A 288,358-nucleotide genomic window follows, 5' to 3' on the forward strand; every position below is an offset into this window, starting at 1 on the left:
AGTGAGAAAAATTTTTAAAGTAGTTCTGGTATCTACATGTGAAACTTGCGTGTTGGTGCTATAAATCATCCTTATAATGTGTTGCTAAGCACTGTTGACTGAAGATGACAAAAACACAGTATGGAATGCACCGGATAGTAACCAAGAATAATTAAATGATCAACAAAAAAGAAAATTATCAACCTCCGTTTGATAATAAAACACATATCAATAACGCACCGCCTTTATATAAAGCGTTTATTATACCTATTTAAGTTTTTCATCAGAGATGATATTACTATCTATAGCAACTAGCCTTTGACTATTTAGTTATATTCCGTTAGGTGGTCAAAACCAAAGAGAATGCAACACTAAACAAGGAAACTATTTGTTCTCATTAAGTGATATAAGTCTATAAGTTCTGTAAGTCCATTTTATTTACTCAAATAAAACTGGTTTTACAGTCATGATGTTGTTTAGTACAGTCAAGTATATTGATAACAATCCTAGAACCGCAAAAATATTTACACCATTACTAAAAATTCTTGCAGTTCCTAAATCCTATGAATTCTTAAGACTTACTTCGTGTTCTCTTACCTGTGAGATTTCTCTTCTTTCACGCTGGGCCAAAATTCATAATAGGTCAAAATCTCTTCTTATAATAAAAACAGCCTGTTCTTTTTATTTAAAGCCATTTTTCACTTGCTCTCGCTATTGCAAAAACTAAACAATATAAAGATAATGCTAAAGAAATTCCAGACCCGCAGACCTGGTTTTTAAAATTAACTTATTATTGTAAAGAAACACATTAATTACGTGCCAAAGAATATACTTGTTATATTATTGTCCTGCGTCAAGGGTAGTACTGTTATAAAAAGAGCGTGGCAAATATAGCTAGTAACCACAATTTACATGTTCACCATTTAAAAGAGTTGGTCAATTATCAATGAGTATCTGAAGCTTCCGATTAATTTGTTCGTTTTATATCTAGGTGCTCGTGGAGAGGTCATACCAGTTAATCAAGGTGAGTTACTTATTTTCTCTTTTTACTAAAACTTAGTGTCACCACTTAAACTTGTATCACTTGTACGACTATGTATTAGCGATCTTCAAACGCTATAGTAACTCATAAAAACGTTGAGCATTTCGGTGGAATTGTCTTTCTAGAGGAGTGTATTCGTGTAAACAACGTTCTCAGAAACCTACACAACGGCACCAAACCAGTAACATGGAGTAGCACATTGGCAACACACGCGCAAGAATGGGCTAACCACCTTGCGTTGGTCGGAAATTTGCAGCATGCTAAAAATATAAACGAAGGAGAAAATCTTTACTGGACTTCTGGGACGGGTACATGTGCTGATGCAACGTTGAGTTGGTACGTAGATAGGTTTTTGTGTGTATATTTCCCTGAGCAACTCAAGTAATTTTTAGTATCCGAGGTATTCTTTTTTGAACTTTTATTAATTAGATGCATGTGTTTACTTATTCGTAGAAAATAACATTTTACTTTTTGACGCCTCTAAATATCATTTTGTATGCTCTTTGCAAAAAGTTACCTTTTTTTCATTTTCATGAATATGCTGAAATTTATTTTGATTTCACGTTTTTCTTTTCCCTGGCTATCCATTGAGGGTAGGTATATCCTAAGTTTGTTTTATAGATATAAAATAAAAAAAAAATTTGGTGTTGACCTTACCTAATAGCAATTATTATCACGTTAGCAATATTTTGAACATCCAGACTAACCAGCCAATAATAATGTATTGTTAACTTGACTTTGATACAACTCCCCTGCAGCTTAGAAGTAGAAATGTTATAGGTATAACGAATTTATAGGTATGACGAATATAAGGACTACGACTATAGCACTACAAAATCCGCAGGTGGAGCAATTGGTCATTTCACACAAGTAGTGTGGAAACCTACAACCCATATTGGCGTTGGGATTGCTAAGAGTAGCAGTGGCACATATATAGTGGCGCGATATTCTCCTCAAGGAAATTTTGTTATGATAAATTATGGGGAAGACTATACTACTGCTAGACTACGTGTTTACACTAAAGAAGTTGCACAAAGAACAGAAGGAGGTACGTGATATATAAAAGACTTTGCAGAGATGGAAACTATTTAATCAAATGCGACATTTTAGTCTTATAAATGTACTTTCTTTATTTTAGCAAAAACTCCTTCAATCTACGAATTGATACCTTCACGATGTGTTGATGGTTTGGATGGACGTTGCGTTGACTACAAGAGCTATTTCAGTTGTGATCACAGCTACGTTAAGTTTCACTGTCCATTACTCTGCAAACAGTGCTCAGTAGCTTCTGGATAAAAAATTACCATTGCAATTCTGCAGAAATTCGCTGTTGTTTTTTGAGTTGTAATGATTTGGTTTGGAAATACGATATGCTTTTTTTTGGAAATATGATACATAATTACGTGCGATAATTTGATTTACTTTCAATTTCCTATCCATACAAAACAAGGAGACATACAAGGGTTTGAAATAAAATACAGATCAGATTTAAAGGTCATGACCATCCGCCGAAATGACGGCAATTTTGATCTCAGTGACGTCGTTATGTTGTTTTCTTTACCGGGGCCATTTTAAAATTTGTATTGTACAGATATAGAGATTGCTATTTCTGGAAAAACGAGTCTTGTTATCATTATCGTTAAAATAAGAAACTTATTTTGGCCGCAATGATGTTGTCAAATTACAGTAGAACTTCGGACGCAGATACATAGTCCCGATTGGATATTCCTAGCAAAAATTACCTCTCAGTAGCGGACAGGCTAGAAAAACAAAACGAAAACCACAAGTTTGAGATAAAATATTTAAATTTCTATTTTAAACATCTTCCAACTTTCTTTTTACATTTGAATCGATGTTATTTAAGTTTTTCTTTGCCTATTGAAGGGCTTTCTCGTTGTCTTTGGATACATATTCAACAGGGATTTCTAAGCTAATTCCTGCACCTTTGTTAATTCTCGTTTCCGTAGCCAACACCATTATTGTATGATTGGGTAAAGAAAGAAACCTTTTAAACGTTAAAAATACATAAATGGAACGTGCCAACTACATGAGGTTCAATATGATTAGCATGTATTACAACCACTGCATTTTTTTGTATATGTTATCGTCTTCTTGTTTACAACGAAGGCTGTCATCTCCTATTAGTAGCTTCGAAATGTCCATATATCCACAGTAACCCCGATCATACGAGTTGTGTTTCAGAACCGAGAAGCTGTTGTCAACATTGAAAGGGATCTTCATTTTGTCTTTTTGATCATTGATCATTACTGCACTTTGTTTACAATTTTGCTTTGCGGATCGATTCCTGAATCTAACCAAATAATTCGAATCGAAATATTCGATTTGTGATTCGAACGCCTTTATCAACACAAGTTGTAACAAATCACATCGTTTTTCTCCTTACTTAGATATTCTGACAACATTTGTGACAAGCCTGTTGTTCTCGAGACGTTGGGACGAAGTTGTTTTATTGTAAAGGAAACCAAATTTGTCATTAATAGCTGGGCCACAAGAAGAATATATAAAAATATTCTCAGTTTCCTAATAAGAATAATTCTGAATGGCCTGTCTGTAAAATGCACAATTTATTGTCTTTTAAAACAACGGCCACCGTTTTATGTTTAAGGCATTTTCACCTCAGGTTACCGAAGATTCGGAGTCGGTGAATAGTTAAGGCCATCTACATGGGTGAGGGGAGGGGGGAGGTTGAAAAGGGTAGGATTTTTTATTTTCTTGGTTTACTTTGCGTAGGAAACGGATTCTGCTATTTTGCTTCGTTTGCCAAGTTCATTTGCTGCATAATAAAGATAGCATTCATAAAATGCACTTATACCAAATCTTGGAGAAAAAAAACCTTAGCAAAATATCCATATTAATTTTGTGTATGTATGTATTTTGTGTATGTAAAATAAAACATTCGTGGAAAGAGACACAAGAATTTTGTAGTACAAACGAAATAACAAATGCGATATAATGCACTCTTTTTTATATAAAAATACAGTTACCTCCTAGCAACTAGATTAATTATCCTCGGTCCATTTGGGTTAATGGTTCATTTTTGCACCAGTGAGCATTCACAGATCTTTTAATCTTGACTGAACTGAGTATACTAAGAATATATCAGGATGAAAATAGGATGTGTTGTTTTTAAAAGAGACTATTAATTTATGAACTTTAGCGAAAACTTATATTGCGCAAAATAACATTGTTGGGTTGTTGGACAGAGTAGCGCCAGACTGCTTTTATGTAAACCGAAGTTGCCTGCAAGTTATTTGTCGATGAGAACATTACGCCTAAGACAGCGCACCGCCGCGGATTTGTAAAATAGTTTACCTGTAATAGTCGCTTAACCTTGTTTCATTTACGACTAACTTTTGAGCTATCAGGTAAACTTATTGTGGAAAAGAGAAAAAGTGACTGCTTTACTACAAGCAGATAACGAAAGCTCGTATTTTTATTTCAGCCAAGTTGCAAAAAAGTCATTTTTAAAAAAAGACTTTACATCGAAAATGCCTTAGCGTTGCACTCCACCTAAATGGATCAACTACACATCGTGCACCTGCATGTAAATGTGCAGCACGGTCTACTTGCACTTAAGTAATAAACCTGGGGTTCTACACCTGACCTTATAGCAAGTGACTAACAATCGCTAATGAGAGACTACAATCTACAGCTATAATAGGTAATAAAACATTTTGCAAAAATCATCAACTCGTCAATACTTTTTCATATGAGTAGCTTAGGTAAGTGGCTGATATTGCAGTTGGCGCAAACTTCTAAACGCGTATGCTTCGACGGCCCCGAAATGTAAATAAGGGACGGTAACATCAAACAACAAGCATCACATTTATTCCGAATATTTATACAGGATAAAACCACTTCATTGTTGGAAACACTTTTATCAATGTGGGTCCTGTTTTCGAAATGTATACATTAGGTATACACCGGTAATACCTACCCAATTTGCCTCACATGGCATGGGTTGATCCGTAGTTGTGGTAAAGGCACTGCTCAACATGCCCGCACTGTAGACCGAACCACGGACCTTGTGATTGCAAAGCGAACCCCGTAACCACAAGGCCGCGCGCCTAGTAGGTTAAGAGGCTAAGTCCTAAGTAACTTGGCTGTAAACATTGACAAGTTCAAATTGTGTACATATCTTTTTATGACATTTATAAGCATCTGTAGGCTTAAATTTGGTCATTTTTTAGGCATATGCTAAGTATTGTGTGAAGCATAAGGAAATATTGTGAAGTTTTTATGTTTTTTGTTTCGTGAGCAGTTTTTCTTTTTATTTTTTATGTCTGAATTAACCAGCATGTAGTGAGATTTAAGTTGTAATTTACTGATGTTCAAAATTCAAATGCAATTTTCTTTTTTAATTAAGCATATTTTGAACCTGATCATGTGTTTTTCATAAGCATTAAAAACAAATCTTTTTGACATTAAGCATCACCTAAGTATATCAAAAGCACATTTCATAACCACCCCTGAGCCTCATTTTGGAATTTCAAATACTTATAAAAAATACAAGTAAATGAAATACAGAAATAGCTTGAATCACTAGTTATGGGGATGGAGCCCGACATTTGCGGAAACCGTTAGTTACAAAAGTCGCTTGGTAGGTTCAAAATTACGCAAAACAATAATAATCCAAGGTCAGCCAGTAACTCTTATCCAAATCAGCCAAAAAAACTCGAAAGTACGTTTAAATACAGGCTTTCTTTGCTTATTTCGGCCCCCGTGCGTCATGGCATCATAAGATTTAGAAAAAAAGTCACAAAATAGTTCATTTTGTTTCTTCCTTAACAGAATGTAGTTTACTTAATGTGAGGCTGAAGTCAATTGCAACTGGAACAAAACCATTTTTTGCAATAAATCCTTTCAAAAACATAGTTTGATATGTCTTCCCATTTTCTGTGGAACCTTTCCAATTACTTGTTACATTCCACCATATCCTTGTTTTCATTTTTAATATATTCGCAGTATGGCATTCTACAGGAGCAAATTAATTCAACCGTTGTAGATTTTTTTCGGCAACGCAACGTTTTACTTTTAACGGTTGGAAAAGTTTCCATTTTTTCTTGCTCGAAGCATTTCACAAAATAGCTACGTAGCGATGCGTCTTTGTAATTCTGTTTCCTCGAATCTTTGCCGAAAGCAATACTTGTCGCAAATGTGAGGGCAAAAATTTCACAATCGACGTAATTGAGCTGCTGCTAAACCTGTTTGATCTCAACATTTAACCATGCTCTTTGCAGTTGCTCATGTCCACCATTTGGGATGCTACAAAAGGCATTAAATGTACCCAAATTTAAACTGTTTTAAACACACACCTGTTTGTTTTAGGAGGGTGTTTCACATTAGTTATATGCTTTGATTTTATTATTTAAGCAGTTATTTAAGCAGTAGATTTTGTGCCATGTGGATAGTTTATCGGTAAGCATTTCGTTTCCCGATATGACATCTTTCTCCTCTATGTTCTTTTCGGTCCTTTTGTGGGACTTTTTGGCTAATGATTCGTACTTCGTCATTTTCCAAACAGTCTACATGCGCATCACAATCTTTTGGTAATGAATCCCTCTCCCCCTCTACAACATTTGTGTTTTCATCGTCTTCAACATTCTCATTTTTAATCTCACTTAAAATTCCTTTGTTTCGACCCGTATTGACCTCTTGCCTCGTATTGACGAATTTTGGCCCCGACCCGTTTTGATGGGAGTTGACCCGTATTGACGGAGTTAGCAAAGTAATATTTTTCTGCAGACGCAGAAAAAGCACATTAAAAAGCCAACTTCAAAATGCAAATAAACTACATTCATCTGTATTTTTCAACTTGCAGATATAATAGAATAAAATTTCAGCATAAATAAAGACTCAAGTTGACCAAACACCCTCTAGTCACTATGGCGCAACATTTATTGCTGACCAAAGTTGACCAAACACCTTCTAGTCACTATGACACAGTATTTATTGTTGACCCAAGTAGACCAAACACTGTCCAGAAACTTTGGTCAACTTGGGTCAGTAATAAAGGTTGCCCTATAGAAAATAACAAGCAGAAACATGGTAAGACTTATACACTTAAAAACACGTATATATTGCCTAAATAAACACTGGTTTGATAAAAACTAAATAGAAGATCCAGACAGGATTTGCACCTGTATATTCGTGTCTTCAAATTGACAGAATACCAACTGAAAGCTGGATCGTAAACACTTTATAAAGTTCTGAGCTCTTCAAGAAAACAAAACAAAAACACTGAATAGTATTCCAGCCTTGTGCATTAAAACAGGCCTATCCATAAGATATCTTATCGGCACCCTCGTTGATATAATTACACAGGGCAGGATAAAAGTTTTTTGTTGCTGGTGACTTCTGAAAAAAAGGGACTCTAATGAAAGCACTATTTTGTGCAGTTCTAGCTTGATAGCTGTAGTACAAGTGAGAGTAGTTTTACGACTATTAACTTATAAAATGCAAGAATTTAAAAATAAGTATTTAGCTCCCTAGCTACATCAGTAAAGCTATTACGACAAGCCAGACCATCGGGAAGGGAAGACCAACAAAATGTAAGCAGTTTTAGTCATGGCCATACACGCAATGTTCTGTTCTTGTTTGACTTTAAATTGTGATGCATTTATAAATTGCGGCCTTTGGATCAACGCCATAAACCGTTCTGGGTTTAATTTCATATAAAATATAAGTAATCCTTCTACTTACTTGCTGTTAACAAGTTTGGCAACAACGTGGTCAAACAAAAACAAATCTTTTCTTGAAGATAAATTCACGTGGGCTGCAGCGACATTTAAACACATTAAACGAGACAATATTACAAAGCTTCAAATTAACATAACAAAAGAATCTCGATTAACATTCTTTATGGCAGTCAAATCTTCAGAGACAACAAGAAAACCGAGTCAAGATAACTTTTGCTCGATCAGTGTTTGTTTTGTCTTGATGGTACCAAACACACAGGTTGGGTTATATCAACAAAAGCTAAAATACAGAGTTTACAAACCGTTGTTACTCTGTTATAGCAACAACAATCCAGTAACATTATCTTATTTTTGTGGAAAAAGTTTCAGTAAATATTAGGAAATTAATTGTGACACTGGACTGGGCGCTGGACTGAATTCTTAGTACAGTTAAACGGTGTTGCACAGGCGTATAGGCATAATGCCATTTTAAAAAAAGTTTCTTGCAGACTGTGCTTAAATAAAAACACAAGAAGAAGTTCTTTACTAACACAGGGCTGAGCCGTTAGTCCAGGTAAACAGTGTTGCACATCCATACAGGCGTACTTCCCGAGAAAGTTAAAAAATTAATTGTCACAGTGGTCTGACCCCTTAGCACAGGTAAACCACGTCGCACATGCGCCTAGGCGTAACAGCCTTTGCCAAAAAAACAGTCCGTTTTCTACATGAGCTTAGGGCTTAGTACAGGTAAACTGTGTCGCACATCCCTGTAAACATAAACAGCTTAAATAAAAACACAGGAAACAGACCGTCGTTTAACAACAGGATAGGCACCTAGCACAGGTACTCCGTGTCTCATTAATAAACTTTTGACTTTTGCTAAAGTTTATATTACAGTAAAGCGGTAACTAACTACTTAATTGCATTTAGTATGAAAAGGTTTACTTAAAAATTCTGTTACAGCCAACTGTATTTGGTTACTTTTACATTTTACCTATAGGTAAACCCCAGTCACAACCAAGTAAAAATCAGATTGGCTAAAATAACACAAAAATCAGAAATGTTAGCTAACATCTACGTTGGTAGCCAGAATTCTAAAATTGTTTTTTTTTTAAGAATTATATATGGCTAGCGAACATGACAGTAAGGACAAATAAAAGTAACATGTACAAAGCTTCAGGTGGCTGAATAACTAGCTTAGCTAACTATAAAGCATAAGTGAATAAACATGTAAGCAAATAGAAAAAATTCCCTAAAAATAGTTTTAAAAGAAACTGCAATCCTGTTAGAACACAAATAGAAGTATCAGAAAGAAAAAAGAAAGCATACAGTTAGAAAATTTTCTTTCTCCAGCAATGACTTGGTCAGATCTGCTTGCCAAGTTTTGGATTGATATTAGAGGAAAGTAAAAATCGTTGTTAAGGAATATAAAAAAACCTTAGTTTCTGTTTGGCCTTTTTGTAAAACTCCGCTCCTGATTGGACCAGCGGGAACCCGTCCCCGTGCCAGAGCGGGTCCGACGGGTTTTCGTCTCGGCGCTAGCGGGCTAGTATTTCGTGCGCTGTTAACACAAGTCGCTTTTGACGCACAAACAGACAGACGGACGACGGCTATTATTATAAAGACTAGTCGTTAGTCCGTGGAAAAATATACGGGGTCGCCCGTCCTTTAAATTAATGCGTCGCAACAAAGTGGACAAAAATACATCGCATTTGGTATAGGTGCACATCACATTTTAAAAATTTCGTGTTTCCGTTACGGGACGCGGCTTTTGCGGACACACAGGCAAAATACGGGTATTATTAAAGAGATAAGATGAAAATAATAACCAAGAGAAACCAAGCCTTGGTTATTCTTACAAAAAAAATTCCTCAAACACTACGAGAGCAAAATATACACTACTCTTAATGTTATTTTTAAAATATTTTCAACACCTAAAAAATATTTTATGCTAAGATGAATTTTGAAGATGAATATCTATCGTTTCCATAAACGATGGAGAATATGCACTTTCCTCCCTTGTGGATCAGCATTTTGAAGATGAATTTCTAGAAAATAGAAACTACAATTCTTGCCAATCTTCCACTTCTTCTGCTGTACGGATGCAAAAGTAGAATTATTTATGGAAGCGAGTGAGGAGTTAGATGAAGGTGCAGTGGAAGCTTGTATAAATGTAATGGGTTTATGTCTGAAAGAATTTCTCGGAATAGTTAAAAGCGAGCATCTAAAAGATTTATCTATTGCGCTATATGGAAACACAGTAACGCCACAAATAGTCCCTTTTCTTATAAAGAGAATATGCTGGCATCGTGGGTCATGTTGCTGCGTTCTTGCTTTTAATTCACCAACTGATTTCGATAACCAGAGCTTAGAATCGATGTTGGCGAAGACAGCAATAAATGATAAGAAAAGCTTACGGACTGACTTGGTGTTTCTTGTGTTTCCATATGGTATTCTTTGATATCAACAAAGTCAAAATTTGCAACATTGGCAATAAAACGTTTTTGAATTCAAGCTAGCTTTATTGTTACTTCACTGCTATTTTGTAGTGTTTTTAAACTTTTTAAATGTAATGAAGTTATAAGGCTAAAAGTGTTCTTAAAGCGTTCTTTAAAGTTGTTTTAGGGACGTAATTTAAAGCAGTGTAGGAGATGTTTTTTGAAAAGCATAAATATAATTCCTTCCTTTTTTTAATTTCAGGTGTGACATTTGTAAAACTCATTCATTTTGCAAATGTTCTTTATTTACCAAGGAAAAGGATCTATCCAAAAGATACATTTTCTATTGTTAAATTGAAAAAACGGGAAATGAAACATCTCAATCTTATCAAACACACGCTATTCGATTCGATCATACTATTCGATCTTCTTAACAAGAGAAATCTCCTGACTTATCCGCACAAATTTCGGCATTTGCTTTTTGTAGCTCAATGTGTGATTGCAATCAAGTTAGAGAATACGGATGGTTGTTGACGAAAGATTAAGGTTTTTATAAAGTCCCGTTTCTCATATTGAAAGCTAATTAGGCTGGACAGCCATCCCAGCTCGCATTTTTGTGTCTTGCTGCATCAGACGAAACACTTTTTGTAAAGAAGATTGCAACAAACAAAGTAGTTAAAGACATGCAACGTTTTTTTAAAAATGATATTTCATATCAACTTTCTAAAAATATATGTAAGCATGTTTTGAAATTTATTTGTTCTCACTGTTGTGCAACAATCAATGATGAAACCTTCGATAAATACATAGCCACTATCATCAGAAGTCGACAATATCGAAGTAACATGCAGAGAATATCTTTAACAGCGTCAAGAAAGGAAGCCCTGGCCAAGTTCTTACCCAGTATTTTTTTAAATTATTTGGCAATTGGCCTAAGAGTCACAGTGAGTGACTATAAACAGAACTGGCCTGTATCTATCTTTCTTTTACAGTTGTTAGCGTTTCGATATATTGCATCAAGATCAGACAGATCTGTTACACATTTGGTCCTAGAAATGGAAACGGAAAGTTTAAACGGACCGTTTAAATGTAAGATAAAAAAACTTACCGTGTAAACAGCAAAGATGTACAACTTTTTTCGGTTTTATAAGTTTTTTTAAAAGTTGGAAATGTTCAACTTTTGCTAAGTTTTTTCTCTTGAAATTAACAGAATGATTAATGAGCTATTGTTTAAACTAAAGATTTGAGCATATTTTTTCAATTTCTATTCATAACCGCTTTTTTTCTTTAAACATTTATCCTGCTGCTGCTATAACAATACCCGCCACGGAATATTTACGTGTTTTCCTTTGGTATTTATTGTAAAAAGAGAAAAACTTATACAATTTATCTTAACGTGTAGACAGGTATATTACTGCAATGAAACTTTTAAGTTTTTTTCTTACAACTAAACGGTCCGTTTAAATTTACCGTGTATTTTAACCCTTAGAGAATGTAAGCAATCAATCTGACACTGATAGTGATATTTATTAAAATATAGTCATATATTATCCTGTTTGTATTTGTTAAAACATCTCGTTTCTTAGTTAATATTTTTTATATTTTCAGCTATACAATTTATTTTACTTTAAATAGATGTGCAGCCGTACTTTAATTAGGATCAATGCTGGCCATACCTAACTTAATTTCGTTTTTATTAAAAGTACTTTAGCATTTGAAGATGTTTCTTATATGATAGGACCCAGCCGTACCTTAATATTGTCCAGCCGTACCTTATTTTAGCTAGCCGTACCTGTATTGTTTTCTCTCAATAAGTTTATAACCTCAGTGACTATTGTTTGAAAAAATCAATGGGAAATGGCATTTGTAGAAAGTGTAGCTCAGTAGCATCTTTTTTTACATGCCAGGAACATGCTAGAAGAGCCCTTAGTTAAAATGTAAACAAAGAAATCTATCTGTAGCAAGCTTAAGTACTCTAGTAAAATAAGTCACTAGCTATCTAGCTACAGACAAAAATACAACGTTAGCCAATCAGGTAGGTGGAACAATCAATCGCTGCTGAAAAAACTGCCTTAAAAATACTGTACAAATAACAAGACAACACAAGATAACGGATACTACTTGCATCGTGGCGCCATAGCTAGCGGTAACTGCATTCGCAGAAAGCAGGACGAAAAGAAGTGCCTGATCCGACCCGCGGTGGTAGAAGCCGACCCGTTTTGACCATTCTCACCATGACCATTCAATTATTCAAAACCTCAGTCAATTTGGGGCAACAGATACGACGGGTCGGATCACCTTCATCATTTAGGAATATATGCATACCATGACAACAATCCATGTATTTTGCGTCCAAGATTAAAAACGGGATTCCGTTGAATGTCAGCTGTTTACCTTTTCCGTTTTCCATGTCTTCAAATTGGATCTTGTGAATTGTGATGTTTTTTTTTGTGAGATAAATATAAAACAATATACCTAATACCTATACCTAAAATATACCTAGTAAAGTAAAAAAAATTATTTTTATCAGGAATATACTTAAAGTATAAACGTTGTACTCACTCTATGTATAGAAATACTCGCGCTACGCGTTTAGCAGAAAGTAAATTACTTGCTTTTATCATGTTCCATTTTATTAATTAATTCATTTGCGATAGCTTTTTCAAATTCTTTATTCTTTAATCTAAAAAAAGAAGTTTTATAGGACCATTTTTTTATTGCCACATAAGAACAAGCAATTTCTTTACAGTTCTAAACTTACCTAACGAGATTGGATTATATTTAACCTCTGCCATCTGGTAATGAAAACATTTAGTTGGTAAAAAACATTCAATCAGTGAAAATGGAAACCAAAACAAGTAATAACAATAACAGATAATAACAAAAACTGTACTTTCATTAAGTTTTATTAATTAGCCATATATCTTCTTCTTGTCCTTTCCAATCTGTTTTGCTCCTACGCGAAAATGAAGGCGATTGCGAAACGTTTTTAAATGATCAATTTTATATAAAAAAAAATTTTACATAAATAGCAAATCTTACATTTTTCTACTATAGAAAAAGCACGTGCGCAAAATTTTATGTTGATGTTTTGCTTTGTTCGGTATTTTTCCAAGTTTTCTTTATGTTTGGCATTTCTCCAGTGCAAGTGCGACATGATAAAAAAAAACGAACTACCAATCGAATCTTGTAACTAATGTTTTCCGACATTTGCGGACATGTGCCAACGGTTTTTGTCGTCGATTGTATTTTCTCATCATGGTTACCTGCTGTATGTTAGGTAACATAAATGTTAAAAAATTTTATGGTTATAAAATGTGATGACATTTTAGCAGAAAAATAAACATTAGCACTGCAATTCTACAATGGCAGACTAGCCCTTTAGTTTTGATAAACCGCTTCCGAGATACGCAATTCTTGAATTACATCGCAGAAAATCAGAACCTTTTAGCCGAAAGTTTAAACTGTGTATTCCACACCTAATTCAATTTACAAACGATTTTAAAAAAATGGTCAGTTTAAAAAGTATATTTTTATTAAAAAGGACTTCTTTTTGAAAAAAAATAAGGGCAAAAATAATGCGCTCAAATTTAGACATGTGCGAATTATTAACCCAACGAGTTTCAGTATAAGCAGTATAAGCAAGATAGCTTATAAGTTAATGGCATGTTACAGCCCTTTCTCCAACAAATGCAATGTCACGTAGCATCGTGTAGTGTATCAACTAGTGATCACATACTGTATCGCCTTGTGTATCACCTGTCAGTGGTGACCTAGCGGTTATGAGGTACGCTTCGTAATCACATTTTAGTGGTTCGGTCCTCAGCGCTGGCAAGTTTAGCAAGTGCCTTTACCTCAGCTACGCCTTAAAACACTTGGCAAGGTTCGTCCGGTTTGATTTTAATTAACTGATAATTTGGTAATCTTTTCCTATATCATGACTCTGTGTTCTGATTAACCTTTATGTGACCTTTTTAACTAGGAAAGGAAAAAACAAGATAGCAGCGTAGTTTCTGCCGTATTTATGTATTGTTTTTTCCTTTGTAGCACATTTTTCACGTACGTATGCACGAAAGTATGACAAATTACTACTTTAAACTTAATGTTTTTTTGTTTTGTTAGATCACTTTAACAAGACATTGGAAGTTGTTGGATGGTTGAATACGAAATAAACTAAATCTCCCATTGCCACATTTATACAGTTTTAATTTACGCGAAGAAAATTAAAATGAAAATAGCAATACTTGCATTCGTGGCATGTACACTTCTTAGAAAAGCTATGGGAGGTAAGATAGCGAAATAACTGATTTTAGTGTATTTACTTAGTGTACTTTTAGCAACCTAACACAAAGATTTGGTTTACTGTACCTTTTTTTGCAGCTTCTGAAGGATTCTACATTATTGCTCACATGTGCAACAATGTGGAAGCTATCAATTGGGCAGTCAGAGAAGGCGCTAATGCGCTTGAGATGGATTTAAAATTTGACATGGATGGCAACCCAGTTAAATTTAGCCATGGCTTTCCCTGTGATTGTACCTGCAAATGCTCCTTGTAAGATTTTTTTTGTTACTTTTACTGAAATTTTTAAATTGTTTGCTCCCTTTCTTTAAAAGTTTTGCCACGTCACTTTATTTGTTGGTTTTCACCATTATTTTCTAATAATTAGATTAAGTTAACCTTAAGTATTCGTTTAAATGTTCATCCATTTAAAAGTTAAACCTGGCAATAACTTCTTTCGAAACTAATTAGAATTCGTATAAACATATTAAAAATTGTTGTTAGCCATTTACTTCCTTTCGCGTACTTGGAAACAACGGTCTTATTTTAGCATTATAAAAAGGTGAAACAAAATTGCACAGTGTCAACAGGAAAGGTCCAGGAATTGTCTTTATAAAAAAAAAACAGAATTTAGTTAAAAAAGATATAGTTAAAAATGTTTTGCATTTGACAGACTTCCTATGATTAGGCGAGAAGGTCAACTGTCAACAAACAGTTGAACTTTATCCATTGCTATGTGCTAATAACTGAACTTAGCCATAGCAAAGTAACAGTTTTACGCAACAAACTAAGGATACCCCTCGCATCTTTCCCTTAACAAACTTGTTAATGATCGATCATTTTATTTCTTCCAATAGTTGTGGCAACAATGTGTGTGCACAACTAAGAAAAACATCCTGGCTCGTACCATGCAACGCTGGAGGCTTGCCAAAGACATTATTGAATGTAGCAGGTCAGTTCTTATTTATTACATCCGCTCAATCTTTTTTTTTTCATTCATTGTTTTGTTTTGTTTATGTTTATGTTTTAAATATAGCAAAAAAATATGTAGCGATGGTAATGATAGACAGCAAACTTGGAAAACTCACAGAAAGTGCTCAGAACAATGCTGCAGAAAAGGTACCCTTTTATCTAGCTTAGATTTATCAATTCTTCCATCGCTTTGACGCTGGTAGGTTTACCAGTTCATGCTCTTTTTATCTAAATTTTGCTAAAATGAAATAAGGAGCGGTAATATTATTTTAGCTTCGCAGTCTTTAAAAATCGAAGACCAAGCCAGCTAAAAGGACTTTCCCATTTAATTTGATTTTACCTTTTCGTCTTTCTAAATTAAATAACCATTTTGGTAAAAATCTTACATTCGTGAAACTTAGAGAAACTAATTCGTTTGGTCCGCTAAAGTAAAAACCCGAAACATTGGATCTCTATAATAATAGCCCGCGTCTGTCTGTCTCTGCGCAGACCCCCCACTGAGTTAGAAAATGATGTTACGGAAACACGAATATCAAATGCGATATATCTTTATCCACTTTGTTGCGACGGTTAAATTTAAAGGACGGGCGACTCCGAGGATTTTTCCACTGGCTAACAGCTAGTAATATATATTGTCAGAACAAACCCAATCAAATATATTATGTTTCTTTAAGATGATACACTTATTAGAAAATGAATTGTTTGGGAAAGGTTACGTAGGCCAAGTTATCATTGGAGCTGGAAAATTTTCTTCGTTGCCTTACATCACGAAGATATCTGAAACAACATCAATTTACAGGGACAAAATCCACTTCACAATTGATGAAGAAGACATGGTATCCACAAAGAAAACTTTAGATAGATTATCAAATAAGAACGTCGTATACAATGTTGGTGTGACACATTGTTCACTGAAAAAAGCCGCAAGTACTAAGTTCTCCAAGTTAGCAGCAATAAACAAGGTTAAGGGTAAGTGTTTTGGGAAGATTATTTTGTTTAGTGGAGTCAGTGGTAAAAATTACATAAATTTTGTCTTTCGTATGCTCTTTCCGAACTTAAAGCCTAAAGCAATAAGTACAGGGATTTTACCTTAACTGTTACACAGTTCTGTTCTATTTATTTTACTTCGAAATTTTCCCGCAATAATATCTACAAAAATGCATGCAAGCTCTTATGATCACTACAAAATATTTTTCTCTGTAGGAGTTTGGGGAATGACCTACGTATGGACAATTGATTGGCCAAGCTCCTTAGCCAATTACATTAATTATTTCAACGGAATCATCACTAATCATCCAGGAAGACTGGCAAAGATTGTAAGAGAGAAAAACATCCGCCTAGCTACCCCCAATGACGTCATCCCACCAGCAACTTCGGAAAGTGTTGTAACGTCGACAGCAGGTTACGAGTCATGTGATTGCGACTACACTTCTGGTGGATGCAAGATTACCAAGCCAGCTCCTAAAGGCTTAGCATGTCAGTGTGCTAGACGTTTCTGGTGGTCTTGCAGGGGATATGTTGTCCTCTGTAGCGATAATAACAGCTATTACTGTTCAAAAAGTCAAACAAGAAAACATGCTTGCCAACTTGGACGAGGAAATTGTAATGGGTATTAAAGAAGGCGTGTGGGCGATAAACATTTTCGGCTTCTTATTCAGTACTTAAGGAACTTTTAGTGTGTTTTTGTAAGCTTGTTCTGTAATGAAATGATTTTTTTATCAACATCTCTTTATTTAATTTAAATGAAATCCAATAAGACTATTAGGGAAAAAAATGTTTCTGCACTCATTCGAAAGCTGCTGACGAAATGAAAATAATCTGAATTAACTTCTACAAGACCTTGCAAATTCCCTTTCCCTGCCTAGAAGTGTGTAAGAACATGGTGTACTAAATCTGCTTCTAACCCCAGAACCCCAGGTCAAGTCTATCTCAAACCTCGACCCCGGGGCCTGTTCTTTTCTTTTGCATATCGGACGGCGAGCAATGAGTGCAGCGCCAGTAAGAGATAAAGAGCCCTGGGTACGAGGTTTGTTTGATGAGGAAAAAAAGTTTTAAGTAGCTAAAGAAATGATTTTTAAACCTACTTGTCCAGTGGTTAGTTTTATCCTATTCCAATAAAAATTTCAATAAATGACAAAGTAATATAAAGCATTGGAAGAAAGGTTTTACCCAGATTAATAGGGTTAAAACGAATTTCTCATATAATGATATTTGCTGATAGTTGCTGGTATAATATTTCAATAATGGAAAACCATAGGTAGTAATGCTTGTCCTGTTTTTAGGAGCAGTATAACTATAACTCATATATAAAGCAATTAAATTTTACTTCAAAATTATTTTTTGCTAATTTCATCAAAGTGACAAAACTGTTTCTCAGTTTGTTGATGACATTTGATGCATATTAACTCCTTTCCAAGGACCTGCTGTGACAACTAGCACATACCAGCCGGTTTTTACTAGTAGAAAATTGTCCGAAAAGATCGTCTGGCATCTTAATCACGGCCAGTAGTGTTGGTTTTAAAGCTAGTTTCATTATCTGACAAGTATGGAACCATCACACAAAATATTTACCACTGTGGTGTCTCCCAATATAGTGAGAATTCACAGTTAACCATGACGTTCAATCTTGAATGTTAGTTAAATATTGTTGAAAGGGCATTGTTTCGACAATATAAGTGTTAATAAAGATCGCTACATAAACTAAAAAATTAAAGGTGTGGGAGGGTAAAATCTACATAAGATCTTCCAGGAAACTCGCAAATACACAGCAATTTTTAAGCTTATATATAAGTGTATATAAACAAGGCCGTAATTACTATCTTAAGTCTAACATCAACTTTAATCCCAGTACCAGTTGTCTGTTTTTGCATACCGGACGGTGAGCAATAAGCGCACCGTCAAAAGGGCCCTGGATACGAGGTTTGTTTAACCTGATTAATGTAAGTACAAGACGTTGCGATATATAGTGTCAGCTGCTTTGATCGTTGATTATTTTACCGTAGAACGAGTTTCTTTGAGCTTTGTTGCATCTCCAGTTGTCTCATAGTCAGTGTCTGTATCTATTAGTCTTTTTAGCAATCTCCTCAAAGCCCTGCAAACGGTTTACCACACTAGTACTTGAGGAACTGTTAAAAATCTGTCAGTTTCGCCCCTTACGTGTACTCCTTGCTGCTTTCAAGTACCCGTGCATGTGCTTAGGGATTTGACCGTTAGGTATGTTTGTTACCACAAATAGCGGTGCCATTTCGCTGAATTTCTCATAAAGATTTTTGGGTTTGCACAGGTCGATGTCGTGCTATCAGGAATATTTACTCGTTATCCTTCTTCGCCACTGTGATCTTCTTGTTGTCATCTTTCACAATACCGCTAAATTATGTTTAGGTCAATCACAGGTACATAATTTGTCCATTCTACCCACCTCTACTGGAAACAGGCAGAAGTCCAGAGGCCTAGGATACATTCTCTATGCGCCTTCCATGATGAAGGCCAATTTCTTTTCTAGTTTCTTAACCGTAAAGGCTGCCGTGGATGTTAACGCTTACTGGCAATTGATTTACTCGTGGGGGTTTCTCACATTACTAAGCCGTGCCCCTTAAAACTGTAATGTAGACTGTCTTGGTAGTAGGCACATACCTGTGTAATTTGAATTCCTTTCTTTTCTTTGGATATGATGCGTTTTTCTTAATGCCTGCACAGTGACTGGTGTGTTTGTCTCCCACTCTCCATAGTAAAGCACTCTATCGATTGAGATTCCGAATTGCTGAAGTTTTTACCCTTAAACACCTTCTCCAACTTGCTAGGCGTACGCTTTACTTTCTCTCCTTTGCAAATGATGGTCGTTTGGTGACCGTTGTATTTTTGTTGCTTCAAATGGCATGCTTGTATAAAGACTTGCTAGCAGTCAGCACATTCCCAGCACTTCGTCAAAACATCAATCTTCATGATTATTATATAACCATTCCTTGCGTTGGTTCTGTCCATAGACGAGTCTCCATGGTGTTTTTTTGTTGTTTGTCTTTGGTTCGTACACTTTGATGTTGAGGATGAAGTGCTTGAAGATGAATCCATAAGCTTTGTACAGCGTACATCTTTTTTATTTTGTATCCGATTACGCTGTTTTCGTCTTGTATGGTAGTAGTTCTCTTGTGCTTTTTGCTCTATCTACTCGTGCAGTGTTGTACCCGAGCGAATGTGCTCCTTTGCTCCGTTGTAATAAAGAGTAACAGTATCTTGCACACTCTTCAGTCGATTGGCAAGAGCGTCGCGCGCAGCTGCTACTGGTACAGATACTGCGTTGTATAGTTTGGTCATTGCATTCTTAAACCAAATTATTTTTCTTTATTGTATACAGAGTTCGCCTATAAAACAACGATCGTAATTTATTGTAATACTATTTGACTTTTTGCGTAATTTTACACATGCGTAAATTTTTGTGACATCTGCGATTTTATCTGATTTATCACTCATTTGCTGTATGATGAATGTATTCACAGGTTTTAAAGGGTTTAGCGGTATTGATTCTAAGGGGCATTCAATAATTACGTAACACCCAAATTTGCCATTTTTCAACATTTGCATTAGCGCATCACAACAAATCTAGTATCACCCATCCACCCACCTTGTTAGGTCCAATTTCGAATTCTAAGACCTCATCTGACATTTTACATTTTTGGTACTTTCGCGTAAATCCAGAGGCAAAAAACAAATTTAAGATGTAGATCATACACTAAAATAACCAAAAATATCCGTAATACATTATTCTTATTTCAAATTTTCTGTTACATAACAAAAGATCTCTGCCCCAGTATAACGTCTTTCCTCAAATCTAACAGCTTTAAGACTTTTACTGTGTCATTTGCGAGAGAGTATTTGCCCAGAATATGGCTTGTATTGGTGCATAGATGTGCATCCAACGTCACTGCTTGTTTAATTTAAAGTGAAAAGTCTCACCTTTGATTGGTCTGCTTTAGGACTTTTGATGTGTCATTTTCTTGGAGGATATTTGGCCCAAAAATCATTTTTATTGGTGCATAGATGTGTGTCCAACCTCAACTTTTGTTCAATTATAGTGTAAAGTCTTCATATTGGTTAGTCTACTTTAGAATTTTTGATGTGTTATATCGCGGGAGGGTATTTGTTCAAAATATAGTGTCGGTTTGTGTATTGACGTGTATCCAACATCAGTGTTTGTTTAGTTTATAGTGTAAGGTCTTCCCTTTGATTGGTCTGTTGCAGGACTTTTGATGTGTAATTTCGCAGGAAATTTTTTTGCAATAACATTTGCCATAATATTATTTATATTGGTAAATAGATGTGTACCCAACATCAAAGGTAGTTTTTTACTATGTAAAGTCTTGATTGGTCTACTTTAGGACTTTTGAAATGTCATATTTTCCGCAAGGATACTTGTTTCAACTGTTGTGTGGATAAGTGCAGAGCACTACGGCCTGTTAATTTTATAGTATAACGTCTTGTCTCAGATTGACATACTTTACGTGGTTTCGCGGGAATGTAATACTCCAAAATATCTATTCTATTAGCTATCGGTGAGCATAGAACACTACCGCCTGTTCAATATACAGTACAAAAGAGTCTCTTTGCTTAGCCTGCAATAGGGCTGGTCATATGTCCTTTTGCAAAAGGGTATTTGAACAAAATCTCGTTTCTGTATGTGTTTGGATATGTGTCCAGCCTCAAACCTTGTCTATTTTATAGAACAGCGCGATTCCTTAGATTAGCTGATATTAGGACTTGAATATGTCTTTTCGCGGAACGCCATTTATCCAAATTATCATTTTTATTTTTGTATGGATGTGTATCCTACCTCAATGTTTGTCTATTCTATAGTACAACGTGTTCCCTCAGGTTGGCTGATATTACGACTTTCCAAAGTCTCTTTGCGACAGTGTATTGTGCAAAATATCGTTTCTGCTTGTGTATGGATATGTATCCAACATTAAATCTTGTCTTCCTTATAAAACAACGTTTTTCTCAGATTGGCGAGCATTAGGACTTTCGCCTGTTTATATTTGGTTAAGGCGATGAAGAGTATTATTACAGTTATGCGAAATATTGTGGCATATTACGTTGGTTATGGCCTATCTTCAGGGAGAATGTGCATTTGTTATGTAGCGATAGAGAGTATTATGAACGTTTTATGCATTATTTTGCGATATTACGTTAGTTATGGCCATCGACAGAAAATATATGTATTTGTTATGTAGCGATAGAGAGAATGTCGGATAATGAGGGTTCATCTGTCGGGTCTATTTGGTTGGAGTATTGTCAATGAACGTCTCTCGGACTTTTTATGTCGATAAAGTGTGAAGGGGTGCTAATTATGTTGTACGTCGTGTGGCGGGACCACTTAGCCCGGTGCTAAATGAAGTCAAAGCCGTTCGTAGCTCCTTTAACGTTTTTGAACGGAAAAGATGTTGCATATGTGCAGTCCGAGCCAGATTGACAATAATAATAAGTCAGACGAAAATGGCGGAGTTCAAGAGGTGTATGATTCACTGTTTGTTATTATTGTATTTGACTTTTAAACAGTTCAAAACAGGTACTTATGCGTTTTAATTTAATCTGTTTTATATATTTAAGGGTGTTATAGACCTATTTTTACCTTATATATCAGTAATGAATGTTTTCAGATAGTATAACATGTTTGACTTCGCAAACCCTCTTTTTTTCCTCATTGAGTCGAATGAATGAATGAATGAATGAATAAAAATGAATGAATAGTGTTTGTAGCGAAATAAGTACGATTTTATGGTATAAATATAAATACATACTATGGTCTTAATGCAGTAGGATAGACATAGCTCAGGCTGAGGAAATAAAACCACAGTTTTAGGGTGCCAATAAGCCGCAAACGGTCTCATATATAAGGGCGAGTTTGGCCAACTTTCTAATTAAATTGGTGGTTGCACTCTGAAACTGCCCATACTCGACCGCAGCATCTCGAAATTTCTGGTAACATACTATGTGGAATACAGGAAAGAAGGTGCTTTTTAGGGCATGTTTGGGTATTTGCAGGCTTTTTTGGGAGAATACTTTTTTTTGTTAAAACGCTGAACTTGCCCTTGCGTTGGTAATTTTCATGATGGCGGCAGGAGCAGTTGCTGTTGCTTCTCAAAAATTTATTCTATTTTTTGTATTGATTTTTTGTATTCTCTCTTGTGGAAATGGCGAAGCTTGTTTTGTTGTGTCGAAATCACTTACTAAAGATGAATTTAAACAAACTCTCTCGCGTAGGGGTTTGAAAATAGCTCATCAAAACATTCGTGGGCTGGAAAACAACATTACTGAAGTTTAAGAATTTATATCTACACATAATGAGATGGATATATTTAGTCTTTCTGAGACACATTTACAAAATGATAGTTGTGTTGATGCAGTTTTTATTGATGGTTTGAGAAAATCTCGCTTGGAGGGATTAGACGGCGGAGTTGGATTATACATCAAAAACAACATTATGTACACACACACAGAAAAGGTCTTAAAAACGCTTCACTTGAAATAATTTGGAGAAAAAAGATTACAATCACGAAAGTTAACAAAGAACAAAAGGAGACTATTATAATGGGTGATTTCAACGTTGATTATAGTCACAGTAACGTCTCAAAGGATTTCAAAAGCCAAATGTCTTCCTATGGATTCAAACAGCTCGTCAAAACTGCTACAAGAATTACAAAAGACACGTCATCGTTAATTGACTTGATTTTTGTCAACAAACCAAACTCCTATCCAACAGTTAATGTCGTCAGCACAAGTCTCAGTGATCACAATTTGATTTGCCTTACACGTAAAATTAACACACAGAAATATCTAGCGCGTGTAATCAAATGCTAGGCTACTCTAATTATAATCCTGAGCTACTTGTAAATGACAATCGCCAAATTGACTGCTACAATTCCAATCAGGTAAACAAATCCGTTGAATACCTCTCTACCCAGCAGAAAAATGCGTTTCGCAAACATGCACCACTGATTGAGAAACGAGTCCGAGGAAAACCCTGTCCATGGATCGACGAGCCCCTTAAACGACAAATGAAAGCGAGGGACTGATTGCTACGTAGAGCAAGAGCAAGCAACGATGAAGCATGCTGGAATGAGTATAAAGTTCAGCGTAATCAGTGTACCAGTGCTGTGCGGAAAGCCAAAGCATCGTACAATCAAAGAATGCTCAATGATAACCGCCTGAACCCACGCAAGTTCTGGAATACTATCAAGTTAATCTTTCCAACCAAACCCAAAGTATCTTCTCCAAGAACTGATGATGCAAAGCACCACGTAAATTACTTTGATGAGTATTTTTCGACCCTTGTTTCTGTTTTGAAAAAACAGCTTATCCCTTGATCGACTTTTTATAAATTTTTATATTTATTTATACTATTTATAAATTTTTTATAAATTTTTTATAAATTTTCTTATATATCGTCCGTCTCCATTGAAAAAGAACTTCGAAATCTCAAAAGGAACAAGGCTGCTGGAGTTGATTGTCTTCCACAGAATCTCCTGCAGAACATGTTGAAAACTACCGACCGATCTCTGTACTCCCTGTTTTGTCGAAGCTTCTGGAGAAAGTTGTACACAAGCAAATGTATGAGTATCTTGAGACAAACAACCTTCTTAGTGACTGTCAATATGGATTCCCTAAAAAACGTTCCACTAAACTCGCCACCACCTTGTTTTGTGACACAATTTGCAAAAACGTTGATAATGGCTCCATGGTCGATAGTTTGTTTCTTGACCTATCTAAAGCCTTTGACACCATCGGTCACAGTATTCTACTCGAAAAGTTAATGTTGTATGGAATCAGTGGACCTGATCTGTCATAGTTTACTGACTACTTGTTCAACAGATCCCAACATGTTGAGCTAAATGGTTTACTTTCAAATAACTGTTTTGTTACTTTTGGTGTACCACAAGGATCAATCTTGGGTCCCCTCCTATTCATCACGATCTTCAATGATATAAAAGAAAGTATCAGCAAGTGTGATATCTTTCAGTACGCGGATGACACTGTTCTCTTGTTTGCTGGTAAAGACATTCAAACCATTGAAAACACCTTGAACGAGGATATGACAAGTGTGGGTAGATACTGTGAACAAAATGAACTGTTGCTGAACTTTAAAAAAGGGAAGACGGAAGTTATGCTGTTTGGAACTTCCCAACGTCTGAAAAGAAACAGAAGGGAGCTCAATATCGTTAACAACAACACCCGTATTAACTTCGTTACTGAGTATGTCTATCTTGGTAACCTGCTCGATAACCACCTGTCTTTAACAGCCAACTTTGATCGAGCCGTCAAGAAAGCATGTGGTTGATTGAGAATCCTGTCCAACGTACGAATGAGCCTGACCATCGAGGCTGCCACTCTCATCTACAAGATGATGATCTTGCCATCATAACCTACAGCTCAACTATCAAGACCTGCTTCACCGAAACCCAATGACGGAAGTTCTCTTCGATTAAACGCCGTGCTGAAAGGATAGTTGGAACACCAGTTCAGCCTATCGTATAGGTTATTGGACAACAAGTCCGTTCTCCGGTTATAAAATGTCTAAACAAAGAGTTATGTGACGAAACCTTTGCCAGCATTGAAGCTTGAATTCGCAAGATCTGGTTTTTTTATGGTGGTACTAAATTATTTAATAATTTATCTTTAACAGAACGAAAATCGCTTCTACAATAATTATTCTGGTCTTATTTTAACACTATTCTATTTCGATTTCTATGTATGCTGAACAGACTTTTATCTTTTATCTTATGTTTGTCATAATTTATTTTTATTGAGTTTATCTGGAGTTAATTTTCACAATTCACTGTCTTTTTCCAGATCTTATTCGTAATGTTTTTTCAGTATTCTTACCTATTTTACCCTTTAATTTTCTGCCTTTATGCTGTTTATGTTTTAAATGTAAGCTTATAACAGAACAAACACTGATAACAGTTTCTTTATATAAAATATTTTGAAAATATTGTATTTAGAAACTGAAGTTTTTTATCCTGTATAAATATTCGCGAATAAATAAATAAATAAAATGGACGCAATTTTTCAGGCGTATCCGGCTAATCGACACCCTTTCCCATGACAGTTTCTCGTCATAGACACATTTAAAGCATATGACAAGGGTGCTGACTCGCTGAAAACGCCTCAAACACCACAGGACTGCCGGATGATTTCCAGGATTTAAAAAAAAACTTTAAATTTTGCCCAGAGAAGTCCGAATCAGCCCGAAACAACATTTTTTTAAACATTTACTACCATGTTTACAGAAACGCCAACTTACTACTTCCTAATGCGTGACAAATTTTATTGTTACTATCTCCTGGAGGCGCTGTACGGAGAATTTTTAAAATTGGACGCTTTAGATCGTTGGAAAATGCACTTCCGCACACCTATACCGCCATTTAACTATTTGACAAATATATTGAATTGGTGTTACTTTTGGACGGTTATTTAACCCGCCATTTTTGAATGCCGCGGGACGAGAAAAACACGGGACGAATTTAGACTATGTTCACACATTGCGGATACATGTCGTTCCGAAATAATTTTTGTTGCAGGTAGGCCTCGCGTTCACACGGTTTCGAAGCTATCTGATATGCGAAACGGGATGATTCTGTTTTGCTATAAATAATGAAATGATTCCGCTCCTCTGTTTTTCGAAAATCATGTACCCACGTCATTCCGGAACAAAACAATTCCGAAATGAAACCTATCTGCAATGTGTGAACATACAGTACAGTCTGAATGTAATCTACCGCGGACGCAAAAATTGCATAAATAGTTACACAGAACAATAACATTGCGATAGCTATTGTTTTCTTAAGAAAAAAATTGCCTCGTTGATAAACAATGACCCCTCGCGATCGATTGTTTAATCACAATAGGTTGCAAGATCAATTTTAGCAATCTTTTTTGGGCGAACTCTTTTGAAATTTTTAATTGCGGTAATTAAGCGTTTAGATCGCATTTTAAAAATTTATAAACGTAAAGCGGCGATAGAAATGTTTTTTTAGATCACATTTTAAAAGTTTAAAATCGAAAAGCGGCGATAGAAATGTTTTTTAAATCGCATTTTAAAATTTTATAAACGAAAAGCGGCGATAGAAATGTTTTTTAAGATCTCATTTTAAAAGTTTATAAACGCAAAGCGGCAATAGAAATGTTTTTTAAGATCGCATTTTAAAAGTTTAAAATCGAAAAGCGGCGATGGAAATGTTTTTTAAGATCGCATTTTAAAAGTTTATAAACGAAAAGCGGCGATAGAAATGTTTTTTTAAATCGCATTTTAAAAGTTTTTTAGATCGCATTTTAAAAGTTTAAAAACGAATAGCAGCGATAGAAATATTTTTTTAGGTTCGCATTTTAAAAGTTCATAAACAAAAAGCGGCGATAGAAATGTTTTTTTTAGATCGCATTTTAAAAATATATAAACATAAAGCAACATTTAATAGTTGTGAACAATGCTTCTCGTATGTTTCTTAAATTAAATGCGCTGGAATCTTTTTAAGTAATTAAATCAACAATACATTCTCACGAAATGTATTATAAAACTCCGCCAAAGGATTTTTATTATTTAATTACTTCATGCTAATACTTAAGGGAATAGCTTATCAATACATTTACACAATGCATCTCGCTATTACAAGAAATATAATTGCTTCGATATATCTTCGCGAGCGCATTGTTTTTTAACACGCAAATATAAACTCGCAAAACCCTTAAGGGATTTAATTATAACAAAAGAGAAACGACTGTCATCCTCCACGCAAAGGTGTGATATTAGCATGTACGCGGTAGATTACATTCAGACTGTACTGTAGTCTTAGTATGCTTGTAACTGGTGTACATAGAAAAAAAGATCTGAGAAAAAGTGTGAAATCGATTTGATGAGTGGTACAAAGGGTAAATTGGAAGAGAAGAGACAAAATCGATTTTCTTTATCATATAAAGAGACTCGAGATGAAGAAATTTGCGAAAATAGAGGTTCTTGCTTTTTTAAAAGAAATTATGTGACTTTAACAATATTCTTTCAGTGTGTGAGGTAAAGAAAATGTGTGTGTTATACACGCTTAATGCTTGTGAGTTGACATGTCTGTGTCTAATTTATTCTTTTAATGTCGAGCAGTGGTAGTGGAAGAGTGCTGAAAAAAACTCTTTTTTATATCATTTTTTTGATAAATAGCTGTAATAAAATCCCACAAATAGTAAACTATGAGTACGACAACAAAATAGCACCTTCCTTCTTCTCCACAAAATTTAAATGACAACAATGATCTCGTGCAAGTTGCATTTCAGGCGGTTTGGACAGGTCCAGGCTTTCTGGGCGATTACAGACAAAAAGCTTGAAAAAACCCACAGCCGCCCTCACATATACGACGCTTTTGGCGAGTCGGCACCCTCTTAACACATGCTGTAAGAGTATATTATATTTCCCACCAAAATTTGTGCAATCAGGTAGCTAGGGGAATAGAACAAGTAATTACATATGCTTAAGGGACTAGAAGAAAAAGGGCTAAGGGTGAACACAGCAAAGTCTAAAGTCATGATTAGTAGCATTGAAGCCAAGTGTGACGTTGTAGTTGGAAAGTGGCCTTTTGGGTTTCACAGGAAAGGGGTTGGTAGTAACTCAATTTTTTGTCAGACTTGCAAGCATTGAGTACATAAAGTCAGTAGTATTGGTGGAAGGTTATAGAGAATGAAGTATTTCCAGCTTTAATGATGTACAACAGTGGCTCGTTAGAGATATTTGAGAACTTCTGTTACTTAGATGATATGTTGGGCAGTGAAGGGGGTGTTGGAAGAAGTGTTACTTGCAGGATAGGTTCTGCTTAGAAAAAGTTCAGAGAATTACTTCCTTTGTTGACTAGCAGAGTCTCGTCAATTGAGTGTAGGTTGTATGAGGCCTGTGCAAGAAGTGTTATGGTAGTGAGACATGGGCAGTGAAGCAGGAAGAAGTGGTGGTGGTGGTGGTGCTGATGATGATGATGATGATGGTGATGGTGATGGTGATGGTGATGGTGATGGTGATGGTGATGGTGATGGTGATGGTGATGATATGATGATTAAAGTTATAAAATAAATTTTTGTGAAAAAATTGTATCTCCAGCTATGTTTGATAAATAAGGTTAAATCATGGAAATTAGGCATTCAAAATTGTTGGAAAATGCATTTTCAGTATTCTTTCTATTTTTCTGCACTTTGTAGATTGTTCTGGAAATGTCTTCCTGAATTTTTAATCTGTTAGTTTGGTCGAAGAAACACTATTTTCATGCAAAAACCTACATAATAGCAGGTGCAATGTGATGTAGTTGTTTGAGTTCTTTAACTTGTCAAACATTTTTTATTTTTTTATCTGCAACAAGTTAAAGAATTGAAAAAATATAAAGTATAGTTGTTAGCCCATGAAAAACTCCACGGGTTCGTCCGTCCTTTTTATACTGCATTGCGTGTGTCTCGCTACCTGCGCAGCTAAGCTACCATTTCGCGTGACAGATGGACAGACAGACAGACGTATACGGGTATTATAATATAGATATTGCACAAACAGTTGCTTTCACTTTTTAGCCCAAGCAAATAGGCACTGATGTATACCTCGAACAAGACAAATTTTCATCGTAGTGTTTAGGTCACATAGAATTTCTGAATTCAAGTGTGTTTTTAGGCTAACTATAAATAGTCTTGCATATTAGGTTTCTAGATAAAAGAAAATCCAACTTCTTCCCCTTGTGCAAGTAAATTTTGAAAGTTGATAAGGAGCTATTAAAATCTACTTCACGAAATGTATAAAAGGGGAGAATGTAAAATCTATATGTCACATTTACAATTAACATTACAGCTTATTAAATGTTGAAACTTTAAAAATATGCCCTTTACTTTTACATATATTTTTGTAGTTTTTGGTAATGGAGGGGTTGGTAATGGACAATGTTATTGTAATAACGAAAATACAAAGTTGCGAGGGGTGGATGGTGGTACCTGTATAAACAATGTCTGTCCACGCAATCCCAAACTTCACGAATGTTATACAGTGTTGCACAAAAATGGTCATATGGAAAAAGGGTGCATTAGATTGACTCATTGTTTTGAGATCAAAAATGCACACAAACATGAAAGATTGATTAATTGCTGTAAAGGTGACATGTGTAACAAAAATGTAGGAAAAGATGATCTGGAATTTATCGAAGGTATGTCATGTACATTTGCATACGATATACATATGTTATATTTTTACTGAAACAGCCTTTTTCATTTCTCTCAGCTCTTAACTGCTGATATGTTAACAAAGATTGCAGCCAAATGCCATTATATGCTGCCCACAATTTCTTGTAGTGGTCAAAAAAAGGCAACCATGATTTGTGCTCTTCCTAATAGAAGTACAGAGTTACCCAGATTACTAAAATACTTCAGGCTGATAGCAATTGTTCAAAAAATGATGCAATTAGCTCATGCCTCTAATAATTAAAAAAAAAGTGACTGTTAAAATCTCTTTTTCAACATTTTTTATATTCAGCGTATTTATTTTTCATTAATAAATTTAGTAGATTTATGTTTCAAGGAAATCATTTTTTTCTTGATTTAGTGACAATATTTTGTAAAAAAAAACTTTTTGTCATTGCCACTACAAAACTTACCTGTCGACTTTTTGTTTGCATAATTGTTATAGGTGGCATACTACCATTCACAGGAAACCAAAAAAAAAAAAAATATGTTTGTACAAGGAAGGAGGTTTGCTCATAAATGATTCTCTTTCTTTTTTGAAACAAACAAATTATGCTAACCATATTTTCACAGTCTATTAATTGAAATGAAAGATTAATGAAAAGTGATAATCGGGGAGGGATTAAGATCTGATATAGAACCCATGGTAATTGCATTATTAAAAATATCATTAAAATCAAAATGATATTTTTTTAAAAATTTGCCCTTCTATTCTAGATCCATTTGTAATTGCCTTGTTTTGTTTCCATTAAACCTTGATTTTAAGTGACATCTATGTCTGTTTGTGTTTTAATAGATCATCATTTACTAGAAGGAACGTCATTGCCACCAACAAAGAGTAAAGAGATCATATCTATACCTACTGCAGCTGCGATTGCCGTTCCAGCTTCGCTCATATTTTTACTTGCAACTTTGTTCGTGTTGTACAAAGATAGAAGAAAGAAGAGATTAATGCGGAGGATAGCTGAAGAAAATCACTTGTTGACACAAAGACTTGACGAAATCAATGGTATTAACCTTGTTGATTGCACCACGTCAGGTAATGCTTTCTGCTTTTGCAAGATGGAAAAATCAGGAAGTTTGACAACAGTGGCAAGAAGTTTGGGAAAATCAGCAAAACTTGTTTTATGCGGCATGTTAAGAGTTTGTTAATTAAAACTGTTAGTCATTGGCGTCTTTAACAAACAGAATGGGGTTGTAAAAATCATGTGAACCAATGACGTTGCTATAAAGTTTATTGCAACTCAAAAAGCACCTGCGACTGGTCAAAAAATAATGCAGAATTCATGGACGAAAGCATCTGTTCGAATTGCATCAGTATTCAAATTGAAGGATGTTAGATCTTCTAACCTTATTCTTCATGAAAATGACACTCATAGTTGAGAATGACTTTGCGAAACTTTTTCTTGATTTTGCATTAAAAATTAAAACAATCTGTTAAGCGTTTCCTACTTAAAACTTATGTCCTAGATGAAGCAAGTCTCGTATTGTTCTTAATTTAAATCTTGTTTCTTTTTTCAATGAGTTTGATTTTGTACAGAAAAAACATGCTCTGTATTTCGCATTGCATGACTAAGGCTAGCTTATCAAGAGACAAAACAAACTTTCCATTTAAATAAGTTTTCGAATTATATGACACCGAATTATAGAAGTTTTTTTATATAATAATTTAAGTCCTGGCGAGACCAACGGAATTGTTTCATCTGAATGATTTTTTTTTTTGACTTACACAATCACACGAGTTTTGCTTTATCTTGCTCATCGTTCGACTTTTAACATTATAGGAAGCGGAGCCGGCTTGACTTTGCTGGTGCAACGCACTATCGCACGGCAAGTCCTCCTGCATGAGCGAATCGGCGCTGGTAGATTCGGTTCGGTCCATCGAGGAACTTGGCACGGTCAGGAAGTGGCTGTGAAAATATTTTCGTCCAATGAAGAAGCGTCGTGGTTTAGGGAAGCACAAATTTACCAAACAACAATGTTACGTCATGAAAATGTTTTAGGTAGGAATGTAATAATTCAATTGGTTGTTTGAATGTCAAAAACTGCATTGCAAAGGTGTTTATCCTGTTACATAAAAACAGCTAAATATTTTCTGTATCGCGGTTGACCACAAAAAATCTGGAGAAATACTTATTTTGCGTTCGAGTAAAAATGCTTTATTAGATTAAGATAAATATGAAAACAGATATCATTTTGAACATAAAAAATTGCAGAATAAGATATGGCATGCGAAACCTTGATTCAAATTTCGTGGTTTACAAAAAATACGACACTGCATTTATTATTTTTTTCCGAAAAATATCTGACAGTGTTGTTTTGGAGAATTTTATTCACCCGCACTTTCATAAAGTTAAAACATAACTTTGTGAATGATATCTATCCAAAAATTACTGCCTTAATTTAACTGAAGCCAGTCAAAATACAACAAGTAAAATTGTAGCAGCTATTTCTACGACGTCTTATTAAATGGAACAAAAAAAACCCAGCCCTTTTACCTGTTGCATTGTATTTGATTTGCTGTTTATAGGTTTCATTGCTGCAGATAATAAAGACACTGGTTCTTGTACGCAACTTTGGTTAGTCACTGAATATTATCCGTTCGGGTCATTGTATGACTTCCTCCAAGAACAGTATTTGACACCACGCGAAACATTAAAGATGGTGTACAGCATGATCAACGGGTTGTGCCATCTACACATGGAAGTGATCGGCACGGAGGGGAAACCTGCAATGGCTCATCGTGATATGAAAACCAAAAATATTTTAGTAAAAAATAATAGTAAGTGAACTAATCTAGTAAAGTTCTACTGTGAAAGCTATGATGATGTTAGGTGTTATTTTGTAGGCCACTTGTTAAGTCTACTACGCTACTACTGCGATAGTGTGCAAAATATTAATGGAAAATAGGTCAAATGAAAAAGATTGTCCCACTAGAAATCATTTACGCCCTTTTTGTATTAGATGTGCATTTTGAACTGGTCAAGCTTTACTTGTCAATATTTCACGCAGGTTGGCGTAGGTAATTTAAGTAGATGCAAAACTAAAATTTTGCGAAATGAAGATGACATAGCAGTTGTTCTAAAGCGTAGTGTCAATTAATGTTGCTTCGAGCGATTTCTAAAAAACTGTCACTTTTAAAAGTATCATGCACATATATTTTTTAGCATTCTTTCAGCAATGTATACAAAATTTCTAGTGTTTATGTTAAACTTCTTTTTATTGTATTTGTTTATGTAAATTTTGTATTTACTCTTTAGAAACCTGTGCTATTGCTGACTTAGGATTGACCGTGTTACATACTTCCATCAATGACAAAGTAGACATGCCTACCGGTACACGCACGGGAACAACTCGTTACCAGGCCCCAGAATTACTAAGTGAAATTGTGAACTTTTCGTATTTCGATTCCTATCGAAGAGCAGATGTTTATGCATTCGGGTTATGTGCGTGGGAGGTCTGTCGTCGAACTGAGATAGATGGTAGGAATAGAGTTCATATATGAGTTTGGGTTTTAGATCCATTTGCCTAGCGATCATTTATTAACCTGAATCTGAATTTCCCCTCTTCTTTTAGGAACATTAGGGAAATTTGTGCAGTATTTGGCCCTTTTTATACATATGTATCATTTTATTCTCGTTCTTAAATTCCATCAATATATATTGTTCTTCACTGTTAAGTAACGTGTGGAGTCTTTTAGGGAAGTCAATAGGTAATGTCTTTTCAACATAGTTCCATAGGATTATAGAGTAAACCAGGAAGATTGGAGCAGAATTTGTTGTCAAAAATTAGGAAAAATCAATGAAATTTGAGCAAAATTTGGTTTCAAAAATCAGGGAATTTATTTGACAAAAGATGTTCAAACCGCAACCTTTCTTTCAGGTCATGTCGATGAGTACCAGTTACCGTATTACGATTGCGTTCAACCGGATCCATCACACGAGGAGATGAAAAAAGTAGTGTGTGATGAGAACAGGAGACCTGCGTTTGCTGAACAGTGGCATACTGAAGAGGTAGGCGGAACAATAGAATAAACTCGCCTCTTAAGTTCTTCCATCAGAAAGACTAAAAATTTCTTGACTTTGATGTGTAAAGAATTACAAATATTTCTGCTTAAATAATCCATTAAAATTCTGCACGTTACGACCTAAGACAGCTTATGAGAAGATAGAAATATCAGTGACTTTATTTTTAGTAACTTCTTACTGACTAAATTTACCAACTTTTTAACAATTATTTTTCAGGAAAAAATAAAGGAAAACTATTTTTTCAAAGCAAGCGCTTACAGAAATAAAAAAAATTCTTATATGCATTCATACATGCAGACGAAATTTTGTTTTTTAATTTCAACTCAAAGAGCAAACTAAAAATTTGCAAACTTTGTATATCATAATTTTCAGACAAGTTTTAATTGCATTAAAAAAGAGAAAAAAGGGGTAAAAAATCTTACTTAGTAAAGAATGTTATTCAGGTAGCCATACACTTTTCAAGAAAAGTCCTCTAAAATGATGGCAATTTAAACCCTTTAATTATCCTTTAAAAGTTCTATAGCCACTCGGAAATTGAATGCTGCATAGTAGCCTCTGTTGTTGAAAGTCTCCCCAACAACTCTTCTCCTATTTCTTGCAGCAGAGAAAAGAAGTTTCACAATTTTCTCCATTAATGCTGAACATTCTCCCTTCCTTAATTTAGGTGCCCATTTAAAAAGGCAAATTAAATCTCCGCGTCATTTAGAAAGAACGTAAAATTATTACTATGAATAAAATATTAAGAGTCATTCAATTTTTTGAACTAAGGTAAAATTTATTGTACTGATGTACATCTGCGTAAAATGCAGAAAACCGCGTTCTTTTCACTTCTTTTATACCCCGCCCTTACCCTACACGCATCCTTCACAGAGACGAAACTAAACTCCATTTCTGATTATCTTGCGAACATGCCGCGTCCATCATTGGATTGTGGTTGAATTTTACGCATGATTTCATGTGTCTTTAGAGTTTTGGTTTTTGAATTATCTCTGTACATTATTTTTCAGCCCATGAAAATCTTAGTAAAGATCATGAAGGAATGTTGGTATCCAAAGGGCGCAGCCAGACTGACTTCACTGAGAATTAAAAAGAACATCGTAGCTATATGTCGTGAACTCGACATAAAAGTAACATATTGAGAGAAACAAATGAGAAGTGATAGTTAGCTTGTATCATGTAATGTCGTAGCGGTTGCCCTGTCCTGTAATTCAATGGTTGAAGAACCGGTGACAGAAATGGAAAAGCAAATCGGAAGAAAAATCCCCTCAAACATTTCCCTTTGTCATGTTGGACCTGAAATATATTACCTAACGGTAGTAAGGATATACTGATCTTTATTACTGAAAATTATTTATTACAGATAAAAAAATTTTTTTATACAGAATGTACTTAATTATGAAAACATTGTAACAAATTTAAATTAATAGCAGAATTCGACACGAATTGTCATCACTTCAGACGAACTGAAACTCACTTTGGGTTGCATTTCACGTTTGTCAGCGCACGTAGGTCGAATTGACTGATTCTGGAGTAATGATCAGTGAGCATGGTTGAAAGTCACGAACACAAAAGATTACCCGAAATTAAATTCAACAATAGTCGCACTTTTCACTGTCGTGTGAAATTTCACTTAAAACTCTTGGATTTTACTTCAGTCTTATAAATTGTAGCTAGTTTTTCAAACTTACCCATGTATCAAGCTTAGTGTATGATTACTTGAATAAACATATATACATACGTCTATTTTGTGGTGGTGGCAGGTTTTGCACGCAGTCACACATATCGCAATATAAAATTACAAGAAATGTATATACAGCGTTATTGAAAAAGAGCTATATTATGCCTTAAACACGTTTTGTTAATAAGTTTAGACATTTAATCGCTAAGAAAAATTCTCGTTCCCGGGTGTATCTGGAAGAGCTCAGGCTTCGGCCATGGTAATAATAGAAGACGTAAAATACCATGGAAATGACTACAATTGAATAGGGAGAGCCAGCCAGCCACTCCTTCGGATAGATCTTCACGGATATTTTTAAAAATGCTGCTACTTTTACGCAAGATTTTTGGATAAGGAAAAAAAGATTATATGATACCATAAAATAAGCTTAAATATAAAACAGGCGGATTATTTCGAAAACTCTTATTTATTACAGACCCGTCTCCAGAGACATTTTACATTACGAAGGTTCATACCGCGCAACTCTGGCTCCGAGCAAAGTGGCTTGTGGGAACAAAATTTTCAGAACTCCCGCAAAGTGTAAACATTTAGCTAGCGTTGGTACACGCAAGTTATTATCCCATAGTTATTCGCCGCCTAACACTCATACATATTGTTTTTGTAATAATGGAAAAGAAAAATTGTGCACAATAGCTTATGGAACGTGGCCTGTCTACAGGAGGTACAATACCAGAACGTAACATGCTTTAGTTTTGGTACAAGATTAGATTCCAGTCCTATCCCTCCCATTTCAGCTCCCTGGTGTCCTAAAGAGGAATTGTACCCTATAGTCACAGCATCCATATATAAAGATTACAGTTCTAAAAAAGAGTAGTTTAGATCAGCAATAGAAAGCTTATGTTATCTTGACCAGCAGAAAATAGCATACTTGCCAACCACGTTCCCAGGGTCTAATGGCCCCTGAGTCGTCATTACGGAGTGGCCAACAAACTTCATCAACAAGGCAAAATCCCCTGGGAACGAGGTTGCATAGTTGCATGTAATAATAATATATTTGTTAGAGCTCTTGGTAAAAAATTACATGGAGAATTAACAAGGTCAACAGTTCTTCTATTTAGTAATAACCGTCCAGCCAAAAACCTACTGTAAGTATCCTGTTGGTGTGAATGGCTTATTTTGTCAGACATTGGCCTTGCTTCTATATTCAAAAAACTTTTATGAAACAAAGGAAAACTTTTTGCAGAAAATGGCATCGCAAAAACAACAAAGAGCTCTACCTATGATGCCATTACGAAAAATATAGTTGACCCCATCCAAAGTTGAAACCTCAAAAACTGATGCTAAAATCACTTCAGCTGACCCAGAAAGCTCCAGGTTTAAAAAGATGTGTTATAAATGAAATCTGACATGCTTTTAGAATTAAAAAAGGTTAAAAAACCGTTGGAACAACATTGCCATGAATTGTCAAAAAAAATCTCTAAAAACATCTCCTGGAGAACATTTGTCATTTCGATTCACAACCAACGCAGCACTTTCGCTAGCAGATCATGATTACTGCAAACAAAGTTTAACTACAGATTAAAATAAAATATAACTTGAACCGTCAAAACTTAAAATATTACAAAAAATATCCCCAGAATAATTTTGATAAAACAAAAAAACAGCTTTAAAATAATGTAAACACTACTACTTGATGATTTCATGTGACAGTAATTTCAATTAAAAAATAATCAATTATTCGTCCAAATAATCCTAACCTTGAATAATCCATCTTGATTTTTTTCCAACCCCGGGACCGCGTTATCGCCGTCCCAGGGTCAGAAAAGATACAAACCTTAATTGCGCGGTATAAAATTCGGACGGAACCTGAATCTTATTCAAATCTTGTCGAAACATCAAAAACAAATCGTAGGGACTAAGTTTACTCATTTTTATTTCGCTTCTAAAAAGTACAAAACGTAATTTCTATAAAACGGAAATTTAAAGAAACAAACAATAACACCATGTACGAACTAATTTGCGGTAAAACTCTTGCAGGAAAAATCTTTTTTCATATGGTGACTGTGTAAACTGCACCATAAATAAGCGCACATGCGCAAAATCTTTGTACACATATCGGTAGGGCAAAAATGAATAAGCATGTTTTTAGATTGGGTGTCCCTTCTCTGTGGTGGAGGATTCAGAGTATTGTATACCCGAGCAGAAAAATGTATAAGAATCAAGCTCTGTGCATCTAATGAAGCCTTTGCTTCTTAGGTCATCTCTTTACCCATACAATACCTTCCCTATATACGATACTGTATTGTGTAACATAACTTTCAGAGATAAATTTTTTTTCAAATCAACACCTACAAACTTAATAGCTAGGTCCTTAGTCGCAGTATCACAAAGAAATGAAAGTAGAAATATTTGCACATACAAGAAATGGAAATGTTTGAAAATTATAGATCTAAAAGAAATGCAAATTAAATACAACAAGAAGCCCTGGGGGCTCTAAGAATTTCCGCGCGCTAACAAAATATTTGATGAAAACCGGCTAATTCGTTGTGTTATTGTGCCAAACATTCGAAGGGGTTAGGTGCATGAACCTCTGAAGATAAATCACACCAGTGACATTATATCTTACAACAAGCGCAAAAAAAACGAAACGTGTCATAATAAACTCACATTTTAAAAGAAATTGCTAACAAAAAATACAGCCTATCATTCATGGTTGAAAGTCTTGCGATTGAAACGTTTATGGTCTTAAACGGCATTAGTTGACAAAAAATCAAAATTTTGATGTCACCATTATGTTCAGCATACTTTTTTTGTTAACTGTGCCAAATTTTGTCGAAAACAAATACCAATTTTGGCCTGAAGCGTCAATACTAGCTTTCCCAGTAGTTAAGGAGCTTGGGTACGAAGTTTACATCTGTGACGGACCAACGTGAAATCCCAGGGTCGATTTTTTCTCAAAAAAATTCTCCGAAAGAAAAAAACGACGGTTTTAAAGAATTTCCTACGCCTTCGGGCGCGGAAATTCAAAGAGGGTTGAAATAACTCTGACCTAGCTTCGCGTCCTTTGCTACGGAAAAGTATATTCGTGTTGGTTCGCTTTTTATATGGTGAGTAGCTACGGAAAACGTGCAAGCAGAACACCCGCTTAACTAGACAACCACCTAAAGGGGGATTTTCACGAAGCGAATTGAACGGCGAATTCGCTTTTTAATTTTCACGACAAAATAAATTAGACGCCAAATTCATTGTTTACATTGGTTAACCGCGCTCTAATTGGTCTAAAACTAGCAAAGAAACATTTAGGCGCGAAAAAGTAGGAACTGTTTCTACTTTTCAGCAAAGCGAATATTTCGATGCAAAATCATAACAAACAAAACTGCGCATGCTCAGATACAATTCGCTGTCTAATTCGCCGTGAAATTCGATTGTTGAAAATCCCCATAAGATATCGATCCTATTCTCATGCTGAATGTTAGGCAGAAAGGATCAATTCACACTGCAGGGTGGCCACAAAATTTTTCGCAAGAAAAACAGGATCAACTTTTTTTTGTTTCTTACGTTTTCTTTAGTCTATTAATTTTAGGCGTCCAGAACAAATGTTTAAAAATGTATTACTTCCGTTCCAGCATAAATGGTTAAAAAATAATTGAAAACCTGTTAGAGGAGGAGTAGCCACCCTGCACTATTATAGTCTCTGGCATCACTCGGCCGGAGTTTAAACCCAAGGCCTTCCACACTGGAGGCGAACGCTCTACCAAAAGCCACTATACAAAACGAATGGATAAAACGCGATATACAAGTTGTAGACATACTTTATATAACCAGATCAATAAATTACAACTATTCACAATCAAGAAAAAGAAGTCTCTTCATTAAAGAGAAAATCATCAACATAATCATACGAATAAAAATATACTGCTGATATATCACAAGCCTGGGTTTGACAGAAATACTCCCTTTTCAATTTTCTTGATCAAAACATGTATGTAAAGTGCGTTTCTCCTAAAATTTCAGAATTGTGTTGGACCTTCGTCTGACTACAATACACTTTCTTATGTCATTAACAAATTGATCTGAGATTAACTTAATATATGATAATCATGACAGCTACAAAATTTACAGAGAATTTGCAAATTGTCGCCAATCTGGCATGCCAATGTCAACAACGTCAAAATTATATACATGAAGTTTTAAAAAACGTTTCCACCATAATTTTACAACACGTATCCACCTTAAACTATTCTCAAACTTAACACATTACAAAAAATACTGGAAGAAGCGCATTTTTGTAGACGAACAAGAAAAAACGAAACGACACATCATCATCAATTTAGCGCCCTTCCTATAAAAGCGAAAGTCGTGAAAAATATCGTAGCAACAAAACAGCAGGAACTGTTAACATTTGAAATAGTACCAGTTTCAAACTTTTTATGTCTGAAATTATCCTCCTGGAATGACGACCCACTTTAAAAATCAACACACAGGCGAATAACCAACCCATGCATTTTGATAATTTAATTTTTTTTTGAATTGTCACTCATTCGCATAGGATGGAAATAAAAATCAATGGTTTATAGATAAAAAAGCACACATCTCACGAGAAAGCCACTCCTGTCTGTTTGTGACAGGCGTTCTATGGATTTTGAAAATACACATAACGCTAAATACGAAAATAGTACTCTTATCAATCAAACTTCAAAAACACTTGCAAATAATCTGATAATCACTGCATAATGCTTCTCTAGTGCGCATGACGAGGTCAGCGATGTTACCAAGGTTACACGTAAAACAAGCGGACACGTGACGTGCTCACTAGAAGGTCTTCGTCGTAAAATTTCGTTTCGATAATCACATTCCCACTAAAGATATAAAAGAAAAAGACCATAACGAAGGATTTAAAAGTGTTCTTGCCAGCTAGTTACATCGACAACTAACATTTTATTGTTGCTTATCCTTTCGCATTTAAGATGTGTGATTTTATTATCCTTGAACGAGAAAGTATATAGATACTTGGAACTTCCCTATAGTTTTGTGTAGTCTAATACTTTACTTAATACTTTAACTTAATGTAAAGCTAGCAATATGGAAACGATCCAGCTTCTTGCTTAAAAAAAAATCAGACAATTGTTTTTTATGGAATTATGTTCATCCTGTGACAATGATTTATGATATGACTTAGAAGGTACAAAAATCTTATCAAGAGCCTGCTGACTATTCAAGAACTAAACGAGCTAAACGAGCACGATGACACACAATTAAGAAAAGGGTTGCAACCACACCAATAGTGGCAAAGAGTATACCTCAACACAGTAGCAGGCATCATTTGATCAGAGGGTGCGGCTTCTATTAGAGACTGCCATGTATTCGTTGAATCAGGAATTACAAAACCAAAGTCAAAAAACCACTCTAAAAGTTAACGATTACAATATATACAATATACATCGCTATGGGATATTACTTTGTCGATATTATTCTCAGGTAGTGTTCTTCCTTAATGCTGAACAAATACCATTAAAAAGTAAAAATTGCGTTGCTTGATTTAATTATTTACAATAAATTCTAACACGCACATTCATATATAGCTAATGTAAAAATAATTTCTTTGGTTCTTTATACAAAACAAATGTATATTTATATACCTTCCAAACATTTTCCCTTGAACATCACTCTTTGCTCTAATTTGAACTTTTGCATTTCTTCTTTGGAAGAAAAGTTGATTTCCCTGGACACTGATTTACACTTTAATATTCGCTTCGGGACTCGAGCTAAAAATAAATTATATATCATCATAAATTAGACTAGTCAGAAATGGGTGGATTTCCTTTTACTTCAGTTTTCCATGCAGACATTGAAAACTAGCACAAAAGTTGCTATGGGGAAGCGTTATTGGGAAAAATTTAAGATGCCTTGGACAAGTAAATGAGAGTCATTTTGGCAAAGATTTTTATGTTACCAATTTACCTGAGCTTTTTTAAAAATTATAAAAGACTTGTTAAACAACTGTTTAAGCTTTACAATATAAGTCTCGCATCATTTTATACCTCGGGTTCCCTTAAGTGTCAGTTAAGCATGGGCCATAAAGACCTCACTCTTGTTATCATGGCCTTGAAGCTTGGGAAACACACAATTCAGGGTGAACAAGTACAGTCACACCAATGTTAAATTCGCTTTTTAACAGAATTAAATCGTTACAAGATGGGAGTTTCACTCTACACGACACTTATGTAGGCGGTAATAGAAAACAAAAAATGGGCTATTCAAAACAATTTACCTTCATGCTCAAAGTCAGCGGCAGATCTAAACATTCAAAAATAAAACTTTCTATATACAGACCAAAATATTCCGCAGATTAACACTGCATTCTTTTAATAAAACCAATAAGTACGTTTTTTGATTTAAAAATTACTTACAAGTCTTCATTTCCTTGCCACATAATTTTTCCAGTATCACCATCACGTAAATTCATCCAATTTCTGTGCAACTTTAGTGAAGGAAATAATTATAACTTAGATTGATAGCCTTATTATATTTGATTTTTTTGAAAGCATCCTTACTTGCTATGGCATTTGTTTTTATTTAGGAATCCCAAGTAAAAAAATACCCCTCATATGAAAATTTTGTTAATATGTTAGAACAGTTGGCCTAATAACTCTGCAACTTTTAGTAGCTGATTTTTTTATATAATGGAATGATTGAAATTTTTTATGAAATCAGACAGGGATGAGATTCGTTGACCTTAAAAAAGCTTTTGACATTGTTGATCATAAAATTTTGTTAAAAAAACTATAGTGTATTGGCATCAGAGATGCTGCCTTTGACTGGTTCGAGTCCTACTTAACGGGCCGAATGCAGCTGACTCTTGTAAATAACACAGAATCAGATCTGCATCATGAAGACACTTTTGGGGTGCCGCAGGGATCTGTGTTGGACCCCTGCTCCTTCTTTTGTATATTGATGACTTAAAATCTGTCATCAATTCAAACTACCACCATCTACATGCAGATATAATAATTATTTCGTCCCATAAAAACTTGGATACCCTTGTCTCCAAGGTCGAGTTAGAACTTTCGCAAGTCGACCTCTGGCTGAATAATAACAAAATGACTATTAATACGGACAAAACTGAAACAATCTTTTTCGGCAACCACAGCCAGTTAAAAAAAGTTGAGAACAAAACCATCAACTACATGGGTATTCCTTTGAAGAGGAGTGAAAAAGTTAAATATCTTGGGGTAAGATTTGATCAAAAAAATCCAATGGGAAGAGCATATTAATGACATAAATAGAAAAATACTAATTAAAAATTCTAAAATTAGAACCATTGCATCCTGTTTAACACCTCACACAAAAAACCTTTTAATTAATGCACTTGTCATGTCATATTTCAACTACTGCTCCTCGGCATGGGCTTGTGCCACCCAAGGTAGATTGGGAAAACTAGAAAAACGATTAAAGTGTGTCCATACCTACAAGAAAGAGAGGGAATATTCAATGAATAATTTACTCATCAAAAATCATGGCATATTAGTTTTCAAAGCAATGAATCACATTGCTCCTGATTACATGCGCTCAAAATTCCTTTTGACAAAGAACTGTCATTATCATCAAACAAGAGGAGCTTCAAAAACTAACCCCAACACATAATTTGGCAAAAAAGGCCTTCCCATTTAGAGCTGCAAAAGTGTGAAATAATCTTCAAGACCAAGTGACCTGTGATGGAAGTCTGCTTTCGTTTAAAACTTCCATCTCTAATGTGTTTGGCAAATTCTAATGGAGATCACTTTTTAATTTTTGTTTTTTTATTCACTTTCTTTTCCACTTTCACAGATTATGTTACTATGTTTGATTGAGCTGAGGCAGTCAAGGTTTATCATTTTTTGTTTCTTTTTTGTTCTAGTGGCCCCCAGTGGAAACAATCCACTAACTATAGGTTTTTGTGATTTTCTGGGCTAGCCACTTTATTTATTATTATTATTATTATTATTATTCATTGTGTAAGCTGCCCCTAAACTGTGCAGCACCAGATGCCTCAATTGAGGCAAATACTTTTTTTGCTTTGACTGGGGGCAAGCCGTTAATAAAAAGTACATTCAAATGTTTGTTTACAAGTGATTACTATTGTATTTTGCACTGATTTGTTAATCAAAAAAATCGTGCCGTTTCAGCAAAATGGATGGTTACTTGGTTTGGATTGTCAGCATGAGTTGCACTCTTGTTTGTGCTTGATTGTTTGGACACTGATTCCAATACAGTTTAATACATCTTTCCACCTATCAACTATCAACTTATAAACCACTTTAAAAAACTTTACAAACTCAGATTTTGTTCTATTTTTGACAGTTCTATTATAAATTCCCTCCTGTAATCATTTGTTTTTCAATGGGGAGTATGCTTCAAAACTTCCAAGCATGTGAAAAGAAGATATAGGACACAGATGGATACATGTTTGCACATATGAACAAAATATCCCAGTGGGTGACCTCATTTATAGTGTGCTAAGGTAAACCTGGGCTACACTAACATACTTGGTTGGGTAATAGAGTAGGCTATTGCAGGAGGTCAAGGCAGAATTACTCGATCTGGTAATATTACCCAATCAGGTAATACTTAGACCACCATCAAAATATGTTATGTTAGCATCCTGAAGACTCTGCAAAATTTAGTCAATCAGTCAGTCACGTGTTTTTTTACCTCGGATTTCCAGATTGGAGCAAGTAAATTTGTTCCCCGAATTAAAAACAGTATAGCACAACTCGGTGTCAGTAGCACACACAGGAGTATCCTAAATGAATTAATTTTTACAAGGCAGCATGAAATTGCGGCACCAGTGAGTGTAAGACAAATTTTCTCTTCTTTACGTAAACAACGATTGTAAGTAATTCCTAAAAAATATATTCGTGAAAAATATATTCGTGAAAAATATGAAATCGTTTACGCTATTTAAGAGTTGGGGCGTTTTAAGAAGAATTGAAAGAATATAGAATCTTATGCTACCTAAAAAAATCTTTAATCTTCATTATAACCATTTTACTCGTGCAAGTCCTGTTTTTTTACCTACACAAAAAAGTCTGCGCATGCCCATTGTTCTCAAAATGAAATCAAAACAACTAGCGGAAAGTGGTCTATTAGCTAATAGTTAGCCTAGCTATACAGAAAAGGATACAATTTAAAACCTGCTAAAATTCTTTTTGCTTTATCTTGGTCAACTGCCATACTTGCCTAAATTTATAGTCTTTATAGTAGCGTAGCTATCTGAAATAAAATAATGCTTCGGATGTCCAAAAAATAGTCCTTGACAGCCAGGCTAGCTAGCTGGCTACTAAGCTCTTTTTCAAAAGTTTCAATTTGAAAGCAAGCAGCATCAAAACAGCACAAATATTTCCTTGACTATTTTGACTTTCGTTGGAGCATGCAACCAATTACTTTTTCAAAAAATTATTGCTTCGTCCCTCGTCTGACCAGGTAAGGTACCGGCGCGTGCATTGGTTGTTATGTTCTATCCGTCTGCGTCTACAAATCCCTTGTCCGCACGCGCATCGGATAGGGAAACCGCGTTTTGATTGCGGAGGAAATATGGAGTGCTGATTTTGCCAAAACTGGTGTTGAGAATTGGATTTAGAGAAATATTATTTTTAATCTAAAATATTCAAAATATTGTTAATGCAATTGTGATAAACTTAGAGAAATGTTTTGGAGCAGTGCTAAAACAAAACGAATGAATTGTTCCATAAAAACTCTTTTTAAGACAGACACAAAATGACTGCAATAGCGCCTTGTACCAGCATGTGGTAAGCGAGGCAAGAACTAAAGAGTTTGCAAACAAGTTTTTCAGACAGTTCAGCAAGCTACCAGTGAGTGATGTCCTGTCAGCCGGTTAGGTATAGCATCCCAATTATGTGAAATGGCAATAGCAAAACCAACTCCCGGTGAGATATGTCACTGTTTATTATTATTTATTTAGCCCCTTTCTTTTTAAACCTAACAATTTGAAAACAACAGCATGGGAAAAACATTATTTGTTTACTTTTCAGCACTAAGCTCTTTGGCATTTGCATGGCAGAAAAAATAATCCTAGAATTTGGTGAACTATTATCAAGTGCATGTAACATTTTCACAGTTGAGTAAAAATAAAATACAGTACAGTCCAGATGTAAGCGTATGCGTACGCTCAACTTGCAAAAATAATTGCTTTTATTCGAATTGCGCGAAAAAATAATTGCTTCATGCTAAAAACAAAAGTATAGCAAGAAACATTGTTTATAAACAATAATCTTCGCAAGAAAAAATTAAACGCGAAGGCCATTGAATTTTTATTTTTTTTAACAACGGAACTAATTATAGTAACACGATTTTAATCTCGATATATTTAAAAAACACAAGCTCCTTTAAAAAACAACAAATCCAATGATCCAAATATTTTATCGTCGAAACATATTTTTTAACATGCGAAACTTTTAAAAGTTCTTTTTATAAAAAGCAACGTTTAGCAACGCAAACCGAAAAACCCTATGTTCAGGACTTTTCTCTTCACGATAGCAACAGCTCTATCGCTTAAAAGATTTAAACAATTCTTCCAACAAACAATGCATCTCACTGTCTATTTAATTTTCGCACATATTTTTATTTTATAAAACTATCAAATAATGGCTTGCTGTTTCACATTGAAAGAGTTGATAACATTTTAAATACTTAAACACTATCTAATAATACGTTTTTTATTTTTAAACTTTTAAAACACGATCAAAGAAAGCTTTTCTATAGCGATTTTTCGTTTTTGAACTTTTAAAATGCGATCTAAAAAACATTTCTATCGCTGGTATTCATTTTTTAAACTTTTAAAATGCGATCTAAAAAAACATTTCTATTGCTGTTTTTCGTTTTTAAACTTCTAAAACGCGATCTAAAAAAGCTTTTTTTATCAAAATTAAAGTTTCAATCTTTGTTAAAATATAATAATTCCTATCGCTTAAAAGCTTTATTTAACCTGCGCAACCAACAAGGCCTTCTCACTAGTTTATTTAGTTTCTACGCAAAACTTTTATTTAATAAAACTATTAAACAAAGGCTCTTCGTGTCACATTGATAGAGTTGATAACATTTGCAATTATGCTATTGGAAATAGTTATGTTAACACTATTTAACAATAGTTACGCGCAGTTATAATAAGCTATTTTTCTTCAATAATCTTTTGTTTATTACGTGCAAGTTAATGACTTACAGGACTCACAAGATAATTAATAAGAACAAATGACAAACAACTACCTCCGAGAAAAAGGTGTGAAACTTGAGACCTGGACTGTACTGTACCTTTATTTTATCCAACTCAAGTTATCTGTACAACTAGTTGCACCTTACTAATCATTTTAAAACCAATTTAGCATAACTTCAATATTAAAACTGAAAACAACCTTTCCTTTTTACCAAAAATATCCACTGTTGTGGGCTAGCAAACGTGTTTGTAGTTGTTTTCTTCACTTTCTGCGCAGTAGCCTTCGCGCAAATTTTTCTCATAGCTGAATGACATTGTCTTGCGAAACAGCTACTTCATGTATTAATACATATCATAATAACTTTTAAAACGTATATTGATACCGTCTTATTTGAATCTATTTAAAGTCCTAAGAATGCCTTTGTTTGATGAAATGGACCTATGATTACTTTGCTTCACCTAGCTCCTCCATCTTTTTTTTCAGCCTCACAGATGCCAGAGCCGAAAGAGCTTGGGAATTCATCTATGCTTTTTATAAATATGTTTATTAACAAAGTTCCAACTATGATAAAACGGTCAAAGTCTTTGTGTTATTGTCTATGAATTAAACATCTTAACTTACTCAAATCAGGCTTCTTTGCAACACACACCCACGCCTTGCTTTTGCCTTTCTTTTGATGATGGACCTTTGTCCATATATATATACTATTATTTCCGGTTCTAGTAACGTTTAGATCTTTAGATTTTCAGGATTGTCATAACTCAACTGGACTTTAAAAAAATCAATGTAAATGTTAATTTTTTTTATTAGGGTGGTACGCACCTTGAAATAAAATTCACAATTTCTTTAATTAATTTGTAGATTATACTAGAGTTGTAACTGAAGAATCCTCAGCAACGAAACAGCTTGTTAATCCTTATCTAGTACGAAAAGCAGAACACTCAGATCTTGTTGCATTAGCTAGTGAAGTCCAAAGAGCAGATGAGGAAGTTCGACATGTTGCATCAGGAAAATTGCAAGTTATTGCAGAGCAAATCAGATTTTTACAGGAACAGGTGTGTTTCCCTTTATATACAATTGCAAAAAGTACACTTAACTGCTATAAATATACATGTTTTGTTTTTTAAAGGAATGCATGACTGAAAAGCAATATTGGAAGTTTCTTATTTAGTATTCTTGTTCTGTACGTTATTTAATCACACAAGAATATGTATATACAAAAAGTTCAGGAAAAGATATTTGATAACAAATTGCTTTTATTAATTTTTTGAAGACTCTCGAAGAGACTTTTTTGAAAAATCCAGCACTGAAAGTTTCTTTTTTTAGAAGCTTTAGCCTTTTTTCGTAGAAACATTAAAAAAAAAGCGTTTAAGGGGGGGAGCCAGGGGGCACTTATTAGGCAGGGGCGCTTATTTTATCATTTACGCTACCCTTTTTGATCATTAGGATCAGCTCAGCTTTTTATTGGCTTTAAAAATTACGACATTAAAACTGAAATAAAAACAATATGACGTTGTTTTTATAACTGAAAGCTACAACTTTGAAGTACTTGGAATTAATTATCTTGTTCTTTGTTTAGGCTAGGAGGGTTTTAGAAGATGCAAAGGAATCTGCAGACTTGCACAGCGCCAAATGCAACTTTGTTAAAAAGCCAGGAAACATATATTATTTATATGAACGAAGTTCAGGCCAATCATATTTTTCAATAATATCACCGCAGGTAAGAATGTTTTGTAACAGCCAAAGTTGTATTTTTTTTTTCATATATTCTCTGCTAGCTAAGTACACTTCTTAGTTTTGTCTGAAAATATATTCACGAATTAAACTGGCTGAAAAATGTAATCGCAAAAAATAAGAAACGTTGATTTTAAGACATAATCAGAGTATATAGGCCCGGTATATCTGAAGAGTGTTGTGCTTCATGAATTTTTACTAGGTGCATATTGCTTCTTATGGTTTCCTGCATGTAAATACAACTATTTATCTCATAGGAATGGGTTGGCTGTCCACACACGTTCTTGGCCGCCTACCGGTTAGAGCATGATAGGTCATGGACAAAGCTAGTTGACATACCTAAAAAGGATAAAGAACTAAAGATTATCGACAATTTGATGAATCATGGTGGACTACCATCCTTAGAAAGCTTAGCTTCTATGTCAGAGAACAAACAATTAAGCATAGAGGAGAATATAGAAAAATAGAATTAAATTTACAGGATAATTTAAGCGTATATCTTAAACAAAGAACATAACAGCGAAAGCAATCAACTGCAAGATCAAAACGAGTTTACCACATTATTTTATAAATACTCGAACTCTCTGCTTCTGGTAATGCCAATATAAAGTTCTTGTTTTTGATACGAAGTATTTCTTGTAAAAAAAGTAATTGTCTATTATTTAAACACTTGTTTGCAAGACGTTACTATATTATGTCATATAATTTTGTACTTTGATTTGACGAGTCTAATGTGTCGAACTTTGAGAACAATCTGCGAAACCTTTTTTAAAAAAAGGCTAAGTGACATGTTTTTTAAAAGCATATTGTACGATATGTAAATCCATATTTTTTTTTAAATAACATGGTAAAAATTAATAAGTAAATAAAGATTGTCTATCATCGTTGCTATCAGTCTTTTTACATGCATTTGAGAAATTGACTTTCAACCTTGTTTCCAAGGCATTTTTGTCGCTTTAGACCCTGGTAACAAGGATGACGATTTTCAACATGTGAAGGTTACTTTTACGTATATATGAACCTTTTTAATATTTTTTTAACAATTTAAATTTGTATTCTATATTAAAAAAATCTAGCACAGCCTCTGTACAAGCACTGTGGTCTCTGTTCTTTACTGGGACGGCAAAAAAGCATGTTCGAGACAACCTGCTCTGGGCAAGAGGTTTTAACCTCGGTAGTCTCTCTACTTAACGGACATCTAAAAGGCGAACACCTTAAATTTTGTTTTAATGTTTATTAGTAAGTGCAACCTAAACTTGCTTTTTCAGCTTTATCTGCTTTTTTCGCGCGAACGCAAACAAAGATGTGTAAATACTTTAAGAACGAACCAAGCTTTTGCCTCGATTTTATATCAATTATTGCAACGCCTTGTTCGTATGCTCGTAGTTTTGAACATGTTCGTAGTTTTGTATAGAGAATGTTCTTTTTTTTGTCGTATTTTTGTGGTATCTTAACAACATTTTTACAAAATTTTAACTGCTTAAAGAGTAAAAAGATTGCAGCTTTCTCTTTCCAATTTGGTTGGTGAAAAAAGATATATATCCTCAGGATCGCTTTAGCATTTAGAAGTCCATTATTTCTTGGCTGCCACAAAGTAGTTTATTTTCGTCTCTTCTTTAATGAACAGATTTGGTATAATAATACCAGTCGAATTTGAATCCAAGTTTTAATAAAAACTTCCTAAAAAGTGTACACGCAATAAGCAGATACTTCAAAAAACTTTCAAACCATGGCAGATTTTAACAACCTGTATGAAACCGCCGCGGTTAAGTACGCGAATTGTTAAACGGCCGCTTTAAGTAACGCGCCTGTCACCGAAGGATGGCTAGCGATGAATGCAAAGATGTCTGTGGCAGCTGCCTAAGTTGCTTTTCTTTATTTTGGTCCTCAAACTACTTCATAAGGTCTCCCTTTGTGAATGACTTTTGTGAATGACTTTCTGCAACATTTAATCAAATCTACGTTCGAATTGCTGGGTAATATCATAGGATTTATGTTGTTAACAAAAGATCTGCGTATTTTGTATTTTGCAGATTTAAAACGATATTAACATATTGTGACGACTTAGGCGGCTCGGGCTACTAAGGTAAGTCTTTTTTTTTTTTCGGGATCATTTTTAATAGCTTAAGTTCTGAAGAATCTAGCATAATTCATTGGGCGCCATATTATTATATGAATAGTAAAACGCGAAATTCAGTTTTTCTAAATTATTTCGATGACGTCATATGCCAAAAACGCGCTTTGCCCGTGCCGTTGTATTTTTCAATTTCACCAAAAATTCGTTAAGTTCATTATTTGTTATGTCATCAAACCTTCTCACTTTTAAGATCAAATTCATGCGTCGATAAATTGTTCTTTCGGAAACTCCAAATAAATACGAAACTGTTTTATTAAAAAACCTTCATCGCCGTCGAATTCGTCGTTTAATTCGCTTCGTGAAAATCAAAAGGCTGAAATACACTATCATTTTTCAATGATACAATTTCTGTATGTTTTAAAAAATGTATGAATTGAAAAGAATCAACAGAACGCAAATCTTTTTTGCGAAAAATTGATTATAATTTGTGAAAATCTGGCTCCAGTCAAAAAATTGTATGGAAGATTAATGTTTATTTCACTAAAAAATACCAAGTTGCGAGTTTTTTGTTTACAAATGTGTAGAGCACGTGCTTTTATTGCTAATTATGCAGCAATAACTAACGAAGTCACAATGATTAATCATGCAATACGGTGTATATCTATCTACATGGACTGCTGCGCTTTCACTTTCAATTCAAAATGGCGGAGGATGAAGTGCTGACAAAGTTAGCTTGTTACCAATTTGCTGTACCAAAAGGGAGCGATAAAGTTTACAAAGACGAATGTGTTTATTGTTTCGATAATCCAGTAAGCACTCTTTATGTTTATACCTTAATTCTTTTGACTAGAATGTTATTATTTGAGAAAAAACGTGCTTCCTTGCTAAAAAGGTCACCACAAGGAGTCACATTTCTTAAAGGAAATTGCCCAAGAGGAGGCCAGATAGATAGATAGATGTGCATATTTTCCATGGCTAGCCTCACAAATATCAAGGGATATGAACTGCCTATTATTTCCAGGAGAGGCCATGGCTTAGATGGGAAATCCTAGAGTATTTAGTGCTCATTTTAAAAGAGGTTGCAGAGTCACGGAATGCGTTGTATATGTGCAGGCGGCGGCAGGCGGCATTTCTTTTCCGTATGTAAGGGCCCTAAAAAGCTCGGTCTTGTCCAAGATAAACAGCCAAATTACGCCTAAAATGCAACACACGCAAGCACATTGTGGACTACACACACATGTAACCCACAATGCCAATTACTAGACAACTCCCTGCAACATCCAATGGCCCACACAGTGTTCCATCTCCTCAATTTCCCTCACATGGCTTAGGTTAACCAGAGGCTATGGTAACATTCACTCACTCATATTAATCCACTGCCAAGGGATATCAAACCTTATTCTCCAGCGCAAAGCACAAGAGTTATAACCACTAAACTATGGCGCCATTAAGGTTGATTTTAATACTTTTGATACATTTGATAATCTTACAGCTCATCTTAGCTTTGTCTTTGTGTCTATTCTTAGTTAGAACAGCCAGAAGGTTGTTTGTGTCATAAGTGCCATTGTTTTGGTGACTTGGCAGGAAGGGATTTGTCAGAAACAATTGCAAAGATGATTTTTAAAAACAGAAACTGGTACTCCAGAGAGGTCAACAAATGTCTCGGGAGAGCCTTGAATAACCTTGGACCAGTGACTTAAACTCCCATACAGTTTGTTAGTTTAAAAGGATTTGTGTATATATGTTGGTTAGAACTGGAGATAAGGTGCACAATCAACCACATCTACAGTACTGTGAATAGGTTTGTTAACATCGTGGTTCGTGTTTATTTCATGTTAGGCACGAATTACGATAGCCCACGATGCTTATTTTTTTAACAATCGTGGACCTCACGATCATGTTTCGTGGACTACACGAACAAAAATTAAACATTACCCCGTGTCCACGATAGATAACTATTGTAAAAAAACAAAGACCGTATTAGTTTATCAATTAAATAAGAAACCCACAGCAATAAATTAACACTTGTTCTTTTAATTCGTTGTCATCAAGCTAGCTATATAATAGATTTTAATCGTTCATGAATCAAAATGCGATGTAAAAAAACATTTCTATCGTCGCTTTTTGTTTATAAACTTTTAAAACGCGATCTAAAACAGCATTTCTATCGCCGCTTTTTGTTCTTAAACTTTTAAAATTCGATCTTCAAAAACATTTCTATTGCCGCTTTTCGTTTATAAACTTTTAAAATGCGATCTAAAAAAACATTCTCTCCACCGACTACATTGACTGCTTTGTACAGTAATGACGACACTGCACTTTCTTTGCAGGACATTTGGTGATTAGATGTGTGGTTGAGATATTGATCTCTTTTAGGAAAATAAACGTAACATAAAGCAAACTTTTAGAAAAAAAGAAAGATTTTAATCAATATATTGCTTCCATCTGGGTCCGTGCAAAAGTTTTACTTTAATTGCTGTGATCTGATTGATTAATTTCGATCCTCTAATTATCTCTTCAAATAATAAATAGCGAAAGATGATTACGATCATTGCCGGTCAATAACAGCTGTAGCTGTCAAAACGTAGCCTAGAATAAACTTGCTTGTTCATGACATGATATTTATATTTTTCAAAGGTTAAGCTTCTTGGTCAGTAGAGGCCTTAATTTACGACCGACAGGTTGTGGGTTTTGTTCACATTCTAGCAGTCTAACTAATTATCAAAAACTGAAGGGGGTTTACATTCATAGTTCATCCTGTTATTCTGCCGGTCAGAATGTCACGTGGTACAACTTTCGGTTAAGTAAAAACATGGACGTCTCACGGTCTAACTCTCACAAAAGAAGGTTGGATTAAACAAAAACTACATGTATCTGAGTTAAAGTAAAATCAGCAAAACCTCACCTAAAATTGCACAATGTGACAGGTTTGAAGTTAGAAAACAAGGATTCTACAAAAAATTCAGCCCCTTTTTATTAACAGGTTGAACAGCGTGTTTTCTCTTAAACATAATGGCTACTCTGAAAAGTAATGACCTGTAATTGGTTTTAAAGTATGACAGGGCATTTGCAGCTCAGGAGAATAATACTATCTTTCTATTATTTGATTCGATTTAACATTATCAAATTTTAAAAAATATAAAAAAGAACTTTTGACAAAAAACATTGGCATAATTTGTATTTATTAGCAAAAATTATATAAAAGGAAACTTGGAATACCAAAAGATAATTAGAGCAGGGTTTATTGTAATTTAAAGTTTTCAAATTTTATAAAAGTTTGACTGTAATATTTAACCATATACAGTAAAAATTTTTTACTGCAATTGATTTCCGTGGTCATCAAAAGTTTGGCTACTAATAGAGGTGGTTGTACTTAGTGTATAAATTTAAAAAATCTCCCTTTTGTTTTTTAATATTTCACAATACTGCCTTTTCTATTTGTAATACTTTTTTCATGTTATGTTTATAACAGCTTAAGGTCTTGCATTGTTTTAGATATAATTATCTGACTGTGAACCTACATTTCTTTAGAAATCCTTTCTTTTTTAATGTTTGCGAGAAGGGTCTTACTCATCACACAAACAAACATATTTAATTCTCTTACTATATTTATAAGAGTAAAACATGACCAGGCTTCGTGCTTATTGAATGATTTCAATTTAAGGTTTGCTCTGAGAAGTTTTTTTGGCTGGATTTGAATTAGGATCTGCTTTGTTATTTTGCTTGCATCTAAAAGCGTTCATAGAGAGAAACTGAATTTTGATATCCTTGAAGAGTAAAGCTTAGTTACTAAAATGTAGAATAATGTGTGAAGTTAGTCTGTCATTTTTTATCACCATGCCTAATTTCAGACAAAATGGAAATAAAATCAAGAATAAAATAGAGGCTAATCACACGGTTATGACATATAAACCAGAGAAAAACTGTTATTATATAGTTATTTTATTATAAAAAGGTAGTATTGCAAAAAACCGTAGAATAGTATTATATTTGAAATAATGGTTTTATAATCGAAAAATAATAATTTAGTGATGTTGCAGATAGTGTTATAATGAAGACAATAGCAATAAAGTTCGTTTTGGCACGTCATATAATCAAGGGATGCCCTATTGAGGTATAATTTACCTTAATCAGGTTTAAGTAAGGTATATAGGTATATACCTTACTTGATGTATAATTTACCTCAGTTAGGACAGTAAATGCCAAAGTAAGCTCCCAGGGTGGTTATTTAAAATTTTTATGTTTAGCAGGCGTTTATTTGTCAGGGGCATTATTTAGGCAGGGACGGTTATTAACTTTATTAAAATAAAAACAAATAAAATGTGTCATTTCATTTCTTTCTTTTCACTTTTAACGAACAACATCACGCCTGGTCATGATTTTTCCACCTAGCGCGGTGCTATATTTATCGAGGTTCACAATCATTATCACGCACCTTAATTTTCTTTGATGCGTAATTTTAAAATAGTTTAAGCTTTGTGTGGTGCACAAAGTAATGGAAATACTTTTGTTCAAGTCTATGCAAGAAAGTCTTGTTGTGCCAATGGATGCTTGTATAAAATTTTCCATAATGCATCTAATTTTGGAAGGTGCGCGGTTCATCACTGACCTAGGTTGAGTTAGGCACATGCAAAGGCGTGGGCATGTGATCACTCGCCTTATATGACCAGTTCGGAATATCTAAACAAAAATTAATCTCAATATTTTCGTCTTCGTATTGCTGATCTTAAAACTGATAGTTAAAAAGTGAAGGCTTTTTCCATCATTTATGGAACTTACAATTTTTTAAACCCTGCAGTCTTTAGTTTTAGTGAGTGGTTGCGAAATGCTACCGGAAACAATGATGAGAGATACTTCCAACTGGACCAAACAACACCCTTGCATATTCTTATCATCTTTGCTGTAGAAATTTTTAGGACATACTTGTTGATCAAGGACTGTGTGTAAACTCTAAGGGACTAGAAGATTGTCATTTTAAACATCAGTTTCTAAAGGATTGTTACATGGAAAATAAACTTTTACTTTAAACCTTATCGATTTGGGCGCCATTTTGACAAGTACTAAAATTGAGGGATGTCTGGATTGTTGGTTATCTCTAACTGTTCATATTGCTATGCTCTTTTGTTCTACCTATCTTCTTAACCACCAGACAACTCTAGCATCAATATTTTTCACAGTTTAAAAAAGGATTTTAGTTTTCCATGAGTATGTTACTATGAGCTTAGAAAATTTTATTCCAAAAGCAAACAAACAAACAAACCCTGTCACACACTTCCCAACATTTTCTTTTTAATTTACGTTGGTAAGAAGATGAATATTGTTCGAAATTTTTATTATAACAGATATAGGATTTTTAAATGATTTTAACAAAAAACGCACGAGCATCAACTTTTTTCATTATTTTATATCGGATGTTATTACTATTTATAACAGAATTTTTCAGGATCCAACTTTTTTTTATCTCAGTACTGTTCTGTACTTCCAGTTTCAAGTGTTCTGGGACCTTTAATTTGGTTTTATTAATCAAAATTTTGACTTTATAAAACGCTAAAATTCCACTGAAAGCCTTTCTCTGGATTCACAGCGTTTCCAGCAAGTTTGAAATAAGTCATATCTCACTTTTCATTTCTCATTGTTCAGCAGCATAAATACCACTGTTTTTTTATCTGTGTAAATGAATTCCACAAGAAGTGTTTTTTGTCTGATGTACAGAAAGGTCTGAGTCTTCTGAGATGTCTACTTTTCTAAAAAGAAAGCTTTGAGCATAATTAATGTAACAGGATGATGTCACTAGTGAAAAGATATCAGTTTGACGACTTCCGTTCTTTAATCTTTCTAAATGTTTTTTTTTAAATAGAACATATTTTTTTGAAAAGAACTTGGAGATCTGATAGGAGCATGTGGCATGTAGCCGTAATTCAAGAAAATCATTTTTGTTTAGCTTTTACTTGTTATAAATTGGTGCTTTTACTGTTGTGTTATGCAAACTAAATTATCCTATTTAAGATTATGTACATATTTTTATTCACACAAAATTTTTGTGTGTATTTTATGTTGTTTGTAGTATTTGTACATTTGTTTTGTTTCAGACTTCAGAAGGAGGTATCTATGTTTGCCTTTCATCACTTCTGGGTGTATCTTCAAGGTATGTAAAACTTCATGTGGAGAAGACAAAGAAATGTGTGTTTTTGAACTTCCAAAAAGTTCCAAAAAAGGTATATGTTTATTTATAAAGGTGTATCTTTGTTTATACATAATATATATGAAGTTTTGGATACCATTTAACTAAATCATTATCATGTGCTTCTATTATATGTCTTTTTTAGTTGACTTTGTTCTATACATAGATAATTAAAACTGATGATTCACCCCCAGAAAAGAAGATCACAAAATTAGCGATAGGTGAGTTTTGAAAACCAAATTGCAATAAATGTTATGCGGCTTTTACACAAGGGTGTCGGTTTATTAAAAGTAAAGCAAAATAATTTTGAGCTCTGTTGAGAGGCTCTCAATTGTTTACTTCGATCTCTTTTTTAGGCCACAATCACTAAATGAAACTATCATATCATTCCTTTCCAAAAGAGTCAAGTTCTTCCTTCTTTACTGCCCATGTCTTTCTTTCGTACAACATAAAACTTCTTACGCAGGCCTCACACAACCTACCTTTTACCTCAATTGACAAAACTCTGTTAGTCAACAAAGAAGTAACTCGCTTAACTTTTTTTAGGCAGAGCCTATTCCACGGGTAACACTTCTTCCAACGTCCCCTTCACCATTATATAACATATCACCTAAGTAAATGATATTCTTGACTCTAACGAGACACTGTTGTACACTATAAAACTGGAAATACTTTATTGTCTACAATCTCACCTTTGCAACGTTTGCATACAAAATGAATGTCAGCTCTTAACTTTCCTCCAATACTACTGCACTTCTTATGCACCCAATGCTTGCAAGTCTGACAAAAAATTGAGTTACTACCAACCCCTTTCCTGCAAACTCCATTAGGCCACTTTCCAACTACAAGGTCACACTTGGCTTCAATGCTACTAATCATGACTTTAGACTTTTTTGCATTCACTCTTAACCCTTTCTCTTCTAGACTTTTTTTCTAATTCTTATACTTTCCAACTACTTCTTCCATTGACTCCGCTATGAGAACCAAATCATCAGCATACAATAACTTCCATGAACAACCTATTCTGAACTCTATCGACTGTGCTTCTAAGACTAAAACAAACAATGATAGACTAAGTACAAAACCCTGATGTACTCCAGCACCAACTAAAAGAGAAGAAATACTAAATGCTACAAATTTTATCATTGTCATAACAAAAAGAGTTGTAGGATGATATAATCCTCAAAGTTCTCTTGCTCAATAGAACAGACAACCACCAGACCCTCTGTTTTGCAAGGGGAGATTCTATTTAAGATATTACTGGTTCTTCGGTATAGTTCTGCTTTTGTAAAACTGAGTCTGTAACCAGCATTTTCATAGCTGGTCTCCCACAACTTTTGTGATAAACAACTTCACTAAACAACTATCATGCCTTTGAACTAAATCGCACATTGTTTATAGCATAACAAATGTAGGTGAAATGAAACGTTATAGGAATATGACAGCAGTTTATTTCGGTTCAAGAGTTCAATTTACTTTAGGGGAAGTTAAAAATTTATGTAAATGTCTCCCCAGAAAATAATCAGATGTTTAGCTTATTTAAATGAAGAAGGTGTTTTCCTTTATATACTACTTTGTCTGTATCAGAGAAACAAAGAATTTAATTTAATTGTTATTTTTCAAAATATTTTATAGGTGTTGAAGGGGGTTTTGATGTCAACCAAGATAAGGTATATAATGTTTATTTAATGAAATTGTGTAAAATGGTTAAATTTTTTAACAAGCGCTGAAATACTTTGTGGTAGTTTGAACGTAAATACTAAGTGAAGCAGCAGTACAAAAATTAACAGTTATAAAAAATCATATCAAAAAAATCATACAGTATTGTGAAAGAACATTTTTGTTATCATCTTTTAATCTGCTCTTTCACCTGAAGTGGTTTAAGGGAAAGTTAGAAAAACGCTGTACGGCTAGTTTGGTTTTGTGTTAGCAAACAATAAACTAACATGTACTGGAGCTATCTAGGATAACAATATTAATAATCCTTGAAGGTGTGTTGTGTATACAAAGTTTGATTTAGTAGACAGCTGAAAATGTTTAGATTGCTAACTCAGAAGTAGATTCATAATTATCTGATATAAGTACTTACCTTGCTTTTAACTCAAACTTTCTAATAAAATAAAATTCAAACCTTGTGAACTGACTAGCTAGCTAAGCAACAAAAATGACTTTAAAATCTTTTTAGAGGTATTAATTACCTTCTTAAAGCTAGTAACATACCATTTTTCCACAAATACATCTTGGGTTGTGTCTGTTTCCTCGTCAAAACAAACTTTCCATTTACTGATATTTAATACATTTTACAGACCGTAGCTTAATACTGAATACTGAAGAAATACTTTTCCTTATTAGAAAAAAAAAAAGTTGCAAACTCGTCATAAAAATTAATTATTCATAAACAGGTTGTCTAGACGTGTATGTGGTTCTAGAGTATAATTTCTTGAACCTTGACCTTTTGAGTGGTCCGTTTATTGTATGCCATTCTTCAAAAAATGCAGGGATTAAGCTTATTGAATATTTTCGTAGCCCCTTTAAAAGATAAAATCAAAATTAAAAAATGCGCTAAAAAAAGAATAAGCTAACATTTATTGGTTAGCATTTAAAGCAACAGAGTAGATTTTCATGTTGAAAAACTTGATGTGGAAATTGGTGAAATTGAGAAAAACTAACCTGATTAGGTCAAAATAGGGAAGTTAAATAATCCTAGTATAACAATTGTAAGATAATGCAAAAGGCTTATTTTAGATTGAGTATGATGATATTAACAGTTTGGTTGTCACTGATGATCATGGAAATGAAATTAAAAGATATTCACTGCCCAATCCAAACTTGCCATTGAATGCACAGTTATCCATAGCTGCTGTTTTGTCTCATCAAGGTGCAAACCTTCAAAGTGACATCCAGGCATGGGAAGAGAAACGGGTTGTATCTAAACATGCTGAAAACCTACAGCAACTAAATAATGGTGTTAAGATTGCTCCCAATGGGTGGAAATGTTCACTCTGTGATTTAACCCAAAACTTGTGGTTAAATTTATCAGATGGAACAATTTTGTGTGGAAGGCGCTATTACGATGGTAACATTTTTTTTATATTTTTTTGCAATAGGTGAAAGCAGTTCTCATACTTTGTCTTTTATTTGTTATATTTTATAACAGCTTTGTGTAAGGAGTTACAAATTATCCTTTCAAAATGGTAAAACTGCACTACTAAAAACGACTTTGTTCTCATTTCCAGGTACTGGTGGCAATAACCACGCAGTGGAGTACTACCAACAGACAAACTATTCATTAGCTGTTAAACTGGGCACGATAACTGCTGATGGTGGTGACGTTTACTCATATGATGAAGATGACATGGTTGAAGATCCAAAATTGAAAGAGCATTTACAACATTTTGGTATCAACATTGCACAGTTAGAAAAGGTTTGTTTTTTGTTACCAATTCATGTTCCACATGTTTATTTTATAGAAAATTTTTCACTTAAGGTTTTTGTAAATACCTGTTCGTGAAAAGTTCTTTTTCGAAATAAAGGCCAAATTTCTTTCCTTAGGAAAGCTAAAATAATGCTGTATAATTTTATCAAATTGTATTTTCTCTTTTTTTTTACTTGCTGCTGACATAAATTACCTACTTCAATTAAATTGTGTTTAGACAGACAAAACTATGACAGAGCTGGAGATTGAAGCAAATTTATCTATAAAAGCTGAGTGGGATTTAATTCAAGAAGCTGGGAAAAACCTTGTTTCACTTTTTGGACCTGGATATACTGGAATGATCAATCTTGGCAACACGTATAGTTTTTCTTTTCCACATTCCATCTTCTGTATTAATTAACTCACTTGTGTTTTCTTCTAGCTTTATCACAAAACAACGAATTTATTACATGTATAATAGTGTTTGAGGTCTTTTATGTAGGAAATCTTGAATTGACTGTGACGATAAGTCCAGAATGTATGTGGACAGATGTGGGAAGGGACTTGGGGAAGGGGCTGGAGAGGATAAAGATATATGACATTGTTTTAACGCAGCTGTTTTAATTTTCTTCGTCAATTAGAACATTAAACAACTCCTGGATTCTTTTTGTCATTTGCACTGTTATAGAATGAGAAAATGTAATTTGTATGAGCAAACATGTGTACCTACCTCCCATACAACGTTTTATGTCAATACCTTTTTATCTCATTTTTTTCTGCTTGTTTAGTTGTTACATGAATTCATTGATGCAAGTGTTATTCTCAATGCAAGAATTTCAAAAACAATATGGTGGCAAAGCAGTCGAAATTTTTCAATCTTCTACTCGTGATCCACCGTTAGATTTTAAAACTCAAATGGCAAAATTAGCATTAGGACTTACTTCTGGTAATTATTCTAAACAACCTGCTGATGACAATCCAGAGTCGTTGGTGAGGATTTCTTGTTGTATTTTGTTTTTTGTTTCTTTTGATAGAAAAATGGGTTGTGCCCTAGTGATTTCGTTCCTCCCCTTGATAATTCCGTTTTCTCCAATCCAATGCATAATCAGTTGACAGCTCATAAATTAATTGCAGAAGAGTAACATGTGCAGGTGATGTAAATATAACACCTGATTGACTAATACTCTTACCAGTAACATTATTTTTTTTCCACTTTAGAACAGTTTTGTTGGATAACCTTTTTTTTACAAATATTGGTTTCCCCTCTTTGAAATTTTTCTTTCCACCTTCCCCCTTTTTTTATTTCTTCCCCTCAAAATTTCTGTCCTTGGTCCCCCCATCCCTCCTCATTGGATTTTTACCCCCCCCCCCCCCCCCCCTCATTGGAAAGGAGAAAAAGGACACTACAGGTTTAGGATTTAATTTATACGAATTTCAGAAGCTTGATATTGTCTTTTTTTGCTTTTTTGGGGTGGGTTTGGGTTGGCGCGTTCGATCTTGTTTGTGTATACTGGTTGAAAACTAGAGAAATTTATATAAGAAAATTACAATATGTGAGACCCTTTTATTACAAATATAAAAGAATATTAAAATTACATCGCAAAATTGTTAACAGTCTTTAGAGGTTAATGTATTGATGGTTAGGTGCTAAAGTATATATACAATCAACATTTAACACAAAATACGAGTGTCACGTCTACCAAGGATAAAAAGCTGAGTGCAAGACACTATAAAAAGCATTAAAATAGAATTCGGCGTCCTAAATCTTGGACATACACTTTTGTGTGAACCATGGTTCTTTATGTAATAATTTGCATAAATTATTACAGTTAGTCCACATTTGAAGAAAATTGTTTATTAGTATGGTAGTCTTAATTTCAAAGATTGTTTGTATTTTACGTACCTAAATGATTAAATAGGAAGTGTCCATTTAAAGATACTGAGCTGGAAAACCACAAGTAGTAAATGCTGAGTCAGTAAACTTGATAATTGTTTTTCTTTTAAATTAAGTCTTAGCGACTGGTTTGAATGACTTAAATGTAGCGATTTATGAGACATTTATGTAACATGAATACATAATTACGTGAATATTACATCAATAGATTGGTTTCTCGTATGAATTAAGATCGTTCAATTTACATTCAGTTGTATTTTCCCAAATTATGGTGAGAACAGAAAATTACGAATTCTCAACGTTGAACTTTTAAAATTTATGCAGTATGTACAAGTGGTATTTTATATCGCTAATTTTCATTGCGTTTTTAAATTTGTGCTCGTCGAGTGATGCTGCTACTAACGCGTCAGCTCTCAGTATTGTATATTGGGAAGTGAAACCATATTTATTTCTAAATGACAACAAAGTCCACGATGGTATTATTCCTCGTATTTTAGACGCGACAAAATTTTTTTGCAGACCTTTGAAGTGGGATTTTTTTAAATATAAATTTCAAGCAACTTCGAGAAAACGATTTTTTGACTTGGCTTCTGCAAACTCCACTTACCTGCAGGACGAGCGGAGTGGATTTCGTGAGGACCGTACCGCATGGCTGCCGCTTTTTGTGCACTCGGAGTTTCTCAATCATATGTTAATTGAAAAGAAACATTTAGAAGCGACCGAGCTTCTGAAGTCTTCAGAAATTGCTGTTATCATATCGCAAAACAGACTAGTTTTAACTGCAAAATTTTTACATGGTCTTGCCGACTGTCAAAATATCATCATTATATCTTGTCTGTTTTCAATTGTGTTTGGAATTCTGATATGGCTGATTGAACAGTTTTATAATCCCGAGTTCGGGAAATCGTTTATTAAAGGCTCGAGCACTGGCATTTGGTGGAGTTTTGTTACTATGACAACGGTTGGTTATGGCGATATTGTGCCACACTCCACCGTCGGTAGAATAATTGGTATTGTCTGGATGTTATTTGGCGTGGCAATGGCCTGCGTCATCACAGCCACCGTGACGGACAGCATCACCGGCACTTCGTATTTTGATATATACCAACAAAAGGTTTCCGCCCTGAGATATTCAGCTGAGGCTTTGATTGCAGAGAGTGATTATCAGGCCGTAGTTAAACAGGCGGACTCGTTTGACGAAGTGTTGCAATTAGTGAGGGCAGGCGAGGTTTCTGCAGCTTTTATAAATATAGATTTTGTCGCTTGGTTCCAACAAGAAATGCGTGATCACAAACATCCATTGCATGTTGTATACACGGTGGAAAAGATAGTGCCTTTGAATGTACTTCTTCCGAAAAGCTTGAAGGTGACACAAGAATTAAAAAAGTGTTGGTCAGAAGATAAATTAAAAAACGCTCTGTTCGATATTCCTGCTTCTAAGTTTAGGCGGTATTGCAAGAAAACGACCGTCTTCTATGGATCTCTTTCGTCCTTATTGACTGATGACACAACGGTGCAGGTTCTAGCCGCAATCACAGCCGGGATGATTTTGATTGGTCTGTTGTACGAAGGTGTCAAGACATGGTTACGTAGAAGCAAAGAAAAGACGGAGAAAGACGCGGAGAAAATTGAAACAGGTGTTGATTTGAAGTCGATGACGACCTTGTTGCATAATAGCGTTTTTGGCTTGCGGAATGACATTGAGTTGTTGAGGAAGGAGGTAAGAGTGGTTAAGGACAGCGTGGTGTATTGAAGTGTATTAGCAAGTGAACGTTGAATTGTTTTGATTAAGTTGTTTTTACCCTGATGTAACTATAAACTATAACACCTACACCTTTTGTGTATCTGGTTGCCCAATCTTTTTCTCAGGACAATCTAGTTTTTTTAGCTGCATATTTTTTGCAATTTTTATTTTTCAGCGACAAAGATCCGCACATGAATTATTCACCACTTGCTTTGTTTTTATAATGTAAAATCAAGTGCAAAAAGTTTTGAAATTTCTGAAAGAGTGTAGAGTTTAAAAAAACTGTAACGTTCTGAACCATACAGTATCCTTAAATGTTTTTCACTTTTTTAATTGTCGATGTTTTTAAATATTTGTGATGTAATTCCTGATGTAAAAATTTGAAGAATACTAACAGCTCCTGAAGTAATTGAGGAATATTTTTTCATTCTTTATTCTTTATTAAATTCTTCGATAAATTTTAAATTTTTTTAAACGATACGAATTTTTTATTGTTTAATTTAATATGTCTTAAGGATAAATGAATGCCTTTTACGTGTTTTAACTATTATGTAGAAGTTTTATTGATAATGAAAAAGCTTCGCTGTAGGAGGCTGTGGAAGGGTTTTGTTGCGCGAAGCAGGATTTTTTAGAGAGAAAACATTTCTTTAGAACAACATGATTCAACTTTAAAAATTTGATACAAGAATAAAAAGAGTGAAAATGTTAGTGTTGTTTTTGGCTTGGTAGATGTTAATATGTTTCGATCAAAACAATTGGCTGTTGTTATGAGTAGAGACGCGATATACTTAACTGTAAAAATTACACAGGGACTTTATAAATGTACCGATGTCTTTATAATGTCAACGTTGTTCGCAGTTATATTTGGAATGTTGATTTGGTTAATCGAGCAATTTCACAATCCTGATTTTAATAAATCTCTTTTAAAAGGGTCGGGAAATGCGTTGTGGTTTGCTTTTGTTACTATGACAACAGTAGGTTATGGGGATATGGTTCCGCGTTCGGTTGTCGGCCGATCGCTTTGTGTCGTGTGGATGTTGCTTGGAGTAATTATATCCGCTGTCATAACAGCTACCGTGACCGACAGTATATCAGGGACATCCACCTTGGACATTTATGGCAAGAAGGTAGCAGTTCTGGCACATTCCGCGGAAGAAAAGATCGCAGTGGAAGAATACCAAGCATCTAACATGTCTTGTAAGTCATACGATGAAGTTCTTCAACGTGTGCGAGAACAAAAAGCGCACGCTGCTTTGTTAAATGCCGATGTGGCAGCTTGGTTGCAAAAGGACTTAAGCGAAGGTGACTCACCTCTGCATATTGTGTATTTGATCGAAAAGGAAGTAACAGTGGATCTTCTGTTGGATAAATACAACGAACCTCAATGGTTGCTTGATTGTATTTCGGTTCCACTAGTGCGGGAAGATTTGTTTGTTCGACCAGTGCTGAAGTATCGCCGCCATTGCAAAGTGGAATCTGTTTTTGTTTCTTCATTGGGCGATGTGTGGACCCATAGTAGGCATATTATCTTCCTAGCGATTGTGGCAGCTTGTATAGTTTGTGTCAGCTTCTTGTTTGCAGTTTTACGACAGGTCTGCTTTAGAGAGAAAGATCGGTACATCGTGGACAATGACACTGTGAGTAGTGACAACATCGTGATGAAGGACACAATGTCAATGCTGACGCACGAGCTTTGTGCGTTACGTAACGATATATCTACGTTGAAGAATGACGTGGGAATAATCAAGGAACGGTTTGCCTAGTAAAAATATGTCACGCTGCAGCTGCTTTGTAAACAAACTGTATTACATAACGAAAAAAATCGCCTAAAATCAAACTTCTGTCTGTTTGACTTACTTAATATCCGCTGAGTTCATTTATTTTGTTTGCTTCCCTGAAGGTGTGTCGTGTCGAAGATGTTAGTAGGGTTAAATAACGTGAAAAATTCTATGTAGATTATAAAAATGAATTAACGCCCTTCTTCGTTTATTACGCCGTTTTTTCGAATCTTCGGGAATTGAAATTATTAAATCGTTTCATAGCCCCTTTAAGCTTCCGAATTTACGCGCAATTTTCGTGAAATTTACGGGTAATTTCCTCGTTATTTTGGTGAAATTTAGCTCCATTTGCGAAAACAAAATGCATGCATAGTTTGGCAGCATTTGATACATTCGAAAACTTGCAGAGAACATTTTTTGTACATTCAAGTATAGTATTCAATGTACCGAAATTTTTTTTCAATTTTTTTAAAACACGCAACGACGATTGTTTACTCGCTAATAAATATACCTATGGAAAAAATATCTTTAAAAATAACTTTATTCAGACGGTCCAATCGAATTTGTTTATACTAGTCGGTGGCCCGTGGAAAAATCCACAGTTTCTCCCGTTCTTTTTACACCGCATTGCGTGTCTCTCGCTATTTGCGCTGCCATTTTGCGTGACAGACAGACAGACAGACAGACAGACAGACGTATACAGGTATTTTTTATATAGAAGCTCACACTAACACAAAAACCCAACGAAATTTTCAGTGTGCGTGTTTATGAATACCTTTCATAGTCTGTCTCGGTAAATAACCCCATGAAAAACGATTCTTAAGTTTTCTTCTCTTGTATTGGAGTGATAAGAAATCACTTATGCATTAACGTTCCTGATGTGTTTCGAGGTTTGTTCACAACGTTTTAGTGTATTTTCGTTTCGACGAACTGGTTTTACACATATTCATCCTATTTGCTTTCTGTTTCTTTTTTCTGCATGAAACTGGATAAAATTATGTGGCATAATCCATGTTGAAATTCATGCACATACAGGTAATTTGAAAAGTGAGCCATGGTTTGGTTTTTTAAAGGATGTCGTCTTCAATGTTCGCTGTGTTTTCATATCGGAATCTTTTTGAGTACAGAAAAGATCTGTAGATAGGATGGGTGATAAGAGAATTTCCTGATTCCACACCCTCCCCCAATCCGTCATATTTTGCTGCCTAGATTCTTGTTCAGTCAAAAATTCTAAATACTTCTAACAATATGATTTTGCAACTTCTAAAAGCCAAAAGTTCATATCTTGTAATGAAAACCTTAAGGGGGATTTTCACGAAGCGAATTAAACGGCGAATTCGATGGCGAATTCGCTTTTTCATTTTCACGACAAAATAAATTAGGCGCCAAAGTCATTGTTTACATTAGTTAACCGCGTTCTGATTGGTCAAAAACTAGCAGCAAAAGCTTTAGCCGCGAAAAAGTAGGAACTGTTTCTACTTTTCAGCGAAGCAAATATTTCGATGCAAAATCAAAATTTCGCATCGAAATAAAAACAAAACTGCGCATGCTCAGATACAATTCGCCGTCGAATTCGCCGTTCAATTCGCTTCGTGAAAATCTCCCTTTAGGGGAAGAAACTTTCGTGAATTATTCTCGAAGTCGCGGAATTAGAGGGAACCCGAGGTATAAAATGATGTTGGGCTTATATTATAGAGCTTAAAAGGTTAGCTAACAAGTCTTTTTAAATTTTTTTAAAAGCTCTTTTCGTTCTCAAGATATTCACATTTAAAGAATTTCAGATTCACTGTAATCGGAGTTGCACCGACAATAAAATACACATGTATAGAAAAGTCAATAAAAAGTGTGCTTTTACTGACTTTCGGTAACTTCTTGGTCTGTTGCTGACATTGTTGTGTTAATTTTAGGAAGTGAGACCACAGATGTTGAAAGACTTGATTGGACGTGGTCACGTCGAGTTTTCAACCAATCACCAACAAGATGTTCAGGAATATTTTCTACACGTTATGGATTTCATCGAGAAGAATGAAAAAAATTTGGAAACGAAATTAAAAGATAGTTTCTGCTTCCAGGTTGGACAATTTCTAGAGTGATTATGCGCAGTAAAAAAAAAATAGGAGTTGTATGATTTTGAGCAATTTACGATCCCCTTTATGAGTTTTAGTCTATAAAAAAACGACATATAAATGCCCTAAAGCGAAAAAACTAGATTTTTTTTGTCTCTGTCGGTTTAAACTTGGACATCGGAAAAGTATAAAATACTACGTTTTTGCTGGTATGTCAGCAGTATTTGCATTGCTAGATTTTAGTGCACGATTGATCTCTAAAGTGCACACTAATCAGCTCTTGCACACGCTAAGTTATATATGTGGACAAGCGTCAATTGGTCAATACTCTGGAGCTTGAGGTCTGCGAAATCGCTGCTTTTGTGCACGCGAGGTCCAGGTTGATCGCGTACAAAATGCGTGAATCTAAAAATAGAAATTGTTCTGACGAACTTCGTAGCAGCTATTGTTTCATACTTTCTCTACGATTGTAGTTGCGTTATTTATAATGAAAATGTCATTTAATCTTTTTTTTTCGAACCCTTATTTACGTTTTTATCGGTTTTATGGTTTTTCGGTTGTTGTTTTTGTTTTTATTGTTGTGATTCATACGAATAATAGCTACTCTGTCAACTGCTTTTAGCTTGAGGATCGCATCCAGTGTTGCAGCAGTAACAAAGTGAGTTACAAAAAGAAAGAAGACCTTCTTCTACAGTTACCAATACCATTAGACGCTGCAACCAATAGAGGTAGTATTTGTACAAATGTCTATCAGTTTATACAGGATCCTGCGCAGATATGACCATCGAGATTTATCTTTAAATAGCGGAGTGTTAAATAATTTTATATCTTTTTTCCCTAATTTCAAAATTTGCCATCATCTTGTTTAAAAAAAACAAATATTTGTTTGATATTTCCGAAATATCAAACAAATTCGAACGTCTTTGAGCTTTACTATAGAGAACACTGCTTATTCGTTTCATGCGTTCGATGTTAGTGTTTCACTACCGCAGTTTTATCTAAATTAACGAAACAAACGCAAACACTGCCATCTGAGTATGTATATGCCCTATATGAAAATTGAAGAAGAACAATAAACAAATTTCTTTGACAGATGAATACGAAGAGTTTCTTCGAAAACGAAAAGAAGCAGAAGAGAAGAATGAAAGCATCAGTTCACAATCTGTCGTTCGCTTGAACATACCTTTATCTGCTTGTATTGAAGCATTTTCCTGCACTGAAACTATCGACGACTATTACAGCACTGCTGTCAAACAAAAGACCAACGCCCTCAAGTAAGTCTGCTTTGTTTATAAAGGATTTTCCCTTACAAATGTATACTTTACTGTTTTTTTTGAAAAAATATTAATCAACTTTTGTTAATTTACTTCCTTTCTTCCTATCGGTAATGTTTTGGAGTGGTATTTTGAAATTACTTGCACTTCTGATTGGTTGATTTGCATTTTGGGAAATTTGCTGTTGCAGGCTTTGTATAAGCTCTTCCTAAACTTTATTTCGTCAGACAAACAAGATTTGGCACATTCCCAGACTATCTTGTCATTCAACTGCGCAAATTTACCATCAATAAAGACTGGACGCCTGCAAAATTAGGTATGTAGTTCTTGAAAAGTGTGTGTCGTATCAGGGTTTTTCTGAGTTCGAGAAAGCTAAGCATAAAATTGCATTACATCTGAGAAGTAGGTCTTTTTTGACAGTTTGTATTTTGTTTCTGTGTGTTTTTAATAAAGCTGTGTTTGTAAAGCGCTTTACATTTAGACGTATCTGTGGATATGACGGACGAATTAGACTTATCCCACTTACGCAGTTCTGGTCTACAGGCTAATGAAGAATTACTACCCGAAGACGATGAGGAATCAGAGAGTAGTGGTAAGTGTTTAGTATTTATTTTTGGTTATTCAATACCTTCTATTTAATGCGTTTTCAAACAGGGTGGTTTAATCTAATCAATATGCTTGTATTTATTGTACAGTTCAATGCAAATACAACACTGCGCCGTACAATACTACCTTATTTCACGGAATGCAACGGACAGTTTGTATATTACGTCAGCAACAGACTTCCAGCCTTCCCTCCACGTGTAATCAAGAAGTAAACTCTCCCTTAATTTATGTCATCTTCTTTCCCTTATTAAATAGACGATGATTAATTCTTGTTTTGAATTATTAAAATAAACTCGCAAAAGAAAATCGTGCTAAGAAAACTTTTAATTTGCTTATGTCGTCATGCATATTAAGCCCTCCCCTCACTCATAATCAAGCAGGAGCGTTTTTAACCCCCTGACTATAATTTATGACGTTATATGTGAATGCTCCCATTGTTGGGTTATGCAACCACTGTTGTAGTAAAGAAAAATATCTCTACAACTGTTACACGACTATCGTGTAAAGTTCACTAACGAGTTGTGTGTAGCTGTAACGAGTACAGTATCGTAAAACCGTGCAAAGCAGCTTTGTTTTTGCAAAATTTACCGTGTCAACATAATTGTATAAGGAAGAGAAAGACATGCGAAATGGAATAACCAGTAATTTTTGACAACATTTTTTTAAGAACCTCAATTTAATGAAGAATTAGTTAACCAACTGATGGACATGGGTTTTCCTCTGGAAGCATGCAAAAAAGCTGTCCACTTCACAAACAATCAAGGTACGGAGAGTAGGGAAGGTTGACGTTTGTTTATCCTATTGTCTAATGCAAAGTTTAGCAATCTAAATAAAATATGATGTCTTGTTGTTTAGGTGTTGAGGCTGCTATGAACTGGGTATTCGAACATTCTCAGGACGACGATTTTGCACTGCCTCTTCAAGTTGCTTCGAAAACTAAGAAAGAAGACGATGTGGATCCGTCTGGTGTCGCAATGATCGTATCGATGGGGTTCAGTGAAGCTCGTGCAAAGACTGCGCTAAGAAAAACGGTAAAGTTTTACTTATACGTGATGCAAAGTATATTAGATGTGACATTCGTTAGACATCCGTCATAGATGCTTTATTGGACATACTGCGCATGTTAGAATTTTTAGTTGGTGAAAACATAGGTGCAGAAGTTATTCGTTCTGTAGGGTCACTTACTGTAAAGTAAAAAAATAGTCGCCTTCCCCACCCCTTTTCTACCACCACCCCATCCTACAACCACCCCCATCCTACCACCCCTCCCTTCCCGTCCTACCACTATCCCCATCCTACCACTATCCCCATCCTACCGCCATCTCATCCTACCACCACCCCTCATCCTACCACCACCCCTCATCCTACCCCCACCCCTATCCTACCACCACCCCTCATCCTACCACCACCCCCATCCTACCACCACCCCCATCCTACCACCACCCGCATCCTACCACTATCCCATCCTACCACCATCCCATCCTACCACCACCCCTCATCCTACCGTCACCCCCATCCTACCACCACCCCCATCCTACCACTATCCCATCCTACCACCATCCCATCCTACCACCACCCCTTATCCTACCACCACCCCTCATCCTACCGTCACCCCTATCCTACCGTCACCCCCATCCTACCACCATCACCATCCTATCACCATCCCCATCCTATCACCATCCCCATCCTACCACTATCCCATCCTACCACCATCCCATCCTACCACCACCCCTCATCCTACCGTCACCCCCATCCTACCACCACCCCCATCCTACCACTATCCCATTCTACCACCATCCCATCCTACCACCACCCCTTATCCTACCACCACCCCTCATCCTACCGTCACCCCCATCCTACCGTCACCCCCATCCTACCACCATCACCATCCTATCACCATCCCCATCCTACCACCATCACCATCCTATCACCATCCCCATCCTATCACCATCCCCATCCTAGCCTTCCCACTCCTATTTATTAATTTATTAAAATGAGCAAAAACAATGGTGCATTACAGTTACATAACGCAAACATAAACTGTAGTGTACAAATATTCACAATCCAAGAGTATCTCGATCTTTACAGAGGTTCCATACCTTGGTATGATATTTTCTGCCATTGACTCGATTATTATCTTTCTACTTTAATATCCAGCAAAACAATGTTGAAGCGGCAGCTGAGTGGATATTTACACACATGGATGAGCCAGAGGAAATGGACACAACGCCTGCTAAGGAAACTACCGCCCCATGCAAGGATGGGCCTGGAAGTAAGTAATATTTCTTACGTGTCTTTTTCATACTGTATCTTGCGACACATAACCGGATACATTTTCTTCTTCAAAATCCTTACTGTCGAATCAAAAATAAAAATTTCAATTGAAGACGAGTTAATGTTTAATAAAAGCTATTATGATAAAATAACTTGCATGTGAATGTTTGTCATGGCACATCCGTGTGTCCATGCTTTTTAGAGAATGTTTTACCCCAATCATCGGACATTCAACTAGAACTACTTTGGTATCACTAACATACCGCCTGGTGATGAGCGGGATTCGATCTGCGGTACCCAGACCTTAGATCCGTGGACGAACCCACTACACTATTTTCAGCAAAATGTTAGTGCCGTGCGCAGATAGTTATTTCATTAGAAAACTTCCTTGATTGACGCTAAAAATAGACCAGCTATAAACGATCCTATATATGCAAGATTATGTGGTTGACATTGCGTCATTGTTGATTCTAATTCTTCTTGAGTTACTCAAAATAACATGTTTTTATTTGTTTATTTGATTCTTATTGTTTTGCGTTCGGTAAGCGTAAGGCGATTTACTCTGGATAGTTTCATGGTTAAGTTTTAATGGTTTCATTATTTTTGTGTTTATAAAAATGAAGTTATTATTTCCTTTTTTTCACTTTTATATTTTATTTCTGCTTTAAAATTTGCTTGTTTATTTAACCACTGCTACTAAAACAATGTAAATGCAACGTGCTGGAATAAAAAGACATTGTAATTGTACGTGTTCTCTGTCCGCACCAGGTTAGCACTCGTGCTGTTATTGTTTTTAGAATACCGTCTCTTCGCATTTATCAGCCACATGGGAACGTCAACATCGTGCGGTCATTATGTTTGTCACATCATGAAAGAGGGAAGGTATGGATCATCCATCATTTCTTTTAACTAGAAACTCTTATAGGGTGGCTACTACATGAAGAAACTGCTAGGAATGGAATGTAGTCCTTAAAAGTTGCAACAATAGGAAAAGACTTTTGTACAGTAATTTTCCAAATCTGTTTTTGTTTAAGTCTGTTTTTTAGTTATCAGGTTACAAGTTGCCACAGAACAAGTCACCACTGAACAAGTGGCCACACTGTCTATAAATGCTGTTGTTTATATTTCCTGTATTCTCGTACTGTGGTCTTCCCGTATTTATCCAGAGTTATTTTTCTTTAGGTGGGTGATCTTCAACGATCGGAAAGTAGCTTTGTCGGAAGTTCCGCCGAAAGATTTAGGTTATTTATATTTTTATAAACGAATCAGCGAACAAGATGGCTGAATATTTATTTTTGCTTCTTTAAAGATATTTAAATGTTAGAATTCAGAATTTTGTACATGCTTAGAATGATATCTGTTGACCCTTTAAAAAATAAGATAAAAAGAAAATAGTGATTTTTCATGGTTTATTCTCTTTTTGTTGTTGCACCGCCTTATGAGTGAAAAAAAATATTACTTGATATACCCTAGGGAACAAAGATTTTATGCCGCCTTTTAGTAAAAAAAGCATCCTTAAAAGTTAGTAATGTAAATACAATCACCATTCACGTAAAATCGATTTAATTCGAAGCCTCAATTTGAACTTCATTCGAACTTGATTGTATGGATATTTCGAATTTATAAGTGATCATGATTTACAACGAAGATGTCCTCTATACGTCTTGCACGACCTTTTTCCAATAAAAACCTCTTTGACTTTTAACCCTTTTCCTACCGGAAAGGTGCTCATTCGGCAATCTCCCTGTACATTATCGTCTGCTATTTTTTTCTCTTGTGTACTGAAATTATTTAACTTTTAATTTCTGTTTGTCTCTCAACTTTTAAAATAATAAAAAAAATTGACTGATTGGTCACTGTCATCATTTTGTCATCAATGGTCATATGACATAAAAAAATTGGAATGGCCAATATTTTCCTTTTTTCGTGTTGTCACATGTACATGTACCTATATATTATGTTAACACCTTTGAAACAACATAATATAGCGAAAAACGGTTTTAATATAACAATTTTGCTCATTTTAATTACTTTCAGTTTTGACTATGCAGCCTTCATATGGCTGCAGCAATGGCCGCCATTATGAATTTTTAACATTTTTTTCTTGAATTTTACAGAACGTAAGTAGGACTTACAATTGACAAAGTTTTATGTATTTTCAAAAAACAAAAAGTCCCGATAGGAATAGGGTTAAAAGCGGCTTTCTGACACCTAAAAAAGCTGACTTTAAGGTTGTTTTAGATTATACATTGTGGAATTTCATAGAAATACTACGTTATAAGAGTTATAAGAAGATTATAAAAATTATAAGAGGGTTGTGCTACTAAATTTGTAAAAAACCGTCGCTTACAGAGTAACAGATATGATATTAGTTTAATAAGCTCGACAACAACAATTTATTACTAACCTGGTAGACACTACTGCTGCAGATTTTGCCAAGATTAAAAGTCAATTTCATGATATCTTTTACCGAATGGAGGGAAAAGACAATTTTGCAAGAGGACACCAATACAGTAAAGAGAAATTATCAGAGCTGTTTTGACGCAGAAACTTTTGAGGAACGAGGATAGAAGAATTTATCCTCCTGGTAATAATATCACTCCCCCGCCCCCCGCCCACCGGATTTTCAGACTTTCAAGGCTGATGTGGGTAATATATTCAGGGCAGTCGAGTTCAAAAGTACGACAGTGGATTTTTGAAGGATTACACTTAATATAAGGTTATCTAAATATTAACCGTTTGTTGCACATGGCCAAATTGGAAAATTGGCTAACTTACATCATTAATCCCTATGTATGACGCATAGTCTTTCTCCAATATCTGTTATTTTTATGGAGCTACTCACGTTTCCCTCTTTACTGTTTGTATTGGACAGCGAGGTTGTTTGGTAAGCAAAATTGTTCTTTAACACTGAGATTCGGTAGCTTTGAGTAAATAATTGAAAAGAGGGATGTCGCATATTCATTTTTTGCAGGAAAATTAATATGTAAATAGACACTTTCCACTATCTTGTCTTTAGATCTTTTTTTTGCTTTAGTCCTATCTTTAAACGAGATTTGTGCTGCAGCTTTTAAATTATAACCTATATTTAAAAACGTGACAGAAATGAATAAAACATGAAATCCTCACCAAAAATTTGATGAGGCTTAGAAATTTCATAATCATACTGCAAGTGCAGATCCTACAAAGGTCATTTTTAATTAGTGAAGGACATGGTACATGTTAGGTGTACTGTTGGGATAGCAGATATATGGACGGAACACTTATCATTAAGCCACAACTGTGGGGCTGTGAGTTTTTGCCCGATATATTAGGATTAATATAGATAGAATCATGAAGAAAAACACTGCGCCTTTTTTAAAAATGATTATTCCATGTATGTATAATAAATCAATGAAACATGGGTTCGCGACTAGTCGAGTTTAACTCGAAATTAACTCGACATTTATCATTACGTACCTCCACCATGGCAACTTCCCATTGTAAAATGGTAATTCATGCATAATTATGTTAATTATGCGTTTCAATTGATGCGTGAAAGAAAATCGTGAAGAGAAAAGTAACATGGCGAGGCGCGCACAAAGGATAACTAAATTTTGCTAATGTTTAAGCAGATTTGTTGATCAAGTTACTGTAAAATTGGGTACCTTGTTATGTAAGTTTTCTCCAAATGGTAACTAACTTCGTACTTGTGATTATTTTGGTGTTAATAAGCTTATTTTCTTCTATATATGATGCCATTTTGCAAAATGGGGCACGTAAAAATGGCGCACTTTTGAAGATGGCGGAAAAAAACATAAACACGAGCAGAAATAACCTTGTTTTTAAGGCAACATTATGTTTTATTCAGGCCAAGACATATACTTGATTTGTTTGACTTGTTAAATAATCAATGAATATATATTTAAAAACGTTTAACTGCATGCAATATCCTTAATACCAATGAAAGGTGTGATAGATTTTTTATTATGTTAGATAGATAGATAGATGTGGATATTTTACATGGCTATCCTCACAAATATGGAGGGATATATCCTGTCTATTATTTCCAGGGGGGGCCATTGCTTAGATAGAGAGTCCTAGAGTATTTAATGCTCATTTTGAGCTACGCAGACCCAATTAGGGCCAGCGCTCTACTAGACAACTCCCGGCAACATCCAACAGCGCACACAGTGTGCCATCTCCCTAATTTCCTTCACATGGCTTGGGTCAACCCGGGGCTATGGTAACATTCATTCGCCCATGTTGAATCGCTGTCAAGAGGAATCAAACCCCGGTCTCCCGCACAGAGTACGAGAGCTATAACATATGAATTTATTGTCACCTGCATGCATGGCCCTAGAGTACCTGTAGAAACCTTTCTTTATTTAATAAAAAAGCGCATTTCACAACAAAAGACAAAACTTGGTAGAAAAATGTGAAATAAAATTCTCAACAATGTCGATGCATTCTCTTTAGCTAACGTTTAATTTTTATTGTATAGTGTGCTTGTGAGTCAAATAAAGTCCAGCCTTATTCCCAGGGAGAAATGTCTTCTTTTCAAAAATTGTGTACAAACCTTTGATACCCTTATACTCCTATATATGAGCTATGGGCAAGTTCAGCCAACTTAGTAAAATTCCCCCATTTTCTCCTGAAACTCTTTATGCATTATCGAACCAACAGGCCATTCCTTGAGACGAGTGCGATCGCACGCACACTCGCCTGCACACTCGTAAAAAGATTTACTCATGAATTTTTTCTTTTTCTAAAATATAAAGCGATGAAAAAGGCTATTACGCTGATTATATAACATTCATTACTTCGTGATTGATTTGTTTAAAAAGTATAGAGAACATTAAAGTCAGCCCCCTTCCTTCATGCTGACACTCTTATGCTTGGCTGGTGCATTACACTGAGACTCGAATTAAAGACGGAAGACCATTTGGAACCATGCCACGAGTCAGTCCAACCTTCATCATCACAGAGAATACTGCGAGAAGACTGCCACTCATGCAAATTAAATATAACCAGCACATGGGAGAGGTTAGGTGTCCTGTACTTTAATACAGCTTTCGGCCGAATGTTCTCGTGATGTAATACCAAAGAAAAAACATGTTGAATAAAGTTTAAAAAATCTTTTTAAAAGGGGAAAGAGAAATAAAAAATGTCTAGAAATATATTTAATGCCAAAAACATATAGCGAATCTGCCAACACATCATCGCGTTCAACGTTGTTTCAACCTTGCACTATTACCATGGTTTTACAAAATTCATTTCTATAAATAATATATAAAGTTTAAACGAATAACGTTTATAACGAATATTTGGAAGTGTGAATCACACTTGCAAGTACTCCCATCTCAATTTTGCTTACGAGTGCGATTTTTTGCACACCATAGCACTCGTAATTTTTTTAGCGGGTGCTTTTTGTAGCTCTGGCATAGTTTTATTCAAAGTTTTATGCAAAATAGCATTTTCAATTCCGTTGACTTAGCCACAAAGAGACAGCCCTTGAAGTAAAGAGAGTTGTGGGACGCTATTTACTATATACAGTCAGGTAAAAAAAGAGAGTCCTGGTTAGCTTTCTGATTGAATCAGGTTTCAGTAACCCCATGTCTAACAAAGTGTATAATATACACAAATATAATTTTGTTGACAAATATAACTTTGTTGACAAAGGGCCTTTCTTTATGTGTATATATACAACAAAATCAGGTCATAGAGATTTTGCAAAGTCAGACCATACTGCAAACTCTGCTAAGCCATGTTCTTCATTAAGTGCTTTGATAAGAACAAGAAATAATAGAAATGATTGCCAAATTGTTCATCGTGAAAAAATGTATTTTGGCACTCTGTAACGAAGTAAACCACCATATAGATGTGGCCTGGGAACACCTTCGATCAATTACTATCCTTCTATTGCCGTTCTTCGTTCTTAAGTTTTAAAACACAATCTAAAAAAGCATTTCTAACGCCGTTTTTCGTTCTTAATCTTTCAAAATGCAATCTAAAAAAGCATTTATCGCCACTCTTTGTTCTTAAACTTTTAAAATGCGATTTAAAAAAGCATTTCTATCGCCGTTCTTTGTTCTTAAGTTCTTAAGGATACTGTAATGGTGTAAGTATAATTTTTTTACAAAAAAATTTTTGTTTTAAAAATATGTGAAGTTTGATATTCTCTACCATATATAAATATTTAATGAGTTGTCGGTGTTTGCACATCATTGAATAGGCTATTGTTGTAAAAGTCAGGTTGGGAAAACTCTTTCACGAGGAAGTTTAGATGTTCGTTTTTTACAATGTATAGGTGACTTAAAATGTCCGAAACTCCCCTCCACGATGGAGAAACTCAACAACACTTTGCACACGTGCTCATTGATACCTGCTGCAAATGACTTTGTCATGTTTTATGTATATTTTGATTATTTAAAGTAAAAAACAGGTTAAACACACAAAATTCATTTTTTCACAAATTTTTAAATAAAATACGAACAACGCTTTTTTCCATAAAATGTGACAAAGTATTGTTGCTATGGTAATGCCATAGTGATTGATAAATATGACCTAGAAAAAAATAAAACAGAGGGGAGTTTTGGCCGTTTTAGTAAGAAATAAAGATGTGGATTTATGGTTATATACCTGGAAAAAAAGTTAAATTTCATATTAATATTATCCTATAGACAATTTAATTTGCTTTTATATTCAATAAATAATTTTGAAGAAAAAAACATAATTTTTGAGAAATAATGAATATACTGAATATGTGTCTATACTCTTACAGTATCCTTATAATGAGATCTAAAAAACCTTTCTATCGTCTTTCTACATTCTTAAGTTCTTTAAATGCGATCTAAAAAAGCTTTTCTATTTCCATTTTTCGTTCTTAAACTTTTAAAATGCGATCTAAAAAAGCATTTTTATCGCCATTTAAAAATATTCGATTCGCAATTTTATTATTTTTTTCGCAAAGTGATACGCAAATGGCATTTTGATTCGCAAATTGTGAACTGCTAATTCGAACCCTGACCTTAAGTTATTTAAATTTTGTGAAGACTTTTTTTGCCAAAACGTTACCATATTTTAAACTTACTTTAAATTTTGCAATGTATGTATGTATTCTGCTGTATTCTACTGATGTTTAATTTCTTATAGCTCTAAATGCCTTCCCCAAGAAAACGAGCAGTGCAGGCTGCAAAGAACAAATTAAAGGTGAAAGTTTTTACACCTCCAAGACAGAGTGTACGCATCAAAGCAAATGCTGAAATAAAATCAGAACCCGATGATGATGATATCTCTCCTAAGAAAAAGAATTCAAAAAAGAAACCCACCATTAAATCCAAAGGTATCTCACATTGATATCATATTTTTATCTAAAAATCTAAAATCTAAGAATTTATGTCTTTTGTTTACACAACGGAAAATGTAATACTAGAAGGCAATGAAGAAAGGTGTGTGCAAAACCTTTAATATTCATCATTCTGTCCTTAAAATATTTCTAAAACGATTTCTGCCTAATTTTATTATAATGTCTTGTAGTAATTTGCTTTGTGTTACAGCTTTTCTTAAGAAGATTGGGAAGTTTTTATTTGCATGTGTGTGCTAAGAACCTTAAATTTGGACAAAAAAAGAAAAAAATAATTTTACAAACTTTAAAGAAAAATATTATTGTTCTTTTAAGGAAAAACTGTCCAAGCTGCAACGTCTGTTAAGGAGAAAGCAAAAAAGATAGCGGCAAGCAAGAAAAGGAAGTCTGCGTCTGATATTAAACAAGCTCCAAAGATGTCAGTTTTGGCGTTAGCTGCTGCACGAAAAAGAAAGCTGAATGGCGAAGATGATGATGAACCTCCTCGAGTAAAAAGAGAAAAGAAAAAGGTGATTTTTAAAAAGGTATGTACCTATCATATTAATAGAAGGTTAGTAAATCTAAGAATGGAATAGTACTTTATGTTTAAAACATTTTAATTTTTAGGCTACCAAAAAGAAAGCAAATATTTCTAAAAAGCGATCAAATCAATCTAATGAGTTTGATGGTGAAGCAGATTTTATTAAAGAGGAGGTAAGATAAAAAATGCCTATGATTTGTTTCATTTTTGTCTCCAAACCAATACATGAATAAGCTGTTAAAATTGTACCTGTAATCTCAGCCTTGTGTTTCTTAATGTTATGTTTCTTATGTTAAACTCCTCTCAACCTCCTTATAGTTTTGCAGTCCTTGCCTAATTAAAGCCTATAAAGATAGCAGTTTCTTTAAACAAACTTTTTTTAAATTGGTATTCATTAAAAAACTTTAGCTTGACCTCTTTGCTAAAGATATCAAATAATTAAACAAGTATAATTAAAACTCTTGTATTGAATTTCTACACCATTAGAATACGTTTTTGTGTTTAGTACTATATCGTTGTTCGTTTAACTAGGTTGTTGAAGAAACTTATGATGACCAACCCATGGTGGCTGTGAAACAAGAAGATGAACAGAAAGTTGAAGAAGAAGAAGTCGAGCATTTTGATGAAGATGAAGCTGCAGAGGAAGACGATCATAGTAATCTACTCATAAATGAAGAACACCAGTATATCGACCAATTGCAACAGCACCAATTGATGAACGAGCATGGAGAGATTGAGGTAGCTTTAACCTGTTAAGTTGCCTGTATTTACGATGTATTGCAATGAACTTTTTAAACCATTAGCTACTTCATTGCCACAAGGGAAGTGTGCTGTATTTTTTCCTACTTTTTATACTTTTTCATTTTATTTAATGCTGGCGTATCTGAAATCAGTAGGATTTAGAGCCAAAACTAGGATGGGGCAAAAAAAGCGTGGTGATGTAAATAATATATAAAAAAAAGTGTTCTGACGTAAAAGCATTTTTTGATTAGGTTCCTCAAGAACAAGTACAAGCTGAGCTTCAGCAGGAAAACGAAGAAGATGAAGATGAAGCAGAAGATGACGAGGATATCGACGAAAATTTGTTTTTTGGTATTCCGGAGCAAAGATCGCCCGAACTAGCGACGTGTACACATTGCAAAGGTAATTAGATGGTTTACTTTCCGAAGTTCCTATATTAATGCAAGGTTATATTTTAGCCATTGTATGCACGGAGTGGTTACCGAAGTAAAATCTTTAAAAATTGTTTTTTTCCATGGTAAGAAAAAATTATAAAGTTTTTATAAACGCTTCTAGGAAAATTTCGAAAAGAAGATGTGCACGAACATATGTTAACATGTCCTGAAAGATATGTGCAGTGCCGAGAATGTGGAAAGATTCTGTCCAATCTCCAAACTTTAGAACGCCACCACAAGCGATTCCATCTGAAGATACGCGAAGTACCATGCACGCTGTGCGACAAGATGTTTATCGATGAAGCTGCAGCGAGGAAGCATTTAAAGACGGTTCACTTTAAAGTGAAAAACTTTCACTGTCCACACTGTGACAAGTCATTCTCACAGCGCAACAAATTGACATACCACGTGCGCACTCACTCTGGTGAAAAACCCTATTCCTGTGCTGAATGCGGAAGAAGCTTCTCCTTGCTATGGAATCTAAAAACACATCTTCGAACTCACACAGGTAACTTTAAAAATAGGGAATTTACTTTTATGTTTTAAAAAACCTGACCCCTCGTGGTTATTAATTCTAATCTCTTATATCTATACATGTGACCTGTCACTGTATGTACGTGCGTGTGTAAGGAGTCGTGTTACGGGCACACCAAATACGACATATTTTATCCACTTTACAGAGACGGGCGACCCCGTGAATTTTTTTTCACTGGTTTAACAGCTAGTCTATATTATACTGATCGCCATATGTCTATTTTTTTGTCCCTGAGCTAAAATGGTACCTGCAAGTAGCAAGAATCGAGTTTCTGTTGATATTTCCACGGGTTAACGGCTAGTTGGATAATTTTCGTACTAACTGCAGAATAAACATGTGGATGTCTTAACCATTTTTTATCTTTAGGTGAAAAACCGTATGCTTGTGACACATGTGGCCGACGTTTTACACAAAAGCAAAATATGACATCACATTTAACCACCCACCGTAAACCAAAATCAGACAAAAGTTTTCGAACGCATTTCCCTTCCGATCTGGACGACTACGACAATAACGCAAGCGGGATTATTTCTACGGATTTTTCTTCAAAATCTTCCAAAAACTACAGAGCATATGAACAGGCGAAGCAGTTGGGTGCGCAGTCTATCGGAAGTGGACATTATGTGTTGGGTGATATGCAGAGCATCGAAGTCCACACAGCCGGTGAACAGGAAGGCGAGCAAAATGTTGGCCTCGAGCATGGTCTTGGCTTGCTGTCATCTGTCGCGCGTAAAGGCGATTCAACTGATGTACAAGTGGATGGTATTGTAAATATTCCGGATAGCCAACTGAGTGGAAGCAACCTGGATCAGGTTGTCGAGGTACTTATTCGTTCAAACAGCGAGACAGATAAAACTGGCAACCAACTCAACAGTGGAAATCAATCGCGTATCATACTTGATCCCAATACACAATCCATTACAGATGCAGATGGTCAGGAAATACCTATCGACACCAACACAGCTGCCGGGCTGGCGAATATCTTACAGAATCCCGACGTCCTTGCTGCTATTAACAACGCTGCTTCCACTAATAAATTCATTGTGATTGGACCCGTGAGTATGTTTGACGGCTCCAACGCTCAATCGAGTGGGAGCGCCACCTTGTCCACCACTGACAGCACTATTGGAGCAGAGGCTAACACCACGTTTACGCAAGAACAACTAGCTCAAATCCTTGCACAGCAAGAACAAAACGCTACAGCTAATCAGGTTTCGTCGCAAACTGTGAACGATTCCATATCGGCTACCACTGCACTTGCTGCCATGGAGAATTACCTTCAAGGAGAACAGCCGTCAAGTTCGTTAAGTAAAACTGAACAAGTGGTTAACAACATTATGGGGTCTATACAGCCGGACGGTAAAAGTGGTCCCAGTGCTGTGGTACAATCAGCCCAAGCTGCTATTTCACGTGCTTCAAATCTCACCATTTCTATGCCGCCAATGTCTCAAAACACGTTGACGATTTCTCCAGCAAATTTAGCAATAAATGCTGATTCGACACAACGTATAAAGTCGCTGACGTTAACAACGAACATCTCGTCATCATCCGAAGTAAGTAGTTCAGTGGATAATGTTGCGCTACACGAAGCTCAACACATTGAAGTCTCGGAAAATATGGAGGTGCAACAGCAGATGGAAGCAGAAAGCACAACACAGCCTGTCGAATTTAACCTTGTGCAGCCTGAAGACGTGATTGACAACGCAACTGATGGAGTTGCAGACAGCACAGGTATGGTGGGAGACCCCGAAAATGAAGCATCAAGCAGCGGAGAACCAATCCTAATGCTTAGTACCGATGAGAATGGCCAACCACAGATTATCGTAAGGATGCCAGATGGTTCCGAAACAATTATGTCAGATCCAGCCTTAGCGGAAAGCTTAATACAGGTACCTACTATCACCAATGCAGAAATCGAAGGAGTGAGTGTAAACAACGAGGCTGAACCAGTTCAGAGTATATCAATTGATCAGATGACTGGTGCAATGCAACTACAATTACCGGATCAAGGCATTCCACAACCAATGGAGCTTCCTACTCAAAGTACCATGGAGCAGCAGTTCACTGTATCACAAAGTACGGAAGCATCTGAACAAAACATGGCTGAGGAACAGCAACTTCCTGATCAAAGTCTAGACTCAGTGCCTACTTTACCGAGCGATAATGTCGATTCGAGTGAAAACGTTGAACTGGTAACTCACACGCAACAAGATGTAATTACGGAGTCGAGTGACAACAGCAACACGCAAACACCCGACAGTAGTTCCCAGTCTTTTCAAAGAGTCGTTGCCGAAAGTCATATCGATTCAAGACAGGGCGTGTTCGTTATGGAACATGTGTCGGGCTCCGATCAACCTGCTCAAAGCGATTTTGCAGAACAAAGTAACATTGACTTTACTGAACAAGAGAACACAGAATTCACGGTAGACAGTAGTAGTAACAACGATAATGCGACAGTAGATGTTTCCGGTAACAGTTATTTGCAACTAGATGATATTAGTCAAAGTACGAACGCTGAAGAGCAGGTTATAAACGCAAGTCAACCTGACGGTGAAACTGTAACTTCGACAGATCATTCTGAAACTTAATTTTGCATAGTGCTTTCGTCTTGTCCTGAAAGACAGATTTTTCAGAGAAAAAGCTCTTTTTTACGAATTCTTTATAAGAAAAAGTGGATGAAGTAATTTTTGCTCTTTAAACTTTAATTGAGTGAATTTTCGTACAAAAAGGTTTGCGGATAGAAGCCCTTGAAACTTTTTTCTAATAAGTTACCTGTTCCCGAAAGTTTTAGGTACGTTTCGACATTTTTACGGTTATATTATAGGTTTTGCCGTGTTAATAGTGTACAAAAGCTTTAATTATTCAATCAGACGTAATGTTATAAATATTGTTGGAAGAAAAAGAAATCGTAGTAAAATCGAGCGTCCGTTATCCGACCTCGTTACCAGGGATTTGTTTCCTAAAAGAGAGTCGGAACAAACCTTTCCATGTGGATGGTTTTTTCTTTAGTGATTCTCGCTTCTTTCCTTGGGTGAAAACCGTCGTTAGAAATTATTGGCCGCTCGATTTTCTACGTGTTTTATCTTATTATGGTGCGCGAAGTACATATGCGAAAAAAACGTGTTTTTATTATTGTTTAGCTTGAATTTGTCAGACCTTGGTAGGTAACGAAGAGTTGAATCTCTTGTTTCATTTTTGACATTTAGCGATCTATCAGAAAAAGTCAAACGGATCGAATTAGGGTTTAAAATATCGTTGGTCATAGCCTTGCCAATGGTGCTTTTGAGCTTTTTTTCTCAGACACCTGCAGTGAAATTTGTTTAAAAATTGTCTGTTCAAATGTTTTACGAAGGAAAGCAGTTGACGATATCAGGTGGCATTCATCAAACAAGAGTGAAACTTTTCTCAGCCAGATATCCTCTAAAGTGAACAGACGGCAGCGTTCGTTCGTTCCCGGCTCCGTAAAAAATTAAAGAGACAGCAGGTGGTGGAAACCAGGCTGTGGTCCCGCGTGAACGTTTAACTGATCGTTTATAAAGCGGACATTTTTACATTTTAACAGCTATTAGAAAAGTTTATAAATTACATGTGTGGGTCGAGTTTGGATCAAACGTGGTCAAAGATTTTCGTCGAGAGTATTATGTTAAATTAATGCAATCGCAAAGCTAAACAAATAGAACAGCTTATATGTATTGCTTTTTTGCGCGCAAAATCTGTTATAATAGGACAATATTATTTTCAAGGTAAACGGAGCACAATGACTAGAATATGTATAGAAATATTATTTAGTTTTTAATAACACCAAAACAAAAAAAAGTGCACTGTTGCACACTTTACATAAATAAGAACCTTGTTTGTATGAAAAGGCATGGTTTCTAAAAGTAAAACTAAGAAGAAAAATTCACGGATACTTCAACCTCGTCCCCAAGGAGTCTTGCGTTTTTGACATTAAACCCTGCAGCGAAAACACTTGTTAGCCTTCAATTAATCGCTAGCGGGAGTGCAAAGCCTTCCTTAAACCCTTAGTCGATATGATTGCTGAAAAACGGTCTATTCCGGTATCTTTAGCAACGAATGTCATACGAACAAAGATATGTTTCTTTTTAGTCATTTGTGTTTTATATTGTAAATTCTAGGTTGGTTTATGTTAATAAATTTGACTTTCATCTGAAAAAAAAGCGGTTTTGACATGAGGCAACAAAACCTGGGGACGAACATGTAAATGCTATTGAGAATTGTTGACCAAAAAAGACTCTGCCAACACAATAAAACTCTTCCTCCATAATAAAAAAAGCTTAAAGAACGTTCTTTTTTTAAGTGGACACAAAACGCGATGAAAATACAGTCCGAGTACTTGCTTTCTCGAAATTTTACTAATCTCGAACTTTTTTCCCGGTCCCTTGAACTTTTTAAGCAAATCTAGGCTAAAACACGCTTGTTATCTCGAACTCTGTTATTTCAAACTTTTACAATATCTCAAACCAATCATTTGGTCCCCTTGAACAATTTTTAGTTAGTTTTCTAGAGCTTTCGTTCGAATTTTTGCAAAATAATCGAAAAAATAACGTTCCATTTCAAAAGTTCGAAATGTCGAATTTAGGAGAAGGTTTATTTCGATATTTTTTGTTCAATCAAAAAGGCAGCCAAAAAAAGCTAGCTGTAAAAATCTTAGCTGCAAAATGTCAGGCTTTAGCTAAAGGACTTGGGAAAAAAGAAAGTATGGGGTGCCAAAGAACGCTGTTTAAACTTGGGTTAAAAACAAGGAAAAGCTTCTCTCGACAATTCGAACAAGCGAAAAAAATAAGAAAAAGCAACTATGCCGATGTAGATAATGTTTTATTTAGGTTGTTCTTGTCTTAACGAAGTAAAAGTATACCCATCGACGGGACAGTCATAAAAAAAAGAGCAATGAAGCATGCAAAAGAGTTGGACGTGACAGACTTTGAATTTCAGATGGATGGCTTGGACGCTGGAAAAAGGGTGAGACTTACACATTCATATTTAGTATATATTTTATATTCAACAATTTAACGAGTGTTGTTCGAGCTAATGCATTTTTTGATCCCAGTGAAGTCAAAAGCTCATTGGATATCCTAGAAAACGTTTGTGTCATCATTGCAAGTGTGGATGTCATGCGTCACCTTTTCTTTTCTACACAGCGCTTCGAATGTTTGTGTGTAAAAGGAAAATTAGATGCCAAAAAACAGACTAATATTTTAGATTTCTTTTGAAAAAAAAAATGTAAACAGGGATTATTAAAAAAACACCATGTATCTAATTTTCTACGACTGCGATAAATGTGAATGCTTCAAATACACTTCCTTTTCCCTGTTTTATGCCGAGAAAAAACTCTTTGGGCTATAAATAACGTGACCATATAAATTGGTTTTCCTTTTTTTACCCAGTCTCTTGCAATTTCGAGTTACGAGCGTCGACTGTATGTTCAATTTGTTTGGCGCCTGCTATGTTGTTTTAAGACGGGTTTTCTCGATAACAAAATTTTTTTAGGTGGACATCTAGTTTAATTTGTTTGTTGCCGAATGATCCTCTCCGGCGTGTAAACATGGTGTGATCCAATATGATATGCTAATAAGAAACGAAATTTTAACGAAATAAATGCACTTCATGGACGCACTGAAAGCATGGTTCGAGATTATTCAGTTGCCGTGATTTTCGCAAGGAGTCAAACCACCATTGATCTTAAATTGTCAAGGGCGCCTTTTTGGTTAATTTTGATGACAACAATTTTAAAAAGATTCTGCGTAGAGCCGGTTGTGCTAACTAAATTTATTACTTGCAGAGTAAAAAAACGACGACGTTGTGGAAAGTGAAGATAAACCAGGATATGCTCGCATATCGTATCACAGGCGGCATATTAATTCTAACGAATAATAAAAATATGTTATTACATTACATTTGAGTTTCGGATGCTAAACATAGGAAGATCGCCCATTAAAAATGAAAAAAAAAATGAAAAAACGAACAGCAGTGGAACATTTTGACGGAAAAATGGGATATTTTTTCAAACAAATCTTTACCGACAACATTATGAATCGCGGTTTGTGATTGGTTCAAATGACGAACTATTATTTTAATCGCTGTCAGCCATATTGAATTATGTGAAATCATCAGACACTGGGTTTGATAATGGATGATGATAATGGATGAGCAACGAATCCAATATTAACTTAGGAATATTTTTACGCTACAGATATGGCATCTTCTTCTGAGGAAACTAAGATTATTTATCATGTGGATGACGAAGAAACACCATATCTAGTAAAAATTCCAAAGCCACCAGCTCAAGTAACACTAGGAGACTTTAAAAATGTTATCAACCGACCAAACTATAAATTTTTCTTTAAATCCATGGACGATGATTTTGGGTGAGTTGTTTTACGACTCTACGTATTAATATAATATACTCATTGTGTACTATAATTCATAACATTTTCTTGTTTAACCTATAACAAGCTCAACTGTTGCCATGTCTCATTTGTTTTGTATGATAACATTTGTTTTGTCTCCACAAATTCTAGAATACTAGACCTATTAGACCTATGAGCTGGCTAGATATTTTACTACCTAAGCTACTTTTTGCTCCTATGCCAGGGCATTCTCCTGATCAGATTGTCAAATGGTACCACATTCAGTTGAGCGAAAAAAGACTTTTTATGGTTAAACATGCTAGTGATTAACCACAAAAAGAAGAGACTTTAATTAGCTAAGGACTACAAATATCAGATATCAACGGTGATTTATTAAGGCTTCTAGTGTTCCTTATTTCTAAGTGCGTCTTTAAACTCAGAGTAGTGTTATTAAATTATACAGCAAGCATAGCTATAGATAAATTCATGCCCAACAACATTTGTTAACTTTTCAGCTGTGAGCTTTTAAGGCTTTTACATTGTGTGTTAGGATAAAAAACGTCAGCTGTTGCCTAAGAGGTGTCTTTACCTTCTCACGGAAACATTGTTAGGGTTTTCAACCATTTAGATAGTTAATTTATTTGTATCTATTTAAGTTCTAACAATACATTTGTGTACATATATGAACTGAAATAAGCCTCCCTTCATCTAGGGTCCATATCTTTTTCTCGGGTAATAATACTTTTATATAATTTAATGCTCGACATCTTTTAAGCACTTCCCTCAAAGTTTGTGCCAACATGCTTAATAATTTACTTATTTGAGCTTATTTGAGAATCTTTTTGATGTATATAAAGAAAAATGCATTTTTCGTATTATACGTATAAAACATATTGTTTTATAAGTTTAAAAATTTTAAAAAATTAAATTTTGAAATTTTTTCTCTATTTTTATCATTTGTTTATCAGGGAAGTTTTGAGGCCAATTCAAATTACAGTATTTAGGCAATAAATTCTTATGCCTGGAGTTTTATGGACTATTGTAAGCATACAAATAAAACAAGTGACAAAAGATTGGTCATTTTTTTTTCTAATAACAACCGCAGAAAATGCTTTGGAACAACATTGAAAAATGCTGTGGACCAAATTTGCCCACTATTTCATTGTATGGTTGAATCAGTGTATAAAATTGAAAGTTGCGGTGATAATGTAGAAAATAAAAGTTGCTGAAATTAAATGAATGTAAAAATTTTTGCATACTTTAAAACCCATATTCCACTTTTCAAATAGTTTTTCTTTGAATTAAGTTTATGTTTTTATCCAACACGATTGTTGAAAAATTGTTGTAATTTACAACTGAGCAAAAAAAAACATAAAATTTTAGTTTGAAATGATTATTCTAATCTATGTTTTTTTTTTATACAGTTTGTTTTTATTATATGCATATTTTATGCACACTGTATGGTGCAAAAAGTATTTTTTGTCACAATCACAATCACTGTCTGTGGTGCCATGTGTGATTATGAACTGTTATAACTGTGTACCTTAGAACTTGTGTTAAAAACTTTAATTCAATTAAATCTACTTATAATTTTTTTAATTTCTGTGTTTTGCTTCTTAGCTTTCCTTTAAGGAAATAAACATTTTTTAAATAATGTATATGTATTTAAACTGATTTGGATAGAAAAAAATTTGTAAATAAATAAAAAAACAACAAACATTGTCTCCTTTCAGTTTTAGAGTTATGTTTGTTTTCTTTTTGTGAAAGTGGCCTTAATTGTGTGTATAAATAAAACTGAATACAACATACTTTGTGAAAACTATTTTGATGTAAACCTGAATTCAAACTGTCATACTTCATTGGACAGGAGTTAATAAGGAGACCTACAATGAGAATAAATGAAACTATAAAAAATCTTACAAAATGTATCTATACTTTATTTTACTTTTATTTGTATTTCAACATACTTACAAAAGTTTTGCGTGCAGTCTTGATCATTAAAAGTTACCCTACACAAATTACACTATTTAAATCTCTGTAAGCACTAAAAGAATGAATTTAATGGTGATTAAAATAATTTTTTTCTTACAAAAAACAGGCACTGCTCTGAAATATTATGTTCCTGTATTCTTAATAATTTACAGTTTGCAGGAGCTAACATAAACTAAGAAATAACCCAACAAACAAGGCAAGGCCCAAAGTTGATGACAATTCATAACAGTCTTTGATGGAAAGTTAAATTAAGCTTTTGATTTAATGAACTTATAAATTCTTGTGTATATAAAAATGTTTTATTAGTATTTTTGTAAGACTTATTTAAACATCTTTTTCCTAACCTTGAGGACAGAGTCTCAACATGTAAGACATCATAAGTTAACCTCATGTATGTTACTATGTATTCTGGTGTATTTTTTAAAACGAAAATAATGTTGTTGTGCATGTTTTAAAAATACTAGTAATTTAAACTACTGGTTGGTGGCCCAATTCATGGATTCACCTGTCCTTTTTATAATAAATTGCATGCGTTTCACTACTTGTGGTATCATTTAGCATGACAGGCAGACATATGCTGCTATTGTAATATAGATAAAATAAAATAACTAAAAATTATTTATATAGAACGGAACTGGTTTTTACTTACTGTCATGTAAACAAGTATTTCTTAAAAAACATTAAAGTGATCCCATTTTTCTTTTACATTTTATTTTATTCTTTCGTATAAGACATTGATATAGTTTTTTAAGTTATTGTCTGATGATCACTGAGCGTGAAACTTAGAGTTATGTACATATTTTAATTTTTATTTTGTAAATAAAAGAATAAATATTACCTCTACACTTTTTCGTATCAAACACTCAACAGATTTTCTTTTCAAGATATATATAATTTAGATTTTAAAATCCAAAGTGGCAACATTTTTGCTTAATAAATCTGATTTTTGTAAAACAAATCTAGTCAGAATTTATACCATATGTCACTGCTAATCATTACAGTTCGTTTGTGTAGATGTATAAAATGGACATAATATTCTCTGTTTAGAGTGGTGAAAGAAGAAATTATTGAAGATGATGCACTACTACCATGTTTTAATGGCCGTGTTGTTTCATGGGTAAGTTGAGAATTTAGTACATGAAAGAGACAGTATCGAGAGCTACAAAAAAACAACATAATTTGCAAGCACTTCAGAAAGTCTTTGTGGTTTAAATGGTGCATTGTGCTAAAGAGAAAAAAAAATTCATTTAATATATAATGGAAACTTATTGTGAGATATCCTCACCTTTTTTACATGGGAATTAACTTGAATCAGATTGAATCATCTGATTATTCCTTTAACCCAATTATGTGTTACATTATTTTTTACTTTAAATGTGAAATAATTCAAAGAAGGGTAATTGCTCTCTTACACACTTTCATAAAAATTCAATTAAAGAAGAAAAAACTCATTTGGGCTATTGTTAAGTGTGTGTATTGGTTATTGTAAGAAAGCCCCTTGCAATTAGAGACACAAAAAAGCAATTAAAACTTCAAATCTGACCTGTATATTGACTAATCTCTTTTATAGATCTGAAAAAAGACTTAGATGATTTGTTTATTAGAACAAAAAACACTTTCTTGAAATTTTAATCCTAATCCATTTATATGTTTGAAGTGGTTTTATAGGATTTGTAAACATGGATTTTTTTGATTTTTTAACATTTTCACAGGCTCTGCCCCATAAATTGTTTGTTAATATGTTATTGCTTACATTTTCGTAAGAATTAATTCTTAGAAAAATATGAGGGTTAAAATTGCCAATTTCTTTTAGAATTTTTAAGGCCTCTTTTTTTGTAATAACTATTCAGAATTAGGGTGAAGGCAAGAAATATTAAGATAAAATAGACTTGCAAATGAAAATGCAAAGGAAACACCAAAGCTAAGTTACCTTTATTTTTAGTAAACTAGTTGGTTGATTTTAATGGGATTATCTTCCCTGTGTTTATAAAAACACATGCACTGTGACTTATCCACTTATTCACTAAATACAGCAATATTGAATTCGCCAAAACAAGAGACTGTGTTTGGTAAGTTTCATTTTCCACTCAACACATCGACGTCTCAATTCTTTGATGACTGCAGGGCTTTAGAAATTAGGTACCTGCTCATAAGCAAGCACCCGGTGTGCATCTAAACTTTGTTTGACGAAAAAAAATGCACGTAAAAATCAACGCAGTCAATTTCATGATACTACTTGCAAAGTTTAACAACTGAATCAGATTTCTATTGTTCTCCTTTTTCTGTTGTCTTTTGTAAACCAAGTATGAAATCATTGAAATGTGTGTTATTCAAATGAGATTGCAAGCAACAACATAGCTATCATGTTTAGATAGATTTTTTTCAATTGTATTTGCATTAAAAGGGGGGTTGTTACTTTCATATTATGGTTCATATTCTTTCACTTTTTATTTCTTAAAGTTACATACCACTATTCATATATTCCAATGTTCTTTTTATTACAAATAAAAACAACTGGCATATGCAGATGTGCGTTTACCAGATCACAAAAGGACGTGTACCAAGATTTTGAACTTTTAAAGCCTTGAACTGTCATAGCCAGAATTGTCAGTTTCATTGGGGAAACAATGAGATCAAAGTAATTGATAATATGATGGTGTAATTAATTATTACTTTTTTTGGCATAATTTTTTCGATTTTTTTTTTTTTTTTTTTTACCTCTAAACAATATTATTTTGTCAGTTGCTGGCAAGTATAGCTCATATGGTTTACAAAAAGCGGGCATAGTAATATAAAATTTATCCTTCTGGAGGTAAAATGTACTACCATGTTTTCAGGAAATCTTATAATCAGTTTTTTGTATAATAAATATTGTAGCCCTTTCAAATTTTTGTCTGAACAGAAGAAATGGAATTTTAATTAATTTAAGAGTAAGTTATAATTTCTAAAAAAGAAAATTAATCGAATAATTAAACAACTCAATGATTCTTGCTTTCCTGAATTTTGATTTTAAACGTTACTTTTTTGTGATTTTAAAGCTATTTACTTTTGTAAATAAAAAACATTTACCCTTTGCTATACTGGAGAATTCTAACTTAATACAAAGAATAATTTAAAATGCCCATGCTATACATGAGTTAATGAGTAGTTTGTATTATAAATTTGTCATTTTGTTTAAGTTCAACGTAATAATACATTTTGATTTTGATTTATGTTCGCAATTTTAGCCTCAACGGCTCGCCGTGTTTGTGTTTTCTAGAAAAGCCAAACTCTTTAGTAAATAAAATAAAGGGTATAGTTATTTTTCCTGCAAAGAATAATTTCATTCACTACGAAGTCTGAATTTTTGTTTCTTTCGTTTGTTTCGCAAGTCGACTTCTGGCTGAATAATAACAAAATGACTATTAATACGGACAAAACTGAAACAATCTTTTTCGGCAAACAACGCCAGTTAAAAAAAGTTGAGAACAAAACTATCAACTATATGGGTATTCCTTTGAAGAGGAGCGAAAAAGTTAAATATCTTGGGGTAACATTTGATCAAAAAATGCAATGGGAAAGGCACATTAATGACATAAATAGAAAAATACTAATTAAATATTCTAAAATTAGAACCATTGCATCCTGTTTAACACCTCACACAAAAAACCTTTTAATTAATGCACTTGTCATGCCATATTTCAACTACTGCTCCTCGGTATGGGCTTGTGCCATCCAAGGTAGATTGGGAAAACTAGAAAAACGATTAAAATGTGTCCGTACCTTTCTTGGGAAAGAGAGGGAATATTCAATGAATAATTTACTCATCAAAAACGATGCCATATTAGTTTTCAAAGCCATGAATCACATTGCTCCTGATTACATGCGCTCAAAATTCCTTTTAACAAAAAACTGTCATAATCATCAAACAAGAGGAGCTTCAAAAAACAGGTTCACACTTCCCTTGGTCAACACGGAATTTGGCAAAAAAGCCTTCCCATTTAGAGCTGCAAAAGTGTGGAATAATCTTCCAGACCAAGTGACCTGTGATGGAAGTCTGCTTTCGTTTAAGACTTCCATCTCTAATGTATTTGGCAAATTCTAATGGAGATCACTTTTTAACTTTTTAATTTTTGTTTTTTATTCTTTTTCTTTTCAATTTTCACAGATTATAAATGTTACTATGTTTGATTGAGCTGAGGCAGTCTAAGGTTTATCATTTTTTGTTTCTTTTTTGTTCTAGTGGCCCCCAGTGGAAACAATCCACTAACTATAGGTTTTTGTGATTTTCTGGGCTAGCCACTTTAAATATTTATTATTATTATTATTATTATTTTTTAATATATAAGTTATTTTCAAGACTTTTTTTTATCTATTATCAGTTATCCATTTTATGCACTAATTTCTGAAATAAAAAATAAAAATACTATTTTAGAGACCTTGTTACAAATTGAAGTATTCGTTCATGTCATTTATCTTTGACATAAAATGACCATTATATACACTCCCAGTTCTTTTAGATTCCTATTTAAAATTATTTTCTTTTAAATTGGTTTTAACTTTTATTGCTTGCTATAAATTAGTTTAGAAAACAATATTAATACAATAGTAAGATCTCACTTTGTTTCATTTTGACAAGTTTATAAAAAAATGAAATAACATCAAATTTCACTTAAAATCTATCCAAACTGTGTCTTTTAACACTAGAATATGGCTGTGATGGATAATTAAATTTAAAATTACTTTCACTGATCTTTCCAATTCGTTTGATACACAAGCTGATAAGCAGTGTCAAATATAAAATCTGAACTGTGGTGACATAATATATGCTGATTTAATAAAAAATTTGTAGTTTAAAACAACAGATATTTGTATGGAAGTGTCAAGCAATCTTCATGATCAGCAAACAATGAACTTATTGGAAACAAACTGCCTTCAAATATTCATAATTAATGAGTATATTGGAATTTAATATCAGAGAGGGCATTTGTATTAGCCTAAACAGGGCAATCAAGACATTTTGTGCTGTTTTTTTCTTGTTTTTCACTTTGAGCAATTTTAGAGAAAGAATTTTAGGAATTACAGGAAAAATTGTTGTTTTTGATTTCAGACGTGATTATCTCCAGATTAAAAACTGTTTTTAATGCTCTTGTAAAAATACAAAATTTTTTATTAAGGTTGTTCCTCCTGATGAGGATGGAGCTTCGAATCATTCTGGTGAAGGCATGTTCAACCCTTTACCAAATGTGTCAAGATCAAGTACAATGTAAGTTATTTTTTAACTGTACATCAATTTGTATAATAGTTAGTTATCTGTTCCATTGCAATAAAGGTTAACAGTCTTGCTTGCAGCTTTTTGTATGTGCAATGAACACACGCAAAATTTTGTCGATGCATGGGATATTTAATTAAGACCAGAATAAAGCACACCAATTATGTTTCAGTTAAAGAGATTTTGTCAATGTCAAAGAAATGCCTATTATGTCCTGTTATAATGATGTGTTTGCTTATTGTCAGATCTTTTGTGTCTTCAGTGAAATTACCCCTGAAAAAATCTGTGAAAAAGGTTGTGTTGTAGTTTTATTCTCTTGCTCTTTATAATAAAAAGGTGTCAAATATCTGATTTAGCTTATTTTAGATATTCCAACGAGCCATATTTATATACATTTTCAACATTTAGTGAATTGGTAGCTTAGAAAACAGAATTATTTACAGGAAATTCATTTACTCTTTAATTTTCAGTCGCAGTGCTAAGGATCGTAATGTAGAATCCGATGCTGAATCAATAGTGTCTCGAAAGAGTTCAAGGTCTCGTACAAGTAGAAGATATGAAAGTGATGGTAATAATCTATGTATTAATACCCTTGTCTGTGTGTGCATGATTTTATGGTAATGTTCCAAATACATGAAAAAGCAAACCAGCTTAGCTAGACGGAATAAAAAGATTAGATAACCTTGATAAATATTTAAGGCTGTAAAAAAGGATTTGTCAGAAAAGTTTATTTTTTAAATAGCTGAAAGACGCCCAAGACGCATGCATCGTGAAAACCGTTCAGAATTTGATGCCTCCTCTGTAATGAGTAGTGATTTGGAAACTACAAGTTTCGTTGATTCTGATGAAGAAAGTCAAATGTCAAGCGCAACAGAAAGCTCAAGATATGTAGGCGGTCAAAGAAGAAGACGAAGAAGAAGACAACGCATGCCAAGAGTAGAAAGGGTCCGTTTGCTCCAAATTGACAGTTCTCTTAAATTTTAATTTGATATTGGCAACATTCTAACTCTTTATGTTGTCATTTTAGTGCTCTTCATTCAGTACCATCACTGAATCTACAATGTCCCTAAACATAATTACAGTTACGCTCAATATGGGTAAGTCTCTTTATGCAAACCTGTTAGTATACTTTTACTGTCATACTGTTCATTGCAATAATGGTACACATTTTGTTCAAAATTCCACTTACAGAAGTTGTGTGTATATAAAATTTCTGTAAATATGTGAACATGGTAAAAGTTTTCTTTTACTGTTGAATATTGCTGTAGAAATCAAAGATGACTTCCTGGTTGGCAGGGTTTAAATTTAAAATAATATTCAACATAACCATTTGTCAACTTTTATCATTAAGAGTATGGTTGCATGTAAGCAAAATGAAATTGGCGTGAACATGCTGTCTAATTATTTAATTTGAGGTGTGAATTCTTCATTTTTTTTCACTATGTTATGTTCTATATAACATTTCAATGGGCATACGTTTTAATTCTTTAAAGATCTAATGAATATCATAAAAAAATTTTGTTGTTGTCCGAAACAAAGAAATTGTAATAGATATGTCCTGCCATGCTATTTTCAAATTTTGTATAACTTTCAATATTTCTTAGCTTCTTAAATTTTTTTCTCCCTATAACATTTTAAGGGCTAGAGGTGAATGTTTATGAATAATTTATAAGTGAAAAATCTTTTATCTAATTTTAATCTATGTTCTACAGATTCAGAAATCTTTCTATTACATCTGTGTATATGTTTTTTAAACGTGGTGTTGGTTTGTAGTGTTTACATTCAAGTCTGTAGAACAGAGTGAAATAATATTGATGTTGGATGTTTATTTTATCAGAGCGCAAATTTTTATACATTTACAGGATAACAATTTCTGGTTTTTTCTGACATATAAGTTTTAATAAAAGTTTTTTTTCTTCAAAAAACATACTTTCAGTCTTGCTTGTGTTAATTCTGTCTCGCTTGTTGTAATCGTGACATTTTTACATGAGTTCATTCATTTTCAATATTGTATCTCAGTTTAACTCATGTTAACTTTCACTGCTTTACAGAATTGATTGATAGTTGTAAATAAATCGTGAATTTTTGTACACAAAAGGACACACAAGAACTCTTTCTAAATAAGTTTTCATGTTTGGTTTCAATTTATTTGTGATGGTGTAACATATGTATCAGAATGGTGATGCTTGCCAAAAGTTTTCTTTGTTTTTGTGCTACGAGCAGCACTGATTATAAATATTTCAAAAATGAAGTTCCATACCAGCATGAATTGCAAGGTGAGTGTGGCCATAGAAGGTTTGGATGGGAGAAGGATTTTTTTGCGAAGATTACGTATTTAACTTTAAACTTGTTTTTTTTAAAGACCTCTTTGAGTAAATAAAGCGACGCAAAATAGAGATACAGCCTGTTCATTCATTCATTTTGATTAAAGTTTAACTAAGTTGGATGTGGGAGTCGGGAAGGAAATCTAACATCCATTAGGACCTAGTACTGTAGCCTTTCAATTTTAATTTCACAGGCATCGAATGTTTATATTATCGTTAATGTCAAGTCTGATCATTTTCATTCATTAATTTTTTTCAGATAAAATCAACTTTCTTGGTATCAGTATTGTTGGTCAAGCAAACAAGAAAGGCGATGGTGGAATATATGTTGGCTCTGTGATGAAAGGGTGAGTTTAAGAATTAAGAAATTATCTGCAAAGTATTTTTGCAGGTTTGCTCTGGACAATTCTAGAAAGGCTTGACTAGATTCTAAAAGGTATTTTTGCTATTTTTAGGGGAGCTGTAGATGCTGATGGACGAGTTGAACCAGGAGATATGATCTTAGCTGTGAGATACTTTTTCTATTTTGGAGATACATAACAAATGTTAAAATTAAACATTTTGAGAATTAGCGTAATCTTTTCGTTTTCAAATGAGATAGAATTTACTGTTTCGCAGTTTTTACCAATGTTGAATGTTCAAGTTTCGTGTTAAATTTACACCAGTTTTTCTACCGATGTTAGTTAACTGCAGAAAAGTCATATTTTTATTTTCATTATAAAAATATACACAGGATTTCGATGATTGAAGTATAAACAACGGTAAAGAATTCTGCCGGCCTGTCCTGTTTCTAATTTAACCCAAAATAATTTTTATACTTTAGGGTCTAAGTATTTTTTAATGGAAAAATTTTTTTTGTCAGGTTGGCGATACAAATTTCGAAAATATGAGTAACGACGACGCAGTGCGAGTGTTACGAGAATGTGTGCACAAACCAGGGTGAGAAATCTCAATTTCTGGAGCATAAATTATCGTCTTAGAAAATTTCTGAAATTTCGATAAGGAAAGTATAGGCATGTGTTTTCAGCGCTTTATTTCTTTTTCTTTTATTTTTTAGCCCTATCACCTTGACTGTTGCTAAATGTTGGGACCCTACGCCGAAAGGCTACTTCGCAGTACCTAAGAGTGAGTTGTTAATATGGATAGATATCATGTCGTTTTTTTGTGTGTGTGTGTTGAAGTCACAGTCTTGATACTATAAAAAAAACACCAAATTTATTCTCCTACCGTTATCGATTATTATACAAGCATATTTGATATTGTAGTGTACAAATTTAAACAAGAAAGATGATCGCAGTGTAAATTCAGTCCAAAAGAATTCTATGATAAAAATGTTAGTTCCACCATGTGAATGGTCTTTCAGAAAGTTATCAGGGTCTTTGGAAAATACAGAAAAATATCAAAACGTGACTTTTTAAATTAAAAAAAGCAGCGTGATTTTAGACTTAGTAGGCAGTAAAGACACACCATCTTTCACAATAAATGTTCAAAGGCATATTTTTAATTACTTTTAATTTTTTATACCATCTTTAATATTTCCTATGTAGATGACGTAACGAGACCCATCGATCCTGCAGCATGGCTACAACATTCAGAAGCAGTTCGAGGTAAAAATTCCTTCGTCGCGACATTTATTTAAGTCGTCAGTCATGAAACTTTAGACTGTTTTCAAGTAATTTTTTTATGGTGTTGTACGTTAATTAAAGATGGCTTGTCTGTAACCAATTTATAAGAAGAACATCAGTACTAGATAAAATCCAGCGTGACTGCACCTTCTCCAACCTAAATCCTCCCAAAATCTCCTAAAATTATAAACTTCTAAAACTGTGACAACCCTGAAAACACACAAAGTGATATTCTCAAAGCGTGGTTTTTGTACCTGCATGCTAAGGTTCAAACTATCTTCTACTCTAGCTTCTGGTGGCTTACTTGGTCGAGGTACTGGCAGTCCTTCAATGAGTACGATGACTTCAACCAGCGATTCTTTAACAAGCTCTATCCCAGAAGCTGATCGTAAGTTTTGTCTTTACACATTTTTATTCTTGTGTTGAATTAAAATTCGTATTAAGTGTCATTTTTATTCTCTTTAGGCTACCTTGATAATCCAGACGGGCTGGACTTCGGTTTAACTATAGACACTGATATGCACACTATTGTAAAAGTAATGGCTTCGTCCGACTCTGGTTTGGTCGTTCGAGACAGGATGTGGTTGAAAATTACTATCCCAAACGCTTTCATCGGTAAGTGATATTTTTCTTGCTTTCAGCTAAAATGGTAATCCGAATAGCGAATTGTTATCCTAAAAAACGGATTTCCTAACAACCTGCATGAATATACGTTATTTTTTATACGAACCCTTTGTTGTGTATTTCTAGGTTCGGACTTAGTGGATTGGTTATTTGCTCACGTCGAAGGATTCCAAGATAGACGGGACGCTCGTAAATATGCGTCGAAACTCCTCAAGGTAATGTTGTCAATGCTTTTGAATGGATGCTCTTGGCTACACGATTTAATAGTCTTTTCATTTTTATTTAAATGTCTTTTTATGTATATTTTTACAGTGTTTGATGGGAAAGGTTGAGAATTGTCAATGTATTATTTTTTTTTCTCAGTAAGATTCTTTTTCCAAATTTAACTGTATAGACTGGACTCATTCGTCACACCGTGAACAAAATCACATTTTCGGAGCAATGTTATTACGTCTTTGGTGATTTAACCAACCGCATGAAAGGTCTCTCCATTCAAGATATAGAGGGTAGCGAAGAAGATAGTTTAGCGCCAATAGCTTCCACGGCACCCTCTCATATCGGTATGTTTTTTTTTGTAATTCTGCTGTTTATTAGGCTGCCATATTTCAACCAACCCACCCCGATAAAAATGTATTGAAAATACTATAAATGCCTAGCTTAAGTAAGCACCATTCATAATGCGGTGGTTGCACTTACTCATGCGTCTACCCACAAAGGCCCATGAATTTAGAAATTTCTATGCTGACGTCAGCAACATTTAGCACATTTTTGGAGTTATTTAAATAACCTCAGATTCAATCTAAGTCTGTGGTGAACAAGCAAACTTTAAAAAGTTTAAATTTCTTAATTCTAGTATAGAAGTATCATAATTAATTGTGTGGACGAACTTCGAGATTTGCCAACTTGTCTTATATAATTTGTAGAGCTTATCTAATCGAACATATTTACTTTTTTCTATTCAGGCTCGTGGATTGGTCAATCACAAGGCAATTATATCATGTCTGCTGGTGGTGTGCCCATGATTCCTGCACAGTTAATGGGTATGGGACCTGGTTCTGACGCTGGCGGACCTCCTTCCTATCAACAGTGCTACCCACAGGTATATCCTGGTTACCAATTCTTCTCTCAACATCCTGGCAGCATCGCCAACAGTCAAGGAGTGCCAAGCCATCACACTGGTGGCAGTGGTAGCAACCACAGCGGCTCTGCTAAGAGTGGTTCACTAAAGAATTCCCAGCGCGATCCAGACCAAGTCACCATACGAAGTAGTGGATCTTCCGAGCGAAGTCACAGCAGTAAAGGCTCGAAACGGGAAATGAATGACAAATCGTCACTCGCCTCATTCCAACTCGACACCGTGAGTTTAAGAAGCGAAGCGATGTCCGAACACAGCGTAGCTAGTGTGCGTAGTAACTCACAGATGGTCCCTATGGGCGGGATGGTTATGGGAATGCCTGGTGCGCAACTTCCTCCTGGTGGTGTGATGTTAGCTATGCCACCGCAACCAAACCAAATGATGCAAGCACAGCAACAACAACAGCAGCAGCAAGCAAGTAATCTTGAATCTATGCCGTCAAGTTTGACCGCGAGTAGGCAGAGTTTCCGAATGGCTATGGGTAATTCGTCCAACGAATTTTTTGTTGACGTGATGTAGTCTCATTTTTTTCGCAGCAGTTAATGCTTTATTTTATTGAGACTGACTGACTCTGTCGTCTTCTCCACTAAAACGGTGGGAAGACGATTTTTTACAACGAAGAAAAGTAGATATTTATAAATTATATTTTTATTCTTTATCTAAGTTAGATTATTAATATTTACTATATGCGTACCTGGAATATTTCGTAAACCAAGAAATGGACAGGTCAGTGGACAGGTCATACAAAGCGAGTTGTTGGTTTTGTTTGAATTTAAGGACATTTTTATTTACTTTTTTTTGCAACTTGGGTTGAGTGTTTAACTATGTTTGGATTTTTGAATAGGCGTTTCTTTGTGTGAAGTCGTAGTAAATACTAAAACGCATGCAGGGATGTCCAGTGGCGAAGTGGTAAACAGCTTGTTATATATGTATGTGTTTTTTTATACTTAAAATTAACTTAAATTTCTTTTTTTATGCTGTATACTGAATGATATTTAGATTTTGTGTGTTTATGTATATATACATAGTGTGTTGAGCGTAGGCTTACATGAAAACTTATTGAGAATACTCAGAACAAACACAGCACGTGTTGTCACTTCTGACAGACCAACCGGGTGGAAATGTGTGCAAGCCCACTTATTTCGTGTCGAGTGGAAAATGACCGTTGTATGTGTCCGGCAACAGAGCAGCGGAAAAAAGGGGCGGTGTGAATGCATTGGTTATGTTGTTTTACGTAAATGTTTTATAGCAGAAAAAACTTTCGGATAAGTTTAATTGATATCCAGAAAAATTTCAATTTTTAATTGGCGAGAATAATCAGTACCTGGAAACAGTTAGTCCTAAAAATTCCTGGAATTGTGACAAAATTTGAAGACGTTCTGAATTTGTCATATAACGTAATCATGTTGAGCCGAACTTTCGCGAATTAGGGTAATAAATTGTTTGGGAATAATTTCCTGAAACAGCACTCAACTCAAATATTATCAAGTCCTGGAACTTCTTGAAATTTGACATGGTCTCTTCTGAAATCACGTTTGTCTTGAAAAAAAACAAGAAAGTCCATTGGAATTGCAAAGGTCAGAAAAAATACAAGATGCCCTGGGGACGAGGTTAGCGGTTCCGGTTATACGTCATCTGTTTCGATCTCTGGACCATTAACACCTAAACGTTATCACTAATTATATGCATGGGCATGAAACTATTGAGTCAGATTCAAAACCTGCAGAACTTGCAGTCCTAACTTTCGTAACTTTGAAACTGTTCATTAATGTCACATTAATGAACAGTTTCAAAGTTACGAAAGCGCACACGAGTTGTAAACATTGAACGCCATCTTTGCTTGCTCTTCCTGTCGTGCTTCACATGTGCTGTCGCCGTTGCTACTGTGTTTATTTTAAGACCTTTCTTGATTTCCAGTTTTCGTATTGCTGGTTGGTAAAAGGAGACAACGCTGGTTCTCCTGGCTATGAAAGGACATAAAAACGCAGATAAATAACACCTGGCAAATTTTTTAGTCCAAAATAGACCAATACACCTTTTTGAAAATTCTTGATTATGCAAAACTATATTTACTGATTAAGAAAATTCACTACATCTCGATATTTTGAAATTGGCTTAGAAACATTGAATTCGCAAAATTGTAGTTTCAAAGTCACAGTCAAATCCAACGCACTTTCTATGAATAGCCAAATAATAAAATCTTTTTACAAACGTTACAGAAGAGATTTTTTCAAGTAGTATAATTTCTAAGTAATTTTTCATATGCTTCCCACAATTAATAAATGCGATGTGAAGTTTTTCTTTTAGTCCTAAAATTAATTCAAATTTTGTTGGTCCCAGAAATCAATGTTTACATGTGCATGTACCAGAAAATAAAGTTTGCATTGTGTAGCCACCAACTGCAACATTTTGTTTGTATAATATTTGTTCTAAACCAATCAAAATGGTTGAAAATACTTTCCCACATGCAACCTCGTTCCCAGCGCCTGTTGTCCCTTTTTATCTCGGGACGGCGAGACGAACATGTTCGTATCGCCGTCGATGTTAGAAAAGATACAAGATGCCCTGGGGACGAGGTTGTCCCACATGGTCAGAAGTTTGTTTACATGACTAAAAAAAACACGTTAGTGAGAAAACTTACAAGTTCATCACATGGTAAAGTTTTAGTCCAGTTATACACTTCACTTACTGTAACCTCAAAAATAAATTGGCTATATTTCCAGAATGAAAACTTACAATTTTTGACGTTGCTGCTTCAAGGTAACAAAGCAGGAAAACTACTAATTTCGGTGTATTTTTTTTTCAAAATGTCATCCTCAAAATATCACACACATGATCTTTTATGTGCCCCGAGAACCGTTAAAGAGGGTTCAGTGCACTCTGACTTTTACTTTCCTTCATTCTCCTCTTTGTATTCTTTACTCTGAATCACTTGTATTCATCGCTGCTGCTCTGACCAAGGCTAGTTCATTTCCATTGGATTCTAGCATGAAATTAATTACATTTTTTCAACTGGAAAAATGAATCATCTTCGAAAATATTTGGGCAAACTTTAAGGCCTGCATATCAGGGACCCAGAGAACCGCTCTACAGGTCACAGGGGTGAAAGTGTTAATTAAAAACAAGGTTTGTAAAATGCTGCAACATATTTGACTTCCAGTGGTCCACAAATACTTCTAGATCGCATTGCATGGAAGTTTCATTAGACTTATGATTTTTAAGGTCAGCAATTTCTTCCGGAATTGTCCTGGAATATCAAACATATTTGTTCTGGAATGTCCTGGAATTTACATTTCTAATTTCTGTGGTCACCATGTAAAATCAGCGTAAAACATCCTTAAAACTCAGAACTTTCAGGTTTTACTCATTTTACTTGAATCTGTCCAAAAAACCTGATAAGAAGTGTTTTTACAACTTTTAAATTTTGCGTCACGTTATGAAATTCGGAAAAGGTGTATTTAGAATCGAAGTGAAAAATGTTTCGATTTGGATGAAATTTGTTACACTGATCGAAAAAGAAATACCGGTTTTAAAATTTTTGACACCTGGAGTAATCTGATTTCATTGAATTTTGGTACTGGTTCGAAAACAAGAATAGAATATGACTGTCAACATGTGTTTTTTGCGAGCTAGTTTACGCATATCATCATACGTCTTGTTTTCTTCGCTTGTAATTCTTCTTTTTTGTAGTCGATAAAAATAATGGTCTTGAATAATTGTCATAAGGTCAGATAAAAATCTTTAAAGCTGAATATCTTAAACAAAAAAAAGATTTTTAAAATGTTAGACAAGACTAGATAAGTAACGTTTTAAGATTCATCTAATATACAAACACATCATTTTCCGTGTTAGGAAGTCCTTTAATTTTTGCCCCAAAAATGTAGTTGGTGTCAAAAAGTGTGAAAGATATAAACACCATGTTTAGCCCATAAGTTTTAATGACAAGAGTGATATCACATTACACGTTGTTGTTTTTTTACAAGGAACATGCATTTGGGCTTAGGCTCAATGTTTCTTAGTTTTTTCGAGATATAAGCCTCAAATGTTTCTTATTTGTTTCTTATTCTTAATTGTTCTAAACACATGCTTTCATGATGGACAAACATACTTCCTACCTGAGAAAGAACGATGTAGAAGAGAGTGCAGATGATGGAAACATTTTTGATTTTTTGATATTTAATGCTTTCTGTTTAGTTTTTGGTTCTTGAAGAGGAATTTGTCTTAGAAAAAAATTGTTTCTTGCCTTTCTGAGCTTGCCCATGTTTTTCAGATGTTTCTTAGTTTTTTTTGCCAATTTGAGCCTATGTTTCTTGTACGCATGCTTCTTGTACGCATGCTTCTTGTGAAGAAAAAAATGTGTATGTGAAGAAATTTTTAACGTTTATTTTCTGCGATTATTTTCGGCCATTCCGTTGCTTTACAGAGAATGGAATTCCCTGTTTTGCTATTTCCTTCTGTTTTACAAAAAAAATATGCCATTTCTTTGATAATCGTTTCCTTTTGTTTTTTAGATAATAAGGACTTTAATAGGGGAGAGAATTTCGCGAGTTTAACGAATTTTGCCTTTTTGCAATAGCTCACCCCAAGGTAATCCTTGAGACAATTACGCTAGAGTAATAATTATGATGTTTTATTTTGCGACTTTAAGCTTAATTTGAGCTTGTTTTTAGAATGTCTAGCTAAAGCAACATTAATGCGATCTCTACTTTGTTCACTGGATTTGCTTTTTTGTTCAACATAGTTTCCTATCGTGTTACCTTCGGATCCAGAAGAATAGTTTCTCCTTAAAACAGGAGTGGGTAAACCGTTTCTATCCGAATCCTTTTTACTATTATTCATGTGTTCATAATTCTGTAAGAAACTTTTCCTTCCATACGCTGGTGGACTGGGAAGCATACTTTTTGAAAGCGAGTTATTATTTCCATAGTAACGCTGCATCGATAAAAGTTCCGTGCGTGCTTGAGCGAGTGATTCTGTTAACTCGAATCTTTCTTCGCATTCTCGACGAACGCAGTCACGAAGGTTTTGTATCTAAAACACAGACCAGATATATAATACGTTTTGACAACTACAGATAAAAGCCGATCACGCTATTGTGCGAGTTATTTGAAAAAACAAAAAACAAATTAAGACGAGAGTCAGAAAGAATATTTGCTATAGAATCAGACCTGAAAAATGGTAGACGATAAAGTGTAAGCTGCCATGATCCGCTAATGCAACAGGACGATTTACAAAATATGGCAAAAACACAATCAAAAACAAGATATGAGAGTTCAGTATTTACTCCTTTGGGGAATTTGTGGCGCATATTCGAGGAAGGCACTTATTAAATATATTGAGAAGACATTAAATTAATAGTCAAAGATATAAAAATTTACAGTATCTTCTGTGCCGTGTTTTTTTCCGGAAATTTTAGAGTCGTGGTCCACTTTTTACACGAACGGTTTATAAGATAACTTAAAACACAGTCCGATAGTCGTGTGGTAAACTAGTGCGACTTCTCACATACAACCCAACTAAAAATATAACCGACCTTATCCTCCATTTCCTGTAACTTTATATTTTTGTCACGAATCTCTTGATCGGCCAGTTGGACGACATTTTGCAGTTCTTCAGTTCTTCTTGTGCACATAGACTCATTGTGCTGTGTTTTAGTGGCTAATCGACTTTGAAATTCGCGTTCCATTTCGCAGACAGTTTTGTTTGAAGACGCTATCAAGTCTTCTTTCTCCCTCTACAAAAACCAACATCAACAAAAACAGTAGTTTTGAAAAACTGGGAGATGCAAAAAACACACACACCACACATAAGCATGAAACGCTGATAGCAACTGAATTTGTTAGCAGGAAATCTACGCGAAATTTTTCGAATCTCGTCATTCGCGAAAATTAATCCACGCAAAATTTTGTTGAATGTCGTTGAAAAAAGTATCGATGTTATAAACGAATGATTTACAGTAAAATTCTAGCTTTTTTTCCCTTCCTGTTTGTCAACTTTCCTTTGCGAAATTTTATTTACGCTAAATTTTTAAGATAAGCTCATTCGCGAAAATAAATCCTCGAGAAAATTAATTCACGTAAGATAGTCTGTCGAAATTGAATGAAAACAAGAAAATGTAACAACAAATATTGCATCCATTAATGGACTTGTTGGTTAAATGCCACCAACACCAATAAAAAAAAATATTGGCTACCTTCATTTTCTGCATTACATCATGCAAATCACCAACTTCGTTTTGGAATTTTTCTTGCATCGACTGAAGGCGTGACTTCAACTAAAAGATTTTAAACTCTTAACGACGAAGCATGTTGTTAGATGAGATGTTCAACATAACAAACCTTTTTCTTACTTTCTTAAGTACTAATGCACATATAGTCAATGCCAGTCTTTACTTAATTGGAATATCATTTTAAAACAGATGGTTTGGGCGATTTTAAAAGGTCATTAGACTATCGGGTTTGCTACTGTAGGCGTATGTAAGTCAGTACACGATCGTAAACAACTTTAAGTCATTCGGTCTACCATGGGTAGAGTTTATTCTACAATGGCTAGGGTTCAGTCTACCATTGGTGGGGTTCAATCGACCATCAGTGGGGTTCAGTCTACCATGGGTAGAGTTCAGTCTACCTTTTGCTCCTGCTCTTGAAAGGTCCTTCTTTCCCGCTCGACTCTCATGTCACACTCTTTCTTTTTTTCCAATGCAGCCTACCAAGAAAAGTTATTTTCAATTTAATTTAAAATCGGCCAGGTTAATTTTTAAAAAAATGATAAGCTACTAACATTGTTGTATGAATCAGCCAGTCTTTTCCGTAGCTCAGTTTTTTCAACGTCAAATTGATTCTTTAGAGCAGCTAGTTCATGTTCGAGCTACAACAGACAAAAACAAGAACAAATTGGGGAAAATTAAAAACAAGCTAGCAGTGACAAAATAACATAGGGAACGAAAAGAGGATATACTACAAAACACGTACAAAGGGGATAATTTTTCATACGGATACCGAAGTAAGAACATTAAGTGAGGCTGTGTATGCAAAAATACCAATTGCTGTTCACCAATTTAATTTGTCTGCAAATGTCGAAGGATGTTTTTAAAAAGCAGTATTGTCCCCGTTCAATGACCACTCATTTAATAACCTGATTCCAAATAATTCTTCCCGGACATCTTCTTCTCTACTTTTGACATTTTTTAACATTACCCATCAACCTTCTTTACTCTGACCATTTACATCTTCGAATGGAGTTCTTTATAAAAGACGAGCTTAGTACTGGGTAAACTGAAGTCAGTATTAAAGTGTTAAATTTGGAAATAAAGGTTAACAGTTAAAGCAGAAGTTTTTAAGAAAATTTCTAGTTGATACTTTCGCAAATTATGCCTACCTTGCCAGGCCATTTTTCAGCTTCTTTCATTTTCTCTATAAAGCTTTCGCGTAATTGTTGTATTCGATTCTGATGCGCTTCTATCATTCTTTCTCTAAACACATGGAACGCTGTATTTACATTCGACTAGTAATCATAGACCTGTGACGTTTGCTCCTCACTTCACACCGCTTTCAAGGTAGTCGCCATTTCAGTTAAAATTGGTTACCATCGTGTATATCTGGGTTATTTTGCAACAGTTAGAACATACTTGATGTCATTTAACCGCAGAAAATTCGTTTGTTTGTTTAATTCTTGTTTTTACTATGCCCAATTCCCCAATTTCAGAAAATGTAATAAAGTCCAAATATTTGCAATATGGTCAGGAACATGCTATAGCTGCATTATTTTTTCAAATTTTTCAAAATAACATTAGAAGTCAAAGTAATTTGTAATTGTACCTACTGTGTAATTACAAATATTTATTATCTATTTGGAAATTTAACAATAAAATATTTTAGGAAAAAACAGGCCAAATTCTTCGATAACATTACTAAAATGAGACCCTCGTTGTTATGGTTATGCCCCTTGCATTGACCACACCCCATGTGTAAAATATGGATCCTATAAAAAGGTATCATGTTACTTCAACTCGAATGATAACTTTTTCTATGAGCTCATAAACCGTTACTCTCTTTTTTTAACAAACAATATTTGTTAAAAAATAAAATTCTTACTTTTCCTCTTTCAACTCCTTATTTTCTTTTTCTACACTTCGAATTGAGTTGAGCAGTTTCTGAAATATTCATAAAAAATAACAATAAAAAAAACTGATTAATTCCGGAGATCGCAAAAAGAAGTGATTTTTTTATTTCTATAATAAAAGCCAGTAAAAAGACATGCAATCGCATACTGAAATTAACAAGATCTGACGTACACTTATTTCAAAAACTTTTGATACATGCTCCATAACATTTTTCAAAAATAAATTTCACAATCCTTAAATAATGATCTACCGCAATGTTTCATTCCCATGCTGGCACACTTTTAAGTAACAATTTCCAGGCTAACTTTTAAGTTGTAGTTAGACAAAAAATCTCACCCTTCAGTGGAAAGATTCGAAATACCTGTCTGTCACTACTACCAGAAGCTTGGAGTAATTTCAACGACTCTTTCAAATCAGAAACTTCTTTTTGATAATTTCCAATCTGCTCTGAGGATGCTTTCATATCAATGCTATGAATGACCTAAAAATACAAATAACGAAATCTCTACCAGTGCAGCAAAGTGTTTACACAAAAATACTTTCAACTTTCTTCGATTCCTGGTGACGCAGATTACAGATAATTGAGAACACTTTGCAGGAAAGTATCCAGCAAAAGTATCCTTAACAGGCAACAAAGAATACATTTAAATCTCATTTTAAAAACATTATCGACTGAATAAGTTTTGATATTCGAGTCCACTCATTCAACACCTGTCTATAGGTTGACAACTGAATGCTCTGAGAGAATTAACCATTCACATGTTAGTACTTACAACCTAATAACCCATAAGAAAGCTTTCTGTCATTTCCTGACTTCTTTAATATTGTAGACACTTTGCATTTTAAAAATTCTGTGATAAATATTTTAACGAATTAAAACTTTACATAATTTCGAAAATATTCCCCACAGTATCTATAAACTGTCAACATTTACCCTAAGTTCGTCTATTGACTTCAATAAATCTTCATTCTTATCTTTATATTCTTGTATTTTCTTGTTATGTTCACGATGAATCTACAACAGAGAACAGCTCTAGAAAAATGAATGTTTACACTCAACACAATCATATCCTCGAAACAAAATTATATGTCATACTTGTTTTTCTTTATCTTGATATATTTTCAACTGCGTTGCTAACTCTGAAGAGTGATCCATTGTTAACTACGAAGGAACATAAACATATTCTACGTGAAAATGCGGAAGTACTAGTTTTTACAAAATGGTGCTATAGAGAATATCATGGAGACATATACTTGAAAAAGTACAGTAAATTAATGTCTATCTGTGCAAAAGTTTCAGAGCTTTTAATAAAGTGAAAGAAATGCATTTTGGGTTAAACCTTAGTACATACCTTATTTAGCTGTTTAGTGTGTTGATCCTTTGCAACTTTAAAATCAATCATTAGATCTTGTTTTTCCATATGGGCTTGTGAAAGAATCTACAATATATTTTTCTTATTACCAGATTATATGCCTAAACATTAAATTATGGCACAAGGATTTGATGGTCGTACTACCATCATTATTAAGCATTACTTCTGTTCTTATTATTTCAATTACCTCATCTCTAGACTTATTTAAAAACGTCTGTGCCTGGAGAAATGTTTCCACTAGAAGTTTCTTCATAACAGACATTTCATCACACTGCTCTGTCAGAATTCTGCTGCATCTATCTCTTAGTTTTTGAAAATCTTGCTTTACTGCAGAAACACTTTTTTGAATGTACAGGTCGAGCTCGTTTTTCTGTTGATTTAATTTTTCGTTATGATTTTTCAGTACTTTTCCTTCTTCGGTAGATTTAAAAAAGTCTGCACGAAGATTGTCTATGGTTTGATCCTTTCCACAGCTAACAGTATACAATTCGTTATATCTGCAAAAAAAAGCACACACCAAGTGACTAAGATTAACCACAGAGAGTGCATTTTGCAGATAAGAAGAACATCATAAAAATATTAGAACTAAATATTACATTATTCTTATTATAAACTTGTTTTCTGGCTGCGAAAAGCAATATTTTTTCAATAAAGGAAAGTAACAAAGTCTTTGCATAATCTTAGAATAAATAATGCTGGCAAAGTTGCAGGTATAGAGTTAAAAATAATTTTAATGAAAGTTTGGTTTTGGTGAAGGACAAACAGTTAATCGCTACTTGCATGATAACTGCTGGAAGTTCTAGAATCAATTGACATATAACACAGACAAAAATTTTCCTACCGTTGCTCTTCCAACTCCCATTTCATAAGTAATTCTTTTGACTGAATTTTTAATTGGCAAACTTCATCTTTTAAAATCTCTTCTCTATCATGAAAATGTTGCAACCGATCGATCTAAATATCATGGTATCTTAGAACTTTAGCTATATATATTTTAAAGTATCTATGCCAACTTGCATTGAAATGATGTGCGAACAATAGGATTTTTCTGCTGTAAATGACTGTTTTTATTATTCATTTTTTTATCCACCACCACGTTGCAGTCAAGTCTTGAAAATATCTTCTGTATTTTTTTGTTAATCAGGAAATTTTAGCCTTTTAAGGACCGCTGTTCAGTTTTGCACATGCAGTAATTTTCTCTTCATTTTGACTAAAGGTTTGGAATAAGTTACCGGTGCTGTTTTTTGAAGCAGCATTCTAACACCCATGTACTTAAAGATGATTTAAAGAAATCACACATATAATTCACTTCTGTGGGAGTTCTGTGGGAGGGATCGCATCACAAAACTTAATGTGAGGGGCCTATGATATGTTATGTTATACCAAAATCACTGGAGCAATTGAGATTCATTTGCAAGGTACTGAAATCTACTATTCTTTGAGATGTAAAACAAATAAACAAATGAATTTAATCTTATTGATTCATTTTTGTAAATTCATAGCCTAAAATTTAATATTACATATACTTTTAACATAACAAATCCCTTAGGTATAGTCTCATATATAATATGTAATGCAAAATGTGTATAAAATACACTCATTTAAAATAATATATGTTCATTTGCAAAACTAAATTTTTAATTTTCCTTTTAAACTTATGATAAAGTGATATACCCAATTAGTAAAACCTTGAGACCCATCAAAATTTCGGTCCCATCAAATTGCATGTTATAAAGGTGGCATGCAACAAGGTAGGCATTTTAGGGTCCTGAATATATAACTTATATACCTGTTTTTCATACTCCTGTATTTTATCCTCAAGTCGTTTGATTTCATTATGAATTAGATAACTAACACCACAAAATTTGCACACAGTATCATGTCTTGGTAAATTTTGAATTTCTTCTGGAAGTGGGTGTTTTGGCTTGTAGTGAGAAATATCTTCACTCATTGTGTAACCAGTGTTAACGAGATTGTTTAGTCAGCTATGTATATACAACTAAAACATGAGGATATCATAAAATAAATTATATATATATGGTGTACAGTAGAGTGATTACAAAAATATATTAGAGATAAAAAACTGACATTAGATCAAAGTAAGAGTTGACACATGGTAACAGACTAATTTATTAATACAACTAAATTATGAAAGAAAGTTCCTTAATGTCATACATATTTCTTTTATCACTTTTTTGTGCATTCTTAGCTTAAAATTGTGATTTGGCAGCCATTTTAATTAACAAAATAGTACTGACATGAGAGAATGTTTGTTTACCCATGAAAACATACACGGATTTGCCCATTGTTTTACAAGATTGAGTCTTCACCCATTAAATATATTCTGGCCCCTCCCCAACATGAGTTAGCAAGATTAATATCTCTCTGTTCCTAACCATGCTCTGCTAGTAGAAATATAAAAAAAGACCTTAAAGCTCACATGCATAGAATAATTCAAAATCGCCTATACATGTTTTTAAATCAACAAGGCAAAATTTTAATTTGTAAAATTTAATGTAAAAAAACATTAGATTTATAGGTCATTTGTTTTAGTACCACAAATTTCCTTTCTGCCTATTAAAAGGAGAATTAAGGTCAAAGAGCAACCTTGTAGCATATAAAAAATCTTAAAGTTATATATGTACAGTTGTAGATAGCAGTTTAAAGGTATGACATCACTTGTGTGAGACAAAATCATTTCTGCCCTATCAGCAGTGGAATCCTTGGCCAGCAAAAAGTTTCTTTGCTCTCTTTTGATGATGTTTGTGGATAATCTGATAGCTTAATAGCTAGTAAAAAGTTATTTGACTACCATTATAAATATCCAACCAAGCTTTTCTTGCATTGCACTATTTTCAGATAAAGATGTGACTTTATGACTTTGCATATTGCAGCTAATCTTTGATACCCTTGTCTCACAGGTCGAGTTAGAACTTTTGTAAGTCCACCGCTGGCTAATAAGAAACAAAAAAAACTATTATTACGGACAAAACTGAAACAATCTTTTATGACAACCAGTCAGTTAAAAAAATTATAGCAAAACCATCAACTACATGGGTACTCCGTTAAAAGGTGCAAAAAAATTATATATCTTGAGTTAATACTTGATGAAATAATGCAATGGGAAGAGCACAATAATGACAAGCCTGGAAATGTGTGGAGTCTAGGAAAACGATCCATCGTTACCGTGATTTGAAGCTGAGGAAACGATCCAAATGTGTTTTCATTTCCGCGAAGTAGACTTTGCGGAAAAGATACAGTGACAACGGTAACGATTAGCTTTAAACCGATAAATAAGTCGAGAAGCATTTTATAATTGCCTTAGTTAGCGACAACGACTCAATAGTGTAATGTGTCTTCCCCTTCATTATACGTAGTCCAAGTCACTGTGCCGACTGCCGTATTGCAATCATATATTTGGATGGATATATTTATGGTTATGGGAAATATCTCAAGTCATAACACTGAAACGAAGCCCTGGGAACAACGTTGACAATATTTAAAAAAAGAAGAACAAATTTTCTTCATTAGAAATAATTGTGTATTTGAACACTGTCTAAGCTAGAAGCTCCAATTCTAATGCTAGCGATTGATCGATCTTCTATACCTTACAATGACAGTTTCACTTGCCAATAAAAAATATTGAAATATTGTTCAAGGGAAACGATTTATCGTTACCGTCTTCATTGATTCGCAGAAATATCGTGGAAACGAAACGAGCGTTTCTGCCAAATTTCATGGCCTGAATGACAAAAATAGAAAAATATATACTCCTTCTTCTTCTAACAATTTTAAACTCACTTTGAAGGAAAGCCTTTAAATTGATCATGAAAAACCTGTGACGAATAAAACCATTCAATCCATTCCTCTAGATATTTTCTGGTGTGTAATTTTATTGTTTATTTCATGAATTTTATTTAAACCTTGTTATTTTTTACCATGCTTGTAGGAACGTGATCATGGGATGAGTATGCCACTGAAAGTTTGTCAGTGAATACATGACTTGATGAAAACTATTCCTTTTTGTTTCTAATGTTTATAACAATAACAGCTTTCATCTTATGTTATTCATCAAAGACAAAAAAACACCTCACACCAAAAACATATTAATTAATACATTTGTCATGCTATATTTTATCTATTTGGTCGTTGGCAAGGGCTTGTGTTGTGTTGGGAAAACTAGAACTAAATGTGTCTGTACCTTACTTGATAAAAAGGAAATAAAAATGATCCCAAAAAATTATACAATTTTATCGATCTTTTCGGTGATGACGTCACAAGCGCAAGAGCAGCTGAAGCGCACAAAACACAATGTTGAATGTTTATATTGAAAGAGTGCAGCACGCCAGAAGGATGCCTGAAACACAGAAATATTGTTATACTATAGATTTGTATTTTTTTATTTGTATATTTTTAATATATCTTCTGAATCAAGGCAGAATATTGCTGCTACTGAAAGACCAGAAACCTCTCCAATAGTTACAAAGAATAAATATTTAATAGATTTGTAACAGGCACTTAGTAAAGTTATTTATTTTCTTATATAAATATATTTACATATATCTTTACAAGTTTTTATGATAAGAAACCGAACTATTAAAATTCTTTATCCACAGATTCCTTGAAACCTGCATAACTATAATAGAGATCATTATTTAACTTGTTTTCTATATCTTATTCTTTTTCAATTTTCACAGATGCTACAATTATTTAACTTTTTCATTGAACTGAGACGGTCTAAGTTTTATCATTTGTTGTCCTTTTTTATTTCAGTGAAAACAATGGGCATGTGCACACTGTGTAGGTTAATAAACAGGACTTACTCAGGGTAAGATGGCTATTAATAAAGATTAAAGATTTTTTGGGTAGTATTGTCAAAGCCATAAGGACGGAAAATGTAAGATTCAAGAGAAACTGAAAATAAATTTTGCTAATTTAAAGCAAATATTACTTTTTTGGATAGATTTCTTTGATTACTGTGGTCTGTTGTTTATATTTTCCACCTACAGAAATGCTTATGCATGTGTAAAAATTCGCAAACTTTTTAACTTCTGTAAACATTGGCAAGTCATCTAAAAAGGAGGGGAGCAATATGTCAAATTGGAGTTCGCTTTAGTTAACAGTTTTCAATGACTGTCTTTCTTAACAAAAATGACCAGCAGTGGGCAGTTTACCAGATATTCAATTATACTGGAAAAACCTTCACGTTTTCCAGTCCAATCCTAAACAGAAGACAGCACTTTTCGAGCAAAACAAAAAATCTTATACCCCTCTGCTCTGGCATATTTGTTTACGATTTGTCTCGATAAGTCACGTCTTTACTATTACCAGGGGCATTTCCGCGGCTGTTGTGCTTTTGCTATTGGTAGAAACGCCCGCAACCCTATCCCAGCTCTCTTTTTGGGATTTCTACGTCGTCCGTCGTGATTGTCAGAGTTTCCTCATTCAAATAATTTACAGTGGGAAAAAGGCAAGTAGTGGGTTTGCAAATTAACCATGCTCTATGGATAAATCATATTAATCTGTAGGGGTGATATAACCTTCTAAATTACGGTGGGTCGATGAGAATGTCGTTGTTTTAAAAATTGGGCTAAAAGCGCGATATAACCTTTTAAATTTACACAAGGCTATTCTCGTCCCTAGAGTTCTTTGAGCTAGTTGTATAATTTTAAAAGGATGACTTATATAACATGTGTATATTTGGCCATAACATTGTTATTCTATAACCTACTGGCTTGGTTATATCACGTACTTCATTGTTATATATAATAGCCACGTGCTCTTACAGACTGGGTTTTACACAGCATAACAAACTCAAACAACATAGGTATTTAATTCCGATTAAAAAGCTTTTTTTGGTTCAACAGACGAATTTTTATACTAAACAAAACTTTTTATGAAGTTTATCTTCCACAAAAGCCGCGAAAACTTTTAAACTGGATCCAAACTTAATTCAAGGGCCTGTAGCGTTTTTTATATGAATATTTCATCCCAGAACATCCTAGTGTTATTCATTTCCATTAAAACTATTACTCATAATGGCTATTAACAATCTTGCAGTCATATTTTCCCCTGCTTTTGCTTAAGGACTGATTCAAGGACTTTGGAATCCCAAATTGTGGAATCTCTACAATTAGGTTGTGTTTTCACACTCCCTTTTTCGACAAATAAATTGAATAGCACAAGAATTTTTTTTTTTTAAGCGTTGATAAATTTCGGCCGAAGATGCTTTTTTGCAGAATTTTAGGATAAACTTTTTACTGTTATATAGCTTTTAACTTTTTACTGTTTTGTGAGATATACTTTTGTAAATATGTACTTAGGCACTACGCTTCTGTTTTACACTAAACACCCATTCCCGTTCGCCAAAACCACCAATTTGATGTTATTGGTTCTAAATGTACATTCTGCTTTTTTCACATGGGGACGAGGTTGTTGCGCAGTCATATTACTGCACAATGCTTGAATTTCGATGGTTTTATTTGCATTACGCACTTTGTAGATTTTTATAGAAAATCAAATGATTTAGTCTGATTCGCCTGTGAGCGAGGTTGATTTATTTCAACACCAAATGTTCGCAGTATTACTTCGTCTTGTCAGCGTTATGCTCCTTTTTTCCCAAGCAAAATTATCTTTAATATCCATCGAAACAACAGCTTAGAACCCTGGACACATTGGAAAAATGACCTCTTTGGCTAATTTTTCAAATGTCTAAACAGCGTCACTTGGCCAGCTCTGAAGTAGGCTGCAAAAGTTTTTGGACCTTCCGATCCACACACACTAGAAGGGTCCGATAAAGTAAAAAACAGTTAAAAAATTATGTCCATTTAATATTTCCGATGTAAACATTTAAGAGCGGAGTGCCTGTTACTTAGAAACAGCATTTATTGCTTGTGATTACGAGTCACGAAACCCCGTCCTCCCTACCACTAATCTATGTCTGGTTAACCTTTTTTTACACTTATTTGTATTTTTTACACTGATGAGTCTTGAGTTAAAGTAATGAAAATTACGAAAAGAAATATCAAGGTTCACGTAACCTTAACAAAATGTTAAAAACAAAGCTGCATAAATCCCGTGTTGTAGAAACTAAACGATAACAACAACAACAACAACAAAAACAAATTACTAATTGACAAAAGAAACAAAACTGTTGTAAAATAATAATTTTTTTTTGTTCAAGAAATTTACAATTTTAATCTAGTGAAGTTTGCAGTTATCCTTATTTCAAAAAATACTTAAATCGACGATGTTTTGAAATATTTCTTCAGCTTTTCACGACACGCATGAACAAGAATACTGACATTTCGCAATACACCTATATCTATTAGCAAATACTGTAAATTAATATGTCACAGCTACGTACGTTAACTAAATTAACTCAAGGCAGAAAAAAAATCCTAAAGGATATAGAATATGTTACAACAGTTAGAGATATTGTCAAGAGTGATATTTGCTTGAATTTATGAGAGATACAAAGATATGCCGCCTTGAGTTACGCGAGTATATAATGCATTTATAGTGGAGCTCTTATTCAAATAAATTAAAGGTTTTCTGATCCCTAAACAGCTGTTACAAACATAATGATATACGAATCAACAACAAATATAAACTCTGCTTTGCATGATTCATCACGATTTTTTGTTTGTAATGTAATGTTCCAACGTCTCCATCAATCACACATTCACGTATACACTTGAATTTAAAAAAACACCCGCTCAAATTATTCATCTGCTATTAACTCGATGGTGCTTATAGGCTTTTTTAAAAATTCTTCAATAATTAGTCTCTGAAGCAACATATTTTTGTAAGTCAAGTTCGCTGATGCTGCAAATTTAATTGAAAAAACAGTCTAATTCCAAATCCTCAAAAAGCTATCCCAACTGCCAGTGGCTACTGCCATTCCATCATCGGTCACACCCAGACAGCTTACTCTATTGTCATGTCCAGCTAACACACCAGAGCGGTCTCCTTTAATAGTATCCCATACATTGCAGTTAAAATCATCATATCCAGCCAACAACAAGCGCCCGCTTTTGGAAAAGGCAACTGATGTAATACCACAAATAATATTGTCATGGGAATAGCACATTAATTCCTAAAACAAGATAAATAATGTGAAGAAAGCATAATATTAGTGAATGTCAATATTTAACGTGTAACTACAATACTAAGAAGAAAGTAACTGTATCAGCATCTATTTAAGCAAACACAAAAAAAACTTACCAAGTCAGATCTAATATCAAATAATCTGCATGTTGCATCATCAGAACCAGTGCCAAATGCAACCCCACTGGGAAAATACTAAACACAAGACACAATTTACACTTAAATATATCTTAAAGATAATACGCGATAATATTTAGCGATATAAGTCTCAGCGTGCCGATGTCAGCAGCAGGGATCACTCAAACAATGCTCATAGGAAAGTGATTTAATGGCGAGGGTTAAAAACTTAAAAATTGGCGACATTATGAAAACAAAGAGGAAAAAACTTTATTTAGTCAGCGATTTAATTTGCAATAGCAATGTGTAGCAAAACTTTACATATGGAAAATAAATTGCCAAATCAGCCAGCTCTATATACGTTCCCCAAATTACCTGTTGATACAGATGGTTACACAGTATTCAAATATAGTTTACTTATTCACCCCCTCAAAAAAACCAACAAAGTCATTCTTTCCTAACCACTATAGAATCGCATAATATTGTTCACATTACACTAAGAAAATAATAATTAATTTTTTTACCGAAACAGCATTGATATCAGATTCATGACCAGTAAAGGTTTGTCGACACATACCATCACGGATATCCCAAACCTAAACGTAAATCAAGAAACAAATCTGAAAGATTTTCTTGTAGATTTCAAGTTTTTGTCAGGCCAAAGATTATCTAAAACCGTATTGTACATCAATATATTCATGTCCAAACTCAACTTACCTTGTTGGTTTCCCAGCTTGTTTTCAACTTTATTGACACATTTAAAGTTTTTTATTTAAGAACATAATTACAAAACAAAAATACCTTAGCGGAAGCATCACAGGCACCTGATACAAATGTTCTACCACCATCGTTACAGAGTGACAAACTCATAACATCTCCAGTGTGACCAATAAATGAGGTCAGTTGCTGACCAGTTTCTATATCCCACAGGCAACTATGGTCAGAAAAATACCAATTTACCAAATATTACCCACCTTTGGAATGGATTAAATCTATGGTTAACTATAGTAGTAAACATTTACTTGCTGGTTTTGCAATTACGTTGTTGACCTTCATTTTCAATATCATGACAAGAAACGGTCAAAAATTTTAAATTTTATTTCTTTTAATCAAATAGACATCATCTTTTCGGAATTAAAAGGTCCAAAAATGTTATGTTGTGTACCAATTAAAAACTATGTTAGATATTTGGGGAAAACATATGTGAGTGGTATGGTATAGATTTTATACAATACAGTCTAGGGCTTGACAAATAGTAAATGTGGATGTATAAAAGGTAAATGACTAAAAAGTTTTTTTCTTAAAGATAATAAAGGCATCTTAAAAAGGAAAGAATTGTGAAATTTTTTTTGCTAGCAAGCCCTATAGAAAAATCAGGTCAGCTTAATAATGATAAAGGTATTTTAATTAAGATATTTAATGCTTTGAGATCAATTGCAAATACACACATACAGAATATATGATATATAGAATCTATAAAAACATTTTTTGGCTGTAATATACAGGTTAACGATTTTCAGTTAAATCTTGTGATCTAAATTTCAATACACAATATAATAACATAAAACATACCAAGTTGTATCACCCGAACTGGTCAGTATTTGTGAGTCATCCAAAAACCGACAGCATGACAAATATCCTAGAGATAAGTGATTTTTTTTAAGTAAAATTGATTGTCAGCACCTTTTACAGTTCAATATATTTAAAAAAACAGAAGAAACATAATAAACTTAAACCATTACTAACCTGTGTGTCCAGGTAATTCCCTACTAACTCTTACATTTCCTTCTCGCGTTTTTAAACTATATATGGAGCAGATGTTATCCAAACCACCACAAGCAACATAGTTGCCAGATTGTGCATAAGCGCAAGTCATGACCCAGCTTGACCTGAGGGGTATAGCATGAACCTAGCAAATAGACAAAAATTTAAAACCTACCTAAAAATTAAATTCAATAAACAACAGCCTGCCTAATTCACTAAAATTCATCAACTAGAGTTGTAAGAAACTGGTGCACACATTTCAAAAAGGCAAAGACAAAAACCCAAACTTTTTACAAGTAAAGCTTTGTACAACTATGTTTAGTGTTGCGGTTGTCTTTTAATTTTTGTATTTTAGTCTTCTCTTCTCTTTTAAAAGCACTGTTGGCCGAAATGCACTGAAATGACATTAAAATACATAGAATAAATAAAAACACAATGATATACCTTATTGGTTGTGTAGGAATCCCATACAATCAACTTGCCATCTTGTGAAGCACTCACTAGACTCCTAATATAAAATATTGATAAAGGTAATAGCTTGGTAGAGAGAGAGCATAGATAGACAACAATAAACTTCATATGCAACTGTGTACAACATTACCAAACTCTGAAAACTCAGTTATACCTTGAATCACACGCCCAGTGCATTGCATATATTTTGGCAAGATGCCCTCGTAGTGTACGACGAGTTCGCATTTGTATTCTATTGATTGATTCAACATTGTGAGCAACCTGAAAAAAAATAGTGAAGGTAGAATCTTATTTTCAAATTAGTATTGAGAAATAATACATTAAACATTTGATTTGTGTGGTTATGCAAAAGGTAAGTTTTCACAAAACAAAACGTTTGATTTTACATGCACATTCTGGTAGGTGAAGTGCAAAATAAACGGACTAATGTAATAAAAAAGAAAATTTTGCTAAAATTAGTGAGCTGTAGCTAGTTAGGTTTAAAAGAATCAACTTGTAATAATGGCCATCACCTACATTAGTATTATATATTATATGATGGTCTTTCCGTAGGTATTTATTTAATGTAAAATATACAGTTACCTCACATGAAATAAATACTACCACTACTACTACTAATGTCTTTCGATTCTAGGGCTTTAGCAAAATCTGTAACTAACAGCCAAAATATCCTACATGAACTAGAACAAAGGTGTACATATACATAACTTTGTAAAGTAAAGAAATTGATAGTATGACATACTTGTAAAAAACTAGTATCTTGGGCAACTTTTCTTGCATCCTATAAAAGATAAATTTCAATTGTATCACCAATTATTTGGTTTAAAAGCATTTTTTCAAAAAATTTTTAAATTTATTCAACAGTTGTCACACACATATCTAGCTAGGCATAGGGGTGGTAAAGAATAGAATGATCATTAATCCGAATGGAAGAGGCAGCCATTTTTATTTTACTTTTGAGCCACTGCAGCTGCGAGGAAATTTCAGAACTGCAAAAATCACGTGCTCAACAACCAATCAGTGTCAAAGGATTCTCACAGGCAGACTTTTAATTCGTCGGCAATTACATCAACTAAATCACGTGACAGTTATTTTAATTTTCTGCGCACATAAAATGAAAAGAGAGTAGCGTAACAAGTTGAAAACGATAAAAAAACCTTACCCATATCTGACTTTTTAAATTTTCGGCTTCCTGCCTTAACGCATCTAATTCGGCACTCATATTTTATATCTGTATACTAAACAAGATAAATGTCTTTTTGGTAAGTTCCGTCTATTTGTTTCAACGATATAAAGACAAGATACTGCGCCCCTTCTCTCTTCAAAACGAAAAGTTTAAAATCAACAAATTCTGTCTACACAATTTTCAAATAACGATTACAATGTATATCTCTGTTCTTGCATACCAATAAATTCCATATATAATACAACGTGTGTTTTAATCAACAAACACAAAACGAAGCAATCGCTACGACTAAACTTGAAACAACAAGAAATATACAAGATGGCTGCTCAGCTCAGGGAGTGTCGAGAAATTTTGATCAAAACAAGAAAATACTGACCAATCAGAACACAGGAATATAATGCGCGACTAAACTGACGACTCTTTATCGGGTGGACTTCACTCGCCACTTTTGTTTTTACGAGTAACAAAACAAAACGGATTCCTCGATGCAAAAGAAAACAGACCGTGCCCCTTCATCATACTCTGTTTGGTTTTAAACAAACAAAAAAACAGAAGCAGTTTTTAGCAGGTCTTGCAACTTCGTTATTTCTTTCTTTCTAAATTGAGGATTTTTTTGCTATTATATGCTTGCGTTTGTATAAAAAATTTTGATATGAAAAAGGCAAAAAATCCCTCTCGGCACCCGGGTGCGATAGCTTTGACTTACGCGGCGCGGTTTCGAAAGTGATATTATAACATTAACCGGATAGTTACTGTTTAACAAAGAATTTGTAAGGGGATAGACCAAGCCATACAACGACATAAATAAACATTGAAAGTGTTATTTAAACTGTAAAAATATTTTTAAACTGAAACAAGTTTCCTAAGGAATTGCCTTTTATAATACCCGTATACGTCTGTATACGGGTATTATAATGTCTGTCTGTCTGTCACGCAAAATGGTAGCTTAGCTGCGCAAGTAGCCAGACGCACGCAATGCGGTATAAAAAGGACGGGCAAACCCGTGGATTTTTCCACGGGCTAACGACTAGTATCACATTAATTATGCAAAATTATGTTTCCATTATGCTAAACGAAACACTGGTACAACAACCAACGCAACGTTCAACGTACGCAAGGGCAAACACACAAAATCTTTCACGCAAACATATAAACGCAGGAGTAATGTTGTTCAGGAAATGTTTCTCTTAGTAGAGAATAAGCGTTGCATTTTTAGGAGTAAATACGGTACACCTTTTTTAAAACATAGGCAAAAATCCTGACAAGGCTGATCATTATCTGTATGTCTACTGTTTTAAACAGTTGTCTATTGTTTTAAACAGTAGACCTTTTGTTTTCACCTGAAGTCCCATACTTATCAAACATCTTGTTGCGTGCATTTAACGATCTTGTTTCTCGCTTGAGCAGTTCACAAATTTTAAATTGCTGTAAAACAAAGGCTATCCGACATTTAAATTTTGCACAAACGTCACTTTCCTAATGGATACAAAATGCCTTTCCTATATATACTTTCACACCGGATACGTTTTTTTGTCTAATGGAAACATGTCTTAGAAATCTCAGTACTATAAGAACACTTAGACAAGATATGTACAAACCGTTGTCATAACGTCGAGGAATTATACGGATTGCTGAATAGCAAAAAAACCTTAAGATTCATGGTTATATCCAGGCGTCCCTTGTTTTACGCCAGTTTGCTAAAAATTTATTTGAAATGTAAAGTTGGACGTAGTTTTGTGATATCGTGGTCACATTATTCTTATTTTCGGTTTTTATTTTACAGTTTGCGCACGGGGAAAGAAGAAAGAAAAAAATCTACATTTCTAATTCGATGAAATTTTATTAAAAAAAGAAACACTTTATAAAATCTAACGAACAACACAATTTCATGTGGTATTATTCACCACAGGTGGTTCCAAGTACGATATATTCTCTGTGCTATCTTCTTTTAACCAATCTATTTTTTGTTTGTGCTGTTTTATCATATCATTTACACGTGCGTCTAAAATTTCGTTCGTTAGCACGCCATCTTTCGATGCATATGTACTGGCCTAAATAAACATGAGTAGTAGTAAACAAGTAAACAAACAACGACAAAGAATAAACAAATAAATACACTTTTTGGGGGAATTAAATTTCGCAGATGACTGAAATTCTACGTTTCGCGGGGATTAAATTTCCCGAAAATCGCGGAATATGCGAAGTTTAAAGAAAATTAATCTGACGATGACAGCGTTACTTTGACATAATACTGCAAAAAATCAGGCCGGTACGGTGTCAAACATCAGAGTTGGAATTCTACAATTTTTTTTATCAACATACCTGCCAGGCCACGCCAAGTTTCGCTATTTCTCGTCCAGATAATCCCTCTGTTCTCGCAGCTATGTCACGACACTTTTCGTTAAAATCAAAGTCCGCTATGCTGATTCGTCTAGAAAGAAAACAAAGATGTGAGTTGCACAAATATACGTTGCCAGTAAGATTTAGCTAAATTTAAAATTGACACAGAACAGAGGGAATCAGTGCTTTGGCTGCACTCCTTCCCGACAGTTACCTCACACGTATATTTATTTTCAAAAAAGAAAAAAAACAAAAACGTAGTTTGTCAACAGTCATTTTCGCAAGTATCATTTTTTTAAAAAAAAATCAAATGCGCCAATAATTGGTTCAAGTGATATCGCAAGAGAAACTTTCGTCAATCACTACATGGAAAGAAAACTGGGATAGACCAAATGCACCAATTTGAATTGTTGGCTCTTGGAATTGTTGGCTCATATTGGGCAATTTAATCTCAAATCTATCGTCGTTCTTTATTTTATCGTATATGTTTACGCAGGATTATATTTTGGGAAAAAAATGAAGGCGCAATGTTGGATTCTATTGCATAGGACACGTTCTTGCCCAATCTGCAAGGAATTAGCTTTAATATAAAAATAATTTTAGGAAAACTTATAGGAAATCATTCTATAAAGCAATAACAACACTCACTGTGATCTCCAGCCTCTTGTTGCAGCATTCAAAATATATTCCTCAAAATATCTCCGCACTAGTTGCTCTCTCTCCTCAAACGTAGGTAGTTTGAACTCGACCATTTCATCGAGGCGATTATTTATGGCCCAATCAAATTGATCGGGTTGATTACTGGCAAGCACCAACATAAATCTAGATAGATATTATAATTGACAAGACTGGTTTTACCTTATCCACACCTTCCGGCGAGAGAAATTAAAACCACATGTATGAGCTACAACTAAATATTTATAAGACATACTTCCTAGACGATTCTCCCGTTCTGTAAAGAAACGCATTTAACGTACTTCGAAGATCTTCGCTGATATGTTCCTAAAAGAATAACGACTAGTTGTAATCAAAGCACTAATGTTGATGATGAATGCGTAGTGTCGATGATGGGTGCGTAGTGGCGATGATGGGTGTGTAGTGTCGATGATGGGTGCGTAGCGTCGATGATGGGCGTGTAGTGTCATATGTATGACACGAATTTGTTACCCGTGGACTCTTCTTACCGTGCTTCGTCGTCGCAAAAATGCATCTGCTTCATCAACGAATAGAAGTAAGCTGAAACCGAAAGCAGAAAATAGTTAAACCTTTATCATTACAAAAAATTCTATTTACATAACGTAAAAAAATTACCCTCTCCTAGAAGTGGACGCCCAGTCAAACACTTTATGCATGGCTGTGACGCCTTCACGCCCCATCGGTGCCACATCTCCGCCCGTCATGATAGCATAATCCAGTCCAGAATGATGCGCTAAGCTCTAAACAAAAACAAATAATAAAAAAATGCATTAAACAGCTGCCCTAATGTAAGCCGGCCATACAAAAAACGTCTAGCTCTAGTATAACTTATATTTTCACTATGATAATGCGTAAGAATGTTTGAGTTAACGTAGCCCAACTCAAAAAACAACTCGAATTAGTAGGTCGACGAAATTCCATTTTACCACTGTCGATAAAAACAACGGGTCTGACATTGACTACATTGGAGCGGTTTTTAATTCTACTTGTTCATTTACCAACCCAGATCAAATTACACCCTGGTTAAGTGAGAACTCGTACCGATTTTTAAGGTTGTTTAACAAGGACTTTAAATTCGAACGTACTCTTACTAAAAATATCCACATATCACAAGAAATGCAGGGTGGGCGATTTATGTAAACTTAATTTAGCGGCAAGCAAAATCGTCGCACCTTTTCACGGAACCGGTCTATTAACGTCAACCCTGAAATTTTTGAGGATAGTTTTAAAGTGAAAATGTTAGTTTGTACCTTAGCAAACATAGTTTTTCCTGTGCCAGGGGGTCCGTAAAGCAATAGGTTCCGATACATGCCATTATTCCTCTTTGTGTTAGCCGTGGATAACGCTATTTCTTGGAGACGTTCGTTAAGTTTCGGCTGAAAGAAAACAAAGCATTAGAAGACGATTAAAGTTAAACAACAATTGCGGTGTTTATTAATTTTTGGCGAAAATAAAAGTGATAGAAACAACAAAAATATAGTAAAAAATAACTTTACTATAATTTTAAAAATAAGCATCAACATATAAATCTCCCGAAAATTTATGAAACGTGAAGACTTTTATTTAACGGAAACACCCGAGGAGAAGCGTTTGATTTCTCAGACGCACACAGGCACGGAGAGGAAGAGGGAACTATTAAATAATTGAATAATACTTTTATTTGATAGGACAAAGTGTTTTTGTTTCTTGTAAATCTGCTTTTTATTTCCACAATAACCTGTTTTCTTGACTCGGCAAAACCAGAAATGAAGTTCTGGAACACATGCCAAAAATTTAAATCACGCTACCCGAAAAAATATCACATTTTTCCTATTCATACCATCACCTAAAGTTGAAAAACAAGGGAAGAAAAAAAGACGATAACATAAAACATCTCAAAACACTTGTTTTAATTATTTAAGAACAAGAACGTGAAAAAGCAAACGTTGCGATAAGAAATAATAAAAACACTGATTGAACAGGTGATGTTTTGTTTAATCTCGTACATGTTTTATATACTAGCAACTTAAAAACAAACCACCCACTAGTTCCGGTTGCTTATACTGCAACAACTGTTACTATGAAACGAAGGGGTATCATTAGCGTTCCAAGAAGAAGCACCTTTTGGAATGAGAAAGCAGTGAGAGCTTTAGAAAAAATATTTTTCAGAAAACAAACAGCGGTCGTTTCGGAATACGTTCCTCATGACGCTCCTTTTTTACGCACGTCTCCACAACTTTAACTTTTGTCGTATTGAATGCAGACTTTCAAATAATTTATTATAAATATTTTTCTCGTACGCAAACGATGTGTCAGAGCAAATCCCAATTTCTCATAGCTAACTCCAAATTAAAATAAACCAATGAGCATAAAGCCAGCGTGGTGACATCTTACCCGCTTAAACAGTACCAGAATTAACTAAACTTGTTTGGGCAAGTGAGGCCATTCACGCCCATAAAGTATTTTCCGATAATGATTATGCAAGTAAAAAATAATAGAAGTAACGAAGCAAGAAGTAAATTCGTTGCGACCCAGGGTAATTCCCCCACCGTATCGATTTCGATATATCGGTGGTAAAAAAAATTATGCTGGGTCCCCTGGCTACCACACAGTATGTGCACAATTATTATACTGTTGTTTTGTCCGCAAGATGAGAGGTAAATGAGTACTACCATTTGAGAAAAATGAAGTGAAATGATCCAGAAAATCCATTAAAAAACATTCCGAAACAAAACAATAATCAAAAACTATTGAATCAATATAACACAGGTGTACTTAATAATGCTAGCATATGAAAGATGGAACAATAAAACGGCTGATGTTCATAAAACACGCTTCACCTTCGTCGATATTATTGCTAAAGAGGACACCAAAAAAAGATCCCAAAAACGTGTTCTTTTTGTATGAAAAAGAGCGCAAAAAATGTTGTCTAGAAATTGTTATAGTTTTGAAAGATTATAATTGTATTGTCTTAAGGTTTTGATCTTAATAATTTCACTAATTATGCATGACATCACTAACAGGATTTAAGTGTATTTAATGGTTTTATGAAGGCATATGTTTTTAGTCATTGATACTTGGAACATTTTACATAAATATTAATGTTTAGTTATTATCATCATTTGATAACAATAATTTATGTCAAAGCAACCTACTAATGACGTCATCACTTCGCATAATTAGCAAAATCTTTATCTCAAGAATCTAAGATAGCATTCCAGCTGCCTTCATACAAAGTCTGCTTGTTTCGAAATGAAAATGTTTCAGAGTAAAACAAAACATTATTAAAGGTAACGGCTGTTGGTTTTCCACTTTAGTGACTGACACGAAAGTCGAGCTATTGCCGATGGAAAAGCTTATGATCAGTGAGGACAAACAACTGATTTTTTATTATATAAATACTTACGTCGCTTTTAACTTCAAACTATTTAAACTAGGGTGGCTAGCTATATCCTTCAATATTTTGCACAGAAGCATACAATACAGCTTCTCGTGTTGTCGCTGTTCTCTCGTCAAAACAAAATTCGATTTACTGATATTTTACAGACCGTAGCTTATTTTAAGAAATTTTTTTTTTTTTTTTTTAGAAAATAAAAAAGGACAAAATAGCAAATTCATTCTAAAACATTAATTATTCATAAAAAGGTTGTCTATACGTTCATATGGTTCTAAAGTGTGTATAATTTCTTGCACCTTGAATTTTGAATGGTCCGTATATTTCACGCCATTCATCGGAAATTGCGTGGATTGAGCTTATTAAATCGTTTCGTACATTAAGCGCTGACTTATGTTGCAAGCAAAAATTCAAAAATAAAATGTAAAGAATTTCTGGTAAACAATTACTTATCTTAAAAGTGTTAACAAATCTTAACAAAAAAAACAGACAAAAAGCAGACAGAATTAATAACAAAAAAAAAACAGATGGGATAATTTCATCACTTCATATATTCTCAACATTTCTGTTCCTATTTTATGCAAATCTTGAGAAACAAAACAACAACAACAACGACAGATAAAATTGATCATTTGAAATTATCTGTGCTTAATTACGCTTTTTTATTTCAAATAATCAGCTGTATCTGTTTGTTTCTTAGATGTGCTTAAAATAGCACACACAATAAAACGAAAAGATTGTTTTAAAGATATCCAATTTGAACTGTTAGGTATGGGTCGCAAACAAGCACAGGCAAAGATTGTCACTTTACATGCCGTAACAATCCAACTAAATACAGTTTAACTGGTATATTCATGTTCATGCTTTACTAAGAGGTTAAGTCATGAAATAAAAATTGGGATATCTTCCAACCAAATCTTATGTTGCTCAGGTGTGTATGCCTACCAAAAATCAAAAATTTGTGATAGCATCCTGATTAACTTTTGTCACGTGTTTCCATTTTTTTTATGCGGGGCATTTCCTGCTATTTTTTTTTATTTTGTAAAAAGTATGAGAGAGCCACAATGAAGCCATTGTAAAATAGATATGGCTAACTTGGGAAGTAAATCTCTAAAAAATTGATTTTTACAATAAGGGATTGCTTTTTGATCTGGGATAAAGGTATCAAGGTAATTTAAAAATATATGAAGTATAACAAACTTTCAAACTTGCATACAAGGAGAAAGAAGTTAAGTGTTTTCTTTAGTGTTATTCATTGTTTTATCAGAATCATGCTTTCTGCAGATCTGTAGATGTTTTAATGACGCGCACACACCCAAAAGACTTACAGGTAACTCACAATCTACAGCCGTTTGTGACCACATGTTTCAATTCATTGTTATGCTCATAAATTGACCGGGAAGTGATGCTCATTTAGTCTCTAATTCTGCAGTGCAATAAGGTGAAGACTTTTCTGCTGCCATTTTAGCAACCAACATCTACTGCTTCTTTGTAACTTGTGCACACTTTTTTAAACTTAACTGATGCACGCTCTTTACTAATCATTTGTTGGGATAAAGACTAATTAAAACAACTTTTATGTGTTTGCTTACTACACTGCTAAACCCCTCAAACTCGGAGTTTAATTTAAATTCTAACACAACAGTCGTGAATCCATCTATGAAAACTCTGTTGGTCAAATTTGTTATCGCCGTTACTTTCATATTTCTTCTTTGATTTAGATGCACTTTCTTGCTGATCTTTTTTCTTTGTTGCCTTATGCAGTATATTTACAGCTTCTTGCAAAAGGAAGCTTGAGAATTTTGGCCCATTCTACTAAATGACGCAGTACAAGTGGCTATAGACTATGGACTAAAGAGTTTCAGTATAGAATCAGATGTACTTTCTTTCCTCCAGCCACCTGGTCAAAAAGAGTTAAGAATTAGTACCTACCTCCAAAATAATTCCTTTCAAAGCATCTTCTGGTTTTACAATAAGTCTTTTAACAGCCTTAATATAAAAGAACACATGGCATTATTTAATTATGTGGAAAGTGTAATTAAAAAAATGTAAAGTAAACAAAGCATAGAAAATGCAGTGATGTAATTTTCCAGCTCATGTATTCAAGCACAGCACACATAAAAAGGATGAAAATAACAATATATTAAGCCTCGTATAACAAATTCAATAGTCAAGGTTTGTGTCTATTTGACTGCATTTTCCGCTATAGCACAAAAAGTTCACAAGTTTAGCGCATGGGCATTTAAACAAAACAAATCTCTATTTGTTAAAGTGTGCATGTACTAACAAGAAATCTTGTAATGGAAAATGCAGTCAATTGGAAACGAGCATTTAACCAGAAAAAAGTAAGCAGGTCTAAATTTGCAAAATCAAGAATAATCGAGTGGCATCTATAATAATCTATACTGTTTATTTATGGATAGGTTGTCACTCTGTTGTGTTTATTATGCTAAGAAATTGTTTAACAAATGAAAAAGATACAACGGATTTATATGAATTACATTTAGTTTCTTAACAAGGACGTTTTTGTGGAGATTGAAATCAATTTTCTTTCTCCCCCAAAGCATGTCTTTGGTGTTGATATTGATGTTTTAAAAATCTACTAAGTGAATAATGCTAAAACTGTATATCACAAGTACACATTGAGTCCAGATAATTTGTAAATTGAAAGCGTTTAGTTTATTTCGTAATGTACTGGTTTTCTCTCCAGTGTGAACAATACTTGTTTAAAACACCTCCACATTTTAAAGATGGCTTCAATCAGAAACGATTTCTATTCTCAAAGTGTGAACACAAAGTCTGCTGAAAGACTTTTACACATAAGTTCTGAGAATAAGTTATTTTCCACGCATAATGGTTGGAAGAGAAAGAAGGAACATATTCGTAAACAATCCAATCAAATACCTGTATTGGATGACGTGCAGCAGTAATCAGCGTCAACCTGGAAGTGTCTCGTACTAACGATGGCTTACCAAGTCTTGCTTCAATATATCTAAATTAAATTTAATGGAAGGTGAATTAATATTTAAATACCTAGGGTAGTTTAAAAAGACAACTGATACTTAAATAGCTAACAACAGCTAACTTAAAATGTGGTTTTGCATTCAGAGAAAAATCATACCTAGCTGTTACTCCAGTGCCCATTTTTGCTGCGTAAACTCCAACAGCTAGCAAGGATAAACCTGCCACCTAAAAATATCATGACACAGTTAGGTATATAGACAAACACAAAATCCACATAGAAGCTTATACTAATACAATATAAACTGTTTTGTCTATGTATACCAAGAGATATAACCTACGTAAAAAAGATAGACAAAGCTTGTGATAGCAATACACAGACCGAGGGTAATATAGGTAGCTAAAACAGTTTATATTGTATTTATTACCTAATAGTTTTTGTGGAAACCAGGATTATTTTGTAAAGATTTTCTTGTGACAAGGTTGTAAAAACCAGAAAACATTCAATTTGAATTTCATTGTATCAATTTTTTAAATCTGTGTAGAAAGAGATAACAAAATATTTTGAATAACCATATAGATTTTTTTAAACATTTTTTGAACCCCCAATTTTTTTTAGTCAGTCTATCACAAAGTTGACGCCATTTTGCTTGCTGCTTATTGTGCTGATTTTTATAATAAAAACGCAGTTTTTTATAAGTGCACAACGAACATGGTTTAAAATTTATCAACATTTCTTGCTGCTTTTCTGGTGGAATGATTTGAGATTTTGGATTTACTACAACTTGATTTTTTAAGGATTCTCCGGAAATGTTATTTGTTGAATTTATAGCTATCATTATAATTGCTAAGGTAAGTCCATCATGAAACCTTTTTAGCCACCACTATGCAGTTTTCCCATAGAAAAAAAATAAAAGCATAAAATAAAAATGCAACTAAAGTTGTTGGAAAAAAATGTATACCGTTGAAGATATTTTGTCCCAGTCAGATAAAAAATTTGTTATCCCTGAACCAATTATACTTCCAGCAGTTCTATAACAGATGATAATACATATTGTACAAAAAAATCCAACAACAGACGTCCTTAACAGTTTCTAAACAAAATTTACTTTAATTTAAGTATAAATAAATCAGCTATTAGTCGTTAGCCTGTGGAAAAATCCACGGGTTCGTCCGTCCTTTTTATACTACATTGCGTGCGTTTCGCTACTTGTGCAGCTAAGCTACCATTTGGCTTGACAGACAGACAGACATATACGGGAATTATAATATAGATGCCAAGAGTTCTTACAAATTTCTTATTAAAAATGTTTACTTTAGTGATTGAAGAACTGTCTCCCGATGTTCAGCTGCTTGAAGTCGAATTTGCTCAAGTCGAATGTCTTTATTTTCACGCTCAATTACTCCTCTAAAGAATTGAAAATTATTTTAGTACTTGCAAAGCACTATAATTAGTTGTGTCTCAAACCTCTGGATAACCTGTCACAAAAACAGACTGCTTTTTATATGTAAGAATTTTTGTAACAATATTAAGAGATCCTTTTTTGTTGTTTATTTGTGCTTTTGTCCCTATTTTTCATCTTTATAAACCTCTGCAGGTAACACATAATGATAAGTATAAGTTAAAAAAAACAGCAGTAAAACATAGATTTAAAGTCCTAAAAATGAAAACATACTTGAGAGGAAAGTTTAAGAATACCGTTGAGCTATAGATTTGTAATTGAAAACCATTGCAATAACGTGAATTATTCAGGTACATATATTATTCTTATTTTCACACAAAATCCGGGAAAGTTAAAACAATTCAAGTGCAAAAAATTAATATCTGCAGAAATCGAAGTCACATCCTCTGTCTTATTGAAAAAAAATATGATATAAATAGTCTGAAATAAAAATATGTATGAAAGTGGTACTAACAGCTGATGGAAAAAAACTAATGCGCAGAAACTAAACTTTGCTTGTGCAGTCTGTTGTGCATAGATAGATGCAAAGTAACTTACAATAATGTTCAAACCTCTTAAATTTGGCACCATTATTATTATTAAAAATTGTAAACCATAAAAACATATTAAATCAGCTTATTTTCTATTCATTGTCAATGTACAAAGGAATATTAGCTAAAAGTACATACTGTGCCTTCATTTTTGCTTCTAGTTTTTTCATTTCGTTTTGATGTCTGAGTTCAGCCTCGTGCTCAACAGTTGCTAAATATAAACAACAACAAAATCAGTCAGGTCACAACATTTTTTTGACAACAATAATAATAACTATGTGTTTACCTCTTCTCATGGCTTCTTGTTTTCGTACAGACTCTTCTTGCTTGGATATGTTTTCTTCGTTCATTTTTCGCTAAAAAAAGAAAAAAAATTTATAAAATTAACACATAAAGTGGACCAATAATGTACTTATTTTGTAGACAATATATTTTGAAAATTACATTTTCATCATCAGGTCTAAAAACAAGATAAACAATAAAAATAACAATAAAAAACAGTTGTAAAAAACTATCACTATATCACAAACATCCTACACATAAACGGATCAACACCAAACTAAAAGAATCTGTAAAAAATTGAGAAATTGTAAAAAGTTAAAAAGTAAAAACTCCCAAAGGGGCACGAAAAGAAACCTATTAAAATTTTTATTGTTAGTGTACGGCTTCTATACTCGTCATTTGTGTTCACAACTTTTTGAATTTGTATTGATGTATTTCATGATGAAATGTAGTTAAAATAACAATATGCAACATTCATGGTACAAAGAAGGTCACAATTTCGCAATTTGCGTATCTAATGCCATCTTTGAGAATCGAACTACTGGAATATAAATACAGTAGTGCTACTTTCAAGGTTTTTCCTATTGTCTGTTTTTCTAGGTATTTTGTAATAATTTTTAAAAAATTACGTTGTTTTAATAATATAAATGTTTGTTAAAAACCTTTTCAAATTACTCATTTTGATCATTGCTTCAGGGTCCATACAATAGAAGCAACCAGTAAATAAATGTTCACAGAAAAATTATTTGCACAACAGGTCATTGCTTACACGCATTAGGTGTACAAACATTTGCAGAGAAAGTTTATATTCATGAAAAAACCCTATTGTTGATTCGCGAAAGTTTATCTTCGCAAAAAAAAAAGAAAAAATAAATTGTTATTTATTTCGCAAAAAAATTTGAAATTGTCTTCAATTTATTAGTAAAACAGAGTAAACTAAAAGCAAACTAAGAGACTGATTTCCAATCAATTTCAATACAAGTAACTCGTTTCGTTTTCTTGTTTCATTTCCTATTGTTTGAGAATATCATTCTAATATCAAGTTGGGTAGGTCTTTAACAGTTGCAGATCTTCTTTTCTGATTTTCTCTTCTTGCGCATAGTTTCTTCTGGTAATTCATTAGCAATTTTATTAATGAATAAACTGAGTATTTTTCCCTCTTTTGTTTCTGCATATTTTTGTTTGACAAGTTCTTGATATTTCTTAGCAAGCTGTGTGTTAAATATAATATAACTCAAATGCAGTACAAAACAGAAAGAAACTGTATTGCAATTAACAAAAGTAGACTTTGTACTACAAAAATAACGACACTGAGACACTTGTATTTATATATTCATTGTAGAGATATTGTGCAGTTAATGCATCAATGCAGAAAATTTAAAAGAAGATTTTTTTATTTAATCAACACGGGCTAACTGTTTTGGTGTTGAGGTTTTCATTTTATAAGAATTATTTTTTTTAATAGACAACTTTTTTGTCCTAAAAGTTCTCTATTTTTCAGCATAGAACTTATCTAATATTATTTTCATTTGATTATTGAGTTGTCTATGTTGGCGGTCGTAGTTGTCTGTAAAAAAAAACTATTGTAAATTTTTTAGATCCACCAACTCACTCTAAAATAGAGGTGACAGGATTTGGTTTTGTTGATATTGCAACTATTTCACAAGAAATGAAGTTCAAGAGATAATTGTCAAGCCTTCGTAAGTACTATTTTCTCTTTTCAAAAAAGGGCCGATGGAGAGATTAAACAAGCTTTGAAAGCCGAAGAAACAAAATATTTGTCACATACTGGATGCCCTCTGCTGCTTGTAGAATTTGATTCGTTGGTACATAATTATTTGATTGGGATGCGTAATCAATTCAGGTGACGCTAATGCAACTGCCTGTGCATTAATGAAAAGAAATCTTGGAGAGTCTTCTTATTTGAGTCAAAGTCTCTGTTGCACTGTATAGGGTTGGGAAACATCATATAACCTCACTTAAGGTGAAAATTCCTGATGGGGCTAGGAAAGAAATCGAGTTTCTTTTCTATCATAAAATTGTTAGTTATTTAGAGAAATATAAGATTCCACATTCTCTCGTTTTTAACCTTGACCAGACACCATTGAAGTATGTACCTGAGGTGGTAGTACATCAATTACTACAGAGGGTATTGGTAATAAATGGATGATAACTGGAACATTTGCTACACATGTTGTGGGAAGTTTCTACCAATTTAATTATTGATATCTAATTTTCAGAGTGCCAATCCTGAGGATTATTCCAACACTGAAGAAGCCTTGAAGTACCTTGACAAAGTAATAATTATATGTCGAAATATTATCAACTGCTTCATCTCTCTGTGAATGGGTACTTGCAAAATATTTTTTTTCAGTTTAATTTTGGAAAGTTTGTTTTTGTATTCATGGAAGTTTATCTTTGTGAAAGTTTGTACACCTAAAGTATACTGAAGCTACCAAACTTTTAAAATTACAAATTTTACCAAAAACCAATGTCAGAAAGGCAGACATTGGTTTTGATAAAAATAAAACAAAAAGCATCGCTAAACTATTGCACTTATATTCCTAGGTGCTACATCATTTTTCAATTTCTAATCTTTCAATCTTTTCTTAGAGATTGCACTTGTCGCATATAAAAATTTGCTACATACACATATTATACAATATACCAGAGACTATAGATTGTTTATATCAAATTGGTGCAAGAGAGTAAAAATTCATTGTTAGTCCTGTGTCTGTTGCTTTCATATACCAAGTGGTCCTAACACATGTTTAATCAGCATGTCCAAAAATGATAGGCAACTACTGGATTCTTTTTCAAAGTTAACTTCAATGCAGGATGCAAATCATTGATTTGCTTTAACTTCCCCTGTATATTTTTTCTTATTGATATCATAAAGAATACCTTCATTTTCTATGTTACCAGACACACTAATGCTAATTAATCTTACACGAAGGTATCAGATATTTGCTGTTGAGGAATTTGAATTTAGATTGGATTGAACACAAGATTGGATTGGAAGGTCAATAATATACTTTATGGATATTACGCCATTATGCTACAAAAATATGCAGATATAGAAAAAAATATCTGACCTGTTGTCCCAGTTGATCATCGTATCTTTTGCGAGCTAATTGATCTTGAAATTGTGCACGCTGAAAAAAGGGTAATGAAGAAAAAAGGATTAAAACAGTATTACTTTAAATGAAAGGATACAATATGAAACAAATCAAAAATACTTATTGTTTAAACCTAAAATCTTACTTGATTGGCTTGCTTTGTTTCCTCCGATAAAGTTTTCCTACGCTCTTCATGTTGTACACGTGATTTTTCGATTTGTAACTTTTCCATTGCTGCTTCATATTCCTAAGAATAGAAATTTAAAAATACAGGAAGTGATAGGACTTCTCCAATATCAGACATCAAAAACTAAAGCAACAGTAGCTCTCCTCCATTTTTACTAAAATATTTTAATTTTTTTCTGTGATATGCAATGCAATAAAATTATATTGTTCGACTCTTTTTTATGCTTATACTTCTTTCTTCATGTTTTTCTTAAAAAAATGTAAACACCTCCAACTCCTCTGAGGTGTTTATATTAAAAATGGACAGTTTAATAAAATAGTGTCAGTGCTAGTTATTATCAAAAATTTTGTAAATTTAAACAACATAAATCACAGTTCTAAGTTAAAATCCAGTTTTTGAACAGTTCTGAATGATTTTGCTCACAGTTTTGCCATTATCGGGCTGAAGAGCATTTCCTCAAAAAGCTGGTAACGGATGGATGGATGCATGGACACAGGTCAACTAATAGGATAAACATTAAATAAAACAAGAAGATAAAAAACCTTTTGTTAGCTTAAACTTGAAAGTTATTTGAGATATATACGATACAACAAATATTTGGCCCATTTACAATGGGCATATTAGACTTTTCTGAGCGGCAGCAAATACTAAATATTTGACCACATAATTCTAGATGTTCTGTTAAACCTTGCTGAATATCTGTTTATGATACCTTTGTTTGAGCTTGATATTCCATTTGTTTAGTGCTTTCTTGCATGCGTGATAAATCTAAAGCTTGTGAAGCATGCTCTAACATAAAAACGTGATTATTTATATACTCATTAATTGGCTAAACAGAGATAAAATAGAAACATAGATAAATAAAATAAACAGGGTCTTAATAGAAGTTAAATTCAGGTAATTACATCCTGTTTCAAAAGGCATAGAGGACTTATTTTATCACTATAAGATGACGTAAATTTTTGCGGTAAAATTCAGCTTGACGGAAAAAAAATCTGTTAAAAAGTAAACAGGCAAGCACAATTAAAACACAGTAGCCAATTATGAATTATAACTCACTTGATTTATCGAGATCTCTGGCAGCTTTCGCTGCCCTTTCAAGTCCGGAAGGATCAAAATTAGACCAAGCTTTTGGTTTGGCAGGTTCATCCTTATCTTTGCCATCTCCACCTAAAATAAAATCATTGTTAGAATGAATAAGCAGTATATCAAATTAGTCAAAACATTTCCACGTTGTTATCTTATTCTCTAGAATATATGACATCACATTCTATTTTTACCTGAACCAGCTCCTCCTCCAAGAGATGCTAATTGTTCAAAATTTTCAGGTACTGCTTGTTCTTTATTTACACCAAATATCCACGACATCTTTCCAGGGTTATATATAATTTTTTTGTAAAACTGTAGTGAAGAAATATAATATATAAATGTGACGATTCCAATTTTGATATTATTGAATTTGAAAACAAACTATAATATTTATGGATAGCTATTTAGCGTAAATAGCCAATTTGGCCAATGCGTTTTTTTTTCTTGCATGTTAGAATCTGCGCATGTATATGGCACATTTTGTAAACATTCGCAACTCATCTGTATCAGTAAGTACACAAATATAAAAGTATGGCTGTTCCACTCTTTTTGTATAATACAAAAAGTGACAAAATACTGACTAAGCTTTTTTACCAATATTCACTTCACCTTTTTTAAATGCATTAATGAACAAAATCTTTCAAAAGAAGAAAATAATGTTGCATATTTTTAGTTTACATTTTGAATTAAATTTGTTTGAAGGAGATTTTTTGGCCTTTAATAGCTTAAAAAATAATTTTCCATTAATCAAAAATCATTGGCCAAAAAGTGAGTGATTGTAAACCTTTTCACTTTTCAGTTAAGTTACTAAATTTTACTAAATTTTGTGAAAATGAGTAATATGTTTACCAACTAAAGTTTTGTCGACAGGGAAAACTTATCGAAAGTTTTTTATTAATTTTCCCAGATAACCCCATTTCCCGTCCCCACAAATTTGTCATTAAAAAGGCCAAAAGATTATTTCTTTAAATAAATCTGATCTACTTTTACAACTTGTGTCTCGCATCCAAAAAGCCCTATGCTATCACTGGATCCTACTTTATGTTAAATCCTGTAACATTTAAATATTCCACACTATGAAACACCGATTTTGTAGATCAAAGATAGTATTTTGAAATAATTTGTTGTCCACATGTTTCACATGACATGCATAAAGTGATTGTGAGTTTGGGGATTAAAAAGACCAAAACGTTTAAAAAATGTCAATAGGTACACACACAATATATTTTTTCAATACATTTGGACGAATTGGCATGTTATGTTCAAAAGACATGCATAAAGTGATTGTGAGTTCGGGGATTAAAAAGACCAAAACGTTTAAAAAATGTCAATAGGTACACACACAATATATTTTTTCAATACATTTGGACGAATTGGCATGTTATGTTCAAAAGTGGCAGATGATATATATGTGACGATTCCAAGGAATTTGATAACAAGCTATAATTATCGATCACTATTTATCGATAATTCATTAAAAAGAACAGAATTACTGATAAATAAAATGGATTAGCGCTTAGGTCATTAGCAATAAACAATGCTGAGCTATAATTATTGCTAATTTGATTTGCTTTGTCAGCAGATTTTTGATAATAGTGCAATATGGCCGACGCATAAATTTTTTAGTTAATTATGCGCTAAGCACAGAAGACAACAATCTTTCTATGTTTGTCGATTAAATTGCTTCCAAACCAGTCAACATAAAATGTGGCTTGTTGTTTTTTAGGAGTTGTATTTATGTCTTTTTTTTGAAATTATAAACATATTTTGTTTAATCGCTACAAAAAAATTAAGCACCAATTTAGTTAGTCTCTTTTAATTTTCTGCGTTCCTTAAAATACCATAAGCCGTATGTAGCATGCGGCTCACCCTGAGCAATTCCATTTCACACGCTGGTTTTCGGCGAGCAACTGCAATACAGGCCAGGCGTTATGATGAGTGGTACCCCAGCTCAGGTTATATTCATTGGAATTTTAGAGATTGGTGGTTATGAAACAAGATTAATTTGAATTTAGAAGGAGCTAGCTAACTATCTGAAAAAAAATGTTTCAAACAAGCCTATAATGTTGTAAGCCTAAAATCATTTTTTCCTGTCTTTAAACTGCTAAATTAGTTTTCTGTGTTGGATTAAGATACTGTGTGCAGAGACAAAAAAATTGGGTTAACAACACGAAGCTTAAAAATGATGATTTTGTTTTATGGTATATAGCAAACAAACATTACAGTACCATAAAACTTATTATATTAACTAACCTTAATTTAGGACTTAAATTACAATTTCATATCTTTAAAAATCAACAAATTTACTATAAGCACAAACTAAATCTGTCACGCAAAATGGTAGCTAACTGCAGTAGTAAAACACGAAATAAAAAACAGGCCAAACCATGGATTTTTCTATTGTTCACCAACTAGTTGTCAAGATTTTATGCCACATTACACAAAGTTTTATGAGAAAATGACCCCCTAAAAACTCATAGTTTTGAGAAATTTTAAGAAAATCTCCGATTTTTAAAAACACTGATATTTACAAATATTAAACCACCATAAATTCAACACAAGGTTCTTTTTACAGTATACATCCTGAAAGAAAAAAAGCAGATTTTAACTTTATGCAGATATGTTACTTAATAAATTTGTTAAAGATCTTTTATAAAAGTGTGTTTTAAAAAATAACTTAGGGATTTTTAGGGATGCTCTGTTATTAAATTAAAAAAAATTTTTTCCAGAATATTCTAAAAACGAACTTTTACAGCATAGACGAATCTGCCAATATATATTATTTTAAACTTGCTACAAACTACCAACATATGTGGTAGCAGTAAAAATCACAAGGTCTGAGGGAGAGGGTTAATACTGATGCATTGCCATGTTTGGGTGCAAAGAACAGGCAAGTTAAACATTAAAAATTCAGGCAAAATGAAAAAAAATGCTTTCTATCCTCTTTTAATGCCTACATTAACATTTTTTTCAATTTTACCCGTAAATTTTTTAATTTAACTTGCACCTGTTCTATGCACCTTTTCCACTCAGCATCTGAGGGCTTGAACTTTTGCCAGGTTCTTACAGGGTCCAATTGTCCGACCCTCTCTTGCCTGTCAAATTGGACTCCTTAAAGACATCCAGAGGAAATAAAGCAAGGATCATTTTATATGTACAGTCACTAATCTCGGTGGCATCCAATGCTGCAGTAAGTACGGCATTGTTAGTGTCATTACATCCAGGCAGTGTCTGAAAATTCGATGATGAATTCGGCTGGCAAGTAGGTGGATCATTTGGCAGGGGTGGAAGCGGTGGTAGAATATCGAAATGTGGTGCTGAGGCAGAAGTGGTTTCAAATGATGGTACTGTTGTGTTTGTGGGGGGATGTTGCTGTTCTGGTACATCATGGAAAAATCTGGGAATAATGCTGGTGTTTACGAAGTCAATAAGTTGGTCCAGTTTGAAATTGATGTGGGTTAAGTTGGTTTGCATGATGGTCAGTTGTGTGGTCAAATCTTGGTTGGTTGGTTGGTTGGTTGTGGTGGCAGTGATTTTGGTGGCTGTATCATTGGTGGAGATGGTAACGGTGGTGTTATCTGTTATCTAGCGGCGGTGATGTTGGTGGTGGCGGTGATGTTGGTGGCGGCGGTGATGTTGGTGGCGGCGGTGATGTTGGTGGCGGCGGTGATGTTGGTGGCTGCGGTGATGTTGGTGGCGGCGGTGATGTTGGTGGCGGCGGTGATGTTGGTGGCGGCGGTGATGTTGAGGTAGTCTTCATAGGATAAAATTGAAGTAAAAGGTTGGTTCTAAAAAGATAACATTACATCCAGTCATTATGCGACAAATGTCAGTCGAATAATAACACCATTTTTTGCAGTATTAATAAATCTGAAGCTGATAAATCAGATGCACTCAGTGAACAGTTGGCACACCTAAAATTTGCAGAAGAAGAATTAAAATATTATAAGAAACAGTGTGCATTGGCCTCAACTGAAATAGGGAAAATACCCAACTATAACCCTGTAGTGAAAAATGAGCCATGTTCATTTGAAGGGATTGCTCACTACAGTTGGGATTATGCTCAACAGTTACATTACCCTCAAGATCCTTTCCAGCCAGGTCCAATTTATTTTAAAACACCCAGAAAATGTAATATATTGGGTATTTGTAACAATGGTACAAACATACAAACTAATTACCTGATTGACGAAATAGTCAACAATGGACAGTTTGCAAATGCCACATGTCCATAATTTTTTCTTAGGTCAGGGAATTGGAGAAACACGAGCCAACGTTCATGCCGATAACTGTGCAGGTTAGTTCCTAAAAATATATTTATTGAGCAATAAAGCACTGAGATTAAGCAATGTACTAATTTTCTGACATTGTTTTATAGGTCAAAAGAAGAACAATTTTGTGTTATGGTACCTGATATGGAGAACTTTAATGGGCCTGCACAATGAAATTGAATATTTTTCACGGTTGTCAGTCACACTAAATTCAGTTGTGACAGATGTTTCGGTGCACTAAAAAAAACACATCAGTAACAGCACTATGGACACTTTATGACATAGCCAAGTGTTGTGATGACTCTGCTATATGTAATACATCTAAGCTAGTAGGAACACACACTGGTGACGTTCTTGTGCTGACATATGACTGGGTTGCTATGTTTTCTAAATACTTTTACAAAGTTCCAAACTTAACTGACTTCCATCACTTCCGTATTAAGAGGCAGTGACCCTGGTACTGTCTACTGCTTTAGGAGGTTGGATTCTCCGCCAACAATATGGAATTTGTTTAAAAAAACACAAAATTTGTTAAGAAGAAGCCTGAAATAATTCAACCACATGGTTTTACTGCTGCACGATTATCAGAAAATAAGACATTTTTGTGCAGTGGGAACAGAGGATGTTGTTGCACCTGTTCCAATATAAAATTTGGGCTCTGATAAAAATTTCCAGAGTGCCTAAATAAGTTATCCAGAAATCTGATACTTGTTCCAGAATTCTAAAATAATAGATAACAAAAAATGTCACAGCCCTGATATTATAAAAAAATAATAACTAAAGATGGTTATACAGTACTGTGAAAAGGTTTGTTAACATCGTGTTCGTGTAACGAGTGTGGTGCACACGAATCACGATAAAATCGTGGTCTTTATGTATAACAAACATTCAAACATTCTATCGTGGCCACCACGCTAATATTATTATCTCCGCGAAGGATCGTGTGTCCCAAGATTATTTTCGCCAGCTCCACGATTTTTATATTTCTAGTTTTTGCTTGGTGTATACTTTTTCGTCATGGATGCGATCGTATTTTTACGAAATGTCATTTATCTAGAAAAGTTAAATTTGTCTGCGGCGAAATGCTTTTTTAAATTGAATTTTAAAAGTTTATAAACGAAAAGCGGCGATAGAAATGTTTTTTTGGATCGCATTTTAAAAGTTTAAAAACGAAATGCGACGATAGAAATGTTTTTTTAGATCGCATTTTAAAAGTTTATAAGCAAAAAGCGACGATAGAAATGTTTTTTTGGATCGCATTTTAAAAGTTTAAAAACGAAATGCGACGATAGAAATGTTTTTTTAGATCGCATTTTAAAAGTTTATAAGCGAAAAGCGACGATAGAAATGCTTTTAGATCGCATTTTAAAAGTTTATAAGCGAAAAGCGGCGATAGAAATGTTTTTTTAAATCGCATTTTGAAAGTTTATAAGCGAAAAGCGGCGATAGAAATGTTTTTTTAGATCGCATTTTAAAAGTTTATAAACGACAAGCGTTGATAAAAATGTTTTTTAAGATCGCATTTTAAAAGTTTATAGACGAAAAGCGGCGATAGAAATGGTTTTTCACATCGCATTTTAATTCCTGAACGATTTGATAACGAATTAAAATGTGTTAATTTATTTTTTTGCCGTCGGTTTTTGATTTAATTGATAAACTAACGGTCTTTGTTGTTTTAAAATAGAAGTTATCTATCGTGGAAGCCACGATGTAATATTTAATTTTCGTTGGTGTAGTCCACGAAACATGATCGGGAGGTCCACGATTGTTAAAAAAATGCGCATCGTGGACTATTGTGGTTCTTGCGTAACATGAAATAAACACGAACCATGATGTTAACAAACCTTTTCACGGTAGTAATAAATTGTTTCAGGGCTGGGTATTGCAGAATAATGTAAAGAATGTCACAGCCCTGATATTATAGAATAAAAATAGTATTACTATTGTTCCAGTGCTGGGTATTCATAAATTAGTATTTGGTACATACAAGGTGCAAAAATCTCAAGAAAATTGTACACCTTTTTTTAATTTTTTTTAGATCAACTAAATTAATAAAATATATCATGAAAGTGGACAGGGCAGGTAAGCTCTTAAAATAACTGAAACTCTACGCTCCTTGTAATGCTATAAGTATGTTCTAATTCTGATACATAAAAAATTCTAAAAATGATATCTAACCCAAAATTATCAACTAAATCAATATTTTTAGTGTGGAAAAGACTAAAGAGAGTCTACTTTACATTTTACTTTCCTATAACTTAATTTAGAATCACGAGAATGGAAAAACTATAGCAAAAAAGAAAGCAAAAAAGAAAAGAAAAATGAGGGTAAGCAATTTTTCAGTCACAATATATCCTTTTTTACTAAATCTCTTATTATTTTATTTTAACTTTAAGAAATTGAGTCAGTGGAAAACAAAGGTAAGAAATTTTAATTTAATTTTTTTTTAATGTAACAAAGAAATAAAAATTCCAAAATATATTTTGTTACAGGTTATGTTCTCAATTATTACATTTACCATAACAAATTTTTTTGACACAATTACCTAAATTTTGGATAAACCACATTATTTCTTTGTTTAGATTACGGAAACAGTTTCAGGATTATCGAAAAATTCACCCAGGCCCTATACAAGCAAAAGAAGCTTTTAAGCCTGGACCTCCAATGGAGGTCAAGACCACAAAAACTTTAAATAGGAAAAAAGGGAGAAAAAGATACCACACCATCCACAACAACACCGATACCAACCACTACAACACCGATACCAACCCTACAAACCTCCACCCACCTATTCCGCTAGAAACCTTTTAATTCAAATAAATCCGTGTACCACCGAACAAAAGTTTCATTAGGTGCTCCATAAATAATTGTTTGTAACTAAACATGCAAAAAGAATTAGGGCTAATTAGACCAAAAAGGTGTCCAGGTTTAGTTTAGTCTGTAAAAACAATTATTTATGGGAGGCTAGTACACTCTTTTTTTAATAAAGAAAATAATTTTTTATGGAACTTTTATGTTATGTTATGGAGCTTCCATATTATGTTTTAAAACAAATTTTTGATGAGGTATCAATTTCAGTATTAAAAAGGTGTGTATTAGCCTTACTGTGTTTTTACCCAAATTAGTTTTTATTAATCTATTAAATTTTTCTGCCTTTTTTCCCACATTAATCAGAATTGTGTGAAAATAATTGATCTTTCTATTTCAATTTTAACGACTTTAAAAGTTTTGTAACCTAACCTGAGCTAAAGTTATATAAACAGCTAGATGAAATAACAGTACATTGTAAGCTTGTACAATATAAATTATACTATTTCTTAATAATATATTAATTCTAAACAAAATTTTCTTTTAACGTAAGTGTGATTTCTGGTTAGCTATACTGGGAACATTAGTACACATTATTCTGTCTGTATCGTCTGACTTACCACTGATATTAGTAAACTGGCGCTAATTTCACTTTTGCGGCAAAATAAACTTAAATGAAAAGCTTTGCAGTGAAATAAAAGTCGCTTTTAAAGCACTTACTGTATTGATTGTTATGAAATACATGGATACAAATTCTAGTTGCATGGAATGTTTTTTTCTGCCATCTTGTCTGTTTCAAACCATGATGCTTAACGTATACCATCATGCGTTGTATTTCCCAGATTTTTAAATTCTATTGTTTGCATTGTTGGTGTTTGCACACCATAACTAATGTTTTATAAACTAGTTCTAAGGTCCCCACGTATTTATTTGATTAGTGGTAGCCTCATTTATCTCAATTCTTTCTTGAATTTCCCATATGTCTACCTTAATTTCTTTCATTTCTCAAAAGAATTTCTTTGGCAGTGAAGATATACTCTCTCCTTCGGGGTGGAATTAATCTGTGAATGGTGTGGCGACTATCAGTTATACCCAAGGTTTTTTTGACATGCATAACGTTATCATTTAAAGAAATCCTATTTGTGTACATAACACAGTCTCTCCGACGTAAGTGAGCTTCAGCAGAACCTTATTCTATCAACGTCTTGACACAAGTAATTATTTCCGGATATTTCTTGTGTATGCTTGGTCTTCCTCGTCTTTTATTTTTATCTAAAAAAATAAGTAAATTGAATTTTAACTACATTAATAAATTTAAGAGTTTAAAAAAAGGGGAGAAAAAAAAAATATATATATACTTTGCGACAAATCAGTCTCGGCGTCGGAACTGGCTGTGTCATAATATCCAATCGGTATCGCTGTCGTAATTTTTAGACATGCTATGAAAGTAGCTAGTTTTAAAAAAACTGTTTAATATAATTTAATTAAATTTGATATTTTATAAAGGAAATACAAATGCTTGATATTAAATTTAAGTTTGAAACTATTAAAATAAATCGTATATTTTACTTCTTTTATTTCTGGTTTCGTATTGAAATAATTATGTGCATTTAAGCCGGTACTTTTGAAGTTCGTTTTTCGTATAGCAATTTACTTCGTTTAAAGTTTGTATCATTTCTTTTCCTATGTCAAAGAAACTTTATTTAATTTTTTTGTTTCTGATTTTGTATTGAAATAATTACGCCGGTCCTTTTGAAGTTTCAAGATTGCATAGCAATTTACCTCGTTCAAAGTTCGTATCATTTTATTTTGTATGATAAAAAAACTTTGTTTAAGTTCGTATCATGTATTAAAAAAGTTCATATAAACTTCGTTTATATTTTTTATTTTAAACGAAGCACTTCGTCTGACATTCGTTTCACTAAATGAAGTACTTCGTAGCGTTCGTATAATTATACGAAAAAAACGTACAAACATTTTGAGACAATCCCTTACTGGTCCTTTCAAGTGAACAAGAGAGCAGTGTTGTAAGTCCTGCTAATGATACTATTTGATGGAATGGTCAAAGAGCAACAGCTAACATCAGTTAATCTTTTAACATTTGGCAACGTTTCAGAGTTTGATCAGGAATCATTAAGGCCAACACTAATGTATACTTTGTTACCGACCAATATAATCAAAATTCAATTTAATCGTTTGAAAAAGAGGTGCTTTATGAATTTTTTGGGTGAGGAATGAAAGACATCAGCAGCATTGATTAAGGCAGCGAGTGAAGTTTATGTAGAACAAATAACCCTAAAAATGTTTATTCATATTGGTTCAGGCAACCGCAGGAGGTTATTGGACGAGACAGATATTGTTCGGTAACTTGGACGCAATTTTTGCTGAGCACTTTCTGCATTTCATACATTTACCAGGGACGACTACACCAGTGTATTGGAAAGGTAAAAGCCTTAAACATCCTTAAGAAATTTATGGAGTTTTAAAGCGTCCTTAGATGCATCAGAGATAAATTTACGTTTGATGAAAGACTGTTCCCAATAATCAAAAGGATTGTGTGCAATGACATCAAAGAGGCTCTTTACAAAAACTTTTGCAGTAAGAACAAAACACCAGAGAACCAACAACTCCCAACATGTGACACTGTTGTGTCACTGTAAAAGAGTTCTTTACAAAACAGCTATTATCAAAAAATCACTTTGACAATTCTTACAGGTGCCGTGGCGCCGTAGATTAGTGGTTATAGCTATTGTACTCTGTGCGGGAGACCGGGGTTTGATTCCTCTTATGGCGGTTCAACATGGGCAAGTGAATGTTATCATGGCCGCAGGTTAACCCAAGCCATGTGAGGGAAATTGGGGAGATTGCTCACTGTGTGGGCTGTTGGATGTTGCCGGGAGTTTTTTAGTAGAGCGCAGGCCCTAATTGGGTCTGCGTAGCACAAAATGAGCATTAAATACTCTAGGACTGTTCATTTAAGCCATGGCCTCTCCTGGAAATAATAGACAGGGTAGACATCCCTTGATAATTGTGAGGCTAGCCATGTAAAATATGCACATCCACATCCCAATGGACATGGTTGGATTTTGCAAGATGAGATTTTATATACATATAGTGGATGTTGAGAAGAGCAGCACCAGAGGATAGCTTATATTATATCTCTTGTGACTGTCCACTCTGTCGCACCAAGAAGTGCATATGCAAATCGCACTGCCTTAATTGTAGCAATAGTTGCGGATATGTAGACCACTGTGAAAATACCAAAGATTCGAAAGGATCGTCTATTTCTACTAAATCTTTTTCTCAGACGAATCTGATGAATCATTTTTCAAAAAGTCAGACTGTTTTGAAAAATTAATATTATCAATTTTTTTTCCTACTAAGTGATGTCATCAAAACCTATAAACATCCTCAACTGGCGCTACAAGAAATTTCACAAAGACCAGTAAAGTGATTCAATATCCCACACCAATATAATTTCCATTTCCAATAGTCTCAATTTGTCCGTATTGTTATTAATAATTTTTAAGAATAAAGTGCTAAAATGCTTTAAATTCCTAAAAATATTTTGAAACAAATTGTAAAATTAATAACAACATAACCTTGGTAAAACAAAGAAGAGGGAAGGAAACCTTGTCCCCAGGAGTATTTGCTTATCAATGGCACTGTGCTTTTAGATGGGTCAAGCTTGGAGAGATGGACATCTTAAAAAAAATGAAGAAAAATCTCACCATTAAAACATCTAAGGTTATTTTAGATAAGTTGTGAATGTTTATACAAAGTTTATATGTGGCCAAAATAGAGTAAAATAATCATGATGACTTAAAGAAAAGTAACAACTTAAGCGGATTATAAACAACAAGTTTGGGAGTTGATGTTTTAAGCTGAGGGTGTTGAAGAGTGACGGCTTTCCAGGGACGAGGGTGCCGATATGGCTGCATACGTCGTAAAAAGTGCGGCCTTTTTTAAGCGAGCTCGCAATTTGAAAAAAATTTAGTAATTAGTAATTTATGATAGTCTACGCGACCATGATTCCAAAATTGTCACTCGTGCCTCGATATGTTCATGCACAAGTAAGAATTATGTTAAAATAAATTATATAACCTAATTAGGTTAAGTGTCGCCTATTTAGGTGAACACTGCCATGTTTTCGTCCGCCATTTTATCCATTATTTAAAATAACAAATAGTGCCACACAAGGTTTGGGCCATAAGTTACCAATGCGCAATGCAAATAGGATGATAATTGCTCAAAATTATCTGCAAAGTGGACAGATTTGATTCACATAAATATTGTAATGCGAAACGCAATGATTTCGACGTATTTACAACAGAAAGTTTATGTTTGCCTAGTTAGACTACGGGTAGCCTAATTAAACTACATCACGTTGCCTAACTAAACGACTTGCCTAAGTAGGTCATGCCGCCTCCTAATTAGGTGTTTACCCTGACTGTAATATGGACCATAGAAGCTAAAAAAGGCAGCCACAAGAGAGAAAGCAAATTGTTACTACCTATTACTACCTAGCTGTGCAATGTGGGATCTCGATCACTCGATTACTTGGCAAACAAGTTAGCTACTACCATAGTCTATGCATCATCACGTGGATCCCAAACAGCAGCCATTATCCTAATCCGGCTGAAAGACAAAATTGCCGAAACCGAGTCACCAAGCGCTATGTGAACCAAAGTCGTCGCCAAGCTTCTTACTTTTGTTGGATTTTTTGGCCGGCGGATCATTCTCTGTCAAGCGAGAGGTTGCTAAAACACGAGAAAGACAAACATTATTGCAGGTGTTTAGTTATAGGAAAAAGCTATAAGAAGTATTACAAAGTATTCGTTAGAAGTTCAGCACTGAATAATTTGCGGATCAAAAATAAGTTCCACAAAAGTAGACAATTGGAATATATTTATTAATCAATTAAATTTTGAGCATTAAACAATTACACCCTAACTTGAACTCTTAATACGAACTTAATACGTTTTATGTTATCCGAAAGCGACCTCAGGTGATAATATCATGCGGGATATTCCGAGAGCCTTTGCGTTATAATTTCGCGTATTTAATAAAATATGTTTTTCACAATGAAATTCCTTGTGCAAAAAAAGCAACGAAAATAGATATACATACTAACCTAACGATAATTCTGTTTCCTATCGCCGATTTTACCGTCGTAGCTTGCAGCATGTAAAGTTTATGCATCTATATGTAGTAATAAGGAGCATTATTACAATTATGCGACGCATTATATGCCATATTACGTATGGCCTATGTACGGTAAATAAAAAGAGTATTATTATTACAGTAGTTATGTGGAGTTATGGCCTATCTACTATGGAAAAAATATGCATCTATTATATGTAGCGATAGAGAGTATTCTAAGCTAAGGGCTATGTGAGATATTATGGTTCATTATGTTGGTTAAGACCTATCTACATGGAAATATGCTTGTGTTGTTAGGATGTCGGGTCGATTTTTGTTAGGTGATTCAGTCGGCGGCTGTCGGAATTTTTGTGTCGTTACAGATATAACATGTTGTACTCCTTAGCCAGTGCTAAATGGAGTCGTAGCCGTTAACAAGAGGAGAATAATATTGGTCTGCGGGCTAACCCAGAGTAGTTTTATTTTCCTTGTCCCGACTTTAGATTGATCAGCGAAAGCTAGCCAGGGTTGGTAATCATCAAAAGTCAAGGAAGGAGGAAGAGAATCTTGACCACACAAATAAAGTTAGTCCATTTCTTGTTTAAGCTTTGTTGTTTTAAAACAGTCATTTGACTATATAAGTCAAAAGAGTCTCCACTTGGTCTGAAAATTTCAAAAAAAAACTAGAAAAATTATGTGCTCGTCATGAAGAAGGGAAAATCAGTCAAGAATTCCATTGATCAAAGCCCTGAATTTCTTGGGTCTTATCAGCCTCATGCAGTAACATTTAAAGTTGTCACTGACAATCTTTCATGATTTTTACTCGCACAGAGAACAAGTGTGCGAATACACAAAACACTTTCAGTTGAGGAAAAACACAGATTTTTCACCGTCAGAGTTACAAAGAAGAAGCTTTGATTAAACAAGAACTAGTAGAAAAAGCAGGACTCTGTTGCAAAGCCTACAAAAAGTGCTAGACTGTATAAGCTCTTTGACAGATTTGCCCCTTTTAATTTGGGATGTTTTTGCTTATGTTTATGGTGTCAGCTTCATATTTAGGACTCTTAGGTCTTTTGTAGATAGATAGATAGATGTGCATATTTTACATGGCTAGCCTCTAGATGGTATTCTAATTCTGAAATTGCGTATGCAGGGTGGCCACACCTAAAATCTCTTAAATTACATAAAAAATTGAAGACCCTTTACAGTCTCCTAAATAACCTAAAATTCGAACCCAAAAATATGTCTCCTTTGATTGCAATGTTCTTCCAACGAATTTTTTTTTATGATTCGAGAATTTATTCAATGAGAGTGCTAATGGGCCAAGCCTACCAATTTATTATTTATTTAAAATCCCAACACTTACTGTTTAAATGACACTTTAGTGCATATTAAACTTGTTTCCAGGCATCTAAGCATGGCTACTGTCATTTAGGCAGAATACAGTGATGGTAGCATGATAACAAAATTTTATATTTTTCAATTACTGTAACCGTTTACTGACCTAAAATATACATAAAAAGTTACGATCAAAGAATAGGGTTTGTCGTGTGACTCTAACACAAGATATTTGTGAAGTCACAAGGAAACCTGTTTAAAAGGGACAGCATGTCTGTATAGTTCAGCATCAAGTCTTTTGCCACACGTTAGTAAAAGTTACCTTAAACACCATACTATGGTGCCATTTTTACTAAAAAATAATTAAATTCGAAGACCCATAAGTTAGCCATGTATGTCTAATTTCACCTTTTGAAGGTCTCTTATGCTCTTATGAAAATTGATTAAATATGGCTAATATTAATAGAATTCTGTTAAGAGGGCAGTAAAATGCGTAAAAACCAGGAAACACTTACAATGAAAATATAAGTCCTAAGAATTAAAATATGAACTGCCGAATATATACTCAAATTTTTCATTTCCCAAAATGAAACACTTATCTTGTCTATTTGATCATTCCTATAATATATTAGTCATCAATTTTATTTTTGTTGTCAGTGATGATGTCATCGATTTGTAATTTTTGTTTGATGTAGAAGAAGTTTTTAATGACCATTAAGGTTACTGTAAAGGAAAAAACTCACTTGATGAGTAGTCTCAAAAAAAAACCTTTTAATTTATCAATACTTTTATATATTTATTTTTTTGTTTGTTTCTGAATGCTAGATGAATTTGTTATTATATATAATCATTCAAAAAAAATGCATATTTTTTTCTTTCTGTCGTCATAATTCGCTAGTTCGGGAACTTTTTGTGCATAATTTATTCAGCTTTCCATTACCGAAAATTTCAATGAGTCAATAGGGAGCTTTCGGAAAAAGAGACCAAAAACATATACTTTCACCATCGATATATATATATATATATCGATGGTGAAAGTAAACTATCTAAAAAATATTATTTTGCATATTTTTATACGGGAGTTCCATATCATGCATAATGTTTACAAAAAATATGCAAAAGTCGTTTTGTATATATTTCCTTGTAGGTGTGAAGGATATAACACCTCTGAAAAGGCTTTTTCTAGAAAAAAGGGATAATTGAAATATTTTCATGGAATATAAAATTTGTCATTTAAAAGAGAATTTCTTTTTCCATATATCATGAATTTTTTGCAAAAAACCTCAAAAAAAATTTGTTTCCTTTACAGTAACCATAATGTTGTAATGAGTCATCGTTAACCCCTTCCCATTTCTAAATTTGTGACGTGACCTTTAACAATAATGACACTTTTTGGAAAAAAAAATTGAGTTTGACCTGTCCAAAATAGCCACTTTGTTCCTCTACTGTCTGGGACAGGTATTGATTGTTCGTCTTAGTAAAAAGTGCAGTCAATTTTGTGAGACGTTGACTTTGAGATAATATATATAGCTATATATAGTACAGTCCATTTTAAAGCAACAGATCTTCACACAACTGTTCATTAACAGCCTACTACTGGTCACATGTGTCAAGAAATTGTATTTTCATAATGCTTCAGGTGATTACAGGGAAAAGGAAACCCCATAATTTTTATACAAAAAACCCTGCAAGCATTTGACAAGAACCAGTAATTAAAAGTATATGTTTACAATAATTATGTAATACAATCTAGTTCATACATATTTAGTCTTATTACTTATTTATCTTATGGCTACATCCCTAAACTCTACTAGAATAAGGCATTTAGATGTTGACCAAAGAGAATATTTTAATAACCCCTGTATTTTTTCTGTGTGTATTTTTTCATGCTACAGATCCACAAAGTAGTATAATTGTAATAAATTCCTGTGGATTTTCAGTGTATTTTAGTAATCCACAACAACCCATTTATAAACTCATGACTGATTTAAATGGCATTCGGATAAATTAAGAAAAAAAGTAAGAAAAGGATGCCATCAAATATTACGTTCGAGTCAAACCTTGCAAAAAAAACTGAATCTTGTTACAACAGACACTGCAGACTGTAATTATATTTGCTTAACATGACAATTTCTTTTTTTAGAACATTGTTTGGAAGAGAACAAATTTCGTAAAGACACTACATAGCAGGGAAGAATAAACAAAACCAAAATGTAAGGGTATATTTTTTATTGTTTTGCAATTTATCATTGTGTTAATTTTCACATTTTTAATGTATGATGCAAATTTACCAATCAAACATCATACAGTATTCCAAGATTAATTTTTCAAAGACTCCTTATTAGCAAGATTTATTGTTTCTTGGGTTCGTTGTAAATTAGAGTAGTATTTAAGATACTAGTCGTTTTTTAGCCCATGGAATATTTGACAAGTGTCGTCCATCATAACTGCATATTTCTAAGAAATGCTATTTTGTACATCCTTGCTGCCTGTTCACATGAAGTAATGAAATTTGTTTGGTTATTACTATAATTACAGGTGCAATTATAATGGTGTTTTTGATTACAAAACCCCTAGTTTGGCTCACAAATGGACAGTATTATTGCCTATCGATTATTTTCTACAATACATGGCAATAACATAACTTTATAAAAGTAAAAGTTGGCTTCAACATTGCTGCCAGGCAGAAAACCTTGAAAGTATACAAATATCCATTCAGCAAAATCTAAATGTGTGTTAAAACAATGTGGTGTGAAAAGAATTATATTTGCATTGAAATTTCGAACTATTGAATTATTTATTGGTATTATCAGTGGCTCAGCTTTGTACCAAGAAAATTTCAAATGTTGCTGTATTTCTGGAATTAGACTTCTGAAACTGCCACATTTTGATTCTGCCCAAGATGAATCTAAATTTAAAATTTTACTTTTTTCAGAAGAGTATAATTTAAAGATTGAAAGCATTGTTAAGATTTTTGCATTTTGAGAACCTTATATGCTTCCTAGGTCTTTTTCCTTATGTATCTACAGTAAAAATCAAAGAAGCGACAAAAAAAAGAAGTTATTTTAGACAAGAACTAGTTATCAATCATTATGACTTAAATTAAATTCTATTTTCTTAAATACTTTTCCTTCTTAGAGTTTATAAGCCATAGTTTAGTTATCTTGATTGCATTCACATTTGCTTGTACAAAATATTAACCAGTAGCAATTTTTATGCTGTTAATACAAGAAATCTGTAGTGTTCATTTGCCAGGAAACCATGATGGCAGGCTTTAATAAGGCTTTAATAACATAATGTAAACAAATAACGTTGCTGTACACAAAGTTACATAACTATATTTTTTCAAAGCTACAAACAACAGCCATTTCAGCTCTTCTAACAACTTTCATTCATTTGCATTTCTAATTGAAAATATGAAAAACAGCACAGCAAGAAACGTAATAGCTGTAGTTGGAATAACTGTAGTATAAACTGTAACACAAAACAAAGCATCTTTTATAAAACATCGCTGGCGAAGACTCATGTTGTCCCTCGTTTTCACATAACCACAATTAATTTTCTATACATGCCAAGTTCAGTCTATAATTCCAGCTTTTCGTAAAATTTTTAGTACTAATTGACAAAACAGCCTATAGAATATAGGCTGTTTTGTCATATAGAATATGCCTAAAATGTTTTTTCCCAGCATCTCTTAATGGGACTTTTGCTCTTTTTTTCTCTGATAGGCTCATAATTTTATAAATTTGGCCAAAATTCACAAAATGCACAAATGGGAATAGCAATCAAAATAAGTACAGTAAGGTACATTCATTGCAGGCCTGGTCATGAGTAAAATGACCTGTGTGCAGTAGGTCACTAAAGTTGCGATGGCATGCAACAATCAGTGCATGACTGTGGTCTTTTTAATGGTGCAATGAAGTATAGTAGGCGTACAATTCCTAAAAAGCTCGCAAAGTTTTGAAGTATTTTTACGTTATTGAATAAATATTAAGTTGCTGTTGCTACATAATAGAACGTCTTCACTGAATGAAAATTATTCAATTTTTAAATCTTAAAAAATGCTTTTTCGAACACGTGTTTAAACAAAAATGTGTATTATAAAATCGAAGGAGTATAATTAAAACAAGCTAATACATTCAATAAACCACCAGAGATAATTACAAAGAAAATATAAACAACAAACCTGGTGTGAGTTTTCCGGCTTTAAAACCTGTCGCGGGAAATTTCTGTTGTGGGGGCTCAGTAACGAGGATTTCACTGGTCAGGTAAATTATTTAATATGTAAATTACAAATGTTAAAAATTTATATGACAAAATGAGATGTTCTCTTCAATGAGCCAACATTCATTTGTTTGTGTGACATGCATAACCTGAAATTGGTACAAATTTAAAATCTTATCAACTAGAAATAATTTTTATTTTAACATCGGAAATCAAACTGTTGATTTTTTATTTTATGCATCGCTCTCAACACAGGTCCTGAGGCGTGCTAGACACCACACTCCCAAGTTTCTTTTAGGTGTGTGATGAGGATCGCAGGCCTGTATTGTGTTAGAAAGTGTAAACAACTTTAGAAAGGGATTCAAAAACTAAAAATGGTAATGCGGTTTTTTGTGCACCAAACGTGCCTTTGAAATACAAAAAAAATGATAAAAAACTTTGAGGTGCACATTTTTATGTGTACATCAATGCATGGTTATGTTTATGCACTCATTTCTAAAGTTTAAATACAAAATGTTAATTTATTATTGGTCTTTCTTAATAATTATAGGAATGAAAACACGCGAATCAGTGACCAATCATCTCTGTATGGGTAACGTTAATGTTAAAATTTGTTTAAATAAAGTAACAAATGATTTTTAAAACCCAGCGAATCCCTATTTTACATATTAAATGTAACATTGATAAAATTAAACTATACGTTAATACTTTTAAGACTGTTTTTTCTAAGAATTTAGAAAAATTTTTTGTGAATGACCAACTAAGAATTCAGTCCCAAATCTAAATTTAGCATCTTGGCCTCTTAAATTTAAATAAACACTCAATTTTAAACTTGAAGAATTAGTGCTCCATAAAAATATACTTTCATAAAACACCTTTATAAGTTGGTCATTTATAGTACAAAGTAATAAGATAACTCAGAAATCGGAAATGTCTAACCGCTAAATCATTGCAGGTCTGGTGAGGAAAAAAATGTGATCCCTGTAAGATAACACACGTAGTTAGAATTAAATGTCAATGTGGTCACAATATACTAGTCTCCATCCAACATTGTAGGTTAACTGTACAGCTACAGGTAAAGCTTACTTCTAACTTCAAAACTTTGTGTGAAAGTGTTGGAATTCTGTGTGGGAATCTTTATGTAATAAAAATATTTGGTTATAAAGCTTAAAACTTTGCTAAGGCATTGCTCACCTATAATGTCAGCCATTTTTTCAATATCTGGATGACAGCTGAAAATATATATGCATGTCAACTATAAAATCTGATATCCCATTTTTTAATCCTAATGTGAGGTACACGAGATCATTTATAAGTAGCAAAATGTTTTAGGTGGCAGTAACCCTTTAAAATTTCTGCTGACACACCAATTTTAGTGTTAATAAAAATCATGTTATTATGTATTGAGGCCTATATTTTTAGGAAAGAGTAAAAAAATGGTATAAATAATACACAGAGTAAATAATTCAGCTATTTGGACAGCTAAAAAGGGGTCACTGCCACCTAAGTAAAAGAAATTACGTATGAGCAAGGTTTTTTTAAAAACAATTCTAAGCTCTGTCATGAGATTCCTTTTAGTAGGATATATGCTTGTGTTGCATATGTTTTACGTGTCTTTACCTTTCTAAAAAAAGTTTTCACAAGACTTCGAACTGTACAAAAATGCTTCAGTTTTCCATTATGTATATACTGTATATACTATAACTTTTGGCTTTCAGGGCTTTGAAGTATGTTATATCACAGACCCCCCCCCTCCCTCTCATCATCATTGCTTATTTTTTTTCTTTCCATGAAAAATGAAAAAAATCTTAGCTAAAGGTGAATGTGATGAATGTCTCTTGAGCATATTCAAAAATATAAAGCAAAGAAACCTCTTATTCCTAGCAGGTTAGCGATAATAACATTTAAGAAGATTTAAAATTGGTGTGTAGCTAAAAATCTCTATAATATATAAGTAAATCACAGCACGTTGAAAGGCGTCTGGACACTTTTCCTTACCATGTCTGCTTGTTAGATTAAATGTTGCTGGGTTTTAAAAATGCAGGTCAAAATATAAGCGTTTAATAATACAAAAAATTTTATGCATTTATGTAAAAATATTTTATTAAAAAAATGCTCTACCTTAAAAGAATTAATTTTCAACAATTCGCGAAAATTAAGTCCCTTAACAATTAAAATGTCATCAAATCCTTTTATCGCGAAATTTGCGAAATTTAATCCTCACAAAATATAAGGACTTGCCAACTTTGCAGAAACTAATTTCCTTAAGGTAGTTCATAATTGATCATTTTCTTGCAGGTCAGGCGAAAAGACACCAATAACTGGAGATAGGTATGTTGTATTGTCACAGTGCAATCAGTTTCTTTTCTATTTTATAATGTACATGTATGTCAAAAAAGTTAGTTACTTAATTAAATATTTACAATTTGGTGTAGGTTGCCAACATGGTATATAGTTTTTTTGCTGTCAATAGTTTATTATAATTTATAAAAGTTCTTTAGTTTGCATTTAATTTCTTCCTTACTTTTATGCATTGTTGATTTAATATTGTTGGTTTGATTTCGTGAATGATGTTTTGGAATACTGTAGCCTGGTTTAACTACTGCCTCTGAGTTTTTCTGAAGCTACCTTGTTTACTGTATTTAAATTATTTAAAATGCATAACCAAGATACCATAGTGTTAACATGACTGCTGAAAAACATTTAACACCTTTTTCTGTCTCATTGATAAACATGTGAAAGATGTCTGCCTCGTTAACAGCACTCATCTAGCGAGTATCTGTTGGTACAAAGGACGAATTTTATTCTCTTGCACGAAATAGTTCATTCCAACAAAAATTCAGTTCAAACTCATTTTTGGTTAGTGAAAAATGTTCATGTTTTCTCCTTGTATAGGCTGGGCCAGACGCAAAAACAAGTCGATCAGGTAAACAATACTTTGTAAAAATGACCTGTAACACATTTCAGAAAAAACAGAACTTTTTGACCATAACAGATGTATTTTAAAACTTTTAGGTTGTTGATATTATGCGACAAAATATGGACAAAGTATTAGAGAGAGATACAAAACTGTCTGAACTTGACAATCGTGCGGACGCCCTTCAAGCAGGTGCGTCACAATTTGAAACCTCTGCTGGAAGGTTAAAAAGAAAAATGTGGTGGCAAAATTGCAAGGTAAGCACTTTTTTTTTAAACATTGCTCTTAATTCTTCAGATATTTTTTCTTTTAATTTTGATACAAATCAGTCACTAAAAAGCCTGAAAATTCAATTAGAAATGTTATAGGAACCTTTTTCAGCAGTATTATTTACATAGTTTCGCATAGTAAGTGTGTTTGTGTTTTTTAGATGTGGATCATTTTAATCGTAGTTATTCTTGTTATCATCGCAATTATCGTCAGTAAGTGCTCCTTAATCTCGACATCAAACTTAAAAATATTATATTACCTTAAATATACTGGCATAATGACTCACAACACCCCATGTCGTATAGCTGATACTTCTAAACCTACCCCTTCTAGATTTATAGGCACGTGTTCTGTTGCGTTGTGTTAGGTGGACACTTCTAGTTAACCACCTTTATTCTTTTTAATCTACTGGCAACACTAGTTGGTTGGTCGTTTTTTGTTTTTTTTGAATCAAGCCTAATTTGATTCTAGTTTTTTTAAAAACGTGATTCTCTTAGTTTCTACGATCTTATGAACCACATGTTGATCGGGAAAAATAAGTTCTGTTTTCAAGAGATGTGCATACAATTTTAATGGCGTTATCTTTTTTTCTTATAGTTTGGGCTGTTGCTGATAATCAGTAGAAAGCTGCCTGTTGTTTTTCCGTGGTCAGACGTACCGTTTTGTATTATTAAATGATTCTTGCTCCCCTTTTTTGGCATGTGTAATTTTGTAGGATATTTATTCGGGTTCTTTTTTTGTTCCTCTTTCACTGTTACAGAAAGTTTCAAATTATTACCGTTTTCTCCACTTCATTCTGCTGTTATTTTATAGTAATGTACACATATGTCAAAAATGTTGTAAATTAATTTAAAAAATTCACAATTTGGTGTAGGTTGCCAACATGGTATAGAGTATTTTTTTGCTGTCAATCATTTACTGTAATTTATAAACGTTTTTTTTGTTTGTTTGTATGAAATGCATGGTGCTGTAGCTTAATATATTATCTTTGAAGCACAAATTTCGAATTGAAGCGAATAATTTGCACACAATAATGTGTGAAGCACTAAAAACATTCGCATGACAGTAGAATTCACCAATGTGCTGTTTAATAAAATACAACCATTGAATATCATTTGTAGTGTGCGTGTTTTTGTTGCTTAACACAAATCTCCATCCATTTTTCATTTACAACCAACCTACTCGAACTTACTTGCGTCTTTTTGACAGCAGAAAATAATTCTTAAAAGCTATGTTTTTGAAATAGTAGAATTGTAGTGGGTGCAAAATTTCTTACAATGTTATTGTACCCAAAAAACTTCTAACAAGCCCAAGTTAAACGCTTTTCTGCTTAAATAGCTAGCTTGCCCAAGTGTTTTGTCTAGTCATCCTAAAAGTGAGTTTTGAAGGTGTTGATTTTGACGAAGCATAATATTGTAAAATGTTTATTATTGGGTGATGTAGCTATATCTTGACATAAATACTGGTTAATAAGAACAAGTTTTTTCTTCTTTATTATTAGTGGTTATTATAATGTTCGAGAATAGGTTAAGATCAATTACAAAGTAAAGAGGAATGATAAGGATGACTAAAGACGAATGAGTCTTAAAGCAATATAAGCATTTCTTGAGCCAATGATCAACTAAATAGTCTAAATTTTAAAAGTATAATTATATTACACAACTCTGCAGAAGCTCTATTACCTAAGAATTTAATTTTTGCGAGAGCTATTTTTCGCAAGAACTATTTATTACGAGAAGCATTTATCAAGAGAACTGTTTTTCACGAGAACTAATTTTCGCGAAGTTGGGAAGTCCTTAGATTTGTTGGGAATTAAAATTCGCGAATTTGATGACATTTTTGCTTTTCACTTTATGCCTTGTTTCAAGGACTTTTTTATATCAGAGACATAAAATAAAAACTGCAGAAGTTGAAAGTCACATAATATAATTTAATGTTCTAGATAAATCAGAAGAAAAAAAATAAATATAAATCATTTTTCAAAAAGAAAAAAGTATAATACTAAAATAAAAAATATCAGGTGATAAAGAATTCTGGAGTCTATGTTATTGTCCTTGTTTTGATTTGAGTTGGCGAGATTATTCTTCATATTAAAATGAGTTAATCTATCAAACGAGTTGTACTGCTCTTCTTTAAGCTCTTCTTATTAAAATGGTACTTTTAATCTGTTGTTTGCAGTGAACATGTCCACAAGAAACTGTACAAAACTGTGAAATAGAATTGAACAAAGCTCTTCTTGTTTTTTAAAATTTTGTAAAAACACTTGTTTTGATTTATTAAAGGAAATAATGTTATGGAATTAAAACAAATCCGATCATTTCAGCATTGCAAATGTGACAAAAATATATTCTGCATCAATCTTCCAAATGTATGTCCATTTTGCTTTGAAACCTTACTAACGTGCACCTTCATAATGCCACCATTTTGTGTTCCAAGTCCATTTCATTACCACATTTCGACTTTACTTAAGTTCAGTTACACCTATAGTGCAAAACCGATCACGGAATACAGTGTGGTTGTCAAACCAACCAATGGCAACTTTTTAAGGTACGTGAAATTTTTTTTGATAGATTTTAATAAATCCTGTAATGCATCATTCTAATTGAACATGATTGCTTTTATTTTTTTGTTATATTATAATTTTTCTTGTATTTGAAATATTTTAATTTTTCCTATTGTTTTATTGCAGCAATTACATCACAGATGATGATCTTCACATTGGATTGACAAATTCAAATGGTAAGATCTTCTACATTTAACAGATATGCTATTGAAGTTTTGTTTTCATTTGTGCCGCTTGCTCCAGTAGGAATGGTAACCGGTAAGCTTGTAACCGTGAATATTCTTCTGTTTAAGAGTTGTCATTAAACGGTGTAAGTGGTATGAGAATTAAGGCTCATTTCCATTTGTTTTTTTTTTTTGATCTCACGAACGTTTTGAGTTAGCGCTTGCGGATTTAGACAAAATTTCTAATTTTTGCAAAGTTCAAACGCGCTAACAAGAAAACGTGGGCTTTTGCGCTAAAAGCGGAAAATGCAGTCGAATGGAAACGAGTCTTTTCCCATCTGCGTTTTCCCAAATGATAATATTATGAACTTCACTCATGAACCAATCTCGTGGCTTTTAAATGGTCACATGCAACAACGCGCTGTCAGGACAATGACCAATAGTAAATTGTTATCCCTGCAAATCATTTTATTTTGTGCCATGTAGTATTCCTGCTGAGTTATTTGTAATTTAAACCACCCCATTCCTTTTTTCTTCAAAGCTGTTTTTGTTGCATTTCTTAATTCTTAAAGAGAAAAAAAATCTTCGTGAAATTCTAGAGTCTAAATCTTCTCCGTCACTTTCCTTTGGTAAACATTTTTATATTTACATTTAGGTGAAATTTACAGTTTTTCTGAGCAAGGCGTAGTAATGGAAACCGATGGCTGGGATTGTAGCTTGTGCGTTCCCATGTTAACTGCACATGATGAAGAGCTGATGCTGGAATGGGACAATCAATTATCAAAAACAACGAACGATCATAATTGGTCCAAAGCAAGGTATGTAGCTATGCATGTAGAACTTGAGAAGTTGGTTCCAAAAAAATCTTGCTATCAAAAAAATAAACTGTTGGCTGTCAAGTGTAATTTTATTTCGACTTTGTTATGAATTTACGAGGCTTTGGGACCTCGCCTGCACCAGAAATATCAGCCGTTATATAAATTGACAACTGTTAGTTTTAACAAGCACAAAATTGTTAAAATGTTTTAGTGCTAACGTTTGACTTTTCCCTTTAATAAACCAGCAAACCTCGTTTTCGCTTTAATTTTGCGGACAAGCCAAACTGATTTGTTTTCTTGTCGTAGTAATCTAAATGATTAAAATTTAACTAACTCTTTGTCTTCTAATGATAACAGTTGTTAAGTATGACGTCAAGTTTACTCAACATAAAAAACGAGATGAATTTTGTGCTGGAACTTTTGTGAATAATTTTAAAATGTCTTTTGGTGCTTTATCTTTTTGCGATAAGAATGATAGAAGTAGCGGTAGAAAGCATTCTTTTTTGGCCTTCCAAGAGGTAAGAAACAACAAGCTGTGGACTCATTAACATTAGCTTGATCAACGCTGGAAGAAAGCCTGTAGCAATTCTTAATCTCAGACCTTGTCCTTCCTTTTGAGCATATGACTTGAACAAATCCGGGTGTAGATGCGCGCTCTTCTTTTGCGTTGCGCCTAGGGCTTCTCTATTATGGTACGATGCAGGAATCCACGGGCTACTATTTTGCTATGCGTGCTATTCCCTGCTTGCCGTACAGCCTAAACCTCTGCGTGTTGAATTCGTGAATTTCAACGTCCATTACAGCGCATGAAGCGTTCTTGTGATTTCGCGGATGAAAAATATACTTGCTATTTCGACTTTCTTTCTTGTATTGCTTTACTTTTTACTTGTTTTTCGTGTCGCATTTTTAATTCATATATTAAAAAAACGAAATGGACTCGTGGAATAAGGTTGCTCGGCCCATTCTACAACTGACCAGTAGGTGTTTTAGTTTGCGTCTGTGTTGAATGCTGGCGATAGTAGCCATAGAAAAAAGGTTTATACCGGCGTCAGTGAAACGTTTGCCGAGTCAAACTGTTTTTGGGCATTTTTGTACGTTTTTTACACTTGTGCAGACTTTTTTACTACAACTAAAAGCCCACGACTTTTTCGTGTGGGGAGTAACAAAACAAGTTATTACTCATCTTCAGTGCCTGTTACAATGTTAAAAACAACAACCGCTTGCGATATATAAAGGCTAAGTCAACGAGATTATCATCCGGGAGTTGACGTCAGCAGCTCTCCCGCATGGGTATTTGTTTACACTCGGGACACAAGATGGCGACTGGCACGAAGCTGCTAACTATTATTTCTCATTTTTTACGACGAATATCTTGCGCACAAATCAAAACAAGTATAAAAGAATTGGTTTTGAGTTAATTTTCGATTCCTTTTTATAAGTTAAGCTGTAAGTCTCTCTTTCTTAACAAGGTCAAATGTTGATTACTTGTTGCTTGTTAACAAAATTCTTGGGGATTCCAACAAAGTGTTTCAAACGAAATCAAAATTTAGATTTAATCACCTTTTTGTACCATTATTTTTATATGTTATATTATGGAGATATAAAAGAACTTATTTTATACCTCCATGGTTACATTTTGGAGACACCTGATTTTTTTGTGTTTTTGTATTTATTTCAGCCTGAGTTGTTGCTTAAAAATGGATTCGTTCGATCACAAAAAGGGTTGTATTTGTTGCTAAGTTTTTCTTAGTTCCAGCCTTACAATTCTCCTCCAACTTCTTGCTTATATATTCGTTTTTTTTAGAAAAAATGTTTTAAAAAGTAAATCGATTTAAAAGAATCGTGTCAAGTAAACAGTATAGAATTAACTTTCGTCTTCCGATCACGCCCAATGCTATAAAGTCCAAAACCAATATTAAAAAGGTCTTATAAATGATCACATAGCAATGAAAAAAAGATTTTTTGGGGGGCGCTTTTAAAAAAATGGTTGTAAACTCTGTTCCTTGTCAGATAGGGAATTTTTTAAACATATACTAAGCATATTCCCCACCTTGGTGAATCCTTCTAATGTGTGTTTTTTCTATTGAATTTAGGCACAGAAAAAATAATTAATTCGTGGCCATAGTAATAAAACACAGGCAGTTTTTCGCCATGGTCAAACATGGTCAAAAGGGCCAAATCGGTAATACTGTGACCAGAGAAAGAGGTTTAAAATATCCAAGTGGCCCGTACGACGACATAATCCAAGATGGGACCCCGTTGAACTTAGGGAAAATGGCGTGCTGACGCCAGCAACAATTATTCTATTTCAAAAGTGTGGATTTTAAAAAATAACATTAGATATGAGATGCTAAGGTCACTGTGAACATTTAAGAAGTAAAGAATGCGCGACTCTAACTCAGAAACAGCCTATGTAATCAGGTATGGCGGCGAATTTCGAAATTAGCTGTCTTGTTTCTTTATATTGGCCGTAAATTGTGATCCGCAGGCTCGTGGTTTTCATAGAGTAGGGAACAATTTTTTTATATTACAGGTACGATGAGTCAGCATATAATTGCTATGATTACGTCATCAGCTTTCTCTCCAGTGTACTGCAACAGTCTATTTCGAAAGAGACGTTTTGTCATGAACACTTACTACCAGTGACTGAACGAGCCGCAAAGTATATTACGTTGTACAGAGACTTGCAGAAAAATAATGTTATTGTGAAAAATGCTACAGATAGCTGATATGCTGATATTAAAAGGCATGATCAATATTTTTAAAAATTATTTAAAATCACCTCGTATAGTGTTGTCGGAGAAGAAATTTAAGAGATGTGTAACTCGAGAATATTTGTATTGACTAATGAAGTCATTGTGTCTCGTCAAGTGTAAATATAAAAAACGAAAGATGCATTATTTATCAAGGAATGAAACCTTTTTCAGTGGTTTTGTACGTTTACGACAATGGCTTGTACGTTTACGAAAAAACTCGATTACCCCCACCCCCACCTTCCCTCCCCCATCCCAAGAACGTGCTCCACCCTGAAAATTATTTTTAACAAATTAACAAAGTCCCTGGTGATAATTTATTTGTTATTCGAGTATTTATGGTATGCCGATTTTAGCAATTTCATCTCTTTGTGAAAGTAAAATCGTTATTGTAAGACGAAGAAAAATTTAAAATTCAAAAGAAAAATTTCCAAATGAAAACAACAACCCCCTGAAATGTTTTCAAAAAATTTATACATGATGTATTTTGTGTTCTCGTACTAATTAATATGCAAATGTCTCACAGAACTGATGGCTACCGAACAAAAGAATTTTTTTATTTATCTTATAGAAGGTTGCTTTAATTTGCAAATGTAAATAGAAAGTTCCGAAGTCTAGAATAAAAAAAAACACTTTTTATTTGTAAGAATATGTTGGCTGAGATTACCCCATATAATCTGAACACCTTCAGAACGTCCTGATAATTAACCCCATTAATTTGTCAAGCGGTTTTCATTTCGCTCCATCTATATAAAGCCTTTTTTAACATGCCATGATAAGGAAACTTTGAGACGTGGCTAGACTGTCGACAGCCATGTTTCGATATAGCTTCACATTTTTTGTGTTATGCAACATGAGATTGTTTTATCTTCCTGTAATTTCTATTAAGGATATACAACCTCGTCCCCAAGACTTTTTGTCTCCTTTTGGTACTGCGCTCATTGTTAGAAATACAAACAGACAACAAGCAGCGTACTGCAATGTTTCCGCAGCATAGCAGTCCTGGTAGCATTTTACAGAAATTTTGAATGCAATTTAAAGTTATGAAATTTCAATTTAAAGTTGTGAAAGTTGCATTTTTCATTCCACGAAACAGATTTGTTCTAAATTTATGTCTGTGTAATGCTTTCTACACAGAACTCTTTTTTAAAACTGAATTTTTTTTCGTTAAAAATAATATTAATCCAATTTCAATGCTTTGAAAAATAATCCTATCCCTCTGATATTCTGCCTTTCAAATATTTTTGCCTCACTAATAATTTCTCCTTGAAGCGCTAACCTCGTAATAAACGGTGCGCACGCTTTAAATGTCCGCCACTAATAAGCGCCCATTTAAAAAGGCGATAATTATGAACCGCCTCGACGCTAATTAAGATCAATAGCATAGGTAAGGAACCAATGTGCAACCAATACAAATTCGTTTACACCGTAAAGTGTGAAACAAGTTTTTTACTCCGAATATAAAATTGTGATTATGTATGTAGCATGTGTGTCATTCTGTTTTGTGTTGTGTTTGTGTAAACGCTTTTATTTTCCAAGGTTGTTTTGTCAAACGCGTTTACTATCTAAGTAAACTGTCCTTGGTTCCCTTTTATCTCGAATACAAAACGATTTTCATATCTGCATTGTTATCAATTGGATGGAGATTTATATAATCTTGATGTTTCAGGCCAAATATGGATTTTATATGCTGCTTCTGTAGCCTGGTTTCTATTTAAGTTGAATATCTACGATTTAACATTTTTTTAAATACATGTTTCTCTGTCTGTTAATCGCAAGCTGTTTTATGCTAGATTTCAACCTCGTTTGCAAGCATCTTTGTCTCTTTGTATATGAAACGGACCTGTCAAACACCGTCGAGAGAAAAAAGCCCTGGGGACAAGGATAGCTAGATATCTTCAACGAATTATATTTGTAGTCTTTTTGGGTATTTTTGCAGTTCTGGAGAAGTTTATTTTTTAGAATTCCTAGCATTCTCTTCACCGAGGGCTTGTTAGTTTTTATATTTGGCCGAGTTTCTGTCTCGATACAAAAAATTTACCAAGATCCTGGTAACCATCTTGTTTCCACGGTTTCTTTTTTCCTTTTTATTAATGTTAAAAAGTAAAAGAATAAAGTCTGGAAACGAGTTTGGTCTTTTGTGAAAGTAATTGTTTTTATTTTAACACCTTAAACACATTGGGTTAAAACAAATAATGCACTTGTTGACGTGGTATATTTTATATTTTCCATCAAAACATAATGTCGAAAAAGGCGTTAAAAAAATAATGTAAAAATAAAATTAAAATAAAAATGATATGTAATAACAAACTGGTCCCCAGTGCTCTTTTTGGCAATCTCGGACGTCAATTTTTTTCGCCGAGGTTAATATCGTATTTATTTAACTAAAGAGGGGACTTTGAGGTAGGGCGAGTACTCGAGAGAGGCGCTCATTAAATATACAATATTTTTTACCATGCAACAAGGATAGGTCCAGGACTCAAAGTTGAATAATTTTTGCGTTAATTTCAGCACTAAAACCAAAAGTTAACAGCTGTCACAAATTCCGTTTGACAAAACTTTACTTTTTTCTAAATTAGCCCCCATTTTAGTTTTTTATAGCACTAAAATTTTTTTCAAACCATCCCACCCCAGCACGTTTCGTGGAAACACAGTAATAATTTTTTTTCCACCACAATTATTTTAGTTTTTTAAGCGACCAGTGCTTCATCAAGAAATTCAAAAAACCCAAAAGCAAATGTTAATTCACTTAATTATTGTCAGGATATATTTTTTCAACAATTTGCTAGTAAATTTTTATTACTATGTTTTACCAACCTCGTTCCAGGGCTTTATCTCTTTCAGATGGGTACCAAGTATAATAAAAGAGACGAAGAGCCCTGGAAGCGGGGTTGAGCTTTACAATATTTTTTACAATACTAAATCAGATTGGACAAAAAATAAAAAAAGATAATCTCGTCCTCAGGGCTCTTCTACGGCTTTGATTTTTTGACAGGACAGCTGGAGAGGAGGTTGAGACGAACAGGCATGGGCGCCAGCTTTGTGTTTTTGTCTGTTTTAGAGCTTACATATTTTTAGTCTTAAAATCGTGCGCTAGAACGCTAAGTGATTAATCTCTTGCCCAGGGCCTCTTCCTTTTTTTCTCCGTCGGGGATTGGTTAAAAGAGGAAAAAGTTCCTGGGGACGAGGTTGGCAATCATGTCAACCTTTCCATGTTGATTATAATTTCTTCTGTAGTTTTTCCTGCTTGAGCGTACAGAAACCATGTCCAGGTTGCAGACTCAAACAACAAAACGGCCCGTCTTTTTGTCCACAATTTATCGATTATGTCAAGAACAAAAGTCGAAATATTCTTAATTAAATCCATCTTGTTTTTATTTTAATCGTTCAATGGAAAGGGATGGTTGTAGTGAAACATTAGCTGTTTGCAAAAACTGAAGTGGAAAAGCTGTCATCTCCTGAGAAAGTATTCGTGACCTAAACTTAGTCTTTCGTACAGTTCCTTCACATCATTTTTACGTCTGTTTACTTGGAAGAGTTTGAGCTAAGGTAAACATGTTTTTTTAGGCGAGTAAGTAATTAATTGTCGAGTAATGTTTGTTTGTTTTGTAATTCGTGCCATGTTGTGCGTATGGAAAGTGTGGTTGATTTTTTTCTGATATAAATTGCATTACCTTGCTTTATATCAGTTTTTATTTATTTATTCGTTTTTATTTGTTTGTTTTTAGTTTTTCTTTTATCTACTTATTTAAAACTTCGCTTTTACAGTTTTAAAGATGTCTTTTTTTCAATTGAGTTTTTGATGAAATATCTTAGAGCGAGTTAACTTCGCAAAAAGGGGACGAAAATATTATTTTATACGCTATTGTCCTTTTTTTAGTCTTTCAAAATTAAAAACACCTAAAGCCTAGTTTCCCAAGTTATGCGAATTTAAAAAATTTGTTCTAAAACCTTCAAGCTATACTTCTGTGTGGTGCATCATCACTCGTTCACTCATTACGCAGGTCATTCAAAACATGAACTTTAGCAATTTCGTGCAGATTATTCCAGTTGACAAAAATATCTTGTTACTGAAATATGTTTATTCTAATTAGCTTAATTTTCTTGATCGTCCCGTTGGTAATTCCTTTAGGAGAAGATAATTACCACAGCTATTGAAGGGATAATATTTTCCTTATATTGACAATGAAAAAAATAACAGTTGTAATTATAAGCGAGAATGTGTAGGAGACAAGTCGCATATGTTTTACGTGTGAGAAATCATTTGATTGTTTTTTCATTCACAAAAAGAAAAGAAAATCATTTTGAAAACTGTTGACAGGTTTGTGAAAAATTCTTTTTTGGCAATCTGCTTTAAGTTGAAATTTATTTGAAATGTTCAATGCAAGCTTGTCTTCAGGGCCTGTTAGTGTTTTTTAACCAAAACGTCGTCCAAATGGAAGTGGCCCTGGAGACGAGGTTGAAGTCAATAAAAATTTTTAATTTTTTTTCTTTTAAGGACATTATTTTCTGTGTTTTCGTGTCAGAGAAACACTAATTTTAAAAATAAATAACACCAACTTCGCATTTTTTTTTATAAGAACTAAGAAATCTGGCTTCGACCTCAGTTGGTCATTTTTTTTCTTCCCTATTTTCAGCCTAAAACTATTCTCATTTTGCTCTGATATTTTCAGCATTTTTTGTTAATTTTATGCTACGAATGTTTGTAATAAAATGTCGCAAAATTGCTACAATTTATTTCTTTCATGAATGGTGTATTTCCATGCTCTTTGTGTTTTCTTCTTGTTTTTTTTTTTTTAAGAAATGAGAAAATTTGTAAACTTTAAACATTGCTTTTATTAAAAAAGGATAAGGCGAAGCGAGTATGTTAAAACCACGTTAAAATTTGTTAATAACACAAAATTTTGGTTTAGATTTTGAAAAAACAATCAAATCGCAAAAATTAATATTCGCGTTTTAGAAAAAATTGTTTTCCTTGGTAAATTTACTTTTTTTCTAGTTGATAAAAATAATGATCCGCCTCTGTGATACGAGTAAGTTCAATTAAAGGCTACCTTATCTCAATGAATAGGCCTGACATAAATAAAAATTGGGAAAGAAAGTACTAGATTCGTGAAAATAATACTTTAGAAATAGCCTTTAAAACGGTTTGTTTGCAATAAAAACTCATCGCGAAATATCTCTACATGACTGATTCGCGAAAATTAATCTTCGCGTAACGTATTTTCTTAGGCCATGAGAAAAAAGGATATTATAACCCTTTATGAAAGTAACAAAAATGATCTCCTATTTTCAAAGCACAACCTCGTCCCCAGGGCATCTTGTTTTTGTTTGACAGCGGGACGGCGGAACGAACATGATGTTCGTATGTATTGTTCATATCGCCGTCCCAGTGTGAAAGATACAAGATGCCCTGGGGACGAGGCTGAATAAATCAAATTTAAAGTTAACTAATTCACTATTCTTTTCAAGATCCTAAAAATGACTGAAGTCCGTAAAATCCGCGCTGAAGATTTGATAGCAATGGGAAGCCAAGACATTGCAGATGCTCGTGAACGAGATCCAAACTCTAGGAGAACCAACAGTCGAACAAATAAAACAAAATTTGGAGAATTTGAAGGGGTTAAAGTCAGTCAGGACGAAAAGGTGTCCGACTTCAAAGCTGTTCTAAAGAACAAGGTTAATGTTAAACCGAAGCAAGAAAAAGCAACAACAAACGACACAAAACCAGAATGGGCTTCGAAACAACGACATATAGACGTGGGCAAAATTGACGAGAAGCGAAAAGGCAAAGCTGATACCAACAACAATGCTGCGCCTGAATGGGCGAGCAAAGTCAAACCACGTGGTCGAATTGATATCGAGAATAAAAAACCAAAGGCAGAGAAATCGAGTACACCGGCGTGGGCGAATAAACTGAACAGTACACGTAACATAGTAAAAGTGGAAGCAAAAAAACAGAAAAAAGTTGATAAAATTTTAAATCCAGCCTGGAAAAAGAATTTGAACAACACCAAACAAGTAAATGTGCAAACAAAAAAAGAAGAGGCTAAAAAAGCTTTGGAAGACTCTAAAAAAGAAACCAAAGCTGAAGAACCCGAGCCACAGCGAGAGCCAACGCCCGAGTCTGAGCCACCACGAGAGCCAACACCCGAGCCTGAACCGCCGCGAGAGCCTACACCCGAACCTGAACCACCGCGAGAGCCAACACCGCCACCGCGAGAACCTACGCCGCCACCTTCAGAACCGGAGCCAGAACAGGAACCGTCCCGAAGAACGCGAAGAGCACGTGCTGATCCTGAAGAAGAGGTAACTTCGACACGCAGATCAAGACGACGAGATGAAGATAATGACGACAATGACGGAGAAGAGACGAGCAGAAGAAGTAGAAGATCACGTGATCCAGATGACGATGATACATCAAGTAGGAGATCACGACGACCACGTGACGAGGAGGAGGAAGAAACCACATCTAGAAGATCTCGTCGAACTCGTGACGCCGATGATGACAGTGAAGAAGTGACGTCTAGAAGATCACGACGCACACGGGATAACGATGATGGTGACGCTGAAGAAACAACATCAAGAAGTTCTCGTCGGACACGCGAGACAGTGGAAGAAGACGACGATGAAGATGTTTCAGCCCGACGACGGGCCCGACGAGCACGACGAAGAGCAGAGGACGACGACTAAAAATAACGTTCACGTTTTTGTAAATGCTTTTTGGATACTTACTAGAAAGACAATTTTTAGTGTAGTAAAAATGCGCAAGAATTAGAGTTTCGCAAATTTAAGTTTTCGCGATTCTCTTTTCTGTTCTTTAATCTATGTAAACAAATTTTTCTAAATCTTCTTCAAACTTCACGAATACTCTAATTCGCTAATAAGTATTTTTTACGGAAAAGGGTTTGTAGTTTTTTATATATTTTTATATTCTATTTTTATTTTCGCCTTTTTGTCTCATTTAATTATTAGCAGCATAATTTTGTAATTTAAAATAAACTCCTTTACAGGTGCAATTTTTAAATATTTTTTTTCATTTTTACCCTTCCAATGTGTGAAGGTCTTGTGCTGATTTTATAACTTGTCCGAATGCGAAAATTACCAGTAGTTTACATTTTAGGCAACCTTCTGTTTATTCTTGCTATACATTTAAGTTTTTTGATTTGATGTTCCTACTTATCTGTGGATATAATAACGCTTGTACGAAACACACATTCTTAGCATTTGATGACTCATTCAAGCGGGTTTTTTTTTGTTTTTGAGGCAGAAGCGGTCTCATCAACAGCAAGACAGAGCAAGCTCGCACGAAAATTAACAATTTAACGTATACCCGTAAAAATAAATTTTACAGGTGCTAAGGAATATTTTTTAATTAACTTAGTCGACTTTTCTCTACTAACTTCCTATTAATTAATACCTGTTCCTGCAGAGAGTCACTTTCCGGATATCTCCTCACACCTAGGAAGTTCTTTGAATGTCTTTGTTTGAGTTTGGCCAAATTTGTTGTTTGTTTGTTGCTATTATCTTGATTACAGAAGTTCAAAGAAAGTCATGCCTTTTTAGCCTAATTTGAACATTTCTCCATTACCAACTCTTTAAGCATAGCTAAATGTCAAAATAAATAGCGACACACTATCAGGTTTATATTTTATTTAGTATTATTTACTCGTTAACCTCTTCAATTCCTATTTTAACTCCTTAAGCATAGCAACTACGCAACCGCGCAACTAGACATACATAACTGGCTAAGATTTTGAATAATTTGAATGAATAATTTTCTTCCGAGGTGAGAATCAGTCGGGCGGTAACTATGTAAGGAAATTTGTGGAGGATTTTACTAAAATATTTACGCCGTCTAGATACTTTGATACTTTACTATTTTTAAGCAACACAAAATAGCTATAAACTTTAAACAATTTTGGAAACATCCGTGTAATGTAAGAGTTTCCTGATCGTTCGATTTTAAGAAAGACCGTGTCAGGTGTGTGTTTTTTTGAAACCTTAAATAAAACCTCATATCTTTACGCTTAGTACCGATAATGATATTTTTGTACCGAGGATGAAAAGTAAGGACCGAGGATGATAAATAAGGACCGAGGATACTAAATAAGTACCGAAGATAATAAAAAAAAGTACCGAGGATGATAAATAAAGACCGAGGATAAAAAACAAGGACTAAGGATGATAAGAATACCTAGGATGATAAAAGAACATTTTAGGCCGAATCCAATTACTGGTTTATATTTAAAAAATGCGTTGGTAATAAAGTAGTCAATGTTTCTCTACAACCTCGTCCCAAGTGTTTTGTGGCCCCTTAGCCGTTATTACGGAGCGGCCAACAATGTTTGTCGCTATAAAATTCATTAAAAAGACAAAATGCCCTGGGAACGAGGTTGCCTTTTCTAGTATTGGAGAAGGAGTTACTTTTGGCATGGTCATCTTTTCGTAACCATAACTGTATTGTTAATTAATAGTTGCCCAGCAACTTCAGTAGGTACGTTCTTGTGGGTTTATGAATAGTCATTCAGTTGATAAAAATTTAAAATTGTTGGTAACTTGTAATTCCTTTCGTATGTATTCATTTCATGTACTCTGGCAGTGAGATATTCGACGCTACAAACATTCTAGGTTGTCACGAGGAAAAGAGAAAAGTAACAGATTTGTTTTAAAAAATATTAAATTAAGGAGCCGATCAAACGAAGATGACCGCCGTTTTTTACACATATTTTGCATGGATCGGTGTTATTGTGATTGTTGTTGGTTGTAGAGACGAGATAATAATATTTAAAGTTGGGGATAACCGTATGTTGAACAGAACAGCGATTGGAAGTATCACTGTTTACAAAGTTGAAAACTGTTTTTCCCATTGTCTGTACATAGACGCCTGTAAATCTGTGAATATTTATCACGTTAACAATGACCACACCTGTTACTTCCAAGCTGAAAGTAGATGTTTAAACGGATTAAGCAGAGCACACGATTACTCGTTTTATGATACTTAAGTATCTTGTAAATTTCAGTTGCGACTTTTGGCGGGAAATTGACAATGTTTGAGAAACAAAAATGGCCGACTTGTTATTGGAAGCTGCAATGTTACTGATAATTCATTGTTTGAACTTGAAAATGGCACAAGATGGAGGAATGGTAATCTTTGTGTTCGCTCAGAAAAGGATGCAGGGGAAAATGGAGTCGAATTAATTTTAGGCAATTGTCAAGATGCCCCAGAGTTTCAGTTAATTGGAAATGCAAGTCGGTTTTATCTCAAACTTGTTAAATTTGAAACGTGCGTGCATATTAAAGGTAAATTTATTAACAATATTGATCAACCTCTAACTATATATGGGGGAGTTGGATGCGATTATGGTGAACAAACAACATATGAACTTATTTATTCATAATGTCTGCGCGTCTAACGCGGACGTAATGTTCAGGGAAAGTATGTTATAATATATTGTACATTAAAATTTTGATTGACTGTGATTTGATTCCAGCAATTTTTTGTTAACGTGTAAATATAAATTGCGGGCTTCACCAAGTTGGCAGTGCGTGCTCGTAAATGTTATAATAAAGAAAATGTAAACACATTCATAAAAAACACACACATTGTAAATATAAAATTATTTATTTATTGTTTAGTGTTCGGTTCGCAATTGTAAATAGATCATGTGAAAAAAAACAACCTTACTAGTCAAAATTTTTGTCGCAAAGAAGACCTTTATGGTCCAAACATTTGTCATCCTCGTTCCCAGGGCATTTTGCCTTGTTTATAAAGCTGATAGCGGCGAAAAGGCCCTGGAACAGGCTGGTCACATGATCGCTTATAATTTATGATAATTGTATCCAAAATATAATTTATGAAACAGTTTTTGCAGGGCAAATATGGCGGTCGATATTTTTTAGAATGGATAAAAAGACCAGCCAAAGTTTTGCATGAACTTTAAAGAGGCTCGTTTAAGAAATATGTTAGAAAAAGATACCATTTTTATTTCTGCATGATATAAAGCAAATTTATCTTGATAATTAAATTGATACATGTAAGGTGTTTGTCTTTCCCTGCAGAGCTGCTGGTAGTTAGCTAGCTAGAGTACACCGTCCAAATTACGTGAACATCTTAATTAATAGCTAGTAGCCATATAAACTGATGTTGGCCACTGCGAAATAACGGCTCAGGGGCCACAAGACCATGGGAACGAGGTTGAACATTCGTCATTTCTATTATTTTTCACTTAAAAGTTTTCCCCTTAAGGACAAAGAAAACATTTTGCTGACATAAAGTTGGACATTCAAAAAAAATTTCCATTTATAAAATTCTAAAAAACTGCTGTAATCAAGCATCTGATGACATCAACAACGGGTGTCATTGCAAGAGTTTAGGACTATCATTTTAATCTGGCTTAGATTTTCCTTCGTTCCTAATTTTCCTTACCTTCTCAAAATTTCGTGACTTAAGGCGTCTTCCATTCGACTGCACTTTCTGGTACAACACGAAAACCAAGTACTTTTTGTTAGCGCATGCGCACTTAAAAAAAACTTGAACGCGTTAAGAAAAATGCTCGCGGGCTTTTTGCTTTATAGCGGGAAATGCTGTCACATGGAACAAGTCTTTAGGGCTGACAATTTTACGCAGAACTAGGGATATCATTGTTATGCTGTTGTTATAAGCTTATTGATTTCCGCCGGCGAAGGCGGAATCTTCAATATCGCCTGGGAAGATAGAGAGAGAGAGATAGAGAGATAGAGACAGCCCAGAGCCTGGACGCCTAAAACTTATCCGGGCTAAAGCTTAAATCCTCGTTTTGACAGATTTTTTTCTGAGAACGAGGCTAAATTGACTTTTAAGCCAATAAGAATCCTAAAAGTGCAACAAATTGTTTTATTATCCAATGAACATTACTTTATTTTAAAGTTTATAATCGAAAGTTAAAGCTCGTGCAGTGTAACATAATGAAGATCGCCTTATAATGCGCCATCTTTGATGTTATTAACGTTATTTCCCTCTGTACAATTTTGCAAGCACGTAGACTAAAGCTAATTATTTATGAATTTTAATTTAGAGGAATTGTTGAGGCTGAATATTTTTGGTGAAAGATTTATAGCTATAAAATCGTGACAATGTGTCATAAAAGAAAAAAATAAGAATATGTAGTCTGAAAATAAACTTTCCTAACTGATTATTTCAAAAAAAAAAAAAAATATTGTCACCTTTAAAGATATTTCCCTAGCTGTTTTTTCAGAGAAAAAGAGAAAATGGATAAATTTTCAGTCTTGCTGTTGTTCTTATTTTGTTTTTATTGTTCATCAATTTTCAGGTTTATTATTTTTCTTTTAAAATTGTTCTTATATAGAGAAATGAAGTTTATGTAAGCTAAGTTAGCTATGATTTACAGTTACAATAATAATCAAAAATTGAATTTTAAAATTTTAGAACATACAATGATTTTGTTCCCCCAGTCCTCTTCAAAATTCAGTACTTTTTCAGATTATTGCTAATGGCGGAAATCTTTAAGCCACAGGGCTTCTTGTTTGTATATTATTTTAATAAAACTGTATGTTTAAAATAAAACACATGTTTGTAAGTGAATTATGTTCCCCCCTTTCTTCAAACAAAAAAGGATTTGTTTTGAGACAAAGTACAATTTAAACCTTTCTAAAGCGGACACTTAAACTGATACTTTGATGTGTCTTCATGGATTGAACCCTGAACTGATATGGGATATTTTTCAAAAGAAGGAGGACTACTTATAGTCTTAGGCGTGGTACTGTACTTGTCATTCCACCTTCTAAAAGCAGTATCGGTCAGAATTCTTTTCAATTTCACGCTAGCCTAGCCTGAAATTACCTACTTGCGTGTGTCAAAAATGTGACAAATCTAAAAGAATTCAAATCTGTTATCCGGCACGTTGAAACTGCCAACGTAAACTCTGTGCTGCTCATTCGGGGAGTATTTTATTTGTATTTTTATCACTTAGTATTTACATGTTTTAATTTGATAGTTGGTGTAAATTAGTACCTTGTAACTATACTGGATCCAACTTTAAACAAACAAACAAACAAACAAATAAATTTTTTCCCGTCCCACGTGAAAATTTTAGCTTGGTCTCAAAAGGGCGCACAGAACCAGCCATTTTTATATTTTTCTTAATGCTTTGCTAAACGTTTTTTACAACAGCTGTACGTTTGTTATTAATTATTTCTTACTTGTGAGGTAATTTTTTGACCAGTTGCGAAATACTTACAATGAAGCCTTATACGTTATCAATATAAGCGATAATCTTAAAACAAACTCGAACCTCGAAAAGTGTCCCTGTGCAGGTGCCCGATATATAGAGGTTCATCCTTAAATCAGCTTATATTGCATAAAAACCTGCATTTGGTGTTATAGTGTATAGTAAAATCGACCGAAAAGTTTATTTAGAATCTATTCTTGCCAGAAAAAGGATTCCACAGACGACATATTGTCCTAACTACCACAATTCCTCTTTTCAGACCCCTTACTTTAGCCTCCCATTTTTGCAACGCCCTCGCATAGGGCCCGATGTTTGTTACTTTGAAATTCGTGCATTTTCAACTAACCCTGATGAATAGTGTGCATCAAGTATGGAGCTTGTACTGGTTAACTTCTATGCATAATGCATGAAATGACGTAGATAACAACGCTGTTGGACGTCACAAATAAGTAGGAAATCATGGATAATAGGTTAAATTATATTGAAAAAGAACTACTTTGTTCATTACTAACATAATGCCAAGCAGTGAGCGGGCTTCGATCCGCGGTCCCCAGAACTGGGAGCCGCAGACGAACCCACTACATTACGTGCGATAATATGTTAGTGTTAGGTTAATTTTGTTATGATGTTCAAAATAGATGTTGGACTTTTAATTATATTATTTATTTAACCCCTCCCTACATTTAACTCCTTTCTGCTAAGCCCCCTCTCCATCTATAACAAAAAAAGCCTTATGGGGGCTAAAAAGAGAAATTAATTTACGCTTTCATTCAACTTTTATTCCAAAAAGTAGCCCGGGAAAAGCTTTAAAATACAAAATAACAAGAATCAAATAATCCTTATGCGACAGTGTAAAACATTGTCATAAGAATAAACAAATTTCTTGCAAGAAATGTTCAATGACCTATTGTTGTGTGTGTCTGCTTAGAAGAGTTCAGCTCTAGTGCATAATGTGGATTGGGAGTTGTAATAGCGTCCGCTATAGAGAGGTATCTGCTATAAAAGGTGTCTACTATAGAGAGGTATCTGCTATAAAAGATGTCCACTATAGAGAGGTATCTGCTATAAAAGCAATCTCGTTCCCAGAGCATTTTGCCTTGTTGATGAAGTTGATAGCGTTGGTCACTCCATAATAACGACTCAGGGACCACATGACCCTGGGGATGAGGTTGCTATTAAAGATGTCCGCTATAAGGAGGCTTCATATATAAGTTAGACTAACATTGAGACCGGATTGGTTCACTTCAGGTTGAACAGTTATAAAATAATCTCAATAAAAACATCTTATTTGCACCAATCATGTCTGGTTTGGGCAAATTTCATCTTTATGCATTTCATGGGCGGATATAAGATTTTTTTTTATTCTTCGGCCGATTTGTGAGGGGATGGTGATAGAGCTTTGCTTGACTTTAAACGTTTGGTAAAGTTCTCTCAGAGTCCTTAATTATTACAAGCTCGTGAGCTTGTATTAAAACGCAAATGTGTCCTACGAGAATGGAAATTTTTGCCTCTCTGAGCACCAACACGGGAGTCGTCGTGTGTTCGAATCTCATCTTGGTAACTTTTTTTACTTTTTTTTCTTTTTTCTTTTTTAAAAAGATAAGACAAGTGTTCAAAACACTTGTTTAACTAACTAGTAAATAAAGGTGTTTCCACCAAACTTTTTAAAAGTGAATGTAGGCAGAATTAACTGAATTAATGAATTTCGCAAATTTGGGGGTTTGTGGGTTTGTGGTCTTTCTTTTTCCTGTCAGTCGGTTCACCCAAGACGGACCCATCGAAAATTAAAAGTTCGAGGAATTTTCCGTTCAGGAAGGTCTCACAAATCAATTTTGAAAAATAAGTGTGTAACAAATATTATTGCGTATCTGAATAGTAAAATATGTCGTGTCTAACTTCGTAACAAAAATCCCAATTTGATAGACAGCTTTTTGTAAACTTTATTCGCGAGGTTGTTTGCGTATATCATACGTCTTGTTACTGTAAGTTTACTGTAAATACGAAATAACTCGTGTTAAAATGATAAGCAATAGTGTTAGTGGCTTAATGCCTAAATTTTTCGTAAATTATAACCATCTTTGTCCCTGGGCCATTATTAGGAGGCAAGATTTTTTGGGCACAAGGATGTCAACCGTTAAAGAGGATGATTAAAGTGGATTCCCATTCACTGAAAAGCAAAACTGATCGAAACAGACAAGAATGATAAATTTTTATATTTAATTAATTTTATTTTTCTATTTTTTCCTTTTCTATCCGCAAAAATATTTTATTAACCAAATAAGTCACTATTCCGATCCATTCCAATTCGCCTTTGGGAAATCCACCTTTATGAGACGAAGAAAATTCTATTGTTTGACTTTATTGCACTATGTGTTATAATGTTAAAGTATGACAAAATGTATGTATTTTCGAGTAAATTATACAAACCTGCTCATATTTACAAATTTAAATAAAAAAATTCTATTATCAAAGAAAAACATTAAAAATTTCGATAAGAATTTTTATTATTATTGCAGAAGCTACACATTCTTTTTGGCATACAAGCAACATAAAGAACGTGAGACCTTTCAACAAAGCAAGCATTTTGTGAAACAGAGCCAGCGTTAAGTTAGTGCATAAAAAAAGAAAAGGAACAAACAAAAGAGATTATGAAAACAACAATAGTTCATCAGGCTTTTTTTGTTCTTTGTTTGTTCTAAAAGTTATGTCAACAACAAAACAGAAGTTTGATTTTTATCCACACCAATCCAACTGATAACGTATTGGTGTGGATTTGGTTTCGCCTAGTAGATAAAACCTCGTTCCCTGGGTATCTTGTATCTTTTCCGACATCGATGCTCGTATCGATAAACCTGTGCTAAAAAAGACACAAGATACCCTGGGGTCGAGGTTGCTAGTAGATAGTCAATAAGCAAAGGGTGAGCAACATTCAAGCCTGTAAATTATAGAACTCTAGCAATATTAAGACTCAGTCAAGATTATGTTGCTCATAAAAGCTTGTGTATTGTTAACTCTGCAAACACTGGCTTATTTTTATCAGAATCTATTTAAAAAATTAGCACAGTGCTGGTCAGTTAAATTTCCCTTTTTTTGCAGGTTTGAATGTTGCTTGCTTGTTACTATTTGGCTATCTTCTCAAGAAGAAAAAGTTTGAAATCAATTTTTGTCGAAATTAGTAGGAATTTCTTTCAACTGTTAGGACAAGAAATATCTCAGAAACAATTGTTGATCTTTTATTCCCTGTTATTAACCTTAATTTATTAAGTCACAGTTGGTTTGTCATATGAAGAAAATCAAGACTGTGTTTGCTTACAAAAAAACTATGAAGAGTACTAAAGCAGGGCCGGTCTGAGATTTTTTGTTGTCGATCATGCATTGTAAATAGGGAAGAGACTTCTGCAGAAGACGTGTTTTCACCCGATCAAAGAGATTAAAGTGCTTCTCCCTAGCCCTCAAGTCTAGCTGTCACCTACAGTCCTGTTTTTTTTTACGCGGATGAGGTAGCCAGTTACCTATTAAAATCATGCGTATTTTTCCATTGTTAGAGATTTTTGGCGAGTGTAATCATATGTTGTCTAGATAATTTTCTGCATAATACGAGTCATTATTGGTGACATCAATACCATTTCGTGGTTGAATCACAACGTCATCGTATTCATCATTTTCCTTGTGGAACATGCTCGTGCTAAACGAGATATTGGTTTGTTGTTGTTGTTCCTGCATATCGATTCTGTATGAAGCAGCTACTTCTGTACTGCGCTTTTCCTCCGTACATTGCGAATGATCATCAGTTTGCGTATGTACAGACACAAATTGTTTTTTGTTTGAATGTAATGAATTTAATTCGACTGCTTCATGGATCAAATGACGTGTATTTGACGTCAGTGTTTTGTCGGATTTTAGATCGTTATTTTTATCTTTGTTATTTTTATTTTCATTTGATGTTTGGAAGGTACCACTGCTATCTGAGCCAGAACTTAGATTAGTCGGAGTTGTTGCTCTTTCTGATTTTTTGTTTTCGTTTACCAGGTTCGTTTCTTGATGTGTTATTTCGTTAATATTGTCAAGATTAGCAATTTCTGGTACACTGTTGCACTTCCGTAGCTGCCTGCCACCGGAAGAATTATTTATCGCATCACTTTCCGACTTATGACTACGAAAGCTGTCTCCTAGACGATTACCATTAGGTATGTAGTCGACGCCCAATTGTGAATTTTTGTGACTGTCTAGTACCCATGATGCAATGTGGTTTTCTGGAATAGTTTCAAAAGGCGGCTGAGATGACGACATGTCTCTGTTTATATCATTTGGTGTATCACTTGATCTGACATTTTGGTCAGCATTCAAAGCTCCATTATTTTGCGGTTTGTCAAAAAAAGAACTATCGCTCACTGTGCTGTGAGACGGTGAGAGTACTTTTAAATCTGTGTCTGTTGCCGTCGTATTTGCATCTTGAAAAAAATCTAATGTTGAACCTCTACCATTTTTTGCGTTTTGATATCGTCTCTAAAGAAAAAACAACATAATTATTTCTACACGATGTGGTAGGCGATACCAAAATGGCGTCTGGAAGTACACTTTTTATCTGTTGGCTGTTTATATGTAGGCGAGCTGGCTCAATTTCCGAACCAACTCAGCAAAACTGGATTTATACTTAGAAACACTTAGAACAGTCGGTTTTAGTTATTGGTCAAACCAGATGAAGATTTTATACAAGAATCATTTTGTATTACCTTTAAGTCTATTTAACTTACTCTCGCTTTTTCGATAGCTGCCACCCATACGTCTCTTTCGTTTTCATTTACCTCCAACAAGAAGGTTGTTTGCAGCAATCCAAACTCATCCAAGTAAATAAAAACAATGCAATTATCGGAGACCTCAGATTTGATCAGTTTGACCTTATCCAAATGAAACAACTGACGGATTAAACGGAATGTGCTAGCGCTCTTCTTGTGTCTAGCCATCAGAAATATATCTGTGAATAGAAAACCTTCCACGTTTGTTTCATTCTATGGAAAAGTTACAGATTATATGGAGTTATATGTGTAATTCTTGTCTCTTTTTATTTCATTATAAACTGGTTACACAAAAAGTCGGCAAAAAGTGATTAAGTTTTGGCTAGATGACTAATATTTTTTGCCGACTTTTTTATTACCGACCAAACTTTTTTGCCAACCTTTTTTTTCCGACCAAACTTTTTTTCCGACATTTTTTTTCCGACCTAACTTTTTTTCCGATTTCTTTTTAATTTTTTTGCTGATTTTTTATTTTGCTGATTTTTTACGGGTAAAATTTTTTTGCCGACCACCTTTTTTGCCGTTTTTCCTTTTGTTGCTAATTTTTATCAGTTGTATGCAATTATTCTTGAAATTGACTGAACTTAAACTTTTTCATATACCTATAACCATTTTTGTTGTTGTTGTTGTTTTAACTTCCGAATCTAAACTTTTTTGATCATTTTTGTTTGGAAATTGGTTATATTTTGTCCAAGTATATAATATTTTTGCCGACTTTTTATTTACCGATAAGGTATCTTGTCCTTGTAGGTCAAAAGGATTGGTTAGAAAAAGTGGCCAAAACTTTCCAGTCACGTTGAGAACGTTTTGTCAATCCTTGTCGACGTTTTTTTATCCCCAAGTTGTATACATACTTATAAATACATATACGTAAACAAACCTCTTATAATGTTTTGTAGCTAACTCGTGTTTTAATTAAAATAAAATAAAGCTACTTACGCGCGCTTTTTTTTCGATCAATTTCATTGGTCCGTTCTTCAGTACGCATCGTTGCTCTTTTGTGGGTAAGTTCTGAATATCCACGCGAAGAAAATCTATGGCCGTCTAAACACATTCAGTGATTGAATAAGTTCATTGTTGTTAGAAACTATTCGCGAGAAGAAATAATGAATCAAGATTCCAGTTATTCATCCCTCTACCCAGGTTCTCTTGGCTCCTGAGCAATTATTATGGAGCGGCTGCTATCGAACATATTAGAAAGGCAACATGACCTGGGAACGAAGTTACTCGGTTATTTACTTATGTCATGCGAAGTATAGTAATTTTTGCTGCCACAACCAAGGTTATTATTTTTTTATTTACAGTTGACTCCCTCTAATTCGAATCTCTATAATTCGAATATTTCTTTAATTCGAACTTATTTTTCAATCCCTTCAACACGATTCTCTCCCTTATTTGAATTTTAAAGTGTAAACAGGGATTTGAAAAATTTGAATGTTTTTCTAAAATTCAAAAATTGTCTTTCGAACATTATTTTTCAAAACGTTGGTCTTGCACTTGGTGACGCAATTCGTATTGTCGAAAGAGATCGTCTCCAATGTAAAACAATCAAATACTCAAAAGTTTTTCAAATAGAATTTCTTTTTTGTCTAGACTATGAAAATAAAGAATGAGCGAAACTTGAATTATGTTTTCTTGATCTCGTAATTTCTCTCTGTAATTCGAATTTTCACTCTCTGAAGGTGAAAGTTCGAATTACAGAGACTTTCTATAATTCCAATCTTCCTATAATTTGAACAAAGTTTTCCCCTGTGGGAATTCGAATTAGGGAGAGTCAACTGTAGTATCAAAGTTTTTACAACCCAGCTTAGTTTCAATTCTAATGATTACAATGTCACTTATTATGGCCGAACTAAGCGTTAATTTCAACAAACGTTAATGTATCTCTTATCTGAAGAGTAAAAGAATCTCTACATCTTGGTCAATTTACTTTCGTTCTGAAACATTCTTGACACAGTTTAAACATTCCTAAGCTTAAATATTTTATCTTATTTCGTGAGCCTAATGACTTCAAGTCTTGAAAAAGAGCCTACACATATTCCGTGTAAAATTTTCATTATTCCTTTTAATTTAAAAGATTTTATTATATATTATATATTAAAATAGTTATTATAGTTAAAAGATTATGAAAATGTCGCAGATCTATTTTGTTACAAAATTTTCTGTCACCCATTTAGCACCTAGTTTTTTTTGTTAACTAATCGACAAATTACATTTAAATACTTTAACCAAATTTTGTTATATTATTAGTCCAATGCCATGGAGACGAAGTTGCCACAGGGACACGCGATTGGCTGGGGTCACGTGACATCTTCGTTTAATGTTTACATTTTTTTGTACGCATTAGTTTCTTTACAGTTCTCTGAGAAAAAAACAACGCTTTTGGTTTTTATACTCGAGTTTGTTTACACCACACTCCAATTCGAACATAAACCCTTAAAAAACAAGTCTTGCAAATATGCGGGTAAAATCGGGTAAAATCGGGTAAAATCGGACAACAACAGTCCCACAGTGGGACCGCCATAACTCTTGATAAATAGGTTGTTAGGAAAAGTACTCTCCATGTTTTGAATTGTGCTACCCAAAGGTACCAAACACAGACCGTTTAGGTTTTGTAATTAGCCACCAATCATGGCTCAAGTGACGCTGAAGAAGAAGCTCATTATTTTTGACTGAAAAACAGGTCTTTTGAAAAAGGAGCCGGCCTTTCAGGGTTAAGTTTTATCCAACACATAAGCACATGATGACTTACCCATTTCACTTCTTCATTCGCTGCTTGCATTGTTGTATAATATTCGAACTGATTCAAACATTTGTCCAGTTTTTCTCTTTCAAACTTTTTACGAAGTGTTTTATTGATGTTTGATATAAATTCTTCCACTTTTTTAAGCTAAAAAAAATATTATGTGGACATGCTTTTTCAGATAATAAGTACCCCAAAGCATAAAAAATGCAGAAAGAATACTTCTTTAGTTTTCGAAATTATAATTTTTTTTTCTTAAAGTTACTTTATCAGTAAAAAGTGTCTGAATTTTGTGTCGGACAAAATTTCTTACCGACCTTTTCTTTTACCAACCACCTATTTTCACCAAGTTTTGACCAATTTTGTTTTTTCTCTCCTTTTAAAAAAACGATCCCAAATTGACTTACATACCAGTATTCATTTTTCGAATATCTATTTTCTACTTAGACGCTAAACAGTTCGAGTTATCCAAAGAAATTAACTTAAGGGTGACCAAAAAATGGTTCGAGAAAACGAATGTTCGAGTTATGCAGGGTTTGAGTTAACGAGTAGTTTTTATAAGGAAGTATTAGGAAATGTCCAAGGGACTGTACAAAACAGTTCGACCTAATAAAATTTCGAGTTAACCGGTGTTTGAGCTACCGGAAGTCCACTGTACTTTCATATTTTCTAAACTCAACAAGTATTTTACTGAAAATTAGTAAACAAAAATAGACTAATTTTTTTTACTATTTCTTTTATGCCAACTTTGTTTTAATTCCATGTGACGGTTTAAGGTGGATTTTCACTTAAAAACGAATTGGAGCGGATCAGAACGAAAAAAAATTTTCCGCTTCAATTTGTTCTGATCCACACTGAAAGTTGAAAACATTTCAACTTTTCTTGCAGTTCAAAAGGGAAAAAATTAAAAACAACAACAAAAGAATAATTAGCAAATAGCCAATCAAATTTAAGTATTTTTCTTGTTCCGCGCTCCAATTCACTTTTAAGTGGAAATCTACCTTTAGAGATGAATAATGATTATATCTATATATATACTTACCAAAATATGCAACTCCTCTTTTTCTTTCTCATTTTTTGTACCTTTCGTTATCTTCTTCAACAATAAGGGATATCTTGTTATTCGTTGCATTGGTTCCGTCAATAAGTCTCTCAGTATGTATCGTTGCGCGTGTGGAAGGCTTTGACACCACTAATAATCAAAATTAAGGAAAATCATATCTCAGAGGAAAATCAAGTCACTACTATAGATTCACGTAGTGTAAGCCTACCCTTAAATACTCCGTAAAATTTTTGCTCTTTTCGCTTCTTTTTGTTTCTTGTACTTCTGTTAATTCACGAAGGTACTCCAAACAGGCGTCTTGTCTTAAACAAAAGCTGACGTATGGCTGAAAGAATTCGTCAACCTAAAATCAATGGCTAGCTAAAAACTTTATGTGCTATAAACAGTATATATACAAAGCGTGACACTTTTTGTTTTCCATTATTTTATCTGTTAATTAATATTACTCTACATCCATTGCCGTATCTTGCCTATATGTCAAAATCACTTAGTGAAAAATAAACACGCACATTCATCGCCGCAAAACTCATCGGAAAAATTTACCGGCGCAATTTTGATTCAATGAACCAAGTTGGCCAGCTGATAACGATAAGTCCCTTCTCCGAATATTATTATTAGAATGAAATACGACAAGTACATGTTACCTTGTAAAACGAAGCCAATAGAGTGGTTGGTCTGATTCGGTTTCGAGTTTTCCTTGCCTCGTTTATCACAGGAATCATATGGCTAGTCCATAATTGATCATTAGCCAATAATACCTCATTAATATTGCCAAAAATATTTTCGTGCTTTATTTCTGCGAGATCCCCTTGGCTTTGGATAATCCTAAAAGATTGTTGAAACACCTGAAAGATAAAAGCTGGAAATAAGAAACCGCGTTAGACAAACACGTGTGGTGGGTTGACGTTTTAATCCTTTTTTTCATTTACCTGAACCACGATCCTCAATTTCTTTATGTAATTCCTTTCAGTGGTTAAAAATTCCCATAGTGCTTGCTGTTGAAGTCGCATGTTTTGCGTCATGGACTTGTTGTTCGACATTACGTCCTCCCATGACTCTTCTAAAAAGTAGTCCTGGCAGTCAGCAATGGTTTTGTCAAAACAGATCTTCTGGTAATCATACAACCGATCTGCGAACTCACGCACCTGAAATGGAAAATAACGTACTCTCCAAAATGTAGTTCTGCCGTAACCTCGTCCTCAAGGGTCTTTTTCTTTTACAAACAATTTCGCATGGCGAGAGGAGATAACTATTTCTTCTCGCCGTCCGAGATTATCAGAAAGATAAAAAGAGACCTGGGGACGAGGTTAGTTCTACCGTTAAAATTGAATATTTATGCTATTGGCTATACACAGAAAAGTAAAAACTTACTTTCTTTTTTTTGTTTGGAACCTTAAATAGTAAGAATAGAATTATGAGACATTTTTAGAAAACAAAAATCGATACACCAGATTAATTTCTATATTCTACGAAGTTCTGTTCGAAAGAATTCAGAACAGATAAGACTAGGGCTGCTCTTATTAGTTTCGCAACTCTAGAAACTTGAATATTTTCTTCAACACGTTTAAATGACTAGCTAACAGCTTACCATCCGTAAGCTGATCTTTTTTGACAATTGCGTGTGTGGAGGTTTTTCATGATTAGAATTATTCATCACCTAACAAAAGAAAAAACCCAGTCTACTCATAGGTTTCTAATAAACAGGGGGTCGGAAATAGTTACAATATCTGAAAGAGAAGGAGCCTTAATAAATGTCCATCCCCCCCTGAATTTCAAAAAGGGTAAAATTTCTATAAACACTAAGGCAAAAGAAGAATACTGTTTTTAAATTCAAAAGAATGATCTTGGTCGATAAAGAACTGAGAAATTAAAAAGATAAGTTTTTTTAGAGTCCCCAAATTTACCTCTGCCAAGCTACTTTAGATTAGCAGACATTTTTATTGCTTTATATTGATTCAGATAATTAGTGCAAATCTTTTTTGGGTTAATGAACAAAATGTTTCGAAGCTGGAAATTTACATCATCACTGCTCTCTTGATTCGGGTCATGACAGGAAGAGACTGTGGAAACAACAGTTAAATACATGGGTACGAAGTTGTTTCTATTAAGGATCGTTCTATACGAGATTGCTATGCTACTTACTCTCGGGTTTTCAATACAGGAGTGGGTCTTAATAATTTAGAAGAGGGCGTGGAGAGCTTATAAGCAAGGCGGTCTTATTTAACAAGGCGCAGGAATTAAAAGGCAATGGAATGGTAGCTAACAGACAAAAACATCACTAAATACAAACTGTTAAATTGTTTTCACCTTGTGCTCAAATTAATAACCGAAGGGTCTTAATAAAGTGTGAGGGGTAGAAGAAAAATTTAGAATTAAGAAACGACCTCACTTATTTATACAGCATATTCAGGCCGGAGTTCGAGGGTGGGAGGTACTACTCCCTTTATTACCATTGTGTTAGGTAGTCAGTCATAAAACTTATGACTGACTACCTAAGGTATGAACGATGGTCATTTTGTTTTGGAACCCTTTTAATGTAAAAAAGGAAAAAGAAAAAAATTCTTACGTAGTACGAAACATTTAAATTGACAAAATTAACCTTATCGGAAGGAACTTTATTCGACAATTGTGGTGGTGAAATTATCTAAAGTAAAGATATTCTTTACAACTAACTGATGTAACAGACTTTAAATTGTATAAAGTCCGGTAAAACTGATTCACTGATTTAAAATATATGAAGACCGGTGAAACTAATGTACCAACTTAAAAGTACAAAAACTCCGGTGAAACTGATGTACCGATGTAAAAGTGTGTAAATTCCGGTCAATAAACATGTTTTTACAACACAAGAACAAAAGTTACCTCTAACACCATAAAAAGTAAAGGTTAATTAATATGTAATAAGCTAAGATTAATTATCTGTAGTATCAAACAATCAAACAAAACTTTGATTGAATGGAAATATCAATGTCACCTCAAAGTTTTTCGTTTTAAATTCGCGAAATTTTTATTTTTTTTATTCCTCTTTTATTTACATTAGGAGAGTATCATAATTGAGGGGTGCCATTATTTAATCATTCAATACGCAGCGATTAACTTCTAAATAAATGCACCAACCTTACTGCAGAGCTTGTACTTGCATCTTTTTATATTATACATTTTTTATCTTACAAAAAGGAACTATGAACACGTTGTTGTTTTGATTTGTGCCATATAATATAACCATTGCAAGAATCTCAACAAATATTGATTTGGACGCAACAAATGCAAGTGGACGCATTAGACGCTAAAATGTATACTTTTCCAGTACTTAAGACCTGTTTGGTACGAAACCCCAAAATCATCCTAATTTCTTTGAATAATTCTACGTGAAGAAAAATATATGTTTACTAGTCGATAAAGCCCGTGGAATAATCCACTTAGGCGAAAGGTCAATAAAAAAATGATGTATTGCTGATGTCAGCAGTGCAGTGCAAATAAAAAAAATTGGCGAAATGTGTTTATTTTTTGTCTGTAATGTGTAGAGGTTGAAACGCTGGTCAAAATAATGTACGGGATCATATGTTCTCGACGAACCCATAAGGAGATCATATCAGGGATTAAAAATTTTGCTGACTTTAGCAGCAAAGACCTGTCAAAACCTTAAAATTTAATTTTAGAAAATTGTATACCTGTTCCCGTCATCGCATAGATCTTAAAATGATGATCAAGAAAATGTATAGGATCATGTACTTTTGATAAACGGTTGGTCCTAGGTGGTCCCTAGTTACCCACGCAGTGAAAAATCATTGACGTCACCACCTCGTTTCCAAGTTATTTGCCCTCAAAGTTTTAGATGCACTGTAATGGCTTCATTATTTTAATATAGGATATTGACGTTAAAGTAGTATTATTGACGTCGCGCTGTAACGTCAGAAAATTTGACGTAATAGACATGTATTTTTCGGCAACATCAAAGAAAAATGAACACATCCACTTTGCCTGTCACAGACACACGGAACTGGCGTATTATTATATAGACTAGTCGATAAGGCCTGTGGAAAAATCCACTTAGGCAGGATAACAGAGAAAAACAACCGTCATTTAAATCTTGCTGACATCAGTAGAGACCTTTCATAACACAAAAATTTTTTTCAGAAATATGTATACCTGTTGCCTTCATCGTATAGATCTTGAAACGCTGATCAAGAAAATGTATAGGACCTTGTACTTTTGACAAACGGATGCAGAGATATTAGGGTTTAAAAGTTTTTTGATGACGTCATTAACCCGTCCATTCCGAAACGGATTCGGTGACCCAGATTTGGAAAACTTACCCAAATTGGTCTCAGGTAGTCCCTAGTTACCCACGCAGGAGATGACGTCAGTTATTTCCACCCGTTTCCAATTTATTTAGCCTTAAATTTAAAATTGCAATGCAATGGCTTAATCTTAATATACTTTCCTTTGACGTGAATATTGCTTTAACGTTAAAGCTTGCTAATTTACAGAACAAATTTATAGGCGATGCTTTATAGAATTTATCAAAGAAATTTTATCCACTTTGCAAAAGTCACAGACAGACAGACAGAACTAGCGTATTATTATAGAGATGTGATAAAGCGAAGGTTAGAGAGTAAATTCTTATAAACATTCGAAAAATAATATTAATAAAAACAAAAAGTGTATAGATAGAGAAAACCTTAAATCGTTTATTTGAACAGAATAAAAAAAATCATACCTTATCAGGTAAAACCTTCGCTCGGTCTGAAAGTGGCGGTGGTGAAGTAGTTGGTTCCATTAGCTCATTTCTTGCTTGCGTCTAAATGTAATAAAAGTCTGTATGACAATTTCAAATCCTCTATTTTGCGTCGAATTATTCTATTTTAATAAGCTAGTGATAAGACATTTTTCCCAAATAGAAAGAAACAAAAACTGTTTCGATGCAGTGCTGCTCATAAATACAACCTCGTCCCCATGTTTTTACTTCCAGCCTTTTTTATTTAATTTTTTTTCGCGTCGGCAGTTTTTTGCCGACGCGAACCCCTCTGTTACTGTTTCGCGTCGGCATTTAGCCAATTCACGTCGGCAAAAATATGCCGACGTGAATTTTCGTTTTTTAATTTAACTCGACAATCCACCATTTTACGTCGGCAAAGATATGCCGATGTGAATTTTCGTTTTTTTGTTTCGTCTCGGCAATCCATAATCTCACATCAGCAAAAACAGTTACATGGGGCTTAATTTTGGTGTCTGACGTCAACGAATTGTCTTTCAAATTCGAGCCTTTTTCTTCCAAGCCAGCTTGTTCACAGTCAAAATACTACACAAACTACTTTAATTCTATTTAGGGCAAATAAGGAAAATGCTTAGCGACCACGTTATGAACTTTATTAATTCTTGTATTTAAGGAGTACTCTCGATCGCCGATATATTCGGTATATATTTACGATAGATTCGCCTTAGCAAAATTTTGCTGACGTAATTTAGGCATTTGCCGTGTGCCTACGTGAATTAGAAAGGCTGACTTCTCAACCACACTGAGAGTTCTAGCGACGGTAAAAGGTAAGGTTGTGGGTCGAATTTGTACAAGCAGGCATAGGTGTTTCGGCGAATAATACGTTGAAACATGGAGAAATGCTGGAAAAAAATTGACATGCAGAAATTGTAGCGTGGTCTTTAAAATAATAAAAAATCAAAAAATGTTAATCAGCTAATACACTGGAGTCTTAATCAGAATATGCATTTATTTTAAAAATATCAAAATTTCAACTAGGGTGGTCATTATTTTTATATCTCTATTGTTCTAACCAATAGACCAATTGTTTTGGTCTATTGTTTGGACCAATCCCACCTTGATTTTTTTTTGTAAAAGATAAAGCATGTACCCTTTTTATTTGGCACATTTAAAATTTATTTCTCGTTGGGGAAAATATGTGACAACAAAAGATTTGGTTTTACTCACGTGGCCTGACTGTGCACCCTACGCCCTCGCAACAAGGGCGTGTGTGTTATGTAAGTCATATGATATAAATGGGTAAAAATATCTACTTGAACCTATATTACAGAGGGTGGAGAATTTTGAGTCTCGCATTGAGGTGATGCAGGTGATTTTACCACCCATATGGAAATCTGGAAATGACAGATAGCTGTCATTAAAAAAATTGGCAAAAGAAGAATTTGACGTCAATGAAACTAATGATGATTTTATAATTTTTTTACTGATGTGACTTTCTTCAATTTTTGTGTATTATAAGTTCATCTTAGAGGTAATTTGAATATAATAAAAATGATTTTTTTTAATTTTTAAAAGTTATTCCAACCAGTTCTAGCAAAATGTAAAAATATCCCACTTTTGTTTTATTAATGGGAATGAAGCTTTTCACATTTCCTTGTAATAGGGCAACTTCGTTCCCAGGGCATTTTGTCTCGATTAAATTGGGCACTCTTTAATAACGGCTCAGGGACCACAAGACCCTGGGGACGAGGTCGGTAATAGGGAAATAGTGAAAGTCAAAGAATTTTTAACCTATGCGTCATATGGACCAAAAGCTATCGAAAATAAACTGTTGGAGCGGTAAAGTTACCACCGTGCTCCCTACCCTCTGCCCCCAAAATAGTGTTAAAAGAAATCCAGAATCAATTTAATAAAAAACATTTCATAAAAAAAAAAAAAAAATTTGACGCGTATAAAGCAATTGTATTATTGTCAAGATTTATATAACTACTCAGCTGTTCTGCTTCATTTCCAAAATAAGAACACGAGTAGGGTCTTTTTCAAGTCTTACAACCAATGACTTCCTCATTATAACTTATTCGTATATCTCTACAAGCAAAAAGTCGATGCTTTTATTTCTGGGGTGCAACTGAAGTAAGTTACAGTCAGAGTAGAAAAAGCCAGCTAATAGGATGGGTATACCTTGAAATATTAACTCTTACAATTCCAAATTGTTGAACATAAACTTCTAGTTAAAAGAAGTATCAATTAATACGTAAAGATTGAAGAACATATGCTAAATGATTGAAGTAGTACCGAGAAATAACGAAATGTAGTACTAACGAGAAAGTGTTTTGATGTCGACGTACACGGATACAGCCACCATCTTGGAATGTGGAAATACCCAACTCCTTTCTTACATTAATCCATTTAAAAGCATTCAATTATAGTTTATATTTTTAAACGAGGGTTTTTTTCTACGAAACACTGTAATTACAATCCTTAAGGCTCTGTATACACATTGAACTGTTTTTACCTTTATGCAGTCTGACCATTTATACTGTGGTTTAAGATATTTATTGTAATGTAACCCAGTGCATACGTATTTAAAATAAATAGCCAAATAACTGTGTCTTACCTGCGCATGCGCCTTCTTGTTAAATTCATCAACCATTACTCTTTTTCTTATCTTTAAGGGTTTAAATGAGAGAGTCAGTGTTAAAGTTCACAGTGTATCACGGGACTTGTAATATTAATCTGCCTTTCTTCCTCCAAGATCTATCATTAGTCAAATTACAAAACACTCTCCAAAAAAACCTAACCGTATTCTCCTTTTATATATTAAAGGAAAAAAGTCCTGAAAAGAGGAACTATAATTCTTTTAACGAAATCAGTAAACATTCAGTGGGAGAAGATAAGTGCGTGTCTAATTAATTCTTTCAAAGTACGATACCAGATACACAGTGCTAAACGCTCCTAGTGCAAAAACAAAACAAAACAAAACAAAAAAACACAAAAAAAACAAGTATGCCTTCATCAGTAATAAATCTTAAGTGTATACACATCTTTAACAGGATATTGTCTTAATTGCAAAAAACTAAACAAAAGCAAGCTTTTTATTTTTTGTATTGAATCATTTAAAAGTGTTAAGAAAGAAGACACAACTTGTAAAATAGTACCCAGTTTCTTTATTGTATTAAACTGACCCTAAAACATGATTAAAATTGACATATAAACATAATTTTTGAATACAAAACAAAACAAACAAATAAAAAACAAACAAACAAACAAACAACAACAACAACAAAACAAACAAAAGATAAACTACATACAGTTCATTCACATAAAATTTAAGACACTTCGTCTTTAACTATTTCGTCTTGAGTTTTTATGTGTTTGGTTTATCTTGTTTAGGTTGTCTTAAAGATAGTGAGAGCTTGATAGAGAAAAAAATATATGTTAATTATAGCATGTGAACAAAAGAGAAAGTTTTTATAATTCACTCCTTCAAAAACATGAGCCATTTTATGGAATAATATATTTCAAGACAGGAGATGATGTTAGCAAAACTTATATCGTAGTTTTTAAAGTTGCACAAAACTTTTTTTACACTTAATTGGACAGCCATACCTATTTCCCACTGAATATTCTTTTGAATCGTCGGACCAATGAAAAAAAATTAAAGCTATATTTGCTGCAAAAGTCAAGAACCTTTTGAAACTAGACTTCTAGATCTGTTTCTTATAAAAACATATATTACGTTACAAAAAAGTCGACAGAACAAAAAAAAGTTACAAGATGCCGCATCTCTTCAAAATATTTTGTCACGAAACTTAAATTTCCCATCAGCACGTTGAAATATGATAGTCACAGAGCGCACAGATGTTTTCTTTGGAAGATATGTAACTTGAGCAAAAAGTCAAACAAAAAATAACATCCAATACCAAAAACCGGAATGTAAACATATAAATTTACAACCTCGTTTCCAAGGCAATTTTTTGCTTTTTAGATAGCAAAAAAGCAAAAAATTGCCCTGGGAACGAGGTTGCAATTCACAGCACCATATATGTACTTTTTTATAAGAATTCTTTTAGAATAAGAATCATTAAGGCTCAACTTCAGAAATTTCAAGAATATTTTAAGAGAAATGCTGACGCCTGTTTAGTCACAAAATTTATTTACTCTGAAATTATACATTTAAAAAAATTGATTCGGAGAAGTAATATTTTGGTAGTGTAAAAAAACATTTTTTTGATATTACCATTTTCTTGACTTATTCATCCATGTTTTGAATGTGAACACATTTTTTTATAGTTAATATGAGCCGATTTTTTAACAATTTATTAAAGGAATCAAATTTAAGAATTATATAAGGGTTAAATGAGACTTTTCTCAGCTCAAACCAAAGGGTATGATTCTCATTTACAAAAAATACTGGCTCCTCTAGATGCCGGCTAAAAGCAACTATCTTGTTTCAGCCTCTCTTCTGCTATGACAGAAAAGGACTTAAGAAATCTGGTTGCCAGGTATGAAACTAATAGCCCCGGGTACGAGGTTAATAAATAACACACGCGGGAAAACGGAAATGTATTTGCTCACAAAGAACGTCATTCTAAACATTGAATGTTTTGAACAACCGTAAGTGATTCAGTGTTATATAAAGTTACAATGTCTAACAACTTCAAAACTGTCGGCTCTACCTTAATCAACAAATGACATCTCACCTTTATTTATCAATACGTTTACAACTTCCATATTCTTGATATTTACATCAAAATCATGTTTAATAAACAAGCCTTTTAAAAGTGCTTTTACATTCCTTTAACTGATATCAGCTCGTCAGACCTTTCATTGGCATTGACAATGGATTGGTTTAATAATGACTTCAACGCAATACATACAACGAATGCTAAAGATAAAGTTAATAAAAGTTAAATAAAAGAAATACTTATACAGTTTATTACCAGCTTGAAACCTCACGGTTTTTTCATCGCGTTGTCATGGTGATTAAATAGGCTGGTAATTTGCATACCTTGTCAGACAAAAAATTTTGTTGTAAAAAACAGTTCTTTGCTTTTGTCCGACTTGTTGGGTACAGATCTCAAATTAAACTGATATTATTTCCAAGAAGCATGTATTTTCCACAAAAATTTAATTTTACATGTTTTGTGATGCAATTAGGTGGAAGGGAAATGCAGTGGCAAGGATGTCTCATTAAAGTCAAAAAAAATTCATCTTTAAAAGACAATTTTTTTTTTAACATTTACAAAATTTTCGCCGCACCTTTGTGCAGACGCCTCTTTGTTGCACACCACTAGTTCACAGCTGGTAAATTTGGCTCAATTAAAGAAAATACCGTATTGAATGCAGCCACACTGCACGATCCTGTATAAAACAGCATTTTTTTGTCTGCTTTTATTTGCAACCTTGTAAAGCTGTGACTTCTGTTATTAAAGATTTCTCGCCTTTTAGATATTCTCAGTTTAGGAGACACAGCTGAAAGTACTTTACTCAGGAAATTAATCCCTTTCTGCTTGTCAATAGTATTCTGCAATACAAGTCTGCCTGACTTAACTGATTAGATGTGTCAGGTGACAAGGTACGCTTTTTGGCCTTTTTAGGACGTGACTGATACTGCTGACGAATAATTTTTTTTCGAGGAACAGGCTCTTAGAAGTCATACTTTAATGATGGATACGGAACACTACAGGTTGGTTCTGCATCCACAAAGTGCTCACTACAAACCCTTTTTATTGACGTGGACGCCAAACAATTAGCTAAATAGCGATTGGTACTGGGAAAACAAAACAAGCGATATGGTGGTGGTTGACAGGAGGCACAACTTCTTTTAGTTTGAGGCTATTATGCTCTGTGAAAATAGGACCCATCTCTATAAGACTAGAAATTCAAATAACTTTTGTCACCTTACTCACAACAAAAGGTGACTGCCAGAGCGGTTTGTTTTACCCTAAACTTGGCCCAGTTCTCCAGATAGAAGTAATTCTAAAACGATTTAGTGTAATTCAACAAGGGTGAATACCAATTCAAGAGGGTTGCAGTGCTATTGAAGAAGTGTGCAGTGCTATTGAAGGAGTGTGCAGTGCCATTAAAGGAGTGTGCAGTGCTATCGAAGAAGTGCGCAGTGCCATTTAAGAAAAGTGCAGTGCCATTTAGGAAGGTTGCAGTGTCGTTCAAGAAGTGTGCCAGTGTCATCAATGAAGATTGGATTCCCATTCAAGAAGGTTGTAGTGTCACAAGAAAGGTGCAGTGAAAGTCGAAATGGGTGAATGCCATTAAAGAAGGGTTCAGTACCACAGAAGAGTAAGCTTTTTTTATATATTTCAAGTTATAATTATAATATACACAATAAAATCTGGTCCAACTTTGAAAGGGCAAGAATGAAATGCCAAAAAAATGAAATAAATGAAAGTTTGCTACTAAAAGGCAAAGCCCTGGACACAGTAGAAGCGAGTGATAAAAAGCCAAGAGGAGGGCTTTCACACCAGCTATAGGATGTTAGCCCAAAGGATGCCTAGGAGTGAATTAACACTTTCCTCTCAACTTAGTATAGTTGACAAAAAAATCTAACGGACTGCTTATACTATAGAGCAGATGAGAAAAGACACAGTTGTTGGAAAGTGGAACAGAAACAACACGAAATAACAACTATGCAGTATCAGACATTAGTGACAACCACTAGTGGAGAATGACTTTGATTCTGTTGCCTGCAACACTGGCCTACAGGTGCTGATAGGGATTCACCGTATGTCTAAGTCATGAAATTTGTTATTGAAAGAAAATTAACTTGTGAAATTTAAAAATCTTATGCTAATCTTACATGTATCCATAATTGATTTTTGTTGTATCGCTCAAAGAGTTTTAAAGCTTCTTTTTTATTGAAGCCTTGTTTTTGTATATAGTCTTTTTTTAAGTGATTGAGAAAAGATAAACCTAGGATCTGAGTAAGTAAGTTGTGATGTCCTAATGAGCGGTTCATAATAAGTGTCAATGTCATTCACTTTACGAACAACATTCACGTCTGCTGGACAACTAAACTCAACGACAACACATGTTTTTTGTTTTTGTTCTACATCGCCAAGTCAGGTTTTTGGTGACGTTTTTTTCGCGAGTGTATTGATGGAGACGTTCCACCGGTGTTCGATGTCGTTTTAAACGTAGATGAATTCGTCACCGTTGTAATTGACTTTCGTTCCAGGGTCTTGTTCATTCTTTGCGCTTCGTATACGTGTTTTGCGACAAGATCGTGTCGTAGGTGAAGATACGTCTCGATAACAAAAAAGAATGAGCAAGTAACGAGAGGTTTAACATCCCTGGAGATCCCATCCTAACGGGTGACTCTTTCTCCCCTCCGACTGAACTATGTTACATTACTGACAAAAATACAAACAGTATTGCTCTAACTTGCTTGCCTGACGCAAACTGGCTTGGGGTCAGTAGATGCCTCCAAAAAGTAAATAGCTGCCAACACTACATTCAGAGTGCGCTGGACTAAGGGCTCGAGCTTGCAACCTTATGATTACAAGTCGAATGGTGTCACAAAAGTTTAAATCTATGGTTAAATGTTGAATTAACGCTAGTTTTTGATTGAAAAACAACTAGAAGAATAGAAATGAAGGATGAAACTATTTGATGCTGTTATTTTTATTTATATATCTCGTTTTAATTTTTCCATTTATTTTTAATAGCTGCTTCAGCTACGTTTAGGGTAGAAGGAGGGAGAAGGTTTAAACGATGAATTGACATTTAGCATACACCTTTAAACTATCCCTGAAAATATCGAACTGGAATAAAAAATCTGAAGATAAACATTTCTGAATTAAAATCTGAATGCTATGACGTTTCTATTCCCCTTCTTTTATCGTTTTTGCGTGTTAAGAAGAAAAAATAAACTTCTTAAATAAGTTAAGAAAAAGCGATGTTTCATGATTAGACAAAAGTCCAATTTATAACAACAAAGTGACAGAGAGGATTATTGAATGACAATCAAAATCGTTATCTCCTTGCTAATAACTTGAAACGAACCTAACAATAAAAAATATGCAGGAAACATGTTGTTTTATAAAGAATAAAAAAACACATCTCTTTCATTTTCCCCATCCATACAATTTCATAGAGATACAATAAAGGAGCTATGATTAAAACTTCAAGCCTACAACGGACCGTGTTAAGTGGTTTGTGAACATCCTGATATAAAACGTTATTGTCGGGAGAACTTTATCATCGAAATTTTCACAATTCAAATTAAAATGGTAATTAATTGATAAAAGATAGTTAATCTGTGCTTAAGGATTTATCCTATTACCAAGGTACTAACCGAAATGTTGAATTTTATTCATAAAATTTTATAGCGTTCATGATTTATGTTGTGAAAGATTTATGACCAAGAAGAGAATGCTTGTCAACCTATAGTGTTCTACACTCATCATCGCTGTCATTCGTGTTAAAAAGCAAGTATGGGTCATTTAATTGGTTTTCTTTTACTGTTTGTAATATTATCCTATTCGTGTGAAGCTCCGAGCTTTTTAAGTATGAGAGGTGACTTGTATGTATCCACCTACGAATTTATTGTTTTCGCAGCTATTTCTACCACAGCTGTAGATAATTTTTTTTTTGTGAAACGACTAAGATCATTTTTTAAGTATTCCTAGCTACTATTCATTAGCATTTCTTATTTAATTTTTTCAATAAAGATTTCCTTACTTCATACTTCATTTAACCTTGCCAATCCTTTTAATGTAAAAATAACAACTATACAGTACAACAGTACCCCTCTGAATGAAAATCTGAGAGAACAGAACATAACTCTACTAAAGTGCGACCTCATTTCAGGCAAAAATGCAAGTTTTTACCAAAAGTATGGTTCATATGGAAATTTAAAATACTATATTGCATACAGTTGTCCATTCCTTTAATTTTAAAATTCACAACTCTTCCCTAGGACATATGTTTTGTATATCGACGGAATTTGATGCAATATACTCTAAAAAAACCTGGGAACGAGGTTGTAAAATCTGGCTTTTATTATTGTGGTGAGAAAGTGGGGTTTTAGAACGCCACATAAGATGCACTTACGACCCCATTTATTCATAGGAAAAACTAGACAGAGTTACATCAATAAAATTACTCGTTTGTTACATGGACGAGTGTGTGCTCTGCCCTTCAAAGCAGTTATCTTACTAAATAAAGATTCCAAGATAAAAGATCGTATTACAACATTACGGTATAAAAAAATGCTTTAAGGCTGAAATACACGGTCAGTTTAAAATGATCATTTTAAAATGACTGGTGTTTTTCGTCATTTTAAAATGATGGAACACCTGAATACACGAGTCATTTTAAAATGATAGAATTTGTAAATAAAAGTTCTTTACACTATGGACTCTGAAGAGGAATGTGCTGCAGCAGTTGTTATAATTGCCATTCTTTCAAAAAGAACAAAACGCAGAAGAAATAGATCTACTTGGGTGAAGCCATGGCTCGGTAGAAGAACAGAACTTGGGGTATATAATACTCTTTTACGAGAATTGCGTGTGGAAGAAGTGTTCGAATATGCACTTATAAAATTCTCAATTGATTCCGTTTTCTGCGCTTTAGTTCCCATCTTGAAAATTATTCTTGTAATATATTAAATTTGTACTCGAAAAAAATTGAAAATGTTTACTATCTTCTATACTCCTTCTGTTTATACAGAATAACTGAAATATACTCAAAAAACTCAATGGCGTCATAGTAAAACAATTCCGTCTAGCAATTTCTATGCAGAAGTTCATCATTTTAAAATGATAAACTTCAAACATGTTTAAATGATCATTTTAAAATGATCATTTAAAATGACTGGTGTTTTTCGTCATTTTTTGTGAAATACACGGTCAGTTTAAAATGATCATTTTAAACTGACCGTGTATTTCAGCCTTTAGAACGAAGAATAAAACTTTGGAAAGGTACTATACAAAAGATGTGGAATGCAGAAATTCAAAACAGTAGTAGAAAAAAGCATATCAAAGAAAACCTTCTGTTGTTGTTTTATAGTGTCGATATGATAGACCTTGGAGGAAAGAAAAAGAATAAAATAAACTTTCACAGCTATGAAAACAAACATTGTTCATTGTTGCAACAAATTAGTGCAGCAAAGTGAACCTAAAATTGGCGGGAAAAAAACGGCGGGAAAAAGAGTGGGAAAAATAGAAAATACTAAAACTGCTTCTACTTCTGATTCGAAGCAAATCGTTATTGTATTATAGAATTTTAGAAAAAACCCTGGAACAGTGGAATCTTGTTGTGGTGTGGTGATCAAAAAATCCTTGTTCTTCTTGGTTTTCAAATTAGAATTTCATAGTTGAAAAATATATTCCATATTCCTATGAAGAAAGGGAGAAAAAAAGATTGAAGAATCTTTATAAAGTGAGCACTGGATATTGCTGTGAAGTTTATTCCTTTATTTATCATAGCTGGTTTAATCTTTATAACAAAATTAGTCTTCAGTCCCAAATAGACATATTTTTCTTCCAAAAAGATCTGGAGACGTCCCAATCGTTGTTATTAGGACCCCGCTCTTTCTTATTTTTATTTTTCTCACCGAAAAAAATTAAAAAATCATCTTTTCGTTTTACAAAACTCAGAAGTTTAACCTTTTCGTGAGGTGTAAATAATGCTTTAATCTCATAATTCCGAGCAGCTTTATAAAAGTTCGACGAAGCCTGAGAAACAAATTGAAACGAAAGCGTCAACCAATCCCTAAATGAAGTCCATCAACGACACGAAACCAATCGTTTAATCCACAGAACCAATCGTTCAATCCGCGAAACCAATCGTTTAATCCACGGAACAAATCGTTTAACCGCGGAACCAGTCGTTCAATCCACAGAACCAATCGTTCAGTCAACGGAACCAGTTGTTAAATCAAGGAAACCAGTTGTTTAATCAAACTGCGATGGAACAGTACTGGATGTCAACCTCGTCCCCAGGGCACGTCAGAATATCATAGGCGTAGAAGGAGTCCGGGTACGAGGTTGTATTGGATATATCTATTGGTGGTAGCAATGAAGAACTAAGTGTCGACCAATACTGGAAAATAAGCAACAATGAAGATACGCTATAAGCACAAGTTCTTGGAGAGGGCCCTTTGATTGTGCAATTCTTTGAAGTAAACTCATTTAAAGTTTGAAGTATTACGCAAGAAAATTGTTCGGAACGTCCATGAACTAATGCTGTTGGCAAAAGTCGAGTAAACTCTGCTGAAAAGTGTTTTTGAAGATAATATGCTATATATCGCGGTGTGAGTCTTAGCGTTCTGAATTCAGTGGCGGAGATAAGTCAATTAAACAATGCTCTTAGGGACGTGACTTGTTAAAGAAATTAGAAATGGTGGCATAGTGTATACAAACAATAAGACAGAACAGACAAATCAAAATTGATGTAGAATTTTAAATAGAACAAAACTGGCAGCTGGAGTGTAATGATTTTCTTCTGCGACTAAATTCGTTGTAACAGCTTCTTTTTTTTCTAATGATCACTTTTATAAAGACAGTCCAACTTCTATGTTTTTACTTACTCAATATTTCTCGTGCTAATAGGGTTCTCTCAAACTATTCTTTTTTAATGAAATAGGCAGTATTCAATTAGATCTCTTTTTGCTTCTTTGCACGGGCATCACCACACAATTACCCCTCTTATATTTAAAGTTAATTAGTATTTAAGGCATTACCCGCAATATATGACTTGATGTCCGTCCTGTGTCAGATTATGTGTTACGTCAAACAATAGCTTTGTGTTGCTACACGCCGTTTTGTGTTAAATTTTTTCAAACACTATGTTTTGCACAGAATATTCAATGACTCTGATTGGCTGATTGGTTTTTAGCCAGCCTTTCAAATTGGTTCCCCAGTTTGTCTCTGCTTTCAATCTTTTTTTTCTAGGTTTTTCTTTTAAACTCTTTTTCACCCGACTTCTTTATTTTTGACCAGTCCTTGATCTTGTGTGTCCATCATACTTGGTTTTATTATTTATGTATATATATTTGTATTTTAATGTCTTTTTATATATTTTAACTGGACACATATTTATAACATCTTTTAGTTGACATGTATATCTAGTATAAATATTCGTTTAATAAAAATAAATAAATTAAGTAAAGTAAATAAGTAAATAAAGTAAATAAGTAAATTCATCAACATATAATTACAATTTATTTATTTCGAGAGGAAAATTTCAAGATCTTTTGTTTGAGGACATTACGCCGTCATTAGATTGTCCTTAAAATACAATAACATCAACGCAGGTATTACACAAAATCAAGTTAAATTTGCTTTTCCTTGTACATACCATACAGGCATGTTAAAATATGTTCCTCGGCACATAGGCCACCGCAGCTCTAGAAGGACGCATGAATATTACACTAAAGAGCTTATACGATCTTTTCACCACATCAAAAGTGTGAAACTAAGTATTCAAGATGATAAAAGCCATCTGTTAAGACATATTATTGTAACCTTGTATGACAAAATACTTATAACATTTATGTGGAGGACAGGTTGGTCATTCATAAGAGCAGGTAATGCGCTTAATACGCGAAAATACTGGTCACGTGATGCAAGCAAGCTACAACCTGTACACGGGGTCAGTTGATTTTATTATGAGTTCAAATGTTTTATTATTTTGTACAATTTCCTTACTAAGTATAAAGCACAAGTCCGGTATATCTACAAATAATTTGTCTTGTTTATTGTAAAAAAGCAATTTTGTATCTTTTAGTAATAATGAATGAACTCATATCAGCTTATACGCCCCCTACCCTCTCTGGATAAGCACCACTCTCACGATAACTCCATGGCTAACAGAATTCATCCTTGCATAATTTCTATCTCCATAGTTCCCACACAAATTTTTCGTAAAGTGCTAAACAAAAAATTCTTAGTCGCATAATTATTCCGAGACTAATGAAATTGTGGCCGCTGATCGTTTTTTATTGATGGATTAGTGAGTTACTAGGGAAAAATGCAACGAAGTGATTGTGTGAGCAAAAGATTTTTAGCTGCAATTTAGGAGAAATTAGAGGCGGAAAAGGGGAGAGTATTTGAAAGGGATACGGCTACAGCCTGTTCGACAGGATTCGCCAAAAAGCAGGATAAAAGATTACACACTGGCAAGAGAGATTTACGCGAATGGAAAAAGTTTACATGAATATAATAAAATGACATGTTATATATTTAACATCATAATTTTGTAAACACGAATTTTATCAGAAGAACGTTTCTTAAGGGAGTTAAATGATTTACGACATAAAATCTTCATTGGCCAAACATTAAAAATGGGGTTGGACAAATCTTAGGTCAAACAATCAGAAAACTACTTGGAAGTCACCCCCAGAACGACTTAGGATGACGTATCGACTTTGAAATGTGAAAAAGTTGAAAGCGACTTTCCCGAAATTTAAAGGTCATAAACAAAATCATATAGGAAAATCTACGTGTTCCTATTTTTTTCACAAGCAACCCATGTAGAACACCCATCAAATGGGAGGAGTTTTGTTTTCAAGCGCTTCAATGGGTTGTGCTGCAACTTCCAGCCTTCAATACAATCTTCCCAGCCCCACAAGTCACAAAAAAGTTAGCTATACAACTAACTTCGTCGATAACTTCAAAACATGTCAGCTAAATAGTTCTTATCACTGTTATCCTAATATCGAATTATTTATTCAAAGCCTTCGTACACGATCTTGTGTCAACATGTCCTCTTTTTGACATATATCCGGTTATCCGTTGACTTTACATAATTTAACTGCGAAAATACAAATTTTGTTATACAAAATCTAAGAGATATTTTTTTTGCAGTCATGACATTATTTTTAAGTCGAACAGAAGAAGCCTATTTGAAAAGAATTCTGGTTTGGTGTCATATGCTAGAGAAAGATATTTGTCAAAACTAGCTGCCCTTTTTTCAGATTATAAAAACAGTAATACTTGAACAGGTATAAAAAGCATTAAACATGTGTTTTGAGATTCTCCGTTATTTTCAGCGTTACGAACCAGTTCGAACAACTGGCATGTCAAAGATTTTCATTAACCTGCGGAGAAGAAGTTCGAAGAATGAAATTGAAGCACGAAACACAAAAGGTAAACACATTTCTTTAACAGGATTCCAATTCCTTGTTGTGTTATCACGTACGTTATTCTAAGGTAAATGAGTTTAAAAAAAATGCCTGAAGAACGTTACTTGAACATTCAAAACATCAGGTAATATTGTGACAATTTCTAAATAAACAGCGGACAATGTCAAAAGCATTTAATTAACGAGTGCTGACATTGCTGACAAAAACGTCACTCTCGCATTAGTAATTAATATGATGCGTTTAATTGTTTAATTGATTGATTGATTGATTGAATAAATGATTGATTGAATATGACTCTTTTAGTCAAACCTGTTACTAAATGCAGGTTAACAAGGTAAATCTGAGCTTTACGTCACATTGGAATAGTTTGATATTTTTAAGTGACTAATTATCAGCTGGTAAAATTCAAGCATAGATAGGTACAGCATGTTAATGGATAGGTAAACAATACTTTGAAAGGCAAAGAAGACGCAAAAGAAAAAAGAAGAACTCTAAACGAATAAGGTAAGGATAAACTTCATAAGACACCTTGCGTCATTGTTTGGTAAGAAGACTAATGCTGGTTGCAGTGCGTTTATCAATCGTCACAAGAAGATTCATAGCAGTTGTGTGGTGGATGTATGAAAGATATGTGCAAGGTAATATCAACTTGAATCTAATAACTACAGTGTTGATATCTCCCTCCCCTCGTTCTCTCTCAAATGACGTTTTTCTGATAAATATAGTGAGTAAATGTAAACACAGCATATGTAGCAAAACGCCTGCTTGCAAGTATTTGATAACCCTAATTTTACTAATAATGTATTAGCGTTTCTTACGTTTTGTGTAAGATGGGTTTGATCCAATATGGCTCCTTCGGTACAAGAACAACAACAACAAAAAACATTGTAATTAGTGTTTCATTAATATTGGGTGCGATTGCCTAAAAAAGGGAAGCTAAAGTGAACATGATGTCCTTATAACCAGACATCTTTCGTATGTTATTTCTCTCTTTTTTTCTTTTAAACCATGGCGGTACGTTCTTGCATGGCCCCTAGACTTTTAAACCCTAAATTTTTAAACCCTATTTTCAATTGGAAAACTAAATGGTCTGTTCTCAGCCAAATTTTTTCATACCATTTTATTACTGGAATGTTGCATGAATTTGAAACCAAATTTTTAATGAAAAAATCTTGCCTAAAGAACAAAAGTGAGTAATTCTTGATTACATAAAAGGGAGATAAAAAATGTCTAATTAAAAACATTAATAATTACGAACACAGTAAGTAGTTGTGGGAATACGTTGACAACAAAAGGTATATATAAAATCATAAAGTACATATTCAGAAAATTAATAAATCCCGAATTGTAAAGGATATATCAAGAAACTATAAAGATATGAGTAAAAAACCTAACAGGAAAGACATACTGCTGGTAACTCGCCTTGACTGTATTAAAGATGATAAAATACTTTAACAGTAGTCACCCATTATATATAGTAATATTTTAAATTACCTATAACCTCTGAAACATAAAACGCGTTTTAATTTTATAAATAATGCCAATTCATTATTTAATCAAAATAGAGAATTATAAAAGGTTTACGAATAAAATTGTAAGACCATCAAAAGGGATTAGAAAAAAAGCATAGATACTTTTTGTAAAGACAGTGTTCATACATTTTGCAATGTTTTCTATCTTAGATGAAGTCTTTGCGAAGGAAACATAAAATGGCTTAGTTGTGGTGTTGACGTTTGAAGTTTTGCTTAAGGTGAGCATTGTCAATTATTTTATAAATTTAAAACGTTACAACTGAATCTATGGATGTTCGTTACGTTCTATCGTATAAGGTTTGCATAAGAACACTTAGCCTGTGGGAGGCTTCCTGATATTTTTATTTTTCGCATTTAAAGCCTGCAATGTCATTTTTATGACTTCTTATGACGCGCCTTTTTAGTAGTAACTTTGCTTAACCAAGAAAGCAGGCCCCTTGATGTCTTAGTCAATATTCTGAAATGTCTATGTAAAATATGACTAAATTGCTCTAACTTCTTTGACCCATGAAAGCCTTCGGTTTTTGATGTATTTTTTTAATATCAGTACTAAATTATGAGTGTATTCTGACAGAGTGATTGAATTTTATGATTAGTCAGCGTTCAGTTCATTTTATCAAAGCACACACTGTCTTAATTTGGCATTTAATATAAATACCATTATTCACTTAGCTACGAGTTGACAAGAGTCTGAACTCAATGCTATCAAAGTCAACGCTCTTTTCGCTTCTCTCATAACACCTTTACTTATTGGTTTTTCCTCTTGTACATTTTTTATTAAAAAGGATCTGTATATTAACTAATTTTAACTAATAACAGGAAGTGAAGAAGTTAATATCGTACTTTCCAAAGCGTGCAGCAATTTACCATTGCATTTTATGTTTTAATGAAAGGTGAAATTAATTTGACACAACATAGCTAGTTGTTTGTGTGCTTCGATTGAAAGTAAAAGGAACCTGTTTTCTAGTCTCAGGTCGTATTAAAAATAAAAACTTCGGTTTAAGTTTCTTGGGAAACAATGCAGCTATCTCACTATTGGCAGCATATTTCAACTGGTGGAGCTACAAAAAACGTTTTTTAATTCACCTCGCGTGACAGAGATAATATCATAACGTGTAATTGTGAACTTTTTTCTCTGACTCTGCTAGGACGATCGATATAAAAGTTTTCACCGACCTTTTATTAAAAGACAAATAATTCGCTTGTACTGATTATATTCTCTAGATAACATTGTCGCTGATTTCAGTGGAAGTTTAATCAACCGTTACCGTAATAATATAAAGAAAAAAATAGATAAAAAATAAAAATGAAATTTTCCAATTTTAACAAATCAATTTGATGTTGTTTTAGATTTATTTTCTAATTTTCTGATAAGCGTCTTGCCTAAAGTACAATTTTTGAATGAGTCTCTCTTATTTATGCAATGCGTGTTCCTATTAAGAAATGAATGAAATAGGGAGGGTGCAGGGGTGTACTTGCTCAAAGGGTGCTCACTAAAAGGGTAGGAGGCGCTCGTAAGACTTTGTATAAAGACGAAAGCTATGGTGTCGTAAATTAGGAAAATTAGATGTTATCGGTACACGTTTTTTTGTTAGAATCAAGTTGTTAAAAACAGTCAACGTGACATTTGGTACAAAAAATTAGGAAAATCTTATGGACATGTTGGGTTAGTTTGCGTTCAGTGTCTCCCTTTTTAACAATGAATTCAACGAAATCAGTTTGTGAGATACTGATGTAACTACCACTTCAGGAAATATTCAATATAAATTCACATTGACAGTTATCTGACGTTCTTAAACATTGTTTAGTTAAAAAGGAAACATGAAAAATTCAAAAGTAACTCATAAATTTTTAGACGTGTACTCTGTGTGGAAAACTCGATGTAGGTAAAAGCTTTGCTTCTCTTTATGCTAACCATAGAAAATCAGAGCTGGCTCTGTTCAAATTTATACAACTCTTATTCAGCAACAACTCGACGGCGAACTTTATTAAAATCAGTACTTAAGTTTTATAAACAAAAAAAACATATTTTCACATCCTGATCTATTAAACATCTGAACACCTTGTAGCGCTGCATAATACAACTATACATAACGTCACAATGTTCTCCAAAGTTATAAAATCAATGAATAAAAAAGACTGAGCTCTTTTTTTCCTCGTGGTAATATTTTGAAGAAACGATCAAATATTTGTATTTACATTAAGCTTTATGAAAGAATAAAAAAACTCGAGGTAATTCCTGAGATACACACATGCATAAATGAGTTTACGTTTGAGATTATATACGTGGAGTTTGAAACTTTTATAAAATGCGAGATGATTTATCTATGTTATAATTTAATTAGCAGTTAGTATGTGTATATCTCTCTTTCCAAGCAGTAAGGCAATCTGGTAAACGCCATATTGTGCGATAAATTGCTTGAAACAGTTTTACATACAAAGTTTATTAAGTTCTAGAAGCATTTGAATTTAATGAATATTACCAGCGTTCCAATGGTTGCCCAAATTTCATTTAAATTGCCTTATAACTTGTATATGTGAAGTTATGAAAGTTTTTAATCCAATGTTTCTTTCTGACACATAAGCAAAAAAATTCAGCCATCAAAGTTATGAGGTAAATATCATACAAATTTGGTCAATTTTGGGACCGTATCTCTGACTATTATGTGAATATATACTACCAGACATATATAAATATTTTTGATGTTTTTAATTTTCATTGTGATATCATTATTCAATTACTCAGCTAATTGCTTGAACAAACACTGATTCCTTCTTAAAGTAAAAACATGATACCAGCATATGCAAACATCGCTAGCGTTATTAATTTCTCTAATTTTATCATTGAGTGGAAACACTCCTCAATCGCTAAGCTAATAGCTGAAACACACAGAATTCTATATTTTCCCATAAGACAAAAATGCAATTAAACATTCGTATATTTACTTTAGAGGTTAGTATATTCTCGTCTCAAAATGACGGAGATTTCAGCTGCTCCTTCGGAGGCGACACCATTTGGAGTCAAGTTGAGACCTCACTCGGAAAGACGAGTTCCAAGGAAAAAGAAAGCAACAAAAGCACTTTCGGTAAGTTGTCCTTTATTTTATTTATTTTCATTTCATATAGTTACATCAGCTTAACTGAGCATTGAAATGTATCTCCCCCCACTGTCCCCTTCTTTCTCCCCCCCTCTCTCCCCCTCTCTCTATATTTAAAATTTTTAGGCTAAATTTTAAACTTGGTATGCCTTTTACAAGTCGTAATAAATAAGCAATAAAAGGTTCAAAACGTATTCTTGAATATCTTATTATCTGTAGTCGATTGGAGCGTGTTATAGAAACAAAAAATACGACATATAAGGACAGGCTAACCCGCAGTTTCAACCATTAGCTACCCACTAGTTTCTAATATATTAGCCGTAATTTGCATGCTCAAATTAGTTCGAGCAGCTTTATTTCGGCACCCCACAAAGTAAAACATTGCGCTTACAGGCGAACTCGTAAATTATTTTACGGGTTAACAACGTGTCTTTAATACTAATGGCGAATTTACAGTAAAGGGCGATAACTAACCATATCTTGCTTATGTGAGTAAAGCAGCGATAAAATAGTTATAATTTGCACTCGGCCTTTTTTATGTCGATAAAAAATTTTTTCAACCCGGGGAGGCTGCGTTGCATTTTCTTATCAATGAACATTAAAAAAAGCAAGAGGTGAAATCGCTGAGTCGCTCACATACTATTCACTACATGGCCAATATGTTAACCACTTGATCAATATCGCATATATTTTCAGTCTGGCAGCATTGCCACTGTTAAGAAATACATTTCGTTACTTGCGAAAAGCAGGTTTAGCTGCAGGACACCAAAAAACAACAGTGTACAGCCAGGAAGCGTTAAATGCACGAGGGCCGCATTTGCAAAAGCCTTGTTGATAGGAGTTGCGTAAACAACCAAGGGTGAATTATAAAAACATTCTGCGGCAATTATATAATACTTTTTAGGTATATTTGAATAAGCGCATTTCAGGAAGTACAAAATATTGACATGTCAAAGGAACAGAACAGAGTTGCGAGCAAGCAAGTAATTATACCTGTGCAGTTAGTGTGAAGACTGCGAGATACCAAACAGGACTGCTAATCGAAATTTACGATCTTTGCCCTGCTGTATTTTGCTTAAAGTAATCCAAATTCTTTCTTAAATTTCATACTTCGGCGTCATAATAATCAAATGAATGGAAATTATTTATAATTTAAACATCCCTTTTTCAAAATTGCTAGTAATTATCCTTTGCCCGGGTAGTCAAAAAGTTCAGGAAGTTAGGCCTGGTTTTCACTACAGAACGGAATAACAATTAATTGGTTTTACTACTAATGGTTCTTTTGTTTGTTAAACATTTCCTACCACAGAGAAAGTTTAAATGATCATAACCTCGAGCGCAGAGCCTGCGGCGAAATGAAGAAAGCACCAATTTGTAGCCTTGTGGCAGAGTGTTCGCTTCCAGTGCGGAAGATTGTGGATTTAATATTCGTCATGTCAGGGGCTATAAAAGGATAAATCGATTCTTTCTGCTTATTAGACAGCTAGAGATAAAAATTAATACCTTAACCGGTTGCTGCACCTGTAAGGCTTGGAGTTTAAAAGGCGCAAAATCTTTTTATTGCCATATCGAAAATACGACGGCCCTGGATTTTAGGCCATAAATGGCAGTTTGGTTGAGCAACTAAGGCTAAGGATACAAAATTGATTATGTTGAATTCTGATTTGATTAAAAGTAGACAAAAAAGCTTCAATCTAGTTAAAGGAACATGACGAAGAACTTTTGCTGTCTCACATCTGTGGTATGCAAGATTTAATAGTGTGTTTACGGTGTCAAAGTTGTCGAAAACGAAAACTAGGCCTAGTCATCTGAAGTACACGTTATAAGAAAACAACCAACCTCGTCCCCATGGTCGTTGCCTTTTTGACATCAAGGCCATTGTTAGCCGTCAAGTAAGCGCTAACAGCTCTGACATCACGCAACAAAACCTGAAAACGAGAATGAGAGAACAATGCTAGTGCGAAAAAGGTGTATAATTGAAAGCAAGTTTGGTTTAATTAATAAGTCCGTTATAAAAGGGGCCGATGTAGATTAAGTCAGTGAAAAAATGAAACGATAAGACAGATAATCTCTTCTTCGGACAAAAATTATTGTCTGGTTGATCGAGGTATTCATAATCGAGAAGGCACATAACTCTATTTTTGTACCACTCTGATAAATTAATCGATTCAGGATATTTTTTGTAACACGAAAATATATTTCGAATTGCTTTCCAATACACCCACATTGATGATGATATTGGACATCTTGCGATGTAAATAAACATGATATAAATAGAAAATGTAAATTCCAAATTATTGACCACAAAGCATGTGCTTCGTAATGTACCGTGCTGGTAAACTTACTCACAAAATGATGTAACATGCAAAATATTCCTATTTATATATTTATTAGCTCATTTAACCAAAAGGTATTAAAAAAAGTCAGAGGTATGCAAATGAGCTAATCTACGAAAAAACCGCAACATCCAAAAATAAATCTTAAATTCCATAACAGAGACAACTAAGTAATTTTTTTCTGGCAAGCTTTTTTAATATTGTTTCTAAGGCCATTCCACGCCTATAATATGACTAATAGGACTGCTTCTTTCGTTTGACATTATCCAAAGCATAGGTTAACCCTGGGAAGCAGGTTAGATCTATTAAGAAAGGCAGTATTATCAGCGCTAAAACATTTGATGCATAACAAAAGCAGTATCATAAATTTGGCTTGCCGCCAAAACAATTTGTATGTCAATTTCCTGTGTTAAGTGCATCGATATTTATAGCACACACTTTTTTTGAAGAACTCTTTGAATGACTTAAATGCTGAAACTTTTCTACTCTACAGTTTTAGTAATACTTTCTTAAAAATAGAAAAGTGGGAAATAAAAGGGTGTAGTTTTTCAATTATTTTGCTGATTTTTAAAACTTTTCCTGGCTAGTAATAATTTTGAAGCATAAAAAGGCTATATTATGGCAGGAATCATACTCACGAAAACATTATTCCACAGCCTCGTTCCCAGGGCATTTTGCCTTGTTGATGAAGTTGATAGCGGCGAAAATTGTTGACCACTCCGTAATAACGGCTCAGGGGCAAGAAGACCCGGAGGAAGAGGTTGATTATTTTAGACTTTCACAGATTCCAGCAGTAAATCTTTTTCAAGTTAAGGACCAAGTACTGTTGGTTACTGATTAAAAATCGTTTTTTAAATTAGCGATTAAGATTGGCATTCTCTAAGTTTAAAAAAAATAGTTTTCAAAGCTCCTGCTGACTATATGCCAAAACTAATTGTGGCTAGTAACTGATCAAAACAGACAATTTTCTTATCGCACTCTTATAATTAAGAAATCTCAAGTCAACAAAGCAATTTTTCTTTTCAATAACCTTTGATTCGTGTATACCAATGGATACCAAACGATCCTCGAGCCACGTACAAAGTTTGTTGAAAGGAGCAAAAGATTTTTGAAAATCCATGGAAAGTTTTCGGCAGAATTATTTACAAACGTGTTAGAAACAAAAGTTGGCATCGCGTGAGTAGATAAATATATTAGCTGCAGCTATAGGTATAAGTTCGATATGAATGAGCTGTTAAATAAATCTAAAATCTGAATATACACGCGATCCGGATAGGCTGTTTGTGTGCGCCAATAGCGTGGCAAATAATGCATACATGATTTTTCATAACAAACAGATTTATAAGCAGTACTAGACTACTCAAAGTTTAAGAACCTTATGAAACTAGGAAAATCCATAATTTTTGTATAAGAGACTATAAGGGAACGAGGTGTTCCTTGCTAATTTCGTATGTATACGATATCAGTGAGGAAATTCAAGCACAAGTACAAAACAATATTTTAATACTTGCGTGAATTTTCGTCAGGCAAATTGATTTTTCGAAATATTTCTTTTCAAAGATAAATAAAAAAATATATTTCTGAGTAATACTTCGCTTGGTTTCTTATGAAAAAGTTGTGGAGTGTTAATGGTTAGCTGTTACAGCCTGCCTACAATCCTGCTCACTGGCACGCCATTTGTTTACAACGCACAAAGTAACATTTATCAAGTTGAATTTATACTTCGGTGTTCCAGTCGTCATCAATCTCATTTCCAGGGTATTAAAAGAAGCCGAAGTATGTAAAAAATAAAAATATCAAGTTGTTTTCTAGCTTCAAAAAATTACGACTAAGTTAACCGTATTTTAGTTTCCGCTGCCCAATTTCATTTCATTTTCTCATCAAATTGTTGTTCTTTCGTAGATGTCATTTTTGGAATGCAATGAACCAAAATTCAAAGAGTTTTATGTAAAAGAGTTCAAAGATTTGCAGGATTTTAAACCAGACAGTGACGCCAACACGCTTTCAACATCTCGAAACAAGTGGTTCACCGCTGTCAATGCAAAGAGGACTCCAAAAGAACAAAAAGACAACAACGACAACAACAACAACAACAACAATATCAGCGACAACAATAACAACAGCACCTCCGACGGTTCATTAAATAATTCATCTAAGCGTCGATCATGTACATTTGCGTCGGACTTTTTCTATACCGGTAAAAACGAATTAAACAGTATCAGCGCTAATGCAAAGCCTGTTTTACAGCGTTGGGCTTCGAGAAGCAAGGTAAACATAGCGAAAAGAAACAGTGACCTCGGAGCATCTTCGGAAAATATTTCACGAAGTGAATCAACATCAAATCTTTTAAATCAAGGCCTTAGTAACACTCCTTGGGGGAAGTATTTTAAACCCCGTCCTCTTTCGACATCTTCCGACATTTCTAGCTTAAACAGAAGAGATTCAAGTTTTGTAAATTTAACCGCTGCGAAGGAGAATGATGCACTAAATTGTAGCTTGGCTAATGAAAACGTCATTAAAACAAACGAAACTGTGACAGGACGAGTTGAAAATAGAATCACGGAAACTATCTCACCAAATGCTAAAAATAATAACAGCAAAATTAGTCAAAAGAATACAATTAACGGATGTTCTGAACTTTTAAACAAACAGAAAGGCAAAAAATCATCCGTGGAGGAGAACAGGCAAAAGAAAGTACTGAAGCGTGACGACAGTTCGTTAGGCACGAATTTTAAAAATTACGACGGTAATTTTATCGGGAAATCAATTTCAAACGAAAGTAAAAATTTAATCCGAATAAAAAGTCTAGACGATTTTAATATCGATAATGCGAATGAAAAAATTAAAAGAGAAAATTTAAGCTTGTCATTCTCGACGCAAAATTTGCCTGAGAGGAAACATTCGCTTACGTTATACAAACAAGATCAGAAAACCGCAAGTGTTGGTCAGAATAAAGAGAGAAAATCACGCATAAAAAGATCAAAGTCGGATCTATTTAAAAACGAATACGTGCATATCGACTTTTTGCAAAAGCCGCTAAAGTCAGATAAGCATTTCAATCCATCGGGGGAAAAGCCCATTGAAATTATCCCTAAAGATAATAAAAATCGTAAAATTAGTGCTACTGGCTTGAATCAAAGAGGCAAAGATATAAACTCAACACGGAAAGATAGTTACACGGATGAAAAGGAACATTTTAGAAAGCATCGACAGCTTTTAATAAAGAAATGTGATATCGATATTGATTCTGAATCGCTGTTAAATAAACCAACAGCTGCGAAATCTTATACCGACGTCGACGATCAAATAAGCGGGTTCGTGTCACGAAAAAAATCGCCTCAACACTCTCCCCGTGAAAATACAACAATTTCAATAACAAACGAGAACAAAAATATCGCACTTGCTCGAAGCAAATCAGAACCTTCCATGAAAATTTATCAACAAAACTACGAGGAAGAGTCAAAACACGATCAAAAATCAGCGTACAATTCAAATAGTGTTACCGATATCAAAACAAATGATGTTATAATTGGTGACTATTATAACATAGCTATGAGCAACCACGTTCAAAGAAGATTCTCTGCAACGCCTGGTTGTTATTACGATGAAAGAAATTTAAATAATACGTCACCAAACTTAGTCGAAGGATCAACAAAGCATAATAAAAACAGCTTAGATAATTATCGAGAACTTATATCTAAAGAAAAAAATTTAGCAAATAGAAGCAATTCCTACGATTTAAGTGACATTAGCGTGAATGGAAGAATACACAAAGACATTGATGTAACAAGAAAAAGCTCTTGGACGTCGTATGATAAAAATTCAACCAGTTTTAGGTCTGAAAAAAGTTTAAAAGATACAGTATCAACTTCATATGGAAATTATCATCCTAAATCTGCTTATTTAAGAAAAAGACTACAAGAAATTAACAATGAGAAAAGTAATCCGTCAAAAGATAACACAGACAGAGAAAGACTGAGAACTCGACCACGATCAGTTACTACTAATCAAGGAAGATATGATCCAGTAGAAATTGACTCATTTATAAAGTCATATAAAGATAGACAATTAAACTACAATTGCCAAACACCTGCTAAATCATCGAGTTTAGTTAACTCAGGTTATGAGGATTTGGACTCAATTTTAGTAAGAAGTCGATCATCCTCTCCAGAGTCAACAAGTTATCACTTAAAAAAAGAACTGACTTGCAAAGGACAAATATCTCAAAAAGAATCAAATATTTCAGAAAGTGAATTTCAGGAGAATAATTTTGACTATAGTGAAATGGATAATTTTTTTAAAAGAAGTGCATCTGTAAGAACAAGTGGAAGTAGATTCAAACGTAATGACAAATCAAGGCTGTCTGAAAATAGCTTGGATGGCAAAACACCTTTTATAAGAAATGCACCTTCTCGAAGTTCTGAAAGAGACAGACCTTTGATATCGGATAATAGTGAATCTCAGACAGTAACTAAACATACTAGCCCTTCAGTTTTTGGCTCTATAAGAAGGGTTCATGTCTCAAAAATATCTGGTGCTAGTGAATTGAAATCTTCTGCACATTTCAGGGAAAAGAAGAAAAATGGTAAGTTTCATTCATTAGATCCGGCAACAACACTGTTATATTTGGTTCTGTTTTTGTCTTAGATACGAAATTTAAATTCGTTAAAATGTATGTCAATAAAGCTTTAAGTGATGATATGTGAAAAAACTTATAAATTGGGCAGAGTGGGTAAGACATCTGTCTAATAGTAATTCTACCTGACGTGGGCAATGGCTGTCTAAGTACCATTTGCTGTTATTGGTCCTAAAATTACATGGCTATAGCATATTGCAATGACTTCTTATTAAATCTTATTTAACGGATTAATAGATAGATGTGCATATTTTACATAGCTAGCCACACAAATATCGAGGGATACACCCTGTCTATTATTTCCAGGAGGGGCCATGGCTTAAATGGATATAGCATGATATAGCATGTATAGATTTTAATTCTTCCATACAGCAGGTCAAAGTTTTATTAATTTTTGAAACTGTAGCAATTTTATATGTTTTGCATTATTGATTTTAGTCAAGTTTTGGTGTTGAAGCAATCTCCACAATTTTTTTAATGTATTTTTAAAGGACAGCTCATGTGGTCTAAAATGTTAAGGCTTTAAATTAATTTGATATATATATATATATATATATATATATATACATTTTGTAAGAAGCACAAAGATGTAAAAATAGAGCAAAGCAGTTTTTTTATTTATCAAGAAACTCTCTCTATATATATGTTAAGTATCTACAATCATGTTCATAATAGTTTTGGAAAAACCAATCTCCCCCTCCCTCCCCCTCTCTTCAGTGTTGGTTGGAGGTCTTTTCCAGAGTCACTGGCAGTATTTTGGGGCACAAATCAACACAAAATCAACACTGATTGAGGGGGAAAGGGGGCAAACTCTGAAAAAACCCTCAAAAGCCATTTTTCCAATAATTTATGAACATGATTGTAGTTAAAAAAATGCAATGGATTTTATGATATAAAAACTTTATTTTAAATTGGTTGTTAAAAATATGGTAAAGAGCTAAAGAGGGAAGGCCTGTATTAATCAATATGATTCAAATTCAGTTCTCAAAGCTTCATATTAAATGGATTTTTTATTTAAATATATAAATAAATAAAAAAAAATAGGAAAAACTTGTTTGTTGTCAAATGGAACTGGCAGATACCACTTTTCACATTTTTCCTTGATTGGAATAAATAAATAATTTTTTCCATAAAAACATTCATTAAAAAATAATTAAATTTCAAATTTTTTGGAAAGTAACTGTTTTCTTTTTGTATATATATAAAATGTGTTTTTTTGATTCACTTCAAGATACAAAATAACTGAGTCCTTTAAAATTGGTTATTTTTTTTAAAAAAACGTCAGTGTATAAAAATATCTTATGCCAAATATATCCATGTAAAAATATTTACCTGTGGTTATGTAAAATAAGAATTACATTTTGACATTAAATAAAAGCAGCATGTTAAGCAAATAAACTGTTTGTTATGATGGATGGTTCATTCAACTTATACTTATATTAGGATCTTTTTACCATTATTTTCGTATTTAACTAGATATGTCTTATTCCTTTCTAAAATACAATTTTTGGGGGACTTGGCAAATAAAGTTAATATTGAAAATTTTAAATAAATATGTGTTTATAAAATTTAAATGAGTATAAGGTTAAATTAGAAAATATACTATCAAAAATATATTAGCTTAGGACTATTTGTAAAATTTGGTTAGTTGGCTGGTTAGTGCTATGTATTAAATTTTCAACAAATATCATGTTGCCAGTGACATGATTTTTAAAAATAGAGGGGCCACGAAATGGTTCCCACCTTAGTTAAGAAAAAATTGTTAAGAAAAAAGACTCTGGATCTTCTTAAATGGTCCTGAATTGCTGTATTTTGGTGTTTTTAATTTAGAGAAAGAGCGCAGCAAATGTCATTAAAAAGACTATTGACGTTTTTAAATTTTAGCTAAAAGTACGCTGGGGGATTGCCCTGGCATTGCTGTCCCTGAACATTTGCTGTTATTAAATGCGTGAAGAAAAGGTAGCAACATCAGGGCTGATATGACATAAACAAGGCTTTGTTGCAATACAGCAATATTCATTTGACACTTTCGCAACAAATACATTGATATGTAATGCTTTACACAATCACATTTTTATTGTTTGCAACAAAAGATACCGACCCTTTATGTTTTTGTAAGATGACCAAGATAGTATAAGTGTTTTGTGGTAATCAAATATAATGATGCTTAAAGCTTATAAGAACATGTATTTATAGTTTAGCAATGAAATACATTAATAATATTAATGTTCTAGTCAGGGCTCCACCAGTCAAGATTTTTGCACTCAGCTTTTTTAGCATGTTTGTTGATTTTAAACTCAAAACATCACATTTTTGCTTTTTTCTATCATTTTTCATTTTCTCATTAATAAAGGATTCAGTCTGTTAATTTCTTCACCAATCTTTCTTATTTGAATTTTGAATTTAATTCATTGTTTATAGCACACACTTGTTTCTACTCAGGCTTTGTAAGTTAGGAATTTTGTGCGCATAGTGTTTCTCGGTACATATATAACATCTTTATGAAAATATTGCACATGTTCGTGCACTAGAATTTTCACCACAAACTCATCATACACAATAATGGTCCCCATAATTCTTTCTAATTAACTTTGTAGGTCATGCTTACAATAAATGACTGCTTTTTTCCATTGTTCTTAGCCAAATTTAACTTTGATTCATCACGCACTGTGACTTTTACTATTTACAGAAGAGAAAAAATGTTCTATCTAGGTGTGAGCTTAAGTTCAACATTCTTTGCTTTTAGGACAGGCTAATATGTGTAACTAATCTTGGGCACTGTTGATTGTTCTCCTGTTTATGTGCATATTGAACCTTATTTAGTTAGGGAATGGGGCATAATTGCTATAATAAAAAATATATTCAGTGTTTATGCGCATATTGATGTGTTTAGTGTATTATATTTTTTAATGCATTAAATTTATTGGGTTTTCACGACTTTTTCTAATGTTACCTGGTCATATGGAGATAAACATGTTTTGTAAAAAAATAAATCATACAAATCGTGGTAGTCAATTATTTTAAACCATCTGAAATTTATTTTTTCTCAAATATACATAAACAGTTTATTTCCTTTTTTATATATGTATATAACTTGAATGTTTTGTGGAATGTGTGTAAAGTAACTGGTTTATTATTTGATTAAACGAAGTTGGAAAATTTTGTAGGCCAGAATTTGAGAAAATATACAAACCACCTATGTTTGAGTTAAGGTGGGTACTGACTTGATGGATTACAAAGTGTAAGAATTTCCAGTTTTTTATAAATCATGATGTCAGTCAGTCAGTCAGTCAGTAATTCATATGTCAGTAATTTAATGAATCAAACACTGATAATCGTTATATTAACAATTTTTTTAAGCATTTATGAGAAAAGAATGTCGTGAGTTGACTAAAAATTGGTGTTTATGTAACGGGTTTGAGACAAATTTCTCATTTAAATGAAGGAAATTTAGTAACTACATATAGCTAAAGCACGTAAATTTTAACGGTTCCTTGTTTAGTATGTAAATAGCTTGTTCTATTGTTATTGTTTCAAAAAAGTGTGCAAGAATGCACCATCAATTTACCTAAATGAAATATTTTGATTGACAGATATTACAGAGTTTCCACATCTACTGATAGTGTCTGGAATTGAAGTAAAGTCCTGAAAAGTCTGAAGGATCTGGAAATTGTGTGATTGGCTTGACAGTCTAGAAAGTGTTTGCAAAATGAATGATCAGTTATAAAAGTCTTTAGCTTTGTTTTGTAAAATTAATCACTTGCTCGTTTGTGTGGGCATGAGACGCAACTTTTAAATCTAAGAGCTTTACCTGGTGGAGTTTATCATTGTTCTTGTACTTTGTACTGTTCTTTCTTTGTAAAACATTGGTTCATGTTATTTTTCTTATGTCTTGTCACTGTTCTAATGTTTCAATATGATAGATATCCATTCTGTCAATCTGTTAATACATTTCTGTGGAATAAAAGAGAGAAAAAATAGTCTCTCTAAATTATTTTACTATACTTGAATTCAATTTCAAATACACCTTACGAAAAAATAGTATCAATTTTAATGTTATGGTAGTTTTATTAAAAAATGTCTGTGGTAGCCATATGTGAATGCTTTCATAATAAGATTGGTGTCCTTCATTTATTTTTTAATGAAAGAAATATATATTATTGCCATTCGTGTAATTCTGTTTTTGTAGAAAGTGAAGATAAAAGGAAATCACCTACTGAACAGCCAGGTATTATCATGCTTAAGCGATTCATGATTCTGTTGATGTCATGTTTTAATGTTTTATGAAATTTTGTGTTTGTGCTCTAAGTACACGCATAAACTATACCAGCTGTACTTAATGTATTTGATCAGTACAAATGCATGATTTACTTTATGATTTCTTAATCAATCAATCAATCAATCAATCAATCAATCAATCAATCAGTATATCAATAAAAATCTTATTAAACTTTGCTAATGTTATATTTCAAGCTGCAAGAATGAATTACAGTATTTGTTTTGTACATTTTATTTCAAGCATGTGGAAAATAAGATGATTGTTGTGGATAGGCTAAACTCAAAAAAATTTGTTGTTAAGAAAAAAAATATCAATTTTATTTATTTTGCATGTAGTAACTGTGTAATACTAAATACTACATATAAGGTACTAGAGGTGTACCTTAATCAACCATATACATTATTGTGTATGTTAGTTTAAGTCTGTGTGTTTTACATTGCCTTGCTTGTAATTTCATTTTGTTTGTTTTACTTAGCTCGAAATTTTCAAGAAGATCATGTTGCTGATGATATAGGTAGAAATTGCAATGGTGAAGACGACAGAGGTGACTCCAGTATCCAGCCTGGTGGAAAACATGGTGGTTTTTCAATTTTTTCTCTTCATAAGAAAAAAAGCCAAGAGCCAATTTCACCACAAAGCCCAAAGTTAGAAAGACATCGCAAGCAGTCCCTGTCATCATATTTCAGTTTCAAAAAAGACAAAAACAAAAACAAAGACTCACCACCTACATCGCCAAAGCTTAATAAATCAAAAAGTGTTGACCAGGGTGATTCTTTGGGTGAAACACCCTTATCACCATCCCATAACAAAGACCGTAGAGGATCGGGATTATTAAAATTATTTCACAAAAAGTCGCATAGTCCTCATGGAGAATCTTCTAGCAGTGCCATTCAAGTGATTGAAGAAACATCTACTGAAAATGAGACTAGTAAAGCTAAAAGTGAAGGTGAAGTTGCAATCCGAAAAACAGAGAAAATTGTTAAAGCTCCATCTGTTATCAAAACTTCTAGTACTGTCCAAATAAAGGCAAAACAGCCTGATGAAAACACAAAGAAAAAAACAATAATACGGGTCACAGCAAGAAGAACTCAAAGTGACTTAACCAATTCTTGGGGAAAATCAGATAGGGGAAATTCTGTAAGGACTCAAAGTTTAAATGAAGAACCCAAAAGTAAACCTTTAAATATTAAAATTAGTAATAATATGAGCAAAAACGAGGAAGAACTTGTAAAATCAGAAGATTTTACTCATATTGAAGTCGAAAGTAAGAAAGGCCTTGAACATGAAATTCCAGATTTTTTGTCACCTGAAGATAAGTTAAATGTTAATAATCCTGCTGATGTAGAAAAACTAAATGGTCATGAAAAAAAATATGTAGATGGAGACTCTAAATTAAAATGCCATTCTACTACAAATAATAACGCAGACAATGGGCTTCCTTCTGAGCTTTTTGCCGCTGAAAAAACTCTAAAAAATACTCCTTTGTCATCTTTAAATGTACCAGGTGTTAATGATATGGGAAGCACTGATTCGTTATACGATAGTGATATCGGATCAAAAAATCGTAGTCGAAATAAGGAAAGAATAAGAAATCGCAAAGCAGCTCGAAAAGAAGCCTTAGAAAGGCACAAATCTCTTCCGGTCGGTTTTGGGGATGTTGAAATTGATTTTTCAAAAGCAAACGGAGTTGTTGAAAAACCTGAGAATGAAAATAATAACCAAGCTATTGCGCCCAACACAGCACAAGCTCCCAAAGTTAGGAAGAAACACAAAGCACGAAGAGCAAATACAGAGTTTATTATGAATGTACCACACATGGATCAGGAAGGTTCGTCTATGCAGTCTCGAGATGATGGTATTGTCATGAGACGAAATAACAAGCGTAACCAACGACGTGCTGACCGTCCAAGGACATTAACTGCTGGTATTGATCCTGATTTGATATTTAATCAAAAAGAGGATATTGATGTTGGTGAAGAGAAAAAATCAGGTGTTGTTAATGAGAATCTAAGCTTTGCAGAAGTTAAAAAGAAATTACTAGAAGGTCTCACAGATGATAAAAAGGTACCAGAAAAAGTATCTGGAAAAGAGAGGCAAAAGATTAGGAGAACAAAATCTACAAAACGTTACAAGACGATTACTGAAGGTATTGCACCAAGGGATTTGGAATTAGCAAAACAAGCTATGGAAGCTCAACATGGTGAAAACGGGACTAAAAATACAATAGATAAAGATACTTTAGCACAAATCACTGCTGCATTAACTTCAACTAATGACAAACGTAAAAGTTTTATAGTCGAGAGCCGTCCACCCAGCAGGTATCAATCACTTGAGAATTTGCATAAATCAGATGAAAATTTAAATACAAAGACAGATACCGCAGCTGTTATTCCACCACCCCGGGCATTGCAACGTACTAAAAGTATGACAACAATGCATTTACAATTGGATCATGATGAGGATGAGGACGAAATAGAAATCAAACCTTTATCAGAGCTGAAGAATAGATTTTTGCAAGCTATGGAGGACACAAAACAAAAGCATTTAAATAAAAAAACTCCGATAGAAATAAAACGTAGAAATAAAACAAGAAGTCGCAAGGACAGACCTCACACTATATGTGGGTTGGATGATATTACCATGGAACAACTAAAAAATGAAATTAGTGACACACCAGAAAATACTTTCAAGAAGAATCAAGAAGAAAAGCAACAAGTAGAAACCAAGGAGAAGGAAGAAAGTGAGATAAATGTAGGCAAACCACAAAAAAGAGAAAAGAAGAAGTATCAAAGAGCAACTAGCCAAAAATTATTTGATGACCTGTTTGATGATATTGATGATATTTTAGATAATGGTAAGTTATTTACAATTTCAACCCTTTAAGCTACTAAACATCTTTTATTTGACAATTTCTTGTTATTTAAAAACACCTAAGTTCTCATTATCTTCATGTAAAATTTTCTGAAAAACTTTGTATTTAAGATATCATTATCACTATAAAATTTATCTTTAATAATCAAGTGAAGTGCATTTTATTTATTTTAATTTAGAAGCAAGTTAAGTTGTTGTAATATACCTGTCGACTTATTTTTTTAGGAATATCTGAATCTGATCTTGCTGATGTGCTTGGATGCAACCCCTCTTTGCATCAAGACAGTACACCAGTTGATTTTGATGTTGGAAACGAGACTACAAATACTGTTACTAGGCAAGAAGAGACTAAAGAAGAAGTTCCTAAGGAGGTTCTTCCTGAGAAAGAAATTATTCCAAATGGCCCACAAGTACCATTGTCTGATTTGGATTTTATATCAAGCCAGACAAAACAGTAAGTCATGCTTGATTGTTACATATTATTGTAAATTTGTTTTCCTTTTACTGTAATCGTGAAAGCATGTTTTAATCTCCTGCGCAATTTTGTTTTCAGACTTTCGTCTAACATTGCCTCTAATAAAAGAAGCTTGAGACCACAACGTAAACATCGAAGTGCAGTTAACCCTGTAAAAACATTGCAGCAAAGGGAAGATCTTATTGACGAAACTGAAGTATCTAACAGACCAAAGGTGCAGAAATTTGTACACATCAGAAATTTCTATTTTAATTTTAGTCCCGTTTGAATTCTTTTTTAATCCTGCATTTAAAATTTCCATACGCTTGTTACTTTATTCATTTTTTTATAGGCTGCTGAACATAAAGGTTCACGTAAGTACAGTAATACTCTATAGAGTGCTGATTAATTCCTTGTCAAGCTTTGAAGTTTTCTCACTTCCCACCCTTCCCCATTTAGAAAATATTTAATTCATTTCAATCACCCGTGAACATCCAAACAATCCACCCCTGTTAGTATTTAATTGAAACAGCATATTAGGATACAAGTAGGAATGTCAAACAGAGAATCATGAACACATGATGCTTGATGTTGCTCTGGGCTGGCATGTTATTGAATGAACAAATAATGCAGTTTATGAAAGCAGGCACAGAAGTATCCATGTTTCCTATTTCTCCCCATTCTTCCCACCTCCCTGTTTTTTTGGTGATCTATACTAGAATTAAGTGTTGATTTTATTTAACAGTTTTACAACATTTGGGTCCGAAATAGCTTTACTATTTGTAAAGAAGTTTAGATTTTCTTCTTTTTCAAAGTTTTTTGTTATGAGTTGTGTTGCGATTGTGTTAGTCTGGATATACAATAAAATAGTCAATATTATTTTAAGAAAAATATTTTATTAGGGGGAAATTTTACGATAATGCAAAAGCGAATCTTGTTAGCATTATTACTTTTATTATCATTCCAATTTGGTGTTGCATACTGTATTGATATCCCTTTAAATGATGTTTGTAGTGCAAAGAAATGATCTCGCAGAAGAAGCAATCAGCGCACTACGTGCCACAGTGGATTTTTCAAAAACGAAACTTCGTAAAGTGGAAGTGGGTAAAAAAGCGTCTGATATACTGGCAGAGAATTTCCATCCAAGTGAAGTGAAGAATCTTCTTTTACAAGTAAAAGGTATGTTTTATTTGCCAGTTTTAAAACTTGTATTACTTTTGTATGTATGTAGATATTGATTTTGTTGTTATTTCATTTTGTAGAACAAAATGAACAACTAAATATACAAACTAAAATTAATAATTAGAAATGTATCCACAGATTCCGACCTTAGGGAATTTAATTTGCGCAAGAACTAATTTTGCGAGAACTAGTTTTTGCGAGAACTAGTTTTCGCGAGAATTAGTTTTGCGAGAACTAGTTTTTGCGAGAACTAATTTTTGCAAGAAATAGTTTTCGCGAGAACTAGTTTTCGCGAGAACTAGTTTTCGTGAGAACTAATTTTGCGAGAACTAATTTTTGCAAGAACTAGTTTTCGCGAGAACTAGTTTTCGCGAAAACTAGTTTTCGCGAGAATTAGTTTTGCGAGAACTAGTTTTTGCGAGAACTAATTTTTGCAAGAAATAGTTTTCGCGAGAACTAGTTTTCGCGAGAACTAGTTTTCGCGAGAACTAATTTTGCGAGAACTAGTTTTTGCAAGAACTAGTTTTTGCGAGAACTAATTCTTGAGAGAACCAATTTTCGCGAGAAATTTGTTGCACATAAAATAAAATTTTGCGAAAAAATGAGTTTGATGACATTTTTGATTCTCACTTGTACCGTGTTTCAAGGGCTTTTTTAGCACAGACATAAAATAAAGACTGCTGAAATCACATATATATTTATGTAGTTCTAAGTAAATCGAAGAAAAAAAATTTAGCGTAAATCGTTTTCGAAATAAAAAAAAAATCAAAATTAATCTTTCGCTAATTTCGTGAATAGCGAGTTTTCCAATATTTTTCACAGAAACTAATTTTCGCAAAATTGACAAAAAAACTCGCGAATTTTGCGAAAATTAACTCTCTTTAGGTACTACAACAAAGAATATTCAATTCTTTTTTAGGACGAAAGAAGTGTCAAACAACTGTTGTTGAATACAAACCTGAATCGTTGAATTCAAATGATTGCTTTGTTGTTGTCACACCAAAAGATCTAATTTGCTGGACTGGTGCCCAATCTAATGTAATTGAGAGAGCTAAGGTATAAAATTCCCAGGAGTCCTTTTTTTTCTAGAGATTTAATTAGATTTAAGAAAATCGTTTCATTAAAACCTATTCCTCTCTCTGTATGTATCTCTATATTCCTAACTTACAAATTATAAGTCGCTAACTGATAAATAATAGCAAAAGATTCCGTCAAATTAATGATATGGCAGTGGAATTACCAAACTCTAAGTGTGAGAAAATAACAATAAAGAAGTATATTTAAATATTGAAAAAGTTAACTAAAAATTAAGAGCACAACCACATAACGTTATGACTTTAAAACTTGTTCTACTTTCTTTTTCTTTTTTCTACCTGTTTCTACCTGAAACTATATCCTATAGTCCACCTGACACACAAGATAAACCTTCAGTAACTCTGTTGTGTTTTTGCAATGTCAGATCTATAGGTTACGTTTTAGTCAGCTTATCAGAAGACAATATCTTAACCCTATTCGGTCAGGGCGGATTCCGCCCCCCCTGACGGTTTTTTTTAATAACTCCTGATTGCTTTCTTATATGGCTATGATACTTACTGAGTTTCAACATTTATCTATTAGACACCTGCATGTTAAATTTGTAGGTCCCATACCTTTCAGAAGCTTTGATATTGGCCATTACTTGAAACTACCCCTAAAATCTCTATGAAATCCTTATAATGGGGAAAATATAATAACTCCTGTTAGGATTATCCTTAGAGCTTAAAACTTGCAACACAACTTTGTTTCATCAAGAAGAATCATTTTGAATAATTTTGACACGTGACTAATCCGATTTCCCGATTGTGTCGGATTTTACCCGAAAAACGAAAAAAAACGGATTTTCGGGCAATTTTTGGCAATTTTTTATCCGATCCATGTAAAAACCGGAAGATATGTCAATACAATTTTACTTAGCTTTCAGAAACTTCAAACAGAATGTAAAAATTCGCTCTAGAACAAAAGTAATTATATTTTAAGCAGATAGTGGCATTTTTAACAATTTTTAGGCTTCTGATGAGGTCACAGAAAATGTGCTGACGCAAGCAAAAATTTATTGCCGCCATTTTGTTCCTTTTATGACGTACTATAAGTGTGCCAAGTTTGATTCAATTTGAACAATCCTATGAAAAGTTATTGAGGGGGGGGGGGGCGGAATCCGCCCCCCCGGTCATAGTATGTTCGAAAAACCCCGGACCGGATAGGGTTAAACATTGGTTTAAAACTTGGTTACTTATAAGCCCTCAAGAAAAAATCTAGTTTGGGAGAGCAAGAATGTTTCGACAACCTCGTTTTTTAAATCCCCCCTCCCCTGACTGCCTTATTTGTATAATTCTTAAACAGCTTAAAACCACAATTGGCTGAACTTTAAAGTTAATATTTATAAGTTAAATTTATGAGTAACAAGTTTGCATGCGTTTGCAAAAATACAGGAAGATTGATAAAAAAGTTTGCTTAACACAGTCGCTGTCGTTTTTAACCAATAACGTATATATAGTAAATATAGTTTTGTTGTTTTTGCACTATCCCGCCAAACACTGATGTTACTGCTACAAAGTTATGAATCAGATTATCGCTGGCTATTGCTAGTTATCATTCAGTGAGAACAAGCGTTTAACATATTACCTAAAAACTGTAAACTCTAAAGGACTTATAAACACATAATCAAGAGTTATTTTTCAGGGGTTATCTAGTTCTTCTTTTGTAGGCTGCTGAGGTAGCTTCACGGATTAATCAGAAGAAAGAGATTGGTTGTAAGGCATCTGAAGTGTCGTATGTTGATCAAGGTAGCTCCATTGACGGTAGAGTGTTGCGTGCCCTTGGTGGAACTGCTTCATCAACTGTGAATTTGAAACGTATGTTGGTATTGATTTTACAGATTGTAGTAATTTTTTTAAGAGCCTTAAAATAAAAATAAACGTGGAAAAGTCTTCAAAAAGGTATTGACAATTTACCGGGAGAATAGTCTGGTTCACCATTACAAAAGGCATTTTATGTCATGCTGCAATACACGAAAAGGTGTTTGTTTTAAAACAACAGCAGACATATTTTTTGATTAAAAAGATTTGATTTCAGCCTCAAATTTTAGAGGAGTTCACTTTTACAACTTGTATTTTATTCTCTTTAATGTTATTTCTTATTTAAAAGAATACATTTTCATTCTTTTAAAGAATTGCTTGTTATCTAGATTTCACAAATCTCAGCATTAGACCAGTTAATCCAACTAAATTTTATCTTCCAGCTAAAGTAATTTCCACTAAATGTCCTGCAATATCATTGTCGATATCAACACATAACACTTCTTCTTTACACTTCAGGCACTGCAATTAACGATGAAGACTTTGAGAAAACTATGATATCTGCCTACATGACATACATTGTATGTGAAGTTAACGAAACACCAGAACTCATTCCGCTGGATTCACAATGCCACAGGATGCCTAGCAAGGAAATTTTACAAACAGACTCTGTAAGGATTGTTGATTTGAAATATTTTGTTTATGTTACAAAAAAGGGCGATACATGGTTTATATATTTCAATTGTTTCTAAGTTTGACCTCCAAAGCCTGTTCATGATATCACCAGAATTACTTGTTGGCAAACAAGAAGGAAACTTAAAAAATAAACAAAAGCAAAAACTAGAAAATATTTCTCGAAAATTTAGTCGATGTTTACATTTTTAGCGTTTTTTGAAAGAGCATGTCGTTATAAGTTGTATTAATTATAATTACCTGACTAATACAAAAACCATAACTGATATGGAAAGCCATTATTAAATTTTTCCTACAAACACGTAAACAAATAGAAAACAAATTTCCATAGCACACAAAAACATGTAAAAGCTCACCTAAAACCATCTGTTCGTATAAATTCACAAGTTGGTCTGTAATTTTGAGCTCTAGCTTTGTATTTTAAAGTATAACATTAAAACTGGTCAGTACCCGATTGATTGCACCTTGTCCTTTTTTACCGTATTCATTTCTTCTAGACTTTTGTCTTTGACTTCATAACGGAGGTTTATGTGTGGCTTGGTCGTCAAACTGGTTCCCAACAAAGAAAACTTGTTCAAGAGCTAGCTGCTGAGAAATTTAAAGAAGGATACTACAAACTCATTCTCGAATCAAATCATTTACACGCAGTGCATGCTAGCCATCTAGGTTCGTCGCGAAAGATCTCCATTACTGCAACAACAGCTCATCACCGACGTGGAAGTAAGCCACACCGGCGTGCCAGTATTCAACAGGGGCGGCATCAAAAACGCGAAATGGTCCCAAGACCTAATCATTCGTTGCTCCTACAGTTATATGAAGGTTCCGAATGGGTTATATTTAAAGAAAAGTTTTGCGATTGGCCAGACGAGTCGCGTATTATTCGAATGAAGGGAGGCGCAGGGGGAGAAGCAAAGGTAAGGACTTGATGAAATTTACTGTCAATTGTGGCTTGTCCATTTTGTCATAAAATATCATATCTTTGGTGACTGGTTATCATTTCTTGTGCGCATGGCACATCATCAACCCACAGAGAGCTGTCTGTCCAGCCGGTATAACAACTGTCAAAGTTGTGCATATTGTTTCCTAGAAGGAGGAAGCTTATGCCTTTAATCAGATATCTCAGTGATGCCAAATACCGCGAAATTAAATGCCGCAAATTAAAATACATAAAACTGTCGGTTTTGAGAAAAAGTGGTGGTTGTCTTGTGGTTATGGAATTCTCTTCTTTAATTTTTATTTTGATTGATTTATCTCTCAAAACCTTATCTTTAGAACGTTTCCACGGATATTAACATCGAAGTAGTTGACGTCTCTTCTATGGTGACTGTACCCCCACTCTTTAAAATGGTGCTCGAGAATGTCGATGTAGGCCGTGGGCGTGGCATACCAAAGGGTATGGATGGGTATCACATCATTACTTTAGATGTTAAAACATGGCACGTTTGTGATAACAACAGCATTCTAATGCCAGATGCAAGTTTTGGACAGTTCCATTCAGGTATATTTATTTTCATGTTTTTTTAAGCACTAGGTTTACGCTGCAGGAATCAGCGTAAACCTTAAGCAACTTAAAAGCATCCCTTAACATCATTTAAAACTGCTTTAGATGATATGGAGGGTGCTTGGTTTCTTCACATTAAGTACTCTTAGAAACAATTTCAATTTCAACTATAATATTGTGACAAATCTGTGGCAAAACAAAAACAATCTTACCATTCTGCTATTTTAAAGGGCCGCTAAAACGTGTTAAGATATTGCCAATCAATATTGTAACCGTATGGAATAACACCTTGTAATTATTTCTGCATAAATTAAATGCAAAAAATCATATTCTTTGCAATGGCACCTTGTAAGTATTTCTGCATAAATTAAATGCAAAAATCGTATTCTTTGGAATGGTCCCTTGTAATTATTTCTGCATAAATTAATTGCAAAAAATCATATTCTTAGGAATGGCACCTTGTAATTATTTCTGCATAAATTAAATCCAAAAATCATATTCTTTAGAATGGCACCTTGTAATTATTTCTGCAATGATTAAATGCAAAAATTATATTCTTTGGAATGGCACCTTGTAATTATTTCTGCATAGATTAAATGCAAAAATCATATTCTTTGGAATAGCACCTTGTAATTATTTCTGCATAAATTAATTGCAAAAAATCATATTCTTTGCAATGGCACCTTGTAAGTATTTCTGCATAAATTAAATGCAAAAATCGTATTCTTTGAAATGGTCCCTTGTAATTATTTCTGCATAAGTTAATAAAAAATCATATTCTAGGAATGGCACCTTGTAATTATTTCTGCATAAATTAAATCCAAAAATCATATTCTTTGGAATGGCACCTTGTAATTATTTCTGCATAAATTAAATGCAAAAATCATATTCTTTGGAGTGGCACCTTGTAATTATTTCTGCAATGATTAAATGCAAAAATTACATTCTTTGGAATGGCACCTTTAATTATTTCTGCATAGATTAAATGCAAAAATCATATTCTTTGGAATGGCACCTTGTAATTATTTCTGCGTAGATCAAATGGAAGAATCATATTCTTTGAAGTGGCACCTTGTAATTATTTCTGCATAAATTGATTGCCAGAACTATAATAGCATCTTGCAATTGTTTTTATATCATGATATTTAGAGAACCACTTTCTCTATCAAAAAAAAAAATTCTTGCATTTTTTTCACATCTTTTGTATGGAATGAAGTTGTGTTCTCACATTGTATCATTTCACGTTATGTAGGTGAAGGATATGTAATTCGATGGCAGTACAGAGTGGTTAAAGTGCGTGCATTACGTAATTGCTCAGATATCATGAAAGCTGGTGGCATGGAAAGATGTTGCTATTTCTTCTGGCTGGGAAATGATTGCACGGTGAATGAAGAAGGAGCAACTGCGGTGATGACGCTCGAACTCGATAGTGAGAAGGGACCACAGGTGAGGAGAACATTTAGTTGCATTGGATAACCTGCACATTTTTTCAAAGAAATATATTTTTTCAATCACCCTATCCGCAATCTTTCATTTTTAATTATCTTAAAAATAAAATTAATAAAACCCGCTAAATCGATTTTGCCAAAATTCATGAAAAAGTTCAATAAAATATCTAACCTTGAGTGAACTGGAATTCTTTTCAACTTGCAAGAATTTTATTTAGATTCGTGTAGTGTTAGGCAAGGAGCCACCAGCTTTGTTGAATTTGTTTGATGGATGTATGGTGATTCACGCGGGGAAACGCCCAGCACAAGGTGTACGTGACCAGTTCACAGATCAATCAGTTATCAGATTGTACAGCGTGCGCAATGAAGGTGAATCTGAGGCTTGCTTGTTACAAGTTCCAGCAGTGTGCGAGTCATTAAGGTCGAGGTCGAGTTTCGTTTTGTTGTTGTGTAGTCAAGGTGAATTGTTTTTGTGGCATGGTTGTCGCTCGAACGAAGGTACAAGAAAGGCTGCGGAACACGCTGCGCAAATGTTGATACAAAAGTAAGTTTCTTTTGCTTACAATCGTTTAACGATTTTAAAACCATTCTAACTCATTCAGTGATCTGTATTGTAATACAGAACTTTCCATGTGTGAATAAAAGATGGTAGCTGCGAGTAAGCGGCTACCATCTTTTGAAATCCGTTGATTTTTAACTTATTAAATTATTTAAATTTTTCTCGACCTTTTTAAATATGATTTTATAAAAATTAAGCGATTCCATTGGCTTCCTTCTTTTCTTTTATTTCTGGTATAGCTTTATCGGCCCTTTTTTGTCGGCTTTAAATATTTGCCGGCTCTTTTTGACGTTAATTTTCGCTCTCAGAGATAACCGATAGCAAGAGTTGCACTCAGCTATTATTAACTGTGATACTTAAGTTATTCCGTTCCGTTTTATAGCCATCCTGAAGAGGCTTCGATCGGACAGAAAACTGAAATATTTTTAACCGAAGTTGAAGAAGGAGAAGAACCACAAGTATTTTGGATTGCACTTGGTGGTGAAGAAGATTACGGAAGTCTGCTAGATGGTTAGTTTGTACTTCTTTCTGTGCGTGTGGGCGGGTTTACCTGTTCTGTTGTGCCGCTGATTTATTGTCTTTTTGAGTGCATTTTATTGAAATTTACAAACAGCATTGTTACGTGTGAACTTCCATATTTAGATCCATCTGATGTCTCCGATTTGTCTCCTCGATTATTCCATCTTGAAAGTACAACAGGCACTTTCTTGTCACATGAAGTTCTATGTCCATCAAAGACACCCAGTTTCAATTGTCCCTTTCCTGTACTACAAGACGATATGTACAATGTTGAGCAACCTGGTAATTCCTTTACTTTAATTGATTTTCTCTGTCCGTCAGTAATCGGTCTAAAGATGATTAAGAGGGTTATTTAACTTCCAGTAACAAGGGAAAAGAAATAAAAGTTCATTTCAATAATATCGTATTGTGTATAACGCACATCAGACGTAAGATATAGAAAAGAATAATTTGTAGGTATAATAAAACAACGCAAAATATTTGTGATTTATGTGAGATAATATTTTATGATTGACCACACAACGTAAAATTTGTGACAATTAAATTTTTGCATTTATGTTTTTCTGGATTTTTTTATAAGCAATAATTTAACAAGTTTTCGTGAACTAATGAATTCGAATAACTTTTAATTCAAAATACTCCATGTACTCCAAAAAACAACATGTTGCCCAACATTTCAGCTAGTAAATCGGACCAACATGTTGGTACGGTTTGTTTTACCATATTTTTTTTAAACAACAAACGGCCAACATTTGTACATGTTCAGTCACTTGCTGTTTGTCTTTCTTTCGGTCATGACGTTCGAATTCTTAAAACATTCAAATTGTGCGTTCGAAGTTTCAAATGTTGGTCACAATGTTGGTGCCCAAAGAAAACCGCGCAACATGTGGTTTTAGCCATTTTTTGAAGACGGTGCTGGCCAAAATTTATTAAAAATGTAATAAATATTGGTTACTTTTTTGGCTTTTTTTTTCTTCTGTAACAAGTTGGTACCTAAAGCAAACCGGACAAACACCCGCTGACCAACATGCTGGGCAACATATTGATCAGCGTGTTGGTCAAAATGTTGGGCAACATGTTGCCCGGTTTGCGCCGGCCTTTATTGGTACCAACTGAGGGAAAAAACGGATTAACACAAAAAACATTTGCTGACATCAATTTAGGATAAATAGGAAAGTAAAGCGATTTTGCATTGAAAATTGAGTGGAGAGACAAAATTTTTTAAAGTAATAATAAAAAAGTTATTGCACTTTCCCAGTGGACTCTTGAAATAGTTGCTATGGCGGTCGCGATCGTTGCATGCCTGCATTCCAGTCTCAAGAATTGACATACTACTCAAACTTGTAGTAATTCCTTCTTAACTTCTTTTTACATAGCAATTTTTTTGTTGGACGCTGTCACTCATGTCTACTTGTGGTTTGGTTGGTGGCCGGATGAAGATGAAACAGACGCCATCATGTCTCGTAGGAGACGCTATGACGAAGAACGAAGAAAGGCAATGGAAAGTGCAGTTTTATATGCACAAGGTAAACGACTTGTCTTATGTACTAGCTTCCTAGAATAGAGCACATCATCCTGTGCGCAGTACAATTTTTTTTGGTCATTATACACTAGAAAGCCTACGAAACACACTTCTTGCTAGCTATTCTTATTGTTTTATACATGGTTGTATTTTTTCTCACCAAAGCTAGCTAAATCGTTTTAATACATATGTTTGACAATGTATTAATTTTTTTTTATATTTTAACTCTTAGTGGACCTCAAAGAAATAGATTTTTTATTTAGTTTTACGAGGCTTATAATGTGCTATTTTTGTAAACAAAGCTTAAACATTGCGTTAATAAGCGGGTAATAAAATTTTACGTCTCCTCTGAACTTGAACAAGTCCGCTTTATACAGTAAAAAATTACCTTGGACAAATTTAAAATACGTACTATTGAAAAGCAGTCTACTTCAAAATTAGATGTTCTTGTCCTGACTTATTTTGATCAGAATTGTGAATTGACAAAGAAATGACTGCTTTTCTAAACTGGGATATTTTTGCCCCAACACATAGCCGGAAAGTACGCGTCTATTATTTTCATATATTCTCCATTATTTTTATTTTTCTCATTTTTACCTTTTGTAGAGGTTGGTCGTCCTTTGGAAAGCCTTTACGCAGTATATGCAGGCCTGGAACCTGAATCGTTCATTGAGCTGTTCCCTTACTGGGTTGTGCAAGATGATATAACAGACCTCCAGCTGGACGTAAGTTTGCCTCCGAAGTCGATAGTTTAGTTTCATAAGTATTTTATGAGTATTTGATGAAATTCTGATTTTGAGATTGAATTTTCCACCATAAAATTTTACACTTGATATGACGTCAATGGTGTTGTTGGTTACATTAATACACGCCGAAATTTTTATATGTAATTTTTATGAAACAATAATGATAAAAATAAATGAAAAGGCCTTTGGAATCATTTAAAATAGGAAATCTTTAAATAAAGCTAGGGGATTCAGAGGCAATTTTAAGTTTTCGCTTGTAACAACGCTTTTTTGGTTTATATTTATTAAGTATCCTGTAATAGCGTATTATAAAAAATGAATGCATTTACATAAATTTTACCTTGAGAGTAATTAAGAATGGATGAATATGATATGGCCAGATCAAGGCAAACATAATGCCATTTTGCGAAGTTTAGGATATTTCGCGGATATTTCAAGATATTAAATTCGCGAAAATAAAATTCCCGTAAATATTTTTGACACAAAAAATACCTGATTTATGTCACTGCTAAATGCTAAAGCCATAGCAAAAAAAGCTCATTTTTAGAAATAATATGTTTTAAATGCCCCCTGCTTTCGTGGTTTACATCAGATCATTTTGTAAATATTAATTCCCACTAAAAAAACTTTGTTTGACTTGCAAAATAATTCCTGCGAAAATTATTAGCCCTTATATTTTAAAAAAGTAGCTTTAATTTCAGGAGGGAATCGAAGAAGATAAACTGTACAAAATCACTGAAGAATTAGCTATATTTACCAAGTAAGTGTCCGGCAGTTCTAACCATTAACTATAATGGTTAAATAACATGATGACTGTTGCTACGATACAAAATACATCTGCAGCATTTTTTGTGCAACATGACCCGTGCCCCTTTGTTGCGTAAAATTTCCCCCTTACTAGCTATATTTAATGCCTGCCTTTCTGTCTGCATGTCAAATATGGTAGCTCCGACGGGTGAATTCCCATGGATTTTGCAAGAAATTCTACGACTAGTTATAATTTTAGTGTCGTACAGCTGCATTTTTATGTGGACTAATCCTTAACCGTTACACTTTTTTAACTGTGTAATGTATTTTGTTCAGGGATTTCTATACAATCGAAGAGTTGAGAGCTAAACCTCCACCACAAGGTGTTGATCCAACGAAGTTAGAAAAATATTTGTCAGAGGAAGATTTTCTTGTATGTATACGTCTTCTATACTTTCCGTTTCGCAAATCTTAAACAGTGCACGTTATTTTTATAACCAACCGAGTTGCTAAGGACTCAGCCTCAAAGATGCACTAAGCAACTACAAAGAAACAGAGGGACTCGAGACAAAACATCAGATTTAAAACTCACTCAATATGTTCTCATTACTTAAATAATAACAGTAATAGGTATCCTGTAAGTTTTAGAGGTCTTAATCATCCTCCACTATTTCCTCATTCTCTTCATCTTTGTTTTCTTCGGAGTTATTTTCCAATTGAAAAGTTTCCAACTACGTAGCAACTGCGAGGCTCAAAATCTATAATCTCCTTAGCAACTCCAGGCTCAAAATCTAATATTTCCTTAAAAGCTCCAGGCTCAAATCTAATATGTCCTTAGCAACTCCAGGCTCAAATCTAATATCACCTTAGCAACACCAGGCTTAAAATCTAATAAATCTAGCTACTCCAGGCTTAAAATCTAATGTCTCCTTAGCAACCCCAGGCTGAAATGAAATATGGAGTTGTTTAACATGTAGTTAGTTTTAGGTTAAGAAGATGAAGTCACAAGTAAAATACTTTTTGTATCGTTGTTTATTTCTTGCAGGAGGTATTTCGTTTCCACAAGGAGACATTTTATAAATTACCAGTTTGGCAACAAACTAATTGGAAAAAGAAGGCAGGATTGTACTAAAAAGCATCCATGCTTTCAACGTGTCGGAAAAGCCAGAAGCTGTCTTCAAGGAAGCTTTTTTCAAGAAAGCTATCAAAAGTATGGTTTACAGCTGTGTAAAAATTTACTTAAATATTTTTTTAGCAATCAGTAGTAATCTCTATTTTCTACCTGCCTTGCCTCTTTCGTACAGAGCAAAAAACGGTGTCTGAAATACCCCTCGCTGCACAAACGGAAAATCAGACTTTTTAAGAATAATTTTGTTTTTTATATCTGAGACGCTTCGTATTTATCGTACCCTATTGACTCTTGCTGTGTTGGCCCTCGGTGAGGCTGGACCTAAGACCAACACTAGAGATTTAACTGTGGAAGCTTAAGAACATAACCGAAAAGGGGCCGGCGTAATAATGTCTAAAAGGACGTGTGAAGAACGTGCAGTGCTAACCAGTATTTCCTTTATTTTTGCATATGTTGATTTTTTATGATTTCTATAATGTGTAATCTAAATTTTAAATTTTAAATGTTTTTGTTTTCTGTTTTCATATATGTATATAGCTCAATTTTAAAGTATTTTTAATTATTATAGCGCTCCATTTCAATGGTAGAGCTGTTGATATTGTTTTTTGTAAATAGCTATATATTATATATATATGGATATTAGTTTTATTATTAAACACGAAATCACTTACTTGCGGTTCTTTTTAATTTAATGCAACCTTGTAAAATTTATAGACTGAAGAAACAGCAAACGCAGAACCTCATTTTTTGATGTTTTTATCCTTTTGCATTGCATGTAAATGCGGTCAGTAGGGCTGTTAATGCGTGTACCCAAAGGGTCATTTAATTTCTCGTTGATAGAACTTGGTTTTGGCACAGAAAATGTCAATATCCTTATCTATTTAACAATTAGCTCACCTTAGTGCTTCCAATTTTGAATTTCCATTCGGGTGAAATGGAATTTTGGAATTTTGGATTTTTTTCAATTTTGGATTTTCAATTTTTCATATTTGAATTTTGGATTTTCATTTTTATTTTCAAATTTTAATTTTTTAATTTTGGATTTTAGATCTTGAAATAAGGATTTCTTCAATTTAATGTTTCAATTTTGGGAGTTTTATTTTTTTCAATTTCACACGTTACGCAGGTCACCTGTTTAGTTTTCCGACATTTTTTTGTCTAGTCACCACAAAGGAGGGTGTTGCGCATGTTAGTTCATTCGCTAATGCACAGAAAACAGTCCGTAACCTTATTCGCGAGTTCGTCTTTTTTTACTCGTTTCTCTACTATTTGATACACAATGAAAAAAGTATCAATGGAATATTTATCGCAACTTTTAAATAATAAAAAAACACGCAAAGAGATAGTGATATTTTAATATAAGTCCATGTACGCTGGAGTAAAAGGGTTAAGCGAAAAATCAGTGAAGAGATTTTGCAGTAAACATAACATGACTTCGCGGAAGTCACAAGAAGAGATAAACAGATTGACAGCATCAGCGAGGTATATATAAATGTTCTTATCTTGTTTTATTTAAATTTGATAAACATATAAGAGATAAATAGATTTTCAAATTTTCAAGGTTGGACCCACGTAAGAACGAAAAATGATGACAGGCTACATAAGACAAAAACACAATGTGAATGTTAGTCAAAAACGTGTTGCCAAAGCATTGACAATTGTCTCACCAACAAATCAAGAAAGTAGGAGGACCGAGCGGTTGCTGAATACAGTCCCATATCAGGCGGATTACTTTGGTCATAATCTACATATTGACCAGCAGAACGAAAAGTTGGCAATTTTTGGAGTAACTCATGTTGTAGCTATAGATGGACATATATGACATATAGGTGGTATGTTAGGGCAGGACCAACAAGGGCAATTAAAAACAACGTTAAAATACATGGAAATATATACAGGTGAGAATTTCTTATCGTCAATCACATTTAAATGTTTCGTGAATAAATTTAAATGTAGTTTTTAGGCATATATTCCAACAATGCGTTATTTCTTTTCGTCAGAAAAACCTTGGTAACATACGGAATACCTGATCAACTGCGAGTTGATTGCGGTAGGGTGGAGGGGCTAAATTATATTCAGTATTAAAGGAGGCCCAACCATTTTTAAGCTTTCGGTCTCCTAGATTGGCTAAAGCATACTTTAATTCTCGAAATATTACGCTCGAAAGCGTTCACGAAATGCAGGAGATTATATATAGAAATATAGAAATGCCATACTTTATGTAAGATATATTTTCAAAATAAGCAATATCAAAGCAAAATAGAGATAATCCAGAGAAAGGCTATAGTATATGACAACTACCAGTCCTACTTTGTAAATTTTCCGAATACTCGCTTTCTGTTGTCGTCCGATTAAACAAATGCGTTGGCAATTTTGATCAGGTCTAGTTTGTCAGTCCTATCGTTTTGGAAATTGAGAATCGAGATGGAGTTGAAACGAGCCGGAAGCATTGTTGATCTCAGAGCATATGTAAATATTGATCAATTAATAATTGATTAAAACACATGTTAACCTTATAAAAAAACATCACTTCTTGGCAAAAAAAGTGAGGCTTTAGCCCCCCAGCACCGTGGCTCCGCCGGGCCTGTTATCGACAAACAGAATCCAAGCAGGTTAGAAAGACAAAAATTAATCATGAAATTATAATACGCGGGAAATTTGTTTCTTAATTATATCTTTTTAGAACCTCCCCATTGAAAGATTTTGGGTGGAGGTAAACTGTGGTGTTAATGATCCTATAACTGTTATGTTTTTTACTTGTTCTTAGATACAATAAGGTATTTTTATTACCTATGAAGTTTTAACATTAAGTAAAAACAACATATTTTTCAGTTATCCAATATAATATTTCTAAGAACTTCTAAAATACAATTTAAACTTTCTACAGTATAAGCGTTCATATCACTGGAACGACAGTGTGGGCACCGCTCCTCGTTTACTGCCCATTGCAAAATACAGTTCGCACAAACGAGAATTTGCTTGCAGCAAGACGATAAGTTGATTGGTGGTGCAGCCAAGTCGTTGCAAACGAGACATTGAAACGCATATGGCAATATAATTTGATTTACAGCTGTTAGCGTTAAAAATGTAAAATTAGTCATAAATAATTACTTATTTTTTTGCCTTTGGGTTCCGCCAATGTGAGCTTCATGAAAACGTCTCCGGTAAGGCGTTACTTCGTTTTCTCGTTGCCAAAGTTGTCGTAGTGGAAGAAGCGTAGCTATATGTAAGGCAAGTATTAATCACCATATGAAAAATAATCAATCCTTTAAAAAAGAGAATGTCACTTGTGGGTTTTTACTTTTAGAACACTAATGCCTTATATGGTGTGTCGCGGGGTGGAGTATTGTCTGTTGTGTTAGGCCCAGTGTTTGGCTGGAATAGCTTCATACAGTGTCTGGTGAAAAAATAAAACACAGGAAAAAAAGGACGATACGGAAATACCCGTCAAAAATGTCGAATTAAAGAATACAGAAAGTTGAAAACATATATTTATAAGTAGGACGCCCGCTTAGTAGTACATTTTTTCTCCGTTCCTTGAATGTCCCACTTAACGAGAGTATTGTAAAACAACCTAAGTAGTCAAATTAAAATTGCTATAAAAAAGTTCCCTACAAATTCTCTTACAGCAAAAACTGTCAAATCTTTCATTGCAGAAGACAGAGAATGTCCAAACAGCCTAAACTTCCTACATTTTTTATGACAATAAGTTATGCAGACTTGAGATGGAATAGATTGGTTTCAATAATAGGAAATTAGAATAGCAAAGATCTCTCTGATGAAGAAGTCACCAGTATAACTTACTTTGAGCGATATGAATTTTTTTAAACTTAAAACAGGTTTTACTTGCTAGTCGTTTTCAGTATCGTGTTGAGCGTTTTTTTAAGAAAATAATAGTTTATGGACCTCTTGGTAAAGTTACACATGTACAATTCGAGTGGAATTTCAAATACAGGAAAACTTTACGTTAATTCTTTTATATGGGTTTTGAATGCACCAACATAGACTAAGCACGCCATTAAAGGAATATATTAGATTCGTTGATGAAATTATCAAAACATAATTCCAGATAGAGAACGGAATTCCAACTTGTTTAATTCAGTAACTACTTATCAAGTTCGTTCTCATTCCAAGTCATGCAGAAAATATCAAAATCAAAATTTTCGGTATCATTTTGGTCGTTTCTTCTCAAAAAGGATTGTTATTGCTGTTCCATTGTCAAAAAAATTAGATCTAGAAGAACACGGAGTCAAATTTTAAAGAGATCACGGAAAACCACCCCCCCCCCCCCCCCCCCCCCGTGACGTTTGTGGCAAAAATTTTCAGAATACCAATCTAATAGACCTTTCCCGAAATTCCTAATTATGCCAAACTTATTTAAAGAGGTCGATACTAAAAATGATTCTTATCCCTAAGTTCCTTAGCAAGAGGAAGAACAAATTACCTAATTTCGTTAATATTTCTGTTAGTAAGTGCCGAGCTGAAAGTTACGGTCAAACCCTTTATATAGCCGAGCTTTCCAAGAATAGCCTCGTTTTTAAAACAATTATTTTCTTTAAATCTAAATAAAATCTAACCAGAATATTATATTGCTCTAAAAACTTTATTTTTGTCATGATAATTTAATATTCTATCTGAATATCTTTTTTTGAAGAGCACAGAATCATTATAAAATTTTGAATGACGTCATAATTATTATAATTTATGATATTCGGGAAAGGTGTATTGTATACACCTTTCCCGATTCCCGATCAATTAGTCAAATTTTATTGGTTTGAAATTTCAAACTTTGGCTACTGAGTTTGTTCCTTTCATTTTTGTCAAGCGGCTAGGGTTTTTTTTCGAACATATTATGACTGCTAGTGGGTTTTTCATTAAGCATACCCTAGCAAAGCACATGGCTTACCAAATGCGCATGTCAATGATTTCTAGCCTATTTATATTGTATGTTTCTCTATAGTTCTAGTAAAGACTGTGGTTACTTGTGACTTTGATTTAAAATTTGTTATGTTTTTTGGTAACTTTTTTTTTGTCTTCGGTCTATTCTTTAAAGAAACTGCATCGTAAAAAATGAGAAATCAAATAAGATTCTTTACTCGTTCGCATTAAACATAAAAGTATATACTAAAAGTTGTACTATATAAAAATTACAAACCATTACCACACAAGAAAAATACAAAGCCTATTTCACCAAATTGTAATGGCAGACATAGCTGCGATCAGAAGTAAAACAGTTCCTTTTTCTGCAAAATTGCATTGGTAATTTTTTATCCAGAAGCAACTGAGCACTGTTTGCAGAGTAATGGACAGTGAAGCTTAACGTAGCTGTGATCACAAGTGAAATAGCTCTTGTAGTCAACGCAACGTCCATCCAAACCATCAACACATCGGGAAGGTATCAATTCGTAGATTGAAGGAGTTTTTGCTAAAATAAAGAAAGAACATTTATAAGACTAAAATGTCGCATTTGATTAAATAGTTTCCATCTCTGCAAAGTCTTTTATATATCACGTACCTCCGTCTTTTCTTTGTGCAACTTCATCGGTGTAAACACGTATTCTAGCAGTAGTATAGTCTTCCCCATAATTCATCATAACAAAATTTCCTTGAGGAGAATATCGCGCCACTATATATGTGCCACTGCTACTCTTAGCAATCCCAACGCCAATATGGGTTGTAGGTTTCCACACTACTTGTGTGAAATGACCAATTGCTCCGCCTGTGGATTTTGTAGTGCTATAGTCGTAGTCCTTATATTCTTCATACCTATAAATTCGTTATACCTATAACATTTCTACTTCTAAGCTGCAGGGAAGTTGTATCAAAGTCAAGTTAACCGTACGTTATCATTGGCTGGTTAGTCTGGATGTTCAAAATATTGCTAACGTGATAATAATTGCTAAATTGGGTAAGATCAACATCGAAAATTCTTTTTATTATTTCTCTATGAAACAACCTTAGACATACTTACTCTCAATGGATAGCCAGGTAAAATAAATACGTGAAATCAAAATAATTTTGAGATTATTCATGAAGATACAAAAAAATACAACAGGGATGTTTTTTAGAAAGCATATAAAATGATAAAACGTTATTTTCTATGAATAAATAATTGCATGTAGCTAAATAATTAAAGTTTTGAAAAGAATACCTCGGATACTAAAAATTAATTCCGTTGCAGAATTTTTCATATCTTAGATCATCTGATAAAAAAGAGAAATTTACACACAAAAACTTATTTACGCACCAACTCAACGTTGCATCAGCACATGTACCCGTCCCAGAAGTCCAGTAAAGATTTTCTCCTTCGTTTATATTTTTAGCATGCTGCATATTTCCGACCAACGCAAGGTGGTTAGCCCATTCTTGCGCGTGTGTTGCCAATGTGCTACTCCATGTTACTGGTTTGGTGCCGTTGTGTAGGTTTCTGAGAACGTTGTTTACACGAATACACTCCTCTAGAAAGACAATTCCACCGAAATGCTCAACGTTTTTATGAGTTACTATAGCGTTTAAAGATCGCTAATACATAGTCGTACAAGTGATACAAGTTTAAGCGGTGATATTAAATTTTAGTGAACAAAATAAAAAAATAAAGAAGAACAACTACAGAAAATAAGTAACTCGCCTTGATTTACTGGTATGACCTCTCCACAAGCACCTAGATATAAAACATACAAATTAATCGAAAGCTTCAGATACTCATTGATATTTCACCAATTCTTCTACAAGGTGAACACACAAGGCGTTGGTTATGTAAAGTTTTGTTACGATATGTGCCGCGCTCTTATAGTAGGGATTAACTTTGACAGAAATATTTTTTCTTCAAAGAACAAAGCGTATTACGTATTTTGACGCAGCAATGAGCCAGTGAATCTGCAAAATGAGTTAGCTGCAATGTGCCAGTGAATCTGCAAAATGAGTTAGCTGGCACAATGTTTAAAACCGGCCTTAACTTTGTGGAAATCCACAGGAATTGAAATTATGTTGAGGTTTTCTAATAGTAAAATCATGTAAGTATATCCTGGTAGAAAGAAACAATTACTTCTTAGTAATTCTAGACTCAAATTATTTGTTCTTATATGACAAAATCTGAGCCTGAAAGTTTTAATAAAATAACTTGTATTTAAAAGTGTTTTGGTTTGTTTCATTTAATTTTAGAAACTCAAATTTCAATTTTTTATCTATATTATAATGTCCGTATACGTCTGTCCGTCCGTCTGTCTGTCACGCAAAATGGTAGCTTAGCTGCGCAATAGCGAGAAGCACACAATGCGGTATAAAAAGGACGGTCGAACCAGTGGATTTTCCACGGGCTAACGACTAGTAAGAGAGGAATAGCAGTTAGTGCAACATAATAATTTTGTGAGAGACAAGACTTAAATAATAGACAAGGAGCCCTGGGGACGAGGTTTATTTGAAGCAATTCTTGCAGGAAATACGTCGCACTATTACTGCACATTTGTGTTTTAATCAGAAAGAGTAAAGTGAACTATTGTCTTTAACACTGTCCATCTCGAAAATCTCCATACATTTAGTACAGATTTTGGTTTCTCCCTGGTTTTATAAACAAATTTTTCATGTATTATGAGATATATTCCCGCACGGGTTTGCTTGAAATTTGTTACTTCCATTAAATAATAAGGGTGGAGTGTTTTTATTAATCGTGACTCCATGGAGGGTTTTTAATAGATTGTTTCATGCCGCGCAGGTCTGGGCACTAAAAAATTCACTGACAACTCTTTTTTTAAAGAAAACAATAACTTAACTCAATAACTCAGAAAAAAATAAGCTTTTAAAAAATATAAAAATAATAATAATAAAGTATATAAATAATAATAATAAATAATAGCATTATAAACAATAAATAATAATAATAAATAATAGCATTATAAACAATAAATAATAAATAATAAATAATAAACAATAAATAATAAACAATAAATAATAAATAATAAATAATAAATAATAAATAATAAATAATAAATAATAAATAATAAATAATAAATAATAAATAATAAATAATAAATAATAAATAATAAATAATAAATAATAATAATAAATAATAAATAATAAATAATAAATGACAATGACAATGACAATCACAATAATAATAATTTATTTAGTATTTATTATTCTAAAAAAAGCTGTCAGCCATGTCGAAATAGCCATCGAACATATAGGTCATTACTGAATTTTTGACTGAAGTGAAGTTCAATAAAGCGACATTAATCCGCAATCATCAATCCCGCATCCTTTTCTCATCTTAAGCTTGTAAGCAAAAAATGAGCATAAAAATCACTAACCCTCGAGCAAGAAAAATAATACGAGCGAATACAAAAGCATCATTGCAAACAAGAAAAGCGTGTGTTCGACTGCCAACCACCTATGTTGTTGCTCACTGTGTGCTACTTCATTAAGAAGCTGTTGACGTAAACTATCAGTCAACCCCACGGGCATTATTACTGTGAATGCAATATAAATATACGAAGCAGCGCAATTATTTAAATATTTTTGAAATTTAGTTTTCGTTTTGCGTGATTGACATAATTACAACTGTTGAAACAGCACAATTAGTCATTATAGTAATGGTATTTTCGCTGAATTTACATAAATGAAAAGACCGCAATGGGCGGAATTTTTTATGCACAAATACGTGCTTTGAATCTATGACAATATAATAAATAAGCGCATAAGAAGAAAAGCAAGTAAAGGTGAAGGTCCAGTTCAATCATTTAGCACCTTGGTTCAAGGCGCGTAAATTAAAGCGCTAAACATTGCGGAATATTCAAGAGCGCTTTTGCACGCGCTGATAAGTCAAGACTTTTTTTAAGAGCGTTGTAAGAGCTTCAGTGTATAATGACGTAATTTTATGATTTTAACCAATGAATTTGCTTGATTCGCTGCCAATTTAAATTTTTGCGCGCATTTCTGTTTCCAGTGCGCATTGTGTCGCTTGGGCGAACGACCGCGAAGCACTGAGTACGTCGTGCTTTTCGATCAAAGTGGATTTTCACCTTAAATGATGTGTTACAAGTTACTAAAAAACGATGTATGTACCTTGATGAACGAGAAGCTGCATGTAACCCAAATCAGACTTTAAATAAAAAATGACGCTCCAGTTTTTGTTTCACACTTTCTTTGCTTAAATTGACACAAATGCAGGAAAAGTAGATGTATTATGTGATTTTGAAAATTACACAATTCACCCTGCCGTACGATATAACAGTAAAACTAGCACTTTATAAATTAACTAAGCCGCCATTAAGAGTTTCCTTCTAAACTTAGTCCCGAATTTCCATAGTTGACATCTACGTGTTTTTAGAAATTGAATTCATCTGAAAATACAGCGGCTAGCAATTCTCTGATAAATTTCGGTTTATTTGGTGCAAACCGGTGCATTTCTCAATCAACATCGAGAATAATGCCATAGCAATCTCATAGCAATCATTTGTACTTTGGTCGATGTTTTACACTTAGCTGGATGAAGTACTTCAAGGCCCCTTAAGACAACTTATTTCAGTTATAAGTAATAAGTGTTGTGTTGCACAAGCAGTCAGGAAGTTGCCCCGACCTCTAATTGCATTTCTTTTGCCGTTTAATTATGCAAACCAAAAAATGTCGGAATTAAAGCGACCATACGTTTTTTTTTGTAATTGCAGCCAGTAGTACCACCTAAAATTTAATTGAAATCCATTTTGTACTGGAATCTTGCCTGTTTTGTATCAGTTCCATAAAAGATGCTTTAACCTTAGAAAATCTATCCACGTGACCCTCCAGGAATATGAGTGGCCAATAAACATAATTGAAATTTCGCGTGTTATTGAGCTATCTGGATTGTCGTCGAGCTGCAAAAATTATATTTTCCTAAGCAAGGCATAGTAATAATGGCAACAAATGCAATAAATTTCTGACTCGATCTTGTCCTACTAATAAATCAAATAGATTCAGAAAACACCGTTCTATTCAATGTATTTTTCTATAGGGAAATTACTCTAAGCATTGCCTATAATTTTCGTCGACTTTTCTTGAATAATAAATTATGTGAAGCCATTAACCCGCAGAGAATCTACAGATTCAAAATCTGCGGTTTTCCCGTCATCATAATGAATTAAAAGTTCGTAACAAAGATAAAGCTATAGAGACTACGTTAGCCCTCAAATAATTTTCCAGCTTTTTCCGTCGTATAAGTTTCCAATCATCAAATTTTCTCCCGTCGTACATACGCAGGGAATTGCTATTTTTCACATCCTTAGAACACGTAGCTATTAAGGAAATACAGGTTTTATTAATACAGAAATATTTTTGTTTAAAAAATAACATGCTCCATAAACTATCTCGTTATAACATTCATCAAACGTCGACAAGAGTAAAACACCCATTTTACAATTTCATACAAGTAGAAAGTAATGCTTCTGTTTTTTGTGTTGTACGTTTATCGGGCATAAGAATAATCTTTTGAGGAAAATAAGAGTTAAAATAGGGGCTAAGATTTATGTTTTTAAAATAATAATTTTTTGAGGAAAAATTTGAGGAAAATACACCAAGTCATTCCTTGTGGAGAGTCACACTATTGTTCAATATATTTAGTTTGTTGTCTTTTATAATCTACGTTTACTGAACATTAAATTTTATTCTATTAATATTTCCAAAGGTGTGTTCAGCTTAACAGGCAACTTGGCAAAACTAACCAGAAATGTAAAACACAAGGTAACATTTATGCAGCAGAGGGAAGTAGTAATCATAGTTTTGTACGCACAATTCCCAACATCTGAAATTACTAGCAACTTATGTTAAAACACATCCATTTAATATTGCTTGTGGTGTAGCAATGTTTGTATTTAGAGTTTTAGCAGTCCAATTTCTGTGGAAATTCTGACCTGCAAACAGGAGTTTTTTATCCTAGAATGTTCATTCGATCTTAATTAAATACAAACAAAGATGTACGACCAACTGTACGATAAGTTAAACAACTTATCATCAATATTAATTATAATTAAATTTAAATTTGCAACAACAACTTATTTGCGTTAAGGCCGGCTCAAATGCATTCTACATTTCAACCAACATTTTGGTTCGAATGTTCGATGAAAATTTGTTCAAATTTCGAAAGTTGAAAAATTCGAAATTTGCATTTGAGTTGCTTCATCCAACACGTTTCATCCAGCATGACGTGTTCATTCATTTGACAATCAGTAGGGTTATATCCAATCTTTTGACGCCTTTGTTTTGGATTCTTTTCCTTGGTTTTTCCCTTTTTTTCAGCCTCGCTTTCGGTCGATTCAGTCTTTTCAGCATCCTTCTCCTTTCTTTGTTTTTCAAATGTTTCGCCTTGTTGGTAGGTATCGTCTTCTGAATCACTGGCTATAGCTGCCATCGTGACTTTTTCTGCTCCTTTTTGCTATTTACATATGATTTTTTCCACACACACTCTCGATTTATTTATTTACAAGCATTCCATTGAAAAAAAAACATTCGGTTGTCAAAAAGCGTTGGAAAATGTGTTTGAAAATTCGAAAATTACGTAATATACTTAGGAAATCGTAACATGTTTGATGAAATTTGACTCAAATGCATCCAACATGAAAATTCATGAAAATTGTGTTGGATGAAGCTGAAAATGTTGGATGAAAAGTTTGACAACATCATGCTTTCACGTTACAGGAAAGTAAAAGAAATAAGGAAGGGTAATCTACGTATAGTATAAGATTTTCTTAGGTAAGTCAAAATTCTGCAGTGTAAATTCATCTGAGATTACCTTAGCATGAAGAGCGTTTTGCATTAAGGTGGTAGTCATATAAAAAAATCCCATTTCTAATGATTATAAAAGCAAAGAGCTTATCGAAATTAAAAAAATAGACAACATGCACTGAGAACAAGGTTGGTGCGTGTTGTCACAAATGCCAGCAATGGATATCGTTATTGTCCTGCAAATTATGCCAATGTTGATGGTCCGACCTGTCATTAATCATTAAATTCGACTTTGCACAATATTTGACCGATTATGGTTGTGCATGTCTGCTTTTTTGTTTATTTTCAACCGCTATACTTTTCTGTATAAAAATCATTATTGGTTTAAATTTGTTTCAAAATTGCTAAAACGGCGAAGTCATTTTGTCTACTCCGTCGGATTTTCGAACTTGTCGGCGTTTCTACAATTTTCCGCTTGTTTGATTCACAAGGACCACCGTGTTTACGTTTTATATCATCAAATTTGCATTTGTTCAAAATATTTACATTCTAGTAAAGTCTCAACAGCATCCGGGTTAGATTTATCCCTTAATGTCCTTTTCGTTGAAGCAACAAACAAAAAAGTTAACGAAGAACTAAAAGAAAAAGAATACTTACTTGGGGATCAGATCGTGCCACAGTCCTTCACCAAAGTAATCTTGAAAGAAGACAACATACCGTAAATGATCGATTAAGCCCCCACTCCCGAATAACCCTCCCTCTCCTGAATAAGCCCCCTCCCCTAAAACCCATTTTGACAAATGACCCCCCCCCCGTCCCGAATAAGTCCCCATGGGGGCTTATTCGAATTCACAGTAATTTCAATATAGTTGATAGGGGCTGAGACAATACTACTATAAACAAGTGATTAAATGGTATTTATTTCGCAGGTTGAGGTATTAATAACATTCGTTATTATAATCCCCAATTCAAAGTTAGGGTGTTTTTCTTTTGACTTTCAATTTGTCGAACAATATATTTCCAAAAATCTTGCTCCCTGTTAAAGCAACATACTTTGCTGGAACAACAAGTCCGACCTCCCTTTTTCTCTTTCCAATCACAAATGCTTTAAGTGTGTTTTCAGGCGCTACGTTTTAAAAGTTTGTAAGTAAACAAGAAATTTCTATTGGTAGATTTCCGACCAGTAGTTGTACTTCATCGGTTGATTTAAAAACGCCAGTAGCATTTTGACCATATTCGATTGCTTCATCCCGGGTGTCTGTTTTGCATATTAATTTTTGTCCAATATGTGGTGCCCAAGCGTTTTTATAAATATGATGTCCACGAATAACTGTCTGGAACTCAATTTTAAAATTCATCTTATACGACACTGACAATGCTCTAGACATCTTTAAAAGTTATATTCGTTGTGACATATAAAACCAACGTTATAATCGTATCGTTTTCGCTCTGAGAATTCGAATTCAAATGTTTAGGTAATTCGAATTCAAATATTTGTGTAATTCAAATGTTTTGTTTTTGAACAGAATTTTGTTTCAATTTTTTTATTTTCATTGCGAAAATGGAGCTAGAAGAGCCAGCAACAATTTCTCACAAAGGAGAGAAAATAAGTTCTTATACGATTAAGTTTAAACTTGAAGTTGTTGAATTTGCGGAAAACAAATTAATTGGGGCTGCTGCGGTGAAATATAAAGTTGACCGCCATATTGTATTCGTGATTGGAAGAAAAAAAGGATGAGTTACAAGAACTTTCAAAGTCTGTTAGTAACAAGAAAAGAAAACGTTTACAAGGGGCTGGAAGAAAACCGTTGAGCGATAAAATGGAGGAAAAAGTATTAGGATGGATTGTTGAACATTGTACAAAGATGCTGCGTGTGTCAAGGAAACTTATCAGGAAGAAAGCAATTATTGTCTATGGAGATGTACAGATCCAGATAGGCATGACGAAAAATTTGAAGCAACGAATGGTTGGCTTTTTAAAGTTATGAAACGAAATAACTTATCATTAAGAAGAAAAACCTCCATAGTACAGAAAGATCCTGATCTTTGAGTAGCTAAAATCGTCTCGTACATATTACGTGTTAGAAGATTACGATTAAAATTTTCATACCAACCAGCCGATATAATAGCATTTGATGAGACACCTATTTGGGCGGATATGGTGTCAAACACAACAGTAGATGTTGTTGGGAAAAAAAACTGTTAGTATGAAGACAACCGGACACGAAAAATGTCGTGTACCCTTGGACTGGCTGTGAAAAGCGATGAAACAAAAATGAAGCCCTTCATTGTATTCAAGGGAGGAAAGCGTGGTGTTGAAAAAATGAAGAAAGAGTATGGAAATAGGTGCATAATAGCTTCATCGACAAACGGATGGATGAATACCGATTCAACTTTAAACCCAGATTGTTAGGGTACATTTGAGTGTCATTTAATGCCAGTAGTCGGAGCATCTCTTAAAGCTAAAAAGATTGACACCGTTTTGGTCCCTGGAGGTTACACTAAATATATTCAGGCGCCGGATGTTAGTTGGAACAAGCCGTTTAAAGCATATTGCACAGAGAAATACGTTGAATGGCTTGAAACCGTCGGAAACCATCAAGTAACCGATGGCGAGAATATGAAACCTCCGCCTCGCAGCACGATTTACGTATTAATTCAGCTGCAGCATAGCTGAATTAATACGTAAATCGTTCAAAGCGTGTGTCTTAACATCGGCTACTGATGGGAGCAAGGATAAAGAGATCCATTGTTTCAAAGAGCATCAACCCTGTCAGGCTGGTCTTGCAATGCTCAATGAACAAATACAACTGGTAAACGAGACGGAAGACAACCCATTTATCCCAGATGGCGAAGCAATTATTGATGCAGCTCCCTTAGAGACGATCGTAGACGAGGACGAAGAAGGCGATAGTGGTATTGAGATCGATGAGTGATTGTTTTTATTATACTTTTAAAAAAATATGTTCTGTTAAAATCGTTGTTTTTATTTTTTAGCACACTAGATTTTTGCCCCTCTCCCATTTAACCCCCCCCCCCCCCCCCCCTCACGTAACATGATGGATGGAAAGAGCATGAGCTGATAAATTAACTTTATCAATGAAAAGTAAAGTTCTCTTGTGATCACCCTGCAAAAAAGAGATAACAATTTGCTTCAATAAGAAATGCACGGAATTCAAAAAATTACCAGCACTCATGTTTCAGTGAGCTCAACCTAGAGGATTATGAAACATTAAATAATGAACCTTAACACGGTGTGTCGAACCACATTAAGAATATCTACCGCGAGCTTCCACATCATGTCGGTGCAAAGAAGAAGCATTATTAGAAATAATTGAGGCATCGTTTAATAACAAGGAATCAAAAAATGCCTCTCATTACAGAAAAAGCGTGCCGATTGTAACAAATTGGGCATTGAAAAATTTACAAGGTATACATTTACTATTTTTAAATTTGTTTTCGAATAAACGACATTCAGCGTGACCAGGAAAGTGTTTTGTCTTGGATTGAGCATGGAACTCCGATCCGTAGAACCATGTATTGTACTATAAAATGCGAAGAGAAGAAGACAAGAAAATTAAATTAAAAACGGATGATTTTATAATAATTGTTTAAACGCAGTTTCAAAAGTGCATGTTTGACCGAGTCGCCAACAACGGATTGTGTTGTGATTCTACGCATGAACAACAGGCTATTATTTCGGTTTAAGCACGGTACTAGTAACTGATGAATACGTCGAGGACGTCCCAGCCGGATGGTGCTTATCAAACCATGAAAATTATGCTTTTATGAAAATATTTTTTTCTAGGTAGGAGAAATATGATTTATCATATATTTAAAGTATCATTTATATGGTGATCCGACTTGGTTGATCTAAATATCTAATTTTTTATTTTATATTTATGTATTCTATGTCACAATGTCATCGAGAAGTTTGTTTTCTATTTTTTAGGAAATCAAGAGGTTTCCGTAAAAATGTGACCTACACGGTTCATGAGCGACTTGACCCCTGAATTCTATAACGCATTGTGTGATGTTAACCAATGCACTCCTTTGTAACTATTTTGTATCTGACATGTAGGCAAGAGTTGGAAAGAGCAGCTTCGAGAAAAGAACGAAAATCTAGATGTGTACAAGGAGTTTTACAAGAGATTAAGAATTGTGCTTGAAGAACCAAAATGTGCGATATTTGAAGGCATGTGGCTGTTTTGAAGGAGCATTTTTTGCAAGCTGGATGAGCAAAACTCGTAAATGGGCTTATTGCTACCGTAATAGTCCAGGAGCTCATAACAGAACTTTAGGTCCCATTTTCTACAAAAGGTTTGACCCTCTAAATAGGTTGGTAGTATCATGGACAATAAAAATCACATGGTCAGCTGACCCAATTTTGGGGCGTTTAGGTCTCGCAGGCCCCTAAAATATTACCCTAATTCAAGATTCTTATTTGGTCCCATAATTCTCAAAGCTTAAAAGTTGGTAATGTGTGTCACTATATAAGAGAATCTGAAAAATGATAAAGCTTACCAAAATTGGGTCTTAAGACTGGGTCAGACCGCCCTCAAAGACCATATTTAAGACCTTAATTCGTCTCCATAAGCAACAAACTCCAAATTTTGCACAAACATTCTCTGACATAGTGGAATGTCATTGGTCATAAAGCTGACCAAAAATTTGGGTCACCCCATATCCCCATTTTAAACAGCGTTTGAGGGTGAAAAAACCAGTGTCTACAAAGCCCAAGCTCAATATTTGTGTTCTATACTAACTATGTAATACATAACTGGTTGAGCTTACCAAAAAATGCAGTCCTATCAGCAGGTCAGACAAACATCTCAACAGGTAACTCAAATTAGACCTCAACAGGTACAAACTCAAACTTAGGAGTCTTAGGTAATTTTAGGGGCCTGGGACACAAACGCCCTCAAATTGGGTCAGCTGACCATGTGAGTTTTATTGTCCGTGATACTACCAACCTAATTGGAAGGTCAAACCTTTTGTAGAAAATGGGACCTAAAGTTTTGTTATGAGATCCTGGACTATAAAGGTTATGGGATAAATACAAATATGTATGTGGAAGAGTTTCACTGTGTTTAAAGTACGATTACTTAAAGGAAAACAAAAGTGGACGTGTCGACAAATACCTTTCAAGTCTCATTAAATTTGACAGAGACAAGGCATTTCATCGTATTATCAAATTAACAAAAGGAAAGGCAACAAAAAAGTTAAAAAATATTCAAGAAAGTCACGATACTAGTTTGACCTTGAAACTTTTTTTAGTTTTTTTTAGCTTGGTAATCTTGAATGAGACGGACGTGCGAACGGACGTGCTTTCGTAGAAATATTTTCATTTACCTTTAAAACACAAATAACGAACTTATTATCAGTATAAAGTGGTTCTATTACTTGTTGTGGTTACTGGAATTACATTGAAAGTTGTTTATTGTTTGGATTTTCATGTGGATACTTTCACAAGATATTAAAGTGTTTTTCAGTAGATTGGATTTTATTCACAGAGACGGCCATTTTCCTTCATAAAAAATGGCATCTATGATGGAGTGCTTCATTCTGTTATTGATAGTAGCTTTACACGTTAATGAGTATAACTCAACTGTGGAAAATATTCCCAAAGCAGCTATCCGCACTAACTTACAATGGAATATTAATGCAGCACGGATGAAAAGATAGAGACTATCAAAGGCAAGAACACTATGTTACGCAAATACTGTCTGCACTCTTCGCCTGTTACTATCAAATGATATTGAAGTGAACCCGGGACCTACAAAAACAACAACAACAATACGTAAAGCACCGAAATGTCCGAAGTGCGAGAAAACTATTCGTTCCAACAGCAAACAAGTTTCGTGTTGTGTGTGTCAAAATCTGTATCACCTTAATTGTTCTGCGATTAGAGTGAGCAACAAGCAATCTGTTACGCCCAATGACTGGATTTGTACAAATTGCGTTCACACCGTTTTACCATTCCTCAATGTTAGATCATTAGACGACACATGCGACTTTGACGCTTCATTACCGAACGAAAACATCCTAGTTGATCACCTACAACGTATAAACGAACATCGTAACAACATATCTATCGCTCATCTTAATACGCAATCGATAGCTTCCACCTTTGACGCGTTTCATTTGATGATCAACAAATACAAGTTCGACATTCTTGCAGTGACAGAAACATGGTTGAAAGGTAGCGTTCATCAGTACAATTACGTTCAAGTCGAAGGATACGAAACTTTCTTCAGAAATCGAGAAGGGCAGAGAGGTGGTGGAGTAGGGTTTTATATAAAAGATAATATTGTCACCAGTGAACGTAAAGACTTCAACAAACTCGACCAATCAATAGAACATCAATGGATTGAAGTGCGTGGCCGAAACAAAAACACCCCATATTTAGTTGGAGTAATGTATCAACCGAGTTCTGATGAAAACATCAAGTTAGATTGGTTAGAAAAACTGGACAGTTTGCTGAGTAAAATCTGTGTTAAGTGGAATGGTGTTATTATTTTAACTGGTGATTACAACATAGATCTCTTAGCTGATACAGAATCGTCTCGTAGATATAAAAATATCTTGTATTCATACTCGCTACAACAACTGATTACTGAGCCAACAAGAAAATCGAAAACACTAATTGATCACATAAGCTGTAATATACCACAAAAATTGATTCATCAAGATGTTATATATACCCCTGAAATAAGTGATCATGACATGCCGTACGTTATCTTGAACATCAAAAAGCAGCGGTACGAAACCAGATATAAATAGCAGAGGAACGAGAAGGCTTTTAATCTTGATAAGTACAAAGCAGACTTTCGAAATCTCCCATTGAATCTTGTCTTCAGTTTTGATGATCCTGCTGACCAGATAAGTGTTTTGAATAAGCTAGTGTGTGACTGTATCAATGATCATGCCCCGCTTAGAAAAATTAAATTGACGCGTCCTCCATCACCTTGGATGAATGACCCGAAAATAAGCTCGTTACAAAATCACACAGAGATATTACGAATGAAATCCAAATTGAGTCAACTAGTAAGCGATCGAGAAAGCTACAATGAATCAAAGTCAAAGTTGAAACGAACCATCAAAGAAACAAGACAGACGTTTCTAAGAAAAGCACTTTCTTTAAAGCAACCAAAGGAAGTGTGGAGGACAGTTAATCAAATTCTTAAACAACAACACAAACGAATTAGACACAGCCCAACTGATATCAACCAGTACTTTTGTACTTTGGCGAGTGAACTGACCAACAAAGAAAACACTAACACCGTTAATGCCGAATTCATAGAAAACCTACCAATCAATAACAGTGAAAACTCTTTCAAAATACAACACACTAATTACAACGAAGTTAGAAATATTTTACTGAGTTTAAAGAATGATTGCTCTACTGGTTTTGATAGTATTCCGGTAAAATATCTGAAACCAGTTGTTGATTTCGTCACTTCGCCACTTGTACATATAATTAACACAAGTATTGATAAAACAGTTTTTCCAGGTGCGTGGAAAGTGGCGAGAATTTGTCCTGTTCCAAAAATCGAAAACCCTACTCAAATTGCAGATTATAGACCAATTTCCGTGTTACCAGTTTTGTCTAAGGTATACGAACGTGTCATATTACAACAGCTTTGTGACTATATAGATAAACAGTCTTTAATGAATAAAACACAATCAGGTTACCGGAAGGGACACTCGACAACAACGATATTATTGAAACTAAGAGATGATATTCGAAAAGCTATGAATAAAAGCGAGGTAACCCTGGCTGTTTTAATTGACTACTCGAAAGCATTTGACACTGTACATTATGAAACTTTACTTCTCAAATTACACCAAATGAATTTCACAAAAGAAAGCTTATTGATAATCCATGACTATCTTTCCGAACGAAAGCAGTTTGTTCAAGTGGATGATAAAACATCAAACACGCAACCTATCCATTTTGGGGTACCTCAAGGAAGCATTCTGGGCCCAGTATTATTTAACTTGTATGTCATGGATCTGTCTCAGAATGTGTCATCTAACACAACACAGTATGCTGATGACACTGTATTATACCAACACTGCAAAATGAAAAATTTGAAAACATGTGCAAAAACACTTGAGGACGATCTGAATAGTTTATCTGGTTGGTCAACCAATCAGAACCTTCTATTTAATGATGGCAAAACGAAACAAATGTTATTCTCAACAAACAAAATGAGTTCCTATCATCATCTTGAAACAACCAACGACTGTAACATTATTCACAATGGTTGCTCAATCGAACGTAACTCAATCTCAAAAATACTGGGAATACATTTTGACGAAAATCTGAATTGGAAAAATCATATTACCAAAGTTACACAATCTTCCTATGCAGTAATTCGAGCACTTAAACAATGGAAACGATTTACTCCGTATCATGTGAGAAAGAACCTCGCTGAAACACTCATTCTATCCAAACTTAATTATAATAATGTAGTATTTGGCCAATTACCAAAGTACCTATTAAATAGACTTCAGAGAGTGCAGAACACAGCAGCATCTTATGTTCTTGGAAGATATGTGAAAACAACAGACGTTATCGATCTTTGGTGGTTGCCAGTTAGAGAAAACATTGATTTCGCGACTGTTAAACTGGTACATAAAGCTTTACACACTGATACATGGCCAGACTATCTTCCATTACATATGAACACATTTAATCCACGTTTGGGTAATGAAATGACATTACAACATGGTGAAGCAAAAACGTTTTCTGAACAAGCTAACATATATAATGACCTACCACGTAAAATAAGAGTTTGTGAAAATTTTTACAGGTTTAAAACAGATGCGAAAGAGTATTTCAAAGACAAAGGTCTAGCGAGGCTTCTGTCATTGTGATACTTTTTCTTACGTATAACTATTTTATTTTCATCTTTAACGACTTGCTGAGATCAGTTGAATGGTACTTCAACTCTTCAATCGATTTCAACAAATTAACTTTTAGCAAGTGAATAATTTTCATCATATTTTACATATATCTTTTGTGGTTTAGCGTCCTGGTGTCTACTACCCCAATTTACTTAGCAACATGTGCCTACTTATGTCTATTTTATTCAATTTATTTAAGCTACAATTTAATTGGCGAACTTATGCACTTTTGTCTTCTACTTTTTCCACGTTCCAATTTTCTTTTGTCTCCCAACTTTTAACCTTTTCTCTTTTTTTTTTTTTTTTTTTTTTTTTATGGAGAAGAACCATTTGTAAATAATGGAACCAAATACATGATGATGATGATGTTGACCTCACCTTTGAAAGCGTATCAGTGATAAGAAACACAGAGTGAAGGATTACTAGTGGAAGTTCAACAAACACGAGTTATACTTTGTATTTATGCCGTGATTGTGATGATGAGGCGTGCAAATTGAAATGCTGTCACATACACACAAGAGATGAGCAGAATCAAAATTAGATCTCACAATCTGCAAACGAAAGAAGATATCGTTATTCACCAGTGTACCTGTCAAAGATACTATCGAGTCACAGCATATTCCCAGTCAATGATACCCATTATAATCAGACAGAAGAAGTTTCAATAGGCGGTTCATTATCAGTTGTTTTTAATGCGTGCTTCATAATTCAAATGGAGAAAGAATTGTGGTTTCGAGACGACCAAGGTTTTACAACCAATATGTGGATGACACTTACATTTGACGTAAGAAGGGAATGAGTGATGACTTGTTCGAATAACTCAGCAGTTTTCATCCGAATATTAAACTGAAGGTTGAAAAAAATCGCAAACGCAATGTAACCGTCAGATATTGTGCGCACAATTCTTCTAATGAGAAATCAGACCCATCTAAACATCTCGTCCAGAATCCACATCATGAGTTTACCTGGTCTATAATTGCTAAAGCAAGTACAGACACAAAAAAAGAAAAAATCTTAGGCATTTTATGTTTCTACTAAAAAGCTGTTAATTAATGACCAACTGGACAATAAAAGTTTATTATTTTTCAAAAACGGTATTACTTAACAATGGCTTGGTAAATTTTAAATCTCCTAGGCATTTCATGTTTTGGTTTTTAAATTATGAAAAAGTAATATAAACATTTATATTTTACGGGATTACGCAAATGTTTCAAAAAAATGGTTTTGTAAGAAATGTCAGTAAAGAAAATGAAAAGCTATACTTCTTACACGGCGGTAATATTCTTTCCATTTTCTCCCATCATCAATTGCGTAACATATTTTTCTACGAAAACTGGTAATCGATTTTTTCTACAGGTTATTATTATAGGCGATAAAAAATTCATCGGTCCCGTAGCTTCTAAGTATTTGACCTGCATTTTCCGCATTCGTAGTTTTAAAGCGGTTCATTTTGATACGTGCTGGCTACCTAGTTACTGAAAAGCTATTAAACACAAAAATGGCTTCTAACCGAAATAGCAAATTCTGGACTGATTTGGAATAGAAATTAGGTACAATCGAGTGCCATTGGTTTCATGGTGTAGCAAGTGATGTTGAGAAAGACTTTTGTATAAATAGTTCTATAGTATTTGGTGTTGAAAAACTGATAGGCAATCACCTTGCTCTTGTAGGCCCCATGATAGATAGCTGCTTACGAGAAATAGGTGCACGTATGCTGTCTAAGTTATGCAGGGGTCAGGTTACTGGCTTAGCTCCGCCAGTTACATTGTTTATACCTGGGCAGATCATGCGTGACTTAGTCTGTCTTTGCAAAAATTACGGGGAAGAAATAGAGTGTGTTCTGTAAGTTTTGATGGGACTAACTTTGTGAAAAAAATATTTTAATAACTTGTTTAAATTCCTGTGTCCGCCCCTGATTATTGTGTATTGATCAACCTTTTAAATATTTTTTTTTAATTTTTTTACACTACCCAAATTGGTCCTAGGTAGTCCCTAGTTACCTACGCGGTGAAAAATCATTGACGTCACCACCTCGTTTCCAAGTTATTTGGCCTCAAAGTTTTAGGTGCACTGTAATGGCTTCATTAATTTAATATATAGGATATTGACGTTAAAGTAGTGTTATTGACGTCGCGGCGTTATGTCAGAAAATTTAACATTTGAGACATAACTTTTTCGACGATATTAAAGGAAAATGAACACATCCACTTTGCCTGTCACGGGCAGACACACTCAGCGTATTATTATATAGACTTAGTCGATAAGGCCCGTGGAGAAATCCACTTACGCAAAAGGTCAACAAAAAGAAAGTTGCTTTAGATGTTTTGCTGACGTCAGCAGTGCATATCCTAACAAAATAGTGAGATTTAGTTTATTCTTTGATTGTGATGTGTAGAGGTTGAAACGCTGATCAAAATAATGTCTAGGATCATATGTTTTTGATGGGCGGTTAATAAGATGTAAGGGTTTAAAAAGTTTGCTGACGTCAACAATGGCCCGTCAAAAGTACCAAAATTTTTTTTTAGAAATTTGTATACCTGCTGCCTTCATTGTATAGATCTTGAAACGCTTATCAAGAAAATGTATAGGATCGTGTACTTTTGACAAACGGTTGCAGAAATATTAGGATTTGAAGGTTTTTTGGTGACGTCATTATCCCGCCCATTCCGAAATAGATTCGGGGACCCAGGTTTGGAAAACTTGCCCAAATTGGTCCCAGGTGGTGTCTAGTTACCTACGCGGTGAAAAATCATTGACATCACCACCTCGTTTCCAAGTTATTTTGCCTCAAAGTTTTAAGTGCACTGTAATGGCTTCATTAATCTTTCCTTTGACGTTAATGTTATTTTAACGTTAAAAGTTTGGTAAATTACAGAACAATTTTATGGGCGATGTTTTGCAGACTTTATCAAAGAAAATAGTGAAGAATATAATCCACTTTGCAAAAGTCACAGACAGACAGAACTGGCGTATTATTATAAAGACTAGTCGATTAAGCCCGTGGAAAAATCCACTGAAGCAGGATAAAAATTTTGATGACGTCAGCAACCTATCAATTAAAAATTTAGAATTTTGATTTAACGTTGCATTTATTGTGTATAGATCAAAGCGCTGATCAAGAAAATGTATATGATTATGTGCTTTTAATATGAGCGGTTAATGAGATATAAGGAAGGGTTTAACGTTAGCAATGGCCCCATCAAGACCAAAATGTTTTTTTATAAATTTGTATACCTGTTGCCTTCATCGTATAGATCTTAAAACGCTGATGAGGAAAATGTATAGGATTCAAGGTTTAAAGGTTTTTTGATGACGTCATCAACCCGTCCATTCCGAAACGGATTCGGAGACCCAGGTTTGGGAATATTACAGACTTTATGAAAGAAAATAGTGAATAATATAATCTACTTTGCAAAAGTCACAGGCAGAAAGAACTGGCGTATTATTATATAGACTAGTCTATAAAACCCGTGGAAAAATCCACTTAGGCAAAAGGCCTATGAAAAATAGGTTGCTTTAGATGTTTTTCTGACGTGAACAGTGCATATAAAAATAAATGTTCTTAAAATCTTACACAAAATGTCAAATATCAAATTGCATTAAATCCTCCACACAAGTCTTACGCAAAATAAAAAAGAACAGCTTGCAAGGTTTGAAATCTAGTTGATAAAGTTACAACGACACTGACAACATCGACACTCACAACACCAAACTCACAAAACCGACAGTAAGAACACCGACAGTTACAACACCGACAGTTACAACACCAATAGCCATAACACGGATAATAACAATGTCAGAAATAACTCATCACAAATACGTACATCCTATAAGTGATTATGTTGAAAACCCTTAGTATTTTATTCTAAAATGTCTAAAAAGAGGCCTGCAAGAGTTAGCACAAATCAACAAAAATAAATTTTTTACACATTTTAAATATTGTCTTTCCCTTATTAGCTTATACAAAAATATGAAAAAGCCATAGTTTAGAAAATATCAAATTTAAATCTAGAAAAATCAGTCATTTCGGTTGCATACCATCCTGTCCCACAAAAATTTACACAAAATGTAAAAATCAACCCGTTAAGAACTCAAATATTTTCTCTTTTAGTTCTGCACTGTCCTTTACCAACAATTTTTAACCTAAATGTCAAAAAATCAATGAGCAAAAAATAAACTTGAATCAAGAAAGATCATCATGTGTAGAGCTTGAAACAATAATCAAAATAATGTATAGAATCATGTACAACACCAACAATAATAATAAAGTCAAAAATAACACATCTCAAATATTTACTTCGTTAAAAACCTTTAATAATTCAATCAGAAGTGTCAAAAAAACATCAAATTTATATCTGGAAAATCATTTCTTCGATTACATACTATCCTGTTCCCAAAAATATACACAAATTGTAAAAATGAACAGGTTAAGAATACAAAAATTTTTTCCTTAGTATAATGGTCTGTAGTTACCTTTACCAACCATTTTAAACGTGGATGTCAAAAATGAATAAGGAGTTAATTTGAATCCACAAAGATATTATTTTTGGAAAACAGAGTGTATATATGTCCGTCCTCACAAAAGTTAACACAAAATGTAAAACAGATCGGTTTTTGAGGAGCACTTCCAAATCAACAAAAAATCAGTCCATTTAACATGTTCTATATTGCCGTTGTCCATAAATCTTCCACAAAAAGGTTATGAAGCACATCAAATTATAAAAAAATCAGGCATTTCATAAAATATAAAAAACAAAAAAGTCAGAACAATTAGTAATTTTTTCATCATCACCAAACACAGTTATTACCACAATTTTAAAATTCTTAACAAAAACCTGAAACCATGGAATTTTCTTCCAGTAAAAATGACATCATATATATATAGTTTAGTTCTTCCCAACAAAAGTTTATAATATGAACTATGAAAAAGCCATTAGCTTACACAACAGCCTTTAGTGGAAAAAAATTTGTTCTTTCAGTATATTGCATGTGGTCTTTTCCCCACAACATTTTACACAAAATTTTAAAAAACAGCAGTTTGCAACACAAACAAAAACACGAACAACCTTACCATCCTCTCATAAATTAAAATAAAGTTATAAACCCACGTAAATTTCTAATCAAGTGTTTACAACCTCCTGTAAAAAATGACCTGGTATTGCACATGTAGGCTGACAAAAGTTTAACTGGATGTCAGAAACAAAACAATAAAAAATAACTTAACACACGCTTTGAATTCTGAAAATATTTATTGCACTGGTCATATTGCACGTAGTCCCCTGTGAAAATGTGAAAATAATTATACTCTTATGGGCATAAAAATACATCCTACTATCCTGCAAAGTTCACGTCTTTGAAAGATTTTGTAGGTAGCTAGCTAGCCAGCTTGTTACATCATAATGCGTGCTCATAAAAGAAAAGAAGTTTGGAAACTAAGTTAGCCAGCTATAGATAATTAAAAAAGAGGAATAACAATATAAGTCATAGGTTAGAGCTAGCCATGGGATGAGGAGCAGGCATTAGAGGCTAACATTAGCTAGCTAACTGTAGCTAAGAGTCCCAGTTTAATATACTCAAACTGGGAACACTTGCTAAAACTGACGCTAGCTATTTATGCTTAGCCGAACACATATAAAGAGAAACAATAGTAATGTAAAAATAATAACATTACAGTGAGCAGTAAGTCCAACATACTAAAGTTTGCCGTTTGTTAGTCAGCTAACAGCTTTATGTAGCATTTTGAATTTTAGGACAAACACACCAGGGAATACATTAATAATGCAACAAAAACATAAACAAATATGGTGGCTGGTTTTTTTTAAAAAAAGCGGTAAAATATAAAACTTCAAGAACTTGAGGCTTTTCTTGGAAAAGGCGAGTCTGCTTGCTCCAGTAAAAACTAAACGTCTGAAAACATCAAAGTTCTTACTATTATTTATTTTAAATCCACTTCAAACTCCAGCCTTTATTTTCTAATTCTAACTTTACTACTTTACTTCTAGCTCTCGCTACCACTTCTTACTTCACTTCTTGGACTTTTCTTTGTCTGAATTACTTTTTGCACTTTTTTCAAGACGAAGGGACCGTTCTTTTGTTGTTTTTTTTCGGTGTCGAGGGACGCCATTTTTGTAAAGAAATCCGTTAAATTTTGATCACATGATGTAAACAAAGTAAACCCGCTAGCAAAATGGATATAACTTTTTCGGAGACTTCTAAGAAAATTTCGGCTACATCAAAGAAAAATGACGATATCAACTTTGCCTGTCACAGAGACACGGAACTGGCGTATTATTATATAGATTATTATTCATTTACCCAGGATATTTACAATTCAGTAATTAAGTATACGGATACTGTGACCTCCCAGCAGCATGAACAATTGACGAAACTAGACTATCAATGTAACAGAAGGTCACAGATTAATTTAAATATTTACAAGTTCTTCAGGAGTTTTTTGTAGATAACGATAGAGTTTTTCTTCCGAATGTCAATTGGTAAGGCGTTATATAATTTGCGCCTAAGGAGTAGAACGATTTTCTCGCAAACTCTAGTTTACTTTAAGTAATTTGGTTCGGAAGTTGTAATTCCGTGTTCCTTTTGCATGACGATTTATCTGAAATGTTTCTTTTGGCAAAGATAATTTTTTGAAAAAGCACTATTTGAAACTGTTCTCAATGACCTTTTAAATGGTCTTTCAGGCTCCAAAATCACACGTGTCTCGTAGTCCAGTTAAAATACCTTGTGATTTTCTGATAATGATTAATTATTTTGATTTGTGGAGTTGTCTATCAACTTGAAGGAAATTTCCAAAATTTTCACAAAAAAAGGCAGTAGATGCCTGTGACAAATACTATTGCTCTTTAAGTTCGATTTGATTTGATTTAATTTGACTTTATTCAGAGTCGATAAAATATACATTGTATTCGACTCTGCTAAAATTCTCAATGTATATACTGTATAAATCACTAACCAGCCCTTAAATTAGACACTGTAATTCAACACATTATTTTACGGACCACCCAACAGTTAATCTGAACAATCGGGCCGATTTCAATGGACGGTTTTGATCAAGCATTTTTCGGGCAAACAAAGCTTTCTGTTGATAAATGTTTATACTTCTAAATACACCTGAATAAAGATGCACACTAAGGGAATAAGCGAATCTTATGTAATAATAAAATAAAAAGAAATGGTCCCTGCCCAAAACAAAAAAAAGCAAAATAAAACCAATACATGCTAAATCAAGCATTTACAACGTAGAGTTCACTGTCGTCATGAATTTCATCTTCAGCACTATCCTGGTGGTTATTTCCATCATAAGACACCATTTCATCTATACGAATAATCTTAAGGCAGCTTTTTTGTTGCACTTTACCTATAACAATTTTTCACCACAGTCAAACTCTCTTTCTATGTTCAGGAATTTCTTTATTTGGTAATTACAAACAATGTGTGTCAAGACTAGCGCTTAAGCCTATGGATCCATTAAATTCTTTAACTAGTAGATTATTAAACTGAAAATAAGTGTTATTTTTTTCAATTTCTGCTTCATTTATTCCAGATGGTTAGTTACATATTTTCACATGTTCATCAAAAAGGAATGCCTGGTTCTTGACTTGAACCTCTTTTTGCTGTAAACAACAGACTTTTCACTGCGTGCTTTAAGTCAATTTTATGCCCTAACCAACACCAATTCTCCAACAGTTTGATTCTTGTGATAAACTGCTTATCAACTTCAACACGCTCAAAATTTATCTAAATTGGGTCCAAATTTGATACTCGTGAAGATTAAATAACGACTATTTCTACAAACTGGTTTTCCACTTTTTCTTGCAAAAGTTCATTTTTCAATTTTAATGGTTCACCAGATAACACTTTGTCCTTTAGTCGAGGAGTTTTGTCTCTTCCGTTTTTTTTTACTTTTTCAGATTCGTCAATTTGCATTCTAAAATGAAAAGACTTGTTTTCTTGTCTTCTGTGGTGGTGCAGCATGGATGTATTTATATACGTCTGCAATTGAACTTGTAAAAACAACCAGAAAGTTACACTTAACAAGTCAAACACTTGATGGCCTGCATATCTTGCACATGCAGACGTATCGTAACTTTGTAAAAAATCAAGTCAATAATCACCCGAAGCAGAGTTGTACACAGGGTGTCAAAGCAATAAAAAAAATGAAATAAAATGGTGTTTAAGAAACTCTTCGAAACAGTGATGACTGTTGTAAGCACTCTAAGCGTTTAAATAATGTTTTAACTTTTGCTGGGGCGCATTGTGAAACGGTCTACGCTATTTATTCGTTTGATTGACACTTTTTTCAACCCAACCATGTCCATTGTTTTTGTTTTGCTATGTGCCCAGAGCGCTAACAACCAGCCTGTTTTTAAATATTTATTTTGTCTGTCGCTTCATTTTTTCAAGAAATATGCCGAAAATACTAAAATAAACTTCATAAAGCTTAGAAATAAATTCCGAGAAAGAGACAATAAAAAAAAGGCTCGGGGAACTTACGGACAGTTTCTAAAAAGTTTATTAGTTTTACAAGGCGGCCACCAACCTGACTGATAAGAAAACCCCCTAGGTTTTTTATTTGATCAGGTAAAGGATCGATTTTCAAAAAAGCTGTTTAAAAGTCCTTAGTTGTATTTACGTCGTTATAGCCTCGCTTTGCTGATTTTATTCACTTTTTTAATTTGGTAAAATCCATATGAATAAACACGCGATCATTTATAAACGGCTTTTTTTGAAATCGTGGACATAATATCTGTGGATTAAAAATATATCCGATGACGCCACATACCCCCAAGTGGTGCGAACTGTAAAATACCACATTTTTATTGGTTTTTAGTCATTTTCATCACGGTATCGGATTTTTTTCATGTTATATTAGAAAACGCGCAAAACCATAAAAATGGTAGCTTCAGTGGGATTTTTTTTTTGTGGAATAGAGTAAAAACGAATATCATGGCAAACGTTTTTAAATGCGCTTTTTTTTTGCGTGTTGAAGTATTGAATGCGATGAAAAATATAAATCATTATCACTATGGCAATGTTTCCTAATGTATCTATAACGAAAAATCATTTTGAGAGAAAGTCCAAGGAACTTACTGCGTTTGTGAAGAAGAAAAGTGGAACGGTAAAATACCTACATGATTTTTCTGAAGACAATTGGAAGAAACTCAAAGATAGTCAGAAGTTTAGGCGTACTATACTACTATACATTTTCTGTCTCCAGATCACACAGAATAAAGAAAATCAACAATAATAAACATGTTAGAAAACCATTAACAGATATATCAAACACTGTAAATAGTACGGATATAAAACCCCTGTTACAACAAATATTACGTCCACACCTGTAAATGTAAAATATGATAACATATCAACGATTACCATTCCAAACAGTATCAACACAACATCAGTTCATCCAATCATTATACAAAGAATGACATGTCATATAAAAATTACAGCAGAATCTGTACTTGATAATCATCAACTATAAATGGAACAGTACATATGACACTCCAGTCACAAAGGTTTTTAGAAAGATCAAATCAGCTAATATTGCTCAAGTTAAGTGCAAGTCTGATAAAAGAAACAACTTAGAGAAAGGCATAAAATAATAAAAAAATCATTGGAAAAAATGTTTCGGTGACAATATAGCAACAGACACCATTTTTGGCATCAGACAACAAAAAGGATTCTACAAAAAATCAAGATCGATTCAATACTTTGAAAGTAAAGAAAATTTAATTAAAAGAATAATAGGTAGCTATATATTTTTTTTTAATTTTAATCTTTCACCTATACTGTATCTCCATTCACCTAAAGCCACTGGTTTTTCTTGAATTCTGTCTGTCTGTCTTATTATTTCCTCGTATTTCCTGTCCATCTTATAGTGCCGTTCTAACAAATGCAATTTTCTTACAAAATTTTTCTTTGATAAAAATACAATACCTTGGGAAACCAATAGAGTTCTGTTTTATAAAATTTTATTAAAATGATGTTTGAAGGTACATCTCAGTATATCTTGTATGTGAATACAACTTAAATAACAAAAATTAATGTGAAAAAGCAAAAGAAAATTTTTACGTTATTTCGTAACTTTAATTTCTCTCTTCCTAGACATGTAATTTTTAAGTATTCACAGGTTTATGGTTGATTATTTCTCGCATTTTGATTGCAGTGCGTTATGAATCGTGTAATTTTTCACACGATCCGCATATATTATCTTGCACTAATTTTATTGACTGATGAACCATGCCTGCAACTGAGCAATAATCTACCGAGCATACAATGATTTTATTCGGTTTATATTATGAGCTAGTTATTCGCCTCAAGGCTCGTGAAATATGTCAAGGGAAACATAAAAACACTCAAGAAATACTTTTCGAATTTCTTTTTCCGGCTCTGTGCTTTGAGTACTACATATAACATATTCTCTGTAAAATATTTGTAAACCTTAAACATTAAACATTTTAAATTTACTCTGCGTTTATTTGTAATTATTAATTTGTGTATTCACAGCCAGCCACAGAAACGTATGTGTTATATAATTTTGTTCGACAAGTGTCTCTGCCTGTCAGGTGTGAGGGCTTGTTGCGTGTTTTTGATATGAGGATGCAACGAAAAAAATAAGCAAACACTCGTGTGTTACAACTAAGCTTCGCGCGTAAGTGCTTTCTTAGTTGTTTCATTATTTTTCATACATGAAATTCACTTTTTCACAGAGTATTTATTTGTGTATTTTTATTTCAGGGAAACAACTTTCAGGTAATAACAATGCGATTCGATCATAAAGCATTTAACTCAAAATTACTACAATCGAAAACATCATTATGAACGTAGAAACCCCTGACTAAGCAATATTTCTTACTTCATGTAACCAGGCGAGAAGGTTGCACGAAATAGCGATGCGAAAGAGGAATACGACTGGCGAGTACTCACGTGGCTTTATTTCATTATTAGGTAGATGACGAAATATTGGTACCTAGAACTTTACAGTACCGTAGTTCCCATCGTCCAGGTTCATAATATTTTTTTGTGTTGCAGTATTTAGTCTCAAGTACTTCTTTCACTTTTCTTTTAAAATTGTTGCAAGCGTGCAAGGTGTTGACAGATGTCCAATTTATTGTACCATGTCATTACGCACATGATTCGACAAAACCGGACTGTCAAATTGGCTTGTTCCTACAGTTTTTATGTGTTGTTTGATTCTCAAAGGGGTTTTCAATTTGGTTCCACCGATGTACGGCGGACCACAAGAACAAACCCATTTGTTCTGATTCAAATTGGATGGAAGCTTTGGTGTCTAGATCATAGGATTTAATTGAAATTTTTACCGAATTAAAAACTGCTTTAGCACGAAATTTTTTGATAATTTTTTCAAATGCTTACCTAAATTAGAAAACTAGATGGGGCTACAAGTAACTCTGTGACCCGGTGTTGAACGGCACATTTAGCGCCTAATAAAAACGTACATCTGGATGGAGCGTTTAGTATAGCTACACAGTATGTCGTAAATCAAGTGAAGCGCGCACAACATTGTAGTATTTCGGGTGTTTTATGTTTGTGAATACAACCGGCTAAAATGTCAATCCTGTTTTCATGCTAAACTCTAAGCAAAAAGGAAATATTCGCATTTTTATAGTCTCATTTCCATAGCCTATGTGTAGGATCTAACCAACCAACCCAAGGTTTTTACCCTTTAGAGTGTTTGTGAAACTTGGTAGTATATTTTTTAATTACAATCGCCAAAAATGTCTATCCTATTTTTGTACTGAACTTTAAGGGAAAAGAAAAAATTCGAATTTTTTTAGTCTCTGGCATGAACCGGCCAGGGCTTGAACCCAGGACATTCCACATCCGAAGAAAACGCTCCGTCACAAGGCTGCCAGTTAGCAAACGTTGCATCGCTTATCCTTTAAGATCTAACCAACCTTGGTGGTGTGATATGTATGTCTTTCATAGGAACAGTGTTTATATTTGCTTGTGGAACGAACTTCCTCTATTGCGATACATCACGTCCGGAATTATAGTAGCATTCTAATATTAGTAAAATTGAAAATATAATGTACTTTGGCCAAACTAAAGAGGAAAAAGTAGGACCATGCTAGCTCGCTAATTGTTCTGATGCAGTTACGGAACTCGGTAGATTACAGAAAAAAGAAAGAAAATAAATTTTTTTTAACATGCTGCGTAACTGAAGCAAAAACATACACCTTGAAAATAATTTTTCAAGATTTTAGATTCTTTAAGCCATCATACTTCAGGTTTTTGGTGGTGAATATGACCACCTGTTAACATATTGTTTGACGTCATGCTTATTGCTTTCCTTAGTGCACAAGAAAATTAGTGCGAATAATTAGTCACCCTGGTAACACAGCAGTTAATGTGTGACCGGAGTTTGCATGATGTGCAGCAAGTTGAGAAAAATATCCGAAGATCATTTTGATGATATAAATAAACGATTGTCAGCAATTCAAACGGAGGTTGAAACGGAATATATGCAATATCCGTCGCGTTATCCAGATTACATATTTAGTTTATAGTACGTTTGTAATTATCTTATTGGAAAAAATAGCCACTTCTAAATATACAAGGATACCTGCAAATCTTCTGAGTAGTTAATAACGACGTGAAGTGAAAACTTATGAGAAATTTGATTAATAATTAATGATTGCTTATGGTGTCCGATTTGCCTTAAAGAAATCTCTTGGTCCCAGAACTCTAACCAAGTTAATTCTTTTGCGTGTTGAAAAATCATTTTCTTGAATAGCTTAATTGATCTATTATATTGTCGTGGTTTATTTATTCTAAATCGTAACCCGCATAGCACAAACGCATTTATGAAACCATCTGGTACCATTAATTTTGCATTTAACTTTAAATAGATAATGTTCACAGAGTATCCTTAAATCGTCAATATCCTTTTCATAACTACTAACTCATGCACCCTAATATTTAAAATCATAGGCGTTTTTTACCTGTTGGAGATTTTTGTGGAGAAGGCTCACAGGTCGGTCTTGATTAAAGGACATAAATTACTTGCAATAATTGCCAGACCTACCAATGTAGCAGTATCCTCAACACCTCTTGCAGCTTTGCACATGTTTGATGTCGTTTGAAAGCGAGGCAATATCGTTAGCAAAAAGTAATTCACTCACAACATTAACTGCGTGTTTACTACTCTTTCGTCATTCAAGTGATAATTTTAGGTTGTCTTTACATTTTAATAGCAACTATCATAAAAAAAATTATGAATAGGTTTGGGCGCTACCTTGTCGATGTCTATCACCTCGGTTTCGCCATCGAGAGAAATAAATAATGCGTGCCTAGGTTTTCTGATATATCTCGAAAGGCTGTTAATATTTTTTCTTTAGAAGCAATCTATTTGTAAATTAAAGTATTATTTCGCCTAAATCACATGATTTTAATATCTGAGGTAGTATGAAATTGAATCTTTGGGGAAGAAAACAGGTACATCCCTGCGAAATCACTACTTAAGGCGATTGAAGCGCTTAATCTTTCAACTAATTATCTAGCATATATACTGACCTTTCCTATAAAACGCTTCTGTAAACAAAAACTATAATTTCACTTAATTCTTTTGAACCTCATTATGACTCTTTGTTTTCTGAAATCAATGTATCACGTGGCATCACATGAAGTTGCGAAAGCAAAAAAAATAACAATTGATTAAAAAAATGTTAATATTAACGAAGCGTTTCAAACAAGATGAAGTAATGGTACAATGGCATTAGTTGTTGAAAAAAGCTCTATACTTTGATGATACTTTTCCCATTATTTTATCACGTCATTTGCAATGCTTTGCGCACTTGTTAACGCTATTAGCTAAAGGCTGTTTTGACACATATAGCTAGGGGGAAAAGGCATTAAGATCCCACAAAGTATTTTGGGTTTCGTAAACAGTTGTCAAATAAAGTTTAGTAGAATGAAACTTCAATTTAGTGTGAGTTTCAAGTAAAAAATTATATTTTGGTCACGTGAGTGATCTATGACTTTATTTTATTAGAATGGGTTAGGATTACTTTCTTATGACACATATAATTGTTTCACAAGAATTATTTGCTTGTACTTGTATGTTTATTCAAAATGATGTAATTAATAAGGATAGCCAATAGTAGTACAAATTTTTAGATTTTATGGATGGAAGAAATTGGGTTTTCATCATTAAAAATGTGGGAAAATAATCGGCGAACTTTAATAGTTATAGACACTAAACAAATATATTGAAAGTATTATCCTAAAGCAGCCTTTAAATTATCAGAATTTGTCTTAAAAGTCTTCTCATTAATTATTCATATCAGATTCTTGCGTGTACATGTGTATCAGATGTTAAATTTTTCTTTTGTTTTTGTAACATGGTTCCTTACTCAGGCGTTCTGCTGCGCAATAGTGATAGCTGTTTTACTGAAAACAGAAGCATCAAAAACTGAAAGAGAAGATTTTGATTCTAATTTGTCGCAGATATTTATTTCTCATCCCTTTCTTTGTACAGAGTACTTTTTACATTTCATAGAGCCTGAAAAGTTCTGTTTTTACATTTTGAATTCCTAAAAGGTGTTTCTTTCATCTCGTGGTTTTGAAACATGCAATTTTTCAAGTCATTAATATTTAATAAAACAAACTTCATTTGTTTTATTAAATATTAATGACTTGTCAAACAAAATCTGATAATGTAAAAACTGCTAGTTAATAATCTATTGCAAATGACCTTGCCTCTCTCGAAAAGTTGTGAAAAAGAAAAAAGATTTATGTCAGGAAAATTTAATAGTTATCATTAATTATATAATCTAAAAAATCTGGTCTGTAAATTACACATATTTGAGTCTGCAAAATAGACGTGCTAAGAATAAGTCTAAATAGTAAATAAATAATAATTACAGCAAATAAAGTGTAGTGAGTAAAAATTTTAGTTTAAATTTTTTACAAAAATTTCTGATTATATCCACTGTCAACGAACTGGCCATCCCACAAAGCATAAAATTTTAAAATAAGAATTTTTTTACCGTGCTATGTCATAAAATACTAGGATAAGTCACAAAAATTAAGACCGTTTAAATGATGTCGAAAGTTAGTAAAAAAAGGAGGCTGGTATACCCCCCCCTGATTGATTATAAGGTTATAGACTTCCCAAATATTTCCCTAAGGCATTTTAACAGTTACCTTTGCCAGTGCCCTCCACGAGTCCTCTTTGGAAATGCAACAAAAGTGTAATTACCTTGCCATCAGATAAAAGCAATTATTGTAACAAAGCAAAAAAAAAAAAAACAGATATGGGTGATTGCAATGTAATATAACGACGAAATGTATAAAGTTGCTTAACGGTCGATGACGATGTCCAGGACGGTGAGGATGACGAGGAAGGAAAAGTACGTAAGATAAAAAAGTGTTGATGACCGTTTAAAAATCATAACAAACAGTGTTGTTAATTATATGTCGCTCAGCTGTGGAATTCTTTGTTTTTGTTTTAATTATTTCTATAATTTTCTTAATTTTTTTTGGCGATTTTAATGGTAAATTGGAAAAAATCACCAAGTTAAGGTGATTAATACTTTCGAACCCTTAAAATTCAAATTAATTAATAATAAACAATAAGAGTGAAGTTTAATTTCGTGCAGTTTGTTATTTATAAAAAGTACCCGAATACCTCAACTTCACACAAATGAAGAGGTTCTGTATTATGTTGCACAAGTCGAAAAATACCACCAACGACACGTTGATCGCATTTTTGATCAAATGGTGTCGTACCAAGTTGTTCGATAGACGCACACAAATTCCAGGAATCTTGATTAGCAAACCTCACCAGCAGTTTCAAATTATTTGCTTTTAAATGACAACAGTTATCAGTACGAGGATATAGAACAACATTCGTTATTACAGCATTCTGAAGAAGTACGACTTCCCACCAAGGGGATGATTCCTTTTTACCAAGTGTGTGAAAACACGATCTGTCGTTGAACTTACCACTTGTATTTCCATCCACTCCAAGTGGTGCGTCTGTACTGAAACTGAAAGGGAGAACGCTTGATTGTCTTGCTGGTTTTCCACGCGAAAGATTAATTGAGGCTAAATATACAAATTTGAATGTCTGTTCATACTTAATGGAGAATGCGAATAAAATCATAGGTTTTTTATATTGACCTGTACAAGTAATTTACAAATACAGAAATAAAATCTACCCGGTTGATGTCCGTTTTCCAAATAACTCGAAGGCTAAAAAATCAATCAAGAAATAAAAAGAAGCCGGAGGAGGAGAAGAGGATTACCTTTTGGATTAATGTTGTTACTGAAAACTTACATCTTTTACTGCGGAATAAACTTCTGCTGCTTTTTCTTTATCCTCGTTTTCTTCGCCATCTGTGTTTCCAGCAACAATAACGCAGTAGCATTTTCCGTCCTTATAATCAACATCCAAATTTTTCAATCGACATTTTTGAACGCATGTTAGCAGTGAAGGAGAAGAAGAAATCTCTGTTATCGTCTTGTATTTTGAACTTTCGTGTGACTTTACGTAATATATGCAATTATACCATTTAGCCATGTTAATCGCGACAAAAAAACTTGACCAAAAATTTAAGCTTGTCATGTTCAAATAACGAACCGTGTGTGACAAACTGTACAGCAATATGAAAGCCGTACTAGAATCACGTACACGACTTATTATCTAACTCATGAGATTCATAAATGTATAAAATATGAATTTTATTTTATTATACATATATACTTTTTATAGATATATATTCTAGATATTTAAGCCTTCTCCAGTCATCAATTTATGTGGGAGCGCTGTTTGAAACATGACACGAAGTCTCTCGTTATTATATACCACAAGTTCATTGATGAAGTTTCTTTAATAAATAATAAATTTTTGAATGCGTACGTATTTTCAATCACTTTTAAGAAAATGTTTCGATCAAGAAAAGCTCATAAAACTTTAATAATTTCGTAAAATTAGGCGCATGTATGAGCTCGTTTAGAAAAATTTATTATCGTTGTTCGGCAAAGTACACCAACGTAATTTTCTTAAAACAAATTATAGGTGAGACACTGAAAAAATAATGTAAAAAAATGCCAATAATAAGTATTTTGTTTTGGGGCACGTAGAATACTTCAAAGATAAACAACGCTATACAAGCTCAAAAAGACCGATAATTGTATCTTTGAACTCTTCTGTAGCATGCCATAGCTAGGTACCCTTAAAATAATTCCTATCAAAAGGTATGATCTAACCAATAAAGGCCAAAAAATGCACAGGTTCCTTTTATTAGGCATTTTGAGGGCTTGTACACTCTGACAATTTTTTTTCGATTTGCTGTTCTGTAGTAACACTCCCTTGTTAAGGGTGCTCCGTATGTAAAATGTGTTCGATGTTTTCCCTCACAGACTTTATCAAATAGGTTTTATGGTATTATTTCATCTTATCTATATTTTTTGTGATCAGCCGTGCGGACAATTTTCTTTTCTTTCTGTCAACTCGCTTAATTTGCGTCGCTGTATATTTGCAAACAGTAGTATTATGAGGAAACAAAATTAAAATACCCATTAACCCTGTTTGTGCACACAACAGGAGAAAATAAATACCATAAGAGACGTAAAAGTATAAAAAATTCCCTAATAACCTGTGAAGAGGAACACCATGAAGTGTCAAATAGACAAGTAGAAAGATCTGAGAGAATGAAAAATCATAAAAGAAATCTTAAAATAGAAATTTTTAACTACGGAGTTTTTTTATTTGTTTATTTTAGTCCTGAATAATGAAACTCTACCGAAAAGGCTCTCAGCAAATTTATAAAGTGAGATAATTGATTTGGGTAAATTAGTTAAAAATAATTTTGATTGCTTTGTCATTTGTGACAGCCACATTTGTCCATACGTAGCCTGGAATAAACCTGCTTGCATTCTTGCATTTTGATTGTCTGAAAGACGATATCTAATTTCGAATAATAATTATCAGTTTTCTTATTTGCCGCCACATTTTCCACTGGCCAATCAAATAACTATTTTATCTGGCTGTGAAATTATCCCGGAGGTCGATTTTCTCTTCTGTTGGTGAAATAAGGGTACTCAATCTACAAGTTATATTTTGTTGTTTAATGGAGTTATAGGGTCGATTAAGTGTGTTGTACTTTGGACTTGTTACATATTATTCAAATCGGGGTATTATTAATTTTTGTTCCTGCTCTGCGCAAAAAGCAGTCACCCATTCTGCCGTGAAACACGGGTATTCCATGGTTGTAAGGTAATCTGCTACATAAATAACAAGTAGAATAAGATAGCCCGTTGTATATTAATGTAAATTCAAACCACCCAGAATCAATACTGAAAACATTCCATCATCAATGTCCAAGTTTGTAGTTAGCATGATCCTTGCTCTAACCTTCAAAATCAACTGTCTAGCCAGACCACCTGTGTCTGTTTGTTTCCTGTTCAATGCTTCATCAATAACATGCGATGGTACGTCATTTGGTACTTCATCGATGGCATTTATTTTACACAAAGAGCCATGTACACGTTGCAAAATGTCCTCATTGTGTTTTTGCACTGGCTGATTTTCTGCAAACAAATGTAGGGTAATAACTGGATAGTTAGAATCATTCTCGTCAATGAACCTTAAATTTCAAGATAATTTTTATCCTCAATGGTCAGGTTTTCAGTTCTTATGTTGTTCAACAGATCAATAAAAATCACCTTTCTGGCGCATAACTTTTGTAAGTTCTGCCAACTTGAAATTTGCCATAATTTCAATATGCTAACAAGAACTCCATCGTTGGAGTAAACACGCTTTCCCATAACAGAAGGAATAGAACTGATATAGATCACCACATACTATAACGCCTTTATCAGCAAAAGGAATTCGGCATGGACCTCCAAATATTTCAATTAGTCGTTGATGGATATTTATAAAGAGAGTATTTGAAACCATGGAAATCTCATCAATGATAATAATACAAACTTTAGATAACTTATTTCGTAAACGGGTTCGCATTTTGTAACTGAGAGGAAAATAACTGTATCCATGTATTCCGAAATAAAAATGAACTGTTGTACCTCCAATATTTACAGCTGCTACACCAGTTAGAGATACAAGACATACCTGCTGCTTTTATGATCACCTTTGTAAATTAATAACTTAGTGAGTGACTTGTATATTGTTTTGATCAGGTACGATTTTCCACATCCACCTTCACCAGTTAAGAATATAGACAAAGGTTCAACAACACTTGGTGAAATACAGTTTCAATTTTTTATAAATTTTCTTGCCCAAGAAAATACTGTATCGAATACTTCCCGTTGCTTTTCATTGAGAGATCTAATACTGTTGTTAATCTCTTCATCTGATACTACAATGGATACTACAAAGTGTTTCTTGGCAGAGCAGATGAATTGGCAGAAGTTGATTCTGTTTCATTCTCTGAATCAATTTCTTCTCTTGATACTAACTGGTCAACTTCTTCATTCTCCTGTTGTGCAAATGCATCCTGATTTGTATTCAAAATTTTATTGCCCAGGGACGTCTTGCGTTAACTGTTTTACGGAACGATGGAACGCGGAATTTAATTGGCTATGCCCTCCAATCGATCTTGTTGGTGAAACTTTAACGCATATGAAAATTTGCAAAAGTAGCGGCGTGTTAATAGTACCTGAGTGGAAAACGGCATATTTTTGGCCGTTGCTAACACCAGACGGTAAAGTATTCTACGACTTCGTAAAGGATTGTTTGGTATTAGACCCTTACTTCATTAGCACAGAAAATTCGATTTTTTCTGGATTTGTTAAATTTCGAACTCTAGCTTTATTAATAGCATTTTAGTTTTTCGAAGTTCGTATTTTGTCGTTGTAAATACCTTGTATTTCATTGCAATTCATATTAAATTATAGCATTTTTACTTCTACACCTTTGAGTGAACACTCTGCAAAATTTGTGTCGCAGCAACAAGCTACGAAAACCACGTTTGAAGGTAATTGCCTGTTTTCCTATTACAAAACTTGAACGGAGTTCAATAGATTGAAATAAGCGTCGTCTTTGTGTAATTGGCTGTCGTGTTACAACATGCTAGTGAGCAAAATGATACGTCCTCTTTGGACTGAATACCCTCTTTGGGTAGTTGGCTGTTTTTGTGTTACAACCACCGATGTAAGCTCATACGTCCTCTGGACCGAAACCCTCTTTGGGTAGCCGGGCTGTTTTAGTGCTACAACAGCTGACACTTATACGTCCTCTTTAAGGCAGAAGACCCTCTTGGGGTAGCTGGGCTGTTTGCCAGTGCGACTCGATACGTCTTTTTTAGACGAAATATAAATGTAAGCATTTCGTAATGTAATGTATATGTGACTAACTATTAACTTACCTGTGATATTTCTTTAGGTAACGTTTTCCGGCAAGGCATATGGAAGACAGCAAAATCAATTGAAAACCCTCGTTTAAGCAATCTTTCTAGTTCTCTTCCAGAAGTGATCCAATCGGCGTTCGCTAAGTCTAAAAAAGTATAAACCTGCTTGGGAAAAGTGGGTCGGGTGGTCACAATCTATTAGCAAAGTTTGAAGCATACCAGCAGATCCGTTTTTTGTGTGTCTTTATCTTAACGATTTGTTAAAAGAACAGTCTCCACATAGCGCGTTAACATCAGCATTTTGTAGCATTCGTTGGGGTCATATTTCAGCAGGAATAACTAATCCAACTGATCAAAAGTTTGTTAACTTATGTCTAGAAGGCGCTACAAGACAATCTTCGGAATCTTCAACCAAAAAGAAGAAGGAACCTTTAACTCCAGAAATACTTACCAAAATAGTAAAACTATACGGGTATACTATCAAATTATTACATCTTAGATTTATAGTAATGTGTGTTTTGGGATTCGCAGGATTCCTAAGAATTGGAGAGTTAAAGGAACTAAAGGTAAAAGACATCCCGCAAAGCCATGAAGGTATTAAAATAAACGTTCTTCGATCTAAAACAGATCAGCATCGAGAAGGTAATATTATATATACTAGCAAAACCAATTCTATTTCCTGTCCAATTTATTGGTTGAATAAGTACATCCTCATAGCGAAACTTGAACCAGATTCGTACCTTATGTACAGACTTTCAAAAACTCGAAAAGGACATAAAGCCATAGGAAAATATCAGTTATCTTACAGCCGATTAAGAGACACATTCATGGAATTTATAAAACCGATTACAAAAGAAGAAACAAAAGGTTTCGGTTTGCATTCATTGAGATCGGGCGGGGCAACAGCAGCCGACAATAATAACATTTCAGATAGATTAATTGGAACGCATGGGAGATGGGCTTCCTCCAGCAACAGAGATAAGAAAATAATTTACAAAGAGGTGGCAAGCCACCGCAATGATGAACTCAACCCGTTAGGTCTTTGGAAAAAAGCTAGAGGTTGCACTCCTCCAGAGAAAATGCCTCTAAAAGCACAATTCTACCTTTTTACAAGGAGTTAATTAAAAAAATATAAAAAAATAAAAAGGACACAACACATTTAAAACGATGAACAGAACTTTAACCAAGGGCAGGTAGGTTTAGACCCATATTTCTCAACCTAAGTACCCTGGATGTCTAGCTGGGTCACCTCGAAGAGGTCCGCGGACGGTCATCAGCAGAAACTTGATGCTGTGATACCAACAAATACCAAAAACGGATGTTTTTATTCATTCTGTCCGAACAAGGAATAGGAAATGATAATACTTGTCTAATGACAAACGGTAGTTAAATGTAGAGGTCCAACCCTCTTAAGGTTTTGAAGCTTAGAAAATTCTCCCTTATTACAAGGATTTAGATTAAATAAACTATTAACCATAGCAGGACAACATTAGGAGCACAATACAAACATTTATAAAAAGAATAGAGACAGCAACAAAAAAGGAATTCAAACCGAATCAAATAGGCACACATAAAGTAAAAAAATAAACAAAACTTATGGAAATTAAGATATCCTGAAACGGATAAAATTTGAAATGATTCTTAAAGAATGTAAATTGAAGTATTCAATTATCTGTGCGCCAGGACTTGTGAACCTGGCCGTAGCTATCCACATGTGTTACGGGTACCCAACACTCGGCCTTACACAGATAGTTGTTACGGTGGGCCGGCCACAGGAGAGTACCAGCCTTTCCTAACAGAGGTGGTGTACGAAAAGGGTAGATAAAAAGGACAAGCAGAGTAGATTACAACCCCATAAGGCTACTTAAACAATGACTCAGGGCAGCAGGATCGTCAATCCTGTAGACAAAGCTTTGCCTCCGTACTGAACTGGGGTTGAAAGATTGTGGTAAAACTGACCAAACAAGGTTCAGCTGGGGTAAATAGAAACCGCTAGGGAACGATTCCCTCCCCTCTTTAATTCGTGCATAGAAACAAGCTAATTTCTAGCGAAAAAAGTATGTAAGCCAAGGAATTGTTAAGGTGGGAAGCACACACCCTCGGAAATAGAGCGGTTTTCACACTTAAGCCAGGTGATTTGCCGGTTTTTGATAAATGCCCAGTAATGCCCGGCTGTCAATGTACTAAAATGATTGATGGTTGCAACTAATTGGTAATTGTTATTGAACGATACGTCATCCGTTGGGTGGGATGGAACTTTTAAAACATGATGTTTCATGGGAAGGCTCTCCTGATGTATCCAACACTGGGGACAAAACCATTCGTCACCACCCAGAAGCAGTTGTGGTTGTAAAAGTGTGTTGAAACCGTCTGGTATTGACTTGCACATAGGTAAGGTTAGTATGGTTTCCTTTTGTTCCCTTGAAGATGTAAAAAAGCAGTAGTTACACAACGTTGTTGTTGTTAGAGTTATAGAGAGAAGATTGTCAACCACAGGGGATGACCCAATCAGCTCGTCAAAAACTGCCTGTAGAATTTCTGGAACATCCTGCTGAGAATTAAAATAAAAATCTTTTTTATCCACTGCCTGCATTTTGTTTTGCAAAGCCCGTAGGAAATTGGAGGGGTCGATTGGTGAGTTGGAACGCTTAATGAGCGACATAATTAAGGAAATGGACTTGACTACTGGTGATGAAAAGGTGGATTCAAATGGCAATTGAGACCAGATTCTCGGAAAGACTGTTAATATTTGCAGGATAGAGTTTGCATAACACGCATTACCTTTATTTATTATGCCGACCTGAACCTTCCTTCGTTTACTGATTGGTTAGGCTTAGAAATGGTGGTCAGAGATGGGTTACTGTTTGGTGGCTTCCCCGGCGAATGTAATGCATGTGGTGGGAAACTCTTCTGCGTTGAAGATGGTGATGGACTGCTGCGGTAAATCTCTGGCAATTCAAATGCAGAAAGAGGCTTTCATGCTTAAGTCACCCAGCTTGCGTGCAGTCAAGAATGCAGATTCAGTGGGAAAACCAAGATTTTTTAGGCAACATGTAACAGATCTGGAAGAGTAACCTCTCGCACCAACCTTAATGGCAAAAGATGAGGGGACCACCCATTACTACGGATTATTTCAACCAAGGGGGAGTACTTTGACAGTTTGTTGAGTGCTATGACACCATATTCTCCTCGCATGGACAGGTCAGTTTAATAAGAATGACGATCTTTTATTTGTTTTTATTTTTATTATGACTACTAGGTGTCCAATCGTTACACCCAAAGACAAGGCAATTGCCAATTCCCCTTGCTAAGCTTCTTATAATTGCTTTCTAGAAAAGCGACGAGTGAGCCAACTCGTGAATAACAGTATATTGTATCTAAAACACACAGCAGGGGTAATTTCAAACCGCTAAGAAAAAAAAAAACCCTAACCCTTTTAATATAATGTACTCCCGTTTTAGTACGAATTCACACTATTTAAGTTTTAACAAAAAATAACACATACACTGTGGAGTTATCTAGATCAGATGGCTTGACACTAATCACTGCCCTATCATCACATTTTAACCATGTATTAAGACACTGATCTCTTATGTAAGCCAGATAGTGATCAGTCGCCAGTGTAACACCAATGCCAGCTAGCCTAATTTTTTGCTATTTTCATGAGATTTTTATTCAGTTTGGAACTTAACCTGTTTCTGGTGTTTCTTTTTGATTCAAGTGAAAGTTGTAAAAAGTTTTTAAAAAAGGTATTTCGCCTATACGGATATGCTACATGGTTTATCTGTATACACTCAGAGCTCAGCCTGATGACACAATTAGTTTATGATCTTTTACTGGAACTTTTCCCCACAAAATTAACCAATGTTGCATAATTGGTTTTGTTTCACAGGGTAAAAACAAGCTTTGTGTTTTTATTTTTAAATTTAACCCAAACTTTTTCCACAAAATAAAATTGCTGAATGATATTTTTTACCTGTACAATGTAACACCGGGCTTCATCCTGTCTTGTTATTCAAACAGAAGTTAGGATTCTTTTTTAGGCAAGGGGATATATACTGTGTTTACGAGGGGCTCTTTTCTGTATTTTTGGTTTAAACCGAAGTTGTGACGAAGTTTTCTTGGAAAAGAGTGTTATGCCTATACGGTTTGCTTGTACTGCGCGCTCACCTGGGGTTTAAATACATCTTGAAAATTTCACCAAGAAAATTTCGTGAAAAATAAAAAGGTTGGCTAAATGTTTTTGCTATGACAGTGTTTATTTCAGTTTAAGTTGCAGGAAATTTATTATTTGGACAATATAGTGCATCCAAACACCTTAATGCTGTGCGCACTTTACTTGATTTACAAATTATGCAATTGTAAAGTTTTGCATTGACACTCATGCAAATGAGAGATCCAGGTTCACATCCTGGACAGGGCTAGGAAAAACGTAATTATCTTTCCTCTGCAACAAGCAGGTAATAATGAGTATATGGTAAGTGCTAGTCGTTAACCCGCGGAAAAATCCACTGGATCGCCCGCCCTTTATATATCACATTTCGTGTTTGCGTAACAAAAAGACAAATAGACGCACCAACAGACAAATGACGGCTATTATTATAGAGATATAGCTACTTTAGAGATAATGGGTATTCTTCCAATGACGGGTAGTGTGGCCTTTATTTATAGAGCACAAAATGTCATGTCAAGATATACTTGTTCGACTTGCCATATCTCAAATTATACTTTCAGAATAAGACTCACTACAAATTTTCGCTTGTGAGTACACCCTTATTTTCACACTTTTGCCAAGAGAGGAAAGTTGTGAACATTGCAGCAAGGCACAATGAAATACTCAACCTGTTAACTTTTAGGGTTAAATCATAGAGGTTTTGTTCCTCCAAAGTTGCCGCCAAAAAACAGTTAAACTTCCTTTTCGCAGGATACACAATATTAGTGAAAAAAAAAACATAAAACACAGATTGCACAATCCCAATGATTGTGAGATAACAAAACAGCAAGCTGTAATGATGGAACTAGTCTACTGACTCTTTTGTTTTTGAATTGTAGAGGTTACACCCTCTAGAGATCTATATTCAGTGCAAGATCTCCCAGTTTACAAGGATAGTCTGCAGAATCAAGGTAATTGAACTAAAGACCTTCTATAAACATTACATCACAAACACCTACTGACAGTTACAAATTGCTATACGACATAGAAAGAAACAAATAAATATAAAACTATAAATACAAAACTATAAATAAGAGCAGACAACCACCCATGCACCAGGACTTGTGAACCTGGCCGTAGCTTTCCACATGTGTTACGGGATCCCAACACTCAGCCTTACACAGGTGATTGACGCTTCGGACCAGCCTTATGTCAGGACCAACCTGAAGTTACTGGGGTAAAATGCGTTGGCGTAAATCCACGAAGACCCGAAAAAGAAATTTCAAACCCCCTTGCAAAGCTTCTTATAACAATAACTGTGTGTACATCAGGATCTTAAACCCTGTAGACAAAGTGAGCAAACTTGGCCTCCCTAATGGACTGGGGTTAAAAGTGGGGCCGTCACACCCAAAGACAAGACAGATTGTCAAACCCCCTTGCTTAGCTTCTTTTAATTACTCTGTAAGAAGAGTGGGGAGTGAGCAAACTCCTGAATTACGGTAGGCTGCCGGTGAAAATAACAGCCGGGGTAATTAAACCGCTAGGAAAAGAAATCCTTCCCATTTTGCAAAGTAAAACTTGCGTTTTCACAGCTTGAGAAAGAACAACACATACACTGTTGAGTTATTTATATCAGACGGCTTAACCTTAACTACTGCCTTGTCATCGTATTTCAACCACTCGTCTACATTCCGATCTTTAATAAATGCCCAATAATGACCTGCTGCTAGTGTGCCTGAATGATTTATAGTTGCAACTAGTTTGTATTTGTTGGTGAAAGATACATCATCTGCAGGATGTGAAGGTACCTCCTATATGTTGCCAGAGTGAGAGATACAATTAACATATTGGTTGTTTTTTACTGATCTTCCCTCGACACAGGTAAATCTTTTTAGTTGAAGAATCAACAAATCTCCACACTGACTAAAAGCTATCCCTCTTGTACTATCCTGGAGGGAAGAACACAGTGGACAAAGCCACATGTCATTGCCAGTCAGCTTTTCGGGTTGGAAAAACAAGTGAAAGGAGTTTGCAACGCTACTTGAGGTAGCAAGTGGCACAATACCCTCTCCTCCCTACTAGATGAAAAGAGACACGAATTGCATGACATGGTCGTTGTTAGATTAGTAATGCTATTGTTAGCAATAACCGACGGTCCTGTTAATTCATTTAAGATGTGTAAAAGTATCTCTGGAACGTCCTGTTGAGTGTTAATAATAAATGGAGGGCCCCTAATGCCTGACATCTTACACTGCTCTGAGAAAGTTGGACGGGTCTATAGCAGAGCGTAATATATACAGCAGAGATAAGTTCAGTAAAACTGACTTGGAGAGAGGAGAAACATAAGAGGACTCAGATGCACATTGTGACCAAAGTGTAGGAGTTACAGTTAAAGCTTGCAAAATAGAATTGGTGTAGCACGTATTACCCTTATTTATAAGCCCTGCATGTAAAGTTATTGAAGCAGTCTTGTGGGTAGGCAAATCAGGGAAAGGCTTTTCTGACGGGTTGCTTTTACAGTAAGTTCGGTTTTGTTTCTGTGGCAAGGTTTTTGTTTTTGGCATTTGAGAATCAGGCCCCGTTGGTGTGGAGGATATGGAGATAAGTCCATTCACTTGAATTTCTTGCAATCCAAATACAAAAAGAGGATTTCATACATACATACATCAACAAGGTTACGCGCAGCTCGGAAAGTTTTGTTGTTATTCAACCCTAATCTTTTTAAACACAGTGACACTGATTGGGAGCAATAACCTCGAGCACCTACTTCAATTGCGAAAATATCTACATTCCATCCGTTCTGTTTAATAATTTCAACTAAGGGTGAATACTTCGAAAGCTTCTTTGAATGCCAGATTGCCATATTTTTCTCACATGGACAGGTAAGCTCTATCAAAATTACACGTAACTGCATAGCCATACTTATATGGTCTTCTGCATCGATGTCTCTAGCAGTTTCTGTTACCAATCTTCAAGGGTAACATCCCTTGACCGTGGGTACTTTAGGGTTGGGATGCATACCTAGGCCACTTTTACCATGTTGAGGTGAACCTATTATGGATCTAACCTTCATTTCAGCTTCAGCCGTCCTAACTGTGCCCAACACACTCCATTTACCCGCGTTTAATATTGGCAAGCCTGCTGAAACCAATGGGTCCATCGAATCCCCTTAGGAGCAAGTGTCCACTAATTTTAGATGATTTTAGTTAGATTTTTTATCGGTAACGGACAGGGTGTACATGACGCGTACAAACATTGGTGGTGGAATGATGCAGATGAAGCCACTTTCTTATAAAAGATGATACCTTTTGCTCAAGAGTACTGGCGCACGACATTGAGACTTCATAAATCAGCAATGCCCATTGGATACGCGGGATTAGAAGGTGTTGTAAAATCCACAACTTTTGGGGACCTTTGTAAACTGACTTATCTATGGTTGAAAGGCCTACAGATAATTTCTCCTGAAGTTCGTCAATAGCTTTCCTATCAGAAATAGAACCATCTATGACGCGACCTAAAAAGCGTACTGGCATGGAGTGGATAGATGGTATATAGGAAGAGAAGTCTGTAGGGTTTGCAGGCTTTTGGACGGTGAAAGGTGTAGAATTCAGAGACTTGCCTTTTATAATACCAATACTTCACGACTTCTGGGTTCGGAAGTCCATACCAGCCAATTTAAGTGCGGTAGCACATCTGTATAATAGCTTTTGACTACCCGGAAAGCTCTCATTAAGGGAAGTGCCACCTTGCTTGATGTGATAAATCTTGGAACGGAAGCCAATAAGGTATATTCAAGAATAATATTGATGCCAGCTAAAAAGAGGACAATGGATAGCGTACAACCAGAAAATATGCCTCGCATTTGTTTATGCCAAGAACTTGGTGCATATTCAGAAAATGATTTACTGTAGATACCAATGTAGTAGTTCCTAACAAAAGCAATCCAAGGTGGTGGAACACCGTACCGCTGAAGAGCAAAGAAAATAAGACGGTGAGGAATTGAAGGATATGCATTTGCGATATCTAGCCAAATAGTTGCTAGATCTGACTTTGATGAACGGGCATCTTTGAGTGATGACCAAACCATTGACATATGTTCCCAGCAGCCCGGAATCTTTTCCATACAACCTTTTTGGACAGATGTATTTATAAACTTGTTGTTTGTTATGATATGAGCTTCCAACCGCTTGATACAAGGCTGAAGAGAAGCTTACCTTCGACATTTGAAATTGCTATAGGTCGAAAGTCTTTTATGTTTGACTCCATAGGAGTTTTCGATTTAGGTATAAAAATTTCACGAGCAATATGCCATTGAACAGGTACGACACAATTTTTGACACAACATTTAAAAACATTAAACAAGAGGGTAATCTTAGGACACTTTTTATAAACTTTGTAAGGAATTGCATTAACACCAGGAGATGAAGCGTTTCTCCTGCTTGCTAGAAGAGTTAAAAAATCTTTGTATTTAAGAGAAGACGAGTTAAAAGCTTTCAGAATTGATGGGCCAGCAGGAAGCCTTGACACCAAACGGTTTCGCCCCAAAGCCTCAACCAAGGGGTGTCAGGATTCCAGGCGGGGCACCTCTAATCTGAGGTCCACTAAGTGGTCAACAGGAGGCCCTGGAATCCTCTTCTGTCATCAAATGTTCTTTAATCCGTGCAATCTATTGTCATATAAAACAAGGGTTGACTGGGGTAATAGTGGGGTCGTCACACCCAAAGACAAGACTTGTAGGAACCTGTAAAAAGGAAACTAAGCAAGTCAAACCCCCTTGCTATGCGACGTTTTTATTTCTAATTTTTATTTTATTTTTTAAATTTTCCTATTTTTATTTTATTTTCTATTATTTTAAACTGCCTGGAAGAAACAGACGTAGGATAGTTTGCTGTTAAGTTCCTTCCGAACGTCACATTGTGTCACAGCTCTGTCATTGCAGTGAACCCACTGGTCTGTCTTTTAGTCTTGAACAATGGCTGTATAGTGCCCATTATTAGGAGAACCAGAGTGGTTTATAAGCGCTCAATTGGTAACTCTTTAATGAACATGACCTAGGTGTTGAGGTTATAAAAATACCTTAAAACGCTAAAAATCTGACTGCTTAATATGTCTACTTTCCATTACCAATCAATACTAATGATAAACTGATACGTTTTGTGCTTTTTAAGGCTTTATAAACTCGTTTATAGCAAAAAAGCTCCTTAGCAACGCCCATAGTTACCACAACAAGACGTGTTAACCCGAGTTTACCTCTTCTTTTATTGCTCAAAACTTAGAGTCACGGGTATGGCAGAGATATTGACATATCTTCTTTGCTTTCTAATTATATTGCCAGTCTAAAACCCACATATTGAAATCAAAAACTCAATTCTAAGTAAAGTTAGCTAGCTACATTTTGACCAAAGATTGTGTTGTGGAAAATCTGTATAACGTTGTCAGTATGGATAAAAATAATAAGAAAAGAATTTACAAAGAGGTGGCAAGCCACCGCAATGATGAACTCAACCTGTTAGGTCTTTGGAAACAAGCTAGAGGTTATACTCCTCTAGGGAAAATGCCTCTAAAAGCACAATTCTCCCTTTTTACAAGGAATTAATTAAAAATATATATAAAAAATAAAAAGGACACAACACAATTGAAAGGATGAACAGAACTTTAACCAAGGGCAGGTAGGTTTCGACCCATATTTCTGAACCTAAGTACCCTGGATGTCTAGCTGGGTCACCTCGAAGAGGTCCGCGGACGGTCCTCAGCAGAAACTAGACATCCCTAACTCAGGTAATAAGTGGAGTCGTTACTCTCCAAAGACAAGATCATCTGTGATCAAACCTCCCCTTTTTTTTAACTGGGGAAATAAGTGGAATCGTCACTCTCCAAAGACAAGACTGAGTGTAGTCAAGCCCCCTTGCTGACTCATTCTGGTTAAAATATTCTTACCTAAGCTCTTCTAAAAAGAAAACACATGACTCGTGACTGTTAATAAGGCGGTCATCACAGAAAATTACTGCTCTATCGTTGCAATGTATCCACCTGTGAACTATTTGGTCGAAGGCTATGGTTGTATAGTGACCATTATTTAAGTTGCCGCAATGGTTGATAAAACAACAAGGTACTAACAAAATTACTAAAAGTAGCAACAAACAAAACTATAGCCCTAAAAGAAAAAGAAATTGGAAAAATGTGATCGTTGCTGGTGCTTTTGATACACCTTTAAGCTCAACTTCTAACTCCAATTTGAGTGAAAGAAAATTATCTTCAGCATCTACGCGTGATAATGGTAACAAAATAACTTATGATGTTATGTCTTTAGAAGATATTCATAATGAATTATTTATTATCATTCATCTTAACGTGCTCAAAAATATATGTGGAAAATTTGCCTGTCCGAATTGTGCTGGCGAAGTGAGCAATTCTGATGACAAATTAAAACAACGAGGTTTTGTTCATTCCTTAAATATCAGTTGTTTGCAGTATGGCTGGATGAATTCATTTTCTACATCTCATGAAACAACTACAAACAAAAACACTGAAGTCGTAGAGCATTTGATGTGAACAATAG

General features: G+C 34.0%; 19 protein-coding genes across 32 annotated transcripts in view; 12 read left to right on the top strand and 7 right to left on the bottom strand.

The window, feature by feature from the left end:
• Positions 1 to 2,433, top strand: part of LOC130641986 (ectin-like) — a 3,946-nt gene extending 1,513 nt beyond the window's left edge. Inside the window, exons 2-5 of the mRNA XM_057449039.1 lie at positions 971 to 1,003; positions 1,147 to 1,357; positions 1,819 to 2,069; positions 2,160 to 2,433. Coding sequence (XP_057305022.1) covers positions 971 to 1,003; positions 1,147 to 1,357; positions 1,819 to 2,069; positions 2,160 to 2,317 — 653 coding nt within the window. The 3' untranslated portion in view covers positions 2,318 to 2,433. The remainder of the gene's footprint in view (positions 1 to 970; positions 1,004 to 1,146; positions 1,358 to 1,818; positions 2,070 to 2,159) is intronic.
• A 19,395-nt stretch (positions 2,434 to 21,828) lies between these two features.
• LOC130641987 (activin receptor type-1C-like) lies at positions 21,829 to 35,105 on the top strand. Its single transcript, XM_057449040.1, has 8 exons — positions 21,829 to 21,967; positions 29,316 to 29,606; positions 30,437 to 30,679; positions 31,425 to 31,643; positions 32,171 to 32,422; positions 32,901 to 33,122; positions 33,523 to 33,653; positions 34,676 to 35,105. The coding sequence occupies exons 1-8, from the start codon at positions 21,895 to 21,897 to the stop codon at positions 34,805 to 34,807; spliced, it is 1,563 nt and encodes a 520-aa protein (XP_057305023.1). The 5' UTR covers positions 21,829 to 21,894; the 3' UTR covers positions 34,808 to 35,105.
• A 4,035-nt stretch (positions 35,106 to 39,140) lies between these two features.
• LOC130641993 (retinal rod rhodopsin-sensitive cGMP 3',5'-cyclic phosphodiesterase subunit delta-like) lies at positions 39,141 to 44,863 on the bottom strand. The gene is made up of 6 exons (XM_057449046.1): positions 44,510 to 44,863; positions 41,757 to 41,819; positions 41,618 to 41,643; positions 40,986 to 41,111; positions 40,647 to 40,752; positions 39,141 to 40,205 (listed from the first exon to the last, which is right to left on the bottom strand). The coding sequence occupies exons 1-6, from the start codon at positions 44,557 to 44,559 to the stop codon at positions 40,124 to 40,126; spliced, it is 453 nt and encodes a 150-aa protein (XP_057305029.1). The 5' UTR covers positions 44,560 to 44,863; the 3' UTR covers positions 39,141 to 40,123.
• A 249-nt stretch (positions 44,864 to 45,112) lies between these two features.
• LOC130641992 (uncharacterized protein C1orf50 homolog) lies at positions 45,113 to 49,382 on the top strand. Its single transcript, XM_057449045.1, has 4 exons — positions 45,113 to 45,272; positions 47,418 to 47,611; positions 48,136 to 48,276; positions 48,548 to 49,382. The coding sequence occupies exons 1-4, from the start codon at positions 45,248 to 45,250 to the stop codon at positions 48,755 to 48,757; spliced, it is 570 nt and encodes a 189-aa protein (XP_057305028.1). The 5' UTR covers positions 45,113 to 45,247; the 3' UTR covers positions 48,758 to 49,382.
• A 1,638-nt stretch (positions 49,383 to 51,020) lies between these two features.
• On the top strand, positions 51,021 to 72,997 carry LOC130641989 (ubiquitin carboxyl-terminal hydrolase 5-like). Its single transcript, XM_057449041.1, has 18 exons — positions 51,021 to 51,176; positions 56,457 to 56,582; positions 56,715 to 56,769; positions 58,184 to 58,218; positions 59,294 to 59,624; positions 59,785 to 59,972; positions 60,202 to 60,341; positions 60,752 to 60,953; positions 67,287 to 67,451; positions 68,068 to 68,173; positions 68,539 to 68,719; positions 68,947 to 69,035; positions 69,201 to 69,311; positions 69,993 to 70,088; positions 70,181 to 70,356; positions 71,483 to 71,597; positions 72,397 to 72,481; positions 72,782 to 72,997. Exons 1-18 carry the CDS (start codon positions 51,069 to 51,071, stop codon positions 72,882 to 72,884), a joined length of 2,412 nt encoding a protein of 803 aa, XP_057305024.1. The 5' UTR covers positions 51,021 to 51,068; the 3' UTR covers positions 72,885 to 72,997.
• Positions 61,968 to 63,610, top strand: LOC130641990 (uncharacterized). Its single transcript, XM_057449042.1, has one exon. It carries the CDS (start codon positions 62,183 to 62,185, stop codon positions 63,608 to 63,610), a length of 1,428 nt encoding a protein of 475 aa, XP_057305025.1. The 5' UTR covers positions 61,968 to 62,182.
• LOC130641991 (uncharacterized) lies at positions 64,322 to 65,438 on the top strand. Its single transcript, XM_057449043.1, has one exon. It carries the CDS (start codon positions 64,339 to 64,341, stop codon positions 65,362 to 65,364), a length of 1,026 nt encoding a protein of 341 aa, XP_057305026.1. The 5' UTR covers positions 64,322 to 64,338; the 3' UTR covers positions 65,365 to 65,438.
• A 2,108-nt stretch (positions 72,998 to 75,105) lies between the features above and the next one.
• LOC130641994 (uncharacterized) lies at positions 75,106 to 84,298 on the top strand. 3 transcript variants are annotated; one of them, XM_057449047.1, is made up of 8 exons: positions 75,106 to 75,254; positions 78,734 to 78,923; positions 79,260 to 79,468; positions 79,551 to 79,637; positions 79,996 to 80,202; positions 80,457 to 80,607; positions 80,761 to 81,147; positions 81,541 to 84,297. In XM_057449047.1, exons 2-8 carry the CDS (start codon positions 78,740 to 78,742, stop codon positions 83,760 to 83,762), a joined length of 3,447 nt encoding a protein of 1,148 aa, XP_057305030.1. In that variant the 5' UTR covers positions 75,106 to 75,254; positions 78,734 to 78,739; the 3' UTR covers positions 83,763 to 84,297. The 3 variants fall into 3 exon arrangements, with proteins under 3 accessions (XP_057305030.1, XP_057305031.1, XP_057305032.1); XM_057449048.1 differs by having other exon boundaries at positions 75,120 to 75,272; positions 81,541 to 84,298; XM_057449049.1 differs by lacking the exon at positions 75,106 to 75,254 and adding an exon at positions 75,338 to 75,548 and having other exon boundaries at positions 81,541 to 84,298.
• Positions 84,299 to 87,284: 2,986 nt separating this feature from the next.
• Positions 87,285 to 101,576, top strand: LOC130641995 (segment polarity protein dishevelled homolog DVL-3-like). Its single transcript, XM_057449050.1, has 16 exons — positions 87,285 to 87,560; positions 90,582 to 90,651; positions 94,691 to 94,779; positions 95,256 to 95,353; positions 95,528 to 95,730; positions 95,813 to 95,882; positions 97,369 to 97,456; positions 97,565 to 97,616; positions 97,972 to 98,048; positions 98,167 to 98,234; positions 98,657 to 98,716; positions 99,024 to 99,122; positions 99,200 to 99,349; positions 99,485 to 99,573; positions 99,753 to 99,918; positions 100,321 to 101,576. Exons 1-16 carry the CDS (start codon positions 87,388 to 87,390, stop codon positions 101,010 to 101,012), a joined length of 2,244 nt encoding a protein of 747 aa, XP_057305033.1. The 5' UTR covers positions 87,285 to 87,387; the 3' UTR covers positions 101,013 to 101,576.
• A 3,531-nt stretch (positions 101,577 to 105,107) lies between these two features.
• LOC130641996 (GRIP and coiled-coil domain-containing protein 2-like) lies at positions 105,108 to 112,011 on the bottom strand. Its single transcript, XM_057449051.1, has 14 exons — positions 111,778 to 112,011; positions 110,830 to 110,942; positions 110,176 to 110,485; positions 109,968 to 110,054; positions 109,712 to 109,777; positions 109,550 to 109,630; positions 108,977 to 109,096; positions 108,587 to 108,645; positions 107,871 to 107,964; positions 107,274 to 107,360; positions 107,121 to 107,198; positions 106,687 to 106,767; positions 106,027 to 106,227; positions 105,108 to 105,524 (listed from the first exon to the last, which is right to left on the bottom strand). Exons 1-14 carry the CDS (start codon positions 111,937 to 111,939, stop codon positions 105,114 to 105,116), a joined length of 1,950 nt encoding a protein of 649 aa, XP_057305034.1. The 5' UTR covers positions 111,940 to 112,011; the 3' UTR covers positions 105,108 to 105,113.
• A 5,128-nt stretch (positions 112,012 to 117,139) lies between these two features.
• Positions 117,140 to 121,977, bottom strand: LOC130641997 (guanine nucleotide-binding protein subunit beta-4). Its single transcript, XM_057449052.1, has 10 exons — positions 121,612 to 121,977; positions 121,192 to 121,230; positions 120,604 to 120,710; positions 120,423 to 120,486; positions 119,961 to 120,123; positions 119,787 to 119,853; positions 119,016 to 119,148; positions 118,739 to 118,810; positions 118,215 to 118,292; positions 117,140 to 118,086 (listed from the first exon to the last, which is right to left on the bottom strand). The coding sequence occupies exons 1-10, from the start codon at positions 121,669 to 121,671 to the stop codon at positions 117,841 to 117,843; spliced, it is 1,029 nt and encodes a 342-aa protein (XP_057305035.1). The 5' UTR covers positions 121,672 to 121,977; the 3' UTR covers positions 117,140 to 117,840.
• A 1,478-nt stretch (positions 121,978 to 123,455) lies between these two features.
• LOC130641998 (ATPase family AAA domain-containing protein 3-A-like) lies at positions 123,456 to 149,437 on the bottom strand. Its single transcript, XM_057449054.1, has 20 exons — positions 149,268 to 149,437; positions 137,867 to 137,987; positions 137,646 to 137,756; positions 137,299 to 137,375; positions 136,545 to 136,646; positions 136,376 to 136,435; positions 133,285 to 133,354; positions 133,137 to 133,209; positions 132,321 to 132,413; positions 131,968 to 132,037; positions 131,166 to 131,233; positions 130,949 to 131,036; positions 129,977 to 130,033; positions 125,922 to 126,047; positions 125,287 to 125,411; positions 125,160 to 125,211; positions 124,907 to 124,977; positions 124,624 to 124,797; positions 123,958 to 124,066; positions 123,456 to 123,686 (listed from the first exon to the last, which is right to left on the bottom strand). The coding sequence occupies exons 2-20, from the start codon at positions 137,952 to 137,954 to the stop codon at positions 123,522 to 123,524; spliced, it is 1,779 nt and encodes a 592-aa protein (XP_057305037.1). The 5' UTR covers positions 137,955 to 137,987; positions 149,268 to 149,437; the 3' UTR covers positions 123,456 to 123,521.
• Positions 149,438 to 150,322: 885 nt separating this feature from the next.
• Positions 150,323 to 160,124, top strand: LOC130642000 (vesicle-associated membrane protein 3-like). 3 transcript variants are annotated; one of them, XM_057449056.1, is made up of 8 exons: positions 150,323 to 150,480; positions 153,378 to 153,447; positions 156,009 to 156,050; positions 157,757 to 157,789; positions 158,354 to 158,384; positions 158,474 to 158,632; positions 158,806 to 158,857; positions 159,243 to 160,124. In XM_057449056.1, coding segments are annotated over exons 2-8 (345 nt in total). In that variant the 5' UTR covers positions 150,323 to 150,480; positions 153,378 to 153,445; the 3' UTR covers positions 159,269 to 160,124. The 3 variants fall into 3 exon arrangements, with proteins under 3 accessions (XP_057305039.1, XP_057305040.1, XP_057305041.1); XM_057449057.1 differs by having other exon boundaries at positions 156,009 to 156,044; XM_057449058.1 differs by lacking the exon at positions 156,009 to 156,050 and having other exon boundaries at positions 150,325 to 150,480.
• A 511-nt stretch (positions 160,125 to 160,635) lies between these two features.
• LOC130641999 (MKRN2 opposite strand protein-like) lies at positions 160,636 to 165,101 on the top strand. The gene is made up of 4 exons (XM_057449055.1): positions 160,636 to 161,192; positions 161,335 to 161,384; positions 162,028 to 162,190; positions 164,724 to 165,101. Exons 1-4 carry the CDS (start codon positions 160,939 to 160,941, stop codon positions 164,917 to 164,919), a joined length of 663 nt encoding a protein of 220 aa, XP_057305038.1. The 5' UTR covers positions 160,636 to 160,938; the 3' UTR covers positions 164,920 to 165,101.
• A 3,161-nt stretch (positions 165,102 to 168,262) lies between these two features.
• On the top strand, positions 168,263 to 172,181 carry LOC130642002 (uncharacterized). The gene is made up of 2 exons (XM_057449060.1): positions 168,263 to 168,492; positions 170,416 to 172,181. The coding sequence occupies exon 2, from the start codon at positions 170,425 to 170,427 to the stop codon at positions 171,634 to 171,636; it is 1,212 nt and encodes a 403-aa protein (XP_057305043.1). The 5' UTR covers positions 168,263 to 168,492; positions 170,416 to 170,424; the 3' UTR covers positions 171,637 to 172,181.
• A 7,379-nt stretch (positions 172,182 to 179,560) lies between these two features.
• Positions 179,561 to 195,365, bottom strand: LOC130642003 (pleckstrin homology domain-containing family G member 6-like). 10 transcript variants are annotated; one of them, XM_057449064.1, is made up of 14 exons: positions 192,815 to 192,916; positions 192,674 to 192,719; positions 190,496 to 190,576; positions 188,342 to 188,419; positions 187,364 to 187,432; positions 187,147 to 187,167; positions 186,705 to 186,920; positions 186,420 to 186,620; positions 185,984 to 186,118; positions 185,755 to 185,904; positions 184,722 to 184,859; positions 182,909 to 183,013; positions 181,928 to 182,182; positions 179,561 to 181,679 (listed from the first exon to the last, which is right to left on the bottom strand). In XM_057449064.1, exons 3-14 carry the CDS (start codon positions 190,553 to 190,555, stop codon positions 180,738 to 180,740), a joined length of 2,370 nt encoding a protein of 789 aa, XP_057305047.1. In that variant the 5' UTR covers positions 190,556 to 190,576; positions 192,674 to 192,719; positions 192,815 to 192,916; the 3' UTR covers positions 179,561 to 180,737. The 10 variants fall into 10 exon arrangements, with proteins under 10 accessions (XP_057305047.1, XP_057305048.1, XP_057305044.1 ...); XM_057449065.1 differs by lacking the exons at positions 192,674 to 192,719; positions 192,815 to 192,916 and adding an exon at positions 195,196 to 195,365; XM_057449061.1 differs by lacking the exons at positions 192,674 to 192,719; positions 192,815 to 192,916 and adding an exon at positions 193,110 to 193,991.
• A 9,261-nt stretch (positions 195,366 to 204,626) lies between these two features.
• LOC130642005 (uncharacterized) lies at positions 204,627 to 237,428 on the top strand. The gene is made up of 24 exons (XM_057449071.1): positions 204,627 to 205,237; positions 206,282 to 206,349; positions 209,083 to 209,217; positions 213,468 to 216,150; positions 220,391 to 220,429; positions 220,956 to 223,334; positions 223,577 to 223,805; positions 223,905 to 224,040; positions 224,158 to 224,179; positions 224,820 to 224,984; positions 225,907 to 226,043; positions 227,731 to 227,878; positions 228,341 to 228,492; positions 229,012 to 229,428; positions 229,787 to 230,012; positions 231,268 to 231,461; positions 231,682 to 232,007; positions 232,405 to 232,532; positions 232,665 to 232,823; positions 233,918 to 234,067; positions 234,670 to 234,788; positions 235,511 to 235,569; positions 235,893 to 235,989; positions 236,602 to 237,428. The coding sequence occupies exons 3-24, from the start codon at positions 209,107 to 209,109 to the stop codon at positions 236,686 to 236,688; spliced, it is 8,163 nt and encodes a 2,720-aa protein (XP_057305054.1). The 5' UTR covers positions 204,627 to 205,237; positions 206,282 to 206,349; positions 209,083 to 209,106; the 3' UTR covers positions 236,689 to 237,428.
• A 4,340-nt stretch (positions 237,429 to 241,768) lies between these two features.
• LOC130640687 (uncharacterized) lies at positions 241,769 to 245,145 on the bottom strand. Its single transcript, XM_057447204.1, has 5 exons — positions 244,992 to 245,145; positions 243,314 to 243,346; positions 242,933 to 243,143; positions 242,201 to 242,451; positions 241,769 to 242,110 (listed from the first exon to the last, which is right to left on the bottom strand). Exons 1-5 carry the CDS (start codon positions 245,143 to 245,145, stop codon positions 241,953 to 241,955), a joined length of 807 nt encoding a protein of 268 aa, XP_057303187.1. The 3' UTR covers positions 241,769 to 241,952.
• Positions 245,146 to 271,960: 26,815 nt separating this feature from the next.
• On the bottom strand, positions 271,961 to 274,084 carry LOC130640688 (fucolectin-like). The gene is made up of 3 exons (XM_057447205.1): positions 273,614 to 274,084; positions 273,495 to 273,528; positions 271,961 to 273,381 (listed from the first exon to the last, which is right to left on the bottom strand). Exons 1-3 carry the CDS (start codon positions 273,899 to 273,901, stop codon positions 272,942 to 272,944), a joined length of 762 nt encoding a protein of 253 aa, XP_057303188.1. The 5' UTR covers positions 273,902 to 274,084; the 3' UTR covers positions 271,961 to 272,941.
• Between the last annotated feature and the right edge of the window lie 14,274 nt (positions 274,085 to 288,358).

Source organism: Hydractinia symbiolongicarpus, chromosome 4, assembly GCF_029227915.1.
Source record: "Hydractinia symbiolongicarpus strain clone_291-10 chromosome 4, HSymV2.1, whole genome shotgun sequence".
In the NCBI taxonomy this organism is placed as follows: Eukaryota; Metazoa; Cnidaria; class Hydrozoa; order Anthoathecata; family Hydractiniidae; genus Hydractinia; species Hydractinia symbiolongicarpus.

Coding starts and splice junctions, on each gene's coding strand:
- LOC130642000 (XM_057449056.1), top strand. Junction 157,790..158,353: donor ACACCAATAACTGGAGATAG/GTATGTTGTATT, acceptor CTCCTTGTATAG/GCTGGGCCAGACGCAAAAAC. Junction 158,858..159,242: donor TATCATCGCAATTATCGTCA/GTAAGTGCTCCT, acceptor TTTTTCTTATAG/TTTGGGCTGTTGCTGATAAT.
- LOC130641998 (XM_057449054.1), bottom strand. CDS start 137,954: ATGTCGTGGATATTTGGTGTAAATAAAGAACAAGCAGTACCTGAAAAT. Junction 132,038..132,320: donor ACAGTTCTTCAATCACTAAA/GTAAACATTTTT, acceptor CATCTGTTATAG/AACTGCTGGAAGTATAATTG. Junction 125,412..125,921: donor GAAAAACTATGTTTGCTAAG/GTACAAACTAAC, acceptor GTTTTTGTTTAG/AGCTTAGCGCATCATTCTGG.
- LOC130642002 (XM_057449060.1), top strand. CDS start 170,425: ATGACTGAAGTCCGTAAAATCCGCGCTGAAGATTTGATAGCAATGGGA.
- LOC130641992 (XM_057449045.1), top strand. CDS start 45,248: ATGGCAATAGCAAAACCAACTCCCG. Junction 47,612..48,135: donor TCAGATTTTTACAGGAACAG/GTGTGTTTCCCT, acceptor TTCTTTGTTTAG/GCTAGGAGGGTTTTAGAAGA. Junction 48,277..48,547: donor TTTCAATAATATCACCGCAG/GTAAGAATGTTT, acceptor TTTATCTCATAG/GAATGGGTTGGCTGTCCACA.
- LOC130641999 (XM_057449055.1), top strand. CDS start 160,939: ATGGAATTAAAACAAATCCGATCATTTCAGCATTGCAAATGTGACAAA. Junction 161,193..161,334: donor ACCAATGGCAACTTTTTAAG/GTACGTGAAATT, acceptor GTTTTATTGCAG/CAATTACATCACAGATGATG. Junction 161,385..162,027: donor TGGATTGACAAATTCAAATG/GTAAGATCTTCT, acceptor ATTTACATTTAG/GTGAAATTTACAGTTTTTCT.
- LOC130642003 (XM_057449061.1), bottom strand. CDS start 193,145: ATGGTTGATGAATTTAACAAGAAGGCGCATGCGCAG. Junction 186,119..186,419: donor TATTGGCTTCGTTTTACAAG/GTAACATGTACT, acceptor CATTGATTTTAG/GTTGACGAATTCTTTCAGCC. Junction 183,014..184,721: donor CGAATGAAGAAGTGAAATGG/GTAAGTCATCAT, acceptor GAATGTGTTTAG/ACGGCCATAGATTTTCTTCG.
- LOC130641987 (XM_057449040.1), top strand. CDS start 21,895: ATGGCGGAGTTCAAGAGGTGTATGATTCACTGTTTGTTATTATTGTAT. Junction 31,644..32,170: donor ACGTCATGAAAATGTTTTAG/GTAGGAATGTAA, acceptor TGCTGTTTATAG/GTTTCATTGCTGCAGATAAT. Junction 33,654..34,675: donor AACAGTGGCATACTGAAGAG/GTAGGCGGAACA, acceptor ATTATTTTTCAG/CCCATGAAAATCTTAGTAAA.
- LOC130642005 (XM_057449071.1), top strand. CDS start 209,107: ATGACGGAGATTTCAGCTGCTCCTTCGGAGGCGACACCATTTGGAGTC. Junction 229,429..229,786: donor GCGCAGGGGGAGAAGCAAAG/GTAAGGACTTGA, acceptor CCTTATCTTTAG/AACGTTTCCACGGATATTAA. Junction 235,570..235,892: donor GAATTAGCTATATTTACCAA/GTAAGTGTCCGG, acceptor TATTTTGTTCAG/GGATTTCTATACAATCGAAG.
- LOC130641995 (XM_057449050.1), top strand. CDS start 87,388: ATGGCATCTTCTTCTGAGGAAACTAAGATTATTTATCATGTGGATGAC. Junction 90,652..94,690: donor ATGGCCGTGTTGTTTCATGG/GTAAGTTGAGAA, acceptor TTTTTTATTAAG/GTTGTTCCTCCTGATGAGGA. Junction 94,780..95,255: donor GTGTCAAGATCAAGTACAAT/GTAAGTTATTTT, acceptor TTTAATTTTCAG/TCGCAGTGCTAAGGATCGTA.
- LOC130641993 (XM_057449046.1), bottom strand. CDS start 44,559: ATGGCAGTTGACCAAGATAAAGCAAAAAGAATTTTAGCAGGTTTTAAA. Junction 41,820..44,509: donor ATTTTAGCAGGTTTTAAATT/GTATCCTTTTCT, acceptor AAAGTTGCACAG/AAATTGGATGAATTTACGTG. Junction 40,206..40,646: donor ATGCCTGCTACTGTGTTGAG/GTATACTCTTTG, acceptor TTATATCTTTAG/TGGGAATGTGATTATCGAAA.
- LOC130641994 (XM_057449047.1), top strand. CDS start 78,740: ATGCCTTCCCCAAGAAAACGAGCAGTGCAGGCTGCAAAGAACAAATTA. Junction 79,469..79,550: donor AAAAGGTGATTTTTAAAAAG/GTATGTACCTAT, acceptor TTTAATTTTTAG/GCTACCAAAAAGAAAGCAAA. Junction 80,608..80,760: donor GACGTGTACACATTGCAAAG/GTAATTAGATGG, acceptor AAACGCTTCTAG/GAAAATTTCGAAAAGAAGAT.
- LOC130641990 (XM_057449042.1), top strand. CDS start 62,183: ATGTACAAGTGGTATTTTATATCGCTAATTTTCATTGCGTTTTTAAAT.
- LOC130641997 (XM_057449052.1), bottom strand. CDS start 121,671: ATGAGTGCCGAATTAGATGCGTTAAGGCAGGAAGCCGAAAATTTAAAA. Junction 120,711..121,191: donor AAGATACTAGTTTTTTACAA/GTATGTCATACT, acceptor ATTTTTTTTCAG/GTTGCTCACAATGTTGAATC. Junction 118,811..119,015: donor CCTGTGATGCTTCCGCTAAG/GTATTTTTGTTT, acceptor ATTTACGTTTAG/GTTTGGGATATCCGTGATGG.
- LOC130640687 (XM_057447204.1), bottom strand. CDS start 245,145: ATGCCCGTGGGGTTGACTGATAGTTTACGTCAACAGCTTCTTAATGAA. Junction 243,347..244,991: donor ATTATTTTTCTTGCTCGAGG/GTTAGTGATTTT, acceptor TTTTATATCTAG/GTGCTTGTGGAGAGGTCATA. Junction 242,452..242,932: donor GCTGATGCAACGTTGAGTTG/GTGCGTAAATAA, acceptor ACGAATTTATAG/GTATGAAGAATATAAGGACT.
- LOC130641991 (XM_057449043.1), top strand. CDS start 64,339: ATGTTTCGATCAAAACAATTGGCTGTTGTTATGAGTAGAGACGCGATA.
- LOC130641996 (XM_057449051.1), bottom strand. CDS start 111,939: ATGAGTGAAGATATTTCTCACTACAAGCCAAAACACCCACTTCCAGAA. Junction 110,943..111,777: donor TACAGGAGTATGAAAAACAG/GTATATAAGTTA, acceptor CATGATATTTAG/ATCGATCGGTTGCAACATTT. Junction 107,361..107,870: donor CTGAAAAATGGCCTGGCAAG/GTAGGCATAATT, acceptor TGTCTGTTGTAG/CTCGAACATGAACTAGCTGC.
- LOC130641989 (XM_057449041.1), top strand. CDS start 51,069: ATGGCGGAGGATGAAGTGCTGACAAAGTTAGCTTGTTACCAATTTGCT. Junction 59,625..59,784: donor TGGAAGGCGCTATTACGATG/GTAACATTTTTT, acceptor TCTCATTTCCAG/GTACTGGTGGCAATAACCAC. Junction 68,720..68,946: donor CAAAAGACCAACGCCCTCAA/GTAAGTCTGCTT, acceptor TTATTTCGTCAG/ACAAACAAGATTTGGCACAT.
- LOC130640688 (XM_057447205.1), bottom strand. CDS start 273,901: ATGACAAGCTTAAATTTTTGGTCAAGTTTTTTTGTCGCGATTAACATG. Junction 273,529..273,613: donor TTTATTCCGCAGTAAAAGAT/GTAAGTTTTCAG, acceptor TTGATTTTTTAG/CCTTCGAGTTATTTGGAAAA. Junction 273,382..273,494: donor GGAAAACGGACATCAACCGG/GTAGATTTTATT, acceptor TTGTATATTTAG/CCTCAATTAATCTTTCGCGT.